At 39.3% G+C, this 288,358-nt stretch overlaps 1 protein-coding gene and 1 pseudogene across 4 annotated transcripts; one reads left to right on the top strand and one right to left on the bottom strand.

Moving 5' to 3' along the window:
- Positions 1–81,061: 81,061 nt before the first annotated feature.
- LOC124778022 (E3 ubiquitin-protein ligase CBL-B-B) lies at positions 81,062–265,185 on the top strand. 4 transcript variants are annotated; one of them, XM_047253601.1, is made up of 13 exons: positions 81,062–81,874; positions 84,455–84,601; positions 99,702–99,833; positions 113,830–113,967; positions 114,091–114,310; positions 114,502–114,642; positions 171,836–171,916; positions 187,304–187,452; positions 190,358–190,455; positions 216,058–216,138; positions 220,454–220,765; positions 255,621–255,705; positions 262,065–265,185. In XM_047253601.1, exons 1-13 carry the CDS (start codon positions 81,336–81,338, stop codon positions 262,405–262,407), a joined length of 2,466 nt encoding a protein of 821 aa, XP_047109557.1. In that variant the 5' UTR covers positions 81,062–81,335; the 3' UTR covers positions 262,408–265,185. The 4 variants fall into 4 exon arrangements, with proteins under 4 accessions (XP_047109557.1, XP_047109558.1, XP_047109556.1 ...); XM_047253602.1 differs by having other exon boundaries at positions 114,091–114,313; positions 262,068–265,185; XM_047253600.1 differs by having other exon boundaries at positions 114,091–114,313.
- LOC124778275 lies at positions 201,409–201,525 on the bottom strand (annotated as a pseudogene).
- Positions 265,186–288,358: the final 23,173 nt, after the last annotated feature.

Below are 288,358 nucleotides of genomic sequence, written 5' to 3'. Positions count from 1 at the left end.
GAGCCAAGGAAGCAGAGAGCGAAGTTGTGCTGAACTTGCGTGAGCATGGAACAGTAGAGCCAGACACGTGGCTGAGCCTGGCAGCAAGTAGGTCTGGTGAAAGTTCATAGTGGTGTAGGTTCATCCACGTCACCAACATGGAAGGTCCAAGAGTAGGTGTGAACCGGAGATGGGTGAAGCAACATTCTGGTGGAGCCATGGACCGCAATAGGAGAATGATTGATGGTTATCAAGGGGAGGGTAAAAGGTGACAGTGTGTCGGCAGTGTTGTTGGCCGGGATTACACTAACATCGGCGCCAGTGTCGGCGAGAAAACGGATGCCTTTTGACATGTCTGTGGCACAGGGGCATCGCATCACTGGAGCGAGTAGTGTGGCGTCAGACGATAGGCGCCATGAAGGAACGTGGCGGGACATGGCGCCTAAAGATGCCCACTGATCTCGGATGGGGAAGGCACAAGGTGTATGGCATTGTGGGCGGCGTCCCCATAAGGATTGTGGAACCAGAACAGTGGGTAGGGTGGTTGGCATTGCAGTGCAGTGCGGGAGGGGGCCACAGCTCACTGTGTCAGGGCCAGTAGCTGATCGGGTTGCTGCTTGGATGGGGTCGGCGGCTATTGTGAGCCCACTGGCAGTACATCCTGTAGGCCGCTAGGTGGCAGCTCCTGACTGGCAGCTGAGGTGCCAAGGCAAGCACACTGGCCTCTACCGGCTGGGTGCGAAACTGGAGGTGCAGGCATGCCACCTGAGGGTGATGGGGATGTCGTTCGTGACAGGCAGTGTCGGTGATGAATGATAGCATAAGCCTGATCTGCTATGTGTAAACGGACCCCTAGTGGGTCGGCGATGTGAGACAGTAGATGAAGCTGCAGATCCGAAGACAATTTGACCATCCACAACGTCCAAAGGGCAGTATCAGGTAATGTTTGATAGTCGCTCAAAGCACATAGATGCCGCCAAAGATCATCAAGATGCTCCTCGTGAATAATTTGATGGAAAGCCTCTGCTGGAGAGCGGGAAAGGTGCTCGATAAGCAGTGATTTGGCTGTCAAATAATTGTGTCAGGCGAGTGGTGAGAGGAGCAAGTTGCTGATGAGGTGTGGCGGTGGCTCATGATGCAGACAAAACGAGCGCCGTCGTCGGAAATGCCGTGGATGTCCAGGAGGTGGTCCACTAAGGGGAACCAAGTTTTTGGATTGTCTTTTTGCGAAGCAGGTAGCTTAGGGAACTGCCAGGTAACACATGTTGAGGAAGCACTGGCAGACGGAGATCAGTGTGAGCAGAGCAGGATGCCTCAGACACCAGAAGTGCAGTAGCAGTGAATGGTGCATCGCCCGAGGTCTGAGTGGGGCAGTGGCACGGTGTGTCCAATCTGCAAGCCCAACAAAGAACACGGAACAGGTGTAATAGCTGGCACCATTACGAAAGTGGGTGGAAGACGCTCATGGTGCAACCATGGTGTGGCAGTCATGGAAACTGGAGCAGTTGAGGCGACCGGCGTCGTCGAAACGGTGTTCGGAGGGGAAGGTGCTGTGACACTGTGGTGGAGCCATGGGGCAGTGGACCCGGTAACTGGCGCAGGTGGAACGGCCGGCGCCGTTATTAAAAATTGCCATAAATTCAAGAACATTGACATTAATAAATTCTGAAACTTCCTGGCAGATTAAAACTGTGTGCCGGACCGAGACTCGAACTCGGGACCTTTGCCTTTCGCGGTCTGGCACACAGTTTTAATCTGCCAGGAAGTTTCATAACAGCGCACACTCCGCTGCAGAGTGAAAATCTCTTTCTGGAAACATCCCCTAGACTGTGGCTAAGAAATGTCTCCGCAATATTCTTTCTTTCAGGAGTGCTAGTTCTGCAAGGTTCACAGGAGAACTTCTGTAAAGTTTGGAAGGTAGGAGATGAGGTACTGGCAGAAGTAAAGCTGTGAGGACAGGGCATGAGTCGTGCTTGGGTAGCTCAGTTGGTAGAGCGCTTGGCCGCAAAAGGCAAAGGTCCCGAGTTCGAGTCTCGGTCCGGCACACAGTTTTAATCAGCCAGGAAGTTTCATAACAGTGCACACTCCACTGCAGAGTGAAAATTCCATTAATAAATTCTGTTTAGAGCAGCGTCTAGAAGCATGTGCAACAGAAGTAGAGTTCCATAACAGATCCTATATAATAGTAACTATTTACCAAGCACCTGCAGGAAATTGTAATCTATTCATAAATCATCTACAAGATCCTTTGGGTTATTTAACAGGAAGAAACAAAGAAATTTTGATTGCTGGTGACTTTCATACAGATTTTCTAATGCAGTCTTCCAGTAAACATTTACTGCAGTTAGTAATGTTGTCTTTCAATCTAACTCACACTGTAAACTTTCCAACTAGGATCACTAAATCCTCAAGGACATTCATTGATAACATTTTTATAGACAAATCACAGGAACAAAATCATATCATAAAACCTGCAATAAATGGACTATCAGATCATGACATGCAGCTCCTTGTTAAAGATGTAAATTCTAAGCAGATTATCAAGACTGCTAAATCTGAGCACAGGAGAATAGTCAATCAACCAAAAATTGAGTGTTTTAGAAAGGTGCTCAAAGATATGAACTGGAAAGATATTTATAGTGCTCATGACATAACACATTCATGAACAATGTCAGTACCATGTTTGAAAACTGTTTTCCTCTAAAAGTTCCTCAAATTAAACAGAAGTCTATAATAAAACCATGGGTTACAGAAGGAATAAATATTTACTGTAAGACAAAAAGGAAAATGTATCTGTCGACCAAGAATAGCTTCAATGCTGATGATTTAGTTAAATACAAGGAATACTGTAAAGTATTAAAAAAGTAATTCAGACAGCTAAACAAATGCACTATGAGAAGAAGATAACAATGTCAGGGAACAAAATAAAAACAGTATGGGATATAGTGAAAGAGGAGACTGGTAGAACCAGAAAGGAACAAGAGCAAATAGCATTAAGGGTAGATGACACATTAGTAACCGATGGGCATAGTGTGGCAAATCTATTTAACAAGTACTTTATGTCCGTTACTGATAGAATGGGATTGTTAGGATCAGTAAATAATACCCTTGAATATCTGAAACTAGACTTCACAAACAGCTTGAGGTACATGAATATGTCACTCACTTCACCAAAAGAAATAACTTCCATAATAAAATCCTTAAAAACAAAGCATTCTAGTAGTGATGATGAAATATCAACGAAATTAATTAAGGCATGGTCTTGTGAGTTTAGTACAATTCTAAGTTACTTGTGTAACCAGTCAATTATAACTGAGACATTTCCTGACTGGCTAAAATATGCAGACGTTAAGCCACTATTCAAAGGGGATAAAGAAATACCATCAAACTACAGACCGATTTCACTTTTGCCAGCATTCTCAAAAATTTTAGAAAAAGTAATGCACAGGCAGCTTCTCAACCATTTGACCACGAATAACATATTATCAAGAACAAAGTTTGGACTTCTGAAGGGTTCTGATATCGAGAAGGCTATTTACACCTACAGTGAAAATGTACTTAATTCACTAAATAACAAATTATAAGCAGCAGGTATTTTCTGTGATTTGTCAAAGGCATTTGATTGTGTGAACCACAGCCAGCCACTGGTGGCTGAGCGGTTCTAGGCACTTCAGTCTGGAACGGCGCATCCACTACGGTCCCAGGTTTGAATCCTGCCTCGGGCATGGTCGTGTGTGATGTCTTTAGGTTAGTTAGGTTTAAGTAGTTCTACGTTCTAGGGGACTGATGGCCTGAGATGTAAAGTCCCATAGTGCTCAGAGCCATTTGAACCATTTTTTTGTGTGAACCACGACATCCTTTTAAATAAATTAGAATTCTATGGTGTCACGGGCAGTGCTGCAAAATGGTTCAAGTCACACCTCGCTAACAGGAAACAAAGGGTGTCAGTGCAAGGGACTAGTGAATTAAGTCATCAGTCATCATCAGAATGGGAAGAAATTACATGTGGTGTCCCACAAGGATCCATCTTAGGGCCATTGCTTTTTCTTGTGTACATTAATGATCTCTCGTCAGTTACACTGCCAGAAGCAGAGTTTGTTTTGTTTGCAGATGACACAAGTATTGCAATAAATAGTATGTCGAGTGTAGTTCTAGAAAGATCTGCTAATGATATTTTCATGGGTATTAATAAATGATTTAAAGCCAACTCACTGACATTAAACTTCGAAAAGACTCACTATATGCAATTCAGAACCTGTAAGAGGTTTCCACCCAGCATATGCATAAAGTTTGAAGAAGAGCAGATAGAAGAGGTTGACAGTCTTAAATTCCTGGGATTACAACTTTATAATAAATTCAGTTGGTAGGAGCACACCACAGAACTGCAGAAACGCCTTAACATATCTGTATTTGCAATTCGAGTGTTAGCAGACATAGGCGACATAAAAATGAAAAAGCTTGCATACTTTGCCTACTTTAATTCCATAATGTCATGTGGTATAATGTTTTGGGGTAACTCTTCAAGTCAAACAAAAGTTTTCAGAGTCCAGAAACGTGTAATATGTATTATTTGTGGAGTAAATTCATGGACATCCTGTAGAAACCTCTTCAAAGAACTGGGTATACTAACTACTGCCTCTCAGTATATTTACTCCTTAATGAAATTTGTCCTAAATAATATCTCTTTTTCCAACAAACAGCTCAGTTCATACATACAATAAAAATGATCTGCACAAGGACTTAAAAGTACTTACTTTAGTTCAAAAAGGGTACCACTACTCAGGAACACTCATCTTCAATAATTTGCCAGCAAACATAAAAAATTTAGTTACAAATAAAGATCAGTTTAAAAGGAGCCTGAAAGACTTTCTAGTGGCCAACTCCTCCTATTCCATTGGCGAATTTTTTAATAGAAACAAATAATGTATTGTATATACTCGTACTATTAGTATTGTTATTTCAACTTAAAAAAAAAATTGGCATGTTCCACATCCACGAGGAGCTCCTCAGCACGGATCTATGGAATGAAAAACTAATCTAATCTAACCTACATGGATGGCTGTAGTGTCAATTTTTAGGGAAATACATAAAATTTTGTGCCGCACAGTTCGCTAGTGTCGAATCGCACCATAAGGAGCGCTAACGGCAGTTGCATTAACGATGGCTGCCTTCACTGGACCCGAGCGTGCTAGCTGTGTGTTTTGGTTTGAAGAAACGAAGTCGGCGACAACAGTTCAGCGTAATTTCCGTAGAAACAGGTTTCCGTAAGACGTGGGAAATGATCAGGTCGTCCAAGCACATCTGACGACGACGTTGAGCGAATGGGACAACGTTTTGCCAAAGTCCTACGATATCGACACTGCGTGCCTCTCGCTAACTGCAAATCCCATATACGACTGTTTAGCATGTGTTGAGAAACCGTATGTATTTGAAACCGTACAGATTGGCTAGCGTACAAGCAATAAAAGACACTGATAAAATTGCTCACAAGAACTTCTGTGTGAATATGTTAAATCGCTTACATGGCGATGAACATTTCTTGGACAAAATCATCTTTTCTGATGAGTCGACTTTTCACTTAAGTGGCAAGGTCGACACACATAACTGTAGGATTTGGGACAGTGAAAATCCACGTCAAGCATTGCAACATGTTTGTGATAGCCCTAAACTGAACGTTTTTTGTGCATTGCGCAAGAACAAAGTGTACGGCCCCTTTTTTTCTGGGACAGAACCATCGACAGGATAGTGTGCCTAGATGTTACAACAATTTTTGATACCACAGACACAAATCGATGAGGATGACCAAGAACGAAACATTTACTTCAGGCAAGATGGTGCACCACCCCACAACCTGGCTGGCGTCCAGGATTTTCTCAGTGGCCGCTTATCAGGTCAATGGATTGGCCGAGATGCGCCAATTTCATGGCCCCCACATTCACCAGACCTGTCACCACTCGACATTTTTTTTTTTTTGAAGGGGGTGGGGGATTCATCAAGGATATCGTGTTCATACCTCCTGTGCGACTGCTCTACCTGAGCTTAGAGCAAGGATTTACGCTGCCACTGAGCAAGTTAGATCTGCAGTGCTACAGCGAGTTTGGGAAAAAAATTGAATTCCGATGGGATGTGTGCAGGATATCCTATGGAAGCCACACACAACCTTTAGTTCAAGGTAAAAAATTTTGTTTCCCTACAAAATAACACTAGACCCAACTTTGTATCTTCTTTCAATAAATTTATACGAATTTTTAAAGTTGTAAAATCGTTTATGAAACACCCTGTAATGGTGTACAGTGGCCAAGCTGCTCACCATAAGGCACTCGTACCTGCAGTTAATGCTAAGCAACACTTGAGGCGGATACTGGGAATGAGTTATTTTGGGTCATGAACCAGGATACACCCGGTCGCAGTGGCGAAATCCTGGAGAATGTTACCTGCCATCATGTGTAATGCTAACAGTGAAGTATGGTTGAGGTGGCGTTATACAGGGTGGCGGAGTTAAAAGTAGCCTGCGAATGCAATATTTCGACTTCTGGAATAAACAGCCACAACAGTGAACGGTTTATGCAATAATCGACTGTTATCATTCTTCTGTACCATCACAGTTTATTTCGTGAGTGAAATAAGACGTTTCTCTTTGCGGTCTGCAAAATAAATTTCTCGATAGAAGAAAAGCTGAAATTTTGAAAGCATATGCGAAAACTGGTTTGCTTAAGAAAACTCGCGAAATTTTCGGGATCAAGTATCCAGCAAAGAGAGCAGTCTAGAATCTGTATAAAAACTGGTGCACCTACAGATTCGTGCAAAATATAAAACGACAAAGAATTCCTGCAGTTCCCACACCAAAAGTTATTGCAGAAATTTGCCGAAGAATTATCCAGTGCACAAAGAAATTTACAAGTAAATTGGCCCAACAGGTGCATGTTAAGCAGGAGGAGCTGCCAGCGGATATTTGAAAGTCTTAATCTAAAGCCATATCGTGTGACGGTTGTGCAGCAATTACAGGGGGGTGACAATAACTGTTGATTACTGTGCGTGGCATTCAATAACGTCAACGATGGCATGTTACACCCTTTCCATTACACCATGAGTGATAAAGCATGGTTTCAGCTTTCTGATCATGTATATGCACAGAACACGATGTACTGGCCAATGGAGAGCTCTAACATTGTGTATCAGGAACCATACCATGACGAAAAAATCGGCGTTTGGCGTGGTGTAACAGGAACACGCATCATTGGACCGATATTTTTTGACACTACCGTCAACGTGGTTGCACATATGGAAATTCTTGATGTATTTTGTGCTCATCTCATGAATATGGAAAACAATAACGCTTCTTCCAGCAAAATGGGGAAACATGCCCAACATGTAAGGTATTTGTGGAATGAGTCCACGATAACTTCACTGAGGAACAAACTGTTATCCAACATTTATGACCACCACGTTTGCCGGATCTAACAACATGTGACTTTTTCCTGTGGGGATACTTGAAGAGCAAGTCTATGAAACAAATCCACTTGCAATACAAGAATTGAAAGACATCGGCTGTGAAGTTGCCGCTGAATATATCTGAATCTGCTTAGGCGTGCACTGCTGTGTATTGATGTTACTTACCCTATTTGATGTTTGCCCTATAAAAGGAAATCTGCACCATTTCTTTTCCAGTTTGTCTGTGTTTTTCCTTGGGGAAATATCCGTATGAATGATGTTGAGGTTAAATTCATTATTTGTGGCTACTGATTTTATTGTATTAAGTTCCTGGTCAAAGTTTTCTTGGGACGTAGGGATATAAAGGAGGCGGTGGGTCATGTGGTGGAATGTTGCATGTTTATAGGCTGTAGGATGTTGAGAGGAAGCAGGGATGAATGCGTCAGTGAAGGAGTTTTTTCGTTAAATTTTAAATTTAAGTTACTGTCTTCCGTTTTTAAGCAAATGTCAAGGAAATTTATGCTGGCCCACAAACTCCATGCTGACCTTTATGTTAGTGGGTCACTGGTTTATGTTCTCTACAAATTTGTGGAGTTGTCTATTGGAACCTTTCCACCTACAAATAATATCGTCTACATATCTCTAACAATGCACAAAATGTTTTGCCAATTGAGAAATATATACCACATAAATTAATAATTGATGGTACTGATCCCCCATGGTACACAAAACGGGTCAGGTCGCTGTTGCAGAAGCAACGAAAAAAGCATGCCAAATTTAAAAGAACGCAAAATCCCAGAGATTGGCAAAGTTTGACAGAAGTTCGAAATATAGCGCGTACTCCAATGGGAGATTCTTTTAATAATTTCCATGACGAAACTGTCACGGAACCTGGCAGAAAACCCAAAGAGATTCTGCTCATACATAAAGCACACCAGTGGCAAGACGCAATCAATACCTTCACTGCGCGATAACAAAGGGCGAAGTCACTGATGTCAGTGCCAGTAATGCAGAGCTATTAAACACGGTTTTCCGAAACTCCTCCACCAAAGAAGACGAAGTGAATATACCTGAATTGCAATCAAGAACAACGGCCACGATGTGAAACATAGAAGTAGATAATCTCGGTACATCAAAACATCTTAAATCACTTAATAAAGTCAAGGCCTCCGGTCCAGATTGTATACCAGTCAGGTTCCTTTCAGAGTATGCTGATACGATAGCTCCCTATTTGGCAATTACGTACAACCGCTCGCTCACAGAAAGACCCGTACCTAAAGACTGGAAAAATGTGCAAGTCACACTAGTAGCCCATAAGAGAAGTTGGAGTAATCCTCTGAATTACAGGCCTATATCACTAACGTCGATTTGCAGTGGGGTTTTGGAACATAAACTGTGTTCGAACATTATGTAGTGCCTCGAAGAAAACAATTTATTGACACATAGTCAGCACGGATGCAGAAAATATCGTTCTTGTGAAACACAACTAGCTTTTTACACTCATGAACGAAGATTTGCATTAGGGTTTTGGAACATATTCTGTGTTCGAACATTATGAAGTATATCGAATAAAACGATTTATTGACACATAGTCAGCACGGATTCAGAAAATACCGTTCTTGTGAAACAGAACTAGCTCTTTACCCTTATGAAGCAATTAGTGCTATTGATAGGGGATGTCAAATTTATCCCATATTTTTAAATTTCCAGAAGAATTTCGACAACGTTCTTCACAAGCGTCTTCTTACCAAACTGCGTGGCTATGTAATATCGCCTGAGTTGTGCGACTGGATTCGTGACTTCCTGTCAGAAAGGTCACAGTCAGTAGCAATAACCGGAAAGTCATCAAGTAAAACAGAAGTAATATCCTACGTTCCCCAAGGAAGTGTTTTGGGCCCTCTACTGTTTGTTCCTGATCTATATTAACGAAATAGGAGACAATCTGAGTAGCGATCATAGATCGTTTGCAGATGATGCTGTCATTCACCGCCTTGTAAAGTCATCAGAAGACCAAAACGAATTGCAAAATGATTTAGATAAGATATCTGTATGGTGCGAAAAGTGGCAATTGGCCCTGAATAATGAAAAGTGTGAAATTATTCACATGAGTACTAAATTTCGATTACTCGATAAGTCACACAAATCTGAAGATTGTAAATTCGACTAAATATTTAGGGATTACATTACAAATAACTTAAATTGGAACGATCACATAGATAGTGTTGTGGGTAGAGCAAATCAAAGACTGCGATTCATTGGCAGAACACTTAAAAGGTGCAACAGGTCTGCTAAAGAGACTGCTTACACCACGCTTGTCCGTCCTGTCCTGGAGTATTGCTGTGAGGTGAGGGATCCGCATCAGGTGGGATTGACGGATGACATCGAAAAAGTTCAAAGAAGGGCAGCTCGTTTTGTATTATCGCGAAATAGGGGAGATAGTGCGACAGACATGATACGTGAATTGGAGTGGCAATCATTAAAATAAAGACGTTTTCCGTTGCGACGGGATCTTCTCATTCTGTCGGCACCCACCTACATAGGGAGAAATGATCATCACGATTAAATAAGAGAAATCAGGGCTCGCACAGAAAAATTTATGTGCTCGTTTTTCCCGCGCGCTGTTCGAGAGTGGAACGGTAGAGAGACAGCTTGAATGTGGTTCATTGAACCCTCTGGCAGGTTCTTGATTGTGAATAGCGGAGTAATCACGTAGGTGTAGACGTAGATGTGGTTTCCTCTTAAGAAAATCAATCTCCCACTTGTCCATGAACTTTTCTGCTAGTAGCCGGCCGAGTTGGCCGAGTGGTTCTAGGCGCTACAGTCTGGGACCGCGCGACCGCTACGGTCGCAGGTTCGAACCCTGCCTCGGTCATAGATGTGTGTGATGTCCTTAGGTTAGTTAGGTTTAAGTAGTTCTAACTTCTAGGGGCCTGATGACCTCAGAAGTTAAGTCCCATGGTGCTCAGAGCCATTTGAACCATTTTTCTGCTAGTAAGGATAAGGACATATTTTACAGCACAGTATACAATATATAGCAGAGGAAAAAAGTAGGGAGACGATAATTGTTTGTATAGCAGAGTTTGTGAAGCTGTGATTTATAGACACTAAAATTCCTGAAATGGGTTGGCCTGACAGGAGTCCCAGCCTAAACACAACGGAACAGCTTTGGGAAGAGTCAGGACGTCGACTTCTGTCCAGACCCCGGCAGCCAACATCCTTCTCTGGTTTCGGCTCTTGAAGAATGGGCTGTCATTTCGTCACAGACATTCAGACTTCTTACTGATAATGTTCAGCCCGAGCGAAGAGAGGACGTACTCCATATTAATGTCCATAAATAGGTGTCCGGATACATTAGATCTGATACTGTCGTTCATCATTGTTTACTCCCGGCACGAAGGTGATCAGTCGGCTGCTGTTAGGCAGTGCTGCCCCTGTTCGTGGGCGCGCGTTGCACCGCGGTGTCCGCCAGACAGGAAGTGGCTCGTCCACTCCCTGTCCCGGTGTGGCTGCCGCCGGAAGGAAGCCCGGCGCGTCATCGGTTCCGGGTCGCCGGCGCCCTGTTTCCTGCCGCAGCGCTTTGGGCGCCGCCGGTCGGGGCTCGGGACTTCCCCGACATCTTTCCCAAGCTGTACGTTGCTATTAGCATCCAGAAGCAATGTTCGTGGAGACTGAAATCAGTACACGTGCGATCCTTTCGCCTTTAGTTTCTTTAAACATAGCAGTGTAGTTTTCTGCAGTTAGACTAGAGAAAGGAAAAGGAGGGCCGATAAGTGTGTTGCGTGACCATCGACCGCGTGGTAATTACTGACTGCACAAAAGCTGAGACTGGATGAGGATGGCGAAGAAAATCGGCAGTGTCTAAATTTACATCCACAATCCGCAAGTCGTCTCATTTGAGTGTGGCGCAGCGATGGGAAAAACCGACCGGCATGAGCGTACTCAGTGAGGGGCAGGGGGGCGGGGGGGGGGGGCAGTTGCCCTCCCCCCCCCCCCCCCCTTGAAGATATTTGAACTCGTTCCCGCAGATCCGGGAGTAATTTTTTCGTCTTCGGTACGTTACTGTCGGCAAGGAAGTTTATAGAAATAATAAATTTAGCGATAAGCAATCCGCTCTGCTATTCGCAGGCATGTTACGTCGCCAAGGAACAGCGTATTCACTTGTAGGCAGTAAGGGATCATGACTATGTGAAGTTTCTAACGAACAACAAATGTTTTAGTTACAGCTAACGCTAACTGTAGATTAATAGCAGTTGACGTGCAGGTTATGACAAGCAGTAGATGGCGAGACATTTAGTGCAAGTGATTTATAAAATAATTTTTAGAACGTTCCACAAAACCGGCCGTCACCGAAAAAACTATTGGGTACTTCAGTAAAAGCCACATTAGGGCTGCCTGAAGCCCTTGCTCACTTGCATAATTTAATGAGTCCATTTTCTGGATTGTTACTAAGTGACGAAGAAAGATCATTTACCAAGAAATTATCGGCGGCTAGAGTGCTAGTGGAACGCACGTTCGGATTTTTGACGAGCAGGTTACATATTCTCCCAAAGAAAAAAAAACTCCTTTAGAACACGAAGACATTGTTATTCAGTGCATCTCCTTCTTTCACAACATATTAATCGATAAAGGTAGCTTCCCACGCCCGGGTTCCCTGGTTCGATTCCCGGCGGGGTCAGGGATTTTCTCTGGCTCGTGATGACTGGGTGTTGTGTGATGTCCTTAGGTTAGTTAGGTTTAAGTAGTTATAAGTTCTAGGGGACTGATGACCATAGATGTTAAGTCCCATAGTGCTCAGAGCCATTTGAACCATTTTGATAAAGGTAGACCCTAAATCTCCCTTCAGTTGAGTTTTTACCAGGACATAATCGAAAACAGCGCTTTGAAGCATGCTTTCAGAAGCAAACAGTGGAGTTTCAAGAAGGATGAGGAGCGGAGGAGAGGTGTTCAAAACCTGTCAAATTTGCCTCATGAATCGTTTATTGAATACTGTAGCTACTGGGGCTATCATTTCTTTATTAAAATGATAAAATTTGTACGTAACTCAAATATGATAATATACCAAAGTTTATGCGTTTCTTGTCTGTAGTATTTTTGGTAGTAATTTATTTTAATTTTTTGTACTTACACAGTCCGTTCCAAGCTTGGCATACCAGACCTCTGTAGTGTTTGTTTTTCTGATCACACAACACGGGATGTTGACGCACATCACAAGAAATCGCATCCAACGATCGCACGAAACAAAACTCGGAGCTACCGTGCAGCACTGTTCTGCATCGCTCTGCTCAGCCCGCAGTCTAAATGGGCACCTCGCTATGCTACTGTTCTTATATTTAAAATGTTGACTGAAAGCAGTTTTCACTAGTTTACTGTTTTATTTAATAAGAAGTGCTGCATGTTTTCTCGGATTGTACAAGTGCATTCTTGTATTTAAAAGGTTTATTAAAAGCAGTTTTTCACTGGTTTACTGTTTTATTTAATAAGAAGCGCTGTATGTTGTCTCGAGTCCTTGTTTCCTGAGACTAGTATGACCTGCCCCCCCCCCCCTCCCCCCTAGTTCAGATCCTGGGTACGCCCTTGCATACCGGTATTTTAGTTCCGAATAATCGGTAGTTTCCGGTATTTGTTCGCTCTCGGTTATTACAGATATATCTCATTTTTCTACTAATAACCGAGTAAAAAACCGAATATCAGTTAGGCAAAGCAGCAGTGCTAAAATCTTCCGTTCTTAAATAAACCTTTTTTTAAAGGAGTAATTTTTATTTGCAAAATTTGCATTGGTTTGAAATATTGAGTTATTATAGAAAATTGGAAAGCGGTCATTGCTATTTTAATAACAATGACAACAGAAACAAGCAACAGACACGCGGAATAAGAATTGGTACGGCATGGCTGGGACAATGGTATGCCTGCTGTCGTGTGTCGTGGCTTAAGGTATGCGCGCACGTGCAGTGAGCAAGACTCGCTACCACCTGTTCTGTACGGTATAGCCTCGCTGTCGTCGCTGGACCTCCGTTGTACAGCAGAATAGCAGCGGCCCTAGTCTTAGAATATTTTTACGAAGTGACGTAGCAATGAAGTATTATGCTTCATTTGCTTTAAAAGATCAGGTATTTATCTGCCATTTCTATGAAATAATAAAAGAGGAAGTCTGAATCAGCTGCACAACGATTGAGACTCACGATATCCAGTTTTATGGCGCTATACGATAAACTCGTTGGTTCGAAAGAAGCGTATGGGGCCTGAAGATGGCAAAATGAATTGCCGACACTGGTTGCTCTCGAAATAAAATATCTTAAAGTGTACGGCGGTTGGTAAAGTTCACTGAATCGAAAAATAGAAATCTTGTCTAAATGATTTTGCAGTTGGTTTTGATCATCTGATGACTTTAAAATACGGTAAATGACAGCATCATCTGCAAAAAATTTGAGAGTGCTGCTCAGATTATCTCCCACGTCGTTTACGTAGCTCAGGAACAGCAGAGGGCCTATAACAAACGCCAGATATTACTTCTACGAGGGTAACTCCAAAAGAAATGCACACTATTTTTTTTAAAATCCATCTTTTATTCTAAATGTCTGAAAGTTTTACAGTGTGTAGATACCTCCTTCAGGAACAATATTTTCATTTCCCCACATAATTTTCAACCCTCTCAACTGGCTTACGCCATCTTGGAACCAGCACCTGTATACCCGCATGGTAAAATTCTGGACCAACCCGTTGAAGTCACTGTTTGGCAGCGTGCACAGGGCAGTCATCATCTTCAAACCTTGTTCCACGAAGAGAGTCTTTCAGTTCCCCAAAGAGATGTTCAAAAAGATTTCGGGCTTGCAGCTGGTCTTCGTAAACTTCATTGCACGATATTTCGGCTAGACAACTGCCAGTCATCTTCAGGTGATCCGAACGAGGACTGACGAAGATGTTCTCCGCTCCAGCTTATATAGTGCGCTGATAGTACTGCCGCGCATGCGTTGCAATCGCAGAGACAGCAGGGCCACACCGCCCAGCGACAGCCATCTCACTGGTGGAACTGTAGTACTTTTTTTTTAAAATCTCAATTTTGTTCTATACTGTTCGTTGAATTTGTTCGTGGCGGACGTCCGATGACACTCGTTCAGGTTATTCGTTCTTCCATTCACTCAGTTTTTTTGTTACAGAGGGTAGCTACACCCTCTGACCGAACACGCTGAGCTACCGTGCCGGCAAAATCTCATTTTGTGCGCTTCATCTGCTCGGGGCGGACGTCGTAAGACATCCGTTTAAGTTCGTTGTTAATCGGTTAACTCAGTTTTTTATTACAGAGGGCAGTTAAACCCTCTGACCGAACACGCTGAGTTACTGTGCCGGCGAAATTTAACTCGAGGGAAGACTTGAACCTCGGACCTCTCGTTCCGCAGCTGCTTACGCTAACCACGGGACCACGGCGCTCCTACTGGCCGCAGCTATCGAAGTCGTGGCCGGCGACAATACAGACGGCAGCTGAGTACTACAGTTCCACCAGCGAGGGCGCTGTCGCTGGGCGGTGTGGCCCTGCTGTCTCTGCGATTGCAACGCATGTGCGGCAGTACTATCAGCGCACTATATAAGCTGGAGCGGAGAACATCTTCGTCAGTCCTCGTTCGGCTCACCTGAAGATGACTGGCAGTTGTCCAGCCGAAAATCGTGCAATGAAGTTTACGAAGACCAGCTGCAAGCCCGAAATCTTTTTGAACATCTCTTTGGGAAACTGAAAGACTCTCTTCGTGGAACAAGGTTTGAAGGTGATGACTCCCTTGTGCACACTGCCAAACAGTGTCTCCAACAGGTTGGTCCAGAATTTTACCATGCGGGTATACAGGTGCTGGTTCCAGCATGGCGTAAGCCAGTTGAGAGGGTTGCAGATCATGTTTCGAAAGACCAATTTCAATATTTCACCCTTCTCTCTGTCATCTTTCCTTTCGGTTCCATTATTATCACTGAGCGACTGAACTGCTGACTGTGGTCCGCTTGCTGCCTTTTTGCGTCACTACGCTTCTGCTCCGAATAATTGTGCTTAGACTGGTATGATTGTAAGTTAATTAATTTGACCACACTCGGGTTTCATGTAATCAGATCGTAGACCACATGAAAGTTAAAGATTTATTTAATGAACCTGCAGGTCAATAAGGAGTTTTGATTAATTAAAAATTCATCACTTATTGTCTTGAAAATTTTCTAGTGCAACACTAACCAGCCTAAAATGTTGTATGGGATATTGGTGAAATTCGTACCAAATTTCATTTATCGCAGACCGAGGTTCTAAACTATTTGCATCACTGAAAAATTTCTTCTTCTAGATGCACAATCATTATGTAAACTGTCCTCTGATTTTCTTCTGAAAATAAATTAGTTTCTGTGCCTCAGAAGTAAATACGACTTGACATTAACTTTCAACTCTACACACTTTTATTTCCTTCTTTACATAAGACAATAGGTATGACCAAAGTGGATAACAGCAGACTGACTGACTCCTTACATTATTAGAACTGTGACCCCCATTTCCAAAACCCATTAAGTCCATTTTTCCAATATTAATTTTTTTACATTTTGAAAGAGCGCGCTTCGAACTGCCCAATTTAAAACATAATACAAGTTCCAGTAGCTGCTATCTGTGTTATAAAAGGAACTCTGAAATTTGTTTGAAGTTCTAGACTCTGTTATATCCAAGATGGCTAGGGTTTCGATGTCTACCTGGGACCTCGTTGGGACACTCTGACATGGGTGTGTGGAAATTAAGTAAAAAATTTGTTTAATATAATTAATTTTTATCCAGAACACGATTACATGGAACTTGTTGCGTCAGAAGCAGCTAATGTCAAGTCGTATTTACTTCTGAGGCACAGAAACTAATTTATTTTCAGAAGATTATTAAGTTTTTCAGCAATCTTTTCCCATTTATGCACTTGTAAAACTCCTTGCAAGTCAGCTTATAGTTAAACTGCCACTGAAAGATTGATTCCACAGTCCCTGGCAGCAGTCGATTATTTTCCAGCAGTCCACAGTGCCTCTTCAGCGGTGTTAGTAGTGGGGCTAGGCCAGTGTCGTCCCACTCTCCACTCTTGCCAGATGTATCCAAGATGTCGGCTATGCCGTCATCCTAGATGGCAGCATTTAGACTTGGCAACAGTGCATGACATCATCCAAGATGGCAGCATCGTCATCATTCAAGATGGCGGCTTTTGGCTGGAAGTTTCAATTTTGGTAGGAAGATAGGTCAATTGGGCTACCTCCACTAACCTAACCCTCCCTCCCCTCCCCTCTGCTCCCCCAGAAAAATGGTGGGAAGTTCAAATTTCAACAGGATAATGTATCACACCACGGTTACCTCTACTAACCTAAGAAAATTGCAGGAAAATATGTCACTTGGGCTAACTCCACTAACCTAAGTCACCTGACTGCCACCTCTTCCTAAGAAATGGTGGGAAGTTCAAATTCCAACTGGATAATGCATCACACCATGGTTATCTCTACCAACCTAAGATAATTGAGGGAAACAAAGCTCACCTCCACAAACCTAAGTCACCTAACCGCCACCCCTTCCTTGGGATTGGTGGGAAAAAGACACAGCCTGCACTGGGGTGGTGGAGAGAGGAAGGGGTGTACTTTATTTATTTTGGAACAATTTATTTAGGTGTGGAGCATATTTATCACACTGTTACAAACACATGCTCTGACATGCTTGGTGTCATGCCACACAGCCTACAGACATGCAGGCCACTAAAGGACTCTGCAAACATGCTTGCTAATCATCAACTGTTCAAATCATGCACCTGTCTTTATTTAAACAATTTGAGCCACTACCGCAATCTAGTGTGTTCGCCACAAAGGCCCAGAGCCCAACTGACCTAGCACACAGTACCACCACTAGAGGGTGCTGTTATCTGTTCCATGACATAATCCAAGATGCCAAAATAATGCATGTAAAAGGCTCTGCAAACACTTTTGCTAATCGCCAACTCTCGAAATCATGCATTGCAGAGCCTGCACACCTGTTCACAAAATAATGCAACAGACACGAAAACAACTCGTAAATTGTCGAAATATAATGCAAGTGTAATGCTATGCAAACATGCTTACAATCCTCAAACAGCCGAAAATAATGGAGCGCACAAACACTCATTGCACATAAAAAAAACACTTTCCATCTGTCATCATCTGCGACGTATCAGTGAACTGGCCCCCTACACAACTGCAAGGCATGCACACCTGGTGATGCGCTCAAGCCAGTCCCATATGTGAGACGTCTTTGGGCCGCATGCGTGTGTTTACCCTTGCTGGTGCAATACCTCTCTACCTGTGGATACTGATGTCGCAGGTCCCGTTATAGAAATCTATTCCAATGCTACCCAGAATAGCACAGGGTGCATTGTTCCTAGCGATCCTAACAGGACATGTGAGCTGTGTCTAGCCGTGCATGTGTTTATCCGGCCAGCATGGGTGAAGCATCGCTGCAAAATGTTCGCATAGTGACTTACCATCGCAGACGCATCTAAAAGGCTCTCATTGTTATACTGACGTCACATGGCTAAGAGCCAAGTCAACCTCTGTAAAGTGTCATAGAAATAGTTAATGGTCGCTTTTGTAGGAGCTTTTGTGATGTCTCAGCTTGTCTGCAAGGAAATTCTTATCCTAACAGAACCTGTTTACGAAAATAGCCGAGAATACACCGAATGCATTCCTCCTGATGGTCCTAACAAGACACCCTGTCCATCATGTGTTACCCTTCCCCAAGTCCTGCTTTCAACAAACATCTCCGAAACACAAACGTTCTCACCACTATGTAGAGGCTCTTATGCCCCAGCACAAAGGATGTCTTGTGAATCAATGGAGCATTCCGATTGGCTCTTACTGAATTTACCCGCCAAATTACTGATGCTGCTGGTTTGGTAGCACTGTCCGCCTTTTTTTCTGCAGACGAGACTTTCAGTGACAAAACTATTTTGTACAGATATCCGTATTGCACTGAAATTTGAACCCTGCAAAAGTGATCTACATATCGTCAAATACATCCCTCGTATTCATGGATGAAACTACTGCCGTAAACATGGCCCATGACCGCAGCTATGGAAGAGCATGTCAACCAGAGAGTGGTCAGCCGGACGTGGTTCAAATGGTTCAAATGGCTCTGAGCACTATGGGACTTAACATCTATGGTCATCAGTCCCCTAGAACTTAGAACTACTTAAACCTACCTAAGGATATCACACAACACCCAGTCATCACGAGGCAGAGAAAGCCGGACGTGGACGACCCCACATCCCTGGAGTATGCTATCAATACTCCCAGGGCAAACACTCGTCATACTGTATCTCATCAAATTTCTGCAGAGTATAAACACGACATACGCGGTCACAAAAGCTACTCAATGCAAACTTGGTATTAGTTCACTATTCACCTGTCCAGGAGAGGTGCAAGCCAATCATCATAAGCCAGAAGCTCTCTCAGACTCTCCGAACTGGTGTACAAAGGATGGGCAAGCCCCAGCTCGGAACAAAGACATCCACTGAGATGCTGTTTCCGGCCCTGACCTGCCTGCTTGCTGCTATGCTTTCTACGGCCATCTCCAGATTCACAAGAATATTGGGAACCAGACACGTATTTATCAGTGTAACTACAATTAAATATTAGGATTGCTCCCGCAGTCTGAGACTCAGCAATGTACTGGATATGTCTCCTGTTTACGACCATGGTTCTGCAAAGAATCTCAGTATCTATAGCGCACCTAGTTTTCCACATAAAAAACTATCTTTCATTCCTCTTACAACTATCGATGCGCTGAATCTTTACCTCCCTCACGATAGTACACGCAGTAGCAATCACAGACACACGTACTTATACCGCAAAGACTGTTGTACAAAGGCTAGGTCGTTTCCGCTTGGCGCAAAGGCGTCACTGTTTCTGGCCCCGACCTATTTGCTTGCTTGCCTGCTTTCTACACCAATCTCCAGACTCTGGGATTACAAGAACATATCTAATTTCACATTGCTTGCCAGAATATCACACCATTTTCGCGATACTTCTCAACATCAAGCACAGAGCAGTAAGCTACCGATCGTCCGAGCTACGTAATTCTGAAGATAAAGACTGGAAATTATTTCTCCAGAAACCCGAAACTTTAGCGAGGTCGAGCGTGCTGTACACCATTGAGTAACTAGAAACTGATCTCGTGTGCGAAGACCTCAAAAAAAAAAAAAGAAAAATAGAGCAAACTGATATATCCACTCACGAAAACGATGTCAGTGGATAACAGATCCCAAATCATCCTTATAATTTACAAAGTCAACTAAGGTGTTTCTCATGTCTAGAGATCCAGTAAACGTGTCTTCCACCCGTCTTTAACCTACTAGATGTGCACACCACAATCGATGTTCTCTCAACCAAATAAAGACAGGAAATGTGCAGAAGCAGTCAATCAGACAGTTAACTTGGGGATAAAAATGGTCCAGCGCAAACACTTGTCCATATTAAATCTTCTCAAATCTCTATGCGTTCACAAAAACTCTGCAACACATACTTAGTATTATCCGCCGTCTAGAGGACGACACAGTTAAGTCCACTACATTCCTGCATCCCAACAAGCGCTTCCATTTGTACAGCTCCTGTCGTTAGTGGGAAACGTGAAACATTACCACCACAGGCCACTGGCGCTGTGTGCCAAGCACACAAAGGCAGAATCAGAATCGTCCTAGGAAACCGGCCACATATATATTTTATCGCTATACTTACGATTGTGGTCTCAATCGAATGACATTCGACAATGAGCGAAGAATCGGAAATACACCCAGCTGATGGCCGGCTCTGGAAATAGAAATATCTGTGCCATTCTTATGACCTGACATACTCTCCCCTTTGCTGTCACAGTATCCACATCATATCCATACCTTCCTTACGACTGGATATAGCCATTTTCTTTGCACATGTCGGAACACAAACACATACTTTACAAGCCTGATGCTCAAAGCGAACCTATCATGCGTCCCCTACTACTAAGTATAATACTTCGCCAATAACTGATTGTTGGCGATATGAAATAATACTAACCAAAAATCAGCGATGGGTGGACATGTCTCATTACTTTTTATTGCGAGTGTTACCACTGTGTCTTAGAAAGAGAGGCATAATCGTCTTACTAATCGCTATATGTAAAAAAAAAAAAAACACAGTCGCAACGACCATATTACTGTCACAAGCAGTTTTGAATCTACAGGTGCAGACAAGTATCCGTGTTAAAAGCTATACCGGCTTTATAAATCGAGGTATGGCATTACCTCCAAATGAAGAAGTTTTTCCAGACAAATACCGCGACACCGAATATAGACGGTGATCGTCGGGCTGTATATTATTCTTTTCAATTTAAGTCAGAACTGAGTAGGAGTTGGAGAAAGCTATATCTACCACCTTCTGCAACCCATGTAGAAACAGGCTAACTGCAGTTACTGTGACAGGACTGTGTTCTGACCATTCAATGGAAACAGGAACATGTTGTCGTAGCTCCGCCAACTGTGCACAATGTGTAAGGTCAGCAGCAAACGAAACCCGCTCCTGCAACACGAGCTAGTATAAAAGACAGTATGGGAACTGGGAGAAGGACGAGGATTTAGCTACTGCATTGTGATGCTTCTCCAAACTTCATACATATACTGCAGTCCAAAGCAGATTCGCGTCCCTCAGGGCCCATTCAACTCTATCACTCCAACATGCTGCCATCATTATTCTGCACCATCCAACAGAGAAAAATTACGAACTGTGAAGCTCCACTGACTTCATCTAATGGAGAACTCGATAAGATTTTTACTGCATCTCTCTTCTCCCATATGTCGAAAACTATTACTGCATGGATGTGACGATCCTATTAAATATACAGGTATTGATACTCTGCACAGACCAGTTTAAGGTTTCATCACCTATACTGTAGGAGGATGACCATATGCCACAGACTATACTGTACGTTGCAAGAGACGCTTCAGTGACCCTGTGTCATTGTTTGAAACATTTCTTTTTTTCTACTGTAATTTGCTTTATACACTGCCTTACATTTTGTTCTTCCGCCACGATTTCGAGGTCTGTGTCAGATTCTAATCGGACATTAACACATTCTGATCCATTGCCTCTCGCAGGAAACTAGATGCCGAAGGGTGTAAATCATGTTGTTACTGCTGCTACCATATAACACACCACACACAATGGTGGATTTTAAATAAAAGACAGATGGCTCTGTGTTCCGTTTCGACTGATTCCTCGTATTGCAGTCATGTACGCGATCACGGTTTTGGTGCTAGCCATCCCCAGAAGGTGTTGCCCCTCCACCAAAACACTTTGTTCATCTCAAACAAGCATTGTCAGTCAATCATTGTGTGGTGACCAACAGTGTACCAGTGGACAGATGGGATGGAAAAGTCACCGTCGATGTACTGTAATAATAAGCATCACGGTTGATAGTGTAAACAATTCCAGCAATTTTAGAGTAATTTCAACAGTGACCAATGATGTGACAGCATGTTTCCCAATTTCAGTAGCATCGATAAACCATTCATTCTCTAACTTGCGAGTATCATTGCGAATGTAGATAGATGACTGTGCAGTACGTCCATTCACTGTTATTTCTCGAACATATACATTATCAAAGTATACCAGACAGTGCTCAACACATTTCTAACACCTTGAGCAAAGTTCATAATTTACGATCCATCTCTATGCGGATGGGAGTCACAGAACATTCTTGCAGTTTACGATAAAATTAGAGACTGAAAGACCCCCCCCCCCCCCCCCCACACTGTCTTTGACCAACCCACTCTGCAGCACCGTTACCGATTTAACCTGATGCTGACCAGGAGTAGACCACTACATTCCGCATCTCGTGAATGAAGGGACCTTGCCGAGTCCTCGCCCATCCAAGTGCACAAGATTTCACCAGATGCTCTCATGTGGAGGCGGTCAGCACCCCTTATCGGTGTATAGCAGGAGTTCTGAAGGTATTGTAATGGCAAACCATTAAGAAGAACAAGAAACGGGTGGTTTTTTATGCATGATGGAGCTCCAGATGGATGGAGTTGGAAGCATTTTTATGTAAATCAACGGTTTTATCAATTTTAAAGTATTGTTCTAGTGTCTGGGATCAATACCAGGAGAGTATTGGTAAGAGAGAACATACTGACATACACTCCTAAGACAGCACGGTTCTGCACTTAAAATAGGCTGTAATGTCAGATCGCTTCAGTTTCTGATCTATCAGACGTGTAAAATACAGTGCTGTTAATATCCCACTGTAAGAAATATATTTCCAGCGCATGACATACATCCTTCAAGCAAGTTTCTCTACAATAAACTATGGTAACAAACTATAAAATGAAAAAACTACTTCCTTAAAACAGTGGCTCTGGGTGATACATGAGCAATATAGGGTTCAAAGATGTATAGCGCCCAATGCTCACATCCAGTCACAGTTCAGAAATGATACTATACTCGAATAAGTCCTATATAAAATGATCATCAGTAATGGAGAATACCTCTTACAAGGAAACAGATAAACACATAGCCGCGGCGTCCAACATGTGCAACTACACGTCATGCCACAACTAACTCTGTAAACAGCAATCTGTCAAGCAGCTATGTACACAGGGATTGCAGTGTCTCACAAACACCTACCGCTAACTTAGAATCAATTTAGTTATGAAATTGAAGTCTCGTTTTTATACCCAAGATGCGATAGGAGAATAGAGTACATCACGTACATCTTCGTTCGTTTAGGGGAATGTGTCAAAATAGGAGGGTCACGTTTCATCACACATGAGGTGGAAGTCCTCTGATGACCGTGGCCGAGCAGTTCTAGGTGCTACAGTCTGGAACCGGGCGACCGCAACAGTCGCAGGTTCGAATCCTGCCTCAGGCATGGTTGTGTGTGATGTCTTTAGGTTTGTTAGGTTTAAGTAGTTCTAAGTTCTAGGGGACTGATGACCTCAGAAGTTAAGTCCCATAGTGCTCAGAACCATTTGAACCTCTGATGACCGAGAGGTTTGCTGTGATCGATCGCAAGTAGACAACGCTGTAAGTCACAATCAGGAGACGTGGTTGTTGTAGTAGTAGTAGTAGTAGTAGTAGTAGTAGTAGTAGTAGCTTTATTCATCCGTAGATCTCTTATTACAAGGATGTAGGACATGTCAAAGTATTTACAAATTTAGATCAATTTAAAATAAGCTTATTCGTATACACATATATTTACATATTTGTAATTAGAGACAATGATTGAATTTACTCCTGGTATACAATTCTTCTTTACAAATAACTTATTAAATAATATAATGCCACATTGTTCACTCACATCTCACTATCAGTAACTGCACACACCATACACACATTGTTTCATAACACTTCACTCACTACACACACACACACACACACACACACACACACACACACACAGTGGTGATCTCTGGATCATTTTCTGTACCGCAACTTCCCATTTGCTGTCCTGAAAAACTGAATCAGCATCCCTCCATAATGAGTGAGATGTTGAGTTCAGAAAGAGGAAGATGTGTAAGTATTTTGCTATGCACGGCTTGGGGTAATTATTTCTAGAAAGGAAAAGAAGAAGGAAAAAAACATAAAGTGAAGGTGTTTTGTGGAATGTTGGATATTTTATAATCATTATTATTATTATTTTTTTGTATAACATTTTTTATAAAACCCCTACTCTGTTTTAGCTAAGTAACCCTTCAACATATAAAATGTATTGCATAATAGGTACATTTATCTGCCTTTTTAAATAAGTGTATTTTGGTAATTTCTTTAATCTCTTTAGTAATTTATTGTACAGTTTTATTCCTTGGTAGAAAATGCTGTTTTGAGTTTTATGTTTATTTTTTCTTGGTAAATGTAAGTTGAGTCTACCTCTTGTTGCATGGTCATGGACAGAGCTGTTTGTGCAGTAATTACCAATGTTATTTTTTATGTGTACAACTGACTGGTAAATGTATTCACATGGAGCAGTTAAAATCCTCAGTGTTCTGAACAGATCTTTACAATGAGCTCTACTAGTATTTTTGGTTATTATTCTTGAGGCCATTGTCTGGAGTTCGAAAACTGTTTTCATATTTTGTGCATTCGTTCCCCAAAAAAGAATTCCACAACTAAGAATTGAGTGTACATATGAACAGGTTCGAGAAATGTGACTCGTTTCGAGATATGAGAGTGCCCAGAAATACGATCCGCTAGTGGCTGTAATCGTTAAAGGAATTCTCTGTAGGATCCAATGCAGGTATGTGGTTGAATGGAAAGACTTGATTCAAATCCCAGACTGCGTATCTAGCCGATAGCGTAACATTAGAGATCTGAATAATTAGCGAATAACTAGTGTACATTTCTTACGACCTCAATCAGCACACCGTCTACTGTTTGTGATCCTTCTCAATCAACCATTGCCTATAGCCCAGTCGATATATCACCAAACCTCTGACATGGCATGGAGATAGAATACGTTACAGATATTGGAGAAATGTCTAGTGGCGGCATGAAGGAGTTGCAAATACTGGTTTCCTACCACGCTCCTTAGCCGAATTACTTTCTAATTTCTGTAATTTTATTACGAGGTTTCTGGAAAACTACTGCAGATACTCGTCTGGAACGTGTTTTATTAGATTCACGAGATCAGTAACAACAAAATAAATGGAAATCGTGCTTTACTTTATCCTCGTACAGTATTGCAATGGCTTCATATTAGCGAAGTTGCTAAACTTCAGGCAGACTATTTTATTAGCCGCAACTCCGCCTTGGGAGAGTCCTGACAAAACTCTACCATCTGGTGAGCAATATGTATGAGACAGGCGAAATTCCCTCAGACTTCAAGAAGAATATAATAATTCCAATCCCAAAGAAAGCAGATTTTGACAGGTGTGAAAATTATCGAACTATCAATTTAATAAGTCAAGGCTGTAAAATACTAACGCGAATTCTTTCCAGACGAATGGAAAGACTGGTGGAAGCCGACCTTGGGGAAGATCAATTTGGATTCCGTACGAATGTTGGAACACGTGAGGCAATACTGACCCTACGACTTATCTTAGAAGAAAGATTAAGGAAAGGCAAACCTACGTTTCTAGCATTTGTAGACTTAGAGAAAGCTTTTGACAATGTTAACTGGAATACTCTCTTTCAAAATCTGAAGGTGGCAGGAATAAAATACAGGGAGCGAAAGGCTATTTACAATTTGTACAGAAAGCAGATGGCAGTTATAAGAGTCGAGGGACATGAAAGGGAACAGTGGTTAGGAAAGGAGTGAGACAGGGTTCTAGCCTCTCCTCGATGCTATTCAATCTGTATATTGAGCAAGTAGTAAAGGAAACAAAAGAAAAGTTCGGAGTAGGCGTTAAAATCCATGGAGAAGAAATAAAAACTTTGAGGTTCGCCGATGACATTGTAATTCTGTCAGAGACAGCAAAGGACTTGGGAGAGGAGTTGAACGGAATTGACAGTGTCTTGAAAGTAGGGTATAAGATGAACATCAACAAAAGCAAAACGAGGATAATGGAATGTAGTCAAATTAAGACGGTTGATGCTGAGGGAATTAGATTAGGAAATGAGACACTTAAAGTAGTAAAGGAGTTTTGCTATTTGGGGAGCAAAATAACTGATGATGGTCGAAGTAGAGAGGATATAAAATGTAGACTGGCAATAGCAAGGAAAGCGTTTCTGAAGAAGAGAATTTGTTAACATCGAGAATAGATTTAAGTTTCAGGAAGTCGTTTCTGAAAATATTTGTATGGAGTGTAGCCATGTATGCAAGTGAAATATGGACGATAAATAGTTTAGACAAGAAGAGAATAGAAGGTTTGGAAATCTGATGCTACAGAAGAATTCTGAAGATTAGATGGGTAGATCACATAACTAATGAGGAGTTATTGAAGTTATTGAATAGAATTGGGGAGAAGAGGAGTTTGTGGCACAACTTGACTAGAAGAAGGGATCGGTTGGTAGGATATGTTCTGAGGCATCAAGGGATCACCAATTTGGTATTGGAGGGCAGCGTGGAAGGTAAAAATCGTAGAGGGAGACCAAGAGATGAATACACTAAGCAGATTCAGAATGATGTAGGTTGCAGTAAGTACTGGGAGATGAGGAAGCTTGCACAGGATAGAGTAGCATGGAGAGCTGCATCAAACCAGTCTCAGGACTGAAGACCACAACAACAAACAACAACTCCGTAACTAAACATTTGCGGACCTATGTTTATATGAACATTTTTCTTTAATTTTACTTGTAGAATAACATATTAAAATATTTGCAAATCTTCGTGAATCACCCTGTGTACTCACAGTAAACACTTCAAACGTTACTAACTTGCACTCGTTGTTCACATTTCGTTTAGAAAGAATTGTCTTATCAGATCATTATTCAAATGGGAACTGAGTGGTTCTTCCACGTAGCACTGCTTATAGTAAATAGTTCCAGCTCCATGCTTTGGGGAAGTCTGGTATTTTCTAGAGTGATGGTGCTAGATCTACAAGGTGCTTGCATCGTCCAACATGCAACGCCGTCTGTGAGACGATCATTTCAACATAAACTTGTTGACATAACTAAAACGAATTGAGGATGCATTTATATGTTGCGCTAACAGATGGAGTTACTTCAGTACTTGAACCAAGCTCGTAACAGTATTTTGCAAAAATGGGAAAAAATTGGGTCTTGTCAGGACGTTGGATCAGTTCCAATACATGAGAACAGATGGCAACGCTAATGATGACCGCAGTTCCAGTAGACGTTAAATCCCGCCAATAACATGGAACCTAAACCTGTTATATTCAGTGTATATTTAATGCCGTGAAAAAGATGCGTTCCCAAAACCTTTATTTCAGTATACCTGTCAAATCGCGTTTAGAACACATTTTAAACATTATTATAAATTCTCTTGTTAGGTAAATGTTTATTTTGTTTAACTTCCTGTATTTCATATTTTGTTCAAGGTGGATTCTTGCGCAAATGCACATTATTAAGCAACAGCTTGTTGGCCGGATTAAAATAAAGTAGATTGTAAAAGTATTCTCGTGAATCCCAGTTATATGTTATAGCCCTGGAGCTCAGGGGTTGTACTGTGTGCTAACGACCGAGAGCTACGGCTCGGTAGAGAGGAGTGACTCACGCCGAAGCGTGCAGAGAACGGTAAGTGTGTCATTGACTTTATTGCATCGAAGATACACAGGACTCTTCCGCAGTCCTGGTTATGGTGCTGTACGGCGTAAGTGCGTGGGTCAACGTCAATGTCAATGCTGGAATCTGCTGTGTCAGCGTCCAGGCACCCAGTCTTGCAGTCATAGTGCTCCTACGCATGCCACAGGTTTGTGACCGCTGCATGTGTTGACTGTGCCAGTAGCCGGGTCATGGGTTGGCTGCTCCCTCGAGCTCAAATCGAGGATCGCATGTAGGGCACCGAAGGGAAACAGCTGACTGTGTCGTCGTAATGTGTCTTTGGAGTTCTGGCAGTCCACACAGGGCAACTCGGTCTGTGACTGCAGACAGTAGACTGCAGACAGTAGCCGCGAGTTCGTACCCCTCCCTCCTCCCGAACCCTGCGGACAGCAGCTCCTAGGCTGCCGGACGATGTCACCCAGAGAGCCGCTCCTCACACCACCGCAGCTCCAATGTGCTGTCTGCCCCGCCACAGCTATGGCGCTTCTACGGAATGGAGATTGGTGATAGTTTCAGCGGCCCGGTTGGTCGCCGATATCCGTCACCAGAATGTTGCCGGGGCTGGTCTGAAACTTAAAAAATCGTCGTTTTCTCCTGTTGTAGACATGACAGAAGGGCACGCAACAGCCTCACATTGGAGCCTGCAGCCATGCTTATTTATACGTCATTTCCCTACGCCTCTGGCATGGTTTCTCTGGAGGGGACAAGTGGAGTGCTCTTTAATAATTACAACGTCAGGTTTCCTCAGCCTACTTTGGCCCCTATGCACAGAACACTAGGCGCTGTTGTAACTGCAACATACGGGTTCTTTGCAGCATGTCAGTGCCCTGTACTGCGTTGATTACTTCAAACATGTATACAGTGCCTGTCTTGCCGAGTCTTCTCACCTGCGAGCGCCGTTGCAAACTTGCCTCGCAGAATCGTTTGCTGAATATCAACATTACCCACGTCTGCCATCTGATGTGACAATCACTCCCTTAACTACTACCTTCCAGCCATAGCTGCTTGAAATCTACAAGAATTCCCCAAATCCACGGCTGTACTTATTCAGGGCGCAGATTACTTTCTCCCTTCCGAGAAGATTCGTCCTCAGTCTTAAACATCGCGCTCCCACTCAACTACCTTAACTCTAATAATTTACATATTGAGGACGATCTACTGAATTCACCATACAGGACTTCTGCGCACACTTTGCAACCACCATGTACCCATTATCTTACCCTGATACATTAATTAAGACCTTAAAACTAATTGCTTCCCCGACGAATCCCGATCATTCATTCTGCTGGTAACTGGTGCTGGCATATCGACAGTATTTGCCCTCTTGCATCTTACCCAGGTATACAGCACCCAAAAGCCTGCTAGAAACACGCCAAAACTGGTGGTTGATACGCTCGCCCCTAATACTTTGTGCTCCCATTCTTCCCAAAGATGGTGTACCTCATGCCACATTCGTTCCATCGAAATTCCCCCTTGCTGGGACTCTATTAATCTGTCCAAGGACTACAAAAGCTCTGGAGTGAATGTGTCATTTAAATACGTTAAATTTTGAACTTGTAGCACCCTCAGAGATTCATGTGGCTAATACGATGTATTCCACGACAATGTCATAACAGTTGAGTTTGTAAGCGTGGCTGGAAGACGAAAAAACCTCCCAACTACCTCAAAAGTAGTGCCATTAATGATCATTCCGCTTTCCCGAAGCTCGAGTTTTTTTCAATCCTACAGGTCTGTTTGCTTCGTAGTGATTCAATCATACATTAGCCGGTGTATAACCAGTGTGTACCCATACTCTGAAAACATGTTCACGCTGGCAGAAAATCCTTCCCACGACTCACCCCATTTACTTCTCCCAGAAACAAACAACCAACTCGCTTCATATATCTGCATATAAGTCTGTACCTATCCGCCTGGACAGATCACAACCTACCCTTGTAGGCACCTTTCCAACTCTACCTGTAACATTACCCACCTGTACTTTGAGACTAGCAATACTTCCCATGTCCTCACCTGCACCCACTTACCCGACATGCCCAATATCATTGGATAGACATGAATGCTGTAGCAGTGAAACTCTAAGTTTTTCCCTGCAACAAGTACATGGATCGCTATATACACCTTGGCTCCATTTACTTCTACCTCTATGGGAGAACAGTGCCAGATTCTCATGAGACACTTTCGGTATATGCTGTAACTCCACGGGAAACTGCCTTTCTGCCCATCGCGATCATGAATTCCCTCAGTGTAACCAATCTGGGACTAAGCTGCCCGTCACAGCATGAAATATCGCCTCTTGCAGTACCGCCACTTCACTCCTAGCATCCCCAAGTTGGTCCGCTAGCCCATGCAGCAACATAGCTACATTTAATTCGTTGTCCAATGCGTTCAATTGCTTCTGTACTTTCTCCAAATCGCTATTCAGCATCTTTCTCATTTCGCCAGCACCTCAGGTTAGCTCTGCTGCTAATTCCCGTACTAATCTTGTGATATTCAACAAGCTTGGTTCTAAGTACGATAACTCCACGCCATCCTTCATAGAACTTTCCATCTGCTGAACCTGAACAATGTGCTATTTAACTCCTGCACTTCCTCTTCGTCTGCTGTTCCGAATATTGTCTTCAACAATTTTCCTCTAGCATTTAGCCAGCCCCTCTTCCGACGACTCCTAGTTTGATGAACTACATCCACCAACTGTGACAACTGCGCTCTTAATTTTGTAAGTGAACTTTAACTCCTGAACTTTCCCTTTATCTCTGTAACTGAATTATTTCCCTGTGCCTCATTATATAATTTCAAAAAGGCACCCTCCAACCTACATACCTCATTCCTAATCTCCTAGATCTCCACTTTAGTTTTTAACTTCCATTTATAATTAATGAGCCACACATCACAGCCGTTACCTGCGCTCCTCGTCCTTGCAGACATACAGCAACAGCAGGACCACCCTCGTTCCCCAGGATGTCCTTACGTATTCGCCACTTGTAGAACAAAATTATCTAACACCCCCTCCCTTCACCCCAGACAATGCAAACCACAAAAAAACAACATCAGCAATAATGACATGAAGACAAACAACTTTGCAAAAAAACAACAAATATTCCCATGCAAGAAAAATACCTACTCCCTGATACACTAACAAAAAAAACCCAACAAACTACAATTTCAGAACTTACTTACATGATCTTAACCTAACATGGCACACCATGCACCTTACGTTGCTCACCAATTTTGTAACTTGCATCTCGTGGTTGGTTGCCGATAATTGTGGTATCCCCTCTACCATTCCTTTAAGTGGTTTTATACAACTGACATGTATAACAGGTGTTTTTGTGGGGGAACAGTATCTTCACGCTAACCGGTGAGGTCTTTTTCATGAACTGGTATCGTCCCTGATATTTTATTAAAATTTTCTTCATTTTCCCCTTTGACTTATAGGGATTAGTGACCATTACCCACTGCCTCATGCGGTATTGCACCATGCATCTGCTTGGTTGTTCATGGCGTTCTAGCGCCTTCATGTTTGCCTTTTGTACTTTTCTTCAAATTTCCCCATTTCTTCTGGCGAACTTCCTCACTGACTCACTATGTGGTTCTAATTTAGGAATCAAAACCTCAAAGGGAAATGGCGTTTTCCTGCTGTACTCCACTTCAAATGGCGACAAGCCCATTTTTTTGCAGTACGAACCACCGAATTACAGGCACACAGTACCTAAAGTAAATAGGCGTCCCAATAGTTGTGCCTGGAACCTATGAAATAGCTCAAAACTTTTCACTTATCTTGTGAATGCATTTGGTTCTCCCAACGGTATGCAGATGAAATGAACTAGTCTGTAACTACAGCGTAAGCAACAAACAGCAAAGTTGTTTCATTAAATCCGACGAAATTCGTACCCTGGACTAAAATTATGGTCTCAGGCACCCTAAACTTTAATACCCAGTTAGTCTATGTGATCAAAAGTATCCGGACGCCCCCAAAACATACATTTTTCGTATTAGGTGCATTGTCCTGCCTCCTACTGCCAGGTACTCCATATCAGCGACCTCAGTAGCCATTAGACATCGTGAGAGAGCAGGAAGGGGTGCTCCGCGAAACTCATGGACGTCGAACCTGTTCAGTATAGTGAAGAGGAAATGTGAAGGGACACGTACAGCACAAAAGCGTACAGGCCGACCAAGTCTGTTGACTGACAGAGACCGTCGACAGTTGAAGAGGGTCGTAATGTGTAATAGGCAGACATCTATCCAGACCATCACACAGGAATTCCAAACTGCATCAGGTCCACTGCAAGTACTATGACAGATAGGCGGGAGGTGAGAAAACTTGGATTTCATGGTCAAGCGGCTGCTCATAAGCCACACATCGCGCTGGTAAATGCCAAACGCCGCCTCGCTTGGTGTAAGGAGTGTAAACATTGTGCGATTGAACAGTGTAAAAACGTTGTGTGGAGAGACGAACCACGGTACACAGTGTGGCGATGGCAGGGTGTGGGTATGGCGAATTCCCAGTGAAGGTCACCTGCCAGCGTGTGTAGTGCCAACAGTAAAATTCGGAGGCGGAAGTGTTATGGTGTGGTTGTGTTTTTTACGGAGGGAACTTTTACCCCTTGTTGTTTTTCGTGGCACTACCACATCGCAGACCTACAATGATGTTTTAAGAACCTTCTTGCTTCCAACTGTAGAAGAGCAATTTGGGGTGGCGATTGCATCTTTGAACACGATCGAGCAATTGTTTGTTCATAATGCACGGCTTGTGGCGGAGTGGTTACACGACAATAACATCCCTGTAATGGACTGGCCTGCACAGAGTCCTGACCTGAATCCTATAGAACACCTTTGGGATGTTTTGGAACTCCGACTTCGTGCCAGGCCTCACCGACCAACATCGATACCTCTCCTTAGTGCAGCACTCCATAAAGGATGGGTTGCCATTCCCAAAGAAATCTTCCAGCACCTGACTGAATGTACAGCTCCGAGAGTGGAAGCTGTCATCAAGGCTAAGAGTGAGACAACACCATATTGAAATACAGCGTTATCAATGGAGAGCGCCACGAACTTGTAAATAATTTTCAGCTAGGTGTCCTGATACTTTGGATCACATAGTAATACTGTATCAGCCCGATGGTCTGGCATTGGTACGATTGCCAGAAATGGAGAAAAATGATCAGTGATCGTGAGAACATACCTACTTCCTATAGGTGTTTTATTAAATGGGCCAGGGACATGCAATCCTAACACAGAAAACGGACTGGACGCCTCTGGTGACCTTTGCAATGGCACTTTCTGATGTGTAATGTCAGTGCCACACAGTCCTTAACATACTGCTCCACGTCGTGCTTACTGCTCCTCCACCAAAACTGCTCTGCCATACATCTGTCCAACACACTTCGCCCTCCATGACCTGACAAACTGACAATATATGATCGTGAGCTTACTGGAAAACTTCCTCCGAAAAACCCTCTGGGACCACCACAAATGCTCCACACTTCATCGTTCTACACAACAAACCCACGTGCATACCGAAATGTGGCTGAGACTTAAATGCCTAGCACTCCTTATCCGTTGCCTGTGCCCACTGCCACTCTTCAGTGCTCTTCTGTTGCGTATTTAAGATCACTGCCCTGCGGCTTAGCGAATGTGCATTTGCATGTGATCTGCCTGGCTTATGGATTATCTCATACTCGAATTCACTAAGCTTAAATGCCACCGAGTTAATCCGCTAGATGGACCTTTCAGACCAAGCAACCATTTCAGTGAGACATGGTCATGACCTTACACTACCCACCCTACAGATAACATCGAAAATACGTAATACCATGTAAGTGCGCCAACATCTCTCTCCCTGTTGTTGAGTGGTTATACTCCGACTTCTTTAACTGCCTTGAAGCGTAAACTACTGGATGTTCCTGACTATCTACCATCTGTCCCAAAACACAACCGACTGCCTCATTTAAGAGGGGACCACACCGTAGGTCAGGTTGAAGAAAACCGTTTTTCGATAGATTAAGGTTTTATTTAAGTACTCTGAAAAGGATTTTGCTGAAAAAAAGTTTTTTTCGAGCATTTAAAGAGCATTTTTCTACCACGTGTGTTTATCTGCCACGCCCACTTTTCTGTCACCCACTTTTATGCATATATTTTAGATCTTTATATCCCCTACATTGCAACTCCCAAGTGTGTTGTGATCTGTCCAGGCGGATAGGTACAGAGTTATATGCAGATATGTGAAGAGAATTTGTTTCTGTGGGAAGTAAATGGAGTGAGTCCTGGGAAGGATTTTCTGCCAGCGTGAACATATTTTCAGAGTATGGGTACACATTGGTTATACACCGGATAATGTATGATTGAATCGCTACGAAGCAAACAGACCGGTAGGATTGAAAAAAACTCTAACTTCGGGAAATCGAAATGATCACTAATGGCACTACTTTTGAGGTAGTTGGGAGGAATTTTCGTCTTCCAGCCACGCTTACAAACTCAACTATTATGACATTGTCGTGGAATACATCGTATTAGCCACATGAATCTCTGAGGGTGCTACAAGTTCAAAATTTAACGTATTTAAATGACACATTCACTCCAGAGCTTTTGTAGTCCTTGGACAGATTAATAGAGTCCCAGCAAGGGGGAATTTCGATGGAACAAACGTGGCATGAGGTACACCATCTCTGGGAAGAATGGGAGCACAAAGTATTAGTGGCGAGCGTATCAGCCACCAGTTTTGGCGTGTTTCTAGCAGGCTTTTGGGTGCTGTATTTCTGGGTAAGATGCAAAAGGGCAAATACTGTCGATATGCCAGCAACCAGTTACCAGCAGTATGGCTGATCGGTATTGGTCGGGGAAGCAATTAGTTTTAAGGTCTTAATTAATGTATCAGGGTAAGATAAGGGGTACATGGTGGTAGCAAAGTGTGCGCAGAAGTCCTGTATGGTGAATTCAGTAGATTGTCCTTAATATGTAAATTATTAGAGTTAAGGTAGTTGAGTGGGAGCGCGATGTTTAAGATTCAGGACGAATCTTCTCGGAAGGGAGAAAGTATGCTGCGCCATGAATAAGTACAGCCATGGATTTGGGGAATTCTTGTAAATTTCAAGCAGCTATTGCTGGAAGGTAGTAGTTAAGGTCCATAACATATATCAAGGGTTCACGACAATACTTTTAGAATGTACACTCCTGGAAATGGAAAAAAGAACACATTGACACCGGTGTGTCAGACCCACCATACTTGCTCCGGACACTGCGAGAGGGCTGTACAAGCAATGATCACACGCACGGCACAGCGGACACACCAGGCCGTCGAATGGCGCTAGCTGCGCAGCATTTGTGCACCGCCGCCGTCACTGTCAGCCAGTTTGCCGTGGCATACGGAGCCCCATCGCAGTCTTTAACACTGGTAGCATGCCGCGACAGCGTGGACGTGAACCGTATGTGTAGTTGACGGACTTTGAGCGAGGGCGTATAGTGGGCATGCGGGAGGCCGGGTGGACGTACCGCCGAATTGCTCAACACGTGGGGCGTGAGGTCTCCACAGTACATCGATGTTGTCGCCAGTGGTCGGCGGAAGGTGCACGTGCCCGTCGACCTGGGACCGGACCGCAGCGACGCACGGATGCACGCCAAGACCGTAGGATCCTACGCAGTGCCGTAGGGGACCGCACCGCCACTTCCCAGCAAATTAGGGACACTGTTGCTCCTGGGGTATCGGCGAGGACCATTCGCAACCGTCTCCATGAAGCTGGGCTACGGTCCCGCACACCGTTAGGCCGTCTTCCGCTCACGCCCCAACATCGTGCAGCCCGCCTCCAGTGGTGTCGCGACAGGCGTGAATGGAGGGACGAATGGAGACGTGTCGTCTTCAGCGATGAGAGTCGCTTCTGCCTTGGTGCCAATGATGGCCGTATGCGTGTTTGGCGCCGTGCAGGTGAGCGCCACAATCAGGACTGCATACGACCGAGGCACACAGGGCCAACACCCGGCATCATGGTGTGGGGAGCGATCTCCTACACTGGCCGTACACCACTGGTGATCGTCGAGGGGACACTGAATAGTGCACGGTACATCCAAACCGTCATCGAACCCATCGTTCTACCATTCCTAGACCGGCAAGGGAACTTGCTGTTCCAACAGGACAATGCACGTCCGCATGTATCCCATGCCACCCAACGTGCTCTAGAAGGTGTAAGTCAACTACCATGGCCAGCAAGATCTCCGGATCTGTCCCCCATTGAGCATGTTTGGGACTGGATGAAGCGTCGTCTCACGCGGTCTGCACGTCCAGCACGAACGCTGGTCCAACTGAGGCGCCAGGTGGAAATGGCATGGCAAGCCGTTCCACAGGACTACATCCAGCATCTCTACGATCGTCTCCATGGGAGAATAGCAGCCTGCATTGCTGCGAAAGGTGGATATACACTGTACTGGTGCCGACATTGTGCATGCTCTGTTGCCTGTGTCTATGCGCCTGTGGTTCTGTCAGTGTGATCATGTGATGTATCTGACCCCAGGAATGTGTCAATAAAGTTTCCCCTTCCTGGGACAATGAATTCACGGTGTTCTTATTTCAATCGGGCCAACCAGCTGTTGCTTAATAATGTGCGTTTGCGCCAGAATCCAAATTGAACAAAATATTAAATACAGGAAGTTAAACAAAATAAGCATTTACCTCACAAGAGAAAATACAATAATGTATAAAATGTATTCTAAACGTGATTTGACAAGTATACTGAAATAAAGGTTTTGGGAACGCATCTTTTTCACGGCATTAAATATACACTGAATATAACAGACTTAGATTCCATATTATTGACGGGATTTAACGTCTACTGAAACTGCGGTCATCATTAGCGTTGCCATCTGTTCTGATGTATTGGAACTGATATCATTAAGGACCTTCTTGTCCCAACGTACTGACAAGACCCAATTTTTTCCCATTTTTGCAAAATACTGTTACGAGCTTGGTTCAAGTACTGAAGTAACTCCATCTGTTAGCGCAACATATAAATGCACCCTCAATTCTTTTTAGTTATGTCAACAAGTTTATGTTGAAAAGATGGCCTCACATAGGGCGTTGCATGTTGCGCATCCTGCATGGGTGATGCAGATTCTCCACAAATATGGCTCAGTATTGTTACGACTTGTTTAACCCATGGCATCTTGAAGGAATACAGCATATGCTGATGTGCAGTGATGAGGCATACCCCATGCTGTCTGAGGATCTTGGCGATGAAAATGACATTGACTCACAAGATGAGGTGGAACAATAAACTTTTATCTGGAAAGAGATAAGAGGACCATGTGGACCAAAAAGCCACCTGGGAAAAGACATTATATGGGATCGCACAATTCTATCACTCACTTGCCTGGAGTCATAGGAAATGCTAAGGATGCTCAAAGTGCAGTTGAATGATGGAATAATTGACTCACTGACAACAACATTGACACCATCGTCTAATACACAAATCAATACATTGACACTATCAAGAATCGTTTTTCCAGAGATGGAGACATGAGCTCCACAGATGTAATTGAACTAGGAGCATTTATTGGTTCATTGTACCTGGCAGGTGCATACAGAGGGAATCGTCAAAGCCTGGAGGAACTTTGGGGGTTGAAGGTGACGACGTTGGAACATTCAGTCTCGTGATGAATCTCAAACAGGTTAAAAGTTGATACACTGTCTTTGTTTTGAGGACAGAACTACCAGAGCCCGATAGAAGGAATTTTAGCTCCTTTTCGTGAAGTTTTCGCATAGTTCATGGAAAATTGTCAGAAGAGCTATTATCCTGTACATAACATCACAATAGACGAAATGCTTCCTGATTTTCGTGGTAGATGTGTTTTTCGGCAGTATGTACGCTCATAACCAAACAAATATGGAATATAACATTCTGCTCTTGTCGATGCTAAAGTAATATGCACAGTAAAATGGAAATCTATGCTGGACTTCAACCTGAGTCCTTTCTGTGTCAGCAACAAACCAACCGAAATTTTCAGGAGAATGGCTAAGCCTGTAGCTGGATCTGGTAAAAATATCTCTACTGATAACTGATTTTCTGATTTTCACCTCCTCGATTTTTTAAGACAAAAATGCTGTCGTATGTTCCAGAAAAAATAAAAGATAATCACCATAAGATTTTTTTGATGTAAAAGGGAAGACACAACACAGCAGTATGTTTGGCTTTAATGAAGGGAAGATTTTGGTTTCCTATATACCACACCATAACAAAAATGTGATTCTTGTCTCTTTGCTTCACAATATCAATGCTACTGATTCTGAATCTGGAGAGAGAAACAAACCAGAAACAGCCACTTTCTAGAAGTCAACAGAAGGTGGCGCTCCTACTGCAAATCATGTGTGCTACATAGTGTGAGGAGAAACACAAGGCTCTGGCCAAATATAACTTTTTTCACCATGTTCAATACAGGTGATATAAACTCCCAGGCCATTTACCTTGGAAATCAACTTTAGGAACTTCATAGAGGTGTGTACCTAAAATAGTTGGTACATCAGCCTGTTCTTGGAGAGTTACGCGGAAGAAGTATGAAAGATATTGGAATCCCCTCCAGCTTGTAAAGTCAACTCAAAAGATTTTTCCTCGCAGTAGACAGGGAAAATTCACCTCTCCCACATTCCAAAAGATGTAGATGCATTGCCTGCATTGCAGAAATGGGACGCAAAAGGATGTCGAACTATGAATCTAAAAGCTGCCACAACGCTATCTGCTTATCCCATGCAAATATGGTCTGTCAACTTTGCTTCTCTGCCTACCAACATATTTTTTCTGGTATTTCTGAGTATGAATAGTGCCAGCACCAAAATAGTGGCTTAAAATGGGAGTTTTTCTGCATAAATATACTGTTTCATAAAATTTACTTAAAAGAAACTACAACTGTTCATGGTGGATTCAAAATTTCGGTCATTAATATTTAGTTTCTTTTGTGATTAATATGAATTTTTTTAGCATCCATTTTCATATATTCTGTTTCTACAAATTCCCATGAAAGCCCCCGATTATGTTTAGGTTACTGAAGTTGAAAATATGAGATAATAGTTGATTTCAAAATCGGTACTGTCAGGCTAATTGTGCCCAGACACTGGAATCCCTGAATTGCTCCTGACGGATGGTTAAAAAGGAAAGCACTACATCCGAGAAGGAATTCCTAAGTGATGGAATTTATGAAACCATTACACTTACTACCATCTCGACAACTGAATGCACAAAATATTTGTTAAACAGTGAATTTCACTTTGTTCTCATTCGGAGTTTTAACAGTGACTGTAGAAATGGTCTTTAGTGGACTGAAATTAACAGCTGGCGATAATGACATGCTAGACTGCGAGACAGTGACCTTTAGCATGAACAGAATTTTTAAGACTGGCTTGTTATCGGTACCTTTTATGTACTAACACAGACATGGACAAAACAGCAGTTTCAGTATGAAAAAATTCGTATACAAAACTATCATCACCTCGTAGTGAAGGCGAAAACAATGGGAAAGTACAACCCCTGTTCATATTGTCAACATACTAGCTCATACTCATGAAATACAACTTAAGTCTTTGTGTATTACCTTATGCATCTACCTGTATTAAAATAATCTAATATCACCTTCTTAGGAAAGCAGAATTTAAATTTTCCCTTAACCACTTTTAATAATAATTAAAAACCAAATTTGTCTAAGTTTGAAAATTTTAAATTACGTGTGCTAATAAAGAGTTTTTTTTTCAGATGCACAGCTTAATACCACTAATCTTTCATCATTGGCCTATGTTGATGGATGTGTTGCAATGAAAGTACTATATGAAATATCCTGTTCAACAAGCAAACATCTGATTTCAGCCAGTTCACATAAATCTCCATTAAGGGATTTGATATATTGCCGTGACAAATGCTCTCCTGTACTTGCAAACTCATGACGAAAAGTAAACAGCTGGAAACGTATATAGTGCCAGAACTAGGAAAAGCAGCCATAATGGGGAAAACCGTACAATACTTCTTAGTGCTCTTGTATGCAAATATTTCTCACCAGTTGTGCTGAAGCAGATAGCTCCCTTTGCTAAACAAGCTTACGAAAAACCGGCGTTTTTGAACTCCAAATCGCTGAATCGAAAGGTGCTGCGTGTTTAACACCGTAACTCAACAGTCAGTAGCATGTGGCAACAATTGGCAGTCAGCGCTCTGCGGCGACTGGCTGAAATACACATCATAACTTTGACTAGAAGAAGGGATCGGTTGGCAGGACATGTTCTGAGACATCAAGGGATCACCAATTTAGTATTGGAGGGCAGCGTGGAGGGTAAAAATCGTAGAGGGAGACCAAGAGATGAATACACTAAGCAGATTCAGAAGGATGTAGGTTGCAGTAGTTACTGGGAGATGAAGAAGCTTGCACAGGATAGAGTAGCATGGAGAGCTGCATCAAACCAGTCTCAGGACTGAAGACCACAACAACAACAAGTTCAGGATTAGGACTAACGAGGCAGGTAGAGCGTTGCTATTGGGCTGTGAGTTCACTATCCCACACCGCGCTTACACTCCATGGATGCTGACTTCCACCTGGCGAAACCAATAGGGATTGTCAATTGACCACTAGTGCATCTTTCGAGCATGATTGGTAAATGTGGCATCATCACTAAACAAGGTACATGATACGCCTGGAATATTCTGCCTTAATGCCCACGTACAGAGGTTAGTACAATTCCCATAATCGTTTCCAAGTAGCTCTTGACCGAGAGAGATGTGATAAGCATGGAAACTATGTCGATGAAAAATGCATAGATCACTTGTCTGTCTCATGCCACTTCCTCTTGCGGCTACACAGGAGCTAAAGTGTGGATCAGCTGCAACAGCATTAAGAACGTTAATTTCCCCTTATTTCGTCGTCACTTGCTTCCTTCTGTTATGTCGCCTTGTTGTTATACTATTACTTTCATGTGACTGATTGGAGAGACTGACTCGGGACCCGAGTTCGAGTCTCGGCCCGGCACACAGTTTTAATCTGCCAGGAAGTTTCATATCAGCGCACACTCCGCTGCAGAGTGAAAATCTCATTCTGGATCGCTGAGACGGTTGGAGTTTATTGTGATATCTTGCTGCATACACCGCACAAGAACGAACTGCATTCTTCCTGCACTCTCCATATACCATGAACATGTCCACTTTTTCTGCATTGCTAAATCCCATCGTCCACTCACGACCTACTGCTTGAACTGTCACACACTGACAGACTAGCGAGTCATAATGCACTCAGTGAACACATAAGCAATGTGTAAGGAAACATAAGAACATCATACATAGCAACTGCAAAGGCTGAATAGCACAAACGTCAGTGTGGAAACGTTTCAGAATACAATATCCCCAAAACAGCTCGCACCAGAATCATGAAAAAAACACCACTGACATTCTGATTTATTCTACGTTTAGTTTGTTAATGACAGTAGGTATTGTTCCATTTCGAAAATGTATGTTTGCACGTAAAATACGCTTTCTAACAAGGGAACCTTCCCATCGCACCCCCCTCAGATTTAGTTATAAGTTGGTACAGTGGATAGGCCTTAAAGAACTGAACACAGATCAATCGAGAAAACAGGAAGAAGTTGTGTGGAACTATGAAAAAAATAAGCAAAATATTCAAACTGAGTAGTCCATGCGCAACATAGGCAACAACAAGGAAAGTGATAGTTCAGGAGCGCCGTGGTCCCGTGGTCAGCGTGAGCAGCTGCGGAGCGAGAGGTCCGTGGTTCAAGTCTGCCCTCGAGTGAAAAGTTTACGTTCTTTTCGCAAAGTTATGATCTGTCTGTTCGTTCAATGACGCCTCTGTTCACTGTAATAAGTTTAGTGTCTGTGTTTTGCGACCGCACCGCAAAACCGTGCGATTAGTAGACGAAAGGACGTGCCTCTCCAATGGGAACCGAAAACACTTGACGCAAGGTCATAGGTCAACCAATTCCTCTACAGGAAAACACGTCTGATATATTCTATACGACACTGATGACGGCAAGTGCGTCACATAACAGGAATTTGTTGTCGACCCACCTAACCTGTACACTTGGCGAATGGGTAAAAAGATTCTTCTTCCTTACCCGATTTAGGTTTTCTTGTGGATGTGATAATCACTCCCAAAAAGTGATGAAAACATAAGAGTTTGTCACATAAACTGCAACAAATGAATGCAACAGTTTCACAGTCGCACAGTTTTCCTTGTGCTGTGTCAAAACATATGTTTTTAACGTTTTCAAATTTTTCCGAGTGTAGACCGCCAAATCCTGCATATGTCCAAGCAAATCTGAACATGTCCTGGAATTTTGGAGAGCGAAGTTGATTATGTGTGAGTGCCTGAACTTTGATAATTGTCTGAAAATTAATCTCTTCACTCGAGGGAAGACTTGAACCAAGGACCTCTCGTTCCGCAGCTGCTCACGCTAACCAATAGACCACGGCGCTCCTGAGCTCATATTGTCCTTGATGTTGCCTGTGTTGGGCATGGACTACTCAGTTTGTATATTTTGCTTCTTTTTTTCATAGTTCCACACAACTTCTTCCTGTTTTCTCGATTGATCTGTGTTCAGTTTTTCAAGGCCTATCTACTGTGCCAGCTTATAACTAAATCTGAGGGCGTGCAATGGGGAGTTTCCCTTGTAAGTGAAAACTGTACATCAATAGCACTTTCCATTTCCGCAATATTTGCAGTGCAATTTTTACATGATTCATCTTGTTTGTAACTAGCAAAACCAGCAATGCTTTGCAGTTGTTAAATATGTACGGGAATTGGCTATACATCCTGCTCTCCTTCTTCCTCCTCACTCTGTCCATCACCTCTTCCCACATCTGTCTGTCTATCTCCTCCACTCCCTACAGCTCTGTACATCCTCCTCCCTCCTCTTTCTGTCCAACTCCTCGTGCCCTCACTTTATGTCCATATCCTTCCTTCCCCTCTCTGTCTATCTCCTCTTCCCCTTTTGCTCAGCTTGGGCCTTGTTTATTGTTATAGCCGAAGAACATTTGATTATTAATTGAAGTTGCTTAAAGTGAATGGGTATATCGGTTGGTGTCATTGGCGTATCGAGTGTGAGAGACTTCTCCTTCTGCTGGATCTGTGAGGGTAATAAAGTAATAAATTCAATGACAGTATTTCAATAGTTTTAATCTACAAATGGGTAGGATTACAAAATTTCAGATGACTAATTTCGTAGTAATATTCTAATTATAAGCTGATAAGCCATAAACATAAGTTTTCTATTTTCTATTAAAACTGACTGTGAGGAAGGAAACAAAACAGCACATAGCTGTCTGTACAACTTCTGTTCAAACATACATATAACGACATGGGAGAAATAATTTTTTCTAGTGGTTCTGCTATAGTATTTAAAACTGACTGCAGGTAAAAAAACCGAAACCTCACATTTTCAAAGCACACTGTAGCACAGCATTTTCTTTCTCGCCATTAGTTTTAAGAGACAAACTGAACATTTTTGTTTAAAAATATATAGCCTAAGCCCATCAAAATTTTTATTAGAGTATCACGTAAAATCTGAAGTAAGTTGGTCAAGAACATTTCCGTATTATATATTGTACTGTCCAGTCACATTAATGTTACCACCTGTCACATAAATGCACTTAAATGCCTGTCAGAGGGTTAACCAAACCATTTTCATACTATTTCTCCACCATTCCACTCTCGAATGGCTCGTGGGAAAAAAGAACACCTAAATTTTTCCGCTCGAACTCTGATTTCCATTATTTTATTATGATGATCATTTCTCCCTATGTAGGTAGGTGTCTACAAAATATTTTCGCATTCGGAAGAGAAAGTTGGTGATTTAATTTCGTAAATAGATCTCGCCGCAAAGAAAACCGCATTTGTTTCAGTGACTGCCACCCCAAACTCGCGTATCATATCAGTGACACTCTCACCCCTATTGGGCGATAACACGAAACGAGCTGCCCTTCTTTGCACTTTTTCGATGTCCTCCGTCAATTCTACCTGGTAAGGATCCTATACTGCGCAGCAATATTCCAGCAGAGGACGGACAAGTGTAATGGCTGTCTCTTTAGTGGGTTTGTCGCATCTTCTGTTCTGCCACCGAAGCGCAGTCTTTGTTTCGCCTCTCCCGCAATATTATCTATGTGGTCTTTCCAATCTAAGTTGCTCGTAATTTCAATTCCTGGGTATTTAGTCGAATTGACAGCTCTTAGATTTGTGCGATTTATCGTATACCCAAAATTATCGGATTTCTTTTAGTACGCATGTGGATGACCTCGCACTTTCCTTTGTTTAGTGCCAATTGCCACTTTTCGCACCATATAGAAATTCTCTCTAGATCATTTTGTAATTGGAATTGATCGTCTGATGATTTTACTAGGCGGTAAATTACAGCGTCATCTGCAAACAACCTAAGGCGGCTTCTCAGATTATCACCTAGATAATTTATGTAAATCAGAAACAGCAGAGGGCCTATGACACTACCTTGCGGGACGCCAGATATCTTCTGTTCTACTCGATGATTTACCGTCTATCACTACGAACTGTGACCTCTCTGAGAGGAAATCACGAATCCATTCACACAACTGAGACGATACTCCATATGCATGCAATTTGATTAATAGTCGCTTGTGAGGAACGGTATCAAAAGCCTCCTGGAAATACAGGAACATGGAATCGATCTGAGATCACTTGTCGACAGCTCTCAATACTTCGTGGGAATAAAGCTGTGTTGCAAGAGAACGATGTTTTCGGAATCCGTGTTGGTTATGTATCAATAAGTCATATTCTTCAAGGTGATTCATAATGTTCGAGTACAGTATACGCTCCAAAATCCTACTGCAAATTGAGGTCAGTAATATGGGTCTTTAATTCAGTGCGTTACTCCTATTTCCTTTATTGAATATTGGTGTGACCTGTGCTACTTTCCAGTCTTTAGGAACAGACCTTTCGTCAAGTGAGCGGTTGTACATGATTGCTAAGAAAGGCGCTATTGTGTCTGCATACTCTGAAAGGAACCTGATTGGTGTACCATCTGGGCCGGAAGACTTGCCTTTCTTAAGTGATTTAAGTTGTTTCGCAGCACCTAAGATATCTACTTTTATGTCCTCATGCTAACAGCTGTTCTGGTTTCGAATTCTGGAATATTTACTTCGTCTTCTTTCGTGAAGGAATTACGGAAAATTGTATTTAGTAACTCTGCTTTAGTGGCACCATCGTCTGTAACATTTCCATCGCTATCGTGCAGTGACGGTATTGACTGTTTTTTGCCACTGGTGTACCTTACTACGACCATAACCTCTTTGGGTTTTCTGCCGTATTTTGAGACAATGTTTCATTGTGGAAACTATTAAAACATCTCGCATTGACGTCTGCACTAAATTTCGAGCTTCCGTGAAACTTAGCCAGCCTTAGGGATTTTGCGTTCTTCTGAGTTTGGCATGCTTTTTTTCGTTGCTTCTGCAACAGATTTCTGACATGTTTTGTGTGGCATGGTGGATCAGTCCTGTCTCTTATTAACTTATGCGGTATGAATCTATCTATCGCTGTCGATACTGTATCTTTGAATTTGAGCCATATCTGGTCTACACTTACGTAATTAGCTTGGAAGGAATGGAGACTCTCTCTTGGGAAGGCACCAAGCGAATTTTTATCTGCTGTTTTAAATAGATATATTTTGCGTTTATTTTTAGTGGTTTTGGTTGATGTTGTTTTGAGCCTCGCTACAATGACCCTGTGTTCACTAATACCTGTATCCGTCATGACGCTCTCTATTAGATAAGGATTATTTGTGACTAAGAGGTCAAGTGTGTTTTCGCAACCATTTACAATTTGTGTGGGCTCATGAAGTAATTGTTCAAAGTAATTCTCAGAGAAAGCGTTTAGTACAGTTTCGGAAGATGTTTTCTGTCTTCCACCGACTTTGAACATGTATTTTCGGCAACAAATCGAAGGTAGATTGTTGTCTCGACCAATTATAACTGTATGAGTGGGGTACTTATTTGTAATGAGATTCAAGTTTTCTTTGAACCGTTCAGCTATTATATCATCTGAGTCCGGGGGGGGTCGGTGGAAGAAGCCAATTGTTATTTTGGTATGGCTGTTGAGCATAACTTCTACGCATAGTAATTCGTAGGAGCTATGTATTTCAACCCCCCATGAACCATGGACCTTGCCGATGGTGGGGAGGCTTGCGTGCCTCAGTGATACAGATGGCCGTACCGTAGGTGCAACCACAACGGAGGGGTATCTGTTGAGAGGCCAGACAAACATGTGGTTCCTGAAGAGGGGCAGCAGCCTTTTCAGTAGTGCAGGGGCAACAGTCTGGATGATTGACTGATCTGGCCTTGTAACATTAACCAAAACGGCCTTGCTGTGCTGGTACTGCGAACGGCTGAAAGCATGGGGAAACTACAGCCGTAATTTTTCCCGAGGACATGCAGCTTTACTGTATGATTAAATGATGATGGCGTCCTCTTGGGTAAAATATTCCGGAGGTAAAATAGTCCCCCATTCGGATCTCCGGGCGGGGACTACTCAAGAGGACGTCGTTATCAGGAGAAAGAAAACTGTCGTTCTACGGATCGGAGGGTGGAATGTCAGATCCCTTAATCAGGCAGGTAGATTAGAAAATTTAAAAAAGGAAATGGATAGGTTAAAGTTAGATATAGTGGGAATTAGTGAAGTTCGGTGGCAGGAGGAACAAGAATTTTGGTCAGGTGAGTACAGGGTTATAAATACAAAATCAAATAGAGGTAATGCAGGAGTAGGTTTAATAATGAATAAAAAAATAGGAGTGCGAGTTAGCTACTACAAACAGCATAGTGAACGCATTATTGTGGCCAATATAGACACAAAGCCCATGTCTACTACAGTAGTACAAGTTTATATGCCAACTAGCTCTGCAGATGATGAAGAAATTGATGAAATGTATGACGAGATAAAAGAAATTATTCAGGTAGTGAAGGGAGACGAAAATTTAATAGTCATGGGTGACTGGAATTCGTCAGTAGGAAAAGGGAGAGAAGGAAACATAGTAGGTGAATATGGATTGGGGGGAAGGAATGAAAGAGGAAGCCGCCTTGTAGAATTTTGCACAGAGCATAACTTAATTATAGCTAACACTTGGTTCAAGAATCATAAAAGAAGGTTGTATACCTGGAAGAATCCTGGAGATACTAAAAGGTATCAGATAGATTATACAATGGTAAGACAGAGATTTAGGAACCAGGTTTTAAATTGTAAGACATTTCCTGGGGCAGATGTGCATTCTGACCACAATCTATTGGTTATGAACTGCAGATTGAAACTGAAGAAACTGCAAAAAGGTGGGGATTTAAGGAGATGGGACCTGGATAAACTGAAAGAACCAGAGGTTGTAGAGAGTTTCAGGGAGAGCATAAGGGAACAATTGACAGGAATGGGGGAAAGAAATACAGTAGAAGAAGAATGGGTAGCTCTGATGGATGAAGTAGTGAAGGCAGCAGACGATCAAGTAGGTAAAAAGACGAGGGCTAATAGAAATCCTTGGGTAACAGAAGAAATATTGAATTTAATTGATGAAAGGAGAAAATATAAAAATGCAGTAAATGAAGTATGCAAAAAGGAATACAAACGTCTCAAAAATGATATCGACAGGAAGTGCAAAAGGGCTAAGCAGGGATGGCTAGAGGACAAATGTAAGGATGTAGAGGCTTGTCTGACTAGGGGTAAGATAGATACTGCCTATAGGAAAATTAAAGAGACCTTTGGAGAGAAGAGAACCACTTTTATGAATATCAAGAGCTCAGATGGCAACCCAGTTCTAAGCAAAGAAGGGAAAGCAGAAAGGTGGAAGGAGTATATAGAGGGTTTATACAAGGGCGATGTACTTGAGGACAATATTATGGAAATGGAAGAGGATGTAGATGAAGACGAAATGGGAGATAAGATACTGCGTGAAGAGTTTGACAGAGCACTGAAAGACCTGAGTCGAAACAAGGCCCCGGGAAAAGACAACATTCTATTAGAACTACTGATGGCCTCGGGAGAGCCAGTCATGACAAAACTCTACCATCTGGTGCGCACGATGTATGAGACAGGCAAAATACCCTCAGACTTCAAGAAGAATATAATAATTCCAATCCCAAAGAAAGCAGGTGTTGACAGATGTGAAAATTACCGAACTATCAGTTTAATAAGTCACAGCTGCAAAATACTAACGCGAATTCTTTACAGACGAATGGAAAAACTGGTAGAAGCGGACCTCGGGGAAGATCAGTTTGGATTCCGTAGAAATGTTGGAACACGTGAGGCAATACTAACCTTACGACTTATCTTAGAAGAAAGATTAAGAAAAGGCAAACCTACGTTTCTAGCATTTGTAGACTTAGAGAAAGCTTTTGACAATGTTAACTGGAATACTCTCTTTCAAATTCTTTAGCTGGCAGGGGTAAAATGCAGGGAGCGAAAGGCTATTTACAATTTGTACAGAAACCAGATGGCAGTTATAAGAGTCGAGGGGCATGAAAGGGAAGCAGTGGCTGGGAAAGGAGTGAGACAGGGTTGTAGCCTCTCCCTGATGTTATTCAATCTGTATATTGAGCAAGCAGTAAAGGAAACAAAAGAAAAATTCGGAGTAGGTATTAAAATTCATGGAGAAGAAGTAAAAACTTTGAGGTTCGCCGATGACATTGTAATTCTGTCAGAGACAGCAAAGGACTTGGAAGAGCAGTTGACCGGAATGGACAGTGTCTTGAAAGGAGGATATAAGATGAACATCAACAAAAGCAAAACGAGGATAATGGAATGTAGTCAAATTAAGTCGGTTGATGCTGAGGGAATTAGATTAGGAAATGAGACACTTGAAGTAGTAAAGGAGTTTTGCTATTTAGGGAGTAAAATAACTGATGATGGTTGAAGTAGAGAGGATATAAAATGTAGACTGGCAATGGCAAGGAAATCGTTTCTGAAGAAGAGAAATTTGTTAACATCGAGTATAGATTTAAGTGTCAGGAAGTCGTTTCTGAAAGTATTTGTAAGGTGTGTAGCCATGTATGGAAGTGAAACATGGACGATAACTAGTTTGGACAAGAAGAGAATAGAAGCTTTCGAAATGTGGTGCTACAGAGGAATGCTGAAGATAAGATGGGTGGATCACGTAACTAATGAGGAGGTATTGAATAGGATTGGGGAGAAGAGAAGTTTGTGGCACAACTTGACTAGAAGAAGGGATCGGTTGGTAGGACATGTTTTGAGGCATCAAGGGATCACAAATTTAGCATTGGAGGGCACCGTGGAGGGTAAAAATCGTAGAGAGAGACCAAGAGGTGAATACACTAAGCAGATTCAGAAGGACGTAGGTTGCAGTAGGTACTGGGAGATGAAGCAGCTTGCACAGGATAGAGTAGCATGGAGAGCTGCATCAAACCAGTCTCAGGACTGAAGACCACAACAACAACATGTATTTCAACTTCACTACAAGATAAACTACTGCCAACAGACACAAACACACTTCTACCTACTTTATTTAATCCATACTTTCTGAACAGGGTGTGCGCCTCTGTAAAAATTTGGGCAGAATTTCTCTCCGGTTTTAGCCAGCTTTCTGTTCCTATAACTATTTCAGCTTCAGTACTTTCTATCAGCGCTTGAAGCTTTGGACTTTTCCATCACAGCTGCGCCAATTTACAACTACAATACCGACTGTTGTTTGGTCGATTCTCGTCGTTTCTTTGTCCTGTTCCCTTTGACACTGGAGCCGTTTCTGATCTTACCCGACACTGTCTATCCTTAAAAAAATGCCCAGTCCACGACACACAGCGCCTGCTACCCGTGTACAGTGTGTTAACTGTAAGAAGGCTGAGTCGTGAGGGGAGTGCGGGGAAAGGAGGAAGCAAGCATTGGCTGGCGAGGTGAGCGGTAACTTTGTGGGGGTGGGGGGGGGGGGGGGGAGGACAAGGCACGCCTACCAGTTACAGTGCTGGCACTACAAATTGCGCGTCATGCTTACACGAAAGCAGACGAAAGGCTTGGAAGTAAAACTCGCTTTAAATGTTGTTCGTAAACGAAACCGAAATCATCATGTACATTAAAATCCATATATACAAAAATGAATGTATGTATGTTTGTCTACTATGCGCTCACAAACCATTCATCCGATTGCAATACGGTAGCAAGGAAAAATGAAATATAAGGTAATTCGGACGAAATAGGTGGCTCCTTCAAAGTGATCGTGAACAAAATATCTGAAATGGAAACTCACCTTTTCTTGCCAGGCGTTTCTGGTGATGCACCAGGATGATTCTTGGAAAACGGTTTGAATCTTCCAATGCTACGCATGCTTTGTCCTGTGTGTGTAGCAGCTCTCACTGAAGATTTGCAAATGGGGTGAAGCAATTTTTTCTGCTCCCTTTACCTTTCGCAGCATTCAATCACATGCAATATAATTTTGCAAGCATCGCTACGTAATACTGGTTTCCTTCTAGACGTAGGCCTACCGGTACGGGTTGTTGGCGACTCCCGAGATGGGCCAGCAACTGCCTCTTCACTCATTTTGATAATGTTTAGCACAACTGCACAATAAAAACACGCAGAACAGTACAGCGCAAAACAATAACGAAGAAGACGACAATGGCTACCTTGTACAACACAGTCAGCTACGTAATGTTGGCAGCAGTCGAAACTGCATGCCTACCGCAGCCTCCCGACGTTTACCGACTTCTACCGATGCAGGACTAGGGAGAGGTCTGCCATCTAAAAGTTTACACATTGTAGCCGCCTCCTGTGTGTAATGAACACCTCACCTATTTAGCAGAGCCCGAAACCTCATCACCTTATGGCACGAGTCGAGGAATCTGCAGCCTACACGGCCGCAGAACCGTCTGAACCTCTGATTCGGACCCTCCACTCTGCTCTGTACCAAAGGTCCGCTGTTGGTCCTGTCGACGATGCTGCAGATGATGAGCTCTGCGTTCATCTCGGGTGTCCTACTGTCACCACAACCCAGGGCAACAGCCTGGAGCCTGTCGACGATGGCCAACACAGCATCCAGCTGTTTATGGACGGTGGCCAATTCTCCCTGAATCCATATACAACAGGCGCAGTCCCTATCCATCCCTAACAATTTTTATCCTCTCTTTTATCTCAAAAGCCGTTCAAAACAAACAGATGACAACTCAGATACCCGTCAGAAACCAGAGAGATCTCTTCCAATCCATAGCGACACACGTCATTAGAACCAACATGAGCCACCACCTGGAGTTTGCTGCACCCTTTACCCTTCATGGCATCCAGAAGGACCCTTTTTACATCTTGGATGACTCCCCCCAGTACGGACCCCTTAGCTGCCATATCCCTAAGGGGTTCCATCACCTGCCTAACATTGAAGGTCCCAATGATAAGCAAACCCACCCTCTGCGCTTGTCCGGACCTCTCAGGAAGACCGGCCACTGCCGCAACAGACGAGGTCGCCCTTGCTGGCTCAAAAGTACTTTCAGCAGTTGGCAGTACCTCAGACCTGTTACGGAGGCATAAGGGTACAGCCTTGCGGCCAGAACCAACTTTCGCCTTCCGCCCAGGGATTCGAGACCCCGTCACGGCTCGCCAATCAACGTCAGGCAAGTGTCGACTGGCAGGGGCGTCCGAATCCGAGGGCGCAGTGGCATCAGAGATCCCAGGCGGTGCTACAGGTTCCAGAGGCGCCAAAGTGCTCGCCTCGGGTGTCCAACTGTCACCACAGCCCAGGGCAACAGCCTGGAGCCTGTCGACCATGGCCAACACAGCATCCAGCTGTTTATGGATGGTGGCCAATTCTCCCTGAATCCATATACAACAGGCGCAGTCCTTATCCATCCCTAACAATTTTTATCCTCTCTTTTATCTCAAAAGCCGTTCAAAACAAACAGATGACTGACGACTACGCGAATTTACACTATATGGGTACTAAAACGCGATGTTAGAACTCTCAAACACTGTAATACGACTGAAATTTGTGAATTAAACTATGATAGTACCCAAAAACACGCAAAGAAATTGAGTATTAAACTATAAAACAAATAAGTGAGCTAAGAGTGCGACTTGCTGCTGGCTGCTGCTTATCCAACGGCGGCAGGGAGCTCAATGGCTGTGACCAGCCGTCACTGCCCGTTCAAAACAAAAACAGATGACTGACGACTACGCGAATTTACAATATTCAGATACTAAAACGGGATGCTGCAACTCTCAAATACTATAATACGCCCGAAATTTGTGAATTAAACTATGCAAGTACCCAAAAACACGCAAAGAAATTGAGTATTAAACTATAAACCAAATAAGTGAGCTAAGAGTGCGACTTGCTGCTGGCTGCTACTTATTCTCTTGTAAACTTTCCTAAAGACATTTGACACGAAGTCATTAATTATTCTAACTGATTTGCAGTTATAAGTATCCATACTGTTAAGCAATATGTTATTTTTCGTACCTAACTTTGAATAATGATAACACAGAACATTTGTCACTGAGTAAAAAGTTATTTTCTTGCTTTGAGATTCACAAAAGAAAACATTATCAGTTAGGGTCTTACTGTCTTGATCCAACTGTGTCAGAAAGTTAGCATCTGATATTAACAGACAAAAGAGTTCTCCCACCAACATCAACTTCCTACAGAAGAAACTTTGACATGACAAGGCGTGGTGTGACATTGCCAGCCTGTGCAAATCCCGCAATTTGAAATGCAGAAACTCATCCTTCTGCTCTTTGAACCACACACATATTCTGCCATACGTGTGACAAAGTGCATTGTCCTGTCGTTAGATGCCAGCATACAGATAAAAAACAAATAGCATGTACGGATGGACATGGTCCACAAGGATAGATGCGTACTTGTCCTGACGCATTGTGCCTTCCAGAAAAGGCCATCTGTTTCCACTCAGTGGACGTTCAGTTGCTGTATTGGCATGCAAATTCCAGCCTTTATCACTGATGAACTGCGGTCAGCGTGGGTACATGAAGCAGCCACCTCCTGCAAGGCACATATAAAGCAGCATTCACTGAATGGTCATTGAGGAGACACCGTTTATAGCCCCTTGGTTCATCTGGCTGGTCAGTTGCTCAACAGTTCATTATTTGCCTGTTCACGTCCCCACCTTCATTGTTCACCTTTGTTGTCTGTGGACTGTGGTGACCCACGGTGCCAGCTTTGGATAGTTCCATTTTGCCATACATAGTTTTCTTTAACCATGGCAGCATGCCAACAGCTTAGAAACTTAGCCGTTTCGGAAATGATTCCACCCTTAGCATGAAACCCAATGATCATGCATTTATAGATGTTAGGTAAATCGCTCCTTTCCTCAACATGACTATGACTGCACTGTTTTCCACATTCTCCAAACAAGCTTTATATATGCTCCACTGCTAGTGCTGGCACCTGCCATCTGGAGTGGTAATTGCTAGTTGACACTGAACAAGGGCAGTGGTCATATTAATGTGACTGAACTGTGTGTGTGTTCAAATGGCTCTGAGCACTATGGGACTTAACTTCTGAGGTCATCAGAACCTGTGTGTGTGTGTGTGTGTGTGTGTGTGTGTGTGTGTGTGTGTGTGTGTGTATCCCCATGTCTGTCCAAATGTTTATTAGAATATTCTGTAAAAATCTGATATAAAGTCGTCAAGAACATCACGTCATTTTTTCTAGCAGGCTTTTCTCTTCCATAGTTTATATTTATAAACCATACATATTTCTAAAAAATGTAGGCATGTCTGTCAGAATGTTAGAGTATCTTTTAAAAACTGAAAGTAAATCGACTAAGAAATTTTCAATGTTTTTGCTAAAACTTTTCCTTATTACGTAGAGTTGCATAGGTCACACAAATACTCAAGATAAGACCTGTATCACTAACATCAATGTGCATTAGCATTTTGGAACATATACTGTGTTCTGACATCATGAACTACCTCGAATAAAACGATTTATGGACAAATAGCTAATACATATTCAGAATGTATCACTCTTGTGCAACACAACTACCTCTTTATTCTCACAAAGTAATGACTGCTATCAATAGAAGGGCTCAATCGGACGCAATGTTTTTAGATTTTCAGAATGCTTTTGATGCTGTTCCTCACAAGATACTCCCAATCAAAATGCATGTCTATGGAGCACCATCTCAGTCATGCAACACAAATGCTTCATGAAACTTGAAGGTCACAATTTGTAGTAATTTATGTAAAACAGAAGCAACACTAAGCATTTCCAAAGAATAGGATAATAATGGCGTTGCCATCCACTTTTACCAAAATCAGCAAAATCATGAAATATAATACTTATATATATATATATATATATATATATATATATATATATATATATTGAATTCGAACTAGAAGTAAAAGAAATAGTAAGATCCGCTTCCACATTACTTGTTTATAATCTTCAAATATTTTCTAAATATTTCTATAGGTTAAAAATGTAGTTTATTTTTGTTTTGCCAATATTAAGTATATGTCCTTCCATACAAATTTTATTAGAAAGAGATGAAGTTAAATTTAACAAAACAGAAGAAGAACTAAAAGGATATACTATTTTAGATAAAATAATATTTCCTTTTTTATAGCTACAAAACCAAATTATTATGCAATGTAATCATCAATTTTGTTTGGATTTCCCATCATATGGCAGATAATCAGTTCTATCAGCTCTAGTAATTCTAAAACTTACATAAAATTTGGCATGATTTTGATGAATCCATCAATCACCACTATTTATGTTAATTTCACTGATTTATTGGAAAAATTTCAATTGTTGTTTGTTTTCTCATTTAAAGGAGAATAATAAAACAAATAGCTCTACATCTTGTTCATTTACAAAGATGAAATTTATCAATTCATTTCCAAAATAACTGTTATAGTAGCAACATTAAATGAATCATCAGTTTCAGTTATTTCTAAATCATGAATTTTTCTATCATGAATTGGAATAAGTTTTGGATTATTTGGTTCATAAATGACATGAGAGCCAGATTCTATATTAGATATAAAAGAAGCGATAATATTACTTTCTCGAAGAATATATTCATAATTTTTACAGATATTCTGGGAGCCAAATTAAAATTAACGTTAATTATATCAAATGATTGATTTTTGGAATATTATTAGCAATACTTGTTTCTTAGCTTTAACAATTTGATTATTGAATTCTACAAATTCTCCCATACTGCCTTTTACTTCGATATATAATACATCACTCCCATTAATAACTCTATTTAAAATTTCACCTTCCTTTATATATATATATATATATATATATATATATATATATATATATATAAAGTTTTTTTCGAATGAATAAATTTCTTTAAGTTTTTCAAACTATATTGACCAATAGGAATTATTATAATTTCTCTATACCAATATAAATTATTATTTTTGGAGTAAACTTTGAGTTACAATTGTTGTATGAAAACCAACGATGGCAAGATTTTTATAACTATTTCTTACAGGCACAGTTACTCTGTTTTAAGAGGCTATTTTCCTATTTTAAAATGCAGTTAAGATCGTTGTTACTCTGAGTCCAACTAGCATTTACAGGCTATATTCTCATAAAGTATCTGTTATTATTTTGTAATTATAACTTAAAAATCATTAAATAGTAGTAGACTAGCCTCCACGTGGTGCACCCCGGGCAACGTGATTATATCGCGGCTAAATAGTCTACAAACTTGGCTACCAGACTATCCTTTGGGATCTCCTGGTAATTCAAACATGCAATGAAGTGACCAAACGAACGATTCCCTTGGGAACCATCCGACTAGAAGATTGGGAACATCAGTTCGGATCTGTCAGCTAAATATTGAGGGAATTAGTCGATCCAAATCTGAATATCTTTCAAAGTTTCTATTGGACAATAGCATCGATGTGGTACTCCTTCAGGAAACACATACCAACTCGCAGGAAGGCTTACAAAGAAGAGGACATATTCAAGGCTTCCAACAAATAGGCGCAACATATCATCACGCCTATGACACCGCCACATATGGCTGATCCGATATTGAACATGCACACCTGCTGTCCACAAGCACAGAAAACAACATCCATGTTGTTGATATAAAAGTAGACAACATAAGACTTATAAATGTCTACAAACTACCAAACCAAATCTGGTCAAGTATTGTACTACCCGTACATGAACACCCAACGATATATGCCGGTGATTTTAATAGCCATCATGAAATGTGGCGATACACCCAAAATAATGAACATGGAGAAGCGCTGGTGGAATGGGCCGACGAGAGCAATCTACATCTTATATTCGATGCCAAGGAGAGGGGCACATTCCACTTGGCCGCCTGGCGCAGGAACTACAATCCAGACCTCTGCTTTGTAGCTACCGATAATGAGGGAAAACCAGTGCCTATACATAGAAGGGTTGCCACAGATTTCCCACACAGCCCGCATAGGCCTGTTATTTTAGACATCGGTGTCACTATACCCCTGATACGGTCCTTCCCTCGACCTAGTTGGAATTTCCAAAAAGCTGACTGGGAGAAGTATTCAGCGGACCTTGATAAATGCATCCGGTTTATACCGTCACTACCTAAATGCTACAATCGTTTCAGGAAAGCTATAATTACCACAGCTAAAAAACACATCCCTAGGGGGTTTCAAAAAGAATACATCCCAGGATGGGATGCAAAATGCCATCAGCTATATGAGGATTTTACTAGTAGCGGTGACCAAGAAACAGCTGATGACCTCCTCCACAATCAAGATTCCGCAAGAAGACAACGATGGACTGAAGCAACTTAAAGAATGAATTTCACTCAATCAAGTAGGAAGGCATGGAGTTTGTCACGTAAACTTGGAGGTACGACAAGACCAGCCCAGAAAAATCCAACCATAACACCAGAGAAAATTGCAAATAACATTGTCGAAATGTCAAGAGCTCCGAGAGAGAAACCACATACCAGGATGATTAAGCGCGAACTCAGAACACTAAAAAAGAATATTCCAAATATATCAGAGCTTTCCAGACCATTCACTGAGGATGATGTCAGTACTGCCCTCAAGGATATGAAACCGGGCAAAGCCCCAGGTTTTGACAACATACATCCAGAATTTCTAACCTACGCTGGAAAGAACGTAGTCAAATGGCTGGCAAATTTCTTTTCGAACATTTTGACTACAAACCATCTCCCTAGAAAATCCAAAAAGGCAAGAATAATAGCTTTGCTGAAACCAGGGAAACCAGCAGACCAACCGCTAAGCTACAGACCAATAGCACTTCTTAGCTGTACATACAAACTTCTCAAACGACTTGTTCATAATCGAATTAGCGGCATTACCTATAGAACAGGCAGGCTTCAGACCCGGCCGTAGTTGCTGTGACCAAGTTCTGGCATTAACATCCTACATAGAGGCTGGCTTTCAACAGAAATTGAAAACAAGTGCTGTATTTCTAGACTTAACATCTGCATATGATACTGTTTGGAGAGATGGAATAATTTACAAACTCTTAAGAGTGATTCCTTGCCAGATTCTAACATCCTTAATACATAATATGCTGAGTAACAGAACCTTCCAGGTCACCCTAAACGGAAAGACAAGCAAAACAAAACTTATTAACAACGGGCTTCAGCAAGGCTCCGTATTGGCCCCTCTTCTGTTTAACCTCTATATAGCAGATCTCCCAAACACAAAGTCAAGAAAATTTTGCTATGCGGATGACATAGCACTGGCTACCAGAGACAAGTATCTCTTCAATACAGAGGAAGTCCTTAATAATGACGTTGAAATACTATACAATTATTTCAAGAAATGGAGACTCAAGCCAAACCCTAACAAAACTGAAGTATCTACATTCCATCTTAATAACAAAATGGCAAATGAAATTATTAACATAAAACTCGGAAACACCAACCTCAAACATAATAAGTTTCCAAAGTACTTAGGTATAACATTGGATCGCACTCTTTCTTACCGAAAAAATCTGGAGAACACCACTGCAAAAATTGGAACACAGGATAACATCATCCAAAAACTTAGTGGTACTACTTGGGGAGCTAACGCAAAAACATTACGCACCTCATCTATCGCCTTAGTGTTCTCTGTGGCTGAGTACTGCGCTCCAGTCTGGATTAATAGCTGTCACACCAAACGTATTGACAGGCAATTAAATAACACAATGAGGTTGATTTCTGGAACTGTTAAATCAACGCCCATGTACTGGTTACCGGTACTATGTAATATCCTACCCCCGGACCTGTGTAGAAAAGCGGCCCTACTGCACGAATTCAGAAAGATTGAGACAAAACCAGAACTACCAATTAAAGAAGAATTCTCACAACTGTGACACACTCGATTGAAATCAAGAAAGCCACCCATACGCGCAGCTGAGCAGCTTCAAAATAATAACTATGACCACATGAAACAATGGAGACTAGATTGGAACCAAAAGACAAATGACCAACTACAGACCTGGTTTGAGAGCTATAACTGCAACATCTCTGGAATGGAACTAACACGGAAAACATGGTCCGCATTAAATCGAATACGTACTGGACATGGCAGGTGTGCGGATTCACTAGACAAATGGGGAAGAGCGATGTCACCAGAATGTGACTGTGGTGCCCCTAGACAGACGATCCAACACATCCATGGTGAATGCTTCTTGCGAGCATATGCTAGGAACTGGTCTGGCTTCCTGGAGGCATCCCCATCGGCGCTAGAATGGATCTCAAACCTCGATATAACCTTTTAACTGACCAATATAAACATAAATTATATTTATGATTGTTATAAGATTTTAATGTCTAACACTTGATGTATTAATGTTGCATGTATAGCCATACGCTAAATAAATAAATAAATTAAATACAAAGATTTGGTCACATGATCGAAAACACTCTGCTAGTACAGTAGTTGACACTGGCTAAGGACTATATACTGTTGTATAGGTACATAAGGAAAAGCCCCAACATGCTATGATAAAAGTTAAAAAACAAATGACAGTAAGTACTAGCACGGCCACTGTAAGCATAGGCAAAGACGTATTTTGCTATGCCAGAAAGCGAATGACAAATGATGGAAATTATGTTCAATTTTTTAGAAGACTGTGTCTTTAGTTCTCTTAGAGAGAAGACGTATTCTTGTGAAAAGTGTGTAGTAGACATTTTGTTATCTGAATAATAATTTTTATGAAAGTATAAAGTGTGAGAGTTCTTTTTAGTGCAAACCACGAAAGTTATTTTTGTTCCATGCATTATGCTAACGTCATGTCATTGTAGCTGCCAGCATCCGAAGAGGAAGTCCGATAAAAATCAGCATTCTATTCATGATCAAAAATGAGAAGAACTTACGGTGGGATAAGAAATATATATAGATAACTAATTTACGGAAATCTCAACGGTATAGAGAACGCAAAAATCGACGTAAGTTCACACTGCTAGTGACTAGTCTATAAGAGTTGTAAATTAAGACCAAAAGATAATCCATTTGATTCAATTCATTCACTTCAAAGTTTATAAAAATCAAATTTGATACTATTGTAACATCTGCCAGAAAGTTTCATATCAGCATGCAGTCCACTGCAGAGTGAAAATCTCATTCAAGAAATTTAAGTTTGAACCAAAATCTTGCTCAGTTATGAACGAAAGGGGTTTTATTATAAATTTTAAAAAAGAAAAAAGAGAAATTAGAGCAAAACTATCTCATTTTCAAACCCATGCTTCTAGTTAGACATTAACTAGTATTATCATATTGCAATTAGAAATTTATAGATATAATACGTTAATGGGATCATCTTATATTGAATTCCCAGAAAAAATTAAAGTAAAGCTTGTGTTAATGAAAATAATGATCATAAATCTTGTGTATTGTCTATAGTTTCAGCATTAAATCCAGTAAATCGTAAGAAATTCAAATATCCTGACAGAGCAAGCAGTTACTAGAATTTTGTAGTAGAGTTGGAAGAAAAAGTGTCAAATACCTGTTTCATGCTGGAATTTATGATTTTTCAAAATTTTGACTGAAATTAATATGTCTATTAATATTTATTCGTTTGATGAAAAATATGACGTTTATCCATTAAAAATAATAAAAACTAAGAAAGAAAAACATGTTAACCTAGCTTATTTTACAGAAAGTAAGTATTCCCTCTATTGTCGGTTAAAAGGTTTATCTTGATGTGTCTCAACTCAGACCTCAAAAATTTCTGTCCATTACCTTTTCGTAATAAATGAATGTAGAAAATCTCTTACCAAATTCCTTAATTAATAAATAATGAAAAATTGAATTACCAGAGGATGGTCAAAAAATTTCTTCAAGAGAATTAAAATACTTAAAAACTTATTTTTGCAAATTTTTGAAGTGTGTTGTTAAATTAATTAACAAATATCCTGAATTAATGGCAGATGATATTCTTAATGGTTTGAAAGTTACATAATAAACGATATATATATATATATATATATATATATATATATATATATATATATATATATAGCAATAAATATGTAATCTGATTGAATTAAAATTAAAGAGAAATGAACAGTCCCAAACAATCAAATATTAAAAACCTAAACCAAATGCTTTTTGTTACATATAAAGTTTACAAATGGATATTATAAAGATCATGTTGTTTGTACAGGACCAATTTGTGATAAAAAGTTTATAGAATGTGTTTAATAAGAAGTAGAAAAATTTCGAAGGATTTATTGCAAAATTAAAGAAATGTCACCATTAAAATCTGAAGAACAATCAAGACAAAATAAATTTAAATTTGTTGTTTATGTAGAAATCACTCTACAAAAAACAATTAAAATCTTCGTCAAAACGATCTTTTAGTAGAAAAAAATATGTAATAATTCTGAGTAGCAACCACAAAAACCGAGTTTTCTACCAGTATGTTTATGTCATTTATCAGGATATGATTTTCATTTATTTATAAAAGAACTTCATTAGGGTGAAAATGAAATATATTTAATACCAAGTATTAAAGATAGGTATTTTAGTTTTGGTAGAAAAAAACAGAAAATTTAAAAATGAGATACTTTGATACATTTAGTTTTGTGGCTTAAGTCTTCACAATCTTTTTTCAAATTTAAGAAATAAATAAATGACAAATATTAGACATATTTTCCAGGAGAAAAGTAATTTAACCTTAGATTATATCGATTTTTGGGAGAAATGTGAAGAAACACAACTTCCATCAAAGGAAGAAGATGGCGATTAATCAAGTGAATGTGATATTAGTGAAGAAGTTCAGAAACACACAAAATTAATTTGGGAAAATTTAATATAAAAAATCTTAGAGAGCATCATGATTCATATCTCAAAACTGATTTTCTATTATGAGCTGTTGTTTCCAAAAATTTTAGAAAAACTTGTATAAAAGCTTATGATATGCTTCAACCTTGCTATTAGATGACTCCTGGATTACTTTTTGATGGAATGCTAAATATGACAGAACAAAAACTAGCGTTATTAAGGATTTTTTCTTAGGAGGGAAAAAGGAACAAGAAAAGGAATATCCCAATGTTGTAAAAGATATGCCAAAGCAAATATTAAATATTTGACAAATTTTGATATAGAGTTTTTTAGCACATTTGCAAGCAAGTTATTTATATGGTTGAGCTGTGAGTCAACATTTGCATATGGGTGATTTGAATCAATTATCCAAACATTATGCAATTCTAAAAAAAATTAAGTAAAATACATAATTTTTTAAATTAACACTGAAAGGTTGAAAACGTATTTAGACAAATACAACAATGAGGAAAAGGCAAAATATAAAATTTTGAAAAGATTTTTATTCACTAATGAATAATTCTTTGTTTGGTAGACTATTAGAAAATATAAGGAACAGTGGATGACAAAGTATTTTCAGACACAAAAAAGTGTGCACGACATGTGACAAAACAATGATTAATGAATATCTCGGTGCAATTCCTGTGAATAAGACTAATTTTTTTAAAGACACTAGTTCACATTCGAATGAGTATATTTGATTTGGTGAGAGAACCGATATATAATTTTCAGTATAATGTTGTGTAACCAAAATACGGAGAAAATATGAAATGTTACCAAGATACTAATAGTTATATCTGTAGCAAAAAAACTAAAATTTTTATGAAGATAAAGACTGAACCATTTGATGCAAGTGATTATCCAATAGATAATTTATAATACTCTTCAAGCAGACAATAAAGTTACAGGAAAAATGAAAGGTGAATGTAAAGGGGAAATAATCGAAAAATTTTGTATTTGATTTCAGAAATGTATTCCAATAATGTTGGTGACATGGAAGAGAAAAAATCTGGAAGGAGTTAAGAAAAATATTTAAAAAATAAGATATATTTGCAAGATTATAAATATTGTTTGTACAACAATAAAAACATTTTAAAACTATGACTGTAAGCTTTAAACATGACGTTTATTCTGTTGAGACTGATAAAAAACTTTAAGTCTGCTGGATAATAGGAGATAGGTTTTCAAAAATGAAATATTACATTATCATATGGGCACTATAAAATTTGAAGCAATTGAATGCCAGCATTTTCACTTAATTTTTAATAAAAACATGAGAAATAAGATTTATTGAAAAACAGGAATTTAGAATTATTAAAAAAAGAGTATTAAGGGTTCCTATATATTCAGAGTTGTGATTGCATATTTCTGATATCTTCTAGATTATTTGTCCTTAGAAGCAGGATTTGCAGAAAATGAATGTAAATCTTTAATTCCTTGAAAATTTATACTTTTTTAATTTTCTGTTTTTCCTGTTTCATCATTTTCACCAGCAATATTATTTTGGGTGTTCTTCAGTCGGAATTCGTACAGGTGCTGTTCGTAGTAACCTAAAGATACATTTTCCATGAACACAAAAGATTTGATTTTTATTATTTGTTTCTTCATGTCGTTCATTCAGGCAAGGTCTACAAATTCTTCTATAACAAGGTTTTGTATATTTCTGTGAAGGAAATTATCATTTGACTTCTCAACTTCACAATATTTTTAATTCTTAGATTTGACATAGTCTGAAATTGTGATGATCTATTTTAAAAAATTAACAAGGAGAATAAAAATAAAAATAAGAATCAACATGTTAAAAAAGAAGGACCTAAAAAATTGAAAAACGAGAATTTTAAAATGAATAAGAAGGATTTTTAAATGAATAATACCAATGAAAAAATTTCTAATAAAAATGTTTCCAATCAATTAACTCATTTGTCAATAACAACCCTCAGTATAATGATAAACAAGGTTTAATGATTATTAATGAAAAAATAATCCTTTGTTTAAGGCAAAAGATGTACAAATTTTAGAACTTATTTGTACAAAAAAAGCAATATTAGATCATGCTAGAGAAAAGTATCAGAGAGGTTATCTGTTAGAAATTCCTGTAACAGACAACTTCATCAACAGGAACACTGGTTAAAAACTCAATACTTTCTGGGAACAAAGACTAAGCCCTCTCAGGTAGCAAAAGTGCAAGTGGACACGAGTCTATTCCACCACGTCCACCAAAGAGGAACTGCCCCCTCCCCCCTTTCCCAGCGGCTACTGCAGTCCTTGGGCTCCCCCACAATTGGACATGCCACGCGCTATCGGCGCACGGAATTGTACCACGACCTGCGAAGGATAACCACTAAGGGCAGACTGCATCAGCACTAATTGAAGTTGACGGAATGGTTACTTGCTGAAATGTCATAGGCGTATCTCACTGGACACGCAAGAATCCTTCAAACAACATACTTGTTTCCTCTTGAACTTAAATATTCTTTTATAAAAGCGCAAATGAATTTCAGATAATTTGAAAGCCCACTAAAACGCTCCATTCGAGTCATGTGACTTCCCTAACCTCACTGGTTAGCTAACTGATGTTACTGTCATAATGCTAATTCATACTGATGTCTTCTTCTGGAATTTACGTGTCGAAAAAGGGTTGCAAATGTTATGTAGTACCACACTGTACAAACACATATGTAAAAACTCCTGAAGAATTATTTAAGAATGCTCCAAAGAATGAGAAGATGCTTAAAAAGCGGTCGCACTGTACCACAAAATACCACCACAACCTCACACAGGATGTCTTCCACTCTGAAGTTAATACAAATTTACCTGCAAGATGTGTTTTCCCGCTGTTACAAGAAGCAATAGCGTCATTCAACGAAATTAAATCTACTTGGAAATTGTCGTTTTACCTAGTTACATGTACATTTTTCGGTAGCTCAGTTGTTAGAGCAGTAGACTTTAGAACGTTAGAAGAAAATATCTCTAGACCGCTGGTTCAAATGCAGCCCAAAAGAAAATTTTAAATTTTGTGCAAAATTACTCGACACTCGTCTAAAATGAAAACCAAATCACAATTACAAAACTTCACCACACCGATCGGAGACAGTTTATTATTGTGTTTTCCTTTTTGCTTACATGCACTTGCATTTGCAATCGCTATTCACACACATCACGTTCAAACCTATATTTTCTAGTTAATGTGATCACAGAATTTTTACTTTAATAATTTTTTTATCTTTGCTCTGTCCAGCTAGTATCGTTACTGTTTAAACTTCATCACCTTACTTAAAGGTAAGATAAGTCTAGTTCAGACACTGACATTAGTTTACACTCACAACCGTCATAGCTCATACGTTTGTGTTATCTGCATGCTGTACATGTTTTATATTTCTCTGTACACAAAACCTCGTCGTCCTACTCCTCGTTATTCTGCTGTCACATGGTGATATCTTCACTACTAGCCAACTAGCGATGCTTTCCAAAAAGGCGAATTGTTTGTATGCACAGTAAATGCATTTATCCTCAGTTGTCAATTTCTCAGAATTAGATTAGTATGAAGCTATACATAACACGTGCCACCATCGGAACGACTGCTACAATGAGTTCTTGCTGCCGCTATTTCGTTACTTTGTGTAACACTTTCACAAACTCATAACATTCCCAGGATTCAAACCTGTGTCCTCTTTACACAGAGTCAGATACGCTATCTGTTGCACCGCAGATCACTTGCTCAAAAAGCTGTCTCTGCTGAGTATCTTCTATGGAGGAAATCAGCTCTAAGATTTGCAAAAAAAAAAAAAAGTTATTGTGCTTTGGGTCATAGTTACTGCCTGATAGTCGTCTATCTCATTATAAGATTTGGACCCATTTATAAAAGTTCTACTATTGCTTAAATTTTGAGCGAGTGTAATAATGTTGCAGGTTGCTGGGAAAGAATGCCCATCATTGCAAGTATTGCATCAACTTTCGGAAGGTTTCCACTATCAGCATTCACAAAAGTCGTTTCTATTGTTACCTAAAAGTTGTAACTGCGTTTTTCATCATTAAATAGCTAAACTACTCGAAGAAAAAGTCCATAAAAACCTCATAATTTTCGCTGACAATCCTATAACATATGTATAGCTGTACCTATACAACAGTAATATCCAGTTCAACATGGTGGTGGAAAAAGATAATGCATTGAATTTCCTCGACGTCTTTGTCCACCGTAAACGACATGGGTGCATTGGCACAGCGTCTACAGAAAACCCACCCACACGGACCTGTACCTGCACACCACCAGTCATCATCATCCAGCACAGAAGCGCACAGTATTGCAAACATTGGTGCATCGTGCAAGAGTAATATCAGACGACGACAACCTGCCCCATGAACTGAGCCACTTATGCAAGGTTTTCAGGAATAACGGCTACAGCACCCATCAAGTGAAAGAAGTGATTTCTGAGAAATATCAGAATAAGACCACAGACGAAGAGCAGGAAAAGAAACTTGCTATGCTGCCATTCTGTTGCTCTGTGTCTGGCAAGATAAGCCGCTTGTTGAAAAGACACAATATCAAATAAATCTTCAGGCCTCCAACGAAAATCCGTCAATTACTGAGACCAGTTAAAGACGCCGTAGGTCTCAGAACACCTGGAGTCTATGAAATACCTTGTGAGTGTGACCAGAAGTACATCGGACAAACAGTGCGCACTGTGGAACAATGCAGGAAAGAACATGAGAGGTATTATAGCCTACGCTATCTAGAGAAAACTGCGTTAGCTGGGCATGCGTTAGAAAACGGTCACCACATAAAATTTGGCGATACCTCTGTCGTGGCTCGTACTAACGGCTTCTGGGACAGTTTAATAAAGGAAGCTATTGAAATAAAAATTACCACAAACACCCTGAATAGAGACGGTGGCTTACAGCTTAGTGCTGCGTGGGATCCAGCGATCGCGCGGTTGAAGACGGCACATCGAACGCCGACTCAAAACATGCCCATATTTGGCAATGTCACGGGCACCAGTGACGTCACAGCCAGCAGCTAGCGTATATAAGGGCACACCAACAGCCCACTGGCAGTCATAACACTTGACAGTGGCCAAGGAGTGCTTGGCCGAAAGCTCGTGTAGTTTTAATCAATTGACGCGGTTGGATACCCGAGAACATTTTATTTATTAGAAAATTCCTTCTTCAATTACAGTTATTGGTCAATACAGTTTGTTTGTAAACTTCACAATTCTTTCATACATAATTGCATATAACTTATTTATATCTCATTACATTGTGTTACTACATAAGCATTTAATGCATCTGCATTTTGTTTTGCAGTCGTACATACATCAGTTATGAGAGTTTAATGTTTTCCTAGGGAAAAATAGAGAAAAACATTTACATATGGATTCTACATTACGCATTGCTGGCTTAACTCCGTTTTGGCGCCACCTTCTGCATTAGGGAGTGAATAAGGAATTACTATTCTACTGGTTTATGGACTACCAAGGAAGTGTTGTTTGTACTTTCTTAAATCACTTATCAAGGAAATCCTTTTTCATGGAAACGAAACATATTAACGATTTACTCAGATACCATCATATTTTTTTTACCTTAGTGTTGCTTATATTTGTTTATGTGTAGCTTTGTGTTCGTAATGCAGAAGTTTCTGTAATACTTCATGCTTACCTCTTTACAATTACGTGGAAATGCGTCGTTTGTATTCACGTGTGACACGATAGGAATTGATTTTATTTGAGGTTACATGCCTCTGTCTTTATGTGCACTTTGCAGTCATTAGGTTTGGGTAAATGGTTTATAGTTGCACTGTGATGATGTTTATTCTTTTTCTTCATTTGCTTGATGACCAAAATATACACATAGACATATTTATAACTAAATAATTTCTTTGAGGTGTAGCCCATTTTTTTCATTTGGTACCAATAGCGCCCATCGTAAATCTCTTCTTCTGCGCCATGTCGATGCACTGGTCGCTGCAATATATAAAACTTATAACTAACTTTAAAACTAATTGTGTTTCGTAGCTCATAGGTCACTCATATACTCGGTCATCACATTCATTTGAAGACTTTTTCATATTTCATTCTTATTTGTTTATATATTTATTCACTTGCATTTTAATTCTTTCTAATCATTTACGCTACAAAAAAAGTTACTTTGACACTTCCTATGGTATCTTATCGTTTGTTAGATAACACATCTTGTATGTTTCGTTGTAATGTTTTCTTTTACTTCTACTTATAATGTCTATATATCTTAGTATTGATGTAACTTCATATGTTGATATAATATTATATTCTTTCGTTCCCTGATAGTAAATATAGTAATACACATTATGATTTATTTTGAAATTGAGTTTGATACTTGTGCAGCTTTGCATTTCTATTTGGTTGCGCCGTGAGTTAGCCTGTTGCGCTTGCACAAGGTCAACCTCTCTTCCCTAGTACTGACGCAAGCATGCATTGTTGAGCGCACACAGCTGAGTCATACGCTGCTAGAGTTTGCGTTTCGCTTTGTGTGAAGCTGTGTTTTTACACTTGCTTGTCATCAAATGTTTGTCTTTGCATACAATACAAGAAAATTACTTAGGGTTATCCATATTTCATTCAGAAATACACATGATACAATTTTTTTACTTATTAAAATATGACATTACTTATAAATATATTTTAGGACAAGAAAACTGCTGTAGTATTGTGTCACTGTCCTTGAAAACCCTTTAAGTCTTTGTGAGGTGGAGACCTTTGTCTCTCCTTGTTCTTTCATATACCAACCTATAAATTCGAGGATAAGGTATTTTTGCAATAGTATATGGTCCTGAGTATAGTAACTGCCATTTTTTATTTAGCTTACCGATCTTTGTCGATTTGGGATGTGTTCTCAAGAGGACTCATTGCCCTTCAAAAAAATGTGTAACTCATTTTAACTTTTTGTTGTGTATTCTCTTTCTGTATTCTGCTCTATTCTCTAGTGTCATTACTGCTTGTTTGATTGTATCCCGTAAAGTTAACTCTTTAGTAGGTAATTTTGGCATGGGTGATTCCCATTCATCAGAGTGCTTTGTGTTAAATATCAGTTCATTAGGAGTGAAACCTGTGGAAAACTTGGGGAGATTGTTTACTATTTGCATAAATGGAGTCACATATTCGATCCATCATGAATGCTTATTAGGAGTGTATGTCCTTATAAATATATTGAATTCTTTAAACACCCTCTCCACAGGACTTACTTTGGAATGGAAAAAACTTGCAAAGATGTGTTTAATGCCCTGTGTATTGATGAATTGTTTCGATTCATTTCCTATGAAATAGACTGTGTTGTCTGTTAATATTACTTGGGTTTCCCTACTCTTTGTAAATAATCCTCTTCAATTCTCTTTATGATGTTACTGGCTGTAGGAGTTTTGATAGCATTAAGTTTGATGTATTTTGTGAAAATATCATAAAGAGCTATTATGTATTTGACACCTAATTATCCTCTGGGATATGGGCCTGCGATATCCAGAGAAACCATTTCCAGTGGAGCTTTGGTTAATATGGGGTGTAGTTCTGTAAACTGTGACATATTGGATTGTTTTGTTCTTTGGCAAATAGCACACTTTCTTAATATTTGTAAAACTCATCTTCGTAAATCAGGAAAGTAACAAAGTTTGGAAATCTTGTCCATACATTTTGTTACTCCGTAGTGTCCCCATACTACATGTGTATGTTTGATAAATTCGTCAATACGTCATGTTTTATATTCTGGTTAAGATTTTGTATTACCTTGTTCCACCTATTGTTTTGATGTTGTATCATTCTCATCTGTTTACATTTTTTTTTTGTAATCTCATTTTTGTGTATTACTTTGCATCAATAATGTTAGGATTTCTAAATGGTTTTCAGACAGTTCACTGAACTCGTCTAGTCGCTGCGGTAATCTGGATAGTGGATCTGCGATAACATTCTGACTGCCTTTTGTGTAAATTATTTCAAAATTGAATTCTTGTAGATTCAAACACCACCTCGCTAGTCTTCAGTGTAATAGCTTACATGTTAAAAGAAAAGATAATGATTGGTGATCACAATAGACTTTAGTGTTCTTACCCCAAAGAAAATTGTCAAATTTTTTAAACACCCAAATTACTGCTAAGCTTTCCAGTTCTGATATGGAATATGATCTTTCTGCCTCTGATAAAGTTCTGCTGGCAAAGCTAATGACTTTGGGTACTGTTTTTCCTTCTTCTTCTTGTATCTGGAACAAACATGCCCCCAGCCCCTGAAATGAGGGGTCTGTGGTTAAACAAAAGACCTTAGAGATGTCAGGATTACTCAAAATGTTTGCTGATATTAATGCATTTTTAATTTTGGCAAAGTCCTCCTGGCATCTCTCATCCTATAACCAAGGCTTACTTTTTCTCAACAGGCTAAGTAGGGCATCGCTATTCATAAGTTGCTGTGGTATAAATTTTCGGAAAAAAGAGGTTATTCCTAGATATGCTTTCAATTGTTTTTTGTTCCTTGGGGTCGGACAATTACGTATGGCATCTAGTTCCTTTGTGTCTGGTAATATACCCTGTTGTGATGCGATATGTCCTAAAAATTTTACTTGTTCTTTGACAAAGTTAGATTTCTTAAGATTTGCTGTTACTTTGTATTCTGTAAATCTCTGAAATACTTTTTCCATTAGACTGATATGTTATGACTAAGTTGATGTGGCTATTAACATGTTGTCAACATAAATGGTAACCTTACTGAGCAATTCTGGTCCTAAGACCTTGTCCAAAGCTCATATAAATACACCTGCGCTAATGTTTAAGCCAAAATGTAGAACTTGAAATTCATAACTCCTGCCATTGCAGACAAATGCTGTGTATTTTCTACTCTCCTCATGTAATATTATTTGCCAGTAGGACTTTCAGATCGATGGTGTGGCAATATCTGTTGTTATAAAATTCCTCTAAATTATCTAGTTTTGTTCTTACTGGTACTAGGATTTTGTTTATGCCTCTAGCATCTGAAACTAGTCATACTGATCCATCAGGTTTCTAACTGGTAGTGTTGGACTGCAATCTGGCGAAAATGATGGCTGTATCATTCCCCATTTGCTCATCTGATTGATTTCCTGCTTAACTGCTTCACACTTAGCCCACAGTATGGGTAAGACATAACACAAAATGTTTTGTGAGGATACAAATTAAATTTATATTCATAATCTTTGATTACTCCTAGATTCTTATTAAAAGCATTTGCATATCTAAATACTAAGTCAGAAAGTTCTTGTCGTTGTGTAGTATCTAGAATATTTGATTCGTTCATTTTGAGTTCTACTAATTTATGGTTAACTTCAGTGTCGGTATCATGTTCGTTATCACATTTGTTCAAAAAATATAAGGTGGGATATGAATACTGTACAGTGACATCGGGTTCTGGCTTTACTTTGTTGCACCTCTCCGCTGTTGTAATTAGGCTAATAGAAAATTTTAGTTCTTTCTCAAAGAAATGGCACTTACCATTACCTATGTCTATTTCAGTTTTGTATGCTCTAAATGTGTCCATGCCTATCAAGCGGTTGACTATAAGTTTGGCTACTATTCAAAAATTACATTGCACAGAAAATTGTTAAATTTGCACTGTGATAAGAGCTTGGTATTTTACTAGTTTGGTCTTGCTGCCAGTAGCGGTTCATACTTTGCAATTTTGTACTGGAAAAACAGGAAATTTGTTCTGTCTGTTTAATTCAGTGAAAAATGCATCAGACATTAAATTAGTCATGGTATCAGTGTCAAGTATTAACTGTGCGTCTATACCAAGAATTTTCACCCTGATTACTGCTTGCACTTGTTCTTCTAGTGTATTTTTTGTCTAATCTAGTTCATGTTGGTATAGATCGTCTTTTGTGTCTCCTTGCTCATCGTATCGTACGAAACATGTTTGAAAATCTGATTTGCCCCCACCTCTTGTAAGATCTATAGTACAGGGCTCAACTATGACCGATTCAGGTTTTCCTGTGGTGTAGTCTCATCTACTTCTGCACACAGAACAATTTCTGTCAGTTGTACTGTGTGATTGTTTCTCCAGTTTGTATCGTTACCAGCTCGCGACATACTTTCTCGAGTGTTCATATTGCTGTTGTGAAATTTGCGATTTTGTTGGGCAAAGGTTGGCTGCAGTACGGTGTGTGGAATGTTATTGTTGTTGCCGCACACCAGCCATTATTGTGAGATGAGGGATTTACATTAGCTTGTGGATGGTAATCGTTTCTGTTACACGGAATGTTTCGTTTAAATCTTTTGTTCTTGTCATTTCAATTCCCGTATCCACTACTGCGGTTAATGTATTCTTGCAGTTGCACATACCAACCTTACTGTATGTTCGTGTCCAGTTTTTTTGTATTGATTATTCGAATTATGTTGTTGTGGTGCTTGGCTGTCTGGTGCTCTATTTGTTATTACTCTCTTCCCATATATTAGGTCGATTGAATCTAAAATGGATAGAAAATATTCTGTGTTGTGCTCAGGTGTGGTAACTAATTTTTCACGAATGTGTGATGGCAAACGACTTTTTAAAATTTTTAAAACGTCCACATGAGAAATAGGATTGTTGAGATACTTCTCAAAACATTCTCGCAAGATACTATATTTGCTGTTAAAAGGGGTGGGGTTAAAAACCTCTCGCCTAAGTTTCTCCTGTACGGCTTCTGACCAGTATTTGTCAAGAAATGCCCGTTGAAATTGAAAATATGTGGTAGAACGCTCTGCGACCTATGTTGCCCACAAAAGTACATCGCCTTGTGTGTACCCAACAACAAATCTGATCTTTTGTGCTTCCGTCCAATTTCTAGGAAACACATGTCGAAAAGCACTAATAAATACAACAGGATTCGTCCTCTTACCTTCACTCGTAAACGTTGGAAACTGACGGTGTCTTAGTAGACCTGCCTCAGCAAATATAGGGGATATGCTGTTTGCATTTTGTGCTGTGTGTACATAGCTGTCATAATTATTTATATTTCTCATAGGTACTGGTTCTGGTGTTACGCCATGTAAACTTACACTCTGTGGTCTGTAATTACTACTGGCATTGTTTGTGGGATTTGCAATGACCTGTGTGCATGCATTACTTTGGTTTGCTGTGGCTCGCACTTTGTTTATGTGTACAACTTGTGTCTCTGTAACAGTTTCACCTAAGTAGTTGCGTATCCTGTGCTCTGTAGCTTATAAATTGGTGTTTACTTTGTCGATAATGTAATTTTCCTTTTGCTGAATAACTTTTTCAACTACGTCAGTGATTAAACTACGTCATTTTACTACTTTTTCCGCTACAGTACTGGTTTTGTCCAAAGTACCTGCTTCAGCTTGTGAAATTACATCAGATAAATTTTCACTAATTTTGTGTCTTTCCTTTTTGGCAAAGAGTTCTTCAATTGCTTTTGGTAGATCTTCGTAATCCTGATACAGTTTGTTCACTATGGTAGTGATGTTCTTTATTGTGGAAGTTAATTGTGTTTGTGTAGCTTCCAGGTTTGTGTGTGTGTCTTTAATCGCTTAAATTCGCTGCTCTACTGTATCATTCTGCTCGTTAAGAGTGTCTAATTTCGGTTATATTCCCGTAATGTCATTGTTTACTTTGGAATGTACATCTTGCTTTAACTGTTTTTCCTTGTCTTTAAATTTTACTTTCATTTCCTCGTGAAAATTCTTTGTCAAATCACTGACCTATTGTGTGACTGTATCCTAAAAATCTTTTAAAACTTGTTTCTGCTCTTGTTTCATGTTGTTTATGTCTTTTGTGACTATGGTGAGGTTTTGTGACAAACTGTCAAATTTTGTATTTATGTCTGTATGCAAACTGGTGTTTGTATTTTTTATTTCGGTGTCCAAGCTATCGAGTTTTTGAAGTATCGCAGTAAGTGCGCTAATTTGGTTGGTATCTAATATACTTTGGTTGTTAACAACTGTACTTTGTAAGTTAACATTTGGATTTCGTATGATGGGTGACGGTAAAGTGTCGTCAAAAATCGTGTTATCTTCGCTTTCTATGTTTTCCTGTGCAAGCAGAATGTTACTTGTGGAGATACGTGATGTAGTTTCGTCTATTGCCATCAATGTACCATCAAAGTTAGAACTCTATGAAAGCTCACTAGCACTTGTTACTTTGGTTATGTTCATCTCTGAACTACCTAATACTTCTGAGTGTGGAAGACATGGTGCTGGTACTTCAGATGTTTTGTCTTGCAATTGTATGCCATCTTGGCTCATTGCGTTTTCGCCATTGTCAACAATAATGGAAACTGATTTTTGCCATTTTGACTAAAGATTAAAATTAAAATTTTGGATAATAGGAAATTGAAATATATTTTTTTTGGAAACTGAGAAATACGATGTACGTGTCGTCAAACGTTAATTCCCTACTTTTCTGATGCACTAAATGTTATGACAACAAAACTTAAGTTTTCTCTAGCTAACCATTATGTAAACATTCCTGAAATGTTCTCTACAATACATTTAGGAAAGGAAAATTAAGGAAAGATGTCTACAATGCAGGAGACGCTACCAAGCATAGCTAAGCAAGTGGTTGTGTAGCGGTCCTACCTTTGCTGCGATGAAACAAACACCGTATTTTCAAAACTTTCCGTAAATTCCGGTTTCACTTATGATTTCTTTTTGGATTGGTTACTTTATCCACAAGAATTTTTGGTTCTGGTTATTTTGCTCCCAGTCGTGATGTTGCACATGAAAATTTAAAAATAGTTAGTACGTGAATAAATTTCATACAGTGTCATAAATAATTTTGAACAATGTACCTTATACACAACTTGTTTCATGATTTTCTCAATGTCATGTCACCAGGTCGGCAATTGTGCGTAACAAATTAATTACAATAGTATCAAGTTTGATTTTTATAAACTTTGAAGTGAATGGGTTGGATCGAATGGATTATCTTTTGATCTTAATTTACAATTCTTATACACAGTAAGTCAGTATTAGTGTGAACTTACGTCGAATTCTGCGTTCTCTACGCCGTTGAGATTTCCATAAATTAGTTATATATATATATATATATATATATATATATATATATATATATATATATATATATATTTCTTCTTCTGCCATAAGTACTTCTTATTTTTGACGCTGAATACAATGCTGATTTTTATCGGTCTTCTTCTTCAGATGCAGGCAGCTACAGTGACATGATGTTAGCATAATGCACGGAAGAAAAGAAAAATTCGTGGTTTTGCACTAAAAAGAAGTCACACTTCATACTTTCATAAAAATTATTATTCAAATAACACAATGTCTATTACATACTTCTCACAAGAATATGTCTTCTCCCTATGAGAACTTAAGACAGAGTCTTCTAAAGAATTGAACAAAATTTCCATCATTTGTCATTTGCCTTCCGGTGTAGCAAAATACATCTTTGCCAATGCTTACAGTGGTCGTGATAGTGTTTATTGTCATTATTTTTTAACGTTTATCGTAGTGTGTCGAGGCTTTTCCTTATGTACTTATACACAGGTTGAAACTGTGTGCCGGACTGAGACTCGAACTCTCACACTCTCATTCTGAAAACATCCCTTAGGCTGTGGCTAAGCCATGTCTCCTCAATATCCTTTCTTCCAGGAGTGCTAGTTCTGCAAGGTTCACAGAAGAGCTTATTTGAAGTTTGGAACCTAGGAGACGAGGTACTGTCAGAATTGAAGCTGTGAGGATGGTTCATGAGTCATGCTTGGGTAGCGCAGATGGTAAAGCACTTGCCTCAGGAACTGGTTCAGCATACACAACGATTTTCAGATGCCCCCAGAGATAAAAATTTAGGGGATTTACGTCTGCTGATTTAGTAGGCCATGCTACAGAGCTTCTGCATCCTATACAATGACTAGGAAAGATGTTGTTGACATGTCAGTGAACTGTAAAGCGAAAATTGGATGGTGCTCTACTGTACAGAAACCACATAACCTGTCGTATTGCGATAAGCACTTTCTGAAGCAGCCTAGGCAGAGTATTTTACAGGAAGTCCAGGTGTTTTCCTCCCTCAATGCATTGTGGAATGATAATTGGCAGAAGTTTGTAGTCGTCAAAAAACGCTGCCCACATGTTGATGCTGAACTGATGCTCATGAGACACCTCAACTATTCCTCAAAGACTGTCTGCAGCCCACAGATGACGATTATGCAGGTTGGCAATGTCAGCTCTGGTAAAGGTTGCTCCATCGGTAAAGAACATTGACGACAAAAATCCCATAATTGTGATGGTCCGATATAAAAACAGTCGATGAAGTCCTTCCCATAGAGGGAAATCCACTACTGATAATCCTTGCACTCATTGCAGGTGATAGGGATAGTAGCGACTGCCACATAGAATATACATAATCGTACTTCGGCTTACATCATGTTGGTGGGTGCTAGGGTTCAGCTCAATACTCTATAGAACCTGGTCCTCCAAAGCTGCACATTCGTCTGTCTGAAAGGACCCAGGATCACACAGATGTCCAAAAAGAATTGACATATTGTGTGATATTGTAGGTGTCTGTGAAGGTACTTGTTTTGGTATCGCCTTACTGCCTGTCGACTGTTTACATCTGCCTGGCCATGCATAAACACCATCTGGGCTATTCCTGACATGAATACCAGACCATTCTGCTAGTTACAGGACACTGCATCAATCACACAGACTGCAACAAACAAGGAACACATGGCACATTGTCAGAGAAGTTTTCATTCATCAGTACCATCTAATGTGGTAACAAAGCATATCCAGACAGATGTTCATTGGACCATTTTTCCTCCATCTCCAGTCAGCAATCTGCTCCTGAAGTTTGTCGGTTTTATTAATATGTATATTTACAAAGTGTACACAAAGTCTGGGAACACTTTCAATTATTTATTGCACAAGAACTAGACATTGTACTGATGTCATACATACTGCATTTTGAAGATAAACTCTGAAATGTTTTTTGCAAACATTCGACATGTGAACCATGAGTGACCCAGCAGACGTTAATACGGTAATCGAATTCTTGCTGTACCCGTACCACCATGACATCGTCGACTGTGGCAGTTGCTTCCCGTATTCTCTCCCAGAGGTCTGCTTTATGTTCAGGTACCCATGAATTTCACGATGAAAATGGAGTGGAGGCCCATCCTGCTACAAGATGAACGGAGAGTCCGATTGCATTTGAGGCATCAGCCATTGCTGAAACATGTCCAAGTAGGAATATCCAGTGACAGTGTTCTTGGCGAAGAAGAATACCCGTACAGTTTTCGACGTGACAAGGCACGAAAAACATTTAACTTTGGGGAATCATGCTCAGATTCAGTGCATTCATGTGGATGCTTTGTACCCCACATTCGACACTTGTGCCTGTTCACTTTCCCATAAGTTTAAAAAATGGCTTTGTCGCTAAAAACTAAGCAATCCACAATGCCACCCCCATTCTCATTCAATTGTTGCAACTGTGACCAAACTCAAAACGCTTGTCTTTGTCGTTGTCATTCAGCTTCTGCACTAGCTCCAATTTGAATGCTGTCAGGGATAGCTTCTGTCACAGGACTATCCGCACTGTCAATGGAGCCATTTCGAGTTCACAGGATGCATGAGGCACCGATTTCATTGAACCCCTTATGAATGCCTTTTTCGGGCACGAATTTGTTGTGCCAGTGGTAAATAGCCTTCCTGGTTGATGGCTTCTTACTGTACTTGGTTCTAAACATCCGTTGAACAGCTGAAGCACACTTGTTTTTGTCGAACTCCAACACACAGAAACCTCACTCCACACCTGAACTCGCCATGTTTGCGACTAGTGCTGACTGTTGGCAAATTACCAAACTATGCTGTGGTGATATACACGAAAAAAAAACTTTAGGATTTCTCTTCAAAATGACATATGTATGATATCTGTACAATGTTTGGTTCTTGTGCAATAAATAATTGAAAGTGTTCCTGGACGTTATGTTCACCCTGTATACAAGGTTGTCAAAACAAAGTCGGAATAGCAAGAGTAAGTTGTGCTGAGAAATGACTGTTAAGAAAAAATTCGATATGTAGCACTGCTTCTGAGTTAATTAGTGCTGAAGTTAGCAAATCAGGCCATTGCATGTGAAAACTCAAGCGGCCCACAACGAAAATTAATGTCAGTGGCTCTCATAGCATAGCTATGGTTCAATCCTTACTACCATCAGCTGTCCAATTTTTGTATTGCTCCCTTTTTCTCTGTTAGGAAACCAAACGGAAGAACGTGTTTGGTGACACCACCTCTGGGGGCCACTTGACTGTTCATCCAAAACAGCCTGACTGGCTAACTACAATGATTATTAACTGGGAAATGGCGCAACATATTGAATTTTTTTCTTAACAGACAGCTGTTTTTGAGAACAGCCTACACTACAATACCCAATACCCTCACTAGCTTTTCAGATACATATGTAGTTTGGTAAGAAACAGCATATATATATATATATATATCGAGGGTGTCTCTCCTAACAGTTATCTGGCGCATTTTCTCTGGAATTTTGGTAGGTACCTGCAGTTCTGTGTTTTGATGTGTAGCTGTGTAGCTGGAATAAATCCAAATTCTGCTTATGACATGTTTCATGTATTGCCTTGTTTCAAATGAAAGCTCAGTTTGTTTCCTGTTACACACAAACTATTGTTTACAGGGAATTTTACGTGTCCATTCGATAGAGCACTCCCAAATTTGTCTTGTGCGATATTGGTTTTTATCTGTTTGTTTTTACAGGGACAGTAAGGCAGGATGAACGCACAACATTTTAGCAGTGAGAGAGGTGCACTGCTGCATAGCAATAACTGTCGGCATAGGGCAGTGCGACACGTGAATGGCTGCTGGAGTAATAGTTACTGATCATGTTTTACTTTTCCTGTTAACATGTATCAGTGAAACAAACATTGCATTACACAAATCTGGAACTGTTCTCTCGAATTGGCACCTAAAATTTCCCTTTAAAAATCGTTTTCAGTGAAACTGGGAGCATACCGACAGTTTCTGTTGACAGTGGGCGGTGTATGAATAGCTGTATTTGCTTGGGCAAACTCCAGCTACATGTTGCAAAACCAAATTATAAATATCTGCCGAAACAACTGAAAATACGTTCTTGACAACTCGTAGCAGAAACATCCGATAGTGTCTTTCCTAAGACTCCTCAGGCGCATGTTCTCAAGTGGTTCAGCAAATATATGTATACCAGGTGTCTCTCCTGAGAATCATCAGGCGCGTTTTCTCTGGTGTTGCAGCAGAAAATCATTTTGTTTGCAACAACAAACAAATTAACGCTTTCAGTCGACACTAGAAGTAGCATGAAAAACGTGATAAGCGGAATTTGTTTGAACTGACTCCAGCTACACATTGCAAATACAAAATTACAAATATCTGCCGAAACCGCTGGTAAAATGCGTCTGATGATTGTTAGGAGGGAAACCCTGTACATATATAGAAGGAAGATTAGTTTGGATTAGGTGAGGAGAGGCGACAAGAATGGCCTTTATGGATGTATACATCGCAGTTTCCTCCTTTATCAATGCAAGGGAAGTATGGAAAACCGAAATAATCATACTGAACGTGAGTGGATTACCTTAAGCACTATGGCACCTTTCACATATTAATTTTTCATGTACTTTACTGTCCTGTTTGTTATATGCATATCTTAAGATTATGAATATCTTTCATCAAGAACAAATTACATAGGAAATTACTATACAGTTACTTGAAGTTTTCTTCTGTTTCACTTTGTGAACGACCTCCCCATATAATTGCAATTCTGTTACAATAATATTCCATCAGTCATTACACTGTGAATACAGTTCACTATTTGGTGCTTGTACTACAAAGCTATTGACACTTTCTGCAAGAAGCGAATGGTGCATTGAATATTTAGGTGAACATCAGTGTTACTCTCCACATAATTCCTTATTGTAAATGTGAAACATCTCCAAAGTAGCAAAGAAATTTTGTAATTTTTCTTTGTATCAAAATGCTACAATTAAGGCTATTTATTTAAGCTGAACCTGACCCTTCAAATTTCAGAACACTTATATTTCATTTTATATCGGAGAGTTAACTCACTCACTGAAAGCCTGAATTCACTGCAGAGTACATGTTAAATCTTTGGCCATTATACTCATACATCATAATGGAGGAAATCAGTTTACAATACTTATTCACAATGATCGCACCACAATGAAACTGTCCAATTCACGTTATTTGATACCATTAATAATATTTCCATGTCAGTTGGTTGTGCTAAGAAATTCGTCGATAGAGTTGAAGGAGTTGGTCACCAATAAATCTTATGGCGCCTCTTAAACTTTTCTTTGCCAGTAGCTGACTTTTTTATGGGTGCTGCTGAGTTTTTGTCAAAGAGTATTTCTGAATGAGGGATACCTTTCTGGAACAAAGTAAATGACTTTAAATATTTGTGAAGATTATTCTTATTTCTAGCACTATTTCCATGAACTGAGCTACTGGTTTCTACTTGTGATAAATTTCATTGAAGAAAAAATATATTGGAACCAGTAGTTAGTATCCCCAGTTTCTTCAACAATCATCTGAACATATTCTTGAGTTCACACCACAAATAATGCATACTACAATAATTTGTAGTTAGAAAATGTTCGCTTGGCTGGATGTGTTATGCCCAAAAATTATTCCATATGGCATTAAGAAGTGAAAGTAAGGAAGTATAGTAGCTTTTCATTTTTGTATTATCTATGTCTGACAACATTTCCATTGCAAATAATGGTTTGTTTAGGCGCATCAGCTGTTCTATTGTATGCTCCTCCGAACTGAATGTATTATCTCATTGTAATCCCAAGGATGAAATGCTGTGAATCTCTTCTAACTGCTTGTCATCATATTTTAGACATATACTGGGAGGAAACATCTTACGAGTTCCAAATTGCATATACTGTGTCATTTCGAAGTTTAGGGATAAATAATTCACTAGTACCTGTTTATTAATGTTTATGAAAATTTTTCATTTTTAAAAATCATATTTGATTTGTAATTTATTGCAATATTTGCGTCATCTAAGAAAGTTAGTCAACTGGTAAAAGGAAAAGTGAGGGCCCATAGGTAAAACCTTAGGCACACCATAAGGAATTAGTTCTCATTTGGGTGATGATTGATAGCTTAAGACAATATTCTTTCCTGTTGGACTTTTCGTTGTCTGTCAGAGACATGTGATCTGAATGATCTGAATCATTTTACAGTATCTCCTGTTACATGCTAATATTCTAATTTACTGAAAAGACAATTGCGATTTGCACAAGCAAATATCTTTAACAGATCACACAATATACCACTCTTCTGTAAATACTGCCGTTGTTGGTATCCAAGTATGGAAGCATACTATACTGCACATTATGTGAAGCAATTAGGATCACACGTGCAACGCAAGGAACAAATCTCCATTAAGGCCACCCATTTACGTATATTTGATTGTATAGGTGTATGCACAAAGTTCTTTGTCTTCGTAAATAGTATGTACATTTCCATGTGTATTTCTGTTTGTGTATCTATATCTTTCCAACAAGAGACTGTGGCGTGGCCATAGTGTAACCACCGTCTGAGATATCGAAGACTTATCCTAAATGACATGTATTTTTTCACAGACACGTTGTAGCTTGTCACTGCGTTCATGACTATTAGCACTATCTGCGCTTGTTTTAGAATAATCTTTCTCTTCTATATTACACAAAATTTTGGAGGCAAAAAAAGTAAAGTAGATATTTCGTAAATCGTGTAGAAAAGTGATAAAACAAAAACATTATCCTTACGGCACAAGTGACAGCTTTCTCACCACTTGGAGCGCTAGTGTCACTCCAGCTGTCAAACGAAAACAAACTTAGTAGTAGTGTGTGTCGCGACTGTGTGTAGTGGACTGTAGTGTAACTCGGGTCGGGCATGTAATGCAATACCTTGATGTCTTGCTTGTGTTAAACTGACGTGGTCTACTGAAATGCAAAATAAACTAAGAACAAATCAACTAAATATTTTACTTATCCTTTGTTGCCTTTCTCTTTTCATTTAGCCAGAACTAAAAAAATGATTAAAAAGTTAGTAGCATATACACTTTCTAGTTTGTGCTATGAAGTATTACCTTCCTTATAGTCGTATTCCATTTCTTTGAGTCAGGAATAAGAGTACGCGTATGATCAATTCATATCACCCGCCACAACCAGTTTCGGTGTTGCCCTATAGATGGCAACAAATGTAGTTCATTCACAAATTGATATCGGTAGTAGAAAATGGCGTGTTTCCTCTGTCCTTGTCAGTTTAATTCAGTATTTAGCAACATATATGATTCGTCTATGAAGCTTTACGAGCAGTGCGTGGGATGAAGTGTCACATCGTTTACTGTGTGAAGAAGCGGTTTCGCTGGGTGACGGGTGGAGTGTTGTTCAGTGGAAAACCGTGGAGAGTTTGGAAGTAATATCGAAGAAGAGCTTCGTAAAGGAAGTTCGTATTAGTGCGAAAATTGTGTGGTGCGTGTGAAGAAACGTCATCATGGCGGCAAATAATAGGAATAGAACAGTACACATAACATCGATCTTCTCAAAACTTCACGGTGCGTTCTCAGATGCAGTGACACCCCCGAAGCTCGCCACCGATAAAAGGACGCTGGACAAAACATGGAAGTTAATGGATAAAGTCGTGAAGCTGTGTCAACATCAAAAAATGAACTTGAAAAACTCTCCACCATTTATTTTAGATATTCTTCCTGACACTTATCAACGCTTAAGGCTAATTTATTCGAAGTATGAAGATAAGATGATGGTTCTTCACAGCAATGAACATTTTAACGTATTTATAGTGAACTTGATGAGGAAATGCAAGCAAGCAATTAAACTTTTTAAGGAAGGCAAAGAGAAGATGTTTGACGAGAATTCTCATTATAGACGTAACCTTACGAAACTTAGTTTGGTTTTTAGTCATATGTTAAGTGAACTCAAAGCAATATTCCCTAATGGAACATTTGCTGGTGACCAATTTAGAATCACAAAAAGCGATGCAGCAGAATTCTGGAAAAATAATTTTGGTAACAGGTACAGTAGTCGTTCTTTATTACATGTTTTCATTCTCTGTCACCCAGCCAGTTACTTTACTTTCCTTTGAATATCATTTATAATATTGTTAGCCTGTAGTGAGTTTTCCAATTACTTTATAGGTTTTGTGTGTGTGTTATCTTTCTGGGGTTTATATCATGCATGCTTAATAGTTGTTCCACATATTGGACTGATTAGTGACATATTTTAAGAACTCGTTGTATAGCTGTTTGTATTGCACAACAGTTTCAATGTAGTGAAGAATTCATGCCACATATGTAAACACAAGGCATTGGAAGTATGATGGATTGCAAGGTCTTACAATTTTATGGTTTCCTCTCTGAAAAAATGAGTGCAGCTGCACACACAAAATTTGCTGCATTTCATCTACGTCCATCTGGTAATCGTACACCCCTACTGGTGAAAAATGCATAGGCCTACTTCTAAATATGCAAAAGTATAACATTTATTCAACAGATGATTCATATGATATTTGTGTCAGATTAAAGCTATTTACTTGGCTGGGACTTATGCTTTTCGTATGTAAGTGCTCTACCAACATAGCTACCCAAGCATAACTCTCAACCCATCTTCACAGCTTTACTTCAGTCAGTATCTCATGTCCTACTTTCCAAACAGGACGCTCTGTGTAACCCACTGACTGGCACTCCGAGTTGAGGTCCCTATGTGGGACACAGTTTAAATCTGCCAGGAAGTTTATCAACATACACACCACTGCAGAATAAAAAGTTCATTATGGAAACAGTCTCACATGCTGTGGCTGAGCCACCTCTCTGCAATATTCGTTCTTCCAGGAGCACTAACCCCATATGTTAGACAGTAGAACTTCTGTGAAATTTGGGAGGTAGGAGATGGAGTAGTGGCGGAAGTAAATATGTGAGGATGGGCTGTATGTTGTGCTTGGTTAGGTCATCGGGTAGAGCACTTGCTTGTGAAAGGCAAGGGTCGCGGGTTCGAGTCCTGGTCTGACACACAGTTTTGTTCTGCCAGGAAATTTTCATATTGGCACACTCTCTGCTGCAGAGTGAAAAATTAATTCTATAGTTGAAACTTAGTTGCTCATGAAATATCCTAGTTGAATTTTCCATTTAGGCCTAGGTGACAGCCAACTACTAAAGTGTGACTCATCATAGTTTAGTTCATGAATATTTAAAGAAAATTCATTCCATTCTATGTAGAAGTAATATGCATCCAGTTTCTTGGGCACTGTTCGTTAAGCCACTGCCTTGTCCAGGTTGACATAACTGATGTAAACAGGCAATATGTTTGTAGTATTTTTGAGTGAAAGACAAATTTAGGTTTAGCATATTACAGTGGGTGGGCAGGCTGGTGAAATTAATCACATGTAATTCTTGTCATAGAATTTTATATGAGTTGCTGGAATGATGGATGATTTATTTTGACATGTTTTGAGAGAGCTGACGCCATCACACTTGTAATAAATAAGCCACAATTGATTGCATACAATGAAGAGAAAGTAATTAAAATGAGAATAATGGATTTGTGCTGAAAACAGGCCATGTACAAGATCTCAGGTGGCTTATTTGCAGTCAGATGATGTGAACCGTATACAAGAGATATGTCACTTTTGAAGCTGTATAGTCACTAAGCATCAAAACCTAATGTTGGGAAAAAAATTGTCATCCAATTCTACATACTGTGTGTTGGAACAAATGTAATCCCATACCTTGGCTAGCAAGTGCTCCGAAAATGCTGCTGAGCTACAGTACATAGTTTTGTGTATTTCGGAGTTGGAGTATGGGAGCATGGTGATGGACCAAATGTGCTCCAATGCTTCTAGCATCTCATGGACTGTATTCTACTCTAAATTTGAAATGTGAATGTAAGATTTACATAGTGGCCCACCCATGCATTTTTCATAATTCGTGTATGCACCAAAATACTCATAGATGGTTTGTTAATTAATAGAGATTTTCTGAACTGATGTTTCCGTTTCAGTTTTTATAATGAAAAGTGCACTAAATATGGCATGAATGTTGACATTTGGTTATTCTACAAAGCAGTTTGTTACTGACACCTTCATTTCTTATGCACATTAATTGGTTTCGCCAGCTCAAAAATTGCCAACTTCCAAAATAATCTAGATCTTGGGGGTTGCACTACAGAGTAATATCTGCGATACAACTAAATTTGGGGGGAGGCGGTTGGCAAATACTATTCCTCTCTTGCTGAAAGGCAGGAGAAACCACTTGTGATGGAGTAGAATACATTGTCTGGTGGCTTATTGATGTACCATTAAGAATATAACTGGAGACTTTTTTGAGGCAGCCGTAGATTTACCAACTTTTAACATATTATTTCTAATATGTAATACATTGCCACAGTCATTCATTGATTGTGGAGGTGTTGTTGGCAGACAATAACCTGTAATGTAAAAAAATTAAAATCAAATCTAATCAAATGTTGTTCGGTTTTCTCCTGACTAAAAATAGCAGTCCAGGATTTGAAACTTTATGTAAACACTGTTTTCTATTTTTATTGCACTTAAACATTCTAATGAAATGGTCTCACAATTTTGTAATTTACATTTTTTTTCAGCACTCTTGTGCCATGGAAAGTATTCAGACAAGTTTTAAATGAAGTTCACCCCATCAGCTCTGGACTCGAAGCCATGGCTTTAAAGTCAACCATAGACCTAACGTGTAATGACTATATATCAAATTTTGAATTTGATGTTTTTACCAGGTAAATAAAAGATACAACTGACTATTATAAATGTAGAGTTGATGGTAATAATAATGTACTCAGGTGTCCTTTGTTTGTATTTCTTCTATGTATAGTGATCCTAACTTGTTTCTCATGTTGATTGTGCAAACTACACACTGTATACAGCAAGTTTTGATGTGCAGATCTTCATCACTTATACAGTTTCTCAAAATATTAGAACAGTCAAGAGGAACGTGAAAGAAAAAGTGGGGAGGGGGCTGTACTGAACTAAGCCATAAGTTAAAATTCATGTAAATTAAAAACAGATCCAACACATTTGAAAGATGTAGTATTCATAAGAAATAAGCAACAATTTCCAACACAAGTCTTTGAAGGTCCGCAACTTGTGGTCTAGTGGCTAGGCTTTTTTGTCTCTGGATCACGAAGTCCCATGTTTGATTCCCAGCCAGGTATGGATTTTCTCTTCCTGGGGACTGGGTATTTGTGTTGGCCTCGTCATTTCATCATCATCATTTGTGACAGTGGCTAGATTGGGCTACGTAAAAATTGGACTGTGAGAACATTAGGACTTTGTACGGGCACTAATGGCCGCGCATTTGAGTGCCCCACAAACTGAACGTCATCACCACAAGTCTTTGAAGTTGACAGCAACTAATATTTGCCTATTATCTGCAATTAATATTTGAAGAAATTTGGAAATGAAATCATTCTGATGCATGATCTATTTAGGTTTAAATATTTGTTTTACCTTATGAGTGAGCATTGGGTTTTGTTATGTATTAGAGATTTACCACAAACTAGTTAGGAAAGTGAGTGAATAATTCAACATTCTACAATACTGGAAAGTGCAGAAACGGGACAAATGCTGTGTCTTCATATCTTTTTCATAGCATGTCAACAGCTCCTGACATATGTGGTGGGAATACAAGTGGGGAGATGAATAGCTTGTGAGAGAATGGCAAGCAGGCAACATATTGTAGCCAATTTCTAATCTCGGGAGGCAAATCAGTCTATGATGTGTGAAGTTCCCAAAGCAGGTGATCTGAAACTTAGTGTCAGCAACAGAACAGTAAACCTTTATGGCCATGTAAGTCAATGTCTCCTGTCCGAAATTGAACGACAGCCTCAGAAAGTGCAGTGCTTTTAGTGGGAGGGAGGGGATAAGCTTTCAGCAACCTATAGCATCTACTGCAGAAGCTAAAATATGATTGCTGTGGTGGCTTTGTAAAACTGACAAGTTGCCAATACACTTCCGGTGGAGGTGAACATTCTGATACTGTCTAACATGGTCACTATTCTTAATTGTGGCATAAATAGATACCATTAGTATGACAGACAAGGTACAGTACATGTTCACTATAGTGTCATTTATAGTCCATTCAATGGAAGAAGAGCTCGGTAGTTGAAATGGGCTCGGTACGACTGTTTTGCACATCTAGCACAACCAATCATGCAATGTAATTTTGCTGTTATATATGTCAGTGACGCAGTGTTGTACCAACTATGTAGATGACTATTCTATTCGGTCACAGAGACCCAGATCTACCATCGGACTTTGTGCTTCACAGTTAAAGGCTGGCAGCAGCCAGCTGTCAAAAACTTTTACAGTGTAAGAAGTATAGTTTTTCCTCAGTATTAACACTTAAGTATCATACTGATTTCCACTTTATTTCTTTTGGGTGAAATAGTGATAAAATCCCTGCCTGGTAAGCCAGTTTTAGGTTTTTTTATATTATCCCTAAATTATGTAGGCCCTAACTCTGACACTATTATGGTTTATCTTCTTTCCTTTTGTTGTTACAACTGTCACAAAAACGTTACAAAATACAGTTAATGGTTTTGCCCAGCCAGTGACCATTGTCAGATTGTTCTGTAAATAAAAAAGTGGAGACAACAAGATCGTCTATAAAATCTGCTGTGTAACTATCTCTGTAAAAAAATATTTAAACACACATGCTGCCTGCAGTGATGTAAGGTATCTTTTGCATTGTTAGTGTAAGTGTCTAAGCAACAGTAGGTCCAAATTGAGGTAATACAGGTGGAGTGTAATCTTTGTCTATTCACATGTGTATACATGTGTGAAAGAAACAGGAACTTGGACAGATTTTATAGTCACATTCAGTAGACTAACGTAAAATGTTATACAGGCAATTTTGAAATTGAAATATTTGTAGAGAAGTGGTGGGGGGAGTGGTTTATTGGCAGGGTGGGGGGGGGGGGGTCTGTGGATGATGATACACCATATTATAAAGGTAAATTATTAGAGAGGAGTAACAGTTAAGTATAAAAAAATAATGTAATAATGGAAGAAAATTAATTAGGTGCATTTATGTTCATTAGTAGAAATGAGCAAGAGTTGCATGCTGGCATTTAGATTGGGTTAGGTTAAGAGCACAATTTCTTCATAACATGCTGGGCTGGAAAGGACAGCACACAGTGATCAAATACTGCAGGTAAATGCCAAATACTAGATAGATATTTGGGAGCTAGCACAACGAGCATCTGGTGAAAAGTGGATTGCAGCAGTTGAAATAGGTGTCAGTGGAGAATTTTTTCTATCTGTTTAGCAGTTTATCAGATTCGTTCAGTGTACAAATTTAAATGTCCATTTTCTCTAAATTCTCTTCTTATCTTTACCCTTTCAGTGCAAACACGTTAATTGTTCTTGAGTAGAGCAAATGTCATGTTTCTATTTCGCAAAACATGCATCAAAAACAATTTTATTACTTCAGTAGGAATATTCTCTATGTTGTGTAGTGACTTTCCTACTCATCTGTGGTATAGGTTTTGTATCGCAATAAAGGCATTCTTTAAAAATGTATTTTTAACTTTTATCAGATGTTCTACGTATGTGCTTTATGGTGGCAAACTTCTCGTTTCTATGGTTCTGGAGTCCATGAACTTTCATGATTTTGTTATTTGTGGAGTAGACTATTTTCCAGTTGTGCTCAGTATTATGGGTAATGTGACAGAATGAGTACTTTCGTTATCTGTGATTGCTCTTGTGGGAGATAAACCAACCTATGGATGCCCAAGGAGAAATATGTATATACTCCAGATGTAAAAGTATGAAACTGGAATTTTCCTTTAGATAGGGCTAGCTGTCAGTGTAGGGCCCATGAGACTGCGACTGCAGTGCCATCTGCTTCATGTAACGGCTGATGACGAACGTCAACACGCAGTAAGCCAAGTTCCATGCATTGGTATCTGTTTCAAACACACAAACATGTCGAGTTTTGTAGGTATGAACGATGATTTGCAGACAGCATTGGTTTTCTGTTATCATATGAAGAAAACTGCTGGAGAGTCACATTGAATGCTTGTTGAAGCTTTTGGCGGACATGCTCTTGTGAAAGCACAGTGTTTCAGGCGGTTCAAAAAATTCAAAAGTGGTGATCTTGACATGAGAAATGATGAGTGCAGGAAACCACAGAAAAAGTTTGAAGAAAACGAATTGCAGGCCTTATTGGATGAATATGATACTCAAACTGAACAGGAACTCGCAGAACAATTGAATGTGATGCAGAAAACTGTTTCTCTTCAGTTGAAAGATATGGGAAAGGCGCAGGAAGTGGGAAAATGGGTTCCACATGAACTGAATGAAAGCCAACAAGTAGTTCAAAAGACCACTTGTGAGATGCTACTCGCCAGATACTAAAGAAAGTCATGTCTCCATCGATTAGTGAGTGGTGATGAAAAATGGATAAATTTTGAGAATCCTAAGCGTCATAAATTGTGGTTGAATCTAGGCAACCCATTGCCATTGACATCCACTGCAAGACCAAATTGCTTTGGAAAGAAGACAATGCTCTGTGTTTGGTGGGATCTGAAGAGTGTTATCTATTATCAGGTGCTATAGCTTGGTGAAACCATTAACACTAATCGCTACGAGCAGCAAATGATCGATTTAAATTGAACATTACCTGGAAAACAGCTGGAATATGGAAGAAGGCAACACAGTCATATTGCTCCATGATAACGTTCCATCATATGCAGCAAAATGGTTCAGGGAAACAATTGAGGCGTTCAGTTGAAAATACTAGGGCATGCGGCTTATTCTCCAGACTTGGCTCCATTCGATTATCATCTATTTACATCACTGGGACACACACTCACTGAACAACAATTCGTATGAAAATGGCTTGTTGACTGGCGTGCTTCAAAAGAAGAACTGCTTTTTTGGCGTGGCATTCATTGCTAGCAGTTTTTATTGCACATAGTGAAATTAAGAAAATTTATTTGTTCGTGTCTCAGTTTCTGTTCTTAGATAAACTTTAGGATGCAAGTTACTCATTTTGTTAACTTATTCTCCAAACTGTGATTTGGTGCCTGTAAAAAACACTTATGGTATCTCTCAGATTTTCTCAGGTGCTCTACTGAGTTATTGTTTCGATTTTAAGCATAGTGTTTCAGTGAGTGATCCGGGTGTCTTCTGCAGATGTTGCGAGTTTTGCTGTTCTGTGTTGGCATTGCCAGGATTTCACACTGCAAGAACACACAACAGCAAAACTTGCAGCATGTGAAGAAGACATCTGGGTCAGTCATTGATATATTGTGCATAAAATGGAAACAATAACCCAGCAGAACACCCAGATGCACACTACTGATAATGGACTCATTGACATATATATGAACATGTTCTGAAAGTACTTGACTCCGTAACACAATAATAAAACAGCACAACTCTCTTCACATTGTGGACAAGCAGAAAAAAGTAAAGTTTTCCGCCATGAAATAAACAGGGCAGGCCAAAATTCACTACCTATTGTAGCCTAATTGAATACAAAGCAAAAAATTCCAATTCTGAAGTAATTGGACTCTTTATTGACCTGCAGGTTTACTTAAAACATTCTTTCTTGAGTTGCTTTCCATCTTTGTTGATACATTTTGTCAGATGACTGGAGATGCTTAAGCATACTTGTTTATGCTGTTGCTTATTAGAATCAATGGCTTCAGAGGCATTGTAAATAGCTTTTTCGAAGTGGTTTTGTAGCATACACTTCAACATAACCCTAATCATCGTAGGTTATTTGTAGTCCCAGAATGGCATACATTGTCAACATTTCCAGATAGTTCTCTCCAGTTACTGTTTCAGCAAGAATACCCTCACAATTTCAATGGGTTGTAACAGGCACTGACTTTTGGTCCACCCTGTGTAGGTAGTGCACCTGATAAAATTGAACAAGTTTTGGAAGAGTAATATAAAAGTTGTCTTTAGAATGGCAAATAACATTGAAACACAAATGCAGCATAAATTATTGGAGAGGGGGGCAATTACAAACACTTAAGATTATAAGAAAATTACGCCACAATTGAGATAGGAAATATTTTGGCCAAACACGCAGAAAGTTATGCATATTAGAGAAGACCCATACTCAACCAATAAAACTGCTTCAGATACGCATTTTGTTAAATGAGAGGCTCATTGAGGAGCTACCTGCTGAAGAAGTAGTGGCTCCGGTCACTGAACTTGACAACAGCTGGTAGAGTAGTGTGCACATATGCCCCTCCATATCCACATCCAGTGAGGGGAAATGGAAGTTTCTGTTTTGAGAAGAAAGGAATGTGATAAACTGGTAACATACCAGAATAATTCTTCACTGAAGCATACTTCAACAGCTAGAAACAATTTCTCATTTTGATATTCACTGCACCAGCTTCATGACATCCCAATAGTGCCTGGTGTTTAGGTACAATATTAAGCCACTTTGTGCTGTACTTTCCAGTCCTGCCTGCTGTGAGAAAATTGTGTTCTTAACAGCTACACCTTATGACAGAAATGCAGCACCACATAGGTGCCAGCATGCACCACACATTAATTTTGGCTGAAAATATATGAAACTATTTCCTAAAAAGTTTAAACTAAATGCCGAAGTGGTTCCTTCATCAAGGCCATGGCCAACCACTCACCCTGTTCTCATAAAAGTGTGCATATATATTGTTTGTTTGTGTGTGTGTGTGTGTGTGTGTGTGTGTGTGTGTGTGTGACTTGTACATATTTCAGTTCCTATATTTTCACAATTTGAGCTTAGAAAAGGCTTGCTTGTGAGATTCTCAAAGTTTTTCTGAAAGATATAGCTAGAGTGTACCCCAGTTACGGCAGAATAGAATTGCTGCAGTGTGTGTAAACAAAACATGGAATTGTCAATGTGCTAGATCTGTATGGTGAGTAAGGTAATTTAAATTACTGTCAGGGTCTTTATACATGAACAGCTGGATAGTCCATCTACATCTACATGCATACTCTGCAAATCACATTTAAGTGCCTGGCATAGGGTTCATCGAACCACCTTCACAATTCTCTATTATTCCAATCTCGTACAGCGCGCGGAAAGAATGAACACCTATACCTTTCCGTACGAGCTCTAATTTCCCTTATTTTATCGTGGTGATCGTTCCTCCCTATGTAGGTCGGTGCCAACAAAATATTTTTGTATTTGGAGGAGAAAGTTGGTGATTGGAATTTTCTGAGAAGATTCTGTCGCAATGAAAAACGCCTTTCTTTCAACGATTTCCAGCCCAAATCCTGTATCATTTGTGTGACACTCTCTCCCATATTTTGCAATAATACAAAACATGCTGCCTTTCTTTGAACTTTTTCGATGTACTCTATCAGTCCTATCTGGTAAGGATCCCACACCGCTCAGCAGTATTCTAAAAGAGGATGGACAAGCGTAGTGTAGGCAGTCTCCTTAATAGGTCTGTTACATTTTCTAAGTGCCCTGCCATTAAACACAGTCTTTGGTTAGCCTTCCCCCACAACATTTTCTATTTGTTCCTTCCAATTTAAGTTGTTCGTAATTGTAATACCTAGGTATTTAGTTGAATTTACGGCTTTTAGATTAGACTGATTTATTGTGTTTAATGAGTTCCTTTTAGCACTCATGTGGATGACCTCACACTTTTCGTTATTCAGGCTCAACTGCCATGTTTCGCACCATTCAGATATTTTTTCTAAATCATTTTGCAGTATGTTTTGATCTTCTGATGACTATTAGTCGATGAACGACAGCGTCATCTGCAAGCAACTGAAGACGGCTGCTCAGATTGTCTCCCAAATTGTTTATATAGATAAGGAACAGGAAAGGGCCTATAACACTACCTTGGGAAACACCAGAAATCGCTTCCGTTTTACTCAATGACTTTCTGTCAGTTACTACGAACTGTGACCTCTCTGACAGGAAATCACAAATCCAGTCACATAACTGAGACGATATTCCATAACCACGCAATTTCAATACGATCCGCTTGTGTGGTACAGTGTCAAAAGCCTTCCAGAAATACGGAATTGATCTGAAATCCCTTGTCAGTAGCACTCAACGCTTCATGTGAATAAAGAGCTAATTGTGTTTCACAGGAACGATGTTTTCTAAACCCATGTTGACTGTTTGTCAATAGACAGTTTTCTTCGAGGTAATTCATGATGTTCGAACACAATGTTGTTGTTGTGGTCTTCAGTCCTGAGACTGGTTTGATGCAGTTCTCCATGCTACCCTATCCTGTGCAAGCTTCTTCGTCTCCCAGTACTTACTGCAACCTACAGCCTTCTGAATCTGCTTCGGGTATTCATCTCTTGGTCTCCCTCTACAATTTTTACCCTCCACGCTGCCCTCCAATGCTAAATTTGTGATCCCTTGATGCCTCAGAACATGTTCTACTAATGGGTCCCTTCTTTTTGTCAAGGTGTGCCACAAACTCCTCTTCTCCCCAGTTCTATTCAATACTTCATCATTAGTTATGTGATCTACCTATCTTATCTTCAGCATTCTTCTGTAGCACCACATTTCGAAAGCTTCTATGCTCTTCTTGTCCAAACTATTTATTGTCCATGTTTCACTTCCTTACATGGCTACACTCCATACAAATACTTTCAGAAACGACTTCCTGACACTTAAATCTATACTCGATGTTAACAAATTTCTCTTCTTCAGAAACCCTTTCCTTGCCATTGCCAGTCTACATTTTATATCTTCTCTACTTCGACCATCATCAGTTATTTTGCTCCCCAAATAGCAAAACTCCTTTACTACTTTAAGTGTCTCATTTCCTAATCTAATTCCCTCAGCATCACTCGATTTAATTCGACTACATTCCATTATCCTTGTTTTGCTTTTGTTGATGTTCATCTTATATCCTCCTTTCAAGACACTGTCCATTCCGTTCAACTGCTCTTCCAAGTCCTTTGCTGTCTCTGACAGAATTACAATGTCGGCGAACCTCAAAGTTTTTATTTTTCCTCCATGGATTTTAATACCTACTCCAAATTTTTCATTTGTTTCCTTTACTGCTAGCTCAATATACAGATTGAATAACATCGGGGATTGGCTACAACCCTGTCTCACTCCCTTCCCAACCACTGCTTCCTTTTCTATATCCATACCGTATTTACTCGAATCTAAGCCGCACTCGAATCTAAGCCGCACCTTCAAAATGAGACTCGAAATCAAGGTAAAAAAATTTTCCCGAATCTAAGCCGCACCTGAAATTCGAGACTCGAAATTCCAAGGGAGAGAAGAGTTTTAGGCCGCACATCCAAATCGAAACAAAGTTGGTCCATTGTAATACAATTTAGGTCGAATGAATGACGATACAGCTACAGTAGTTTGGTTCGAGTTTTAAGCTTAGCAGTTAAGCTTTACCATGTAGCCATTGCTATGCGTCAGGTGCTCCGTCCGTATTTATACGGGTACCATTCCTTTATCACGTGCTTCGTCTGGTTTGAATTGATTGCTTGTTTTTCTTTGATCCGGCAAGTGCCGTTCTCTTTGTTATAGGTGTTTACGTCATTCTAAGCTGAAAATGCATTACTGTACTGTGTCATGCATTGTTTGTCGCATTCTGGTAATGAGTGTTTACGACCTGCCGCCGCTCGCGGCATGGCTTGCTTTTGTGCGCGCAAACGCCAAGAAGAAGAAGAAGAAGAGGAGGAATTGTCTCATTAGCGGAACAATGGCAAGAGGCTGCTTGCTATTTGCTGTTACTTACACTGGTGCTTTCTTTGATAATGATCAACAAGAACCAAATAATAGACTGCGTATGATAGAAGATGTTCTGAACGAGAGTTTAGCGAAAATTTTTCTCCGGTTGAAAATCTTTGCAGACGCCTCTGTAGTACATTACATTCTGTACAGAAATTAGTCATCTTAGATTTAAAAATCTTGTCAATTGCCGTGCTTCATTTCTGACTGTATCATTATTAGGCATAAGAACAATACGAATATAAACATGACATGATATGTATATTCTTCCGCGTTTGCTGTTGTCTCACTCTAGTTTCTTAGTTTATTAGGCAGACAGGATTTAAATGAGATAGCAGCAAACACGAAAGAATACATGGCAAAATGTTTATATTCGTATTATTCTTATGGTGAAGAGAATACTGCATATGATTCACAATTCATAAACGTTCTTATTAGCAACGATCTCTTGTCCCAGGTAGGAAAAAATTCAGACAAACAATCTTGCCAGTCGGATTTTCGTAGTACGCTGAAATGCTGCTACATTCGAAGATGAACAATACGGAATTTGTATTTACTTCGTTGGATAATGTGTGAAAATGCAGTGGTCGAAACTCGGGGCGGTGAAAAAAAGCTCGTCTTCCATTTTTTTTTTTTTTACTGACGCAGAGGTTTTGTCGCCAGTATTTATCTTTGTGCCTGCAAAGCATACCTGTGTAGCGCTACATAATTCGACTGAAGAAGTTAGTTGTGGCGGCACCTACCAACATTTTTCAGAACTGCCGCTTACTTTGCACTCGATTCTAAGCCGCAGGCGGGTTTCTGGATTACAAAAACTGGAAAAAAGAGCGGCTTAGATTCGAGTAAATACGGTAATCCTGATGTTGCATTGACTACCATTACTTTGAAGTAACGTAGTTCATCACATAATTTCTAGATCGAGATTTGTTTCGTAATTTCATTCGAATGGAAGAGGAGATTTCTTTGAAGCTGCTCACCACCATTAAATAAGATATTTACCAACAATATACAAACGTGAGGCAGTTCATAAAACCTTGAGATAGGTGTATAATATTTTACATGAAGTTTCATAATAACAAAAATTTCTAGTGTGTAACTTGTTTCCATTCTGACATAGACTGACAGTCGTGTTAAGATTTCTGGTCACCGGAATAATGTTACAGCCTTTGCACCGAGAATTACAGTGAATATATCATTTGTAATGACTAACACTTTTTATTGCATGTAATACGTCTATTAAATTAAGAAGAAAGTCCCAGAATCTTTTAGAAAACATAATATGGGGGAAAAAGTTGAAAATAGGCGGACGTGAACATATTAGCTATTTCACCCCTTTATAGGTGCAATTTTGAAGAATCCTTTCTTAAACAAAACCTACCGTATTCGATCAAAACCTCCTCTAGATGTCAAGTCTCTATCCTTAGTGTTTTAGTGTGGATGATGATGATGATGATGATGGGACAGTGTGAGTGTGCACGCGCTCACACACACACACACACACACACACACACACACACACACCGCTTTACGAAAACCATGAAAAAGTAACCTTTAAATGCTTAAAGCCTCCAGCCCCAATGCTCCCCATAGACAGGATTTTTAGTATATTCCTCATGGCCCTCCCTTCTACCATTGTACAAAAATTTGTGACTAAATGAATTAATTTTCCTTCTTTGACTGGACTAAGTACTCTTATCATAGAAAACAAATGGACCAAAATCTCTTACTTGTGGTACAGAATTTGACCATGTCTGTAATTATATTTTGCTGAAAGTCACAGAGTGGTACAAACTCTGCGGTAACCACAACTGCAAAACAGAGGAAAGATATGTTTTTGTAATTTTAGTGAACACGGCCATGCACAGAACGAACATACATTTCTGGTGTGCTCACATTATTAATACAAAAAAACTGAAAACAGGCACTCAGTATAACAAGCTCACTGTTGTTAACACTCCCGATCTTATTTTATTGTGATTGTGTTTGAAATAATTGACAGAGCTTTTCTATCCTGTATGAATTTGTGTCTAGTTAAGGGTTTTGTAAACAGATCTGCCAACTGTCCATCATAAAAAAACATAGCAGACTTGACTCAATGTCCTCAACATGTCCTGGTACATAGCAATATTTAATGTCTATGTGTTCAGTATCTTTGTGCAAGCGAATAGCACTTTAAGGACACAAAGTCTAGGTTTGAAGCAATCAGTTATCGCTCAGAATTTTGCTTCACGTGGATGTCAAGTTTTTAAAAACCAGCAGATGCTTGCAGAATTTATCAGCCTCTCAGCTTCATCTTTTCATTTTCTTTCACTTGTTCACTAGTATCATCCTTTCCAGATTCCTCTTGAATATCTTTGCAGCGAAGTCCCCTAGGTGAAATTGAGCATATCTCTTGTTCCACAGTTAAGCCATGGGTTTCTTCTTCATTGAGAGAGATATTTGCAGGAGATTATAGTTTCCTTTGAATCAGAATTGCAGAGACGATAATAATTGGTACTATACCCATGATTGCCAACCATAATCAAAGAAATTTATTTACTATCCGATTTTGGCGTAAATTGACCAGGAATGTGTACATATGTGCTGATCTAAACTCCCTCGTGTTAAAGGTGGAGGTTTTACAAACCATTTTTCATATGTAATAACATTTTTTGCTTTACATGGTCAATGATTTAAGATGTATGCAGCACAATTTACTGCCTTGCCCATAATTCTTGCGATAAGCCTTTATTCAATAACATAGTATGTATACTCAGCAATGGACATGGTTCCTCGCTCAATGTGGCCACTCTGCTGTGGTGTGTACAAACTTGTCTTCTTATGAGTTTTTCCTTTTTGCTTGAAATAATCTTCAAATTGCCTATTTATGAATTCAGTCCCATTTTCATTTCTTAGGACTCTGATTTTGTTTCCTGTTTGTCGTTCAGTCCATCTCTGAAACGGGAACAACACTGGAAAAGTATCATGTTCACATTTAAGAAAATACACAATCTGTATTAAGTGCAATCATCCTTGAAAACTGTGAACAAATGTGCACCTCCAAGAGATGGTTTTCTCATCCACATACTTAAATTTGAAGTTAAAACTCTAAATTTGAATGACACAATTTTCTATTCATCCTGTCTTACTGACATGTTTCACAATAAAGATCTTCATTTTTAAACCAGGAATTAAATTCAAATCAGCCGCATTCTTCAGACCTTTGAAATGGATGTGTCCAAGTCTCCTATGCCAGATCATTGGGGAATCCAAGGAAGCAGTATTTGCTTTTAGTTCATCTGTACGTTTAACCATCATTTGAGAACACTGATTGTCCATCTTAATTCCTGCTGCAACTAGACTTGAATTTGCGAACTTCCATTCACTAGTTGTCGAAAATAACTTTCATTCCTCTTTCTTTCTTTCTTTCCTTTCTTTCTCCCCCCCCCCCTCCCCCCCCACACACACACTTAAAATACATTTCTCTTTAGCTTAGGAATGTAAAATGAGTTTTCCAAGAGTGCAAGGTTTCCATTTTCTGCCAGCTAAACACAGTAATTCAGTGGATTCAATGCCTTCTACCATAACTGTGGAGTTGTCTCCAATTTGAACAAGAGTCATCATATTGAATGGGATCAAAAGTGTTGAACCAGTCTCTCTGTGTGACATCCTATCTTTCGATGCAGCACTATCAGTTAACCAAATATTTTCATGACCTAAAGTACAAATATTTGCTTGTTCTTCTTATAGTCTGCTGCTTAGTAGTATCAGTTTTCAAGCTGTTTTTTTTGCTAAAAGTTTGCTGCACTTCGATTTAAACTGATCCCATTTGTGACATAACAACATTCAATATCTTTTCTACTGACCATGTTAGACTAATTGATATCCTTGAATTGAACTTACTTATTTTTCCCACATTAGTTGCTGTGAATCCTGTTGACATTTCATCACACTTTTAAAGTTTCTGTTACTCTTTCAGTAATCTCGAAGTAAAATTTTCTAATATTTGTTGATCTTCAGTATGAGCCCCATGCAGATGAAAAATTTCCGAATTTCCCTGGCAGACTTCCCAAAATTTTAGCCATTTTGTTAACTTCTGGAACTGGTTCACCTGTATCAGCTAGCACTTGTCCCAAAGATTAAACGTGACTGATGGGCTGTGCAGTTGTCTGTTGGCAACATTCTGTAATCAAAAAACGCCTGCTTTGAGGCCATTTCATCAACTTCAGTTTACTGTCTTTGGATAGTCTTTGATCTGGGGCACATTTCAGCTGCATGTCTGCTTGTGTCTGTATATGTGTGGATGGATATGTGTGTGTGTGCGAGTGTATACCCATCCTTTTTTCCCCCTAAGATAAGTCTTTCCGCTCCCGGGATTGGAATGACTCCTTACCCTCTCCCTTAAAACCCACTTCCTTTCGTCTTTCCCTCTCCTTCCCTCTTTCCTGATGACGCAACAGTTTGTTGCGAAAGCTTGAATTTTGTGTGTATGTTTGTGTTTGTTTGTGTATCTATCGACCTGCCAGCGCTTTTGTTCGGTAAGTCAATATATATATATATATATATATATATATATATATATATATATATATATAATATATATATATATATATATATATATATATAAAATAGAGGGAAACATTCCACGTAGGAAAAATATATCTAAAAACAAAGATGTAGTGACTTACCAAATGAAAGTGCTGGCAGGTCGACAGACACACAAACAAACACAAACATACACACAAAAAACATACACCCTCTGGCTCCTACCCTTGTAACCGCCCCCGGTGTAAAACCTGTCCCATGGACCCTCCCACCACCACCACCTACTCCAGTCCTGTAACCCGGAAGGTGTACACGATCAAAGGCAGAGCCACGTGTGAAAGCACCCACGTGGTCTACCAACTGACCTGCCTACACTGTGACGCATTCTATGTGGGAATGACCAGCAACAAACTGTCCATTCGCATGAATGGACACAGGCAGACAGTGTTTGTTGGTAATGAGGATCACCCTGTGACTAAACATGCCTTGGTGCACGGCCAGCCCATCTTGGCACAGTGTTACACCGTCCGGGTTATCTGGATACTTCCCACTAACACCAACCTATCCGAACTCCGGAGATGGGAACTTGCTCTTCAATACATCCTCTCTTCCCGTTATCCACCAGGCCTCAATCTCGGCTAATTTCAAGTTGCCGCCACTCATACCTCACCTGTCATTCAACAACATCTTTGCCTCTGCCTCGACTGACATCTCTGCCCAAACTCTTTGTCTTTAAATATGTCTGCTTGTGTCTGTATATGTGTGGATGGATATGTGTGTGTGTGCGAGTGTATACCCGTCCTTTTTTCCCCCTAAGGTAAGTCTTTCCGCTCCCGGGATTGGAATGACTCCTTACCCTCTCCCTTAAAACCCACTTCCTTTCGTCTTCCCCTCTCCTTCCCTCTTTCCTGATGAGGCAACAGTTTGTTGCGAAAGCTTGGATTTTGTGTGTGTGTGTGTGTGTGTGTGTGTGTGTGTGTGTGTGTGTGTGTCTATATATATATATATATATATATATATATATATATATAAAATTCTAGCACTGTGTGGTAATAAGTAAATACATTAACCATTTTTTCTTTAGAATCAGTACCACTCAAGTGATGTAGTGATGCCCATGCGCTACTGAAAATATCTTTTAACTGTGGCAAAAAATTTAATGCAAGAGCATGTGACATTTAAGAATTTACAATAATCTGGAGGTGGGCGAACAACAATTATCTTTGATAGATATCTTTATAATTGAACTTTGGTTCACTTTCTGTTGTTTTATTCATTTCTTATTTAATTTGTGAACATAGTAGTGTAGACGACAACATTTATGAACTTCCACCAAAACGGATGAAACATAGTTAATGGAAGAAAGCAATAGTTGAAAGAATTTTAATCTTAAATTCACTGCTATTTGCCATAGTAATTGCACATCAAGAAATATTTGGAGTATCAAGTGGAATGATATGAGAATGATAACCTGTTTGTGTAGGGAGGAAGTAGAGAAGTGTCAGTTCAGAGCTAATTTTACATATTCTTCTATGCAGGCTTAAATACTGTCCCAAGGATGTAGTTTCATAGCTGTTGTAATAAATGTACTCAAGTGTATTTTCTTTTTTAAACAGGTTATTTCAGCCTTGGAACACACTGCTTAGGAACTGGCAAATCCTGGCAGTAACACATCCTGGCTATGTGGCATTTCTGACATATGATGAAGTGAAGGCTCGGTTACAAAAATATATCAATAAGCCTGGAAGGTAATTATATGAAGTATTTTTGTATTATGAATTCATGAGGAATTTGAGAACCCTACTGGAAAAGTAATGCTTTGGATACAGTAGTCTTCAATGTCTGTCTTTGCAAACTCTACAGAAGTGATGCAGTATCTCCCTCCCTTTTTTTTTTTTGTTTGAGAAATTTACCCAGAAGTGTCTCAGCTTCCTAATCCTTGACACCTGTTATTATAATGCTCATACTGTTACTGGTTGATATTACTTTAAATGGGTTATTGGTAGGTGAATGCCATATTTTAAATCTGAATTTCTTGTACACATTGCCAATGAATAGCAATTACTAAATTAGGTCCGGATGAAAGTCTACAAACTTCCTTTGATCACAAATACAACATTGTACATTACAGTAAGAGAAAAATGAATTGTTCAATTTCGACAATCCTAGTATTTGTAATTTATTTGGCATATAAATTTAAAAGAATGCGAAATATCTATCTTACAAATATCTGTTACATCTTATACAGTGTGTCTATGAAGTCTCTCCGCAGCAGTGAGCTCTGCCGGTCTTGTCTTGCAGGGCACATAAGGTTGGCAGCCCATTCATATCGCTGTGGAAGGTAGGGGCTCGAATTCACTGGTGGTGGCTCCAATTACGTTGGAAGATGGAATTCAACATTATTACAATTAAAAGAATGAAAGTAATTAATCATAGTATTTAAAATAAAATACACTGTACTTTCCAATATCACAGTATGTGTGGGAAATGCATAGTTGGCATAGTTGAAGGCATAGTTCAACATGTTTACAGTTATTTACAGACACATTTACCAATGTTTCACTTGTAATCGAATCCAGGTATCAATTATTGCTGTCTTCAGTTCATCTGTTGTCTTTGGGTTATTTTGATACACAAATGTCTTAGCCACACCCCCAAAGGAAATAGTTAGGCGGAGACAGATCCAGTGAGTGTGGGTGCCAGAGATCTTTCGTAATTACTCTGCCTCCAAAGGTTTAATTTAAAAGTTGTAAGGACTGATGTGTTGTATGAGCAGTAGCGTTGTTTTGTTGGAGAAGTGAATGAGTGCTTTCACTTTCATTCATCAGGGCAATAAATGCATGAACTATATAGGAACAATAGACATCGAAAGTGACGGTAGTTTCAAAGATTGACCCTATAATTCACACTTGCGTTATTGCAACCCACATTTCGACTTTCCCTGCTTGGAATGGCGTTGCACTTGAGCATGTTGATTTTCTGATGACCAAATTCATGAATTTTCAGAATGAATGTAGCCAGATAGGTGAAACCAAGCCACATCAGTGAAAAAGGTTCAATGTAAAACACCAACTCCATATCACTGAAACCATTCACAATACGTTGTTCATTCCACATGGTCCATACAATGTAACTGTTGCACAGCAGTAAGTTTATACGGATCACATTCCCATTTTTTGGTTGCAGCCGTATGTGGTGTCGTATGAGAGACTTTACCCTCTTGTGATAATCTGCTCACTGGTTCTGATGGACTTCACAACATGATGTAAAAAATATTGTCAAGCTTCTATTCTCTTAAAATTGTGGACATACCAGTTTGTGAAAACTGTGGGCATACCAGTTCATGGTGCATTGTGAACTGAACCTGTTGTCTGGAATTTATGAATTCTGTCATGTACCTGTGAGCTGGGACTTTAATTCATCATACTTCAGCCAATTTCCATTAAATATTTATAAATTGAATACTCAAACCTTTCTCATGAATCAGTCTGTCTATTACTGACAGCAGTATTAAAATTCCTACAGTTGTTCCAGAGATTAACCTGAACAGACAAAACTGCAGCTGAAAATGAGACAGATGGAAGAAAGTAACTAAACTGTTTATTATTTCAAAAGTAATTACTTTAACTGGTAATTCATTTATCCCTCTGTGAGACAAGGCAGTAAATGCCGTCATGGAAAAATATTTGTGATTGTCTTCGGGACTAAGATTGTACTCGTGAGTGCAGCTCTTCATCCAAAACAAATTGATAGCCACAAATGTTGTTATTCAGGGCTCAAAAATGATGAAAATTGCACGAGGATTATTCAGGGCTCAAAAACGATGAAAATTGCACGAGGAGAGATTCGAACTGTATGGGGGATGTGTATGTCCTGCCCAGTGAAACTTTTGCAGTGTAATCAAAACAAACTACAGAAGTTTTGCTGGGAAGTTCTTACACATCCCCCATACACTCCTGATCTCTACCCAGTAGATTACCTTATTTTTGGAGCCCTGAAAATGACATTCATGACCGTCGATTTGCTGTGGATGAAGAGGTGCACACATGAGGTACAATCGTGCCTCTGTAGGCAACTGCAAACATATTTTCATGAGTGCAGTGATTGTCTTGTTTCACATTGGGATAAATGTATTAATGGTTATAATGATTACTTTTGAAATAATAAACAGTTTACTTACTGTTTTAGGGTTCTGTACCTCAACTGGTAAAAATGGAACCATTATGTGGGCACTTTATTGTCTGTCTGTCTGTCTGACTATAAAAAGCCAGTTTTCTCAGGATTGATTGGATCTATCAAGTTGAAATTTGTCACACACCAAGGTCATCGTGGGAAGTTGCCTTACCATTAGGCTGTCTGATCATGACTCTCGGCCAAACCCAAATTCCCATGTCATCAGCCATGTGTCTACAACCTGCTCTCATACATTCATTTTGTATATTCCCATACATGGGAGACATTTTAAGTTCTGTTCCTTCGGCAAACAAAAAGTAATATCAATTTAGATTTTAAACTTCTCAGCATTGTGGCACTGAGATATCGACAAAACAACATGGGACACCAGTAATGTTCATGCGTCCTCAAGACTTGACTCATTCATTTTATTTGCCCGAAAGACAGGATGCTTGTTGGGTACCAGAAACTCATTTTATTTCCAGGTGATCTGTTCCATCAGTATTATTGGCTGATGGTATCATTTCCAGAAAATGAACTGCAGAGTGGTTCAAAAATTTTGGAAAATATAAATCATAATGTTGAGAAGATAAATGCAAAATTGATATTACTTTTTGCTTTCCACATGTGAAAGATGCTCTTACAGATTTGAGAATCAGAGATAAGGTACTTAACAATTGCCTTCATAAGCAGACAAGGCTTTGGAATCCAAACCAAGAAACCAAATGTGAGGCTTGGGAACCTAGATGAAGAATACGTACAAACCCAATATAGTGAGATACTATACTTAAGCGCCAAAGAAACTGGTATAGGCTTATGTATTGAAATACAGAACAGCAGAATACGGCACTGCGGTCGACAATGCTTGCATAAGACATGTGTCTACCGCAGTTGTTAGGTTGGTTACTGCTGCTACGCTGGCATGTTATCAACATTGAAGTGAATTTGAATGTGTTGTTATAGTTGGTATAGTTGGCGCATGAGCGATGGGCCACAGCATCTCTGAGGTAGTGAAGAATTGGGGATTTTCCCGTATGACAATTTCAAGAGTGTACCGTGAATATCAGGAATCCGGTAAAACATCAAATCTTCGATGACGCTGCGACCGGAAAAAGATCTCGCAAGAATGGGACCAACGATGACTGAAGAGAATCGTTCAATGTGACAGAAGTGCAACCCTTCCACAAATTGCTGCAGATTTCAGTGTTGGGCCATCAAGTGTCAGCATGTGATCCATTCAATGAAACATCATCGAAATGGGCTATCGGAGCCGAAGGCCCACTTGTGTACCCTTGATGACTGCACGACACTAAACTTTGCACCTCATCTGGGCCCATCATCACAGACATTGGACTGTTGATGACCAGAAACATGTTGCCTAGTCCGACAAGTCTCATTTGAAATTGTATTGAGTGGATGGACATGTGTGGGTATGGAGACAACATGAATCCATGGACCCTGCATGTCAGCAGGGGACTGTTCAAGCTGGTGGGGGCTCTGTAATGTTGTGGGGCTTGTGCAGTTGGTGTGATATGGGACCCCCGATACGTCTATATATGACTCTTGACAGGTGACATCCTGCCTGATCACCTGCATCCATTCGTGTCCATTGTGCATTCCGACAGAACTGGTCAATTCCAGCATGACAATGCAAATCACATATGTCCAGAATTGCTACAGAGTTACTCCAGGAACACTCTTTGGAGTTTAAACACTTCCGTGGACCACCGAACTCTCCAGACATGAATGTTATTGAGCATATTTGGGACGCCTTGCAATGTGCTGTTCAGAAGAGATCTCCAGCCCCTCGTACTCTTGCGGGTGTATGGACAGCCACGCACGATTCATGGTGTCAATTCCCTCCAGCAATACTTTAGACATTGGTCGAGTCCATGTCACGTCATTCTGCGGCACTTCTGCGTGCTCACTGGGTCTTGTACGATATTGGGCAGGCATACCATGTTCTTTGGATCTTCAGTGTACTTGTGAATTTAAAAATAAAAATCAAATGCAGTGAAACATAGACAACAGGTTACTGCAGTGTAGCCTGTTGCTGTGGTACGTTCCCTTAAATTTGCTTGTTGGCCCATGTTGAAAATTAAACCTATGTTCTGGGTAGTCTTAAAACATTTTTTTTTTTTTTAGTGAGACTGGTTTTGAAGCTTAAATAGGAAATGGTATGTGTAAAAGGAGTGTCAAATATACCTTTTTTACACCTTTCCACAAAAATTGTCATCTTTTCAACAAATTTGTAGATTATTGGAAAATAGTGGGTGAATGAAAATTTGTATTCCACATCCTTGTGCTACTGACCTATTGTGTATTAAGTTTCATGTTCGACATGCGTTACTCTGTGAGATATAAGGATCAGAAGATAATGTTTTTTCTTCCAGTGATTCTCGTGTCCAACTTCAAATCAAATGAGATAACATTGTAGCACATGTTTGGTAATGAAATACACTTTTATGTGATTAAAATCAAGGTCTTTCTAATGCACACAATTTGGGAAGTAGTACAGAATATAGTTCTTTGCAGAAAACACATTTTTTAAAATCTTTTTACAAAATCTTTACTTTGCACTTAATTTTTCTGTATTGTAAAGTACATAAATGAAACTTTCTATTTGAGAACCTATGTTGGATTACTACATGCAAAGTTTCATGTTTGTTATTCATTATGCCTTCATTTCCTAAGATAATGAGTGTCCAGAAAGCAAGGACGAATTTGAATAGTGCACCATTTTGTCCTATGATGGTTGGCAGCTGTGGTTTTTTCATGTTTGCAATCTGTGATCCTTCCCACTAGTAGTCTGATAGCTTTTGTGTGGTGAGCATTGTTGTTTGACATTTATTTTCGTCATGATGCAGATGACAACTGAGCAACATATCCAAGCGATAAAATGTTATTTCAAAAACAGTGAAAGTCCCATGGCAACCGTTCATGAATTGCGTGTGACTTTTGGACACAATGCTGCTAAAACCGATCATAGGTTTGGAAGTTGATCTGGGAGTTTGAGACCACGGGTTCTGTTTCAAACGTTAAGGAAACAGGATGACTGCATTCTGTTCAAAAATGAGAAAACATTGCTATCAAGCATGGCAATGTGACAATAAGTCCCAGAAAATTGGTTCGCCGACGAGCTCAACAATTGAATTTATCACCAATTTCACTCAGTGAAATTGTTTCAAAAGATCTGGAAATGCATGTGTACAAGATTAGACGTACACAAGAGTTGAAGCCAGCATATCATGGAAACAGACATCAATTTGCCCAATGGGTCTTGGCTCAACAAGTGAAGAATGAGATCTTCACAAAAGGAATAATTTTCTCAGATGAGGTGTACTTCCACCTCAGTGGGTACGTCAGTTAGCAGAACTGCAGAATTTGGTGTAACAAAAATCCACGGGTGACTGTGGAAGGTGAAATCATCCACAACACAAGACTTTGTAGTGTTAGTTGTGGGCCTGTACTTTTTGAAAGTAATGTGGGAGTTGCCATTACTGTGAATGGCGACCATTACCAAAACATGCTTTCTGATTGGTTTTTCCCTCTTATTGATGAAACATGATTTTTGGTTTCAGCAATATTATGTTACTTATTGCACATCCTGATTGCTCTGCTGAATGAATAGTTTCCTCAAAAAATTCTCTCTTTGTGAGGCAGCCAGGAGTGGCCTACCAAATCATGCAATCTTATGCTGTGTGATCTTTTTTGTGGGGATTTGTGAAATCAAAAATGTACATGAACAAACCACAAACAATACAACAATTGAAGAGTGAAAATAAAAGGGTTATTAACGGTATTCCACCACATGTTTGTGAATTTGTCATCGAGAACTTCAGCGAATGCATTGCTGGTTGCTGCAGAGCCTTGAGTGGTGATATGGAAGATATAGTTTTTTACACATAAATGGGAGAAGTTAGTTACTTATGTGTTCATAAAAAAATTATATTATCAGAAATTTTTAAGTTCAATAGCACTTTAATACCCATCCCTACTTCCCAGACACCCCCTGTAAGAAGCCAAATTTTGAAACATTTTCGTGCACCAATTTTATGGATGATATTGTCTAAAATCTTCTAGCTGAATACAACTCATAAAATTATTTTTTGCGTGCTATTCCCACACTCTCTTTAGATTCCCCACTATTTCAGCCATCATCAATTATTTTATTACCCAAGTAGCAAAATTCTAAAACGTATGGTGTCTTATTTACTGATGTAATTACCTCAGCATCAGCTGATTTAATTCGACTGCTCTCTATGCCCTTGTTTTAATTTTGTTGATATTCTGTTATCCCTTTTCAAGGCATCCATTCCATTCAGCTGGACTCTTATGTGCTTGGCAAAATTACAATGTCATTGGGAAACCTAAAAAGTTTTTGTTTCTTCTCGCTGAAATTAAATTCCTTTTCATGTTCGTCTTTACTACATTTACTCGAATAGAAGACAGTCCTGAATTTAAAATGACCTCCCAACCCCCTTTTTCTAAGAGGCTTCTTGAGAAAAATTTATTTTTAGTATCTTCTGACTCATTAAAACTACAAACGGTTTTATTTACATGAAATGTCTGCCAAAAAGTTGTTATACCTATTCTAAACTCATGCCATTTATTGATTGTCTGCATTTTAATAATACCTGGAGAATTAAAATGAAATAAAAGAAGTGGTTTACATTAGTTTTCGGACCATTTTCTTTTCTACCATTTTTGCTTACTAGCCCTGTAGTCAGTAGTGTCACTATTTTAAATCATCGTCATCCTAATAACACAGCTGTGAAATTTATACCGTATTTACTCGAATCTAAGCCGCACCTGAAAAATGAGACTCAAAATCAAGGAAAAAAATTTTTCCCGAATCTAAGCCGCACCTGAAATTTGAGACTCTAAATTCAAGGGGAGAGAAAAGTTTTAGGTCGCACCTCCAAATCGAAACAAAGTTCGCCTAGTTGTAAAGTGAGACACAATTTAAGTCGAATGAATGACGATACAGCTGCAGTAGTTTGGTTCGAGTCGTAAGCTTAGCAGTTACGGTTTACCAGGTAGCCATTGCTACGCGTCACGCGCTCCGTCCGTATTTATACGGATATCCTTCCTTTTTCACGTGCTTCGTCTGGCTTGAATTGATTGCTTATTTTTCTTCGATCTCATAAGTGCCGTTCTCTTTCTTATAGGTGTTTACGTCACTCTAAGCTGAAAATGCATTACTGTACTGTGTCATGCATTGTTTGTCGCATTCTGATAGTGCGTGTTTACGGCCTGTCGCCGCTCGCGGCGTGGCTTGCTTTTGTGTGCGCTACCGCCGCTTACAAATAAAAAATAGAGAGGAGTCGTCTCATTAGCGAAACATTTGTTGTTACTTACACTACTTCTTTCTTTGATAATGATCAACAAGAACCAAATAATAGACTGCGTATGATAGATGATGTTCTGAACGAAATTTTAGCGAAAATTTTTCTCCATTTGAAAATCTTTGCAGGCGCCTCTTTAGTTCATTACATTCTGCACAGAAATTAGAGTCATCTTAGATTTAAAAATCTAGTCAGTTGCCGTGCTTCATTTCTGACTGTATCACTATCAGGCATAAGAATAATACGAATATAAACATGACATGATATGTATATTCTTCCGCGTTTGCTGTTGTCTCACTCTAGTTTCGTAGTTTATTAGGCAGACAGGATTTAAATGAGATAGTAGCAAACGTGAAACAATACATGGCAAAATGTTTATATTCGTATTAATCTTATGGCGAAGAGAATACTACATGTGATTCACAATTCATAAAAGCTCCTATTAGCAACCATCTCTTCTCACAGGTAGGAAAAAATTCAGAATGTAGAGTTGGCCATATTGACAAACATCCCAAACAGTCTTGCCAGTCGGATTTTCGTAGTACATTGAAATGCTGCTACATTCGAAGATCAACAATACAGAATTTGTATTTACTTCGTTGGATAATGTACCAAAACGCAGTGGTCGAAACTCTGGGCGGAGGAAAAAGCCTCGTCTTCCACTTTTTTTTTTAAATTTATTTACTGACGCAGAGATTTTGGTGCCAGTATTTATCTTCGTGCCTACAAAGCATGCCTGTGTGGCGCTACATATATGCAACGGCAGAAGTTAGTTGTGGCGGCACCCACCAACATTTTTCAGAACTCCCGCTTGCTTTGCACTCGATTCTAAGCCGCAGGCGGTTTTTTGGATTACAAAAACCGGAAAAAAACTGCGGCTTAGATTCGAGTAAATACGGTATATTTGTTGTCACAAATATTTGGCTGTTTCTTCCAAATATGTTGCTATTGTCGTTACAGTGCTACTTGAGAACACTGCTGTTTTCTCTGAGTACATATCAGATTTTGCTTCTATAATGTTGTGAGAATGTTACAATGTCTGTCTGCTTCCAAACATATCCCTTGCGTACTACTCTCTCATGGGCTGTGTAGAACCAGTTGACAGCCCCCTTTCAATCCCATCACGTCATGGCGACCATTGACAACATTGCAGCAAGAAACATATAAGTTTGCCTTGGCCATTATCTAGACTTTTGCCATCTCCTGCAGAAATGAATACTATTGTTGAGTATTTGTCCAACTTTAAAGCCAGTTCGATCCCAGCTATAAATGGACTCGGGCAAACTGCAGTTTAAATGTGGTAGATGTTCATAAAAAGCCAGTTTATGTAGTGTAGATTTCCATGGTTGGCAGTATGATGAAACTTGCTACTCTCTCATCACTCCCGTCCCCACAATCATCCCAGCCAAGCTGGTGTCATTGTTCCCCTAAAGAAGAGCGCTATTGCAATTAAGTTCCATTCTCGAACGTTTGCTCACTCATGACAACAATTACAGCCAGTTTAAAATGATTTCTTTCCTTTGTTAGAAATTTCATTGTGGATTAATTTTTCTTCTTGTTTCATAGTGTCACCATCATATTGTATAGCTGCTTAAAAGCTGGTAACGTTCTTACCTAGTATTCTGATATATGAACAGTGACTGAATTTCTCACTTGCAATCCACTTAGTAAATCATTATAGTCTCTCTAACTAAATAAAATATTGGTCTGGGTTCTGATTCAGCTAATGTTTTTGAAGGACAACATTTCCATTTTTGAGTGTTATCTTTACTTAAAAAGCAGCATTGATGTTTGTGTACAGTATCCATACATATGAGAAAGAGTTTATTGCAGATGTGTTTGTGTACAGTATCCATATATACGTCAGAGTGTTTGCTGCAGACCTATTCAAACATAACAAAAGTTTGTAAGACGATAGAATTTAATACTATTTCTTCAAGTGTTTCACAAAATTGTCAAATTTTAATCAGAGCAATAGACTATTGCAGTAAAGGATAGTTTAAAACCCTGTCTCACTCCCTCTTCATTTACTGCTTGCTTTTAAAGTTCTTCTATTCTTATGGCTGCAGTCTGGTTTCCACACAAGTTACAACCTTTTGCTCCCCACATTTAATACCTGATAACTTAAGAATTCCAAAGAGTATATTCTGGTCAGTGTTGTCATTGCCTTTTCTTAATCTACAAATGCTGTAAATGTGGATTTGCCTTTCTTCAATCTGTCTGGAGTCAACATTGCGTCATGTGTTTTCCAACGTATGTCCTGAACATAAATGGAGCCTCCCCAGGTCAGCTTCTAACAGTTGTTCCATTCACTTGCAACTAATTTGTGTTAGTATTTGGCAGCCGTGACTTATTGAACTGATGATATTATGTTTCCATGATCATTGTCAAATATGTAGTGTCTAAGAAACCTGCTTTTTCGGGTCGCTAGACAGCATTAAAAAAAATCAAATTACTGAGTTTTATTATGAAATGTTAAAATACAATACTTAACTTTACAATTACACAGATGTGTCTGAAGCAAAGGGTAACATAAGAAAAATTAAATCATCTTCAGTATAAACAATTCCAAGTCTGTGCTACGTAGTGTGTACAAGTGAAGTAAAGAGTGTTGACGCGTCTATCCAAGTCACTAGTCTTGAAGCTGCCTGTTCTATTGGAGTGTCGCCAGTTGGTCACTGGGCTTATGTCATCTTCACATAGGGGCAGCTGCTGTCGCATTGTCGAGAGGGGTCGGTCGGCTTGTGATTGGCTGATGTCTTCTCACAGCCATCTCTTCTCTATCATCCCCAACTGGTGTGCTAGCACTTGAGTTACTTTCTGTGTTCCTGTTGAACAGTTTTTTCATGGTTGGTTCTCCTAAGAATCTTTATACTTCTAAGGTGATGCCATTTTCTTAAAGTGAATTGTTCCAACTTAGATCTTTCTGCGTCCTGTCAGGTTCTTCCTACAATAGTGCATCCACAAATTCATCTTTGTCCACTTCCTCTAGTCCTTCAGTAATATTTCATTAAAGTTTCTTGGTGTTACATCAGAGCATAACTTACAAGAGCACTGATACGCCGTTCCATACATGTACTTTTTATTTTGCAAACACGTTCATACTCACTTTCTCTTTCCAGGCTTGGCTTTGCCAGATTTTATAAAAAAATTGAATAGTTTATCAATATACATTTGCAGAAAATAGTGTATTTGAAACTTTCACTGTTCATCTGAATACAAATTACCATTGATTAGGTAATTCTGTATTTTTCCATTTTGAGCCAGAACTTGTGTTTATTGTAAGTGCAAATTTTAGTAATTTCTTACTATGCCGATTTGAAACTTAGGATTGCAGATTGCAGTCCTGAGAAATACTTGGGAGTCTTTCTTTTATTGCTGGTAATGCCTAATTTAGTTTGAGAAACTATATTAAGATTAGTTCTTGTTGTCTTAGTATTCTTGTAGTTTTTTTTAATACTATATTGAGATTTTAATGAGATGGTGTGCTTCATTAGTGCTTTTTACCACTTAACTGCACTCTTGCTCACATAAAATTATGCACTATATTTTATCCTACTGTGAAGATTTCCGAATTAATGTATTGGTAATAAGGGAAAGTTGCTTGATTCAGTTCATACATTTGAGAATACTGTCCTTTTTTTTTTTTTTTTTTTTTTTTTAGAAATTGTTGGTTGCTACCCCTGTGAACGTAACTGAATTGCAGAATAAAATTGATCACTGTAACAGATAATGGATTTTGTGCAATGCTAAAGTAGTCCTTTGGCTTCATACTTTAGATCAGGAGTGTCTCAACTGTTGTCATCATGGAATGGTGAAGGTGATCTTTACCACCTGAATAATCTTCATCTTTTCATTACATCAACATGATAGTGACATGTTGATGTAGCATAATTGTAATTATATTGTAAAAATTTTTCTATTACGCAACACTTTACTTGTATATTTACTCTTTGCCTGTCAGTTACCTAGCCCTGAGTCAGCAGTTGTCTTCTGACATGTAATGTGTTTGCAAACTACTGTAATCAAACGAAGCTAGAACACAATAAGAGTTACAGTCTCATTGTTGAGTGCTGATTTTGTTTGTTGTCCTGCTTTTCAAACAATTGTGCATCCTAAGCAGTATACATGATTCCTCTTAGGTGCAGTAGTAGTTTTTGATTCAATCAGTAGGTCCCCCCCCCCCCCCCCCTCCTTTTTTTTTAATACTGCTGCCTGTAAAAGATGGGAGTGTGTCCTTTTTCTTCCCAGCATCCCTAACCTGCAGTATGGAGTTTCCTTCCAGAAGATGAAGTGCATTGATAGTACATAACTTTGTCAGTATAATGTGGCACTAGTACGAGGTGCATTCAAGTTCTAAGACCTCCGATTTTTTTTCTCCGGACTGGAAAGAGATAGAGACATGCGCATTGTTTTAAAATGAGGCCGCGTTCATTGTCAATACGTTCCAGAGATGGCAGCACCGTACGGCAGATGGAATTTTACCGCCAGTGGCGAGAATGAGAACTGTTTTAAATACTTAAAATGGAAACGTTTTCCTTACTTGAACAGCGTGCAGTCATTCGTTTTCTGAATTTGCGTGGTGTGAAACCAATTGAAATTCATCGACAGTTGAAGGAGACATGTGGTGATGGAGTTATGGATGTGTCGAAAGTGCGTTTGTGGGTGTGACAGTTTAATGAAGGCAGAACATCGTGTGACAACAAACCGAAACAACCTCGGGCTCGCACAAGCTGGTCTGACGACATGATCGAGAAAGTGGAGAGAATTGTTTTGGGGGATCGCCGAATGACTGTTGAACAGATCGCCTCCAGAGTTGGCATTTCTGTGGGTTCTGTGCACACAATCCTGCATGACGACCTGAAAATGCAAAAAGTGTCATCCAGGTGGGTGCCACGAATGCTGACAGACGACCACATGGCTGCCCGTGTGGCATGTTGCCAAGCAATGTTGACGCGCAATTGCAGCATGAATGGGACTTTCTTTTCGTCGGTTGTGACAATGGATGAGACGTGGATGCCATTTTTCAATCCAGAAACAAAGCGCCAGTCAGCTCAATGGAAGCACACAGATTCACCGCCACCAAAAAATTTCGGGTAACCGCCAGTGCTGAAAAAATGATGGTGTCCATGTTCTGGGACAGCGAGGGCGTAATCCTTACCCATTGCGTTCCAAAGGGCACTACAGTAACAGGTGCGTCCTACGAAAATGTTTTGAAGAACAAATTCCTTCCTGCACTGCAACAAAAACATCCGGGAAGGGCTGCGCGTGTGCTGTTTCACCAAGACAACGCACCCGCACATCGAGCTAACGTTACGCAAAAGTTTCTTCGTGATAACAACTTTGAAGTGATTCCTCATGCTCCCTACTCACCTGACCTGGCTCCTAGTGACTTTTGGCTTTTTCCAACGATGAAAGACACTCTCCGTGGCCGCACATTCACCAGCTGTGCTGCTATTGCCTCAGCGATTTTCCAGTTGTCAAAACAGACTCCTAAAGACGCCTTTGCCGCTGCTATGGAATCATTGCATCAGCGTTGTGAAAAATGTGTACGTCTGCAGGGCGATTACGTCGAGAAGTAACGCAAGTTTCATCGATTTTGGGTGAGTAGTTAATTAGAAAAAAAATCGGAGGCCTTAGAACTTGAATGCACCTCATATAATTGTTTTATTTTTTAATGCGTACAGGTATTTTGTGGTACCTACAGGTTCTGCACAACACAATTTGGAAATTGCAGTTCTAAAAGCAGGGCTTTAGGTTTTATGTTGGCTGATTTTTGAACAGGTGGAATCTGAGCATGTGCTAATAATGTCAGAGTAGTTTTAAAAAAAAGCAGAATATTTCTTTGAAGAGGTGAGTCTGCATACCTGGTGCATGCATGGCAACTACAGCAAGGTCTCCAGGGTGAGGGCAACAAGTTTAAAGAGAGAAAAAAAGAGGAATCTAAAGAAATTTTATATCCTATTTCATTGTTTTAGAAATATTACTACCTTTTTTATGCATTGGTATTCATAAAAGTATTTAAATTCATTTCTTTGAAGAAACGTGATATTTGTGTTTTTATATTACAACCTGATAATTTATTTAGTGTAAAAAATCTTGATGTACAAATTTGGGTATGAGATGGAATTATTCTTACATCTTCAAGTAGATATAAGTTCGTCTAAGCTGCGAAATAAAATTACCAAATACTGTGTGTAATGAAAACACATTATTTTTGCAGTTATGTATTTCGGCTGAGTTGCACGAGACTCGGACAGTGGGCCATTGGTTATGTAACGTGTGACGGTGATATTCTGCAGACTATACCCCAGAACAAATCCTTGTGCCAAGCCTTACTGGATGGCTACAGAGAAGGCTTGTAAGTTTGCGTGTATCACCTGTTTCATTGTGAAGTTAATCATGTGTTTACATAGATAAGTTAAATGCATACTTTTTCAAACTCTGGTATTTTATGACAACTGTTTTCCTCCACTTCTCTTAGCTACCTCTATCCTGATGGTCGTAATGTGAATCCTGATCTTTCATGGGCAGTTCAGCCAACACCAGAAGATCATATAAAAGTAACTCAGGAGCAGTATGAATTATACTGTGAAATGGGTTCTACCTTTCAACTTTGTAAAATTTGTGCTGAAAATGATAAGGATATTCGAATAGAACCTTGTGGACATCTTTTGTGTACACCGTGCTTAACATCCTGGCAGGTAGGAGTACCAAATTTCCATTTAGACGTCTTCAGATTTTTACATATGATAAGTCATATACCACCAAATATGTATAAATTTCTCTTTGAAATGCTAGCAACTATTAACAGTGGATTGTTTTAATCATTTTTAATAGACTCCCATCATGACAAATGGAATATTATTTTAATGTGTGCTTCTAACTTTTGCAGGACTCTGAAGGTCAGGGTTGCCCATTCTGTCGGGCAGAAATTAAGGGAACTGAGCAAATAGTGGTTGATCCATTTGACCCAAAGAGACAGCATAAAGCTGGCTCTACAGGAAACCTTGTGGATCTAGATGAAGATGAAGAGGTAGCACTTCCATCTGAATAATAGCCCCCACTCCTCCACTTACATTTTATTCTGCCTGCTTTCTGTCTGTGTTATTTTGAGCCTGTATGTTGCTTGCTTTGTCAGTTGCTTCATGTTGCTGTTTGGTGTATTCTTCTAACAATATTCTGGCTGTTCCATGTGTATGCAAAGTTCAAAAGTTCCCATACTGTGGGTTTTATTGTAGTAATATACTCACATGAATGATGGACTTAAATTTGTTCAGATATTGTTATTTTAATATTGCAATATGCATGGGTTTAAGACAGTTCAGGCAAAACAGTCCTCCCCCCCCCCCCTTCCCCCCCCCCCTTCCCCCCCACCCCAGTTGTGTGTGTATGTGTGTGTGTGTGTGTGTGTGTGTGTGTGTGTGTAACACTTGACTATTCATTTAATCTTGAGTGTTGATGACAACAAAATCATTACAACATAATTATTCAAGCTAGCCCTGGACACATTTGACCAACAAAATTGACTGAAATATTTGAAGCAATTAAGTACAGTTGGTACAGTGATGTGTTATCATTTGTTATTTGAACTGTGTTCAAAGGTCAGCTCCTAATATTGAGAAGAGGATCTTCATTTTGTGATGGTTCATTTCTTGAACAATAGAATTTCTATTTAATCTCAATATTAATATGAGTTTTGAATCAGTATTAATCATAAATATTACATAAGTTTCATATTGTAAACTTATTATGCTGTTCAGGAGCTTTGTCTGTGATAAGACTTGTCTGTTTATTATCTTTCAAGTACATGTTATTCAGGAGTTAAATGGCTACAAGATTGATTTTATATTGTACAGTGATTTTTGATAATTGTATTTTGAATAGTACAGTAGACTGTTACTGAAATTCTCAAGTGTATATAATAGAACTTATGTACTTGTTGCTTAAGTACTGGGAGATTCATACATTCTTGAACTTCCAGGTATTTTTATTTATTACATTGAATATCATAGGATATTAAAAGCACAGTCTTATCTTTTGTTTTGCTGCAAATTATAGATGTATATCACGTGTAACAATAATACTGTGATAATTTAATCAGCAATTATAATGATAAGTATTTTGTGAGGGCAATCTGATTCAATAGTTACTTTGAGAGAACATCATTCGAGGTTGCATACGCACGTGGTACACATGTGTGAGCATTCCTCTTTTCCATCACACATCTCCACATCCTCTTATCTCCTGTTTTGTTATTACTCACAGTGTGCATGTGTGCATGTATGCATGTACATTTGCATGAGAAACCATGTGGAGCCCCAATGAAAGTTCCATTTTCCTGTATTATGCATTTATTTTATTGTCTGTATGAAAATAAATCTGAACATTGTGTTTGCTTTCTAAGTAAACTTTCAAAAAGGTGAAGTTTGTCATGTTAACTTCATAAGCCCTCTGCTTTTCTTTCTATTCCAAATAGAAATTTCACAACCATTGGTATGTCCTTAAGACAGGATATATGCGTACAAGAGGTGGGTGTGTGTGTGTGTGTGTGTGTGTGTGTGTGTGTGTGTGTGTGTGTGTACACGTGCGTGCATGCGTGCCAGTATCAGTTACATTACTGGCTGACACAGCTAAGTGTTACATGTACGTATAATAAATTTAAAGAGTTCCATTAGTTAAAAAGTTGGATTGCAGAATTTAGATGATGCACAGACAGAAATATAGAAACTATACATCAAAATAAGAGCCTGATATATTCTGAAGAGAAAAGATGCCCACATTTTCCATTACAGCTTGTTTTATATTAAATCTTATCATAAAAATTTCCCTTCTTGTAGACCAAGTGAAGTGACATATGATGAATAGACTCTTATTTGTTAATAGTGGAAACCAACTTTCTCTGGTTTTGCTAAACAGTGTGGTAGAAATGACTTGAGGCTCTGGCTGATTTATTGATAAGTACATTTTGCTGATGTACAGTGGAATTGGAACAGTTTTGGATAGTTGTTCTTGTATAAAATGAGCAGTAAGCTTTAAGTAGTCTTACCATATTTTTCCAGCCATTTTTTAAATTAGCCATTCATAGGAAGTGTGCATTTCTTAAATTTGCTATATAACAGCTTGCCTTTTTAAAATTTTTGCATTCCTTAACTTTAGTAATATATATCAAAGTTAAAAGTGCAGTCACTTGAATAACTATAGGCAATACCTCTTACAATGACCTATGAAGCAAATGCCGAGTAAAATTAAATGGACTGCTAAATGTATAAATTTTGTCTTGTGCAATATTGTGTACTATATTTTAGTATGTTCTGTATTGTTGATTGTACTAGATAATGTAAATATAAAAGTAGGTAGTACATGTTATTATTTTTGTAAGGATCAAATTACTAATAAAATTGTTTTTCATATGCTGAAATATGCAGAGTATTGCATAGAGAGGCAGGCAAAAGTACTTGACATAGTAAATATATGAATACTACCTTTTAAATTTAAAGTGGTACAGGTTTATTTGAAACGAGCAACATCCTTTCATTTATAGAATTATTGTTTGCTTCTAAATCTGTAATAGTTAGATACTTATGAATGGTGTAATAAGTTCTTAAGACTGTTGCTTTATGCACAATTTCAGTATGAATGTTGTACATAAGAAATTATATTGACGTGACAACACACCTAAACCTGACAGTTTTTCCTTTGCAAATAAAATAGGGTGTTCCTGTAAGAAATGAGTTGGAATCATATCAAGGTATTTTAATCACATAACACAGTGTAAGTTAAGGGAGGTTTTTTCTTTTTTTTTACAAGGGCCGACTTCCAGGTGCACACTATTACTGTAGCTATATTTTTGAACGTATTCTGTAATTTATATGTAGACTACAATTTTCCTCATTCATTTCCTTCTTCCAGATTTTGTTGTTTAATATATTTGGCTACAGAATCTATTTAGGAAGATGACTTTGTTGTATCCTGTGTAAAATTTGAAGTTAAGGAGTTCTGTTTGTCATTGCTTCCAAAATGTATTATAACATTGTTCAGCAACAGTCCTTGCTAGTGACCTTAAATGTGTCGACTTGTTTAGTATAACACTATCTTGAAGAACCTTTGAAGGATTGTAACAGTGTTTACACTGCTAACATTCCACAAAAGCAACCTATGGAAATTTGTAGATTGACTTAGTTCTCTCTGGTGACAGTTTTGGATATTCATGCAATCACAAAAGAAATTACTTAGTTCACACAAGATTGACAACTTAGCACATTTATGTTGCCTTTCCTTCTTAGCAGCACAATTGCTGTTTCCTCAATTACAGTTAGTGTAGGTAGAAACTGATATGGTTCTGTATTCTGAAATAAGGAAATGGTCCCTTAAAGTTGCATGATGCAGTGCTTCGGTAGTCATTCTGTTTTGGTGAGACTCGCAGCTTCACATGAAATGTGATACGTACGTGTGTGTGTGTGTGTGTGTGTGTGTGTGTGTGTGTGTGTGATCGTAATCTTGTGTAACAGCAACAGTTAAAGAGCTATCACTGCTGATTACAAGAATTCTGCAAAATACAGCTTAACTCCCATAATGTTCTCGATGATGTGAAAATTTTCATCGTTCAGGTTACAAAGCAAGTTGGCACTGTGGAAAGGCATTGAACTCATATTTGGGACAATGGCAGTTCAAATTCACATCGAGCCACCCACATTTAAGTTATTGAGGTTAGCCTAAATCGCCCAAGGGGGGGAATGCTTTGATTGTTCCTTTGAAATGGCAAAGCCGATTTCATTTCCCAATTCTAGCTAGTAATCTCAATGGGATATTAAACTCTAATCTTCCTTCCTTTCTTCAAGTAGGTGGTATTGTCAGAGTAGGTGCCACATTATGAAAGTTTGTCATAGTGAAATTGATTTCAAACGATCAAGACAGTGCACATAGTAATGTCTGCAATGTAGGAAAAGATAAATTGCTACTCTCTCTCTCTATCTCTCTCTCTCTCTCTCTCTCTCTCTCTCTCTCTCTCTCTCTCTCTCTCTCTCTCACACACACACACACACACACACACACACACACACACACACACACCATTTGATATCCACTGTTAGATGGAGATTTCTTGGAGATTCTTTTACATATTACCATCTTCATGGTACACACTGATGTTTCTTTTTCATATTTTATAATTTCATCCACTTACCATATATTAGATGGGCAACTCAAATCTTTTCTTATCTCTCGGTCTCCAGTAAATTTTCTTTGTCCATTTACTTTCCATTTGCCTAGAGGCAAGTCCTGCCAAACTCCACTTCATTCTCATTATAGCCACATTTACATATTCCACTCCAGCGTATTCCCTGTTCCAGTTGTTTCCTGTCATAGTAATTAGAAAAATTCATTATATAGTAAACGGACTGAAATGTTTTGAAATAACCGACATACATGTTTTTATATTGAATAATATCTGTTATCATTGTTACCAATATATTACTTTAATGATTAGATTAGTTGCTGCATCCTTTGTGGCCTTAGTGGTCACTGTCTCGTCAGTCGCTAAAACAGAAACAGCGGTATCTGACAGAAAGGCAAATAGTAAATAATGTTCTCAATTAATCTTCAGTTTGAATGTCTTTCTTTCATGCCTTTGAGGCTTCCTAACTTCTATCTGCTTCTCTTCCTGTACTCTTTAACTTTTTGTTTTTAATTATTCTATGTCTTTTTCTAATTGTCCCTTCCCATCTCCCCACTACATCATCTCCCTCTTTTGCTCCCTTCCTTTGTAGGGTTAACCATATTCCAAGAGGGATGATGTCCAATGATAAATGACATTTTGTTCTAGCAGGAAGATCCAGTTGTACTTTTTATGGGGTACTGAACATTTTATCAGCCTGTCTCTTGCTCAATAAGAAGAATTTTTATACATTCGGGGTATCAGATTTTTAATGTATCTTAGTGGTTGATTCATGCTTCCTTCTTTTCTCAGAAATGGATATGGTTTTCTATTTTGTTGGTTTTATCATGTCATTAACATCTCTCTTAATTTGTACATTATACAAAATAAGGTAAATCTTATGGATACACCACAGTGTGTGCCATATGTATGCTTGTTTATGCAAGTTGGTCCTAGCTGCTTATTGTTGTGAATATCCAATTTCAACGTAATTCTCTTGCCACCTTCGCTGGACTCAACATAATTGCATGCTGTATAGATGCTTAACACCCAACTGTTGTGCATCTTAAAACAAAAACATTCACCACAACCACAATTTTCCTCCCTCCCCCTGTTTTATCTCCCTCCGTCCCTCCCTTACTCCGTATCTTTACTGCCACACCCATCACTATCGATCAGTTGTCTTGGTCTTCCTTCCTTCTTTGCTGCCATTAGCACGTACAAAATAAAATCTCTCACTTCAGTAGACAGTTAGAATCAAAACATCCCCTTCCCGTATCTGAACACCACACCTGCGGATACTAAAAACATGGAAACATGTTGTTCATTGACTACATTTCACAATTAAGTTTTTATGTTAATCTTTTGTGGTAGGAATCAAAACATATACTGAAACTTGTAACTTAATTGAGAACTGTAAAAGTTTCGTACACTATTTTGTAAATTTATGCAGATATGTTCCTGTAAAGGTCTTGAAATAACTTCAGTCAAATACTGATGTGTTCCTTGAACTTGGTCTCAGTGGAAAATATATATAAAAACAAAGATGATGTGACTTACCAAACGAAAGCGCTGGCAGGTCGATAGACCCACAAACAAACACTAACATACACACAAAATTCAAGCTTTCGCAACAAACTGTTGCCTCATCAGGAAAGAGGGAAGGAGAGGGAAAGACAAAAGGATGTGGGTTTTAAGGGAGAGGGTAAGGAGTCATTCCAATCCCGGGAGCGGAAAGACTTACCTTAGGGGGAAAAAAGGACGGGTATACATTCGCACACACACACATATCCATCCACACATATACAGACACAAGCAGACATATTTAAAGACCAAGCTAGGTGCGCCGTTACTAACCCGTCTACAGGTGAAACCATCTGAAGGTGTTGGGGGGTATTCAGCGGGAAGTTTGTACGGCATGTTCGGGCTTCGGAAGTTGGGGCACTTACTTTGTACTCTGCGCGAGACCAAGGCAAAACTTGATAGATTTTCGCTGGTACCTTTTGTCTCGGTCATTTCCAGACAAGGGGCCCTTGCCTGAAACTAATACGTTTATCTTCCTCTGTTATCTCTGAAAGTTTGTAACGTCATTAAGAAATCATCCTGTATACGTGGTTTTATGCAGTCCACAACACCTTCAAATACCACATGCAAGATTTTCATATTCTCTCGCTCGCTCTCTTTAAATATGTCTGCTTGTGTGTGTGTGTGTGTGTGTGTGTGTGTGTGTGTGTGTGTGTGTGTGCGCGCGCGCGCGCGCAGGCGCGAGTGTATACTCGTCCTTTTTTCCACCTAAGGTAAGTCTTTCCGCTCCCGGGATTGGAATGACTCCTTACCCTCTCCCTTAAAACCCACATCCTTTAGTCTTTCCCTCTCCTTCCCTCTTTCCTGATGAGGCAACAGTTTGTTGCGAAAGCTTGAATTTTGTGTGTATGTATGTGTCTGTTTGTGTTTCTATCGACCTGCCAGCGCTTTCGTATGGTAAGTCACATCATCTTTGTTTTTAAATATATTTTTCCCGCGTGGAATGTTTCCCTCTATTATATATATATATTTAATTGGGGGGATGTATATATCCCCCCAATAATTTTCTGTTCTTTAACAAATGTAAAACAGATATCACTTCCTGAATATAATCAGAGCAGAGGTCTGTGAAATAATGACTAGATAAGTAATTAAGGAGAAACTGGACAGCCCAGTGTATTTGTAGTGCAATAAATATTTGAAGAGCAGTATACGTTAAAATTTAATAATATATCATTTCAGAAGGATGTATCATCATCTTTGTACTTGTAGTCTGAGGTGTGCACTTATTTCTATGGTTTATGTCAGTACAAATAGGAAAGTTGTCACCTGGACTGGGTCTCTACCCTAGTACATGTATGGGTGTATGCATATACACTCTTTTCCGATTCAGTTTACTATACATCTTTATGATTTGATTTGTCATCTAGACTGAAACTCCACTTTTAGTCCATAGGTATTATATTTATTATTATTGTATAATAATGGCAAATTGAACTGCAGCAACAATTCGTGAACTATTCTTAGCCCCATATAATTGCTAATGTGTTGACAACATTTTGGTATCTTCCATTTGTGTCCTGGACAAAGGCTATTAACAGAAATAATTTGCTGTTAGCTTCTGTTGACTTGTTATGCAGGTCAAATGTATAACCAAATTATTTGAATTACTGACGAGGGCTAATATAATACAGTTGTTATAGAAATGTGCTTAACGAAAGGCAGGCAGGAGGTAGAATCTGGTTTTGGCAGTCCGCCCTTTTCATAAAGTCAAGAACCATGCTGAGATTTACATAACCATCTGATTGACACCATCTATGGTGTCCTACGCCATCCCTACAAGAGACTGTGGAACTGTTTGGCCATCTCAAGACTTTAGCACACAGTCCGATAGTCAGTAACTTTTCACGTCTTCCCATGCTGTTTCTTACCACATCAGGACTGAAAGTGGCTACCCCAGGTTGAGCACTGCTGCAGCAATTTGATTTTCTACGCAGACATTTAATTACCACCAGGTTCTAAGATAAGGCATGTTTTATGTAATAATCTGTTAGATACCATTACAGACTTTGACAACAAAGTGGAAATGTGTATTACCATTCTGAATGAGATCCATTTCTAAAATGCTTTGGTACAATGAGCACAGTGAAATTAATTATATATCATGCTGCTGTGTTGTTTGGTTTCAGATAATTTTAATTTTATTTATGTAGATTATGACACCAAATTTTAGAAAGCACAAGCTTCAGAGGAGTGTAATGTAATATTAATTTGAAATAAGACATATTATAACTTGTGCTCATAGCATATGTTCGGATTCTGTAATAGTAATCTTCATATGTTCCATTTGACATTTCGTTAAGGTTGCATGACGATGAACAGAGTTGAACAGTAGTAATGGAAAGAAAGACATGTAGTGTAACCCAATGTGCTACCTGCTAGAAATTTGGCCACTGATAATATGTTTAATATTATATTTCTATAAGCTTGCATATAATTTTTTGAGTGTTAAGTGCTTTATCGTGCCAGAAGAGAGATTGTATATTTCAGTTCAGATTTAAGTTGGTATTACTGCCATCACAGGTCTGTATGCAAATTATACCCTAAGGTCAGCTAATCTTTGACTGATTGAGATGCATTCTCATTCTTCAGCATGATTATGCTGCACGTTAGACTGTGATGATGGGTCCGTGGGAGTATTGTAAAAAGAGAGAGAGAGAATATGAATGAATGAAAAGCACTCATGAGATATAGACATTATTGATGTTAGTTTGCAGGAAATTTTGGTAGTAACATCAGAGTTTCTGGTTAATGCTTATGACTGTAGGGTGGAAATTTATGTATATCAAAACAATCCCCTAGGAATCAGTGTATTTTGCTTTTAATTTACAGTAAGATGAAATGTTGGCTTGTAGATTTTATTACACTGGCAATTCTTATAACTTTTACTTTGATATTGATAATTATTGCAACTGAATTAGTCCTTTTATACAAATTTTTTTCTACTTTGTATGTGTCTTTGTTATGTTGGATATAATTTTGCAACAGTGACAGCAGTCCTTCAGTGTACAAACATATGTTTGTTTGTGTTACTTCTTCTTCGACAGTCTGAATTATTTTTGTTTATACAGTATTGGTTTTATGCATATGACTAATATGGAAAAAAGTTAATTGTAATACCTGTTAAATACAAGAATAACATTTCATTACAGTACATGCTGTGAAGCTGAAACATGTTATGATTCCATTTTTAAGTACCCAAATAAGAAAATACACACACAATCATGACTGTTCATGTTTGTGTGTTATGTAGTCCTACAATTTCAGACTTAAAGTAATTCCTGTAAAGTTCCATTGCTCATACCTCACCATCTTTAGAGATTTATCGTTCAGCATGTGGTTGTTTTAGATTGATTTGTTTTGTTGGCTTACTTTTCTATGTATCTTACACGCTGTTGTAGAATATTACAACATGGGGCTGTAAAAAGAGTGTGAATTAATTCAGATTTTTCTATTTAAAATTTTTTGAGTGTAGATTGCATAATTGGTGTGCATATTGCTTTTTGAAATCAAAATTTGTATTATTGTGCAGTTGACAGCATGAACTACTGGAGTCTGTATTTTGTTTTGTGGTATTTATTTATAAATCATTATAACAGAGGACTGTTTTTTGTTTTGTAACGCATGTCACACATTCTAATGATAGCATATTATTGTATAAGTTGAAAGATCGTTGAGTTTATTTCGCTGCAATTTCAGTTTCATGGTAATGACTGTAGGAATGTCTTATTTTGTTGTCTACTACTATGGACTGTGTTTTATGATGATGGCCAAACCCGGAGAAACCAAGTGGTCACTAGCTAACTGCCACAGAAATATTGCTCCCACTCATCCTCCATAACTATTATGAAATCATGCTACTGCCATGTTTTTTGATATTTGTATTCAATCTCAAAAGAAATTCAGTAACATCAGCACATTCTAACCCAATTTTGTAAAGGACCTGTGTCTAACTGCTGAAGTTTACTCTGGGTGTACTATCTTTTTTCAAAATTTTTATAGTGTTAAGCCCTTAGGTGTACAGAATTTGTTGGCATTCTTCTGTGCTGGACCTTTTAAGGCACAATGACATTGAAAAATGTTATGAAACGTTAAATATTTTACATTTAAGAGCAGATAAATGCTGATCTGTTTCTGTTCTCAGTTTTTCCTGCTCCTTCATCATGATCACCATTATATTTTAAAACAAGTGATTAGTCTGGAAATGGTAGCATAACAGTTTATCATAGCTAAGTAGTACTAGGTATACAACAAACCAGACAAAAAATACATATTAATTGGATCGTACTGCTTCATAGTTGGTTGACAATGTACAAAATGCTGTGAAGTTGATCGAATGTGCTATTATAAAGCATTATGCCAGACAAATAAAGAGCTGTGATGGTGTGAGATGTTGTTATAGTTAATATGTCTAGTTAATCTCAGAAATGTCTTGTATTTTGATAGTGACCATTGTGTTATTAATCAAATACAGTGTGTCCAGCAAAGGAGTCCCTGATTTCATATGAAATATCCTGAAAACCAAGACTGATAGATGGGTGCAACAAATAGATGTTTTTTGTGAAACCTGTAAGAATTTTATGCAGAAGTTTTTAAATACACTCCTGGAAATTGAAATAAGAACACCGTGAATTCATTGTCCCAGGAAGGGGAAACTTTATTGACACATTCCTGGGGTAAGATACATCACATGATCACACTGACAGAACCACAGGCACATAGACACAGGCAACAGAGCATGCACAATGTCAGCACTAGTACAGTGTATATCCACCTTTCGCAGCAATGCAGGCTGCTATTCTCCCATGGAGACGATCGTAGAGATGCTGGATGTCCTGTCCTGTGGAACGGCTTGCCATGCCATTTCCACCTGGCGCCTCAGTTGGACCAGCGTTCATGCTGGACGTGCAGACCGCGTGAGACGACGTTTCATCCAGTCCCAAACATGCTCAATGGGGGACAGATCCGGAGATCTTGCTGGCCAGGGTAGTTGACTTACACCTTCTAGAGCACGTTGGGTGGCACGGGATACATGCGGACGTGCATTGTCCTGTTGGAACAGCAAGTTCCCTTGCCGGTCTAGGAATGGTAGAACGATGGGTTCGATGACGGTTTGGATGTACCGTGCACTATTCAGTGTCCCCTCGACGATCACCAGTGGTGTACGGCCAGTGTAGGAGATCGCTCCCCACACCATAATGCCGGGTGTTGGCCCTGTGTGCCTCGGTCGTATGCAGTCCTGATTGTGGCGCTCACCTGCACGGCGCCAAACACGCATACGACCATCATTGGCACCAAGGCAGAAGCGACTCTCATCGCTGAAGACGACACGTCTCCATTCGTCCCTCCATTCACGCCTGTCGCGACACCACTGGAGGCGGGCTGCACGATGTTGGGGCGTGAGCGGAAGACGGCCTAACGGTGTGCGGGACCGTAGCCCAGCTTCATGGAGACGGTTGCGAATGGTCCTCGCCGATACCCCAGGAGCAACAGTGTCCCTAATTTGCTGGGAAGTGGCGGTGCGGTCCCCTACGGCACTGCGTAGGATCCTACGGTCTTGGCGTGCATCCTGCGGTCCGGTCCCAGGCCGACGGGCACGTGCACCTTCCGCCTACCACTGGCGACAACATCGATGTACTGTGGAGACCTCACGCCCCACGTGTTGAGCAATTCGGCGGTACGTCCACCCGGCCTCCCGCATGCCCACTATACGCCCTCGCTCAAAGTCCGTCAGCTGCACATACGGTTCACGTCCACGCTGTCGCGGCATGCTACCAGTGTTAAAGACTGCAATGGAGCTCCGTATGCCACGGCAAACTGGCTGACACTGACGGCGGCGGTGCACAAATGCTGCGCAGCTAGCGCCATTCGACGGCCAACACCACGGTTCCTGGTGTGTCCGCTGTGCCGTGCGTGTGATCATTGTTTGTACAGCCCTCTTGCAGTGTCCGGAGCAAGTATGGTGGGTCTGCCACACCGGTGTCAATGTGTTCTTTTTTCCATTTCCAGGAGTGTAGTGTGAAACATAGCTAACAGGTGGTGTTGTAATTTTAGTGTGGAGTGCCAATAGTGCATTGCAATACAGAGAAATCAGTTTCATTGTTGAAACAAATAGTGTACCAAAGAAAGAGGTTAAAAACATAGATTCCATTGAAAAATGCTTTTTTTATGGTGCTGAAATACCACAGTTTAGAACACAGTCCATGCCAACAAGATACAGTTTCGAAACAAGATTTAATGTTCTAAAAGGACCTGATGTGAAAGCCATGTGCAATCTCTTTGCCAAATTCCAACTGAAATGCAGCATGGCTGATTAGCTGGCAAACCATAGTTACTCCGGAAAAATGTTACCACAATTTCGAGAATTCTACAGCAAAATCCATCTGAAGAATTGCAGCAGAGACTCATTTGAAGCATTTCAGCCTATAGAAAATACCGAGACAGAGCCTACCCTCTGCTTCCATGCAAAAATCCAAAGCCATCACACCGTACCTATATGAGGTGTGTGATTCTCACAGTGATTGATAATGGAGGATTCGATGTCATGTGCTTCTGGTTCACAGGTGAGGCACCCTTCCATCAGGATGGAGTTGTGAGTAAACAAAACTGACAATTGTGGTGTTCTGAAAAATTCCCATTGTGTGAACCGAAACCATTGATTGTATTCACTCAGTTACTATTTGGCTACAGTATGCAGCAGAGGCATTATTGGCACTATTTTTCATGCGGAAAATGATCACTAGTGAATGTTACATTGCAATTTTGGAACAGTTTGTTGCCACACTGTTGGAGGACTGACCAGACACTAGGTGGCCCATACAAGATTTGGCCGTACAACATTGCACTGAGCTTTTGCTTTCTTGATTATACTTCAAGAATAGTCATTGCATTGGATTATTGCAAATTTACTGACACAGGGATGGAATGACCTCCATATTCACCCAATCTGACTCCTTGTGACTACTTTCTTTGGGGTGTATTGAAAGACCTATCTACCAGATCTGTCTCGTCATGCTGTACGAGCTCGAGTAGGCGGTCTGTGTGGCATCTGAATCCATTTCTGTTGGGACAGTGCAGGATGTGATGGCAAATTTTGTTAGTCATTTATGTGAGTTCTGTACTGCAAGTGGTGAAAATATTATGATGTAACTCCAAATACTGCTTTGCAGTGGAAGAATTTTATTGTGCGGGCTGCACAGCATGCAGCACCATCTATTAGCAGCTTTTTGAACTACTTTGAAACTTATGTATAAAATTTTTAAAGCTTTCACAATTAACATACCTTTTGTTGCACTCATCTAAATATTAGTTTTCAAGATATTTAATTTTCAAATAGGGGACTCCTTCGCTGGACACCTCGTGAGTTCACTGGGCTCAGCAACTGCTATGTGGTGCTTCACTCACCTAAGACTGTGGAGGTCCTTTATTTTACTGTATTTTTGTATTAAGGATGTGATGTTATCAATAATAATAATAATAATAATAATAATATCATCATTTAGGCAACATATGATAATTTTGTATGTGTCACTTGAGTTATTGGGAAAATAATAGTCAGGCTCATTGCATCTGTAGTGAATCATTGTGCCACAATTTAGGCTTTCTCTGTTTCCCTAAATGTTTGAAGAAGAACACCCCAATGATTCCGTTGAAAAGTATATGATAGATTTCCATTCTCATCCTTGCCCGCTTTTAGCTTGGGCTGTTTTTCTAGTGACGTTGTCAGTGATATGTTCTTTTAATTTTCTGCAAACAAATATTGCAATTTTAGTTCTGCTATGAGGTGTTTGAACCATGTGCAACTTATGACACAGCATTATGAGCATTATTTGAAAAGTAAGACTGGGCTTCTTATAAAACATAAACTATCAGGAATTTTTTCAAAGGACTATTTTAGCTCCTTACATGCTTCTCTATTTTTCTACATAGTTTTCACATTAGTTTAAACATGTGTCATAACAATCTACAAGATTTTGTATTCCTAAGTCGTAGATGTCTGCCACCTATGAGGAAAACTAGTCTGCTTCTTTCACCTTGTCATCTGTTGCAAAGCACTTGCTGCTGAGAAACTGCTTTAGGTAGTGAAAGAAGTGAAAGTTGCTTGGTGCCGAGTCCCTGCTGTATGGTAAGTGGGCAGTCTGTTCCCATTGAAAAGATTTGATCAGATTTTGGGTGTGAAGGGCAGAATATGTTCTGACGTTGCCATGCAGCAACAAAACTCCAGGGATTATGGACGGTCATGGTTCATCATGGACATTTTTCGGTTTGTCCTTGAAAACTCTCACCCACGTGCGCACTTTGCTACTATTTGTCGCATTGTGGCCTTACATCTCACTTATCTGCTGATGAATTTCTGCCGCTGCAATGTTCCCTGCTGTCAAAAACAGAATCACTGACTGTGTTTCAACGTCGGCAAGCTGAACTGATGCTATAAAAAGATACTGTAACAACACCAATGCAAATGATGACATTTGATGAGCAAGGCATGCTGGGAATCAGTGAGCATGTGTGTTTCAATGTTCATCCAACATTTGATTAGCTACGGTGATTCGGACTTACGCTGTGAATAACCATTGTGTGTGTACTATGCTTGATCAAATTATGAGCCCTTAGTAGTGTATCGCTAAAAAAAAAATTAAGTGGCGAAAAAAATGAATTGCTAATACTTGCACTTAATTCTTCAAAAAGCTAATTTTTCAGAAACTGCATAAATCGCAAAGGGTACTGAAAAATTTGCATCTGTCTGCACAGGCATGTTTCTTGTCTTTGTCTTTTGTAATCTGTGAATTTTATGATGAAGTGCAGTGAACTTACTTATTTATTCTGCACATTAAGAATTTCTCCGAACATGTACAGTAGCTCATATGTGTTAGGTACATACTTTGTTGTTTAAAATCTGGACTACTTATGAAATGCGATTTCAAATATTCGTCCAGGACGTGGCCTCATTTCCTTCAGTCAAGGTGTGAAAGTTCATAGATGGCAGCCTATCTACTCTAGAGCCTTCTTGTGTGTAGGGTGTCTTTCTTAAGCTAAATGGATGGATATTTTTCTTGGTGGAGCCCTCCCACCACCACCACCACCACCACCACCACAACCACAACCACCACTGCTTCCAGAGACATTAGCATTTCTGTTTGGCGATCATCTGTGATGTGTCGTGCACTGGTGGAGGCACCTAGGCCAGAGTCTGGCGAAGTGTGTGACTGGCAAGGCTGGCAGTAGTTGAGGAGCAAGCCATCTGAAACAAAACTTCAAGGACACCAAACACAGTAAGAGATACACTGCATGCAGAAGGCTGGTGCAGATGCGAGAGAATGGTGGAAAGGATACGGAAAAATCGTGCCCAAAGAGTGGAAGGAACTGGGCAAGCACTCAGAAAATAGAATAGCAGCCTGTAGGGCAGACAGGAGTGTGGCAGCACAAGAGAAGTACACTTGTTTTGCGTGGAGGCTATAAGTGAGTGCAGAAACATGTCAGACAAAAAAAAGTTGTGCCAAGAGGGCATAGGAGGGTGTGAGAACATTAGGGATATGAAATGATTGTTCCCAGTGATAGATAAGTGTGGCAGCACATGGATAGGAAACACACTTGTGATCTGAAGACATAGGTAGGTGCAGGAGCACAACTCATCGCCAGTCTGTTATGGTGGGTGCCAGTGGAGGTGCAGTGAAAACACTGCATAAGTAAACAGTGTGGAATAGTTTTATTTGAATATTTAAAGAACACAAGTCTGCTTCGTGGAGTGTTAAGTTACATATGGATGACTATGGGGCCAAAGGCCCAAGTGAGTAATAAGATTCGCTTTGAGCGGTCTGGAGTTAACAACACAGTTGCACTCAGTATATGGTTAAAGTCTGGCAAAGTAAAGCCATTGTTCTATGATCTGTTGAAATTAGGGGATAAACAATGCAACACAAGTACCCACCAATGATTCAGTACCAAGATTCTGATCGATGGGCTGCAGCACCTGGTGCAGAGAGCTCAAAATAATAACTGGTTCGATAGCAGAGACCAATCTGCCAATCCATGGTTGAGTGCTGGCTTAAACAATTCTGGTGAAAGTTGAAGTGTGCTCTGCGGGCAGCGGACTTATTGCTCTTGTGACTGGACAACAAACCAGCATGTTGTCCAGAAAATTTACCAACATGCAAATGAGTATGGATCATTGTTTGGCTTGCAGGTGCGTGTGCCTGTTGTTGCAGATGGTGCCTGAAGTGTTGCCCCCCACAGGATGAGAGTGTGTTGTAGATTGTTATCTTGTAGGAGGGACACAGCAGCCTGTGTTAAGGTATTTGTGAAATTATGTCTATGAATGTAATTTTGGTAAGGGGAAGTCCTGGTTGAATGAACATAATTTAAGAATTAAAGGCCAAACGACGAACTGTTTCAGTAAAAAAATAGCGGCATTATCATGATTAATCTACTGGAAATAACAGTTGAAGGGATTGGTAACATGCTTACCAGGTGACCTATGAACATAGATTGCTCCTCAAGTTGGAATGCGCGCACGTGTGTGTGTGTGTGTGTGTGTGTGTGTGTGTGTGATTTTCGTTCTCCTGTGGTTCACGACTTATTTTGGTATATAGCCATACCAGTGTCACTATCAGTAATGTACTCTCCAAGAAAATTTCTGTCACAGTCTAGTTTGTACTCTGTACCTTATGCTAAATGTGTGTCTTCATTTGTGTATTCAGATGATACAAGCAGCAATTTACTACTGTGCTACTGTATTCTCTCCCCTCTGAATGTCTCAATCTGAAGTTAAATCAAGAAAGATTATCTCTAAATTACCAAGAAACACGATTGGAATAGTAAGACTGAAATTATCTGTTTCATGGAGTGGGGGAAATGACACTTCACAAAAATCTGTAATGTTCTGTGAGCTTTAAGATATTTTCAAAATTATGTCTTTACTATGTATCACTAGTCACATTCCTGGTAATTGCATTGTCTAACAATGTAATCTGGATATAACTCGCGAAAGAATTATATTCATATTATTGATGGAGGCAAGTACATTGTTGTTTGAGGTTTTCGCAACTTGACTGCTAAAATGGTTCTTGTGAATAATATGAGATGTGGCACAGCAAATGCACCATATTTCCATGAGATAGTTCTTTGTCATCTTTAAGTGCACCTGTCATAACGTAGTGACACTTTTCACAGTCTGATAACGGTTGCAATATTAGAACTAGCAACCACATGCAAGTATTGCACAGTTAGTGTTATGGCATATGACATTGCTCCAGTTTGTATGAAGGCATCTGACATTGCTCTCAAAAACCATTTAAGCAAGTATATTATTCATTGTTACTCTACAAAATGTTAGTTGCCAATTTCATGTTCTACAAAGATGTATTCTTAATAATCTCTAGAAGTTTTGAATTATACTTTCGTTCCCTTGGGTCCTTGCACAATAATCTTTTCTTTCTCTACATTCATTGGAGACTAGCCATTTAAAGTGTTGCAATGGAACAGAATATTGTGAGAATTGTCAAAAGTAGATTTATACTAGTTGCAGTTCCTTTCCACTATTCATCCGATATACACCATATGATCAAAAGCATCTGGTCACCTACTAGTGGACCTAAATGAGTTATATGTCCACTCCTCTCCTTTATGATGGCTTGAAGTGTACTGGGGACATTTTCAGTGAGGTGTCTCTGTGTCCGTGCAGGAATGACAGCCCATTCCTCCTCAAGAGCTGAAACAAGAGAAGGTATGTATGTTGGAGACTGGTTTCTGTAGTTAAGTCTACTTTCTAACTAGCTCCATATGTGTTCCATTGGGTTCAGGTTGGGACTCTGGACAGGCCAGTTCAGTTCAGGAGTGTTATCATCCACAAAACACAGATGCTGCTTTATGACAGGATGCATTGTCATGCACCTCATTGTCAAGCAGCAGCAAGCAGTTGTCTTTGAACTGTCCCTATACTGTATGCAGTATACAGTGCTGTGAAATGTGATATATGATTCTGCGTTTAGCGTTTTCGTAAGCACAGTAAGGGTACCTTACCCTCTTCATGAAAAATACTCCCATACCATAACACCACCTCCTGCATACTTCACTGTTGGCACTATACATGATGGCAAGTAATGTTCTTCAGGCTTTGCCAAACCAAACCCCTTCCACTGGATTGCCCCAGGACATAGTGTTATTCATCACTTAAAATGTCTCATTTCCAGTCATCCATTGTCCAGTGTCGTCACTCTCACACAACCTCAAGAAGTATTGCTTAAGATTGACTACAGAAATGTGTGGCTTATGAGGAGCTGCTCGACCATTGCACCCTATTCTGTTTAAATCGCTGTGCACAGTCATTGTCCTAGCTGGAGTGCTGGTAACATTTTGGAACTTGTGAGTAATTCCTTCTGTTGATTTCAAGCAATTTCTATACAAATGACCTCTGTAAAGTTTGACAGTCCCTGTCTGTAAGTACATTAGGTTTACATCTACATCTACATATACATTTATACTCTGCGAGCCACCCAACGGTGTGTGGCGGAGGGCACTTTACGTGCCACTGTCATTACCTCCCTTTCCTGTTCCAGTCGCGTATGGTTCGCGGGAAGAACGACTGTCTGAAAGCCTCCGTGCGCGCTCTAATCTCTCTAATTTTACATTCGTGATCTCCTCGGGAGGTATAAGTAGGGGGAAGCAATGTATTCGATACCTCATCCAGAAACGCACCCTCTCGAAACCTGGCGAGCAAGCTACACCGCGATGCAGAGCACCTCTCTTGCAGAGTCTGCCACTTGAGTTTGTTAAACATCTCCGTAACGCTATCACGGTTACCAAATAACCCTGTGACGAAACGCGCTGCTCTTCTTTGGATCTTCTCTATCTCCTCCGTCAGACCGATCTGGTACGGATCCCACACTGATGGGGGCGCGAATTGTCGTCCATGAAGATGAATGCCTCACCAATATGCTGCCGATATGGTTGCACTATCGGTCGGAGGATGGCATTCACGCACTTTACAGCCGTTACAGCACCTTCAATGACCGCCAGCAGCGTACATCGGCCTCACATAATGCCACCCCAAAACAGCAGGGAACCTCCACCTTGCTGCACTCACTGGACAATGTATCAGGCGATCAGCCTGACCGGGTTGCCTCCAAACAAGTCTCCGACAACTGTCTGGTTGAAGGCATATGCGACATTCATCGGTGAAGAGAATGTCATGACAATCCTGAGTGGTCCATTCGGCATGTCGTTGGGACCATCTGTACCGCACTGCATGGTGTCACAGTTGCAAAGATGGACCTCGCCATGGACAATGGGAGTGAAGTTGCACATAACGCAGCCTATTGTGCTCAGTTTGAGTCATAACATGACATCCTGTGGCTGCACGAAAAGTATTATTCAACATGGTAGCGTTGCTGTCAGGGTTCCTCTACGCCATAATCCGTAGGTTGCGATCATCCACTGCAGTAGTAACCCTTGGATGGCCAGAGCAAGGTATGTCATCAACAGTTCCCGTCTCTCTCCATGTCCAAACAACATCGCTTTGGTTCGCTTCGAGATGCATGGATACTTTCCTTGTTTGAGAGCCTTTCCTGGCACAAAGTAACAATGTGGATGCGTTCGACCCATGGCATTCACCGTCTATGCATGGTTGAACTACAGACAAAATAGGCACTGCTCATGTGTGGTTGTTTACATCTTTGGGTGGGGTTAGTGTCATCTCTGAACAGTCAAAGGGACTGTGTCTGTGATACAATATCCACAGTCAACATCTATCTTCAGGAGTTCTGGAAACCACAGTGACGCAAAACTTTTCTTGATGTGTGTACATAATAGAATCTCAGACATCATCACTACTTAATCCGGTCATTCTAAATTGTTTCGCTTAAAGTAACTGGAAAGTGGGCAATTTAATTCATTTCAAAAGCTGAAGATGCACTGAACATAATCCTAGTACTTTTTGTTTCAATTGATCTTATGAAGTATAGTTAATGACTTAATTAAGCTGACACTACAAGTCTAATAACAACATAAAATTTATCATATAATATTAATTTTTGTCCATTGTTATGAAATTACAAATGTAGATCAATTAAGTCAACACCACTAGTCTACTGTGACAGAAGCCAAATCTTCATAAGATTTGGGCAGTCACACTTTGAGAGCTGCAATAATGTCTGTTGAGGGAACCATGACTACAAAAGAAAATATTTGTACCCTTAGTGTGTCTGGAAAGTTATTTAATCTGAGATTTGGAGGCACCTTTGATTGTGACAACTGTGGTTGCAGTCAGTTACAAATCATGTACCATGTATGCATGAATGTCTTGTGGCCTAGATAGTGAGTTGTTATGGGCAGCTGGTGGGGCAATGAATGCTAGGCTTGCTCATGAGATTAAAGTCAGTCCACCACATTCAGCAGTATGCACAGAATTGATGAGGCTGTTCAGGTTAGGAGCCATATGTTGTGCCTCAATGAGAGGATATCATAGGAGGGTGAAATTCATAAACCACTGATTTTTCTGTGCTATCCACCATGTCTCATTCTTGACATTAACAATTTATTTAAAAATATCTCAGGCCGTTCTCCTTCACAGGAATTTTAATGTAGCTAATGAAAATTGTGCAGCGCAGCCAGGAATAAATACACTATGGAAAGAAACCAGAATAGCCTCAGATCTAGGATTGAATTAAATACTGACAGGCTGGAAAAGAAAAAGAACAAGCAATGGATTGCTGAAAATTAGTTTTTGGGACTTGGAATGTTAGCACAATAACTAATAAAGAAAATGAATTGGTGAGACTATTGAAAACTGCTAAAGCAAATGTAATCTGTATCTCTTAAACAAAAAACAAGCTTAAGAGTAGCAAGTACATGGAGGATTATATAACATTTTGCAGTGGGATAGCCCAGCAGCAAAGAGCAAGCAAAGGTGTAGCAATTAAAATAAGTAGAAGTTTAGAAGAATGAATTAAGAGCTACAACTATATCTCAAACAATTATGCTGGTGCATCTGCAATGTAAGATTGAATGGCATGAGATGATGAAAAAATCCCGATTGGCAAAAGTGGTTTATAAAAAGTGTGTGTTACAAGAATTGTGTGTTAAATTACTTTTTCAATAGTGACTAAATCAAAAACTACTAATGATAGATAAGGAATGGAAGATCATTTAAAATGCTGTAAACAAAGTAGCCACAGAAGTCCATAAAAGAAATGGAAAATTTAAGTGAAATAAAGGTGTGAAGATCTGAAGTGCAGAAATTAAAGAAGCTTTTGAGGAAAAGTATACAGCATACAGAGCACTTTTCAGCAGTTCCACAGTACAGAATTGGGAAGTTTATTGGGTAAAGAGGAATATGACAAACAGCCTAGTAAAGAGAGCCATCAAGTTTCATGGACTAGATTCATTTCAAACATAGAAAACACTGTACATGATCAACAGTCTTTCTAGTACAAAAGATTGAAAATGTTATGTGAAATTAATAGAAGCTTCAGTTTGGTGGACAGTACCTGTGAAATACAATCCAGGGTAATCAACAGCAGGCTTAAGGACAATATTATCAACCATCACCACGAAGGAACAGTCACAGCAACACGCAACAAGCGGCTACGCGGGTAGCAGGGGTTGTGTGGCGTGGGCAGGGCGGTTTTTTAGGTTAGGCCTTGGGCAAGTACAGAAAGGGCAACAGCCTCAACGGGTGCAGGGCAAAGTCAGGACATGCGGGGACCAAGCAGCAATCGGTATTGTAATTGTAAACTGTCGAAGCTGCGTTGGTAAAGTACCGGAACTTAAAGCGCTGATAGAAAGCACCGAAGCCGAAATTGTTATAGGTACAGAAAGTTGGTTGAAGCCAGAGATAAATTCTGCCGAAATTTTTACAAAGGTACAGACGGTGTTTAGAAAGGATAGATTGCATGCAACCGGTGGTGGAGTGTTCGTCGCTGTTAGTAGTAGTTTATCCTGTAGTGAAATAGAAGTGGATAGTCCCTGTGAATTATTATGGGTGGAGGTTACACTCAACAACCGAGCTAGGTTAATAATTGGCTCCTTTTACCGACCTCCCGACTCAGCAGCATTAGTGGCAGCACAACTGAGAGAAAATTTGGAATACATTTCACATAAATTTTCTCAGCATGTTATAGTCTTAGGTGGAGATTTCAATTTACCAGATATAGACTGGGACACTCAGATGTTTAGGACGGGTGGTAGGGACAGAGCATCGAGTGACATTATACTGAGTGCACTATCCGAAAATTACCTCGAGCAATTAAACAGAGAACCGACTCGTGGAGATAACATCTTGGACCTACTGATAACAAACAGACCCGAACTTTTCGACTCTGTATGTACAGAACAGGGAATCAGTGATCATAAGGCCGTTGCAGCATCCCTGAATATGGAAGTTAATAGGAATATAAAAAAAGGGAGGAAGGTTTATCTGTTTAGCAAGAGTAATAGAAGGCAGATTTCAGACTACCTAACAGATCAAAACGAAAATTTCTGTTCCGACACTGACAATGTTGAGTGTTTATGGAAAAAGTTCAAGGCAATCGTAAAATGCGTTTTAGACAGGTACGTGCCGAGTAAAACTGTGAGGGACGGGAAAAACCCACCGTGGTACAACAACAAAGTTAGGAAACTACTGCAAAAGCAAAGAGAGCTCCACTCCAAGTTTAAACGCAGCCAAAACCTCTCAGACAAACAGAAGCTAAACGATGTCAAAGTTAGCGTAAGGAGGGCTATGCGTGAAGCGTTCATTGAATTCGAAAGTAAAATTCTATGTACCGACTTGACAGAAAATCCTAGGAAGTTCTGGTCTTACGTTAAATCAGTAAGTGGCTCGAAACAGCATATCCAGACACTACGGGATGATGGTGGCATTGAAACAGAGGATGACACGCATAAAGCTGAAATACTAAACACCTTTTTCCAAAGCTGTTTCACAGAGGAAGACCGCACTGCAGTTCCTGCTCTAAATCCTCGCACAAACGAAAAAATGGCTGACATCGAAATAAGTGTCCAAGGAATAGAAAAGCAACTGGAATCACTCAACAGAGGAAAGTCCACTGGACCTGATGGGATACCAATTCGATTCTACACAGAGTACGCGAAAGAACTTGCCCCCCTTCTAACAGCCGTGTACTGCAAGTCTCTAGAGGAATGGAAGGTTCCAAATGAGTGGAAAAGAGCACAGGTAGTCCCAGTCTTCAAGAAGGGTCGTCGAGCAGATGCGGAAAACTATAGACCTATATCTCTGACGTCGATCTGTTGTAGAATTTTAGAACATGTTTTTTGCTCGAGTATCATGTCGTTTTTGGAAACCCAGAATCTACTGTGTAGGAATCAACATGGATTCCGGAAACAGCGATCGTGTGAGACCCAACTCACTTTATTTGTTCATGAGACCCAGAAAATATTAGATACAGGCTCCCAGGTAGATGCTATTTTTCTTGACTTCCGGAAGGCGTTCGATACAGTTCTGCACTGTCGCCTGATAAACAAAGTAAGAGCCTACGGAATATCAGACCAGCTGTGGGGCTGGATTGAAGAGTTTTAAAAACAGAACCCAGCATGTTGTTATCAATGGAGAGAAGTCTACAGACGTTAAAGTAACCTCTGGCGTGCCACAGGGGAGTGTTATGGGACCATTGCTTTTCACAATATATATAAATGACCTAGTAGATAGTGTCGGAAGTTCCATGCGGCTTTTCGCGGATGATGCTGTAGTATACAGAGAAGTTGCAGCATTAGAAAATTGTAGCGAAATGCAGGAAGATCTGCAGCGGATAGGCACTTGGTGCAGGGAGTGGCAACTGACCCTTAACATAGACAAATGTAATGTATTGCGAATACATAGAAAGAAGGATCCTTTATTGTATGATTATATGATAGCAGAACAAACACTGGTAGCAGTTACTTCTGTAAAATATCTGGGAGTATGCGTGCGGAACGATTTGAAGTGGAATGATCATATAAAATTAATTGTTGGTAAGGCGGGTACCAGGTTGAGATTCATTGGGAGAGTCCTTAGAAAATGTAGTCCATCAGCAAAGGAGGTGGCTTACAAAACACTCGTTCGACCTATACTGGAGGCTACAGGATTTTGCAAACATCAGGTCATCTTAGGAATGACCTGCAGGAGCAACACTGTTAAAGCACAAAATGAAAAGCTTGTGTTTATTCCATTTAACGAGTTATCAGTAGGTAAGATTAGTGAATGTAGTACAGAATGTGGATAATAACTGTAATTTTTTGTACCATCGTAAAAATTCTGGATTTTGAAAGCATGTGTAGAAAGTACCTGTGTGTGTGTGTGTGTGTGTGTGAGAGAGAGAGAGAGAGAGAGAGAGAGAGAGAGAGAGAGAGAGAATAAAGGTCTAGGATTTTGTTGATAAGCCTTAATTAATTATATTCAGTTCAGTTATTATGAAGGAAATCTAGAACTAAGAGAGAACAAAGTGGTATATTTGTTAGGCCAATGTGGCAATGGATGAGTATTACAAACAACTTCATTATGTTTGAAAACAGAGCAACAATCACAGTATTTGTGGCACTGTACAATGGCTGTGTATGCCAGAAGTTTACTACATCATCAAGGAATAGTATGTGGAGGAAAGGACACATATTGTGTATGTGGACATGTCACAGTCATGCCACACATTCTGTAGAAGTCCCATACCACATAAAATTATAAACCTCAGGCTTTTGAAGGATGTGTCTAGAATTAAAAAAAAAAGAAAAAAGAAACATGCACACAGTTTGAGCAATGTGGTGCAATAGTAAATACTGGACTTGCATTCAGCAGTATGCTGAATTATGGGAGTTCAGATTACCATTTTACCCATACAACTATTATTTGTAAATGTCCAAATATGTTTCAGCACCTTTGTGCCAGCATCAGTGGGTATTTTTATTCATCATCATCAGTGTTCTGCCAAAAGGCAGGTTTTCACATGGTAGTTCTCCAGGTCGTCCGGTCTTCTGCCATCCTCTTCAGTTCTGCATAATTTCCTCTTCTCTTTATGTCATCTGTCATCTTGTATCTCCTTCTTCCTCTCAGTCTTCTCTCACAAACCAATCCTTCCAAAGCATATGCTACCAAGTACTCCTTTCTCAATGAATATCCCAACCAGTTCTTTTTCCTTTCTCTTACGACCTTCAGCAGACATCTCTCACCAACCCTTTCCAATACTCTTTCATTACTCACTCCTTCCATCCACCTTCTTCTCTCCATTCTCATCCACATCTCAAATGCTTCTCCAGACAAAACATTTGCCAAGCCTTTTCCTTAGACCTTTATCTAATTTGCCACATAAGAGTCTCCTCTTTCTGTTGAATGCCTCCTTTACTATGGCGCCTCCTGGTGACATCTCAAATCTTCAGTTATTGTGCTTCCAAGATATTTAAATGCACTTACTTGGCTAATGCTAGATTGTCCTATTTTAATATTGGACAGTCTGTGTCTTGTACTGATGACCATACTCTTTGTTTTTGCTGTGTTTATTTGCATCCCATATTCCACACAAGCTTCATTCAGATCTTTCAGCATGTTACTCACTGTCCGCTCACTTTCTGCCACAAATACCATGTCATCAACAAATCTTTATACAGTCTACTCTCTTTCCTCCAATACATATTCCTCTTTCCCATCTAAGCCTTTCACAATAATCTCTTCAAGGTATGCATTAAACAACAGTGGGGAAAGGCAACAACCTTGTGTAACACCTCGTCCAATGCTGCTTCCTTCTGACACTTAATTTCCAGTCCTTATCCTTGCATTCTGGTGTAAATATAGATTCTATATCAGTCATCTCTTTCCAATACACTCCTTTCCTCTTCAAAATATCCATCAGCTTGTTCCACTGAACTCTGTCAAAAGCCTTTTCTAAAGCTATAAAAATAGCAAAGATTTCTCCACCTTTTTCCATATATCTTTCCCCTATAGTTCTTAACAGGCCAATAGCATCTCTTTTTCCTTTTCCTCTTCTAAATCCAAACTGTTTCTCTGCAATCCCTCTATTCAGCTTGCCATATAGCCTTCTATTCAACACTCTCAGCAACACTTTAGCTGCATGAGAAATTAGACTGATGGTCCTATGCTCTTCACATTTTTTAGTGTTTCCCTTGTTCTCTATTGGTATCATAACTGTTGCAAGGAAGTCCTCAGGCCATTCCCCTTTGTCATATATCTTGTTACAGAGGTAGACCATTTATTTTCTTGCATTGTTCCCCAGACTCTTCAACAGTTCTGCTGGCAAATCATCAATTCCACATGCCTTCCTACTCTTCATCTCCTTCAGCACCTTTTCTACTTCTGCTTCTAAGATGGTGAATTCCTTTCCATCTTCCAGCATATATTGCTCCTCTTCAGTCCTAATGTCACTTTGTATTTCATCCCCCTTATACAGGCATTCAATATATTCTTGCCATCTGCTCAAAACCTCTTGTGGTTCTTCTGCTGGAGTACCATCCGCTCTTTCTATTTCCATGTTATTCCTCTTTCTTTTACATTCAAAAACTATCTCACTAGCCAGTCTATACATCGTTTCATACTCTCCCTCTTTTTCTATTTTCTCTATTTTGTCGCATTTCTGTTTCATCCATTTTTCCCTTGCCTCTTCAACCTCTTTTTGCCTTTTTCAGTTTATACATTTTTTCCATTTTCTCTGCTCTTCCATCTTTTTCAACATGTTTTCTGTTATCCATTCTTTCCTGGTGCTTTGGGTTACTCCAATTCCTATTACTTCTTTGATAGAGTCCGTGAGTCCTTCCCTCATTTTTATCCATTTGTCATTAACACTTTCATCGACACTACCTCTTTCCCATTTTTCCACAAATCTGTTTTCCAAATCTGATGCCTTTCCTACCTCCTTGAGTCTTTCTGTGTTTAGTCTTTGTTTTGCTTTGCTTCTCCAGACTTTTTTCAACTTCACTTATATTTCTCCCACTACTAGGTTGTGGTCTGAATTTATATCCATTCCTGGATGAGCTTTGGCATTCTTCAAACAGTTCCTAAACCTTTTTTGTATCAGGATGTAGTCCAACTGATATCTTTCCCTATCCAAATTTGATATCCATGTGTAATGTCTCCTTTTGTGGTGTACAAATAATGTTACTCACTCCTAATGAATTTTCTTTACAGAAGCTAATTAGTTATTCACCTCTCTCATTTCTTATTCCTAATCTAATTTTCCTACTGTATCTTCATCTCTTCTTTCCCCTACCACTGCATTCCAGTGCCCCTTGATGATAATGCAGGCATTTCTATTTTCTTTCCACTCCCTCATCTATATGCCGGCTGGTTGGCATGTGCACCTGTATTAACACCAAATCTTTTGAACTACCCTTCAGTCATATCATCATCAGTCTTCCATCAATATATTGTACCTTTATTACCTTATTTTTAAGCTTTTGCCCTATCAGTATTCCTGTTCCATTTTCACCACTCTTGATTTCCCCTACATCTACATCGATACTCCGCAAGCCACCCAACGGTGTGTGGCGGAGGGCACTTCACGTGCCACTGTCATTACCTCCCTTTCCTGTTCCAGTCGCGTATGGTTCGTGGGAAGAACGACTGTCTGAAAGCCTCCGTGCGCGCTCTAATCTCTCTAATTTTACATTCGTGATCTCCTCGGGAGGTATAAGTAGGGGGAAGCAATGTATTCGATACCTCATCCAGAAACGCACCCTCTCGAAACCTGGCGAGCAAGCTACACCGCGATGCAGAGCGCCTCTCTTGCAGAGTCTGCCACTTGAGTTTATTAAACATCTCCGTAACGCTATCACAGTTACCAAATAACCCTGTGACGAAACGCGCCGCTCTTCTTTGGATCTTCTCTATCTCCTCCGTCAGACCGATCTGGTACGGATCCCACACTGATGAGCAATACTCAAGTATAGGTCGAACGAGTGTTTTGTAAGCCACCTCCTTTGTTGATGGACTACATGTTCTAAGCACTCTCCCAATGAATCTCAACCTGGTACCCGCCTTACCAACAATTAATTTTATATGATCATTCCACTTCAAATCGTTCCGCACGCATACTCCCAGATATTTTACAGAAGTAACTGCTACCAGTGTTTGTTCCGCTATCATATAATCATACAATAAAGGATCCTTCTTTCTATGTATTCGCAATACATTACATTTGTCTATGTTAAGGGTCAGTTGCCACTCCCTGCACCAAGTGCCTATCCGCTGCAGATCTTCCTGCATTTCGCTACAATTTTCTAATGCTGCAACTTCTCTGTATACTACAGCATCATCCGCGAAAAGCCGCATGGAACTTCCGACACTATCTACTAGGTCATTTATATATATTGTGAAAAGCAATGGTCCCATAACACTCCCCTGTGGCACGCCAGAGGTTACTTTAACGTCTGTAGACTTCTCTCCATTGATAACAACATGCTGTGTTCTGTTTGCTAAAAACTCTTCAATCCAGCCTCACAGCTGGTCTGATATTCCGTAGGCTCTTACTTTGTTTATCAGGCGACAGTGCGGAACTGTATCGAACGCCTTCCGGAAGTCAAGAAAAATAGCATCTACCTGGGAGCCTGTATCTAATATTTTCTGGGTCTCATGAACAAATAAAGCGAGTTGGGTCTCACACGATCACTGTTTCCAGAATCCATGTTGATTCTTACATAGTAGATTCTGGGTTTCCAGAAATGACATGATACGCGAGCAAAAAACATGTTCTAAAATTCTTCAAGAGATCGACGTCAGAGATATAGGTCTATAGTTTTGCGCATCTGCTCGACGACCCTTCTTGAAGACTGGGACTACCTGTGCTCTTTTCCAATCATTTGGAACCCTCCGTTCCTCTAGAGACTTGCGGTACACGGCTGTTAGAAGGGGGGCAAGTTCTTTCGCGTACTCTGTGTAGAATCGAATTGGTATCCCATCAGGTCCAGTGGACTTTCCTCTATTGAGTGATTCCAGTTGCTTTTCTATTCCTTGGACACTTATTTCGATGTCAGCCATTTTTTCGTTTGTGCGAGGATTTAGAGAAGGAACTGCAGTGCGGTCTTCCTCTGTGAAACAGCTTTGGAAAAAGGTGTTTAGTATTTCAGCTTTATGCGTGTCATCCTCTGTTTCAATGCCACCATCATCCCATAGTGTCTGGATATGCTGTTTCGAGCCACTTACTGATTTAACGTAAGACCAGAACTTCCTAGGATTTTCTGTCAAGTCGGTACATAGAATTTTACTTTCGAATTCAATGAACGCTTCACGCATAGCCCTCCTTACGCTAACTTTGACATCGTTTAGCTTCTGTTTGTCTGAGAGGTTTTGGCTGCGTTTAAACTTGGAGTGGAGCTCTCTTTGCTTTTGCAGTAGTTTCCTAACTTTGTTGTTGTACCACGGTGGGTTTTTCCCGTCCCTCACAGTTTTACTCGGCACGTACCTGTCTAAAACGCATTTTACGATTGCCTTGAACTTTTTCCATAAACACTCAACATTGTCAGTGTCGGAACAGAAATTTTCGTTTTGATCTGTTAGGTAGTCTGAAATCTGCCTTCTATTACTCTTGCTAAACAGATAAACCTTCCTCCCTTTTTTTATATTCCTATTAACTTCCATATTCAGGGATGCTGCAACGGCCTTATGATCACTGATTCCCTGTTCTGTACATACAGAGTCGAAAAGTTCGGGTCTGTTTGTTATCAGTAGGTCCAAGATGTTATCTCCACGAGTCGGTTCTCTGTTTAATTGCTCGAGGTAATTTTCGGATAGTGCACTCAGTATAATGTCACTCGATGCTCTGTCCCTACCACCCGTCCTAAACATCTGAGTGTCCCAGTCTATATCTGGTAAATTGAAATCTCCACCTAAGACTATAACATGCTGAGAAAATTTATGTGAAATGTATTCCAAATTTTCTCTCAGTTGTTCTGCCACTAATGCTGCTGAGTCGGGAGGTCGGTAAAAGGAGCCAATTATTAACCTAGTTCGGTTGTTTAGTGTAACCTCCACCCATAATAATTCACAGGAACTATCCACTTCTACTTAACTACAGGATAAACTACTACTAACAGCGACGAACACTCCACCACCGGTTGCATGCACTCTATCCTTTCTAAACACCGTCTGTACCTTTGTAAAAATTTCGGCAGAATTTATCTCTGGCTTAAGCCAGCTTTCTGTACCTATAACGATTTCAGCTTCGGTGCTTTCTATCAGCGCTTGAAGTTCCGGTACTTTACCAACGCAGCTTCGACAGTTGACAATTACAATACCGATTGCTGCTTGGTCCCCGCATGTCCTGACTTTGCCCCGCACCCGTTGAGGCTGTTGCCCTTTCTGTACTTGCCCAAGGCCATCTAACCTAAAAAACCGCCCAGCCCACGCCACACAACCCCTGCTACCCGTGTAGCCGCTTGTTGCGTGTAGTGGACTCCTGACCTATCCAGCGGAACCCGAAACCCCACCACCCTATGGCGCAAGTCGAGGAATCTGCAGCCCACACGGTCGCAGAACCGTCTCAGCCTCTGATTCAGACCCTCCACTCGGCTCTGTACCAAAGGTCCGCAGTCAGTCCTGTCGACGATGCTGCAGATGGTGAGCTCTGCTTTCATCCCGCTAGCGAGACTGGCAGTCTTCACCAAATCAGATAGCCGCCGGAAGCCAGAGAGGATTTCCTCCGATCCTTAGCGACACACGTCATTGGTGCCGACATGAGCGACCACCTGCAGATGGGTGCACCCTGTACCCTTCATGGCATCCGGAAGGACCCTTTCCACATCTGGAATGACTCCCCCCGGTATGCACACGGAGTGCACATTGGTTTTCTTCCCCTCTCTTGCTGCCATTTCCCTAAGGGGCCCCATTACGCGCCTGACGTTGGAGCTCCCAACTACCAGTAAGCCCACCCTCTGCAACTGCCCGGATCTTGCAGACTGAGGGGCAACCTCTGGAACAGGACAAGCAGCCATGTCAGGCCGAAGATCAGTATCAGCCTGAGACAGAGCCTGAAACCTGTTCGTCAGACAAACTGGAGAGGCCCCCTGCCACACCTTGAAACGACCTCCCACTCTACCACAGGTGAGGGATCAGCCTCAATGCGGGCAGTATCCCGGGCAACCACAGTCGTAGTCCGATCAGGGGATGCGTGGGACGAGCTGGCCGTCCCCGACAAACCCCCATCCGGACCCCCACAGTGATGCCCATTGGCAACAGCCTCAAGCTGTGTGACCGAAGCCAACACTGCCTGAAGCTGGGAGCGAAGGGATGCCAACTCAGCCTGCATCCGAACACAGCAGTTGCAGCCCCTGAGTAAAATAGCTTATAATCTCCACTTTCTATCTCCCCATTCTCTCCCCATCTCATTTCACACAAACCAAGGGCATCTAATCTGTTCCTTTTCATCTCTTGTTTTGCATTCTCCGGCTTTCCTGCTTGCAGCAGTGTCCTCACATTCCATGTTCCAATCCTTATCTTTCCTTCTTTAACTGTCCCTTTCTTCTTTTCAAATATGTCTACTCTCAATGTGTTCCCCTCTCGGAGATCCGAATGAGAGGATGTTTTAACTCTGGAATCTTTCACATGGAGAGACATACCATGTACTGCTTGGGAATGTAATGTGGTTGTTTCCCGTTACTTTCTACGTAGGCAGCAGGATACCCAGCCTAAAATCAGCTGCTCACTATGAATCAGATGCTGTCTGTAGCCGCCCTTCTGGGGTAGAGTCGCTACTTGTACTCATATTGTACCCAAAGAGAAAAGGTACCTCTTCCTCCAGCTTCACCATTCTGAAAGACTCTTTCTCCGTTGTCGCTGCCGTTGAGGTCTTATACATATAATAGGAAATGGTAGGAATAGGACATGGTGAGGACAGGTTTGGGATAGGAAAGGGGGAGCGATAGCCCATTGTGGGACACACTTTGTCTGGCTTCTCCCCTTTGACCTGTCCAACTTGGGTGACCCTTGGTAGCTAAGCTGGATCCAGAGCACACAAACCACCTCGCCCACACGGACAATGCTATGTTAAGGCGATGTCCCCTGAGGAGATATTTTTATTCAGTTCTGTAAAATGCAAACATGTTTAAAGTAGTAATTATTCTAAGAAAATTAAGTCTAAAAATGGTTTATCTGTTGTGGTTATTACCTTACTTTCTATAATGATGGGTTCTGTAGGGTACTCTTTACATTATTGTATTCCAGTAGCTTGACGTTTTTGTGGGTTTGGTTTGAGTGTTAGCAAATCACTTTATTTGTAAATGTAATTTTGTTGCACTGCTTCAAATTATCACCAAGCCTTCCAGGATTTAGGTTTCTCTTGGATTCCCTGAATCATTTAAGGCAAACACTGCAATGCTCTCTTTTTAAAAACTATTATAAAATATAAAACCCTTCCAGTTTCCTTCCCTGTTTTTCCCAAATTTGAGCATGTGCTTCATCTCTAATGACTTCACCATTGATGGGACAATAAACCTTGACCTCACTTTTCTTTTACACACACGCACACGCGCGCGAGAGAAAGGGGAGAGGGGGATGATGATGATGAGAGTAGAAAATATGACAGCGAGATTCTCTTTTTAGGAACTAGCTGGTTGCCTGGTTACTTAATTACCCCTAACCTTCTATTAGTCAGAAAAATGAATAGACTCTTATTACTAGAAGAGTCATCTTTGCACATTTTAAGTACAGTATAAAAGTTAAAAGTTTCCCTGTAGGTGCAAGAGTACAGAAATTCTTAAGTGAGCCCACTCTTGAGCAAGCAACATTAAGATGCATAAATATTAAAAGTCTTAAATACATTCCTTAGTATTTAATACACTACTGCTACACTTGTTGATTACAATCTAGAGCACAAATTTCACTGGTGACTGCAGTCTCTCAAAATTAAAGGAGTAAGCCATCAGACTGAGGAGTGGCAATAGGATGGAAAGTGCCTCATTCTCTTCTTTTCTGCCAAGATTATCACTCCTAATACATTGTTTACATGAAGCCTTTTGCCATTACAATGTTTTAGCTAGTCAACGTTTTGTATCTGATTAAATGTGGAACTAAATATCCTCAGGATTGTTACTGATATGCATTTTGACATTGAAATTTGGGGGTTTGACACTAGTATTGGTCATTTTAAATTTCACACTTCCTGCGATTCCCACACATATCTTTATGGATGTTATATCCCTTAGTATTGCCTTTTCCTCACTAAGGAACTTGTGAATATCACAGTTTAGATGAAATTGCTGCAAGAATTCCAGAGCTATACTTATTTTTCCACTGTACACTCCCATGACCCACAGGCACTAGAGATCTCTAATTCCTGCACTTAATTTTTTCATTTAATACATACTTTGGTTGAAATTGTTCTAGGCATTATAGAGTTCCAAATCCAACCAGTACCGTCACTTGTAGGAGTATCTTATTACACAGTTGGTTAAAAAAATCCAGATGGTAAATTTTGTGACCAAGTTGGGTTGAAAATCCTCCAAGGATTCCAGGGTTATGCGGGAACACACACATTTTTATTTACACGAATGAAATGGCACAATTTCAGAGATGTTACTGGTCTCATGCAGATATGATTTTGTGTGTTATATACTGAAGCTGTGAGTGAAAATTTGTACCAAGGCCAGGAATCAAACCCGGGTCTCCTGCTTACTAGACAAGTGCCCTAGCCATTAAGCCACCTGAGCCCAGTGGTTCACACAACTGCATGGGTTACGCTGGCATGGCTCCCTCCTCGATTCAAATTCTCACTGCCATCCCAGTCCACTTTAAATTCCCCTTACACATGAACAAAATTGCCGAGGCTTTCCATGTTGTGGAATAGCACCTCAGCCATTGAACCGCTGTGCCAAAGTGGCTTAGTGGCTAACACACCTGGCTTGTAGGCAGGAAATCCAGGTTCGTTTTCCAGCCTTGGTACAAATTTTCACTTGCTGTTTCAGTCTGTGTACATAAAATCAGTTTTATTAATGTTTTTTGAACTTCATATGCATTTCCACAGTGCACATAGCCTGAAATTCACAGGAGTTGAAAACCTCATACGTGTTCTTGAAGTGACAATACCAATGAGTGTGTGCTGATAGAAAGAAGAATGAATGCTCCTTACCAATTGATGTAAAGTCACAACTGACAGTTAAAGTCAGAAGTGCTCTTGCTTTAGTTAGTTTTTACATGTTCTATGTAGGAACATGCTGGTTTACAAATAAGCACATATGCATCAGTACTGATGACAGCGTGCATGAACATATCTTGAACGCTGAGGGTGCCTGACAAATAGGCTAACCATATTCGCCAAGCTGACCTAGTGTTTGTAAGTCACTTGTATCAAGCACAGACAGTTTGAATGGATAATGTTATAAATTACACTGGTGTTATTTTTTGGTCACATGAAGTAGGCAATGGTTTGAAAATGAACAAACTCAATTGAATCTAGTCATCATCAAGGAGTATGTATGTGAAGGTGACAGGAATTTGAATAAATAAGTAAATAAAGGACAGTTTCTGTATTGTGCAAACATGGCTATATGCTGAACATTTATTTATCTAGACTCTTTGTTTTAACCTTAATCTACAACAAAGTCTGATAAATGTAACCCAACTGCATACACACTATCTACTCAGACGTTCATCCATGGAATAGACTGTGTTGTCAAGCACAAACTGTTTCAGATTATTTTTAAAACTGTGTAAGCACTTCCAATGCGGTCAAATATTGTTATAGGTGCATACTTTCTTCCTGCATGTGCAAGACTAATGTTAAGTTGTGAGTAATGGAGACCACTATTGCTTCTAGTGTTACATTTATTAATGCTGTTATTACTTTCAAGTTGTGCCTGATTCTTCACTACAAACATCATAATAGAGTAAATGTATATGAGGGTGTTGTTAGTATGCCAAATTTTTTAAACAGTGTGGGCATGATGTTTGTGGGCGGAACCAGAAAGTAATCTATTATTATAATGCCTTAGTCACCAAAATCAGTAATTTACAAAGTGGAGTTTTTATTACAAAGAGATAGATGGGTGGTGTTTAGGTATGCAATAGAGATGGATAGGTGGATGGTGTAAAAGGTTTGTAGTATAGATTGTAAACTGACTGATGTTCCATGTAAGATTTGAAGTTGCAGCAAGATACTATTACTTGATCATGAATGAATGAACTTATTATAAAGAAATATGTTAGTGTCATATGATTTGAGGTTACCACATACCCTGTATCTTCATCAGTTTTAGAGGAAGTTATCTGTTTACAAAGCTGGTATCTTCAGTGACATCTTCAAGAAACAAAGCAGTCTGTTAGCAGGGTAGTGACAATTTCAGAACAGAATATTAACATTATCACTTTTTCCGTTTACTGTGTGCAAGAATTTATATATGTTAAGCACTTTTCTATTATCTAGTTTGTTGTTTTGCTTTTCTGCATTAGTATTGTACCATGATATTAGCTACCAAACTTTTGTACAGATGCTTCTTGTTTGTACGTTTTGTAAGTTGCATTCTATGCTGAAATTTCCTTTGTAAAACTCATCCTTTGACATTATGGATCACTTTTTTGGGCCAGTTTTGATGTAATGAAGAAATCATCTTCGGATCTGCAAATGGGGGAAAACAAAGAAATTTCTGTGATAATGCAAAATTACTGAAGGATTATCACTGGAAACATATGGGGTGTCCCAGGAGGAATGGTCAGTATTCAGGGACATGACAGGAATGACCTTTTGCAGCAAAACAGTGTAGTAAAAACATAGATGAAGTGCATATCTATGTATATTTTTCATGTTCCCTACTGTAAAAAATATCTCTTCTGCTGAAAAGGTCCTCATAGCTCTTAAGGTGTGCATTTTAGAGCATGTTTACTAGACCTTTCTGCTTTGAATAATTGTCCTGTCACATCCGTGAAGATTGACCATTCTTCCTGGACATCCTCTGTTGCCAATAGCGCCAAGAGGAAAAAATTAAATATCATGAATTTTGTCTGTTTTTGATCTGAAAATGATCTGTTCATCCAGCTGAAATCATTTGTTGGAAGGATGATATATTATTTCAATGTATAAATGTAGACTGGGTTTCTCAATACATCATGTCTTCTGTTGCTAGATTTTATTTTGTTTGCGTTCATGTAATGTGCATAGCTATCTACTAAATTTGATAGAGAGGAGGCTATTGTTATGTAATTAGGCTTAAATGTGGGGTATTGATGAAAGCTATCAATCTGGTTGCAAACTGGTTTTCGCATGCATTGACTGATTTTACTGCCTGTGCACAGTCTGAAAGTTTTACTCTTGGAAGTAAAATATTGAACCCACTACAAACAAATCAATCACGTTGTGTCTGTTCATCAGTGTATTCAGTTCAGTCACTCAAACTGCTAAAGACTGATGCCAATATTCCACTAATGTGGTCATCAGTTTGTCATAAACCTAAGTGATCTTCCACTACAGTGAAGTATAGGGTTTATGTTAAAAAAGACATTTGCATCTGGTTATCGTATTTTAGCTTGTTGGAAGCTAAAGTAGTTCTTTTGAGGCTCCTGCTAGGTCCTTTTCGTCATTTTCCTTTTAATAGCCTTAAACTGCCTCTCAATATTTCTGGCATTATTTTTGAACAAGTAAGAAAGATAAGGTGTAGCTCATATATAGTTTAGCATCATAAAGAAAATTTCAACATATATCTCGTTAATACAGATTTCATCCTGCCCTTCTAGCCATTTCATTCAGCTGTGTAGTCTTCCTTTTCTTTCACCACTCATACATTCTCTGTGTATCTTAAATTAATTCCCATCATTCTATTTGTACTTTGCTGCGCACATTCCTTCTGTGATATTAAGTCATTCACTGAGTTACTAATTGGGGAGCAGTATATTTTTTCTCCTAAAACTTTATTCCAGTTACATGCCTACCGGGTTTCTCATACATCAGCTTGTGTGTTCCAGCATACACTGTACATTTTTTCGTTGTATGTTGTGTTCTGTGCTACTTTTCCAATGCACTTGAGATTATTTGTGCAATTGATTTAGCCCTTATTAACTGAAATATATTTCTTTTGTTATAATTATATCTTCATTTGTCCTTTTTTCCTGCGGTACTTTCAACCTTTGAATTTCTTTCTCTGCTTCTGTGTGACATGAAAATATCTGCAAATAATATTACTTTAGCTCTTTCTTTAAATAATTCTGTTTCCTGTTTTTGTGTTGTAAAAGTAAGCATTCCTGGTCCCTTGGTCATAATTCACTCACACCCAGTCTTTAGTGCTTTTCAGTTTTTAATTTTTTAAATCATTGTCGAAATACATGTCCAAATTTCTTATATCAATCCCTGATATGATATGTCCTAGCAATTTGTTTTGTTTTAATCAAAAGTAATTATTTTTGTATGAAAACACCAGTTGTGGTGTTGGCAATATTACATAGAGATTGGAATAGAAGTTCATTGCAGTATTGGGATAAAAATTTTTAGATTGTTACAAAAAATTAAAATAAAATAGAAAAGAAGAACTTACATGTAAAAAATTATCCTTCTATAGCTAAATTTATAAAGATACAGTTTGTGTCACTGTAAGCAATTTTTTTGTGAAGTTTCTTCACATATGTGTTCAAAGAGCACTCCACTAGAAATGTTTTTTTTTTTTTTTGAAGATTTTGCAGAAATTTAGAGGGAGAACAAATCTCATTTCTTACGTCTAATAGGACTGTGCCTACAAAAAGTCTGTGGTATTTTAACAAGCATTTGGGTTGGTCATCTCATAGTTATTTCTACTTTTGCCCAAGTAATATTGTGTACCACCTTGTTGCTTCTGCTGGGTCAGTGTAGGGCATCTTTTTTATCTGCGTTGTAAGCTAGTATTCTGTCATAACATTTCCTTTCATATTATTACTTATTTTTCATATCTTGTTTCACAACCTACTTTAGACTACTTTTCAGAAGTAACATTTTAGTAGTCCACCATATTTGATGCGGTATCAAATAGTCTCCTTGATTTTCTTCTTCTTATCCATGTCTTCTTCATTTTTAATTCTAGTGCTATTGTTTTTAATTTGATGCTTTTTGTTAACTACAGTGCCACAAGATCTGCTATGCTTCCTTTATTTCACTACAGAAGTTTTATTGTGGGAGTTCAATAGTCTCTTATTGCAAACACGTGTTTCAGTAAAATTAATTTTTGGCAAGAAATTGTGATTCGTTTCTTCCCTCCATCCCTTTCCATGAGACTAATATGAGTTGACTCCTCCCTCCCCAACAGCTCATATTCTGGCTAAACTCTTGGTTTGAACTTATGGCAACTGTGCATAAGCAGTAAATGTTTTGTCTGGTGGCAATTGACATGGCTGTATTACTGATTTTCTTGTGATAGCTCTTGAGATATCATATTATAAATGAATAAGTGGAATATCCATGATGTGTTACTAATAGATCCATATCCTCTGTAAGTTTTTTAAATAGAAAAAGATGAATTTACCTTCCTCATTCACCATCTAGTCCTAACTAATAGCTGATGTTTGGCTGGATGAGTATATTCATCATGACTATGAGGATATTGTTTAAAACTTCCTTCAGGTTTGTTTCTGTCAGGAACAATGTGCTCCACGACCATATTAATGAGATCCTAAAAAGGAGGAAGGGTAGCATCAGTCATTAATTTTTAATCTGGTCATTACAGATTGATTTCAGCTACTGTGTAACTGTCTTTGATGCTACGCGAATAAAATAACATAATGAGAACCAAGCATTAAAATATACATTAAAACCAGATCACAAATACATTTTCTGGTAAACCATAAATCTGCATACCAATTATATCCAAATCATGACGACTCATCATAAATAAAATTGCACGTGGAACTACATTGACATTACAGATAACAAACAGTTAAACTGAGCTTGCTGCTTACATTTCCAAGCACCTAACCTCAGTGTTTGATGTTAATGGTAACTAGAGCTCTCTTCATTACTGTCATTTGTGTACTACTACATTTAAAAAAAATAGGGTAGCTGTAATAAAATTACAATGACACCCTTAAATACCAAAACACAGACGGTAATTATGTTAAAACCAAGAGGAATAATCAACATGTAGGTGTCGCAAATTGAAATACTAGTAACATTTGTTTCTTTACAAAAAACAAAAATCAAACCTAATATTAAAAAGAAGTTATACATTATGGGTACATATTGCACACTGAATGCATAATTCTCTCTTCCAACTTGGCTTGTGAAAAGTAATTTATATGACTGTCAAGTACGAACCAATGTTTAAGATCTCAGGGTAGGACAGTGTACAAACTGACTTATAAGAACTTATCACTGTTTATTATAGAACATATGTAACTTGATTTGGTGCTAATAATAATAATAATAATAATAATAATAATAAAAATTCAGATGTGTTCACTGTCAATGGCTACTGGGAAAATGGCTTGGTTTGTGATCAATGAAATTTGTTTTCACTTAACGAGCCATTGCATGGCAGTACATAAAGCATTATGTACGAGGTGTTGCATGGCCTTCTTTGGTTCTCTGAAAGCCCCTTACTTTGGTTAAATAGATGGCTTTCGAAAAGCTCCCAAAATTGGCTGCTTCTAGGAACTGACCAAGGTAGCATGGGGAGATCCTGATAACAAAATATCTCCATTTCCTCAATGAGATCAAAAAATTCATCCTTTCCCTCTATGAAAAGCTTCCGTGTCAACAAGATGGGCAGAAAAATTTTATTTTTCTGCTATATCTCCCCTGAAAGAATGGAGATGTTTTGTTATCAGAGATCTCTTCATGCTACCTTGCCCAATGAGTAGGTGGCAATGAGAATCATTCGATTTTGGGAACTTTTCAAAAGCCACATATTTACCAAAAGTAAGGGGCTTTCAGAGGACCAAAGAAGGACACGCAACACATTGTAAATATGGCTCTATGTAGTGCTGTGCGATGGCTCATTAAGTGAGAATAAAATTCATTGCTCACAAACCAAGCCATTTTTCCAATAGATACTGACAGTGTATGCATCTGTGTTATTATTGTTGTTATTAGCACCAAACCAAGTTACATATGTTTCTATAATAAACAGTGATAAGTTCTTATAAGTCACTTTATACACCGTACTACCTTGAGATCTTAACACTGGTTCATACTTGACAACGATATAAGTTATTTTTCATAATGTGAGCCAGGTTGGAAAAGATAAATATGCACTCAGTGTGTGATGTGTATCCATAATGTATAAATGTATAACTTTTTTCTTTAATATTAGTACTGACTTTAGTATTTTTGTACAAAAATGAATGTTACTATCCTTCAGTTTGTGCTACCAATTTTTTTTTAAATGTCTAAGTCCATTGGGGACCATGTGCTCCACAACTTCATTATTGTCAATATATTTTGGATAATTGACAGCATTGCTTGCTGTTATAGTCAACCAAAATTGATCTGTAAAATAAAGAATTTCAGTATTTACAACCTATGTTGCCAATTATCCAAAATATTTTGACCTACATCTGGATTACTCCTTCTGATTTTAACAAAATTATTGAATGTATTTTAGTACTTAAGGGTGCCATTGTAATTTTTTATAACTACTATATTTTATTTTTTTTTAAAAAAAATGTGTTGCACATATGCCAATAATAAAGAGGGCACTAATTATTTGCAATGACTTGTCATGACTTAGATGTAATTGGTATGTTAAATTTATGGTTTACCAGGTGATGTATCTGTGATCTGGTTTTAATGTATATTTTAATGCTTGGTTCTCATTATGTTTATTTGTGTAGCACCAAAGAAAGTTTCACAGTAGCCAAAATCAATCTGCAATGAACAGATAAAAAATTCATGACTGATGCTGCCCTTACTCCTATCTGGTAATGGGAACTGTAATGACTCTTTGCTGAAATCTTCTGGATGTTGTAACTTTTAAATGAAGAATTTGGAAAGTAAAAATAAAACTGAAGAATGATTCCTTATTGAAGAGAATAAGTCATCTGGTGACAATTTGGATTCAGATAGAAAATAATTGGGATAAAGATGAAAAAAAGAAAATGAAAGGGAAATACTTACGAATTTATGACTGAGTATTAAGTACCTTACAGTTTTAATTATAATTTGGGTGCCAGTACATAGTTCTGGTGCTAAGCCAATGACTTACCATAATTATCCTCCATTCCCTTAGCTTTATTAGCTTATATTTATTGATGTTGATGGTACAGCTCATGCTTTCATTTACATTTATCAAGGAAGTATGGGCATAACCAACTTTAGCATGGTACATACTTGTGTTATCTGATGTGCATGAAGGAGGCATGTGAAATGTTGCAGCAGTAAATATGCATCTTGCAGAATATTGCCTGTGTGACATATAACGATAACAGGATGATACCATATTTATAAAAAAAGAAAACATTGGCATACAAGAAGCTGTGGACCCATATTACAAAAAATTAGTATAAGATAAATGCTGAATGTTGTATTGGATAATGATGATGTGAACAGCCAACATAGATTTATTTCCGTGGTTTGTGATGTTACATGTTAATTTGTGTAGTTAATGATTGCTTTTACTGTAGAATACCAAGGAGAGTCAGCCACTTGTTCTCAAAAACTCACTGTCCAAAATGTTAACAGATGTGTTTCTCATTGCATTGGATTAAATTTTATAGTGTGTTAGATTTAACATTTACAATACCTGCCAGTGGTCTGACAATTCCAAAAGTGGAAGATGAAGCCTATTTCAATAGTATATAATTATTTTGCTGTGATTACTAGGAACAAAACACATGCTCCCTTATATAAAACAAATGGTGTAAGTGAGAAAAAGATGATAAGTGTTGGACTACAATTTCACAGAAAAACTAAAATCTGCAGTACAGAAGATGACTTGTTTGTCCAATGAAGCATATAAATTATACAATGTGCAACAGAAATAAAAAGTAGATGTTTTAGTAATAACTGAGACTAAAAACAGTGTATAAAAGAAATCAAAGATAGGTACATATGTTAATGATCTGTAATTGAACAGTCAAAAATTTCGGAGCCAGAGCTGGATCTGCATTGGCAGGCAAAACTTAAGGACATGCACAAAACTTAAGGACGAAAGTAACTTTTGCATGATGTGACACTGCCAAGTAACCAGGGTCAATGAAAACTGAATTATTCATACAAAGAACTGCCACAGTATAGTACAGAATGTAACTGAAAGAAATGCACAGTGAAACAAATAGAAATGACATTTTTACCCAAAGAGAAATATTGTGTTGAAGTCTGTACCATTTGTTATGGTTCTCTGGAGATTAAGAAAGGAGGGACATTGTTGTTAATAAGGTATGTGATCACCATGGATGGGAATGGATTCTCTGCAATATGCTTCCATGCTGGCCACAAAATTGGTATTGGTAAAGAATTCTTGTGGTAGAGAATAACAAATTATTTAGGAATAAAGAGATGACTCACCGGAAGGCGCGCACACACACACACACACACACACCCCTACCTGTCTTCCTACATTGTGCTCCTGACTGCGAGCTCTTTCCTGGCCCAAAGTGAGTGGAAGGTGGGGGCGCAGGGTAGGGAGGGAGAGGGGGGGGGGCGGCAGGGAGGAGTTTGGGGGAAGTGTCTAGCAGCTTGTGGGAGAGTGGGGAGCTGCCCATGGGAAGGTAGGGGTGCAGATGGTTGAGCATGTGATTTCACAGACTAGGGTGTGAGATGGCAGCACACAGCTAGCTGACACGTGTTGGGCAGGTGTAATGGGAAAGGGATGGTGTATGGGAGTGCGCCCACTTGCACACACACACAGAGACATATTATTGGGTGGGGGGTGGGAGGACAGCAAGTTACTCGTACCCTATGGGCTAAACCTAAGGTAACTCGCAGTCCCCCCACCCCCACCCAACTGTGTGTGTGTGTGTGTGTGTGTGTGTGTGTGTGAGAGAGAGAGAGAGAGAGAGAGAGAGAGAGAGAGAGAGAGAGAGAGAGAGAGAGAGTGTGCGCGCTCAGCATCACTTTCCCTTTACCCCCTCTCCACACATGTCAGCTAGGTGTGTGCTTCCATCTCACACCCCAGTCTGTGAAATCGCATGCTCAGCCATATGCCACCTGCCCTCTCTACCTGCACCTCTAGCTAGCCCACAGACAGCTCCCCACTCTCCCGCAAGCTGCTGGACACTTCCCCCACCCAGTCCCTGCCTCCTGCCCCTCTCCCTCCCTCACCCCACCACACCCTGCAACCACACATCACCTCAGTACACTCACCATGGACCAGGGAAGAACTGGCAGTCAAATGAGCACAATGTAGTGGACAGGTGTGTGAGAATCTGTGCCAGCCGGTGTGGCCGTGCGGTTCCAAGCGCTTCAGTTTGGAACCGCGTGACCGCTATGGTCGCAGGTTCGAATCCTGCCTCGGGCATGGATGTGTGTGATGTCCTTAGGTTAGTTAGGTTTAAGTAGTTCTAAGTTCTAGGGGACTGATGACCTCAGTAGTTAAGTCCCATAGTGCTCAGAGCCAATTTGAGTATCTGTGTGTGTGTGCGCGTCTGTGTGCATGCTTGCGTGCATGCATGAGTGTGTGTGTGGGGGGGGGGGGGGTTGCACATGTTTTTCTTCTTCTGGTGAATCATCTCTTTATTCCTAAATAATTCATTATTCTCAACAAGAACTTTCTGTGCACTATAATTCTTGTGGTAGGGCATTCCAGTCCTCAACCAGCATGGCTGACAATTGCTTATGGTCATTTCGCATATGGATATGCTGGAGTTCATCTCCCCAATACATGCTTGATGCTGGACATACCCTGATGTGGTGATAAGTGATAACGCATAATGTACCTGGGAATATTGTTGAACATGATCGTTTTAGTAGTCCAAGTGATATGATGTGGGGAGGCATAATGTTGCTTGGGCTAACTGACCTCCAGACCTTTGAACACAGTAGACTCACCAGTCAGCATAGTTGTGACACTGTACACCCTTCAGGGATGCATTTGGCTCTGACTTCATTTTTTTGGTAACAATTTGCGACCACATGGAACACGCAGTTGGAGGATCTCTTGGAATGGTAGGATATTCAGTAAATGACTGTTCTACCCATGACCTCGACTTAAATCCCACTGAGCATGTGTTGGATGCATTGGACATGTCCACATGCGCCAATGGCCATCCAGTGGTTGTTAAGTATGCTGTTGGAGGAATGGAATGCCTGTGATGACCATGCACCTTATTAAGAACCATGCCCCACCTTTTGTAATATCCAGAGAACCATCATAAAGTATGGTGACTTAAGTGTAATTTTTGGCTTTGAAGAAAAGTGTCATTTCTGTTTGCCTCATTGCGTGTTTCTTTCATTCTTTCAGGTTCCTTCTGTACTATACTGTAGAAGTTCTTTCCATGTATGGTTCAAGTTTCATTTAGCTCTATTAAATGGCAATGACGTTTGCAAAGGTTATTTTTGTCCTTAAGTTTTGCACACCAGTGTAGGTAATTAAGTAAGCAAAAAAAATTATTTATGAATTGTCTCTGAAATCAGTCAGTGACTAAAGAAGTATTTCCTGAAAATGAATTATCAAATCTAACATATAAAAATAGAGAAACTGAATCTACATCTTCATGATTACTCTGCAATTCACACTCAAGTGACTGGCAGAGGATGCATGGAACAATTTGAAGGCAATTTCTTTACCGTTCCTTTCTCGGATAACATAGGGGAAAAAAGAACGCCTACATCTTTTCATGTGACTTCTGATTTCTCTTATTTTATCGCTCTGATGATTTCTCTCCTTGTAGCTGGAAATCAACAAAATATTTTAGTAGTCAGAGGAGGAAGTTGGTGATTGAAATTTCATGAAAATACCTTCTTGCAACAAAAAATGCATTTGTTTTAATGATTTTTCTGAGAGACACTCCTATTTTGTGATAATACCTAATGAGCTGCAAACTTTTGAATCTTAATGTTCATCAACCCATCTGGTAACTATCATATACCACATAGTAACACTCCAGGAAATGATGTAAAATCACAGTGCAAGCAATCTCTTTTGTAGATTTGTTGCACCTTCTCCATTGGTAAAGCACAGTCTTTGTTCACCTTTTCCTCAATTTTTTCTGTTTGATGGTTCCAATTTAAGTTGTTCAGAATTGTAATTGCAAGGTAACTAGTTGAATTGGCAACCTTTAAATTTATATGTAAGGGAGGTTCTAGCAGAATGTAAATAATCTAGTAATGAAGGAAATTACTCACTGAGTAACAGAAGTATTGAGTACTCGAAAACCCAAAAAAGAGAATGAAAATTTTGCTAACACTTGGGAGAAATCCTATGATGAACTAGATGCCTGTGCTCCCAGCACCCCCCCCCCCCTCCCCCTCTCCAAACACACACACACACACACACACACACACACACACACACACACACACACACACACACACAGAGAGAGAGAGAGAGAGAGAGAGCTGGGATTGCAATTCGATGGATGGGCTGGAATGGAGTTTGTGTCAGGTGGGATGGATTGAGGAAGAAAGAAGCTAGAGGAGTAGTTAGGCCAGGGTAGCTAGCAGCTCAGAGGAATTCAGCGTGTGTGCTGGCTAGGAATGCGCAAGGCATGGATGGCATGTGCACAAGCTAGGCATGTGACACACTGGTACTGGAGCCAGTGAGTTGTATGGTGCACAGTGAATATGACATGGAGGTGTGGATTTGGAGGGGGATACAGGACAGATGAAGAGAAAACTGTTGGGTAGAGGGTGCGGAGACAGTGTAATAGTGGAGACTGAGATCAGGTGATTTAAAGGGTGAACGGTGTGTTTCTAGGAAAACTCCCATCTACATTGTCCAGAAAACCTAGTACTGGAGGGAAGGATCCAGATGGATGGAAGCAGCCATTGAACTCGATCATTATGCACAATCCTATTTTGTGCCACTGGGTGGTGAGCTTTATCCTTGACCAGACTTTGGTAGGGCCATTCTAATGGATAGCTGGTTAGTGGTTACATCACATAAAATGCTGTGCATTAATTGCAGCAGATATGGTGAATAGCATGGCTGCTTTCACAAGTGGCTCTGCCTTTGACGGGAAATGATAAGCTGGTGACAGGACTGGAGTAGAATTTGCTGGCTCAGTGCATTGGTCAGGGGTTACCTCGCCACATGTGGACAACATATCTACTGTGAAGAGAGATATGTTTGCCTGTGTCTGTATATGTGCGGGTGGATATGTGTGTGTGTGCGAGTGTATACCTGTCCCTTTTTCCCCTATGGTAAGTCTTTCCGCTCCCGGGATTGGAATGACTCCTTACCCTCTCCCTTTCGTCTTTCCCTCTCCTTCCCTCTTTCCTGATGAAGCAACCGTGGGTTGTGTGTGCGTTTGTGTGTTTTTTATTGTGTGTATCTACCAGCACTTTCTTGTTTGGTAAGTCACAGCAAGATTCTGTAACTTACCAAATGAAAGCGTTGGTACGTTGATAGAAACAATATTAACTGTATCATGTTGCGTCATAATACAAATATAATACATTTAACAGAAAAGCAAACCTGTAGGCCAGCTGACCATCAGACCAGTGGCAAATTGTGCTGTGTCTGGTGCAAGATTCTCAAATATGCAGTTTTGACCCTAATAATTATATTTTAATGGCAAAATTATAACTTTGTGCAGGATACAAAAAGTGCAGAAGAGGGTAAAGTGTGGAAGTTACCATCTGCACAGTGTTTTACAAGACATTAAAATGTTGTTGTTGTTGTTGTTGTTGTGGTCTTCAGTCCTGAGACTGGTTTGATGCAGCTCTCCATGCTACTCTATCCTATGTAAGCTTCTTCATCTCCCAGTACCTGCTGCAGCCTACATCCTTCTGAATCTGCTTAGTGCGTTCATCTCTTGGTCTCCCTCTACGATTTTTACCCTCCACACTGCCCTCCAGCACTAAATTGGTGATCCCTTGATGCCTCAGAACATGTTCTACCAACCGATCCCTTGTTCTGGTCAAGTTGTGCCACAAACTCCTCTTCTCCCCATTTCTATTCAATACCTCCGTATTAGTTATGTGCTCTACCCATCTAATCTTCAGCATTCTTCTGTAGCACCACATTTCGAAAACTTCTATTCTCTTCTTGTCTAAACTATTTATTGTCCATGTTTCACTTTCATACATGGCTACACTCCATACAAATACTTTCAGAAATTCCTGACACTTAAATCTATACTCGATGTTAACAAATTTCTCTTCTTCAGAAACACTTTCCTTGCCATTGCCAGTCTACATTTTATATCCTCTCTACTTCGACCATCACCAGTTATTTTGCTCTCCAAATAGCAAAACTCCTTTACTAGTTTAAGTGTCTCATTTCCTAATCTAATTCCTTCAGCATCACCTGACTTAATTTGACTACATTCCATTATCCTCGTTTTGCTTTTGTTGATGTTCATCTTATACCCTCCTTTCAAGACACTGTCCATTCCGTTCACTGCTCTTGCAAGTCCTTTGCTGTCTCTGACAGAATTACAATGTCATTGGCGAACCTCAAAGTTTTTATTTCTTCTCCATGGATTTTAATACTTACTCCGAACTTTTCTTGCGTTTCCTTTACTGCTTGCTCAATATACAGATTGAATAGCATCGGGGAGAGGCTACAACCCTGTCTCACTCCCTTCCAAACCACTGCTTCCCTTTAATGCCCCTTGACTCCTATAACTGCCATCTGCTTTCTGTACAAATTGTAAATAGCCTTTCGCTCCCTGTATTTTACCCCTGCCACCTTCAGAATTTGAAAGAGAGTACTCCAGTCAACATTGTCAGAAGCTTTCTCTAAGTCTACAAATGCTAGAAATGTAGGTTTGCCTTTCCTTGATCTTTCTTCTAAGATAACTCATAGGGTGAGTATTGCCTCACATGTTCCAACATTTCTGCGGAATCCAAACTGATCTTCCCGAGGTCCGCTTCTACCAGTTTTTCCATTTGTCTGTAAAGAATTCGCGTTAGTATTTTGCAGCTGTGACTTATCAAACTGATAGTTCGGTAACTTTCACATCTGTCAACACCTGCTTTCTTTGGGATTGGAATTATTATATTCTTCTTGAAGTCTGAGGGAATTTTGTTTGTCTCATACATCTTGCTCACCAGATGGAAGAGTTTTGTCATGATTGGCTCTCCCAAGGCTATCAGTAGTTCTAATGGAATGTTGTCTACTCACGGGGCCTTGTTTCGACTCTGGTCTTTCAGTGCTCTGTCAAACTCTTCACGCAGTGTCATATCTCCCATTTCATCTTCATCTAACTCCTCTTTCATTTCCATAATATTGTCCTCGAGAACATCGCCCCTTATAGACCCTCTATATACTCCTTCCACCTTTCTGCTTTCCCTTCTTTGCTTAGAACTGGGTTTCCACCTGAGCTCTTGATATTCATGCAAGTGGTTCTCTTTTCTCCAAAGGTCTCTTTAATTTTTCTGTAGGCAGTATCTATCTTACCCATTGTGAGATAAGCCTCTACATCCTTACATTTGTCCTCTAGCCATCCCTGCTTAGCCATTTTGCACTTCCTGTCGATCTCATTTTTGAGACGTTTGTATTCCTTTTTGTCTGCTTCACTTACTGCATTTTTGTATTTTCTCCTTTCATCAATTAAATTCAGTATTTCTTCTGTTACCCAAAGATTTCTACTAGCCCTCATCTTTTTACTTACTTGATTCTCTGCTGCCTTCACTATTTCATTCCTCAAAGCTACCCATTTTTCTTCTACTGTATTTCTTTCCCCCATTCCTGTCAATTGTTCCCTTATGCTCTCCCTGAAACTCTGTACAACCTTTGGTTCTTTCACTTTATGCAGGTCCCATCTCCTTAAATTCCCACCTTTTTTCAGTTTCTTCAGTTTTAATCTACAGTTCATAACCAATAGATTGTGGTCAGAGTCCACATCTGCCCCTGGAAATGTCTTACAATATAAAATCTGGTTCCTAAATCTCTTGTCTTACCATTATATAATCTATCTGAAACCTTCTAGTATCTCCAGGGTTCTTCCATTTATACAACCTTCTTTCATGATTCTTGAACCAAGTGTTAGCTACGATTAAGTTATGCTCTGTGCAAAATTCTACCAGGCGGCTTCCTCTTGCATTTCTTAGCCCCAATCCATATTCACCTACTACGTTTCCTTCTCTTCCTTTTCTTACTGTCGAATTCCAGTCACTCATGACTATTAAATTTTCATCTCCCTTCACTACCTAAATAATTTCTTTTATCTCTTCATACATTTCATCAATTTCTACATCATCTGCAGATCTAGTTGGCATATAAACTTGTAGTAGGCCGGGGCTTCGTGTCTTTCTTGGCCACAATAATGTGTTCACTATGCTGTTTGGAGTAGCTTACCCACACTCCTATTTTTTTTATTCATTATTAAACCTACTCTTGCATTACCCCTATTTGATTTTGTATTTATAACCCTGTATTCACCTGACCAAAAGTCTTGTTCCTCCTGCCACTGAACTTCACTAATTCCCACTATATCTAACTTTAACCTATCCATTTCCCTTTTTAAATTTTCTAACCTACCTGCCTGATTAAGGGATCTGACATTCCATGCTCCGATCCATAGAACGCCAGTTTTCTTTCTCCTGATAACAACGTCCTCTTGAGTAGTCTCTGCCCGGATATCCGAATGGTGGATTATTTTATCTCCGGAATATTTTACCCAAGAGGACGCCATCATCATTTAAGCATACAGTAAAGCTGCATGCCCTTGGGAAAAATTACAGCTGTAGTTTCCCCTTGCTTTCAGCTGTTCGCAGTACCAGCACAGCAAGGCCGTTTTGGTTAGTGTTACAAGGCTAGGTCAATCAATCATCCAGACTGTTGTCCCTGCAACTACTGAAAAGGGTGCTGCCCCTCTTCAGGAACCACACGTTTGTCTGGCCTCTCAACAGACACCCCTCTTTTGTGGTTGCACCTACGGTACGGCTATCTGTATCGTTGAGGCACGCAAGCCTCCCCACCAATGGCAAGGTCCATGGTTCATGGGGGGGGGGACATTAAAATAAGTTTAAAAAAAAACTTTGCACCATGATAGGCACTGTTTTTGCTGGTTCAAAGAACAGCTACTCAACAATTTGATGGAAAACAAAAAGGAATGAATAATTAGTTAATTGCAGAACTTAATAATCAGAATAAATCCTGCCTAGTTGCCAATATAGTACTTGGGATTACACAAGAAACACCAACAAGTTCACTGCAGCAAGGTAATTGATTCTATAAGGATTATGAGCATAAAATGTTAAACAGAATGTCATGTTAAATCAGGTATGCAAAAACACCAGTTGAGCAAAAAATAAAAAATAAAAACAGAATTATTGTGCCATGTGTTATACATTTAATTATTTAGGATGTCAAAAATCAATTTTGGAATTTAAACAAAACAGGAACCACATGAATTTCAGACAGTAAGTGGAACAATACAAAATACACTGATTAAGTAAATCATGAACACAAGTAGGAGTTAAACAGTGTAATTAACTGTTACCACTTACTGAAAACTGTAAGGCTTAACTCTGAAACACCAGCCAGTGACAATGGTAAAATCCAGGAAAATGAAGTTGCTGAGGAGATCAAAAGATACTGACAAGAAATTATGTCAGTGTAATGAATTTAAAGTCGAAGCGGGCTGTAGATGTCCATCAAATAGGTGGAAGACGCAGAAGTCTTGAATGAGGCCTTCCACTAACTATGTACTAAAAGGAAAAAGAGAGAATGATTAGAGCTTATGATTCTACTGATGATAAGAGTAAGAGTCAAAGCACAGGCCCAGATTGTTGAAGGAATTCAGTCATGCCATTTTTAAAGGAACTATCTTGATATTTACCTTAAGCGGTTTTGGGAAACCACAGAAACCTAATCTATTTGGCAGGGTGGGGATTTTAACCGCCATCCTCCTAAGTACAAGATCACTGTCTTAACCACTGTGCCACATCAATCCATGGAATGAAGTTATGTAAAACCAAAGTGTTCATTTATTCATTCATTTTAATAATTTAGACCAATAATTGAAGAAGAAGCAATTAACATGAGCCAGGAAAAAATTTCACAAAATACTGGAGAAATTTAAAGTGTGATAAAAGCGTCTTCATATAATTTACATTGCAAAGGGTTTACTCTTATTGTGAACCAGTAAATGGGTTGATAGCTAATACTGCAAATTATTAATTCATTGTGTGTGATCAAATGTGTATTGCCTACACCTAATGTACAAAATAGTCACAATACTGAATTCTTTTTTTTTTTTTTTTTTTTTTCCATGAAGTATGAATTTTATCACGTAAAACACATACAATATGTCCCATGATTAAAGACATCTGGGATAAATAAGTAACATCTTATGAACATCTAGTGGAAAAAGGATTGTTAAAATAGTTATGTAAGACAGATTAATTGATTTTATATTTATTGACCCCAAAAATCCTGTTGTGTGTTACAATGGATGTGGAACAAGACACAGTTATAATTTGTATAAATTTTGTAATTCACTCATGATAAACAAACAACAGTTACATATTCTGGCAGGATACTGAGCTTCAGAAGTACGAGTCGAAGTTTAGTGGTGGCGTAGAGAGGCACTTGTCTCATTATTTAGACCATTTTCTTCTGCATAATAAATATCTCTTTCTGTGAGACACCCAAAAATGGAATGTAGTTGTCAGTACTAAACTATGCACATTTTAGTGTTTCAGTGTCGGAGACTTTACTCAGGACACTAAATGTGTAGCACAAATTGCTCAGTCTATTTACTAACTTTTTGTTGTGTACATATCTCTATAGAGTGTCGTCTGCCCACACTCCAAGGATTTTAATTGTACTTGTTGGTTTGTAAATACATGTTCGAATCTGACATAATTTATCCATGATAAAAACATATGAAAAGGGCAAAAATTTACATACACAATTTTGTCTTTATTCAGTAACAGTCTGTTTGTGTTTAACCAATTCATCGGCTTGGAATCTATCAGAAATCAGCAGAAATCAAGTTATTAAGTTCATCATTATGGTGATTTGAATACAGTAGATTGGTGTCATCAGCAAACATTACTGGTAGATCTTTTTTGAATGTGTTTGGGCAGATCATTGGTAAATATAATTAAAACAAATGGATCAGTCATAGAACACTGAAGAGTGCCTTGGCTTATGACTTGCTCCTCTGACTGTAAATGTCCACCATTTCTTTTCTTCTTTTTTTTCCCTTTGTACCCCCATCTGATACATGTGATCTAAACCAGTCACTGTATTTTCCCCTAATTCCATGCTTTAACATTATCTCAATAAGTAATACATGGATGAGGAAACTGAAGGCCTTTGTGAGATCAAGGAATACTCCTGCTGAATGATTTCAATCACTGAATGCACTATAAACTTCATTTATAAATGAAGGGTCTCATTTATTTATCTCCCTTCTCAAAAGCCAAACTGATGACTTAATAAATGTGTCTAGTAATTTAATAACATGGTGTTATAGGCTACTACTTTCTGTAGAACCTTTGATATTCCTCAGAGGATGGAGAGGATCTGTAATTACTAACATCACTCCATCTTTTTTAAAGAGGGGAACCACTTTTGCTGCGCTGCAAATTTTATCAATTTGGTTCGATTGCAAGCAGCAGTTTCCTATATCTGACAAGTGATAAGACACATGATTGCAGATTTGTTCGAGAAGGTAATTGGATGTGCCATCTAGACCACATGAGTGTGAGTTTGGTTTCTGCATTATAATACTGCAGATTTCACTTGGTGTGACTAGATCGAGAGACAATGTTTGGTGTGACGCCTCTAGGTCTGAGCAGAGAGAGGGGTAAGGGAGCGCAAATTAGAGAAGAAAGCCTATTACTCTTGTTTATGAAGTGCTTACTGAATATCTCCCATAGTTCCTTAGGATCAGGGAGAAGACTGTCTTTATTCCTAAAGTACACTTCCAACATTTTTTTAGGATGATTTCAGTTTTTTTGTGATCTCTTTCTGAGAGATATGACCTAAACCAATTGTTGTATTTTCCCCTAATTTCATGCTGTAGCAGTGTATCCATGAGTATTTCATGACTGTGATTTTGAAGCCTTTGAGAGATCAAGAAATACTTCTTGTGTAAGCTTTCTATCATATTGTGCACTATAAACTTCATTTGGAAATGAATATAGGAGCCTGTTTATTACAAGAAGCCCTCAGAACCACGAGGTAATAAATATTCAGCAATATTGAGATACTGTGGTACTGCCCAAAATATAAATCAGTAGTTTATTTCATCCAGTAGTAGTAGTAGTAGTAGTAGTAGTAGTAGTAGTAGTATTACCAATAATCATCCTTTAAGACTAGCAACCTGCCATCTACACTCTCTCACCTGATTTCCCATCTTAAAAAATGATCCTTTACACTTTTCTACCAAATTGGTTACTGTAGATACTTCGCCTTCAGCTGAATGCTTGTGGAATTTGCATTTGATATTTGAATATCATTGCAACATCATATAGCACAAAGTAGGTTTAATGGGTCAGTCCTAGTGTATTTTGTGGCACACTCGGCTCTTTAAATCTGCTAAATTTTGTATAGAAATTTTATCTACACTCAGTTGCTTCTCTATATGAATGCTGGCAGTAAACAATACAGTTTTCAGACAAATTGCACAGTTGTTTGTCTGAAACACAATTATTTTAAAAAAATGCATAAAAATTCTTTCTCCCTTCATTTTTTCTACAAATTTACGTTATCCTTTAAAAATTAAAAATCTGACTATCTTGGCTATGATATTGAGACATATGCACTACAGCTGGGAGTTTATATTTGCTGCACATGTATTGTGTTATTTTCAATCTCAAATTTTATATGTTAACATTTATGCTAATTTAAAATCTCATGATTTGTTAATTCTTCTTCTTTTAGTAAATCTGTCCTCAGAGAAGTATCAGCTGGATGTTGTCCATATCTCTCTGGCTTGAGCATCTTCCTTTATTTGCTTGTAACTTCTTCTTCTCTACACATCTGTTAACTTTCCAAGCCTTCTTCCTCGTCTCTATCTTTTTCCTTCTACTTTTGTTTCTGTGATTCCCTTTAGTAGACAATTTCTTTTAATATGTGTCTCATCCAATATGTTTTCCTCTTCTGTATCATCAGCATCATGAAGTCCCTCTCCTGTCCTACCCTGCTCGGCACCCCCTAATTTCTCATTCTGTCAATCCAATTCCATTCCTCAATTATTCTTTTCATAGCCACATTTCAAAACATTCTAAATATTTTTATTCTTTCTGTGTAAGTGCCACATTTCAGAACCATAATACACCACACTCCACACAAAATATTTGGTAAACCTCTTCCTAAGTGTAATGGGGATGCTTCTGGCTGTCAGCAAACCTTTCACTCTCTCAAAAGCTCTGCTTCCCGTAGAGATTCTGCATCTCGCTTCCTCTCTACAACTTCTGATGGAAGTTATCAAGCTTCCTGAATACTCGAATGACTAAACCTGTTCCAATACTATTCCATCTAGTGATATATTAATCATGTAATTTTCTTTTACAATTCTCACCATTTTTGTGTTGCCAACGTTTAGTTTCCTTCCAAGCCCTTTACCCACATTTACAGAATTCTCTGTCATTGCCTGGAGCCTGTTCCTCAGTTTCTGCTAGCATAGTCATATTGTCAGTGTACTTGATTTGTTAGTTACACTTTCCTTTTCCCCAGAATTCCTCCTCTTCTTCAACATATGTTCGTAGAAGGTGTCTATGAAGGCTTTCTGTTTTAGTCAGGCCACTTTGTGGTATCCAGGTTGTAAGGAACTGTAGACAGTTGTTTAATTTCACCCCATCTTTATAATAAAGGGGATTCAACTGCCAGGAAATAGTAAATACATGGCAATACTGTTCAAATTCCATTTGTTTCTAATTAGACCACTTGGCCAAAATGCTAAGCCAAAGTCAGATTTGAATTTGTGTGGCAGACTGAATCTTTGAACAGTGAGCTGTAGTATGACAAAGCAACAAATGGAGATATCTGTGGACAGGTAGACAACAGTTGCATATGTTTCCTCATCTGGGATCGGAAAACTGAGTGCATATCAAACATTGTGCACAAATCAGAGGCATTTGTGACTTTGCACTGGTGCATGCACCTCCTTGCCTCTTTGGGCAATGGCTGCGTGCGCTTAGTCTTGCAGGAAAAGTTGTGAACACACAATTAAGTGTTTCAGGAGGTTTCAGCACAATATGGAACTATCATAAATATGCATACATCACACACAATGATGTATGGTTTAACATGCTCTATAGGAAGTGACTATTAGTCCATTTAATAAGAGCTCTTAGCTCTAGCCTTACTTAATAAGAGCTCTTAGTTTGAGAAGTGTTTTTAGAAGAGGATAGTGGGCAGAACCACACATCATGAGAGGCCAAGTCATTAACTGTGTATTCTGTGCACTGACTTGTTTGCCACAGAAGATATTCATCTGTGAAACAAACTCTCTGCAGCCAAATAATTTCACCTTGAACATTTAAATGACCCATTATTCTAACATAAATAAACTGTGAAGATATTATTTCTAAATATCTGCACAGTCACAGTTCCACATGCAAAGATATGAAACTTAGTGAGGTGGTGCAGGGTTAGCACACTGGACTCGCACTTGGGAGGATGATGGTTCAAACATGTGTCCAACCATCCTGATTTAGGTTTTGCATAATTTCCCTATATCACTTCAGGCAAATACCAGGATGGTTCCTTTGAAAGGATGTAGCTGTCTTCCTTCCCCATCCTTCCCTAATCTGGTGGGACTGAAGGTCTCACTGTCTAGTCCCCTCCCCCAAACCAACCGACCAACCAACCAAAGATATGATGTCCAAGACCACACAGAGACATTGTATGACCTGAAGGCCCCTTTTCATAGATATTTGCTGGATGAAAATAGCTTGCAACATTGTTTCAAATCATAACATGTATGTTTTCAAATAACTGCAATGCAGTCCAGTGTACATGTTTGATTCCATTGCAGTGAAAATCTCTCGTGTGATGAGCAGTGAGTGGTAAAATGTGACTGGTTCACTCATGCACAAGGAAGTAAACTAAAAGCAACAGAACAAATAAAAATTCAAAATAATACAAACTGAAAAGACTTTTTGTAAACAATATGTTTGCCGACAAAAATATAACTGGTTATACAGTTAAGAGTGAAATTCTGCAGTCTGATAGAAGCAGGGTACAGAGGACATAATAACATCGTGCACTCTCAATGAGCCCCATTATCTAATTTGTAAACAGTAGTTTTGGGTTTCAATATATTATCAGTTGTAAGTTGCATTACTATTTAAAATACTATACCACTTGCTGAATTACTAGATGTGTTAAAATTTAAGAAGGACTGCAAAGCTGCAGGTTATATTGTCTGAATATTTTTTGGATTCAAAAATGATGAAAATGTCTGCCAGAACTAATTCTGTCTCACAGCATGAGCCCGGCACCACAATTCTGATATATTTCATACACAAATATGTGGGTGTTTCAAATTTTGTCTTCTCTTTGAATGTACGTACATTGGTTGTCAGGTTGAGCACTAAGTTCCATGCTGATTACAGTTCTTATAGTATCCATGCATTCTGTCATGTATCCGACAGTCTTTGAGGAAGATGTAGTGATTATCTGTGGACAGTTTTGCAATGCTCATAATCAAATACATGCCATTCATTGAAGTGAGCCTGTGGTCATGAAATTTCAGCTGCTAGTGAGTGTTTTCCCTACCAGTAACGCATCACACAGCAAATTGTGATTACTCATGTTGGTAAGAAGCCCGAGTTTTACTTGTATTGAGATGAATACTTGCACTGAGCTCCAATGTCTTTTGGAGCTCCAATATTTAACCAATGTTACAAGTTTTAATTGAGTGTCTTCTTGCCACTTCTAAGTTAGTGGAAACACCCACTTCACACTTTAGTAACAATACTGAGCAGTTACACTCCAGGCTGCTCCAAACATAACATTTTTCTGTCATCACCAGTGGAGAATATTAAACTTGCTTCCTGTGTATAATGTACAATACTGAATCTATCATATCTTTAGTCTCTGCTACAAACAAGTTACTGATCCGCAACAAACATAAAATGAAATGTGGGTAGGTTGACTATAATATAAACTGATGAGTGCTTGAATTAAATTGAACATGGAAAAAAAGATTTTCTGATAGCCCTAACCAGAATCCATGTAGCACAGCAAGGGAAAACATGACAGAGTTCTATAATTCATGCAGAAGTTTGATTTGGTCTAAAGATAGCCAAGATGTGATCTCTTTATTTAATATACAATGAGCGCTGCTGCATCATATTTCCTTTCTTTTTATATACAGCCTGTATCTCTAACAATGATTTTCTATCTCTAAATAATTCCATGAACTATATCTGCTTGTTGAATTAACATGTTATTTGAATTTATATAACCCTGACTTCAGTAAATTTCTACAGTCTTACAGAGGACTTTTTTTAAAAATAAATCTTTTTATCATATTGAATTGGCCCATGTCATATTTCAATCTTATCTATATGTTAGTTGATATTCTGTGTACAAATCTGATTTTTTTTTACAGGATCTAAACAACTGGAACTGTAATAACAGCTGTCTGCAAGCCCTTGCTCTCTCACCTAGGACAGAAAATGCAGAATGTCGGGTATGTTTTCCTTTTCCTTATTTTCATGTAAGGATACTTATGAAGTTACACTGCTGTTGCAAAAATGGTGTACATTGAACAGAATGAGTAACCACTAGCAGAACTGGGCATTTGGTAGAGATTTGTAACTCTGTAACACTTGTTTTTCCAGTGTACAATAAAGTATGATATGACAGGGTTTACTTGCAGTCTTAAAGTGATATTCCACAGATGCTGCTGGAGTATTAAACTTTCCTGAAATTCAGTAAGGTGGCATATAAATCTGGGTCAGCAGAATTCTCAGTATATGTTGCCGGTTGATTCTACCAGTAGATCGGGTTTCACTAGGCGTGGCCTGCACCTCAATAGGTATGGGAGAGGGAGGCTGGCAAAGATTATAAGTGACAGTGTAGTGGGTGGTGGTGGTGGTGGGATCATCATTCATGGAAAAATTCTTGTAGTAGTTGGTATTAGAGATGCACCTTTTTTAGATTGAAGTCATCTGATAAGGTATACCTGCTGAAAGGAAGTCACTCTAAGTAAGGGCCACATTCAGAGGACATCATATTTCCAAGTAGAGAAAGAATTAGTGTATTTCATCAAAAAATAAGAAGTATTAGAGATAAAGTTAGTGAACTGCTTATAGATGTTGACTCTGAAATTATTGGTGTATCAGAGCAGCACTTAAATAATTTGACAATTCACAGGCTTCTAGTACCAGGATGCAGATTAGCTGGCTGTTTTTCAAGGAGAGGCCATGTACATAAAAAACAGTATTCTGTTTGAGTCCATAGACGTATCACTGCACTGCACTGAACAGATATTTGAATGTTGTGCAGGGGCAGTTGAATTTAGTGAAACTAAATTGTTGTTGTTTATAGGTCCCCTGACTCTGACTTCAGAGCATTTCTGCTCAAGCTAGAGAGGGTTGTTGGTTCACTTTATAGGAAGTACCAGAAATTAGTTACATGTGGTGACTTCAATACACATTTTGTATATGATGGTGCAAGAAAAATGATGTTGGTAGATCTCCTAAATTCATATGTTCTGATGCTGACTGTGTTTTTTCCAACTAGGGTGCAGGGGAACAGTAGCACAGCCATATACAATATTTTTATTCGTTCTTCGTTGCTAGATGAGAATTCTGTTGGTAAAAGGATTAATGGCCTTTCAGACCATGATGCACAAATTTTAACACTAAAAGGCTTTTGTACTTAAACAAATGTCACATATAATTACAAACTATGTAGAAAAGTTAATCCAACAGCAATAGAGGTTTTTTTTTTAAATCTCACGAAGAAGCAAGAGTGGCAGGATGTTTATAGTGCCAATAACATAGGTGATAAATATAATGTTTTCCTTAACAGCATTGGCGGCCGAAGACTTCCCGCTTAAGAAGTCAGCCTCATCCTGCCAACGGCCTTGCCAAAGAGGGTGGAGGAGCGGATAGAGGTTCAGGGCACTCTTTTGTCCTAGGGGTGGGAAATTGCCCCTAAAGGCGGAAGAATCGGCAATGATCAACGACAGGAGGATGCAGAAGGCAGTGGAAACCACTGCATTAAAGACACGTAACGTGTATCCACAGGACATGTGGCCTGTATTTGATGAAGTGTCATGATGATCTCTCCATTGGCAAAAGATTCCGGAATAGTCCCCCATTCGAATGTCCGGGAGGGGACTGCCAAGGGGGAGGTTACCATGAGAAAAAGATTGAATAATCAACGAAAGGATAACGTTCTACGAGTCGGGGCGTGGAATGTCAGAAGCTTGAACGTGGTAGGGAAACTAGAAAATCTGAAAAGGGAAATGCAAAGGCTCAATCTAGATATAGTAGGGGTCAGTGAAGTGAAGTGGAAGGAAGACAAGGATTTCTGGTCAGATGAGTATTGGGTAATATCAACAGCAGCAGAAAATGGTATAACAGGTGTAGGATTCGTTATGAATAGGAAGGTGGGGCAGAGGGTGTGTTACTGTGAACAGTTCAGTGACCGGGTTGTTCTAATCAGAATCTACAGCAGACCAACACCGGCAACGATAGTTCAGGTATACATGCCGACGTCGCAAGCTGAAGATGAGCAGATAGAGAAAGTGTATGAGGATATTGAAAGGGTAATGCAGTATGTAAAGGGGGATGAAAATCTAATAGTCATGGGTGACTGGAATGCAGTTGTAGGGGAAGGAGTAGAAGAAAAGGTTACGGTATACTTGGAAAAGGCCGGGAGATACGGGAAGATTCCAATTAGATTACATCATGGTCAGACAGAGATTCCGAAATCAGATACTGGATTGTAAGGCGTACCCAGGAGCAGATATAGACTCAGATCACAGTATAGTAGTGATGACGAGTAGGCTGAAGTTCAAGACATTAGTCAGGAAGAATCAATACGCAAAGAAGTGGGATACGGAAGTACTAAGAAATGACGAGATACGTTTGAAGTTCTCTAACGCTATAGATGCAGCAATAAGGAATAGCGCAGTAGGCAGTACAGTTGAAGAGGAATGGACATCTCCAAAAAGGGCCATCACAGAAGTTGGGAAGGAAAACATAGGTACAAGAAAGGTAGCTGCGAAGAAACCATGGGTAACAGAAGAAATACTTCAGTTGATTGATGAAAGGAGGAAGTACAAACATGTTCCGGGAAAATCAGGAATACAGAAATACAAGTTGCTGAGGAATGAAATAAATAGGAAGTGCAGGGAAGCTAAGACGAAATGGCTGCAGGAAAAATGTGAAGACATTGAAAAAGATATGATTGTTGGAAGGACAGACTCAGCATACAGGAAAGTCAAAACAACCTTTGGTGACATTAAAAGCAATGGTGGTAACATTAAGAGTGCAACGGGAATTCCACTGTTAAATGCAGAGGAGAGAGCAGATAGGTGGAAAGAATACATTGAAAGCCTCTATGAGGGTGAAGATTTGTCTGATGTGATAGAAGAAGAAACAGGAGTCGATTTAGAAGAGATAGGGGATCATATCGTATGGAGTGTAGCCATGTATGGAAGTGAAACATGGACGATAAATAGTTTGGACAAGAAGAGAATAGAAGCTTTCGAAATGTGGTGCTACAGAAGAATGCTGAAGATTAGATGGGTAGATCACATAACTAATGAGGAAGTATTGAATAGGATTGGGGAGAAGAGAAGTTTGTGGCACAACTTGACCAGAAGAAGGGATCGGTTGGTAGGACATGTTCTGAGGCATCAAGGGATCACCAATTTAGTATTGGAGGGCAGCGTGGAGGGTAAAAATCGTAGAGGGAGACCAAGAGATGAATACACTAAGCAGATTCAGAAGGATGTAGGTTGCAGTAGGTACTGGGAGATGAAAAAGCTTGCACAGGACAGAGTAGCATGGAGAGCTGCATCAAACCAGTCTCAGGACTGAAGACCACAACAACAACAAAGGGGATCCAGTATTAAAATTGGAATTTAAAAGAGCTTTGGAGGACTTACGGTCAAACAAGGCAGAAGGGATAGATAACATTCCATCAGAATTTCTAAAATCATTGGGGGAAGTGGCAACAAAACGACTATTCACGTTGGTGTGTAGAATATATGAGTCTGACGATATACCATCTGACTTTCGGAAAAGCATCATCCACACAATTCCGAAGACAGTAAGAGCTGACAAGTGCAAGAATTATCACACAATCAGCTTAACAGCTAATGCATCGAAGCTGCTTACAAGAATAATATACAGAAGAATGGAAAAGAAAATTGAGAATGCACTAGGTGATGATCAGTTTGGCTTTAGGAAAAGTAAAGGGACGAGAGAGGCAATTCTGACATTACAGCTAATAATGGAAGCAAGCCTAAGGAAAAATCAAGACACTTTCATAGGATTTGTTGACCTGGAAAAAGCGTTTGACAATATAAAATGGTGCAAGCTGTTCGAGATTCTGAAAAAAGTAGGGGTAAGCTATAGGGAGAGACAGGTCATATATAATATGTACAAAAAGCAAGAGGGAATAATAAGAGTGGACGATCAAGAACGAAGTGCTCGTATTAAGAAGGGTGTAAGACAAGGCTGTAGCCTTTCGCCCCTACTCTTCAATCTGTACATCGAGGAAGCAATGGTGGAAATAAAAGAAAGGTTCAGGAGTGGAATTAAAATACAAAGTGAAAGGATATCAATGATACGATTCGCTGATGACATTGCTGTCCTGAGTGAAAGTGAAGAAGAATTAAATGATCTGCTGAACGGAATGAACAGTCTAATGAGTACACGGTATGGTTTGAGAGTAAATCGGAGAAAGACGAAGGTAATGAAAAGTAGTAGAAATGAGAACAGCGAGAAACTTAACATCAGGATTGATGGTCACGAAGTCAATGAAGTTAAGGAATTCTGCTACCTAGGCAGTAAAATAACCAATGACGGACGGAGCAAGGAGGACATCAAAAGCAGACTTGCTATGGCAAAAAAGGCATTTCTGGCCAAGAGAAGTCTACTAATATCAAATACCGGCCTTAATTTGAGGAAGAAATTTCTGAGGATGTACGTCTGGAGTACAGCATTGTATGGTAGTGAAACATGGACTGTGGGAAAACCGGAACAGAAGAGAATCAATGCATTTAAGATGTGGTGCTATAGACGAATGTTGAAAATTAGGTGGACTGATAAGGTAAGGAATGAGGAGGTTCTACGCAGAATTGGAGAGGAAAGGAATATGTGGAAAACACTGATAAGGAGAAGGGACAGGATGATAGGACATCTGCTAAGACATGAGGGAATGACTTCCATGGTACTAGAGGGAGCTATAGAGGGCAAAAACTGTAGAGGAAGACAGAGATTGGAATACGTCAAGCAAATAATTGAGGACGTAGGTTGCAGGTGCTACTCTGAGATGAAGAGGTTAGCACAGGAAAGGAATTCAGGCGCGCCGCATCAAACCAGTCAGTTGACTGATGACAAAAAAAAAAGTTCACGAACCTCTTGTCGATCCCTGTTCAAGAGTCTGGGTATTTTGACATTGGCCTCTCAATATATATATTCCTCACTGTCATTTCTTGTTAACAATATTAGCTTATTCCCAAGAATAAGCAGCTTTCGCTCAGTTAATACTTGGCAGAAATCAAACCTGCATTTGGATTGGACTTCCTTAATCCTTCTGCAGAAAGGTGTGCAGTATACTGCTGCATCCATTTTCAGTAAGCTACCACTCAAATTCAAAAATCTTAACAGTAATCCACATGCTTTCAAACCGAAACTGAAGAGTTATCTCATGGGTCACTTCTTTCAGACTTCCTTAACTCTTCTGCAGAAAGGTGTGCAGTGTACTGCTGCATTCATTTTCAATAAGCTACCACTAGAATTAAAAAATCTTAGCAGTAATCCACATACTTTCAAACCGAAACTGAAGAGTTTCCTCATGGGTCACTTCTTTTATACTGTCAAGGAGTTCTTTGAAAAATTAAACTAATTCTGTTGTATTGTTGATTGCGTTTACTTAAACTTATGGCTTGGCTTTTTTTTGGGTTCGTAAACATTTTATTTTTATCTGTTATTACTTGTATGTTGTAATTTCATGTGGTGAAACATTCCATGACTTTGGAGATTTGCTCCACAATTTGGTCCTATGAAACTTGATGTGTAAATAAATAAATAAATAAGAGATCATGGTATGGTACATGAAATAGCAGTATTTTTAAGCTTCAGTAAAAACACTGATCAGAAGTTTATAAAGAAACTGTCCCAATCACATTATTCTGCACCACGTACAAAGTTAAAAATAAAATTATATATTTCCTCTTTGTTAAAATGAATGCTCAAGTTTTTTAAACAAGTTAATATAATCAGCTTAATTACAACCATGAATATAACAGTTCTAATAATGGAAAGCCCAGGTGGAATAACAACAGTATATATTGCCACCCAGCACAAAGAGTAGGCTTTGATGTCAGACTCAGTGAAAAGATTGCTAAACATTTAAGGTTTGGAACAAAAAAAGCTCTTCCTCAGAAATAAAAAACACACAGACACATTCACACAAGCACAACTCACACAAGCATGGCCACTGTCTCTGTCTAATGTGGCCCAACTGTGACTGGGTCTAATGTGAGCAGTAATCTGGGGCAGCTGGTAGGGGTAAGGAGGAGGCATGGGGTAGTGATTAGGAAGGATAACATGGTAGGTGTGGGGAAAGATGTTACACTGCCTGCGAGAGCATGCAGGGATATGGCGGGAACAGTTTAGGGGTGCTAGGCACAGAGTCAGGGGGCTGTGCTTGGGAGAGGGGGGCGGAGACTGAAAAGAGGGAGAGAAAAGAATGGAGGTAAAGGAGGGGGGAAACTGTAGGTGCGTTGGCAGAATAGAAGGTGTCTATAGTGCTGGAGTGGGAGCAGGGAAGGGAATAGGTAGGTAGAGGACAGGGACTGACAATGGTTGAGGCCAGGGGTTTATGGTAATAAAGGATACATTGTAGGAAGATTTCCCGCCTGTGCTATTCAGTAAAGGTGGTGTTGGTAGGAAGGAACCAGATGATCCCAGCTGTGAAGCAATCAGTGAAGTGAAGTACATTGTGCTGGGCAGCATTTTTGGCAGTTAATTGGTTTAGCTTTCTGTTGGCCATAATTTAGCCATGGCCATTCATGTGGACAGACAGTTTGTTAGTTGCCATGCCAATGTAGAAAGCAGCACAATTTTTGCAGCTTAGTATGTAGATCATGTGGCTGCTGTCAGAGGCAGCTCTGCCTTTGATGGGGTAAGAGATGTCTGTGACAGGTCTGGAGTAGGTGTTAGTGGGATGATGATGCGTGGGACGGGTCTTACATCTAGGTCTATTGCATGGATATGTGCCATGCGGCAATGGGTTGGGGTATAGGGAGTTGCTGTAGGGATGAACAAGGATATTGTATAGGTTGGGTGGGTGGCAGAATACCATTGTGGAAGGGTTATGGAGGATAGTGGGCAGAACACACCTCATTTCAGGGCATAGCAAGAGGTAGTCGAAACCTTGTCGGAGAATGTTATTCAGTTATTCCAGTCATGGGTGTTATTGAGTCATGAGAGTAGTGCTCCTTTGTGGCTGGATGGTGGTGTGTAGGAACTAGAGAGACAAGGCTTGGGAGATCTGTTTCTGAACAAGGTGGGGCCTACAGTCTCTGAAGGCCTTAGTGAGATCCATGGCATATTTGCATGAGCATAAAACATCTTGCATAATTATACATTGAATAGGTGTTAGTGATATTAGACTATAATTATATGCATCTGTCTGATGATCCTTCTTGAAAATGAGAATCTTCTGCACTTTTTCCAATTGCTTGCTATCCTTCATTGCTCCACAACATATATTAAACTACTGCTAGAAAGGGAGCAAGTTCCATCAGATGATCTCTGTGAAATCTTGCAGGTGTCTACTCTGGTCCACATGCCTCTTGCACTTTTGAGCAGGTTTTCTTGATTTTTTTTTGTTCTTGCCTTTTGAGCAGGTTTTCTTGATTTTCTGTTCCAGCATTGCTTGTCTCAATATCTGCCATTTAGGTATTCATGCACTGATTGAATGGAGGAGTCATCATATGATCTTCTGCTTGGACAAAATTACAGAGGCAGGTGTGAGAGAAGTATTCTGCATTGATGTTCATGAACGAACTCTGCAGGACCCTTGCACAAGGAAAGTTGTATGATTCAGTAAGAATTTTAAATGAGGGAAAGTCTCTTTTGTTGTTTCTGTTTCAACACTTCAGTCTTAAAAGTTCTCATCAGTCAATTAGCTTCACAGTTACTCTGAGGGTGGAAAGTGCCGAAGTCCAGTGTGTAAAGCTATTTTGTTGGCAGAAGGCTTTGAACCTGGTTAGTTAGAACTTATGTCTGTCTGTTTCTATTGAAGCACTGCATTTTTAAAGATAAAACATTCTGAAGAGTGTTTTCCATGGCTCAGTAAGCAAGAACTCACTCCCAGGTTGACGAGTTCACAGTTCTGTAGTAAGCTGCTGTTTGAGTTAAAAACAACAAAGTCACAACAAATTCTGTCTGTGATTATACCTGTGTCCTCGGAGTCTTTCGCAACAGCATACATGAATAAAACATTCTTGGTTTTCCAGCCACGTCAATTCAAATAAAATGCTCGAGCTTTCGATGGCCATCTCCGCCAGGAGTTCACTGACTGCCGGGGCTGCTATGGTCTCTCGCTTATATAGGCATGATGACATCATCAGCAGCCAATCAGATCGATCCAATGTGGCCATAGCGGAGCATTGCCTAGAAAACGGACATAAGATACATTCGAAAATACAAAAGTGCTGGCTCATGCTTCCGTTATAAAGGAAGCGGCCGAGATTCGCTTAAGCAGAAACAATTTCAACAGAGACCAGGGATACACACTCAGCAGGGCATGGGGATGGGCGTTGGACATCGAAAGAAAGCAGAGACAGATGCGCGACGTGGGAGCAGCAGTTTCAAACGTGGCGCCTCCCCCTGGCGCCACCTGGCGTCACCGGTGCTGCCACAAGCTGCCCAGGTTGACTTACATGCGCGCGCCACATTGGATCGATCTGATTGGCTGCTGATGATGTCATCATGCCTATATAAGCGAGAGACCGTAACAGCCCTGGCAGTCAGTGAACTCCTGACGATGATGGCGGAGATGGCCATCGAAAGCTCGAGCATTTTATTTGAATTGACACGGCTGGAAAACAGAGAATGTTTTATTCGTGTGATTATACCTGTCTCTGAGCACTTTAGAAGTCTGATAAAGGATTGTAACAGTTTGTTGTAGCAGACAAGTTTGCTCAGTCTAAATAGGCAAATATCTATGTTGGGAAGAAGTGCAGTTAAGGACAGTTGTCTGAGAACACAATACAGTAAGAATTCATTGAATACCAGAGTCCTGGTGCCAGAGCTTCTTGGGGCCAACTCACAGTCTAACATAGACATGGACAGATGGTAATTTGAGGTAGGCCCTGTATACTACATTCTCCACGCTGCTGAGTAGTTGTAGACTGCTGGACACTGGCTACATCGAATCTTAAGTACAGTATCAGTGGAAGAATCTGTCACACACTATTTGCAGTCACTTTATATGGCAGAAGCAAATAGATCTAGGGGCAATGTGGCTGCCACCTTTCAGTGAGACAAGTGCCATAGAATGCAGTGGTGGTATCCTGAGTTGCCCTCGAGAACACACCATGGTGGTTGTTGTCATTCAGAACTTGCATTGTTTCGGCTTTCATTTATGTGGCCCCTAAGAGCTCCTGAATTGTCTACTGTTGGTGTTGTCTTGCTATTTTGGTGGGCTATATGCCCAGACACAGCAATTTCCCCCCCTTCTCCCCCCTCCATATCGCCCAGGAGGAGTGATAGTGAACCATCTGAATGTCACAGATGTTGGTATTACCGTCGCCGGTGTCTGGAGGGAGTGATGATTCTGGGCTTTCGCAGTTGATTTCTGTGGAAACAGGGGCATTGGATGTGGAAGATGTGTCATCAGGGAAACTGGTGTCAAGGAGTCCAGTGGTTGCTTAGTCCTGATGTTATTGCAGCAGCTTTCTGTCACTGTCAGGCTCCAGGTGGACTAGATATGGAACAGAAACGGTGAAGAAGTCTCCTGCCGAGGCACCCTGAGTTCTGTGAGGACTCACTTGTTTTTAGAGTTTTCAGCACTGAGACTGGTCTGGCAACTGGACGTCAACCATGACTCTGCCAAGGAGGCAGGTGATGCATGCTGGAACTGAATGATGCCTACTCGGACAGAATACCATCACCAACACATCATCTGGATCTTATAGCAATAGCAGTGAGACCTCAGAGAAGAATGATCATAAGTAAAAGGTTTTACAGTGGTTTGCTGAGAGAGCTGTAATTGGCCATGCAACTTCTCTGTTGGGCTCACCCCATCACCCCATCCTGTGGTGTAGAACAGTACGATGCGAGAAGGAAAGTGAGAAAATCTCAATATAGTACCTGTGTTGCAATTTTGCCATTTGGGTTTTGAAAGTTCTGATGGAACATTCCTCCTGGCCATTTGATGCTGGATGATATGGTGCTGTTTGGACCAATTGGATACCATTCTGTTCACAGAATTGACAAAATTCTGCTGATGTAAATTGAGGTCCATTGTCAAACATAGTGGTTTCAGGCAAGCCTTCAACATAAATTATGTGCGACAGTTCTTTTGTAATCCTAGCAGTCGTGGTTGATTGCATTCATGAAACATAAGGAACTTTGCTCTCAGCATACACCAGTATTAGCCAAGATTAATCTAGAAAAGCACCAGAAAAATCAAGATGAATTCTGGACCAAGGTGACATTGCCAGAGGCCATGGGAAGTATTTGCGTGCCTGTGCTGCTACCTTGAGCTGATGGTGCTGGCAAGTCACAAGCCATTTGTTCAATACCTTTGTCAAAGCCTTTTCAAAAATCATGTTCGCAAGCCAGTCTTTTTGAGATGATTGTTCCAAACTTACCATGACAGCGCAGTGTTGTAAAGCTTTTGCAGTGATAACCATGATTTTACTGTTTTCGCTGTATAGGAGGAGGGCTCCACTGACCACTGATAGTTTATGAAGACGGTTCCAATACTCCTGTACTTCTGAGTGTTGTATGTGTTTTTTCTCCATTGGCCACCTGCATTTCACAAGTTGCATGATCTTGTGGATGACAGGATCCTTGGGCAACAGTCTGGCAGTTGATGTAGTGTTTATGGGAAAATGTGTGACACATTTTCCAACTTCATATATGTGTGAAAACAAACCTATGGTGTGGCATCAAATTCTGGATCTTGTTCTACTAGAAGATGGGAAAGTGCAGCAGTGTTCACATGCTGCATCTTCAAGCAGTATTAGATGTCATAGGGGTATCTAGAGAGGAACAAAGCCCTACGTTGAAGGTGCCTTGCCATCTTAGAAAGTATGTTCATGTGAGTGTTTAACAGAGGTAGAAGTGGTTTGTGATCTTTAAAGGAACAGAAACATTGACCATACACGCAATCATGAACATTTTCCAGTTCAAGTGTAATGACCAAAGCCTCCTTTTCAATTTGGCAGCTGGGCACTCAACACCGTTCACTTTATGAGAGAGAACTGCTCCGAGACCATAATATGATGCATCCATGTAAACTGTTAAGCGCAATGATTGGGAGAGCACTCACTTCATATTCAGAAAGGGCTTGCCGCAACTGGGATAACAGTTGCTTTGATTTTTTGTGAAGTAGTAGAGATGTCCTAACCCTGACTTTAGCTGTTTGGAGTCCTTTGGTGTCAGGAATTTCTGTATGTTTTTGTGAGTAGTAGAGTTGTTATAATACTTTCTTTCGCTGTTTGAAGTCCCATGGTGCTGGGAATTTTTGTATAGCTTCAATGTGGTGAGCAGTGGGGTGGATCACAGAAGCATTGAAAATATTTCACAGATATTCCACTTGTGGCACAAAAAAGATGCCTTTGTATTTGTTGCATTTCAGGTTATCCTTTTGTAAGACACTGAAAAGGGCTACAAAATTTGTGGCAAGGTCCTTGGCATTTGTGGCCATTACAAGAATATCATCAAGATAATTAGCCACTTCTGGAACTCCTTGAGTATGTTGCTCCAGATACCATTGAAAAATGGCTGGTGCACTAGCAATGCTGAAAGGAAGATGATTGTGTTGAAATAGACCAAAAGGGGTGTTAATCATCAGGATGATAGCGAAATCTTCACATAATGCCAGCTGTAGGTTTTGGTCTCTGACAATGACTTGTGGACAGCATACCCTGACAAGTTTTACTGTAATATTCTTGACATTTAAAATGGGATAAGTGTCTTTATAGATGATGCATTCATTGTTGACTTAAAATTACCTCAAATCATCAAAGATTAAAAAATTTGGGTAGCCAATAGACTGCTCGAGACCTGTGTCAGGATTCGTTTGTCTTGCAACTGCTATAATTCCATGCAAAGTTTTCCCTCAAAGTGAACGGCACATTACATACTTTGAAGAATGTGGGAGTGGCAAAAGCTTCAAAGTAATATATGCCTCATAATCCATTAATCCAGTAGCCTGGTGGGAAAATACTGAAGCTTAGGACATCAAAAGTTCGTGAAGATGGGTAATAGGTGCAAAAGATTGGATTTGATTCATAGAATCATACACTTCCAAACTGAGCATGTTAAAAAGATACAGTCCTAAGATATTTGTAGATCCCCATGTGGTGATGACCAATATGTGAGCCTTCAAAAGATATTTTTGATATTTGATCATGGAAAAAAAAATTAACTCACCACCTCAATGTTATCACTGCTATAAATTTTCAGTTGTTTTGAAAAAGATCACAGGGGTAGTGAGACAAGCCATTTGTATGTGTCCTGAATAATAGTGGTTGTTGAAGAGCCTGTATCTATTTAGAATGTGACAGGAACATCATTAAGCGACACTTCCAGTGCTAACAATTCATCTGAGGGAGATTCTTGAGTTTCTCCCGGCGTCTACAGTGTCTAATGGGCACAATATTTAGGCGATCATACATGTCACCTGATGATGGCGACATGTATGATCGCCGAAATATTGTGCCCGTTGGACACTGTAGACCGGCAGTACACCCATGGATATTTTGATCATCTGAGAGAGGTTGCTTGCACCTGGAAGACACATGAGCATCCAAATCTGAGTCCTAGTTTCCAAAGAGCTTGCTGTTGACATTCATTTTGAGTGTGGATTGGCAGGTTTCTGTGTTATGTGCTGATTTACCACAGGTTTTACACTTTACATGTCATAACTAGCATTGCTGTCTATGGTGCATGATGAAACAATTGCTGTAGGGTTGTAATTTCTGGGTATGCTGGCCTCTCAAAAGTTTTTGCAGAGGGTAAGATTTATTCAGTGGAGCTGTGAAGCCAGTACAGTGGGTCTGGGTCTGCGCCTTTAGTGGTGGGCAGGTGGGTAGAGAACATCTGTCAGGAGTTCTGTACTGGCTGTTCAGATGCTCAAATGAGCTGGAAGCATGTTGGTAATGAGTGATCATTCAATTTTTGAAGATCGTTTCTGTGTCCCCTGTCAGGCAAATGAATTGAAATCGTGTCTCTGAGCATATGGTTGTTTACAATTGGAGTTTTTGCACTGTAACTGTAACTCCAGAAAAGTCCTTGCAACTGTGTGAGCCATATATGTTGGGATTGTCCATCTTGTTAAGACAATTACAAATATTTATGATGGACAGCCACTCATGGATTTGAATCACAATACTATCCATACTGTTTTAAGCTGTTCGTAGGAAAGTCATTTTCTTTTAATTCTGGATTTAACTATTGAAGGATGTAATAGACATCAGCCCCAGTGTAAGCTACTAAAAAGGCATGCTGCTGGATATCACCTGAGACTCCATGCGCAATATGGTGCTGTTACAGGTGACATTGTAACCCATGGTTTCGCTTTCTTGTCAAATGGTGGGAACGGTGGTGGTGACGTCCTGAGACCCTTCACCATGGACTCGATGCAAGACGGTCGTTTGGATATTTCAGGTTTTGTGCCTGCTGCTTGGTTTGCTGCATCTGCTGCATAAGAACACTTGGGTGCTCATGCCTTTGAAAAGAAAACATGGAAGCTCTCTCTACCTGGGGCACAGGACAGGAGTCCATTTCTTGTTGCCAATAACTGAAGTGCCCCATCCAAGGCTTGGTAAGCAAGAACTCACTCCCAGTTAGACAAGGAACAAAACATTTATTGATAACAACATCAAATCACACTTCAAAGTTCTATAGTAAACTACTGTTTGACTTAAACAGAAAGTCACAACGAATTCTGTTTGTGAATATCAGTAGTCTGATAAAGGAGTGTAACTGTTTTCTGTAGCAGCCAAGTTCACTGACTCTAAAAAGGCAAAAGTCTATGTCCAGAAGGACCATAGTTAAGGACAGTTATCTAAGAACACAACACAGTAACAGGTCATTGAATGCCTAAGTCCTGGTGTCAGAGCATCTTGAGACCAAGTCACAGTGTAGCATAGATGTGTAAAGATGGCAGCTTGAGGTAGGTTGTGCTATGTTGATGGGCTATTTACCCAGACATGACACTTTCCAACAGTGTGGAAAAGGAAATTAATCACAATTGAAGCTAATTTACAGAGCTAAGGGACTGGATAAAATCATACAAGGTGTACAACTTTGCTTTCGCCATTTGCCGATAGGTGGCGACAACAGTAAGCAGCGGTCGAAAGAAACAGATTGCAGACATCAGGCAGTTAGCTTGTACCTCGGTCAACATAACCTCATTCAAACATTAGTCGATTTGTGTCTGCATCATAAAGTTGTTCTTGATTGAATATGTCAGTTTACGAGTCTAATTCTCAGCATTTGTGGGAGGTGTTACTGTTTTGTTTCAATATGAAGAAAACAGCAGCTGAGTCTCATTGAATGCTCTCAAGTACATATGGTAAGGATGCTATTAGTGAAAGAATGTGTTGTGAATGGTTTCAACGCTTCAAGAATGATGATTTTAACGTCGTAGACCGGCATAGTGGTGGAAGAGAGAATGTTTTCGAAGATGCAGAATTGAAGACATTTCTGAGTGAAGATTCACGTCAAGAAGAATTGGCACAATTAGTGGGAGTGACACAGCAAGCCATTTCAAAACATCTCAAGGCTATGAGAATGATTCAGAAGGAAGGAACTTGGGTACCATGTGAGCTGAAACCGAGAGACGTTGAACGGTGTTTGTGAACAGTTGCTTCAGAGGCAAAAACGGAAGGTATTTCTGCATTGCATTGTGACCAGGGACAAAAAATGGGTTCATTATGATAACCCTAAATGCAAAAAATCATGGGGATATCCCGGCCATGCTTCCACCTTAACAGCCAAACCAAATATTCACGGCTCCAAAATCATGCTCTGCATTTGGTGGGACCAACTCAGTGTCATGTACTATGAAGTGTTAAAACCAAGTGAAATAATCACAGGTGCTTGTTATCAAATGCAATTAATGCATTTGAGCAGAGCATTAAAAGACAAACAACTGCAATACAGCGAGAGGCACGATAAAGTGATTTCGCAGCACAACAACACTCGACCCCATGTTGCAAAAGGGGTCAAAACGTACCTGAAAACATTAAAATAGGAAGTCCTACCCCACCCACCGTATTCTCCAGACATTGCTCCCTCTGACTATCACCTGTTTAGATCAATGGTGCATGGTCTGGCTGACCAACACTTCCGATCTCATGAAGAAGTCACAAGTTGGATCGATTCGTGGATCACTTCAAAAGATGAATAATTTTTTCAATGTGGGATTCGTACACTGCCCAAAAGATGGGAGAAAGTAGTGGCCAGCGATGGAAAATATTTTGAATGATACATGTGTAACCAGTTTGTTTCATTAAAGCCTCAAATGTTGGGAAAAAATGGCGAAAGCAAAGTTGTACACCTTGTAATACCTAATCAACACTGGTCTGTGCCACACAAACATATTCTTAATAAACAAAACAAATTGTATTTTTTGTCTTCAGGGTGGACGAAGCCCTATGATATCCCCACATCCTTCTCCACAATTGCAACGCAGAGCAACAGCAGCTACAGTTGTGACTGCAGCTCCACCTCCTCCGTTGCCTCCAAGGAGGGCGTCACCCACTCTAGGCAGTCCTAGCTCTTCTCCAAGGTATACTGGCATAATTTCATTTGTTATTAATTTGGTTTTTATAAATGTGGAAGAATTTTTATTTTGTTAATGATAAGTTAGACTGATTAAAGATAACAAATTGTTTGGATTATCACATGTGTGGAAAGAAGCTACATTTAGAGTACAGTTACCAGTAATTCCTGATCTCCAAAACAAGTGGATAAATTTTCATGATGTTCTTACAGGTAACTTGATTGTAACTTGGGGCAATGTATCAGCAATGTATCGGATGACAGAAAAAAAAAAAAAGTGTTTGAAAGTTTTATCTGAAATAGTTATGTGTGTTTGTTTGAACATACTAATCTTGAAAACTACTAGATGAATTTTCATGTTGTTTTGACATATAACCTGAGTGCAGTTTCAAGCAGTGTGTAGTTTCGATTTTGTCAAAATTGGGAACTGGTATAGAAGATATCATAATTTAAAGTTTTGTCTAAGTTTGTATGCTCAGCTTCGTAGTTGGAATGTCTAATCATTATAGTGTAGTTCAACAAAGAAACTTTTTTTTAAAAAAAAAAAAAAAAAAAAAAAGAAGAAGAAAAAAAACTCGGTGACAGATGTATTTTCCCAAGTCTATGTCAGTTACAGAATTAAGTGCAGCAGTCTTACCTTTACAAATACAAACTAACACTGAATTTACTTCACTAGGATACATGGATTTACTGATTCCACTTTGTATATTACGAAGTTAACAAAATCGCTTGTCTTCTTTTGATAGGTTTTATTTATATTTGACTTCTTGGCTAGGAAATAAATTTATTATGTTTGCTGTGTGATTTGGGTGCCAGCTTATTATATTTTGATTTATTTTGTTTATGAATAAAAATGCCTAGAAAACAGTTGAGTCTTTCTGAATACACTAGAATGCTTAAAAGATTGAGGACTATGTCATCTCCAGAATGCAATGAAGATCATGAGACAAGACTTGATGCACCTCAAGAACATCAGACATTAATTTGCTCTATGGAAATTCCTTCCAAAAATGAGGCACGGCATAGCTCTGATTGGGAGCATCTTGCATTATCTTGCCGCTCAGAACCATCCACTCACAGAGACCAAATGTTTCTCTCTAATGTAACATCATAGAAGCAAAAATTTTGAGGAGTAGTGGTACAGGAGTTTGAGTTTTTATACTCCAAATCCTGCTTATTCCTAACAGTTTATCATTTCACATTAAACATGCACAATTTCTATGGAGCTTATGTTATGCCATCATCATATATAACACACACAGCCAGATGCTGCGTATTGCGAATGTGGACCTTAGTGTCAGTTGCTTTTGGCACAGCCAGATCTATGTGGCTTAGTGAAGCAGATAATCTCTTCAATCATGTCCCCAATCATACTACTTCAAACAGTGTATTTTTTAAAGCTTTATAAGTCAAAAATAAATTCCATATGTATGAAGTCTTGAGGACAGCTACAAATAAATTCTTGAGCTACACCAGATTTCTCACCTGGTCAAAAATATTATGAGCATTCAGATGAAAAAATGTATTGTTTTCCTTATACTTGGATTGAGATGCATCAAATATCAGTTAAAAGACACCAATTCCACTAAGTCTGTCTTATTACAATAAAATGTTGGATTTGTCATTACTGGCCAGTTCTGATCTCATGGTTATTATCAAGTGTCATGTATATATGCTAAAAGCATATTGTGCATAGGCATCAATAAAACAGAAATGCAGAGGCATGGCGAAGTACATCATTGACCAGTATAAGATACTGTATTAGCATTGATTAGCATGATTTCTTTTATTGGAGAATGAGTATGTTGCCAAAATATTTTATTGGTGCATTACAGAAGTTATTAAATGTCTTACAGAACCATAGTTGTACCCCATAATGTGTGTCCTCACATTGTGTCAAACTGTGTATTCTCATGGCTTCTTGTAGATTGGAAATAGTATGTAAGATTGATGGAAAAAGATGTTGCTTTAGGGTGTACTGAAATATTTCCCTGGCAAGACCATGAAGACTCTTTCTTAGTAGTCCCAAAACATAGAGAGAAAAACAATGCCCTTTGATTTCATTTTGTGCTTCGCTTTGTTTATACCATTATTTGAGTATTATGTTCCTTCATAAATTAATGTAAAATCTATCAGCCACATTATTCTTAATAATTCAGATATCCCTTGATAATAATGTGTCTGGAACCATGGCTTACACCCCTTAATATATAAATTTATTTCCCTGTGAATTATTAGTTTTTCCAACCTAAGACTACACATTAAACCAATAACATCAAAGGTAATTAGATGATGAGTCAAACTCTCAATACAAGGGGCACATTCAGAATAATTTATATCCTGCCAGCATAATATGAAATATGGTTTTATTTTTAGTCCAGTTAAAACATAGTGCAAGTATACTGGTGAGTTATGATTTGACTGTCCTTCTTCCATCAACATATTTGTATCAGTGAATATAAGTTACTTTCCCATCCCCCATGAAATGTTTTAGTTCTTGTTCTTCATCTTCATCGGCTGCCATTTTGTCATCCTCTAAACTTTTCCATACACATTCACAATACTCTCTTGAATTTTCCAATGTTGCCTAATTTCTTATTTATAGAAATAAAGTATTAAAACAAATTTCATTGCTTAATAGATACATAATTCATATTTGTTAATAGTGAGTTCATAGCAAATCTTGAGTGAATGATGACTTTAAGTGAGGAAGTTGCGCATATTTGTCTTTATTTTGGGACTGCTTTGGGATTTCTTTAGTTTTGATACTACTGGTCACAACTTAAGATTTTCCTGCTTTCATTTCTCCTTCAAATTTTTTTCTAAATTTTATGTATCTATTTTAAGAATTACCAGTGCTGTGAGATTATCTTGATAAATGAATATTTCTAATCTGATCACTCTCTTCCTAGTCATTTGTCCTTGCCGGCTGAAGAAGCCCCAGAGCCTCCAAATCATTATATAGTTTCACTTCCACCAAGAGATGATGAGATGCTCGATTCCTTCTCAGGTAAGGAAACCAAAGCAATTCAGAATAAATATCAGTGAAAGTAATCTATTAGAGTATATAGAAATAGACCGTCATGAATTTTTTGATGAAAGTTCCAGTCTTACTCTTGGTAAGTAACTTACAAAACTAAATATAGAAGCTGCTATTCAGAGTACTACTACAGTCAGTTGCTGTCAGCAGAGTTCTTGTGGTATACCAACGTGTCTAAGCTGCATAAGAGTAGCATTTGAAAGGGTTACCAGAAGCATCATTCTTAGCAGAGATATTGGGTACTTTGTGGTACATGTCAGTTGCGCTCCCATCTGTGAACATTCAAAAACCCGACTGCTTTAATTAAATGTGCAACAAATATATTTTCAGTTATTATGGTCTAGAAATTAGTTAATCATGTTCCTTGCTGCTTTGTAGAGAAGAAGTGAATAGTTTGTCAGCTACAATGGCTTTTAGATAGGAAGTGCATAACATTTGCTGCTGGTGGTGTGTAGCTGAACCTCAGCAGCAGTTTTCATAGGAAATTCAGTTTTGCATAAGACATTTTATTTATCATGATACATGCTGACACTTCAGTCGTCTTAACTTTGAGCCTCTTGGTCCATTATGCAACATTATGTGCAAGGAATAAATGATGACTAACTGACAACCTCAGCTGCCGACAGGTGTTGCTGATATACCTCTATGTGGACAGCTGAAAATGTGTGCCCCAACTGGGACTCGAACCCGGGATCTCCTGCTCAACAACACCTGTTGGCAGCTGAGGTTGTCAGTTAGTCATCATTTATTTCAGGGAAAAAGCTGCTTGGTCATCAACAGTAACTGTTCTTTTGAGAACGAGTTACTGTCTTCGTATATTATGTGCAAGATTTTCTTAAATTATTTTTTATGCTTTCTCTCTTTGCTAGTAGAGGACTCTCTTAGTCTCTCAGCAAAGATTGAGGAGCTTCATATTTTCTATGGTGATGACAAAACTCATCTGTTTACTGTAAAAAAAAGAAAAAAAGAAAACAGTTTGCATTATAATATAATAACCAATAGTCATGCTAAGAATTTTGGGCTAAATATAAATGAGTAAATTATTTGCAGCTCAGAGATAATAGAAAAACTGGAAATTATATGGTTGCTGTAGCGAGAGCTTACTGAAGCTCTGTAAATGTCTTATTCACTTGAAAATGTAAGAATTATAACATTTAAAGAAATTTTCTCATTTTATGTGTGAAGTACACAAGTGCCTTGTGGTGGCATATCTTTGAAAATGAATTTTTTGGATACTGTCGTCCTTAATCAATACAGGAGCTCATGCATAAGGTCCACCCTGCACGGGAGGGGCTGTGTAGACATGTTATCAGCTGTCAGGTCAAGTCCAATTTCTCTCTGGCCCATTTAATTGTAATAGTATTTGTCTAAAAGGTGAAGAGCTGCTGCTGCCGCCGCCATTGCTGCATTCATCATGATAGTGTAAATATGGGAACAACAAAATGAATACCACCCACAGACAAAATATGGAAGAATAATTTTATTTTATGCCATAAATGTATGATATCCTACATCTTTATTTTTCATTCTCTTGAATACTTACCTATTCTTAATATGTGTCAGATGCTAGTAGACAACGTGTCTGACTCTTCAAATCACTGTATGGGTGTCACATTGTTGAATAATAAAATTTAATCACCCAGATGAAAATTTTCAAGAGTAGTATAGTGTACATTCTATCAGCCATCTACCAGAAAATTATAAGAATAAAGTTTTCATATAAAATGTATAAAAAGATATATACAAACAAAATTTGCATTCTGAGATTTGTTAAATTTATGAAAGACAGAAGGGCTTACCAGCATTTATTTCAGGGGATGAATCTTCCTTTACAGCTAAAAGACCCATCTTGGAAAATAAACACAGTACTCCTAGCTTTGGTTCCCTCATGTTGGGGACTACAACATTTAATACACAGCTTTATTTATATTTTTTCTTTTGACTTTCAGTTTTGGTGAAATGTGGGCCATCTTTGTGTCATAAAAGATGTATTCATCTGTGCATTCCACAAATGGAATTATGGATCATTCTTGAAATGTTCTGCTTAGGTATAACATGTGATGACGTGTTGTAACAAACATACAGGCCTACTCTAAGTTGCAATGTAAACATTTATTAATAATTAATGAGCCCAAGGGGGTAGTGGAAGGAAAGGATATGTTGGAGTGCAATTTCTTCTTATCTGCAATTTGTACAACCACTGTGTTCATGGAAGTATCCAAGGGTGACTCTTGGGAATCCATTTATGTCAGCTTACTACCTTCCTTCCTTTCTCATGTGCTGGTTTTTCTTTTTCCATTCCTTTTTCCCATGGCACATCCTCTCTCCCCCAGTTTATGTTATTCCCTTATTATAGTCATTCTGTGTTACAATTTCTTTCCTTATTTACCTTACTCTGCGCCTAATTTCTATTACATCAGCTACTTGCATTATCTCTGCATCACTTTATTTACTCTACCTCATGGATCACTCTTAAATTTGATTTTACATCTACTTCTATATCTGCACTCTGCTAATAACTACAAAGTGTATGGTAAAATGTACTTTTTATTGTATCATCTGGGAAGGTTTTGTGCCAGTCCATTTCTGGATGGAGGGGAAAAATTGTTCTGAATTTACTTTATTGAAAGCATTCATGGGTTCTACTTAGAGGAAGTTTAAACAAGAGATGTGGTTTTTGTCATAGATTTGTTTAATCAGTGCAGAAGCTTCACAGCAATGATCAACTGTCTATGATCTAATAAGTGCACTCTTTAAAATATGAGAGCAAAATTCTAAGATGAGTCATGAAATACAATAAGATTATATTAGGTTGGTGATATTATTCTGGAAAGTCCATGGTAGAACACAAATAATAGAAGGAGTAAACGTAACACTCACCATCTAGTGGAGTGGGTGAGAGGAGCAAAGAGGTTGAATGAGAAAGGGAGGGTTGGAGGATAAGGAGGTTGATGGTTGGGAGAGAGAAGTAGCAAGGGAATGGGATAGTAATGTGGCACCCGTGAGCCCATTCTGGCATAAGCATACCAAATTTCAAGTCATAGTACATGATAAAGAGGAGAATATATCTCCACATTGACAGCTGCCACCTCTCTCATGCTAAATTCTCTCCCACATGCTAAAATGTCTCTCCCATGTAGTCTGGCATGTCTTTAGTGACAAGAACTCCCTTATCCATTTGTTGAAAGTATGACTAAGTAAGGCCTTCATGGACAGACACTACCCTCCAAATGTAGTCCACAATTGGATTCTCTTGTCGCAGCCATGTATGCCACTAATTCTTTAACAACCCCTGTGAACCAGCTGCATAAAAGCACCTACCCTTCTCATTACTGATCCACCTAAGTTCCCTGCCTTTGTTGTGGACAACAAAATGCAAATCAGTATATATCAAAAACTTACTAGAGAGAAATAGCTGGTGATCTGTTCTAAATTACAGACAGATTGCACCTTTCATTACACATTTGTTTTGAAATTTACAGATTACATGAACCTGAAGACATGTTTTATTAATAATTTCTTTTTGCTCTGTTAACCATTATTAAAATCAACTGCCAAACAATTCTCAGACACAAGCTCATTTAAACATAATATCAATTAAAATTTAACAGTTTGGACCTTTAGCATAGGAAACTGCAAATATCTAGTTAATTACAATCCTTAAAACGTATAAGAAACTGTAGGCCATGAAAACATTCCAAAATTTGCAGACTTGCTCTGACATCTCCATTGTGGCCTTCACATAAATAAGTATAAACAAATTTTGGCCGCTGCCAGTACAGTTCACTAACATTCAGTTTTCTGATTCATCTTTAATGGAGACCAAGGAATTTAATATTTAGACGACAGTCTGAAGATGAATTAGTATTAACACCATGCATTAACACTTAGACCATTAAGAACTTATCAGTTAAACCCCTTTAACATGGTAGCTTTCAACTATGATAACCAGTGCACACTTATGCCATTTAAAACAACTGACAAAATGGTTAAAGGCAAATGCATTCATTCAGTAAATAGGGTGAGAATGATACAAGCGATGGATAAAAAGTAATGAAAACTATTATTTTTCTATGAAATGACTTTATTGACAGATGTACTTATAGTTACACACCTTCATTATAATTGCCCCTGTTGTTTATGACCTTTTGCCAAATGTCCGGAAGTTGTTGTATACCATTTGCACATTTATTTCTGTTTGTGTCCTGTACTGGCTGCCTTACAACATGGATAACATCGCAGTGGTTCTTTCACTTTGACAAAGAGATCATGATTGCAGGGACTCATGTCAGGTGAGTACATTGGATGTTTCAGACTCTCCCTTTGCCAGCGGCACAAGAGGTCCTGACCAGCAGCTGCGGTGTGGCATCATGCATTGCCATACAGAATGATGGGGTGCTGTTCCATCGTCTTTGCCTAAGCTCTGGATTAAGGTGGTGCTGCAGTAACGTGCAGTTGTAGGCAGCATCTACCATAACCCTTGGTGGTAGGCATGATGGAGTATTACCCCATCAGTGTCATACACCACAGTGGATGTCACCTACACAGCACTTGGTGTAGTGTGCACTCTCTGTGGACAAGGAGAACTGGGATGCTTCCATTCATTGGATTGGCATTTCAAGTTCGATTCGTATGAGCATGTCGATAGTGGAAATGCATCGAAAAAAGTCATTACCTTCCCTTTTGTATCAGCCCAACATATCCTGTGCAGTGGCACAGTGGTGCCATTGTTGCATCTTGGACATTTCATGGGGTATCCAGTATGCTGAAATTTTCTGGAACCCCAGAATGTCGTGCAGGATGTGGAGCACAGTTTTAAGGCATTCTGTGACTTCTGCTGCTAACTCACATGCAGCCCAGCAGGGATCAACATCCAACAAGGAACCAAGGAATTGAATTGTATTGCCCTCTGCATGGTGTCATTCTGTACATGGTGACCTTTCCAGCTTCTCTACCTAATCTGAATGCCTTACCCCATCATGCAACTGTGCTATATGATAACACTGCATCACCACATCCTTCAAGCAATTCCTAGAAACATTTTTACATACTCTGACCTTGTGCCATTTCAATTTTTCCTCAAGAACATTGCTCTATCTTTGTAAACATGATGTTCAACAGTTTACACACTGGAGTAGATTGACAGAGTACTATACCCGTTCACTGTACAAATGCGTCTCACAGACCTTCATTGTGTCAACACAGATGGCAGCTCACTGACTCATCAGTTTGAATCCAGCCCTTGTAACAATCCAAGTAAAACATGCTATACACATATTAGCTATGCTGAAAGCACTCTTGTGTCTTAATATGTGTTCAGGAAGGAAACCAAAAGCTGTGCATAACCAGTAGCAGCACACACTATGTCTAATGCTTCACAGCTGGCAGTATGGATATATCAGATTTCTAACAACAGTCGTCGACATCCATTACTCAGACTAGATTCAAGACACCAATCTCAGTTAAATAGAGCAGAGAGCAATCACAGTTCAGTACCTTGTCATTTGTAGCCACAGAACACACTGTGCTCCGTATTCTTCAAGGTGCCAGCCCCATAACACTGGCCTCCATAGTGTCTGGCTCCAGCATTGAATTCCACAAATCATTCACTATCTAACCAAAAGCTTCTTTCTTTCATAAACTGGCCACTCTGATCAACTCCAGTACAGACATTGGTTCCTGCCACGTGAAGCATTCTTGCTAATCTTAAAACCAAGTTGCATAATCATCTGCAACAAAACTTTCTATTTTGCAAACCCATGTTCACTGTACACTTTTGAGCCCAGCTAGATTAACACAGATGCCACGACCATCTGAACACGCCAGTTCTATATGCGTGCAGTATGTATTGTCAATTCACAGTAGATGGCATGTTATCCACTTCCCTTCTGACTTAAGAACCAGTGGCAGATTTAAAATGTGCAGGCAACTGGCACATTACCCAGTATTATATCAGACTAGAAAAATTTAAACCACATCCTTCACCAGACCACCAATTGCTTTTCATTATGCACTGCAGTGATAAGGAACAACCTTCCCACAATCTGTACTATCTCTCCCAAATCAGTATTCTGCCACCCAACAAATCAATGAAGTATCATGCTCAATCCTTATGATACACCTAAACCCAGTTTTGGTTATAGCCTTGTGGAAGACACAAGTACAAGGCCTGTCCTATGGTCCCAACCCAGAAGATTTTATTCCAGTCCAATCACAGGCATATCTTACTTTATCGAAAGCAGCCATGTCATATACCAACTCTGTTGTAACTTCTTCACAGATTTTTTATGTGGAAATGACTCCCAACCACTTTTCCAGCTTTCCGTCTGAATCAATAGCCATTGCAAAACTATGGCCAAGAGTAAATTCGACTACCCAGTGGCCTAATATGCTGTTGAACACAACATGTATGACTTCATTCGCTACTTTATAATCTATGCCATCTGGATCCTCCTCAAATCACACATACACTGAATTACATGGATGCGAATTATATGTACAACATATCGTTTGATCCTGAAACCATTGTTGTCTCAATCTCTGCTACCCACTATCACAAACTTTCACTCATGTTTCTATGCCTGATAATTCACTGTGTTAGTCCATACTCACACAGGTTCATTGGTCCACATTCTTATCCCATTTCCTTGTTGCCTCTCACTCTCAGTCATCAATCATCAGCCTTCCTTCCATTCCACTCCTCCCATTCCCTTCCTACCTCCTTGCTGCTCCTTCCCACCTCTTGACTCAGGCAGGCTACAGTGTCAGGGTAGTTAGTTAGGACAATCTTTGTGTGTGTGTGTGTGTGTGTGTGTGTGTGTGTGTGTGTGTGTGTCCGTGTCCGTGTCCCAAAGCTTGGCCATGTTTTCAATCCTTTTTTTGTAATGTGCTTGTTGACTCCTCAATGCTTCAACTAAGTGATGACTGGTTATCTTTACTCCTTCCACTAATTAGATTACATTATGTTTCATACATACTAATTATAATGGTAAAATTAGAGAATTTTGGGCTTATGTGCAGACATACTGTCTTTCTTTCTATGCTCCATGCACAAGTGGAGTAGGAATATGGTAAATTATCGCATGTACTTTCCACTATATGGAGTACAGGTAAATATTTTACTAGCTCAAACGCAATTCAAAACCATCATACCAAACTGCTACCATGACTAACATCATTGAAAAAGTCAGGTGTCTGAAATACTTAACATTTTAACAATGTTCCAGCTCCTCAAGTTTGGGTGAAATAAATCTTGTGTTGCATCTGCACTGTTTGACAACAGGCAGCAGTGTCTGTCTGAAATATTTATTGTCTTAAGATTTAATTAAAATTACTTTGATGATATAATTGTACTGATATGTCAGTTGTAGTTTTTTGGCTGGAGGCCTCAGTGCACCCTTAACCGTTACCCGCTATTGTAGTATGGTAGGAAACGATCTGAGTATAAGAAAATGAGTATAGTCTCCAAGAACATATTGAGCCTTAATTCACTGTTATTTATAAAAGTTACCTGTTTATTAAGCCTTTACTTTTTGCTCCTTTGCATAACTGTCCATTATATAACAGTTTCTGTTGTATGCTTTCAATACCAGTTGAAGGATCTCCTGAATCTTCAAATCACTATATGGTGTCACTCCCACCAGTGGATGATGAGATGCTTGATCCCTTGTTAGGTAAGAAATATGAGCAACTTGAAATGAAAATTCATGCAAATAATGTAACAATATGTGACAACCACCCGTTACAGTGTTACAGAGATAATATTTTATACATATGTTTCGAAGTTAGAGTTGTGATACATATTTTATTAAGCAACATTCATAACTAAGATACTGCACTATAGTATCACTATGGAATTGTTAACTGACAGCCTGCAACTTAATATTTTCAAACATTGAGGACTGTCTCACACTTCTACAAACTCCAGTACACATGAAATGTCATCATTTCAAAAAATGTGTTAGGACGATAGGATTCTTGGTGGTCATCTTTACAGAATTTTATTTCAGAATAATCAGATGATAGTTCTTGGTAGCTGTATTTTATTTTAGGTACTAATTATTTACTATTTATGTAGGTCTCCCTCAAACTGATAAATGCCAGCCCTCTTTGTTTTTCTAGTGCTTTCACTTCCTGTCAGTAAATCTTTTGATCCTTCTGACCACTGCATGACTTTACTTTCATCAAATAATACAATGATGCCAAATGTTCTGAAGATGAGACAAATCTGCACCCTCTGAATGAAACATACAGTGAAGCACCAAAGAAACTTGTATAGGCATGTGTATTCAGATACAGAGATATGTAAATAGACAGAATACAGCACTGCGGTCAGTAAGGCCTATATAAGACAACAAGTGTCTGGCACAGTGTTAGATCAGTTACTGGTGCTTCAATGGTGGGTTATCAAGATTTGAGTGAGTTTGAATGTGGTGTGATAGTTGGCGTACAAGTGATGGGTCATAGCATTTCCCAGGTAATGATGAAGTGGGGATTTTCCCATATGACCATTTCATGAGTGTACGGTGAATATCAGGAATCTGGTAAAACATCAGATCTCTGACAACACAGCAGCCGAAAAAAGATCCTCCAATAATGGGACCAATGACGACTGAAGAGAAATGTTAAGTGTGACAGAAGTGCAACCCTTCTGTAAATTGTTGCAGATTTCAACATCAACAAGTGTCAGCGTGCAAACCATTCATCAACACATCATCAATATGGGCTTTAGGAGCCGAAGGCCTACTTGTGTACCCTTGATGACTGCACAACAAAAATCTTTACACCTTGCCTGGGCCCGTCAACACCGACATTGGACTGTTTATGACTGGAAACATGTTGCCTGTTCGGATGAGTCTTTTTTCAAACTGTATCGAGCAGATGGACGTGTATGGGTATGGAGACAACCTCATGAATCCATGGACCCTGTATGTCAGCAGGGGACTGTTCAAGCTGGTGGATGCTCTGTAATGGTGTAGGTCATGTGCAGTTGGAGTGATATGGGACCCTGAAAAATCTAGATATGACTCTTAAAGGTGACAAATATGGAAGCATCCTGTCCGATCACCTGCATCCATTCACGTTCATTGTGCATTCCAATGGACTTGGGCAATTCTGGCAGACAATTTGACACCCCACGCATCCAGAATTGCTACAGAGTGGCTCCAGGAACACTTTTCTGAGTTTAAACACATCTGTTGGCCACCAAACTCCCCCTGCATTAACATTATTGAGCATACCTCAGATGCCTTGTAACATGCTGTTCAGAAGAGACCTCCACCCCCTTGTATTCCTACGAATTTATGGGCTACTTCAGACATGAGTCAAGTCCATGCCCCATTGTGTTGTGGCACTTCTGCATGCTTGCGGGGGCCCCACACAATATTAGGCAAGTGTACCAGTTTCTTTGGCTCTTTAGTGCTTTAGTGTATATAACATATGGCTAATGGTGTAACATATTCACTAATTGTTAAGGTTTCCTACAGTGTTAAAATCTTGATTATATTGTAATAAACAACTTTTAAACTGATACATATAAAAAAAAAGTATTAACTTTCCATTATACTTTAGTAATTTTCATACAATGTTGTAAATATTCTCTGAAGCTTAATATGTCCAGTTTTTGTAGTATTTTTAAAAGTGTCCCTTTTACATCTCATTGTGGAAGAATGTTTTCTGAAGATTATGCACTCTCTTCCATTTTTCATAATCTGATAAACTGTAGTAATCACATTCATACATTTTTGCAAAATGTCAATGTCCATTGGATATACATCTGCAGTGCCTCTGGAAGCTGAGAATACAGAATGCAGTAGGTAGTTAAAAACTATGTAGGTTTTATAATAGTGTTCAGAGTGAAAAATATCTTATTTATTTGCTTTTTCATTCCCTGGACCACACCTATCAGGCATAAGAAACAAAAAAGATCCTATTATATGCTTATCATGCCGTATAAAGCTCTTGAGTCTTCATTCCCACTTCATTCAATTGGTTGGAATTTTTAAAAGAACTAGTAACACTAAAAATCTTGAAGCTTATTACTGTTGCAACGAAATACTGGTGATTAAGCTGAAGTTCAAGATGAGTCTCATCATTTTATGAAAGTGATATATATCTGATGATTCTTTGGCAGTGTAAGAAAATACGCTGAGAACACTGATTATTTTCTCACTTTCAGTGTCATGATATGTAGCCTCTCTACAGCACCTATTCATGTTTGCCATTAATCACTCATCAGGTCAATATTCAACTGATTTTTTTCAGTTTAATGATTAGTACGCAAATGAGCAATTGAATTACAGATGGTTGCTCTGTTGTAGAGACAGCACTCTTGTCATTGTGACTAATAGCATTGTTTATAACAATGAGAACAATCAATTTTTCACAAAATAAGGTAATTGGATAGATAAAAAAATCTACTCACCAAGTGGTGACAGAAAACACACATGAAAGATTATAATTAGACAAGCTTTTGGATCCAGTGGCTCCTTCTTCAGGCAGAAGGGTTGAAGAGAAAGGAAGATAGGTGAAGAAAAAGGACTGGAGAGGTCTAGGAAAAGAGGTAGATTTTGGAAAAGTCACCCAGAGCCACAGGTCAGGGGAAGGAAAGAGAAGGAAAGTCTAACCTGATCAGATCCCATTCCTCATCCCATTCCTTTTTAGCATTTTTCTTCTCAGCCTGCCCCCTTTCTCATTATACTACTACTACTACTACTCCTCCACCTGAACAGGCCATGAAGGCCCAATGGAACCAACCAACCACCATGTCAACCTCAGCCTATAGGCGTCACTGGATGTAGATATGGAGGGCAGGTGGTCAGCACAACTCTCCCCCAGCTGTATGTCAGTTTAGGAGAAAGGAGCCACTACTTCCCAATCAAGTAGCTCCTCAGTTTGCCTCATAAGGGCAGAGTTTACCCTGCTTGCCAACAGCACTTGGCAGCCCAGCTGGTCACCCATCCAAGTGCTAGCCCAGCCCAACAGTGCTTAACTTCGGTGATCTGACAGGAACCGTGCTACTGCTGTAGCAAGGCCATTGGCTGTCATTATACCATCTACTGTATTATTTTATTTCTTCTGTCTGTTTCATTCCAACATTTTATTTTACCTTCTGCCACCTTTGATCTGTCGTTGGTGTAATTGTCTTCTTACCTGCAGTATTTGACCCCCTACAAATGTCACTCTTTTTACCATTTCCTACCTTACTCTCTACACTTCGTAGGTTTCTCTTATCCTACATGAGTGATACATCATCATCCCCCCTTTCCAGACTCCTACAGTTGCTACCTTAGCTACAGCCAAGGAAAGGGAACTTGTAATGAAAACTGAGCCTTTCCTAAATATTATCTTGTGTATTTACTGTATATTCTTTTTTCACCAACTGTTATCAACTGTTGGAGGCTTCAAACAGTGCATCACTGCCTGTTTACCAGTAGATCTTCTGATCAGGTTCATGAAACATTCTTTATTTCTTTTCTTTGGAGGCACCAATACTTTAAGTGTGATGTCTCCATACACTAACTGCTGGCATGTTAACATGCAACTGACAAATAATCTGGCATTTGATAATGCATTGTCTCCTGATGAAGTATATCTCCTGTTACTGGTGACCATGTAAATCACCCAACTATGTAGAAAGGCAGTTTCAGATAAGAGACACAGTCTTGAATTCCCTCATTAGTTAAATGAACAAAATAATTCTCATACCGTTCATAGCCTTTTGATCTGACACTGCTTCAGCTACTTGCATGCCAATGTTGCTGCTAATTTACTCAGGTAGCTTCTCATTTGGCCTCACAAGGCTGTGTGAAGAACATTCCAGACCCCTTCAACAACAGTAGATCTGAAGCAGCAACTGAGAATCAAATAAAGAACTTGTGTGCAACTAATCATCTTTGCTAAGCACCATGCCACAGAAATTGTGCTAGGCAAATAGTAGGATGCTAAACTGAATTATTTGGCCTTGTCTTGGAAGTCAAAAAGCACACAATCCAGACACATTAATGTGATCACCACCTATGTTCAGTGTTGATGTCCAATAACCACTCACAGATGGCAGTTGGCAGCACTAGTAGTAGTGGAGGGTATATTAAGCATGTCAGAGAGATGCAGAAAACTGTGAAATCAATGTTGTAATGAGGAAATGGAACAATTTATCTGACATTCAAAAGGGCATGGACAGTGGTTTTCAGGTCAAGGGTGGAAGCATTTCCAAAATGGCTAAATTTGTAAACTGTATGTGTGCTGCTATGGTTGAAGTGTGTCATGCATGGCAAAATGGTGCTATCTTACACTGGCCCTGAGACAGCTGTAGTGCACCATAGGCCATAGATGACAGGGTTTGAACAATTACTGTGGAGATGTGTACGTGTGAATAGATATGAAGCAGTTGAGCAAATGACCACCCAGATTAACCAAAGGTCTACCAACAGAGTCTGCTCAATGACCCTCCAGTCAATAATGCTGTGTATGGGTCTCTGCAGCAGACACCTATTCATGTGCCCATGCTGACTGCTGCTGATCAGCTATGAATACTAGAATTTGCATGTCAAGACTTCAATTGGACATCTACTGAGTGGTGACAGGTGGCATTTTCAGATAAACCACATTTTATGCTCCATCAGAAAGAGGCCATTGGTGTGTACGATGTGTAAATTACAGATAACATTACTTACAGTCATGTCATATAAAATTCAGACTAGGGCTAGATGGATTGAGTCAACATTCTTAGTAAAATCAAAATGAAACATACATTGAAGGTGCGGTAGTCAGCTAATAAAACTGGTAGAATGATGGAGTTGACCACCCCAGATAATGAGGAATCCTACAATAAAAAACATCAAAAAGATTGATTGGGTCTAAAATTCAAAGTTTGAAAATTTGAAATTAAAATGAAGGTGATTAATAAAATGGGAATATTGTTAGATAAACTCACCATTGAGAGAGCAGCATAATGTGGAATAGGCACATGTGGCAGTAGCATACAGTGGTTGCTGGTGGAAAAACGGATCAGATAAAAACCATGATAAAACAGATAGTCTGTTTCTCTATATCTATTTCCCCCCATCCTGTCTTTGTTGGTCATGAATGCTCTATTTTTATTGTAGGTTTCCTGTTTTATTGTGGTTTTTGTATGATCTGTTTTTCTGCCTGCCTACCACCATATCAAGTGAGTCTACGTATTCTACGTTGAATTGCTCTCCCAAAGGTGAGTTTATCTAATTATATTCCTGTCTTATTAATCACTTTCATTTCAATTCCACATTTTCAAATTCTGAATTTTAGACTTTATCAATTCCCTTGTCATTTTTGTTGTAGGATCCCTTGCTATCTGTGTTGGTCGACTCCATAGTTCTTCTTTTTTTATTAGCTGACTACCATTCCTTCAACAGGCAATTTATTTTTATCTGACTTAGAATGTTGGGTCATCCATTTAACTCTGGTCTGGATTTCATAAGAACTAATAATGAGTATAATGAGTACTACATTCTTTAACTTGGGTGTAGATATGCAGCTTTACGCTGCAAAACTGGTCATTTCAATAAAGGATCGTTTAACAGCTGTTGTGGTTCTTCAATTATTAGATGTCTTATGTTTGAGTTAATATCACTGTAATTTTCCAAATTTATTCATGAGTTTAAGTCATCAGAATTTTCCATTAAATTTTCTGTTATTAACAAACAACAAGCAAGAACACTTTCTCAAATTATTTTAGTGATAAACTATGTGAAAGGTAATGTGAATGCTGTAAGAGTGTAATTCATTAGGTCGCGTATGAGCCTTTCGCCATATTTATCTGCACTAGTGCTCTGTCAGTAACAGACTCACAAATTAATGGGAAATTTAACCCCCCCTTTCCTACCACACCTCTATACCTCATACCACCATTGCTACCCACAAGTTCCCATGACATATGCACACTACAGTTTCCTGTGCTCTGTTAATAGTGAAAAAAATATAACAATTAACTTCTACCCCATCCACATTTATGTTGATGTGTAACTGTAAGTTAAAGTCCTATTCTAACCTGCCCCCCCCCCCCCCCCCCCACCGACACACACACAAAGAAAAAAATGGAAATACAAGTATTTCCAAAAAGAGTTGCCATTTTCCAGTATTTAAATAAAAGAGGTGATCAAAAAGTTTCAGTTTCAAAGCCATGTAGTCCAGGATCAGTGTACCAATCAGACAGACTCATGATGAGCATTGAGTCAATCATCCCATCGATGCACCATGTTGAAAATATTCATTTGGATGAAGAAATATGTACTTGGTAACTGCCTGCTGCACTTCTGCATCCAGCAGGAATTATTTAAGGCCTTGTTTAAGGGACCAAAGGCATGATAATCACATGGCAAGAGATCTGGACTATAGTGCGGGTGCTCAAGTATCACCCACTTGAATTGGCGTAACTTCTGTGTTATGGCATTTGCAATATGGAGACGTGCATTATCATGAAGTGGCAGCAATCCTTGTTGCAATTTTTCCACAACAGTGGTTTATGAAAGACGTGTTGCCCCATACACATTCTTCTTTTTCTGATGGATTTCTGCTAGTGTTTGTACTTCAGCAGCCAAGAAAATGTTAACAGTGTTGGTCCTATGTGGACACATTTGGTAATAATGTTGCCATTGTTCATATTTCTGCGTTTACTGCATGCTCGTTAGAAAGGCACGAATGCCACACTAATCTCTTGCCTACATATATGTGCTTATGTAAGCATGTCAGAGTTGCATATAAGCAGCAGTCATCTCTTTTTGATCATACCTTATATAAGGTAGGCATGTATGACAGAATAGAATATGTACTCGAATTAGTAGCTTTCTATATGCATTATAGTAAAAAACACATTTTGACAGCCTCCTTTTTCTGAATACAGAATAACTGAAGTAATAGGTAATGTGGTATACCTGCAACTTGTTTTAGCACATTAACTGCTGCATGTATAGTGATGGATGTTTCCCCACCAGGCCAGTGGGCATTGTGTCACAGCTGAAGCTCTGCTGTGGCTGCCAACACCCTCATGGCAGTCAACATATTAAATGAGCATGAAATGTAGTACATTCTACTAATTGCTTTTTATTCAGGTAGTCTTGAACTAAATAACTTCCTCTTGGCTCTATATTTCTGAAGATTGTTTCCTTGTCTGTGTGTGACAATTTTCCTTCCATTCTCACTAGGTGATCTTCACTGGTATGGAAAGAATTAAAAACATACAGCAGTGGATAAAAGTAGTTGTAAATTGCTTCCGCATATTGCATTTGTCAGTGACTGTTATTAACAGCAATTTTACATGTCCCTGATCAGTCAAGAACATATGTTTTCCTGTATATATGTTTATGTATAACGATGAAAGAATGTTTCTTTAGAAACACACTGGAAGTCTTTACTTTCAAAGGAGCAGTTGCATTTCTTGTTAAATTATTCAGCTTATACTTATCTTTGCAATATATATGGTTTCCCATTATATGGAAGGATGTGACATACTTATGGAAGCTCGTTTTATTACTTGCATGCAGCACTGTTAAAATATATATGTTTGCAGCTCTAGGATCCAGAAACTGAGATCCTTTAAGTAAGAAATAACTGTGCATTTAAATAATTTTAGACTAATACTGTCTTAGTTTGCTGCCTAATATCAGTAAATATCTTTTAGAAAATGTAACTATATTATGAAAAGGATAGTTGCTACTCACCATATAGTGGAGATGCTAAGTCGCAGATAGGCACAACAAAAAGACTGTCACACCTGTGTGTGTGTGTGTGTGTGTGTGTGTGTGTGTGTGTGTGTGTGTGTGGTCTATTTTTGACAAAGGCCTTGTTGGCCGAAAGATTATTTTGTGACAGTCTTTTTGTTGTGCCTATCTGTGACTCAGCATCTCCACTATCCATCCTGGATTTTCTTTTAGAAAATGCTTGGAACAGGATAAGGGGCAGTACTTTAATTATAATCATGTGATGGATCATTGCTCTTCTGGATCCTTACAATAGTTATTAAGCAAATTTTGTGTAATATATGACCCTTTTATTTTATGTACATATGGTTGTTGTAAATGGAGTGAGGAATAAAAGCCAATTACTCATCTTAACAGAATATTTTCTAAATATTGTGCTCTTAAATACTGTCAGGTGAGACACACATTTATATATACTTGGTATTTCTGTGTATGCAGTACAAGTTAAGGACAGGCTTCGATTGACTGAGTGTCTGATGGCTGATTCCATCATCAGCAGTTGGGCCTTTTTAGTCCATAAGCATCAAATACTAAGAATCCAGAGATTCTTTGATGTTCCCATGTAGTAACATGTGAACTGAAATATTTATGCTATATATACGAAAGTGAATTCTATAGAGAAGTCGTATACCTTCTTCATAGTGGGTCCACAGGCATAGATTTATTAAATAAATGTGACATTTTCCACTTAGGCTGTGTTTATTTAGACTTCTTCTTTGTTCCTCAACTAGTTTTGGCTTTTTAAGCCATTATTCAGTGTTTTGTCAGAAAAAGGTGCCATACGTATGAAATTAGTAGCATACTCACATGGTGTGCTCCCATTCATTTTGGTTTGAAAATTTTGCTGTTTTTTGTGGTTTGACGGATAGATGGTGCATGTTTTCTGCCTTATCTGCACCAAATATCTGTTAAACCATCAAAAACATTACAATTTGTAAACCAAAAAAATGGGAGCACATCTTGTGAGTACTCTGCTATTTTCATACATATGGCACCTTTATCGAACTAAATATTCAGTAATGGATTAAAAATTTGAAACTACTTATACAGTGAAAAGAAAGCTGAAACTACTACTTGTGGAGTAAAGAAGAAGAAAGAACTCTAAATAATTACACCCTAAGTGTAATAATGCCAATTTTACTCTTTGGAAAAGTTTGGCATTCTTTGAAGAACTCTCGGCTACCACGGTACCACTTTGGTTGGAAACTGTTTGTTGTTATTTCCTTGCACATGCATCAAGTCTTCTGCAGCATTTTAAAACAAACCACAAATACTATAAGTTAAATTTATGACTACCTTGAAATAATTTCATTACCATATCCAAAGAGGAATTCCATGTAAAATTTTAAAATAAAACTGTATTGTACCATGACCTCTATCACCCCTGTGACTTCTGTAACACAAAATGAGGATTAATTATGCTAACAGTCATAAAATTGAGAGGCTGAAGAATGAAATGAAACACGAGATGAAACAACAATGTATAAGTCTATAGGTACTGTAATTAATCAAGGCAAAATTGCCAGTTATTCAACTGAATTCTTGAATTCATTTCATTTTCCAATCACACTGCTGCACATTTCAACATTGAAATGTAGTATGCCTATCATACTTCTCCCAGTCATATATACATCACAGTTTTGGAACAATACTGGAGCTTTAGGGAAAAAGATTGTTATAACATAAAAGCAACAATTTTAAGTGGAAGAGTTATGGGAGATAGTGGAGATGTAGAGCTGCATCCAGGCACAACAAAAAGACTGTTAAACAAGTTAACTATTGGGCAAAAAGTTTTCTTCTGAATTAGACCACATACATGCACTCTCTCTCTCTCTCTCTCTCTCTCTCTCTCTCTCTCTCTCTCTCTCTCTCTCTCTCTCTCTCTCTCTCTGTGTGTGTGTGTGTGTGTGTGTGTTCTCTCTCTCTCTCTCTCTCTCTCTCTCTCTCTCTCTCTCTGTGTGTGTGTGTGTGTGTGTGTGTGTGTGTGTGTGTGTGAAATTATTCATAAGAAAGCTTCTTGGCAAAAAGTTTATTGTTTAACAGCCTTTTTATTTTTTCATAATAGTAATTTCATTGTTTAAAGTTACACGAGAAGATTTACTGTTGCCAGGCATCCCAATGGTTCCAACAGATATGCCATTTGAATTCAAATGTTTGCAATTTCCATTGTGACTCACATTTGTGATATCCAAGAACAATGTAGAGGGGCGATCACTACAAGTGTGTGGACAGAATTTGGCAAATTCATGCTTCTGACATATACAGTTGTCTGCGGCCTGCTCATGTGTTGAAAAACCTTCTGATTTATTTGTGTATGCAGCAGGTAGAGAATCAAAAAACAGACAGAATTTAAAAACAAACACTTTCTGCCAGACATACCTGGTGATCACTAATTCAGTTTACTTAGCAGCATGGCAGGAAAAAAGAAAAGAAAAGTCTTAACAGTATCAACAACAGCAATATTTGCACAAACTCTAAACAGTGCAGGGATACAGGATCAAGAACTCTCCTTTATGCTTGTTTTTAGTTCTTACATACTGTTTTGCACTACTTTTTATAGATAAATATAATTTTATGTAAAAAATGCTAATCTCCGGGAAAGAAATATTATTACATAAACAAAGTATGTATTATGTGATTATATCCCAAAAATAGTCACTATTCATTTAGACAGGCATCCATTCACTGTCTTTTAGGCATAAATTTCAGTAACCATTTTCAGTGAAATTTGGCATATCACAGGGTTTATATGTGTCCATATTCAGCAAGAAAATATTCCATGTAGAGATATAACAAATCAAATTATGTTGTCATTGGTGCATCCTGAATGGTATATGCAGTAAGGAACTCTACTATCTCTTAAGTTAACAGGTTATAATTAGTTTAACAGCAAGCAATATTTCTTTTTTCAAAATAATAGTAGAGGAAATGAAAAGCAAATATAACATTCTCAACAAATCTACAGCCTGAGGAGCAAGTATAAAAATGAAAATACAAAAATATACATACAAAAAACATGTTTAATCTGAAGGACAAATATAAATAATTCAAAAAATAGTTGATTTGCATCAACAGGTGGCACAGAAATTGCAGAAGGAGAAATGTAATTTCTGGGAGTGCACAATGACAAGAAAATAAACTGGTCTTCACATATTATAGATCTCTGTAAGAGGCTTAGCTCTGCTACATATGCTTTACGGGCTCTGCTACATATGCTTTACTGGTTGTCACTACATGTGTTGAACTTAACACTGCAAAAGTGGCATACTGTGGCTATTTTCACTCGTTGAATACGGCATAATTTTTTGGGAAAACCAGCCATTTGCAAGGAAAGTGTTCATTGCTCAGAATCAAGTGTTAAGAGTTATATGTGGATTGCACCCAAGAGACTCATGTAGAAATAGCTTTCGAAAACTTAAGATATACACAACTACATGCCAATATATTTTTTCTCTCGTGTGTTTTGTTTGGAAAAATATAGAGATATTTCAACCAAACAGTAATTATCATGAGCATAACACACAGAGGAAGAATGACATACACAGTGAGCATAGAAATTTGAGCTTGGCGCAAGAGGGTGTCCACTACACTGGAACAAAACTCTTCAATGCTCTTCCTCCTGAAATAAAGACAGGGATTCATAACAAGAGTAAGTTTAGGAAAGCACTAAAATATTTCTGCTGGAAAAAGCTTTTTACAGTTTAGATGAATTTTTAAATAAATAAATTGCAACATTTTAATATTATATAATGCAAGTTGACATAACGCCACTAAGAATGCTATTTAACTTGAGCTCTGTATTTGTGTGTGCTCCATATCTGTTTTCTGTAGTGCTTTAATGATTCTAAGAAAATATGTATTGTCTTTTTTCTGTATTGCTACTCAAAGAATTTGCTGTATACATTTTTATATAATTATGTACTCAAATGTCTATACATGCTGTAGGATTATCATATTATATTTGTAAAAAACCGACTCATTCCATGTCCTCGTGAACCCAACACAGTTGGACCTATGGATCATGAAATAAAATAAAATCAATCAAATCAAATCACACAAATGTAAGAAGCGAGCACCAAAATTTACATTTGTTTGCATACTAGAATGGCATAATGAGAAACAATGTCAAATAAACGTAAAATGTAAAGATACGTCATTTAATATGGAGCTATTAAAAAAAAAACTAACTGAAAAAACAAAAATACCATGATTTTACTGTATTTATTTAAAGTATTAACCACTGAAATGCATAAACAAATATAACTCAAAACAGTACCTTGAAAATTATACAGGCTGTCCAAGGAGGAAGGGATGTGTTTCACAGTAGCAAAGATGAACACATGCTAACAGCTATTAAGGTATGCACTTTGTGGCCCATGTTTACTGGTTTTTTTTTCTTTTTTGGTCCATGCTACCACTTCTCAAAGATGAAGAAGTGCACAAAGTTCTTAAGGTATGCATTTTGAAGCTCATGTTGACTAGACTTTTTTTGCTTCAAATGATCATTCCCGTCATATCCCTGAACACTGACCATTCCTCCAGGGACACCTTGTATTTCTCACTTTGACACATGATCATAAACTACTAATAACAATGTGAAAGAAGAAAATTAAAATAAAGAAATATCAATGAACATGGCACGTACATTGGTTCAATTTCTGTACAGACAACAGAACTTAGAAGGAGTGACAGAAGATGACAGACATTGGAAGCATAGGTGTCATTAGCACTATGTACACTTATATTGATGTATTTATTTTCAATTAAACTTCACTGATATGTATTTGAGCTTGCAGCATTGTGTCTAATAGATCATCAACTTGTCTTTATGAGTTTCTCCTATTTTATTGAAAAGTCGGTAAATGGATTTTAATACTCTTCCTCTTTTTTGACTTTTCCATTTTTATTTCATACAAATCTATGTACCTTGGAGTTACTGTCTTAAGTGTTTGTGCTTTTTTGTTGACATCTCTGTAAGTTTCTATTATGTTTTCAAGAGATACTCTTGCACTTTCTGATTACTTTATTCATTGTTTTGATTTGCTTCACAATTATTTCCTTCAAATTTATGGTTTCTGACTTATATTCTGTAAAATTTGAAGAAGTAAGTTTTCTGGTAGCTATTTCTTACTGGGTCACATGTGTTATCTGTTGTGGAACCATTCAATTTTGAGTGTAATTTAGGGCTGCCACTTCCTCTAACTTCACTGTGTACTGAAATATCATAGTCCACTACTGTTCCTGTGTGATTGCAGACTCATTAAGATGTTTCTAGTGAATTAGTTATACTTGAATTTTCCTCTGTGTCAGCTATTTGGAAGAGGCATAATTTTCTACATTGTTCAAACATTGTCAAACTACAAAATTATTATTTTTCCTGAAATTTACCAAGTCTGTCATAAATGATGATGCAGTCAGAAATCTACTCATACGTTAAAGTGCCATTTGCACCAAACTTATGCTACCCTCCATAGATTAATAGTCAAGAGCAGGAGCTAACAAAATAATTCCTTTGCAATAAAGATGACACATTGAGTTACAGACAGACATAAGGCAAAGAAACTTACACATTAGCCTTTGGCCAAAACCTTCTTCAGAAAAGGAAACACACATGCGCGCGCACACACACACACACACACACACACACACACACACACACACACACACACACAAGCAAGCTCAAGCACACAAGATCACAATCTCCAGCAGCTCAGACATTTGTGCAACTGTCATGTAGAACGGAGGCAGCAGTCTGGAGGGGGTGGGGAAGGGGAAGGGATAGCAGCATATGGGTAAGGGGAAAGATGAGTGCTGTCTGGTGGAGCTTGCAGGGGCTAGGCTGCCAACAGGCGCAGTATCAGGAAGCTGTAGGACAGGGAGGGAGGGAGGGCAGGGGGAATGAGGAACAAAAAACGAGAAGAGTGGGGAAGGGGAAAGATGGGTAGGTGCATTGGTAGCGAATGGCACACAGAGAGGGTGAGGATGAGAATAGGAAGGAGGTGATGGGACAGACAGGCTGAAAACTTTTGGCTGGAGGGTGTTGGGACAGTAGGTTACCATAGGTTGAGGCTGGGATAATTTTGGGAGTGGAGAATGTGTTGCAAGGATAACTTCCATCTGTGTAGTCCAGAAAGCTGGTGATGGAGGGAAAGATCCAGGTAGTTTGGATAGTGAAGCAGCCATTGGAATCAGGCATGTTATGTTCAGCTACATGTTGTGCCACAGATGGTCTCTTTTGCTCTTGGCCACAATTTTGATGCGGCCGTTCATCCTGATGGACAGCTGCTTGATAGTCATATCAGTATAACAAGCTCCACAATGGTTGCAGCTGAGCTGGTAGATGCCATGGCTGCTTTCACAGCTGGTCCAGCCTTTGATGGAGTAGGATAAGCTTGTGACAGAATTGGAATAGTTGATATTACAACCTAAAGTTTCCATTGTTCGGAAATAATTCACTTGGCAGGACAAATAATAAAAAGTAAGGTTATGTGCAGGACAGAATTTTGAAGAACTCCATATAACATTCCCATGTTCTCCAACTGGGGTGGAAACTTTGCTGCCAAACCTGATGTGAGACTCTTTAAAAGCTTCTGGAAGGTCACTCTAGACATTGGTCATGATTGTAAATGATGACAGTTGAGCAAGGTCACTGCTGGCAGATTCCTGGTGCAGTCCTGCATGGCAGCTACCATGCACGTAACAGCCATTGTCTGCTGACTCACATGCACAGTGCGGAAACCATGAGTCATCCGATGCCCACAGAGTTGTCATCCGCTACCTCATCGTGATGTGCACAAAGCACCCAGTAAATGTGATGTTTGCCTCAAAAGTATTAATAATAACAGCAAGGAAAGTAGCCCTAGTATTATCATTAATAGAATGTGAGTGTTAATTTTGCATCTTCGCTTGTGGTGGAAACATGTTGGTTGTTTTGACTAAAATAGTTCAGAGTAAAGTATTAAGTAATTTTGTAACAGATATGGTTACCCATCAATTTCAATGTAATCCAAAGTGACTTATTCATGTACAGATAAAAGCATTTTTAAATATCTTTAATTATATTCCTACAATTAATGCTTTTATTTGTTATTATTTACAAGTGCCTCACTTATTTGCAGTACTTTAATTACTCCATCTAATTGTAATTTGCCACACTAAGAGCATTATTTATAATAATGCTAACAAACATTCAAGGAAACCTTATAAATTTATCTGTAGTTGAATGGTTTGCCCAGAATGCACATAAAGTAGGGCACCATATATAATTAGATTCAGCATCTCCACTATACAGTGAATAGCAACTTTCTTCCTCTGGTATTGTTAGGTTCCCAATGTGCTAAATATGGGAGTCGGGTCATATACACCACACTCACGAAGCTATTTTGGCTAGAGTAATCATGAATATATATCAATCATGACAAAGTATGATAAACAAATAAGTGTAGGTGCTCACATGGGCAGTAGTGACTGTCAGTTTTAAAAGCCTCAGTCTGGTGCCAACTGCAACATGGTTCAGACTAGTTTTTCCTCCTGAACCATTACCATGAAATGAATGTAGTAGAAGTTGGTGTTGCAGTAGTAAAACAGTTAAATCAATCAGAGTTAAATTCATTTTTGGGGTAGAACAGCACACAGACATGCAGTGAAATGTTTGGACTTTATCAAGTGTTATTTCACATTTCTCCAAGTAAACTGATGTGTTTTTTATTACAAATCTTTGTTTGTCAATTATATAACATCTGCTCCTATCAAAATTGATCAATTCTTCTCTGTTGTTGGTAGCATCTCAATGTGGCCATGGAAGAAAATGGAACCTTTTACACTTACAGGGCAAAACTCATGAAACAGTTGTAGATAACTCACATTTGATGAAATATGTACCATTCAGTAATTTGGAAATATATCAGGTATCCAGCAAGGAAAGTCTACAGTGGCTATTCAAGATTGATTCATGTGTATCATCAGAAATAACTGCAGAGCAGCTGCATACACTTTGTTTCTGAGTCTAAAACTTTAATCTACAACTATGTCCATCACAGTGTCATCAACCATCTGAGCCACCCAAGAATGCCTCACAGACTGATACAAAACTTCTATCTTCCTGAAACTGCCCCCTACTTCCTCAAATACTGCAGAAGCTCTTTCCAACATGCAACAATCTGTGTTACTCATGCAGTAAATTGTAATCCATCAGGAGCCTTCACTTTGGCCTCTGCAGAGTAATATTTTCATTCTGCTGACAGGTTGTTTTAAGCTTATTGTTCAATTTGCACACTTTCAAGAACTTGGGGTACTTTAGTTGTGTAGGACACATGTCATGAGGCAAGGAATGTATTTCACCCCTTAAGAAACACACTGGAAAATTATAATATTACATTCTGCAAATGGGAACTTCATTGAGAATTATTTGACTATAGTGGGGACTTTTGCCCGTGCCTCCATCTTCAAATAGTAAACAGTCATATTCAGCTACTGAAATTGCATTATTGATTGTTTCCCCAGGGATTTTCTGTCCTAATGTCTAGCAAATGTCACAATGAGTTGCTACACTTTGCCAAATAAGGAAGTTCACCACATAGTAGTACTAATCTATCATATGGCCTTTGCAATTTCACTAAGTCAGTTAAGATGAATGCAAGAGGATTCCTCAACATTGATGCCAGTTCCTTTCCCCTATTCTTCTCCAGCTGATGTAGCACTGTATCTACAATGTGCTGATATCAGTAAGACATGAAACACGAATCTCATTTTGTTCACATGGCTTTTGTTTCATAATTGTATATGGCTGCTGGTTTGGAACAAAGCAGATACCAGAGTCCACGATCAAGGCAAGAGGTTACCTTAGATTTGTAGAGATATTTTGCACAGCACAAATGTTGTAACAGCTACTAGAGCCTTACCAGTTTAACAGTTGTTAAAGAAAATCACATCATAGGGCACATCACATTCTTCAGCACTTGCGTTATTAAACATTGCTATCCTTAGTGGTTATACAACAAGCTTCATAAACATTAACAAAAATGTTATCCCAATGTGGGAACTGTTGAAAACATTATCAATTTCATTGTGAATCTGCATAGTTTATTACAGGTTCTATTTATTTCACATGGAAATATCATTCGATACTGTCTCTTTTATGTGTACTTCTCATTATTACAGAAGACTTTCTTGGAACTGTTCCACTTTCAGTGCCATTCTTCTTATTCAAAGATAGTGAAACATACACATACGTTTACAGAGTGAATGTTTCTCAAAATAAAATAAATAGATTTGTATTTATTATTAATTGAGATGACTAAAGGCATTATGTATTTAATTTCTGAGAGATCAAGCCAGACAAAAATTAAGTACAAATATTCAAAAGCTCAAGGTTTAACATTTTAACTCATTTATGAGAGTTTTCCATCCACATTAAGACAAAACTTAAATTTCTTTCCAATGAATAATCCCCTGAAGAATTTCCAGCACTAAAATTGTTTCCCTTGTTCAACACTAAACTAGACAATTGTTAAAGAAAATTGTTAAAGAAAAACACTCATAGGGACATCATATGATTGACAAGCAGAAATATTTGACATGGCAATAGTTTAATAAAGGAAATCTCTTGCAGGATTTGAAACACAAATTCATCTTATCAGAGAATAAAGCTACTACTGGTTTTGTATTATTTTATGGTAGTCATGAATTTGTGAGTAATGAATCCTTAAAAGTACATTAAAATGTGTTATCATTTAGGATAGATATGTGTGTGTGTGTGTGTGTTTTAATTGTTTACTTCTTGGTCCTTTTCATAACTGTCAGCCTGTTAACAATTTCTCTTGTATGCTTTCAATGCCAGTTGAAGAAACACCTGAGCCCGCAAATCACTATATGGTTTCATTCCCACCAAGGGATGATGAGGTGGTTGATTCCTTATTAGGTAAGAGGCTTTGAGCAATGAATATTTATAAGAATAATATGTATTAGCACATACCAACAAATTAGTTGTTTGCAAAGACAACTGGCAGCTTTCATGCTTCTCCAGAATAGGGAAAGTAACTTCCAAAATAAAATGTAACCACAAAAGTTGCCTGCAATATTTGAAGATGATTCTCAATCTCCAGGTAAAAAATCGTTGTCTTGAGACTGCCTTCATTTAGCCACTAGGTTGAACTACAGGTATTGGAAATTGAAAAGTGAAATCTCAAATCAGCTGTGTATGGATATGTTTCATATATCACATGAACCTATTGGTTTATCCATGACTACCTATGCATACTATGAAAGTTAATGTAACCTGTAGTATTTGGTTGATGGTACAGACCAATAAATGACATCAACACAATGTTGCTAAGCAACACTTATAAAAGTATTTATATGTAAAAATAATAGTCTTTTGTTTATTATTGTATGCTCGGTTATTATTCCTTCTCTAATGATAAATTCTCTGAATTTTATTTTTATTATGGATAAAAAGTTACCTTGGAATAAAAAGTTACTGTGGATGGCATAAAAGTTGGCCTAAAAGGCTTGGCTTTTATCCCAAGATAGCATAAAAGTTACCTTGGAATAAGAAGTTGCTTTGGATGACATTAAATCGGGCCTGGAATATCACATATCCACAACCTAACCCATCCCCTATATTGCTGTGATCAAACACAAAAAAGTTAGGCAACTATTCTACAAAATACTTAGGCCTCCTCACTGAGTTTGAAGCAATGAATTTTTGTGAAATGATTTTCAGCTGATGTGTCAGGAGTCTGGGAACACATTTGGAATTTTTAAGTAGGGATAATTTTGAAGCTAACATCATATTGGTAAAGACAAACCATTTAAAAATGCTGATTTTATTGATTGGTTGAAAGATGTAGAATTAAAATAACTCCATTCAGAACATTTGTTAAATTCACAAACACATTGACTGCTCAATACTGACCTTCAGGAGCTGTAGCTCCCTATACAGAAAATAGAAACACACAATAACAAGCTTGTTGGTATGGCCATTTTCCACAGAAAAAATACAAATTCTCATTTTAGTTTATAAATCGAATGAATAAAACACAGTACTAGCTTCAGGGGGAAGGATAAAATAGTTGGGACAGGCTCCTTCTCATAGTTCCCCCACTATCTTCTCTTTTTTCCCTGAAACAGGGAACACTAGTCTTCAAAACTAAGAACACTGTTCCCAGAATGAGATTTTCACTCTGCAGCGGAGTGTGCGCTGATATGAAATTTCCTGGCAGATTAAAACTGTGTGCCCGACCGAGACTCGAACTCGGGACATTTGCCTTTCGCGGGCAAGTGCTCTACCAGCTGAGCTACCGAAGCACGACTCACGCCCGGTACTCACAGCTTTACTTCTGCCAGTACCTCGTCACCTACCTTCCAAACTTTACAGAAGCTCTCCTGCGAACCTTGCAGAACTAGCACTCCTGAAAGAAAGGATATTGCGGAGACATGGCTTAGCCACAGCCTGGGGGATGTTTCCAGAATGAGATTTTCACTCTGCAGCGGAGTGTGCGCTGATATGAAACTTCCTGGCAGAGCACTTGCCCGTGAAAGGCAAAGGTCCCGAGTTCGAGTCTCGGTCGGGCACACAGTTTTAATCTGCCAGGAAGTTTCATATCAGCGCACACTCCGCTGCAGAGTGAAAATCTCATTCTGGAAACATCCCCCAGGCTGTGGCTAAGCCATGTCTCCACAATATCCTTTCTTTCAGGAGTGCTAGTTCTGCAAGGTTCGCAGGAGAGCTTCTGTAAAGTTTGGAAGGTAGGAGACGAGGTACTGGCAGAAGTAAAGCTGTGAGTACCGGGCGTGAGTCGTGCTTTGGTAGCTCAGCTGGTAGAGCACTTGCCCGCGAAAGGCAAAGGTCCCGAGTTCGAGTCTCGGTCGGGCACACAGTTTTAATCTGCCAGGAAGTTTCATATCAGCGCACACTCCGCTGCAGAGTGAAAATCTCATTCTGGAAACATCCCCCAGGCTGTGGCTAAGCCATGTCTCCGCAATATCCTTTCTTTCAGGAGTGCTAGTTCTGCAAGGTTCGCAGGAGAGCTTCTGTAAAGTTTGGAAGGTAGGAGACGAGGTACTGGCAGAAGTAAAGCTGTGAGTACCGGGCGTGAGTCGTGCTTCGGTAGCTCAGTTGGTAGAGCACTTGCCCGCGAAAGGCAAAGGTCCCGAGTTCGAGTCTCGGTTAAGAACACTGTTTTTATGTACATGTGTTTATATAGCTGTACTGCAATTTCGACTTGTTTATTTTAAATATTTCTTTTGTTTAGGACTGTTCTTGTTCACCATTCACTGTGGAATGGCTCAGAAAAACTTTTTGAAATATAGTGGTGTAATTAAAATATTTGATTGTTACTACAAATTGGGAGACCAAAAGGATTCAGAGTCACTAAACTGACTACAATGCAGATTTGTAACTGAAGAGCAGGATTTAGTCAATATTATGTTTGACATTTAGTTTAAATCTTTGTGATCTTCTTCATTTTACATGTTTCCATAATTCACCATGCATATGCTGACAGTGTTCCATCGAAAATAAAGCAATTAAACATAACAGCTAATGCTGTATTTTAGATCACACAAATCAGCTAAGTGTAGCTACTGTGTTTTAGATCATAAAAAATGTATTAATTTTGTAATAAATGGAATCGTTCCACAAGTAATAGGATTGAGTTAGGCAGAATTCAGAAAGCTCTGTTTCATCCTGATCGACAAGGATGTCTCAGCAAAACTATAAATGAAAGTGTGCAATGCTTGTGTCTTACCAGGAATAACTTGATTCAGAAACATTGGCTCTGACAAAGCAAATCCTCATAAATCACAGTGTGTAAACAGAGCAATGGAGAGGAGGAAGCTGGGCATCAAATTCAGGCATAAGGTGAAGAACGAGGTCATCAAAGGAAACCAGAACAGGCTCCCTCTAAACAGTTATCAATCAGACTGAATTATCAACAGAGTGGCCACATAGCAAGGAAATCCCACAATAGATGACACTGTTATAAGTTGGCGCAGTGAAGACCCCGGAGACACAAAAGAAGTGTTGTATGACCCCTAAAGAAATATAGTGATGATTTCAAGAAGTTTGTTGGTGTATGATGGCACTTAGTGCACAGAACAGTTGGAGTGGAAGGAAACAGATGAAGCTTGCTTTGAGGAGCCATTTTATAAGGAGTGTTCAAATGAAAAGTTGCTTAACATTGTAACATCCAAACTGGTTGAAATTTGCATTTGCCAGTTTGGGATAGCATAGTGAGACACCCAGGGACACAAATATAGTGTTGTCACTTCCCCTTAAGAAATTCAAATCTGTGTCCTCAGCAGGCAAGGTGATGCTCTCCATCTGTTTCAATGTCCAAGGTCCAATACTCACTGAATTCTTCAGGCATGGAAAATCCATTACCACTGACATTAACTTTGAGACACACTGTAGCCTATGTAAGTCCATAAACAGCACACAACCAGGGCTGCTTGCAGAGGAGGTGATACCACTTCAAGCAAAGTCTGAGGGGCAAGTTCAAGTGGGAACAGCCTGAGCATCTGTCCTAAAGTCTGGACATATCTGCCTCTGATTTTCATGTGTCTGCTGGTGGTCCGCAAAAAAGACATACCAAAGGGAGGAGCTTCAACTCGGACAACGAATTGGACACAGTTGAGGAATGGCTCCTGTCACAGCCACGGGAATTGTGGGAACAGGATATCCTTCTGCACATGAAACAGTGGGATAGTTGTGCTCAGGCCTCTGGTGATTCAAAATATAAAGACTTCAATTTTACCCACAGTGTTCTTTTGTACCTTTTCTTTTGAACACCCCTCATATAATGTTTCAAGAAGAATGGATAAGTGTAGCATGATGCTTGTATTTACTCTGGTTGTGTGTTGTCACCAAAATATTTCTGCTGTGTAGTTCATCTGCCCTGGATCTGTTGACTGGTGGCAGGCAAATTAAAAAGTTACCATACTTTATTGTGTGTTCTCATATGATGTGTCATCTTGTTAATATATAATGAAAACGATGCTGTTATTTTCTTCTTACATATTCAATTTTCATTAATGAAAATTCTGTAGATGATATTATGGGGTCTTTCATAGTAAATACAATATCCTCACTTGATAGTGTGAAGCCATTGAATGACTGATTACTATAATGAAATGTACAGAATGTAAACTTCTTGATAATGGTAAGAAATCTGTTTATACACCACTGCTTTAAAGATGAATTTGTTATCAGAAATAGTATTTTGTCATTTCAGGTGCTACAGACAGACGATATGATATTCTGCAGCCAGTTCCTACTCCAGGATGCAGTGGTGTGGTCAAGGGAGCAAAAGCAGTTCTTGCATCTACTTCCAGCACTGACTCCACCACATCTACTTCTCCTGTGTCATGTTCTGTAGTTACCCCCACTGCCAGTGTGGCACAAAGTCAGTCATCTGCTACAACACCACATGAAACAACTGTGCTACATCGACAACAGAGTGCTGGCAGCACACATTCTGCGCACTATGCAGAGCTTACTGAAGCTACAGAAGAACCTAGTTATGAGAACACTGTTATTACTCCAGGTCAGTATCAGAAACTTACGAAATTAGAATATTTTAGTGTAAGAACGGACACTACCTTAGCATGGCCAACAGAATCTGCTGAGATAACAACAAAACAAAAGCACCAGGTGACCTTCTGGATTTAATCACTATATTTGTGGACTGTGAGTTTACAGCATGACTTGCTTCGATAGTGAAAACTCTAGACAAATAAAATAGAATGAATTTAACTTCATGGAGGTTTTGCACATTTATTCAGGTGTGCATGGGCTAGTCCCCAAGTGCTGTCATCAGTTTTTCTTAGAAACATACATGATGTTACTTAATGTGTGGGAAATCTTTGGGGAATGGATAGAGGACTTAAAAAGAAGCTAAAAAGGTCATATATGCATATGGTCACTTCTTCCCTTAGTTACAGACACTATTTTTTTGGTAAATATTTGCTTAATTTCTGTCTTTATGTCCTCAAATTTCGAGCTTGGTTCTACAGGTCTTTTTTTCAAATATTTGTTTTGGGAAGTATTAGTAAAGCTTTCTTATGTTTTCTCAGTTGCCATGGTACTAGTAAATAAACAAAATATTTTAGTATTAAGAACACAATCAGTAGTGGAAGCTTACTCTGCAGTTCTTTTTGATCTAGTGTTTAGTTTGCACTGAAACTTCTTCCCCACCAGGAATCAAGTAGGCTATTTCCACCATGGAACAAATATGCATTAGCAACATGTTATGTTTGATTTATGGTCACGGGCATGACACCTGTTTGACCATATTCATATTGGACTAGTGTGTACTGCACATTTATGGCTAAAATGTATTCTAAACAGCACACAGTGTACATGCGCTTAATGTGTGGATATTCAAATTGCAATGTGTCTCAAGTCAAATGTTTGTATACTGACAGATTTCCCAGCAGACATTTGCTGAACATTAGGGGCTTTCAATAAATACATGAACATATTGTAGAGACAGGCTTTTCTGAGAAAATGTCAGTTTATTGTGGAAGACCAAACAGTCTTAGAATGTCTGATTTAGAAGATCAAATACTTCATCATATTAACGACAATAATGGCAGCAGTACCAGAGAAATGGCAGAAACCTGAGGTTGTGATTCATGTGACGGTGTGGAAAGTGTTGCCAGAGCAACTCCTTTATTCACACCATCTTCAGACAGTACATGATTGTATTGCAATAGATTTTCAACCCAGAAAAGCTTTTTACACTTGGTTACTGAGGATGTATGCTCAGGATCAAGACTTCCTGTCTGCTATACTTTTCACTGATGAAGCAAAGTTTACCAGGAATACAATGCAGAATTTTCACACTGTGCATGTATAGACAGGTGAGAGTTGTTTTACTGTTTTGGATACAATACATCAACAACAGTGTAGCATTAATGTAAGGGCTGGTATAATTGGTCACAGATTAATTGGACCTTTCATTTTACATGCAACACTGACTGGAGCATCATACAGTGAATTTTCAATTATTTAATTGCATAGATAAAAAAAACCAAGCGTTGGCATAACACACATGTAAAAGACGGTTGTAAGTGGCAACCTTTCGGAACAAGTGGCTCCTTCTTCAGGCAGAAGGGCTGAAGGAGAAGGCAGAAGGGTGAAGGAAATGGATTGGAGACATCTAGGAAAGGGGGTAGATTGTGGGAAAGTCACCCAGAGCCACGGGTGAGGCAATACCTACCGTATGGGATGAGAAGGAAAGACTGGTTTATGGTAAGTCTCACATTACCCGCAATTCTACCCCCTCTCCAGTCCTTTTCCTTCACTCCTCTTCCTTCCCCTTCAACCGTTCTACCTTAAGAAGGTGCCACTCACTCTGAAAGCTTGCCAGTTACAACCATCTTTTATGTGTATGTTCTGCCGCTACTTGGTGAATAGATTTTTTATCTATCCTACTAAATAATTTTGTCAATAATTGATTGTTTATGTAGTGAATTTTTAATGGAATAGTTAAATTATTTGCTGGAAGATGTTCCACAACACTTACATCAGAACATGTGTCGGATTCATGATGAGATACTACCTCATTTTGCTCTTGAAGCAAGAATTTTAAATCAGTGTTTACAAAATAAATGATAAGTCATGTGGCAGTAGCATCTTGGCATACCAGATCTCCCAATCTCATTCCACTGGAATTTTATTTTTGAGGTCATTTAAAGGACATAGTGTATTCAAGGCTAATTGCAAATGTCGAAATTCTTTGCCAGCATTTTCAAGAATGATTTTAGAAGGTACAGCAGTCGCTTGGAATGTGGGAGCAAGTAAGACAATCCATGATGTAGCATTTAGAAGCTTGTGTTAAGGCTGATGGTAGACATTTTGAGCATTTCATTTAGCCATCAGGAGATAATATTGACAATGAAAAAAAAAAAAAAGAAACATCTGTAGAAACAAACTGGACATTTGAAAACCAAAAGTCAGAAATGCAAAAAGTGTAGTGATTTTAAAGTTAAGTTATTGCAGATTAGCATCTGGAGCATTATATTGGGATTTGGGAGTTCCTGGTCTTTCATCTTTTTAGTGGTTTCAGAGACCAGAAAATAAATATTTGTTGGTTCAGATGCATCAGGAAAGTTACTACTACAGGAATGCATGTTGCATACAGAGAAATTTGTGACTGGATTGAGGATTTATTGGTAGGGAGGATGCAGTATGTTAACATGGATGAAGGTCATTGACAGATTTAGAAGTAGCTTCAGGCATGTGGCAGAGATATAGATTCAGACCCTTACTGTTAATGTTGCATATTAATGACTTGTCAGACAATATTAATTGTAACCTCGGACATTTAGCAAATGATACAGTTACCTATAATGAAGTTTTACCTGAAAAAAGCTGCATCATTATCCTGTAAGATCTTGACAAGATTTCAGAATGCTTCAAAATTTGGCAACTTGATTTCACAAATGTGTGTTTTTCACAAAACAAAAAACCATAGTGCCCTGACTACAATATCAATGAGTCATAGCTGGAATCAGTGCATTCATCCAAAGACATGTGTGTAACAATTTTTTATTTTTTTATTTTTATTTATTTCAGTCCTCCCAATCCTACATATATAGAAAATATACAAGGATATTGGACATGGTTAAGTCTTTGCAAGATAAAATACAGTTTGTATTGCATACTTAAAGACTAGATATTTAAGTAATTTAGCAAAGAATCATACATACAAGAAACATTAGAGACAACATACAAAGTAGAATATTCATAATGCATCTTTATTTTTGTTGTTTGGTTTTTAGGTACTGTAATGATCAGTTAAATATGCCTTTAGTTCAGCCTTAAAACTACTGAGTTTGCTTACTGATTTAATATGGCTAGGCAGATTATTGTTAATTTTTATCCCAATATGGGAGGGTGCCTTTTGGCACAATGATGTTCTCACCTTTTTCACATGAAGATCAGATTTTTGTCTTGTATTGTATGCATGTATATCTTCATTTTTTAAATAAGATATCTGGGTGTCTATCAATATATTGTTTTATGAAAACTGATGTTTTGTAGACAAAAATACAAGGAAGAGGAAGAACTGACAATTTTTTGAGTATGGGTGTGCATCATTTCCTATTGTTTAGCCCTACAATAATTCTTAATATTCTCTTTTGCATCCTGAAAACTTAGATATTTGTTGTTACATTGTCCCAGAAGATTATGCCATATTTAATTACAGAATGCACATAGGAGCAGTATACATGTAACAGGCTGGTTTTGCTGCAACAAGTTTTTAAGATCTTTATTGTGTATCAGGTTTTGCTTAGTTTTCTTTGCACATATTCAATGTGTACCTCCTATTTTGTGCTGTTCTGAAGCCAGAGTCCCAGAAACTTTGTGCTGTCAACACTTTCAAGAACTCTGTCCCTTAGTTCTATTTGTATGTTTGGGTGGTGCCTTCCTTTTAGATTATAGAAGCTAAAGTGCTACTGTCTTTTCTTTGTTTAAAATTAGCTTGTTGTAGTTGAACCACTGTTCTACACTGTTCATTGTTTGGATAGTGGAGTCTTTTAGTTTATCTTCTGTTTTCCCACTAATAAGGAAGCTTGTATCGTCTGCAAATTGGAGGGTAGTTCGGTAATACCTGTTGTACATAAGATCATTGACATAGAGGAGAAACAGAATGGGTCCTAATACTGATCCTTGAGGGACACCATATTTCACATTTTCACATCCTGAATAGTATTAGCTGATTTTGTTATGGTCAGTATATTGCACTACAACCACCTGTTTGCGACCACATAGGTATGTCCTGAGCCACTCATTGGATACACCTCGAATTCCTAATTGGTCAAGCTTCTGGAGTAGGGCATTATGCTCAATGACTCCGAAAGCTGTGGATAAATCAAGACATATGCCCTCTACAAACTCACTCGCATCCAGTTTAGCATAGATTTCATTAAGAAATTCAAATAGCGCACTCTCAGTTGAATAACCTTTCCTGAAAGAGAGATTTTTATGTTTATTTAGGAAATCAGACAATCTCTTATCATCATCATCATCATCATCATCATCATCATTTAAGACTGATTATGCCTTTCAGCGTTCAGTCTGGAGCATAGCCCCCCTTATAAAATTCCTCCATGATCCCCTATTCAGTGCTAACATTTGTGCCTCTTCTGATGTTAAACCTATTACTTCAAAATCATTCTTAACCGAATCCAGGTACCTTCTCCTTGGTCTGCCCCGACTCCTCCTACCCTCTACTGCTGAACCCATGAGTCTCTTGGGTAACCTTGCTTCTCCCATGCGTGTAACATGACCCCACCATCTAAGCCTGTTCGCCCTGACTGCTACATCTATAGAGTTCATTCCCAGTTTTTCTTTGATTTCCTCATTGTGGACACCCCCCTGCCATTGTTCCCATCTACTAGTACCTGCAATCATCCTAGCTACTTTCATATCCGTAACCTCAACCTTATTGATAAGGTAACCTGAATCCACCCAGCTTTCGCTCCCATACAACAAAGTTGGTCGAAAGATTGAACGGTGCACAGATAGCTTAGTCTTGGTACTGACTTCCTTCTTGCAGAAGAGAGTAGATCGTAGCTGAGCGCTCACTGCATTAGCCTTGCTACACCTCGCTTCCAGTTCTTTCACTATGTTGCCATCCTGTGAGAATATGCATCCTAAGTACTTGAAACCTTCCACCTGTTCTAACTTTGTTCCTCCTATTTGGCACTCAATCCGTTTATATTTCTTTCCCACTGACATTACTTTCGTTTTGGAGATGCTAATCTTCATACCATAGTCCTTACATTTCTGATCTAGCTCTGAAATATTACTCTGCAAACTTTCAATCGAATCTGCCATCACAACTAAGTCATCCGCATATGCAAGACTGCTTATTTTGTGTTCACATATCTTAATCTCACCCAGCCAGTCTATTGTTTTCAACATATGATCCATAAATAATATGAACAACAGTGGAGACAGGTTGCAGCCTTGTCTTACCCCTGAAACTACTCTGAACCATGAACTCAGTTTACCGTCAACTCTAACTGCTGCCTGACTATCCATGTAAAGACCTTTAATTGCTTGCAAAAGTTTGCCTCCTATTCCATAATCTCGTAGAACAGACAATAACTTCCTCCTAGGAACCCGGTCATATGCCTTTTCTAGATCTATAAAGCATAGATACAATTCCCTGTTCCACTCATAACACTTCTCCATTATTTGTCGTAAGCTAAAGATCTGGTCCTGACAACCTCTAAGAGGCCTAAACCCACACTGATTTTCATCCAATTGCTCCCCAACTAATACTCGCACTTTCCTTTCAACAATACCTGAGAAGATTTTACCCACAACGCTGATTAAAGAGATACCTCTGTAGTTGTTACAATCTTTTCTGTTTCCATGTTTAAAGATTGGTGTGATTACTGCTTTTGTCCAGTCTGATGGAACCTGTCCCGACTCCCAGGCCATTTCAATTATCCTGTGTAGCCATTTAAGACCTGACATTCCACTGTACTTGATGAGTTCCGACTTAATTTCATCCACCCCAGCTGCTTTATTGCACTGCAATCTATTGACCATTTTCTCCACTTCCTCAAACGTGATCCAATTTCCATCATCATTCCTATCCCATTCTATCTCGAAATCTGAAACATTACTGATCGTATTTTCACCTACATTGAGCAACTCTTCAATATATTCCCTCCATCTGCCCAAGGCATCCACAGGATTCACCAGCAGTTTTCCTGACCTGTCCAAAATACTTTTCATTTCCTTCTTACCTCCCTTTCGAAGACTGCTAATTACACTCCAGAATGGTTTTCCAGCAGCTTGACCCAACGTCTCCAACCTGTTTCCAAAGTCTTCCCAAGATTTCTTCTTGGATGCTGCAATTATCTGTTTGGCTTTGTTTCTTTCTTCAACATAACTTTCTCTGTCTACCTGAGTTCTAGTATGTAGCCATTTTTTATACGCCTTCTTTTTCCTTTTACAGGCTGCCTTGACTGTGTCATTCCACCAAGCTGTTTGCTTCCTCCTACTTTTACACACTACTGTTCCAAGACATTCTTTAGCCACCTCTAGTACTGTGTCCCTGTACCTTGTCCATTCCTTTTCCAATGACTGTAATTGACTACATTCAACTAACTGGTACCTTTCTGAGATCGCTGTTATGTACTTGTGCCTGATTTCCTTATCCTGAAGTTTCTCCACTCTTATCCTCCTACATATGGACCTGACCTCCTGCACTTTTGGCCTCACAATCCCAATTTCACTGCAGATTAAATAATGATCAGTGTCATCAAAGAATCCCCTGAATACACGTGTGTCCCTCACAGCCTTCCTGAATTCCTGATCTGTTATTATATAGTCAATGACAGATCTGGTTCTCCTGCTTTCCCAAGTATACCGGTGAATGTTCTTATGTTTAAAAAAGGAGTTTGTGATTACTAAGCCCATACTGGCACAGAAATCCAAGAGTTGCTGCCCGTTCCTGTTGGCCTCCATATCCTCTCCAAATTTACCCATAACCTTTTCGTACCCTTCTGTTCGATTTCCAATCCTGGCGTTAAAATCACCCATGAGCAGAACACTGTCCTTGTCCTTTACTCTAACAACTACATCACTGAGTGCCTCATAAAAACTATCCATCTTATCTTGATCAGTCCCTTCACAATGCGAATATACTGACACAATCCTAATTTTCTTGCTAGACACTGTCAAATCTATCCACATCAGTCGTTCGTTTACATACCTTATTGCAACTACGCTGGGTTCCATTTCTTTCCTGATGTAAAGCCCTACACCCCATTGTGCTATTCCTGCTTTGACTCCTGACAAGTAGACCTTGTATTCTCCCACTTCTTCTTCTTTCTCACCCCTTACCCGAATGTCACTAACAGCTAAAACGTCCAGCTCCATCTTACTTGCAGCCCCTGCCAGCTCTACCTTCTTCCAAGAGTAGCCCTCATTGATATTAATAGCTCCCCATCTCATTACCATTTGTTTGCCAAGTCGTATCTTAGGAGTCCCTGGTTTGTCAGTTAGAGGTGGGACTCCGTCACCTCCAAAGGTCCGAGGCCTTTTGCTCTGATTGTTGCCAGCATCATATTTAAAGTACCAGGGAAGCAGGTTGCTAGCCTTACTTGCCCCGAGTCCCATTGGGTTTTACCCCTAACGGCTGAGGGACTAACCGGTGGATTTAGTAGTCTTTGCCGTATGAGCACAAAGGTGACCACGACTCAGAATATGTCCGAGATGCCCAGCCTTATTCCAAAGTAACTGGTATCCCGACTGTCGGGACCACTTACTTGGCCACTCATACATTGCCCGTGGTTCATGAACTAGGACATGACTACAGGAACCCACACCATGAACCACAGAGACAATCTCTTAAAAAAAAAAAAAAAAAAAAATTCTAAAATTTTTGAAAATACAGGGCTATTGGTCTATAATTTGAAACACCTTCTGGATTTCCTTTTTTGAGCAGTGTTTCAGTTTTGCTATTTTTAAGCGTTAAGGAAGGTTCCTTATGCCAGTGAGATGTTGCACAAGTGTGTCAAGGGTTCAGCTAAGGCAAGACAGCATTTTTTAATAATCGCATCTGATATTCCATCAATTCCACATGGGTATCATCTTTTCGAGGTTTTTATAACTGAACAAATTTTTCAAAAACAAAGATGATGTGACTTACCATACGAAAGCGCTGGCAGGTCGATAGAAACACAAACAGACACATACATACACACAAAATTCAAGCTTTCGCAACAAACAGTTGCTTCATCAGGAAAGAGGGAAGGAGAGGGAAAGACAAAAGGATGTGGGTTTTAAGGGAGAGGGTAAGGAGTCATTCCAATCCCGGGAGCAGAAAGACTTACCTTAAGGTGGAATAAAATACTGGTATACACTCGCACTCACACACATATCCATCCCCACATACACATGTGTATGTGTGGATGGATATGTGTGTGAGTGCGAGTGTATACCATTCGAAACCGCTGGCAGGTTGATAGAAACACAAACAGACACATACATACACACAAAATTCAAGCTTTCGCAACTAACAGTTGCTTCATCAGGAAAGAGGGAAGGAGAGGGAAAGACGAAAGGATAAGGTGGAATAAAATACTGGTATACACTCGCACTCACACACATATCCATCCACACATACACATGTGTATGTGTGGATGGATATGTGTGTGATTGCGAGTGTATACCAGTATTTTTTTTCACCTTAAGGTAAGTCTTTCTGCTCCCGGGATTGGAATGACTCCTTACCCTCTCTCTTAAAACCCACATCCTTTCGTCTTTCCCTCTCCTTCCCTCTTTCCTGATGAAGCAACTGTTTGTTGCGAAAGCTTGAATTTTGTGTGTATGTATGTGTCTGTTTGTGTTTCTATCGACCTGCCAGCGCTTTTGTTCGGTAAGTCACCTCATCTTTGTTTTTATATATAATTTTTCCCCGTGGAATGTTTCTCTCTATTATATTGACATCATTAATTTGAATCCAACATTTACGTTTGTTATTGTCACTGTTGCATTTCGAAATCTTTTCTGTCATCTTATTTTCCTCTTTCTGTTTTTGCCAGTAGTTTCACTTTGTATTCACCTTCTCCTTTTTACCGTAATCTGCTATACTATTTTATCCCGCCTTTATATACTCAATAATACGTAACCCACTTCCAAACCATAACCAAATAAATTTTTTTGCCGCTTTCAGCACTACCGCCGCTATAATATCCACCGTTTCTAGTTCACAAACAGTTCCTTTCACCTTTTAAACAACCATTTCGGCCAGTTCCAATAACTTTCGCTTTATTTCCATTTCCGTTTTTCCCACATCACTTATAATTTTTAGCTGCTTCCCACAGGTTTTAACGTCATTATTTCTTCGTCTGACTATTGTTAGCCTCATTTTCATAATCTGCCACCACAAAACCACTCCTTTTAATATACTACACGCAGTGTTTTCAAAATTTTCGCGAATTTCTCCGTCCTTTAACGTGTTTTGGCGGCAACACAACCACCTAACCTTTATGCACATCGTTGTCTACCAACCCAAGTCCAACATAGCCCAGCTGTAACCAACACCCTTTCGCCTTTTTTCATCTCCAGTTACTTTCCAGTTCACCTTTATCTCTCCCCATATATTTTTATTTTCATTTTCATTTCACCTTATGTTACACTTTCCACCTTCTAATACCATGTCACCCTCACAACACCCCCACAACGACCCCATTAAGTTTTATTTACATTCCCTCCGCAAACATGCCTTCGCCCTAGCAAGATTACGCTCCCATATTCTATTTTCTCAGGCTTGTCTGACATTTGGCATTACCCCCAAAGGCCTCACACTTAAAGTTCCCATCTCTGGCTGCAACCCTTCCTTCCATCAGTCCCTATACCAGTTCCAAACTAAACAATCCATTGCCCTCACCCACCTAATCCTTCACCTACACATCAACTCAGCCAATGAACACACCCGTCAACTCCTATCCTTAATAAAAGTCCTTAATCTTTCCTCTCCCACATCCACACCGGCTGTTCAGAGCATCCTCCTACAGGCCAACCGTAAATTAGAACAGCATGCCACCCTCCACCTCAAAAAACTATCCAATCTCCTGGTTTCCCACCTCCGGAAAGGCAACTCACTCGCCCTTCACAACCTTTCCAGCAAACCTCAACCTCCTCTCATTGCACACAAACCCAGTCTCTCCCATCTACTCAATCTCCCACTTCCAGCTCCACTCCCTCCAAAACCTCAAAATTCCGATCAACACCATTTGGAACCACAACACCCTAATTCAGTAGTTGACCTTTCCTCCAAACCTCTCTCCCAATCCGAAACCTCTGTCCTATCCAAAGGCCTCACCTTCAGCCACACTCCCAGATTCAACCAAACAGCCCTCGTCAAAGATTTACTGTCCTACACTCGTACTCTCTGCTGGAAATATCACTTTGCCACGAAGAAAAATGATCCTAACCCTACTCCTAATGATCCAACTCCCCAAGACACCATCCAAATTGAACCCTGCCTGGAACAGTTCCGTCCTCCGTCACAGCGGGACCCACCTCCTCTTCCTCAAAATCACCCTCTCCAAACCTTCCAGGAATTTCTGACTTCCAGCCTAGCGTCTCAATCCTTCTTAAAAAACCTTAATCCTACACCCAACATCACCACTGCTGAAGCCCAGGCTATCCGTGATCTGAAGGCTGACCGATCCATCGTCATTCTTCCAGCGGACAAGGGTTCCACGACCGTGGTACTTGATCGTCGGGAGTATGTAGCTGAGGGACTGCGTCAGTTTTCAGACAACACCACATACAAAGTTTGCCAAGGTAACCCCATTCCCGATGTCCAGGCAGAGCTTCAAGGAATCCTCAGAACCTTAGGCCCCCTGCAAAACCTTTCACCTGACTCCATCAACCTCCTGACCCCACCGACACCCCACACCCCTACCTTCTACCTTCTTCCTAAAATCCACAAACCCAATCATCCCGGCCGCCCCATTGTAGCTGGTTACCAAGCCCCCACAGAACGTATCTCTGCCTACGTAGATCAACACCTTCAACCCATTACATGCAGTCTCCCATCCTTCATCAAAGACACCAACCACTTCCTTGAACGCCTGGAATCCTTACCCAATCTGTTACCCCCGGAAACCATCCTTGTAACCATTGATGCCACTTCCTTATACACAAATATTCCGCACGTCCAGGGCCTCGCTGCGATGGAGCATTTCCTTTCACGCCGATCACCTGCCACCCTACCTAAAACCTCTTTCCTCATTACCTTAGCCAGCTACATCCTGACCCACAACTTCTTCACTTTTGAAGGCCAGACATACCAACAATTAAAGGGTACCAGGATGGCCCCCTCGTACGCCAACCTATTCATGGGTCGCTTAGAGGAAGCCTTCTTGGTTACCCAGGTCTGCCAACTGAAAGTTTGGTACAGATTTGTTGATGACATCTTCATGATCTGGACTCACAGTGAAGAAGAAGTCCAGAATTTCCTCTCCAACCTCAACTCCTTTGGTTCCATCAGATTCACCTGGTCCCACTCCAAATCCCATGCCACTTTCCTTGACGTTGACCTCCACCTGTCCAATGGCCAACTTCACACGTCCGTCCACATCAAACCCACCAACAAGCAACAGTACCTGCATTATGACAGCTGCCACCAATTCCACATCAAACGGTCCCTTCCCTACAGCCTAGGTCTTCGTGGCAAACGAATCTGCTCCAGTCCGGAATCCCTGAATCATTACACCAACAACCTGACAACAGCTTTCGCATCCCGCAACTACCCTCCCGACCTGGTACAGAAGCAAATAACCAGAGCCACTTCCTCATCCCCTCAAACCCAGAATCCCCCACAGAAGAACCACAAAAATGCCCCACTTGTGACAGGATACTTTCCGGGACTGGACCAGACTCTGAATGTGGCTCTCCAGCAGGGATATGACTTCCTCAAATCCTGCCCTGAAATGAGATCCATCCTTCATGAAATCCTCCCCACTCCGCCAAGAGTGTCTTTCCGCCGTCCACCTAACCTTCGTAACCTGTTAGTTCATCCCTATGAAATCCCCAAACCACCTTCCCTACCCTCTGGCTCCTATCCTTGTAACCGACCCCGGTGCAAAACCTGTCCCATGCACTCTCCCACCATCACCTACTCCAGTCCTGTAACCCGGAAGGTGTACACGATCAAAGGCAGAGCCACGTGTGAAAGCACCCACGTGATTTACCAACTGACCTGCCTACACTGTGATGCATTCTATGTGGGAATGACCAGCAACAAACTGTCCATTCGCATGAATGGACACAGGCAGACAGTGTTTGTTGGTAATGAGGATCACCCTGTGGCTAAACATGCCATGGTGCACAGCCAGCACATCTTGGCACAGTGTTACACCGTCCGGGTTATCTGGATACTTCCCACCAACACCAACCTATCCGAACTCCGGAGATGGGAACTTGCCCTTCAGTATATCCTCTCTTCTCGTTATCCGCCAGGCCTCAATCTCCGCTAATTTCAAGTTGCCGCCACTCATACCTGACCTGTCTTTCAACAACTTCTTTGCCTCTACAGTTCCGCCTCGACTGACATCTCTGCCCAAACTCTTTGTCTTTAAATATGTCTGCTTGTGTCTGTATATGTGTGGATGGATATGTGTGTGTGTGCGAGTGTATACCCGTCCTTTTTTCCCCCTAAGGTAAGTCTTTCCGCTCCCGGGATTGGAATGACTCCTTACCCTCTCCCTTAAAACCCACATCCTTTCGTCTTTCCCTCTCCTTCCCTCTTTCCTGATGAGGCAACAGTTTGTTGCGAAAGCTTGAATTTTGTGTGTATGTTTGTGTTTGTTTGTGTGTCTGTCGACCTGCCAGCACTTTCATTTGGTAAGTCACATCATCTTTGTTTTTAGATATATATATATATATATATATATATATATCTAAAAAGAAAGATGATGAAACTTACCAAACAAAAGCGCTGGCAGGTCGATAGACACACAAACAAACACAAACATACACACAAAATTCTAGCTTTCGCAACCAATGGTTGCCTCGTCAGGAAAGAGGGAAGGAGAAGGAAAGACAAAAGGATATGGGTTTTAAGGGAGAGGGTAAGGAGTCATTCCAATCCCGGGAGCGGAAAGACTTACCTTAGGGGGAAAAAAGGACAGGTATACACTCGCACACACACACACATCCATCCACACATACACAGACACAAGCAGACACTTGTAAAGGCAAAGAGTTTGGGCAGAGATGTCAGTCGGGGCGGATGTACAGAGGCAAAGATGAAGTTGAAAGACAGGTGGGGTATGAGCGGCGGCAAATTGAAATTAGAAATTAGCGGAGATTGAGGCCTGGCGGATAGCGAGAAGAAAGGATATGCTGAAGGGCAAGTTCCCATCTCCGGAGTTCTGACAGGTTGGTGTTGTGGGAAGTATCCAGATAACCCGGACGGTGTAACACTGTGCCAAGATGTGCTGGCCGTGCACCAAGGCATGTTTAGCCACAGGGTGATCCTCATTACCAACAAACACTGTCTGCCTGTGTCCATTCATGCGAATGGACAGTTTGTTGCTGGTCATTCCCACATAGAACGCTTCACAGTGTAGGCAGGTCAGTTGGTAAATCACGTGGGTGCTTTCACACGTGGCTCTGCCTTTGATCGTGTACACCTTCCGGGTTACAGGACTGGAATAGGTGGTGGTGGGAGGGTGCATGGGACAGGTTTTACACCGGGGGCGGTTACAGGGGTAGGAGCCAGAGGGTAGGGAAGGTGGTTTGGGGATTTCATAGGGATGAACTAAGAGGTTGCGAAGGTTAGGTGGACGGCGGAAAGACACTGTTGGTGGAGTGGGGAGGATTTCATGAAGGATGGATCTCATTTCAGGGCAGGATTTGAGGAAGTCGTATCCCTGCTGGAGAGCCACATTCAGAATCTGATCCAGTCCCGGAAAGTATCCTGTCACAAGTGGGGCACTTTTGGGGTTCTTCTGTGGAAGGTTCCGGGTTTGAGGAGATGAGGATGTGGCTCTGGTTATTTGCTTCTGTACCAGGTCGGGAGGGTAGTTACGGGATGCAAAAGCTGTTTTTAGGTTGTTGGTGTAATGGTTCAAGGATTCCGGACTGGAGCAGATTCGTTTGCCACGAAGACCTAGGCTGTAGGGAAGGGACCGTTTGATGTGGAATGGGTGGCAGCTGTCATAATGGAGGTACTGTTGCTTGTTGGTGGGTTTAATGTGGACGGACGTGTGAAGCTGGCCATTGGACAGGTGGAGGTCAACGTCAAGGAAAGTGGCATGGGATTTGGAGTAGGACCAGGTGAATCTGATGGAACCAAAGGAGTTGAGGTTGGAGAGGAAATTCTGGAGTTCTTCTTCACTGTGAGTCCAGATCACGAAAATGTCATCAATAAATCTGTACCAAACTTCGGGTTGGCAGGCCTGGGTAACCAGGAAGGCTTCCTCTAAGCGACCCATGAATAGGTTGGCATACGAGGGGGCCATCCTGGTACCCATGGCTGTTCCCTTTAATTGTTGGTATGTCTGGCCTTCAAAAGTGAAGAAGTTGTGGGTCAGGATGAAGCTGGCTAAGGTAATGAGGAAAGAGGTTTTAGGTAGGGCGGCAGGTGATCGGCGTGAAAGGAAGTGCTCCATCGCAGCGAGGCCCTGGACATGCGGAATATTTGTGTATAAGGAAGTGGCATCAATGGTTACAAGGATGGTTTCCGGGGGTAACAGACTGGGTAGGGATTCCAGGCGTTTGAGAAAGTGGTTGGTGTCTTTGATGAAGGATGGGAGACTGCATGTAATGGGTTGAAGGTGTTGATCTACGTAGGCAGAGATGCGTTCGGTGGGGGCTTGGTAACCAGCTACAATGGGACGGCCGGGATGATTGGGTTTGTGAATTTTGGGAAGAAGGTAGAAGGTAGGGGTGCGGGGTGTTGGTGGGGTCAGGAGGTTGATGGAGTCGGGTGAAAGGTTTTGTAGGGGGCCTAAGGTTCTGAGGATTCCTTGAAGCTCCGCCTGGACATCAGGAATGGGATTGCCTTGGCAAACTTTGTAAGTAGTGTTGTCTGAAAGCTGACGCAGTCCCTCAGCCACATACTCCCGACGATCAAGTACCACACCAACCTGTCAGAACTCCGGAGATGGGAACTTGCCCTTCAGCATATCCTTTCTTCTCGCTATCCGCCAGGCCTCAATCTCCGCTAATTTCTAATTTCAATTTGCCGCCGCTCATACCCCACCTGTCTTTCAACTTCATCTTTGCCTCTGTACATCCGCCCCGACTGACATCTCTGCCCAAACTCTTTGCCTTTACAAGTGTCTGCTTGTGTCTGTGTATGTGTGGATGGATATGTGTGTGTGTGCGAGTGTATACCTGTCCTTTTTTCCCCCTAAGGTAAGTCTTTCCGCTCCCGGGATTGGAATGACTCCTTACCCTCTCCCTTAAAACCCATATCCTTTTGTCTTTCCTTCTCCTTCCCTCTTTCCTGACGAGGCAACCATTGGTTGCGAAAGCTAGAATTTTGTGTGTATGTTTGTGTTTGTTTGTGTGTCTATCGACCTGCCAGCGCTTTTGTTTGGTAAGTTTCATCATCTTTCTTTTTAGATATATATATATATATATATATATATATCTAAAAACAAAGATGATGTGACTTACCAAATGAAAGTGCTGGCAGGTCGACAGACACACAAACAAACACAAACATACACACAAAATTCAAGCTTTCGCAACAAACTGTTGCCTCATCAGGAAAGAGGGAAGGAGAGGGAAAGACGAAAGGATGTGGGTTTTAAGGGAGAGGGTAAGGAGTCATTCCAATCCCGGGAGCGGAAAGACTTACCTTAGGGGGAAAAAAGGACGGGTATACACTCGCACACACACACATATCCATCCACACATATACAGACACAAGCAGACATATTTAAAGACAAAGAGTTTGGGCAGAGATGTCAGTCGAGGCGGAACTGTAGAGGCAAAGAAGTTGTTGAAAGACAGGTCAGGTATGAGTGGCGGCAACTTGAAATTAGCGGAGATTGAGGCCTGGCGGATAACGAGAAGAGAGGATATACTGAAGGGCAAGTTCCCATCTCCGGAGTTCGGATAGGTTGGTGTTGGTGGGAAGTATCCAGATAACCCGGACGGTGTAACACTGTGCCAAGATGTGCTGGCTGTGCACCATGGCATGTTTAGCCACAGGGTGATCCTCATTACCAACAAACACTGTCTGCCTGTGTCCATTCATGCGAATGGACAGTTTGTTGCTGGTCATTCCCACATAGAATGCATCACAGTGTAGGCAGGTCAGTTGGTAAATCACGTGGGTGCTTTCACACGTGGCTCTGCCTTTGATCGTGTACACCTTCCGGGTTACAGGACTGGAGTAGGTGCCTCGTCAACGAGGCAACCATTGGTTGCGAAAGCTAGAATTTTGTGTGTATGTTTGTGTTTGTTTGTGTGTCTATCGACCTGCCAGCGCTTTTGTTTGGTAAGTTTCATCATCTTTCTTTTTATATATATATATATAAAAAACAAAGATGATGTGACTCACCAAACGAAACCGCTGGCAGGTCGATAGACACACAAACAAACACAAACATACACACAAAATTCAAGCTTACACAACCAATCTTTCCTGATGAAGCAACCATTGGTTGCGAAAGCTTCAATTTTGTGTGTATGTTTGTGTTTGTTTGTGTGTCTATCGACCTGCCTGCAGTTTTGTTTGGTAAGTCACATCATGTTTGTTTGTCAAATTCTTTTCTGTCACTGGTACACATGTTCCTGATATATGTTTGCATTTTCAACTGTTTTGAATATTTAGTTTATTGTTGATGGTCGAAAAGATGGATCAAAGAATTTTCATTAAATTTTGCTTGAAAAATGGAATACAGTGCAGGACTACAGTTGAAATTTTGACTGTGGCTTTTCGTGAATGTGATATGAGTATGGCAGGAGTTTACAAGTGTGATAAACATTTCAAAGGGGGTCAAGAAGAAGTTGAAGATGACAACTACCCTTGATGTTCTAGTATGTCAATTACTGATGCCATTTTATTTGTATATGTGTTTTTCATTTATCCTCAGGCTCACATATTGTACAAAAAGCACACGTGATGTAGGGTATGTCATTTTTCATTAAGAAATACGCATTTTCAGAACATTGTTATCTCTAAAAAATTACTCAGTGAGATTGGAAACAGAAAAATTACCCTTTGATAAATATAGTAACACACAGACTATACAGACAAATGAATATGAGCAGCTAAGAAATATATAGGTAATGGATTGTTACTAAAAAATTTATACAAATATGCTCATTGATGAATATAGTTACACACATACTCTACAAACAATGAATATAAGCAAGGCAAATGGATTGCCACTTTGAGAGCATATGCAAATAACCACTGCAGTTCAGAAATAACGAAAATGACCATTGAAAATATGAAAGAAAGAGAATAACATTTAAAAATGTATGAAACATGAAATTAAACATTGAGAGTACACAGACAATGAAATTTACTAATGATAAAAGGTGTACATACATAAGAAGTATTAAAAAATTTGGAGACATGTAACTGAAACATACTTGTATACTGTAGAATTATAGGTTACTATTTTGCCTATGAATGTTCTACAGTCAATACAGTACTTTTCAAAGGAAACAGAAGTTTCATGTTTGGAAACACAGTTAACACTTCATTATTAATATTCAGTTAACACTTATTTAATTTTTCATTTCTAGGAATTCTTGCACTAAATGGAAGCAATGCTTTGTTAGAAATGCCTTTTGTTTGTTTTTAAGTACTGGATCATGCAAGTTTCATTTTATCTGGAATCTTAGTATGTAATATGACCCAAGGTGAATTGTAGTTTTTTGGTATGATGGTGTCCTTTAAAAGATTTGGTGGATATTTGACTGTCTTCTGGTATAATGTGTATGTATATCCTTGTTTTGCATTAATTTTCCTGTTCTTATGGGGTATTCCCTGGTGGAAAGGATTGTTTCTTGGATGCACAGGCATGGGATGTTTAGAACATAAAGATTTATAAAGTCACATTTACAGGACTCCACCTTTTTTTGAGACTACAAATTATCCTCGATGCTCTTTTTTGTAGTTTAAGTATGTTTGTGCCATGAGTAGAATTTCCCCAGAAGATGTTTCCACATTGGAGCAAGGAGTGGAACTGTGTATAGTATGCTGCATTACTGTCGATTTACTTGTAGTAGACTTCAATATTCTTACTCCTTAGCACAATGCTGAGAGTTTCTTTGATAAGTTGTTTATATGTGTATCCTATTTTAAATTCTATTGAACTCATAGATCAAAAAATTTTATTGGATTTACATTTTCAATTGTATCATTATTTAAATTTATTTGTATAGTTTTTTGGTAGGGTGAGGGAATTAAATGGAAGTTGATACATTAAGTTTATCCACTATTAACAAGAAGACAATTTTTGTTAAACCACTCAGAAAGTCTTTTCATAGAGTTATCAGACACTGACTGAAGGTCTCCAGGCCTGTTTGTTGTCAACAAGGTCATCTACATAAATGAGGAAAAGGAACGGTCATAGAACAGAGCCATGTGAAACAACATATTTTATTGATCTTTCAACTGAGAGGAAAATCCTATTACTGATTTTGTTCTGTACATTAATATCATATAGAAGTGACACCTTCTGTCTGCATTTCTGTAACTAAGAGCATAATCAGCTATGTGCCACACCTCTTATTTCTCTTTTTTTCCAATTTATCAAGCAGTATTTTATGATATAGAGTGTCAAAAGCTTTAGAGAGATCTAAGAAGATACCTGCAGCTATATTATGTTGGCCAATTGAGTTTCGAGTGTGGTCCAACATTTCAAAACCTGCTGTTTGGATGGGCATAGATTTTCTAAAGCCATGTTGTTGAATGCTGATAGGTGTTTATGACATGTATAAGTCTGTCACGAAAACGTTTTTCCAGGATTTTTGAAAAAATGCTTAAAATGGACAAAGGTTGATAAGTGGATACTAAATGAGGGGAACCTTACTTTAATAATAGTGAGAGTTTAGCTATTTTGTGAGCATCTGGAAAGATGCCAGTTTTAATGAATGGTTGATAATGGGTTTACTGTGAGGGGATCACACACTTTTAATATGAGGCCAGGTACTTCATCATAGCTACTAGAGGTTTTATTGCTCAATTACTTTATTATGTTCATAAGTTCATTGTGGTTTGTTTCACAAACAAATATTTAAACATTATTGGTGTTTGACATATTGGTGGAACTTGAGAATGGTACCTTGCAAGTAGCCTGAATGAGATCTTTGGCTAGTGAGGTGAAATATCTATTGAATTTGTTTGGGACTGTATGTGGATCTGTGACCTTAGATTCTTTAAGTGATAGAGGAATATTCGCTTTTTTAGGTATTAAACTGCAAGTTTCTGTTTTAATAACTCTCCACATGGGTTTCATTTTGTTTGAGGAGTTACTTATGAAACTGTCATTCCATAAAAGTTTTGCCTGTCTATGTTGTTGTGGTCTTCAGTCCTGAGACTGGTTCGATGCAGCTCTCCATGCTACTCTATCCTGTGCAAGCTTCTTCATCTCCCAGTACCTACTGCAACCTACGTCCTTCTGAATCTGCTTAGTGTATTCATCTCTTGGTCTCCCTCTACGATTTTTACCCTCCATGCTGCCCTCCAATGCTAAATTTGTGAGCCCTTGATGCCTCAAAACATGTCCTACCAACCGATCCCTTCTTCTAGTCAAACTGTGCCACAAATTTCTCTTTTCCCCAATCCTATTCAATACCTCCTCATTAGTTACGTGATCTACCCACATTATCTTCAGCATTCTTCTGTAGCACCACATTTCGAAAGCTTCTATTCTCTTCTTGTCCAAACTAGTTATCGTCCATGTTTCACTTCCATACATGGCTACACTCCATACAAATACTTTCAGAAACGGCTTCCTGACACTTAAATCTATATTCGATGTTAACAAATTTCTCTTCTTCAGAAACGATTTCCTTGCCATTGCCAGTCTACATTTTATATCCTCTCTACTTCGACCATCATCAGTTATTTTACTCCCTAAATAGCAAAACTCCTTTACTACTTTAAGTGTCCCATTTCCTAATCTAATTCCCTCAGCATCACCCGATTTAATTTGACTACATTCCATTATCCTCGTTTTGCTTTTGTTGATGTTCATCTTATATCCTCCTTTCAAGACACTGTCCATTCCGTTCAACTGCTCTTCCAAGTCCTTTGCTGTCTCTGACAGAATTACAATGTCATCAGCGAACCTCAAAGTTTTTATTTCTTCTCCATGGATTTTAATACCTACTCCAAATTTTTCTATTGTTTCCTTTACTGCTTGCTCAATATACAGATTGAATAACATCGGGGAGAGGCTACAACCCTGTCTCACTCCTTTCCCAACCACTGCTTCCCTTTCATGCCCCTCGACTCTTATAACTGCCATCTGATTTCTGTACAAATTGTAAATAGCCTTTCGCTCCCTGTATTTTATACCTGGCACCTTCAGAATTTGAAAGAGAGTATTCCAGTTAACATTGTCAAAAGCTTTCTCTAAGTCTACAAATGCTAGAAACGTAGGTTTGCCTTTTCTTAATCTTTCTTCTAAGATAAGTCGTAAGGTTAGTATTGCCTCACGTGTTCCAACATTTCTACGGAATCCAAACTGATCTTCCCCGAGGTCCGTTTCTACCAGTTTTTCCATTCGTCTGTAAAGAATTCGCGTTAGTATTTTGCAGCTGTGACTTATCAAACTGATAGTTCAGTAATTTTCACATCTGTCAACACCTGCTTTCTTTGGGATTGGAATTATTATATTCTTCTTGAAGTCTGAGGGTATTTCACCTGTCTCATACATCTTGCTCACCAGATGGTAGAGTTTTGTCATGACTGGCTCTCCCGAGGCCGTCAGTAGTTCTAATGGAATGTTGTCTACACCCGGGGCCTTGTTTCGACTAAGGTCTTTCAGTGCTCTGTCAAACTCTTCACGCAGTATCTTATCTCCCATTTCGTCTTCATCTACATCCTCTTCCATTTCCATAATATTGTCCTCAAGTACATCGCCCTTGTATAAACCCTCTATATACTCCTTCCACCTTTCTGCCTTCCCTTCTTTGCTTAGAACTGTGTTTCCATCTGAGCTCTTGATATTCATACAAGTGGTTCTCTTCTCTCCAAAGGTCTCTTTAATTTTCCTGTAGGCAGTATCTATCTTACCCCTAGTGAGACAAGCCTCTACATCCTTACATTTGTCCTCTAGCCATCCCTGCTTAGCCATTTTGCACTTCCTGTCGATCTCATTTTTGAGACGTTTGTATTCCTTTTTGCCTGCTTCATTTACTGCATTTTTATATTTTCTCCTTTCATCAATTAAATTCAATATTTCTTCTGTTACCCAAGGATTTCTATTAGCCTTCGTCTTTTTACCTACTTGATCCTCTGCTGCCTTCACTACTTCATCCCTCAGAGCTACCCAATCTTCTTCTTCTGTATTTCTTTCCCCCATTCCTGTCAATTGCTCCCTTATGCTCTCCCTGAAACTCTGTACAACCTCTGGTTCTTTCAGTTTATCCAGGTCCCATCTCCTTAGATTCCCACCTTTTTGCAGTTTCTTCAGTTTCAATCTGCAGTTCATAACCAATAGATTGTGGTCAGAATCCACATCTGCCCCTGGAAATGTCTTACAATTTAAAACCTGGTTCCTAAATCTCTGTCTTACCATTATATAATCTATCTGATACCTACTAGTATCTCCAGGATTCTTCCAGGTATACAACCTTCTTTTATGATTCTTGAACCAAGTGTTAGCTATGATTAAGATAATGCTAAAATAGGTTTTTTGTAGGCTTTACATCAGTCAGAAAAATCTTGAGTGACTTTGTGTTTTTGTGGAAGTGTTGTAGAAATATGTTCCTTTCACTAGAGATCTTGATTCCTTTTGTTACCCATGACTTTCTATTTTTATTGATTGACATTTTTGTTCAAGCAGAAATGTTCTATTAAAATAATAAAGGAAGGTATTATGAAAGCTTAAGAGTATACTGTCAACAGTTGTTTGCATATCAATACTTTCCCCAATTTTCCTTGGCTAATAGGAAATTAAAAATACTAATATTGCCCTCAGAAAAGGTTCTTCTTTGAATTACTGTTTTGGGGCTGATTTTACTTTTTTGTTTATCTGTGCTCTATAGCTAAGCATCATGGTCACTGTATTTCATGCTCAGTACTTCGCCAATGAATATGGAGGTAGTATCAGTTACGAAGATTTAGTCAGTTATTGAATGTATGTGCTCAGTTGATCTTTTTGGAGAGTGTATTGTGGAGATCATATTGAATGATTTGCTCTAGTTTAGCAAAGCATGTATAGAATTACTGTTTTTCAAAAAATTAATGTTAAAATCATCATAAAGAATTATTTTCATATTTAATGTGGTGACATTATTTGACAGAACTTCTAATTTGGTCACAAAGATGGGAATATTACTACTTTTTGCTCTGTATACATTTATAATTATATAGTTTAGTTCAGGTAGTTTAATCATAGAATGCTCACTATCAATGCTGATGGTGCAAGAAGTTTATTTAAACCTAGCTCACAGAATTTTATTTGGTGCTTCACAGAGATGGCAGTACCACCATGTGTGGAGAAGTTCCTACAATATTAGCTTGTTAGTGGGTACCTTGGAACAGAGGTTAACTGAATTCCTTTTTTATTCAACAAGAGTTCAGTGATACATATTACATTTGGCTTTATTTGTGACTGAAGTAACACTTAAGCATTGGAATTTTATTTATGATTGATTGGACATTATGATGTAATACAACAAATGGTGGGCTTTTAGCTTCTTAGTCGAAGGTTTAATTAGTTATTTTTCTAAAGGTATTTCCAACAAAGCACTTACTCTAAAAATTTTCATATGTGGCTTCTTACAGGCAATTTTCAGTAGGTGAGATGATTTTGAGTGGTTGGCACTGTGCTGCTTCTGCCAATGCATCTATTGTTTTTGGTCTAAACCATTTTGTAATTTGTGTTTGTCTGACTGTTTTGAAACTTAGGGTTGGTTTCTTCAAAAGATGATTTCATAATTTTTCTGCTAGTTGGTATTTTCCCAACATATTTAAAGGTGGCCCATGTGCTGTATGAAATCTTCTTCTTAAATTGTCTGTATCACTCATCTCTATGTTATGAAATATAGAACATATTTCTGAGACTAGTTTGTTAATAATGTAAATTTCGTGGTTGCCAAATCATAATGACGAGGGATGTTAATGATGAGAACATTTATATTTAATAAGTTGTTTAAAAATTCTTCATTTCTTTTGTGAACTTATTCATTTCATTCCATAGACATCGTTTGAACCACCCTGCACAACAAGATTACCTTTACTTAAGTTGGATATTTCAGTAGAATTTCTTAGTCCATTTATCTCACAAAACTGTGTTCCTGGCTTTACAAAACCTGTTACCATTAAATTACATTTATCTCTCAGTAATGCAGCAATTCTACATCAATCACTATCACCAGGCACACAAATCTTTTTGTTTATAGCTGTTTTTGGGCTAGCTGTTTTTGAAACGTGATGGGCTCTGTTTTTGCATATTTGCTAACTTTTTTGGATGAATATGAATCTGTATTAAATTTGTGGTCTTGGGAGCAAAGTTTGAAAGAAGTAAAGAAAATGGTTTTGGAAAATCACTGAATCACCATCAGAGAGGTTGCTGATGATGTCTGCCTATCCTTGGCTCATACCAAGCAATTTTTTTTTGATAGTTTGGGAATGAAACATCAAACAGCAAAATTGATTACAGTGGGATAGTGCATCATGAGTTTCTATCTTCTGGGTTTATCATCAATAAGGAGTACTAATTGGAAATTATGCATCTGTGACATGTTGCAAGCCAAAGAAAAGGGCCAGAATTGCCACAAATCCACCCATGGAAATTGCATCACAATAATATTCTCATTCACACCTCAATGCATGTTCATGAAATATTTGGCAAAAAACAAAACCATTACGTTTCCTCAGCCACTGTGTTCATCGGACATGGCCTTCTGTGACTTCTTTCCATCCCTGAAGCTGAAGAGAACCATAAAAGGATGTTGATTTCCTACCCTTGATGACTAAAACAGTATTGCTTAAGGAGCTGAACATCATGACAAAAAGTGAGTTCCAGAAGTGCTTCCAAGATTGGAAAAAGTGCTGGCACAGATATATTATATCTGAGGGGGATTACTGTGAAGGAGACAAAGTTGATGTTGATGAATAAATAAAGCTTGTGTAAGAAAAAGAAAAATTCCCATTTTTTATCACACCTCATATAAGCGTAATTGATCATTTCAGTTCACAAAATTTGCTGTCAACCATATAATTAGAGTGTGGAAGTAGTTTAACAACTGACAATGCTTCATGCTGTATTCTCTTTTCTCTGTGAGATGCTGGATGGATTGAACAAAAAGTTGTGAACACTAGGCGTCTTCTTTGATTTAACTAAGGTGTTTGAATGTGTTGAACACAAAATATTACTACAGGAGAGGCCAACTATGGACTAAGAGGAGTAGCTCACAATTGGCTCCTCTCATACTTTATGAACAGACAGCAAAAGGTCGTTACCCACAGTAATGAGAATGGCTGCCAGATGGTGTCTAATTTGGGCATGGTTGAGTAAGGGGGGAGGGGGAGGAGGGTGCCTCAGGGGTCAGCACTGGGGCCACTGTTCTTTCTTATGTATATAAATGCCTTTCTAGTACGACAGGTGATTCTAAATTATTTCCGTTTGTTGATGACACTAGCTTGATAATGAAGTATGCTGAGTGCAACATAGGCAGCGTATCAAATTGTGCAGTTCAGCACATAAGTTTGTGGCTTGTTAAAGATGCATTGATGATAAATCACAGTAAGACTCAGTTTTGACAGTTGGTAAAATACAATTAAATTAAAACCAGCATTTTTATTCACAGAATGAGCATATGATTAGTGGGTTAATGTCATTTGTTGTTTGGTTAATATGAGACAGAAATCCAACCTGCATTTGGATCGCACCTCCTTGATGCCTGTGCAGAAAGACACACAGTATTTTGCTACACCCATTTTCAGTAAACTACCACATGATTTAAAAAATATAGCAATAATCCTTGATCTTTCAAGTCCAAACTGAAGAGTTTCCTCATGGCTCGTGCCTTCTATTTCATCAGGCAGTTCCCGAAAAACATTAAGCTAATTATTGTTTTATATTGTTGATCATACTAAAATATACTCAACAGCTTGTCATCTGTATAGGCTTCTTGTAAATTTTATCTGTTATTAATTTTTCTGATTTTACTTTAATGTACTGAGGTGATCTAGGACCATGGAGTTTTTCTTCTTAATTTGGTCATACAGGACTAAACATGTAAAATAAAAGAATTCCAGGAAAGCCTACTTGCAAAGTCTCAAAGACAAGTATTATATCAGGAATCTTGCAACACACACTACTGGCCATTAAAATTGCTACACATAGAAGAAATGCAGATCATAAACGGGTATTCATTGGACAAATATATTATACTAGAACTGACATGTGATTACAATTTCACACAATTTGGCTGCATAGATCCTGAGAAATCAGTACCCAAAACAACCACCTCTGGCCGTAATAACGACCTTGATATGCCTCGGCATTGAGTCAAACAGAGCTTGAATGGAGTGTACAGGTACAGCTGCCCATGCAGCTTCGACACGATACCACAGTTCATCAAGAGTAGTGACTGGCTTATTGTGACGAGCCAGTTGCACAGCCACCATTGACCAGACGTTTTCAGTTGGTGGGATACCTGGAGAATGTGCTGGCCAGGGCAGCAGTCGAACATTTTCTGTATCCAGAAAGGCCCGTACAAGACCTGCAACATGCGGTCGTGCATTATCCTGCTGAAATGTAGTGTTTCACAGGGATCGAATGAAGGGTAGAGCCATGGGTCTTAACAGATCTGATATGTAACGTCCACTGTTCAAAGTGCCATCAACGTGAACAAGAGATGACAGAGACAGGTAACCAATGGCACCCCATACCACCACGCCGGGTGATACGTCAGTATGGCGATGACAAATACGCGCTTCCAATGTGCGTTCACCGCGATGTCACCCAACACGGATGCGACCATCATGATGCTGTAAACAGAACCTGGATTCATCCGAAAAAATGACATTTTGCCATCTGTGCATCCAGGTTCGTACACTTTGTTGTTGAGTTCGTTGAGTACACCATCGCAGGCACTCCTTACTGTGATACAACATCAAGGGCAACTGCAGACATGGTCTCTGGGCCAATAGTCCATGCTGCTGCAAATGTCGTGAAACTGTTCGCGCAGATGTTTGTTGTCTTGCAAACGTCCCCATATGTTGACTCAGGGATCAAGACGTGGCTGCACGATCCATTACAGCCGTGTGGATAAGATGCTTGTCATCTCGACTGCTAGTGATACGAGGCCATTGGGATCCAGCACGGCATTCCGTATTACCCTCTTGAACCCACTGATTCCATATTCTGCTAACAGTCATTGGATCTCGACCAACGCGAGCAGCAATGTCGCGATATGATAAACCGCAATCATGATAGGCTACAATCCGACCTTTATCAAAGTCGGAAATGTGATCGTACACATTTCTCCTCCTTACATGAGGCATCACAACGACGTTTCACCAGACAACGGCGGTCAACTGCTGTTTGTGTATGAGAAATCAGTTGGAAACTTCCCTCATGTCAGCACATTGTAGGTGTTGCCACCGGCGCCAACCTTGTGTGAATGCTCTGAAAAGCTAATCATTTGCATATCGCAGCATCTTCTTCTTGTCGGTTAAATTTGACATTTGTAGCACGTCATCATCGTGGTGTAGCAGTTTTGATGGCCAGTAGTGTAGTACAGCCCCTTATGCATTAATCATAGGGACTTACAAGACAATATTTGGTTGATTAAAGTGTGCACAGGGACATTTAAACAGTCATTCTTCCTGTGCTACACTCACAACTGGAATGGCAAGATACCATAGTATGTGGTGCTGTGGCAAATACCTTCTGTTGCGCATTTCACAGAGGTTCGATAAGTATGGATGTGGATATGAACTAAGAAGGAACCATCAGAACATACCAACACACTCTGATTTCAAAGTTTGATTGTAGATTACTATCCTGAGCAACTACACTGGTGTGCAAAACTTATGGATTAAAGTAACTTTCACATGATGTGCAGCTGCCAAGTAACATAGCTCGATGAAAATTGGACCATACATAGAAAGAACACCTACATTCTAGTACAGAAGGTAACTGAAAGATATACGCAATGATATGAACAGAAATGAAACTTTTATAGAAAGATAATAATTACAGTGAAGTCACCATGATTTATGATGGACCCCCGGATATCATGAAAGGTGGGACATAGCTCTTAATAGAGTGTGTGATCATTGTGGACAGCAATGCATACTCTGCAACATGCATCCATGCTGGCTGCAAGGTTTGTAAGAAGTTCCGATGGGAGGGTGTATTATTCCTCCACTAGTGCGGTTGACAACTGCTGAATGTCATCTGTGCATGTGAATGTACTGCATGTATATCTCCTCAAAGCATGCAACATGTGCTCAATGGGATTTAGATGGGGGTAACGCAAGGGATAGTCCATTTGCTGAATATCTTCTTGTTCCAAGTCCTATTTCACCTGTGCTGTTCGATGCAGTCCTGCATTATCATCTGTAATAATGCAGACAGGGTTGAATGCATCCCTGGAAAAACATTTATGAGGAAGTAGTACAGAGTCAGAGTAACAATGAGTGGTGATTGTACCACCTTCAAAGATCTGAAGGTCAGTATGCCCATGCAACATTATACCTGCCCACACTACAACGCTTGGACAGCCAAAACTACCGTGCTTGATAATGTTCTTGGGTGCATTAGTTGTTACCACCTCTGGCCATATAAGTGTATCTTCAGAATCACTACCCAGGCTATATCTGCACTCATCTCAGAAGAGCATGTGACCGTCGTCCTTGTTGGTCAATCCCTATGCAAATCCCTATGCACCATCGCAAATGCTGACGACAATGTGAGGGTGTCAATGGAACACAAAATTCTGGTCATTGGGTAAAGAGACCACCATCATGCAGTTACTGTGCCACTGTGGAGCATGAGATTTGCATACGTTTCAGTCATCTTAAATGTGGTAGCAGTTACACCCACTGTTTGCTGGGGTCCCTTCTTACATGATGCATAATATAGCAGTCAACTGCTGCTGTAGTTGATCATGTTTGACCACCTCCTCATCTTTGGACAGCATTGTCTGTGGTTTTTGCTATAACTGTGAGTAGCTGGATATCAGTATGTGTGTCAGAACCCAGGAGAGAAAAACCTGAAGGCACAAGGCAGAAGAGCAACCTGAAGTAGAGGTACATGACACCAAGCGGTAGCCGAGCTAAACACAGCTCACTGACAGTGTACAGGACACAGACAAGAACAAGATCAAAGCAAACTCTGTAAAAAACAAAGTGCAAAGCAGAAACCTGTGCCACAATGATATCAACAGAGCAAGAGCAGAGAGAGAGACAACCTGCATCACGACAAGAGAGAAAGACAAAGGCTCAAGTGAGGTGGTTATACAATACTCCATAGGACAGATATGATAGTAACTGACAATATCAGACACAAGTACAGGACCATTTGAACATTCACTGGGTAGTTGTATTGATATCGACCTTGAGGATCACTATTGGCCAGCGCATTCACATGGTGATAAGAGTGGTGCACTTATGCTGTGATCACAGTGCTGCTACAAGACTGTGCCCTCTAACAGCCATCTAGGTCCATTACCTTTTTTGGGCATTCAACTTCCATGGAGCTGGCTACCAGAGATTGGAACACTCTCCATGCCCGTGAACAAAACTGTGAGCAGTACCAAACCCCTAGACTTTGTTCTGATTTGACTGTTAAAGTGTACACCCGTCTTACTTTGTTTACTTGATCTGTGACTTACATGTATTGTGTCATCCTTGAAATGTATTTGTTCAACTTGACGTTATAACAATTGGCGACGAGGTAGTGAATTTTTCTTTTTCATCGTTGACCTACAGGCTTCCATGGCTACTGTAGAGCAACTATTGCAAGGTCTCATAGAACAGCAAATGCTTCTCAAAAATGCGATTCGTGATTTCGTCGCGGCATCCAATGCGGGGCGTCTCTTGTCGTTGTCGCTCCCTCCTTTTCCTCCTTACGACGAGACGGTGGAAGACTGGTCTGATTACGAAAAATGTCTTCAACAGCACTTCTTGGCATTTCATGTCGCAGATGACCAAACATGTAAGTCTCTGTTCCTTTCATGGATTTCACCTCAAATGTATCGGTTGTTGTTGGCTCGTTTGAAAGATCCTGCGTCTTTGTCCTTTGCTGAAATGTGCTCCCTTCTGTCCGTATATTTTCAAAAGCATATGCATGTGGTAGCCTCTTGTGTTGCCCTTTATCATGGTCAAAAACAACCGAATTGATCCTATCGCACTTGGGCTGCTGAGCTTGACGGCCTCAGTCGAAAGTGTCAATTTGTTACTGACGTTCACAAAGAGTCCTACGCCAATTCCTTGGTACGGGATGCTATTATCCAGTCGGCGGCCGACAAAGAAGTTAGGCAACATGTCCTTCTGTTGGCAAATCCGACTCTCGATGACATCCTATCCATCGCTCAGTCTTTTGAAATTTCTCATGCCGCTGGAGCGCAAATAGAGGCAGGGGGTGATGTCGGGGACATACAACCTCTGTGCACTGTTGATGAAGCATGTGGCGTGTCCCCGCCGGCCGACGTGGCTGCAGTACGCTCCCAAGTGCAGCCTCGGCCTAACCGTAAACAAATCTCTAAGAAACTGCAGCAAACCCCACAGCAACTTCCTTCATGTCCGCAGTGTTTTACGAAACATTCACGAGATGATTGTCCCCAACGTTGGGCCGTGTGTCACAAATGCAAAAAGAAAGATTGGCGAGCCACAGCAGTTAATATGTTATGTTACTTTAGCTATCTTGTCCTTAAGTTTTGCAGAGCTGTATATTTGAATTTGGTGATTCACAGTTTGAACAAGTTCAGTAAACATAAAAAAGTCTGTTGAAGATACTTCATAGACTTTCATTGTTTTAATGAGTTCAACAGCCAGTCCCATGGAGATGCTTCACAGTCTATAATTGTTTTAATGAGTTCAATAACAGGAAAGAAAAACTGTCAAAGATGCAAGATGGTTCAGATGTACAGATGTTCACATGTACAGCGAAGCTATTGGTGCAGACATGCATTTTGCATATGGAAAATAAACACCATCAGTACCTCCCAATATATAGAGTATATTCTTGAGAGTAGTTTGGTAACCATCCTTTACACTTATTTGAAAGTCTTCAAATGTGGTAGGTTTTCAGTCAGTACCACCAAAGGAAGTGATGGCTCAGCATTTACAGCTCTATAAAGAGATGTTTGATAACTGTTATTCTAATGCGTGGAGGTCTGTAACAGTTATTTGTTAATTTTATTCATTTCAGTGAGAGGCAACTCTAGAAATCAAAATCAAAGTAGCATCATGCATCTACTACATCTCTGTTAATCATAGTCTTCCAACAATAAGGAAGTGCACAAGGAGTTTGGGTCAAAGACAACTGTGCACATTCCTCCTTGAAAGCAAGCATATTGGAGCTATTGAATATGTAATTCAGATTTGTACATTTTAATATGATTTCCTTAATTTTTAGAAGAACCTAGAAGTGGGCAAGTGCATGTTTGTATGGCATCTTGTGCAATCATTACATTCATCTGCTCTGAGCATATTGACCAAATACAAGCATTTGTATGGAGTCCCATAGCCAGGTATTTCCATATCCATCTCACAATATAGGAATGGTCTCATATGATTTTCATCTTACTTCAAAAGTTGAAAAAACCATCTTTCTATGACCTGAAGCAACTCTATGCCTATGATGTGCTCAAGAACAAGTTTTCCAGTGAGGCGTGTTGTGTGAGATAATGCTCTAGTAACATAACAGAAAGTTGTTTGTGATGATGTGAAGGTATGTTTTCTTTCAAATTGTCATTGTAGTTCATACATCATGAGAAAAGTCACAAAAACAAGGAAGAAAAGATAGCTTTTCCTTCCTATTTTTTCATCCACTCTCTCCTTTGAAAGTTCTAAGAACTAGAGGTTCAATTATATTTTTATATTTATTTAAATGATTAATGGAAAATCTCAGATAAAGATGTGAAACAAATACTAACAAAGAGATAGAGGGGCTGGCCAGTACTTACCTCGGCTCAGTACAGCCGATAGATACACAAAACAGAACAGAAAATTTTTATCCTAGCTTTCAGAACTTTGTTCCTTCATCAGGGAGGAGAGAGGGGAAAAAAGGGGAAAAAGGGAAAGTGGATTCAGTTACTCACAACCCAGGTTATGAAGCAACAGGGAAAAGGTAAACAGGGAGGGTAGCAAAGATGGAGGCCTGGGTGTCAGAGGGAAGCCAAAGATATTCTACTGTAAGTACTGTGCCAGCTTCAGACCAAAGAGGATGCATACAGAAGTGAAGAGGTATATAGTATAAAGATAAACACAACTATGTAGGATGAAAATATGCGTGAATGGCTAAAGAGTAAAGGGAAAGAGGAGAAGACAGAAGAGTAAATGGGAGTGAGGTTGGTTAATGTAGGTTCAGTCCAGGGGGATGGTGGGATGAAAGGATGTGTTGGAGTGCAAGTTCCCATCTCCGCAGTTCCGAGGGACTGGTGTTGGGTGGGAGAAGCCAAATGGCACATACGGTGTAGCAGGCTCCTAGGTCCCTAGAATTATGCTGGAGGGCATGCTCTGCTACTGGGTATTGGACATCTCCTAGGCGGAGAGTTCGTCTGTGCCCGTTCATGTGCTCAGCCAGTTTAGTTGTCATCATACCAATGTAAAAGGGTGTGCAGTGCAAGCATAGCATGTCAGCTGATAAATGACATGTGTTGTTTCACATGTGGCCCTGCCTTGAATTGTGTATGTTTTACCAGTAGCAGGACTGGAGTAGGTGGTTGTGGGGGGATGAATGGGGCAGGTTTTGCAGCGGGGTCGGTTACAGGGGTAGGAACCGCTGGGTAGAGAAGGTGGTCTGGGAATATTGTAGAGTTTGGCAAGGATGTTATGGAGGTTAGGCGGGCGACGAAAGGCAACTCTGGGTGGTGTGGGGAGAATATTGTCAAGGGATGATCTCATTTCAGGGCTTGACTTGAGAAAGTCATATCCCTGGCGTAGTAGTTTGTTGATGTATTCGAGGCCAGGATAATATTGGGTGACAAGGAGAATGCTTCTGTATGGTCTGGGGATAGGAACATTATTGTCGGATGAGGAGGAATGTATTGCTCGGAAGATCTGTTTGTGGACAAGGTCTGCAGGATAGTTGAGGGAGAGGAAAGCACTGGTCAGGTTATTGGTGTAATTGACCACACAGAAGCATCCCCCTTGTCACCCAATATTATCCTGGCCTTGAATACATCAATGAATCCCTCAACAATTACACCATGTTGAACTAGACCCCTGTGATGTGGGAACGAGGCTATCAGCAGCACCTCAAACTTCACCAAAGAACTGGCCAGACATTCTGCCACCTTGCAATTCTACAGTTTTCTCATTGGAATATTCGATATACACACATCAAAAAAAGTTTTGCATCACCTCGGTTCTGGAACCTAGAAAATTGGAATAGAGATCAATATAAACATAATTTCCGCTCATTTTATTGCTCATGAAAACCACACATTGCATGTTGTACCACCATACAGCGAGACCTTCAGAGGTGGTGGTCCAGATTGCTGTACACACCAATACCCCTAATACCAAGTAGCATTGATGCATGCCTGTATTCATCATGGCATACCATCCACAAGTTCATCAAGGCTCTGTTGGTCCAGATTGTCCCACTCCTCAGTAGCGATTCAGTGTAGATTCCTCTGATAGGTTGGTTGGTCATGTCATTCATAAACAGCCCTTTTCAATCTATCCCAGGCATGTTCCGTAGGGTTCATGTCTCGAGAACATGCTGGCTACTGTAGTCAAGCATCATTCACAAGATGTGCAAAATGGGGGTGTGAATTGTTGGCCATGAAGAGGAATGCATCGTCAATATGCTGCCGATATGGTTACACTATTGCTCGGAGGATGGCATTCACGTATCGTTCAGCCATTACGGCACCTTCCATGACCACCAGCAGCATAAATTGGCTCCTTATAATGCCAACCCAAAACAGCAGGGAACCTCCATCTTGGTGCACTCACTGGACAGTGTGTCTAAGGTGTTCAGCTTGACTGTGTTGCCTCCAAACACATCTCCGACGAGTGTCTGATTGAAGGCATAGGTGACACTCATCGGTGAAGAGAACGTGAGGCCAATCCTGAGCAGTCCATTTGGCATGTTGTTGGGCCCATCTGTACCACACTGCATGGTGTCATGGTTGCAAAGATGGACCACGCCATGGACATTGGGAGTTAAGGTGCGCATCATGCAGCCTATTGTGCTCAGTTTGAGTAGTAACATGACGTCCTGTGGCTGCACGAAAAGCATTATTCAACATGGTGGTGTTGCCGTCAAGGCTCCTCTGAGCCATAATTTGTAGGTAGTGGTCATCCGCCTTTGGGCGGCCTGAGCGAGGCATGTCATTGACAGTTCCTGTCTCTATGTATCTCCTCCATGTCCAAACAACATCGCTTTGGTTCACTCCGAGATGCCTGGACACTTCCCTTGTTGAGAGCCCTTCCTGGCACAAAGTAACTATGCAGACATGTTTGAACTGTGATATTTACCATCTAGGCATGGTTGAACTACAGACAACATGAGCCGTGTACCTCCTCCCCTGTGGAATGACTGGAACTGATCGGCTGTCGGACCACCTCCGTCTAATAGGCACTGCTCATGCATGGTTTTTTACATCTTTGGGTGGGTTTAGTGATATCTCTGAACAATGAAAGGGACTGGTCTGTGATGCAATATCCACAGTCAATGTCTATCTTCAGGAGTTCTGGGAACTGGGCTGATGCAAAACTTTTCTTGATGTGTGTACAATTTTCAGTTTAAGCATTCATAAAGTGAACAAGTTAAACATTAAAGCCTAAGCCAACATTAAATGTTAGTTGTCTGTTTTTATTCAAGTAATATACTTATATGACATTATTATTAAAAGGATAAATTACTACTCATTATATAGCAAAGATGTTGAGTTGCAGATAGTTGCAACAAAAAGACTGTCAAATATTTAAGCTTTTGGACAAAAAGGCCTTCAATTGGAATCAAACAACATACACACTCATGGCAAATGCAACTCACATGCACACACGACTACAGTCTGTGGCTGCCGAGGTCCGACTGTCTGGCCTCGGCAGCCGGAGACTGTGGTGATGTGTGTATGAGTTGCGTTTACATGTGTTTGTTTGTTTGGTGTCTGATTCTGATGAAGGCCTTTTTGCCTGGAAGCTTTCTTGTTTGATAGTCTTTTTGTTGTGCCTATCTGTGACTCAGCATCTCTGCTGTATGGTGAGTAGTAATCTATCCTTGTCGTAATATTGACATTATTCCATCAAGGAGCTTCCATTGTTTAACATACTCATACATTATTCTCATAAAAGATTTCTTCATTTTCAGGCCCTTCAGTTTTCATAATTCTTGATGCTGATTTTTACAGTTTACAACATTTTTTCCTTCTATTACTAGTCATTGCGACAGATTAATTAATCCATTGTATGGCTAAGAATGTATATCAGATGTGTTTATGTTTTGTTGATTTATAGTTTAATAATTAATCAATAAATGTGAAGAGCATTTAGTAACAACTTTCATTTACAGGTGGTGTGACTCATGTGAAACCTGTTGCCAATGCCATTACTGAAATGGACTCTCCATCTGCAACATCATTGTCGAGGAAATCAAGGTATTTAAACTTAGGGACTTCTTTAAGGGGCTAGTATGTCCTGCAATATATTTAAAATACTCAATGCATTGAAGAAATCAGTTATTTTGTTAGCTTATGGAAATTATCAAAGCAATAATTTATAAGTATCAGTCATGTTGCCGAAGTTTGAAACAATTCATAGTTGTAGAGGCTTTCATTGCACTCATTGATGTATTGCTTGTGGTTTCTGCCTTGCATTCCTTGGTGATGAACAGGGGTACTGCTATCAAATTTAAAATAAAACTAGAGAACACATAAATCTAAATAGATTGTTGGCAAAGAAGAGTGAGGAAAGTTCTGTATTAAGAACTAAAGAGGTTAATGTTTTTAGTTCACTGTTTTATTTTCTCAATTTTTAGTTCTAATTTACATTCAGCTAGTAGAAAGTGGCTTAATCTATGCTCTGTTGGTTTTAGTGGAAGGACTGAGTGTTGAAGAAAGAAAACAATCCAGCTGTTGATAATCCCACAAAACCTACAAGAGTTACAAACATAACACTGGCAGGTTTAATCTCTGTGTATCAGGAGCTTTCTGAGTTTCATTGGTAACAGATACCAGAAGCAGATATATATATACAGTATTATTTTCAGGAAATAATTGTCTACTGTTAAAGAAGCTTGATGGGGATGTGATGGGGTATTTTTCAGATAAACAGTAAAATTGATCAGAGATTTTACAGCAGTGCTTTGTAGAAAAAAAGAAGAGGTTCTGGTAATGTGACCTTCTGGGGGTGTTTCTGAAATTTAGACTTCTTCAAAAATGATTTTAACACTTTTCTGAGCATTTTAAAAGTGAGAATACAATATTTGTACTGGTGAAAACTAAAACTTTCAATACATGTTTTATTAATTAAGTTAAACATTATTTCTCTATTTATGATTTATTACAGAAAATTAACTTACAGTTTATATAACTATTCAAAGTTTTGAAAGGATTTCGTTGTACATCCCTCCTCTCAATCTTTACTTGCTGTTGGTGCCCATAATGGTGTGCCGTTCATGAAGCAGCCAAGATTCCATGTACTTTGAAGGGTCAAAGCAAGTTAGTGGCGGGCCATTCCACTTCAGAAAAAGTTGTGAAGAAACACTTTTTGTTAACAGAGAGGCTATGGCATCATTAATGATCAGATTGACATTCATTTGATGGCACTGGAACTGTCTTGATGTAATCACCAGTGGAAGCTAATTTGTGAGATACTTTGCTTTGTTTTCGCAGTTTCTACCAAAGTTCTCACAGTTGTCAAAAACATATGAAACGCTTTAATTTTATCTCATTTGTTCAACTGAAAGTGAACTGCAAATGCCTTAACATCATTTTCCCCAAAATTTCTATCATACCACATCTCAAAACCTGCAGTGTGTAAGATGTGATTTGTTTTGCTCTGCTCTTTTCACCAATTTTAGTGGGATAAACTGATGCTACACTGTTCATTCTTGGTATGATAGTGTAGAAGTAGTCATAAAACCAGAGAAGTGCAAAATCTATGCATATCACACATTATTTACATAACGTGATTTGGCAGATGCCAGAAGATAGACACCAACTACAAAGTTTCAAGCATTGAAAAATTTAGGAATATACTGCTGTGCCTATATTATCATTCCCACAGGCAATGGAATAGAATATTGTACTAATTACAATAGAGGTAGAAAAGAATCCACACAACTAGATAGATTGTTAATAGTGGATGCAGATTTGTCATTGTGACTGGATCATCCACACTCTGTACACTATCATTTGGTGCTGTGACAGAACGACAGAACTGATACTGATAGCTTAAATTGTTGCCATAGTTGTGGATAGGACGCATATAAGCAAATAACTCCTGTGTCTTGATGGGAGATACCTGCTGATGAGATGAACAGCAGTGTGGAACACTCATTACCTGTAATTTATGAGTACTTACAGAAAGTGTGTGAAACAAAATGTATAAAATTCCATGATATTCATCTGGTTAACAAGACACCACTGAGTGGGGGGGGGGGGAAAAAAAAAAAAAAAAAAAAAAAAGTAGATAAACGAATCAACACTGTTTGCCATTGTGTTGACTTGAGAAGCATATTCGGCATAGTTTCACTTCCTATTGTCTTATTTCCTGGGAAAATTCAGCTAAAGTAAATAAAGTATCCATTCAGTACTGTCCTACATAATTATCATTCAAATTGATGCACTTATCACACAATATCATTTCAGTAGATATTTTCTACCTGCAGTTGCAATCACTGGTTTGTACTACCATGACATTAGGCTTTAGTATCAAAGCGTTGGGTAACAAGCCATGGTTTTATTGAAGGAAGAGGTGGTAGTTGTTCGACATTGAATCCGGGCTGTATAGTAGATTATAGAAACCACCCATCCAAAACTCCATAGTAACTCTCATCTGTGACTGGCCAAGTTTGGACATGCATTGTCATGAAAAAACAAAACGTGCATGCTAAGTTTTTCCCAACACTTGACTTATATCACCGCCTTAATTTGGTCAGTGATAGACAATACCCCTCTGAGTTAATTGTTGTGCCATATTCAAGGAAATCAATAAGAATCACTCTGTTGGCCAAAACACATTAGCCATGATCTTTCTTGCTGACAGCATTTGCAAACACTTCCTTGTTTTCTTGGAGTTCCCATTCCATTGACTGCCATTTTAGTTCTTTCACAATTGATATTCTTCACTCAAGTCTTGTCCCCAGTTACAACATGATTGATATTTTTGTTACCATTTTTCTCGTAATTGTAGACGACAGTCATTGCTGCAGCCAGCCTCTTTTTTCTTTTGTGGTCTTCCACCAGGATTTTGAGAACCCACCGAGTACAAAATTTACGACAACCAAGCTTCTCCAGCACAATTTTAATGTTTTAATGCACCAAACTCTGTGAAATTTGGATGGAGAAAATGTTGCATAAATTCCATAATCATGAAATGATGATTTTCATGAAGTTTTTCATTGATTTTCACCACCAGTTCATCAGTCACAAGGCTAAGCCTACCGTTGCAGTCCTCATTGTGAACATTGGTATGGCCATTTCTAAAATCAGTGCACCATTATCGCATTCAGCTTTCACTCATTATTCCTTTTCCATACACATCACACAAAAGTCATAATAAATTCCAGTTGGTTTGCAGTTTTTTGCCAATAGAAACCTAATTACAGAACACGCTTCACAAGTAATGAGATTTTCTATTGCAGTACACATTTTAATATGTCACAGAAAGCAAAGTAGCAGAGACACGGGCCACACACTACCACCATTGGATACATACTGAGTGTAGGAGCGTTATGGCACCAAGTGGCAGCTGTAGCCCTGCCCACCACTGCAATAGATCAAAACGTTTGTTAATTTATGGTTAGCCCTTGGATTATATATTGTATAAAAAAATCAATGGGAATGTTTTTAAATAAACTTACGTAAAGTCATATTTTATTTTTTAAGATCCTATTAATGTAAGTTTTAGGTCATAAATGCTTGCATATTTCACTGTTTTTTAGGTCATTAAATATGTGGTTACCATATTGATACAGAGAAAGAAGACAAAAGTTGACCATCACCATTGAACTAATAGGCACTGTCGTTTTGTTGAATTTATGAGTTGTAACACTCATAGGGATGTAGCAGGATAATCTTCTTGACAGAACTGGTCACAGAAAAAAATCATAAACAATAATTATTGTGTAAAATGCATTTCTTCTCATCATGAAAGACAATAGAATTCACATAGGAATTTCCTTTTTTCAGAGTTCACAGTATTACTCATTTTTAAGAAAGAGTTTCAAAATAGCTTACTTGTGGAGTAACTATATGCTGAGCAATCAAATTGTTAATTCATGAGAGCTAGGTTATAATCAAGGTACTACACTAGCATTTTTGTTCACATTTGAAACTGTATTGTGCAGAATTTCTTCAGAGGATTGGGGGGGGGGGGGGGGGGGGGCTTAAGTGACACAGTGATGGGTGTCTCCAGCATCAAATGTATCATGGAACCAGTAGGCAGGAGTTTAAGAAAAATGAGAGAGATCTACACTCACTTTCTTTTATCAAAAATTATGAGAGCATTTTGTTTCATTTGTCTAAATGTCAGAACTTACTTATCATACCAAGTGCACATCCACATTGGTAATGTAATGTCCTAAAATTTGATGTGTTGCTAATTTTGAATAAAGTACAATAATGTGTATCTAAATGAAGTTCTTATAAAATTCAGTATTACTATTATTGTGTACAGTCTTCCCTTATTCATAATTAGCTCTCACAAAAGAAGTGGCTTCAATAATCTCTATACATTATAAAACATTAAGAAGTGCATTTAGGCCAACAAAGGGTAAAGGAACTCAGATCTTTAAGAGAGACAATATGAAATTAGTTTTCACACTTCAATCAGATGTTCAGCAACTCCTATGCTCTTTTAAAGACAAAAGTGAGCTTTGCTGAACACTCAGTGTATGTAAGTACAGTTATCATTGTATTAAGCCAACAGCATGCCTTATACAACAGTTTTTGAAGGAGCATGATAGGTGTTTGAATGTGCTCTGTTTAAGTCCGTCATGGCAAACAAACCTTGTAAATTTGCCATTAAATTTTATTCAGTGGTACCTCTATCATCATCCAGGCAAGCAAGCTTATCGCAGCTGAGTGTAGTTTGGAACCCAGCTGGCTTGTAACTAAAGTAGGGGCAGTTAGCAGGGTAGGAAAGCAATGATGGGTACAGTAGTGGACTGGACTGGCAGGTAATCTTGAACCTGACAAAAAGTTTGTGGAATAACGTGCCTGAGCTCTTTTTTGTGTAATGGCATTTTTCAATAGGTGTATAGTACACAATAAAGGCACTGTTTCAGAAGACAAACTGGCTGTTTATATCATTTCTAACTGTCTTTCCTTCTCTCTGTTAATAATTTTGTGCTGTTGATTAATGCTTTTATTTACTATTGTTGCTTACTTTACCATCTTCTTCCTATATTCATGTATGCTATTTGTCATTGTGTCCACATCTTTAAAACACAACTAAATAATTGCGGAGATTATTCCCAATGAGTATGACACAGAATTTAGAATATAGTTGTGATATATACATATTAAAACTGTGTATAATTGGTATCATTTTCCATGTATCCTTTGTTGTGTTTTTTGAAACAAAATACAGGAGGAAAATAAATTGTATTATGATCAGTGCTTTCTTTGTGAGGGAAAAAAATGTGCCAGTACTCACAAAGAAGATATTACTATAGCAAATTCCACAATTTTAACATTCCTCTGATGTACACTTATCGTTTCTAGATAGCTTCTTGCTTTTGCTGCCGCTGCAGAACAGTAACCTTGGAGCAGCCATCAACTTACATATTTCTTAGGTCTGAACTGAGTGAGATTAGGCCGTACTATCCTGATGATCAGCAATGCAAAAGTTGTCTGTACAAGCATAAATCATCTATCTGACATAACAATAATTATATATAAAAACAAAGATGAGGTGACTTACCGAACAAAAGCGCTGGCAGGTCGATAGACACACAAACAAACACAAACATACACACAAAATTCAAGCTTTCGCAACAAACTGTTGCCTCATCAGGAAAGAGGGAAGGAGAGGGGAAGACGAAAGGAAGTGGGTTTTAAGGGAGAGGGTAAGGAGTCATTCCAATCCCGGGAGAAACCCCTTTCACATTCACTGGATGATATTACAATTGTGCCCAAACTGTGCTTCAGAAGAAGTAATATATCTGGGAATTTATTTTCTTGCAGATATTCTTTCATTTAAGTGAAATTTATGAGCTAACTTTCTAATTCCAGCTTGCAAAATGTCAGATGCTTCCCAGAATTTTATGGCCAACACTTGAAATCTTAGCACATGCATGTAGATAATCATCATCTTTTGAAAGCAGACTCTTTCCAACAGCTTCTTTTTGCCTTTTATAAAACCTGATCTAATTGCACCACTATGTCTTTCATTTTTGTGGAATTTGCTTCTTTTGAACTTCATGGTCTCCTTAATTTGAAGAGAGATACTGTCATATGGACCAGGAAAAAAGTGTAGTGCCAACTTTTAAGAAACAAAACTGGGAATTTTATTCCCAAAGACAACGCTATCAACTGGAATATTAAAATACATTTTGCTCGAAATAAATTGAACAATTTTTAAAATGGAAGAAAAAAGGTGCCAATATTGTGTACAACAAAAAAAAAAAAAAAAAAAAAAAGCACTGGTTATAAATATGTTTATAAGACAATACAAAATGCATATGGTTTTGATTTCTAATAGATTTACAGTTATTTAATTTAGTTTTGTAAATTGTAGACAACTTTTAATACTTCCTTTTTTCTCTTTCTAACCATTTTTTCTTCCCCAGCAGTAAAGTGAGCTACGACATGCATATGGATACAATGACTCCAGCAAAGGCTGCAACACACATTCAAATGCAGTCCCACATGCAACTGCAGCATGGTCCAACCCAGAGGCCGAGGCAGGCCAGTGAAGCACAAAAAGCTTGCTATCACCAGTCAATAGCATCAGCATCAGCGGGTGAAGCAGCAGTCGCATATGAGAATTTGAATATGGACTATATTGCACAGCTTACATCAGAAGGCTATGCACAGGATGCTGTCATACGTGCTCTTGGAATCACTCGCAATGATATAGAAATGGCATGGGACATATTGCATGAATTTGCTACAAAACAAACAAGTGCGTGATCAGGTCCTGGCGGCAGCTTGCACACCCGTTACTGCTGATTTTGTAACGTGCTGCCGCCACTTTCTCTCCTCCTAAGTATCATATGCTTCTGAAGCTAGTCTACAGTCATTAGCTGTATTGCATTTTTCTTTTGTATCTAAGTGTAATGTCAGTGCAGTTTTATACTGATCATTTAATTTCCTTCTGAGCAGAAATTCAAAAGTAAAAAGACTTGGAGTCATGAGATAGTGGTTTAGAAGCAAACCTCTTCCATCCAGAATGTTTACATTTTGAAACATTTTGACTTCTGTATGAAGAGGTCGACATTACATGCACGTATGTGGAACAGATTTTATTGACATTGTGGAGAATTTCTTCTAAAATCAAAGCATACAAATTTTTAAATCTTGTTGTTGATAACAGACCATTTTATACTTTCACATTTTTGTGTATTGTGTATTATATTTGTTAATGAGAATCATTACTCATCAATATTAATCTTGTTACTATTCACATTGACATCACTGTTATATAACATTCCTTGTACACAGAGTGTTATTTTGTGTATCGTACCCAAGTGTCTCGATACATCTGTTGATGGCCTTAATTTCTCCAGTTGTTGTTTACTTTTACTGTACATGAAATTAGTTTTAAGAGAGATTCTGCATATCAATCAAAGAATTGTTGCAGATGAAACTTAAATATTTTTATATAGCAACAAATGCATGAAAAGACTGAGACTAAAAGATATAAATGTGTATATACAAATGAGTATGTGCAGTACAAGAAATAAAATTGTTTTGCCATTAATTATCAGCCGAAGAAATTGATCATTCTGAGAGATTATACTGACTGAGTAAAGGCCATGTGAGACTATTACTAGAAAAATACCTCTTTGTTGCCTTGTGCAGCATTCCCATCTAAAGAACATTTTTCGTTGAACCAACAAAGTTTAATTAAGATTTTAATCAATGAATGTGAAATATTGTTGTATTGCATTTTATATTGTGTTATTTTATCTGTGAAAAAGTGAACTAAAAGAATTAACCTCCGTGTTGTGTATAGTGAAGCTGACATCCAATCTCCAAGTGCCTCATAATTCCACGTATTCCTTACACTTTTACCTGTATTTATTTCCAGTTTCATACTACAGAATGTGGCATGTACTTTTACATGAATTCTTTGTTGGCACTGTTAAATGAAATATGCTGTAGCAATAATGCTGAAGTGCTGTTCTCAAGACATTTTAATATCATCTAACATATTAAACTGCACAGTACCATTATCATCATATTATAAACTATAAAAAGATTTTTTCTTTTTTATTACAATGCAAGAGGTTATTGTATATATGGCTTGTCCTTGATGATCCAAATCAGTGTGTGTAAGGTTAATATTGTTCTGAATCGTGTTTTTGATCAGGATCAGGAATTACTTCCTACAGTTCAGATAAGTGTGTTTCGGAGTGCCTTTTAAGCATTATTGGTTTACAGGATCATTATGGAATGAATGACTTTTTTCATATTCATTTTTCATTGATGTGCTACATCTATTGAATTCTTTTGAATGAAGTTTTTTGTAGTTGTTTAGAATTCACCACACTGGTGGTGTGGATAATGTGATGTTTTCAATGTACAAATTAAACAGTACTGACTGATTGTTCCTTCATCCCAGGACACTGGAACTTTCTTGAACAGCAATTGACAAATGCATACAGCTAGTACAGTTGCCCTTTCATTTTGTCAGATATTAATAATTGTATTTAGATACAGATGATCACGGATATGTACCAAAATGTCCCTTTTTCACTAATTTATCTGGTTGTTATGCCTATGTACTTGTTCTTAGAGTCTCAAATGAAAGTTATTTATAATAATTATGTAATATAATTGTTTCATTGCTTAATAAGAAAAATATGTTATTTAAATTAATCTATGTGGCTGATGATATGTCTGTGTCCATTTGAAGGCTCTGTAAGGAGTTGCAAAGTTTCGTGATATATCAAATATGAAGAAGGAAATAATGTATTTACACTTTCATATGTATGAGAAACTGTTGAAGTGATTTATGATGAGGATGATGGAGTGAGTTCCAGAGTTCAGTTCATGTAAGTGAAAGCATCACTTTAGTTTTGTTAAAATAAATTAAGGAAGCCATAATTCCATAAAAAATAAAACTTTGTCAGCTGAGAAATATTTCAGCAGTCAGAAACAAATTTAATTGGAAAATGCCTCTCCCATGTATGTACTCTTCTTTGAATTCTGGTTAACTACAAACATAATATTCAGTAGTGACCAGATATTTTATTTTTCTTACATACTCGAACATTTTTGGTAAAGGTGCAAACTTTGTTTCAGAATTATTGAAATGATTGCTGATAGAAAATATACATGGCAACATTTCATTAGACTCACCAATTTCTTCACCTCTTACTGCAGCCTTCTTTTTTTAAGCCAATGCAATAAAACTTCTGTGCCCTACAACAGCTAAATGTTCTTTTTGTACTTCACAGTCAATTCAATATGTCACTGTTGCAATATTTTAAAAGAACTACTGAAGCAATCATATTCACTTCATAAGTAACAAAATATTCATGCCTATCAGTGTGTTTCATTGAGAAAGTAGCTGCTGCAGAGTTTGAAGGCGGTTTGTGGTTACTGCATTATTTCTCCAGTGTCCATTGGAATCATGTGGTGACTCATATCTAAGCAATTTCATTTTAATAAGAACACTATCCTCATAGAAACTGTGTATCAACATTTATTGAAAATAAATAAAAAGATAATATCACATCTTGACTCCAATTTGTTTATGTGTAAAGGAAATGGTGCATGACTGGTATTTACCTTTCCACATTGTTGTCATGTTTTCCAGGCTTCTGTAGTTTACATATGATTCTTCATCACTTTACAGAACAATATATTTGCATAATTGGAAGAATGTCTGCAGGTAAATGTCCAGTGTCATGTGAGCTTCAGAGGATCACATGAAATATTCACATTTCCTTTATGTGTGAAAAAGAATTTAATCATATATGTTTGTTTACCTCACCCATTTCCACAACAGCGGTTATATATCAATAATTATTGAGCTTTCTGTCTTACACTTAGTGCAGTTTTGAGAGTATTTTTCGTCAGATGCAGTACACTTTCATTTATAAAATAGCTTCTGTGGGCATTGGTGTTTTTTCTTCGTGTTTACACCTTCTGAAGTTCACTGCATTTTCTTTGTTGTTAGCAGGGGCCAAAGCTGAATAAAACCTGGCTGCACATTTACTTTTTGCAACCAGGATTTTTTTCCCAGTTCAGTCTCTGCTCACAACAAAGGAAAATGATGGGTGCACTTCAGAATGCATAAACCACAATGCCCAATGAAGCTATTTTATAAACAAAGGCGAACTGCCTCTAGTTAAAAATACTCTAAAAACTGCAGCATGCTTAAGAGAGAAAAATCAATAACCTTTGATATTAAATCACTACTATAGGATTTATCAAGCAATATTTCTAAAGGTACACAATTTATCTTTGTCTTTGTTAATTTCTCTTTGTCTATGTTAATTAAGCGCATGCAAAGTGTTCTTTACTTCTCATCTCACTCCTTTTTTTCATCTCTGTGCAGCGTGCATACTTCTGAATGGGTCCAGTTATCGTAACTGATAGAAATTTACTCGCAATTGTATAATCTTTCTGATGTTAACTGCTTTATATATGAAGATATTGAAGATATCATGAAAATTTGTGATAGACCAGCACTACAACTCACATTTTGTGCTTGTCTTGAGCAGTCACCTTAACCACTTCAGCTATCTGTGCACATTTACAGGACTAACCAAAACTTCCATATGTGATACTGTCAATCACCCCACTGCTTTATTTGGGTCCCCACCACAGGATTTCAGGGAAACAGGCGAATTCAATGTTAGTATTACGATTGTCATTTTGCCCATGAAGGCTTGTAATACTTATTTTTAACAATGTATGAAGAAACATACATTGGTGATGATCTTGCAGCTGCTCTTTGAAATCCTGTGGTTCAAGCTATTTTCATGTCACCAATAGCTAACATCTTCATGCCTAATGCAGCTAATGTCAGAAAGGGCCCAGCAACTGCAAATAAATTTCATAAATTTAGTCCATCTGCAAGATTGTTACCAATGTATGTTTCTTCAGACATTGTTAAAAATAAGTATTTAAAAATAAGTATTACAATCATTGAGGGGCAAAATGATGATCATAATACTAACAATGAATATGTTTGTCTCCTTGAAACCATGTGGCAAGAATCTAAGTAAAGTTGCAGACAATGGGATGATAAGCAGTATGATAATTGGCAGTTTGGGTCAGTCCTGGAAGTGCTCATGGATAGCTGAAATGGTTAAGGTGACTGCTTGTGACAAGGGAGAAATCTGGGTTCGAGTCCTGGTCAGGCACAAATTTACATGCGTCATCAATAGGTAATATGTTCATACCTAATGCAGCTAATATCAAGAAGATTCTGCAATTGTGAATAAATTTCAAAATTTTAGTACAGCTGCAAAATCGTCACCAATGTCTGTTACTTCGGGCATTATTAAAAATAAATAATTGTTAGAGTTTTTTCTGAATAACTGGGCCTCTTTTCATCATTGTTAGTCTCTGTGGGTAGAATTCAGTAATACCTATGTAATATTTTGAAATACTGGTAAAGTATCAAAAACACCTGTTCCTACATTCTGTTTTCCTCTGTACATTATTTGTTGTTTATTCAGTATCTGGAAATATTTCACTGTGTGTCACACTATAAAAATCATGTGTAGTTCCCCAAAAATTAAGATGCTAGTTGCATTTTCAGGAATGATACTGGAGAAAATTGAGTTTGCAAAGTGTCTGTGCAGATGATTGCAGACGTATTTTATAAACTGTTTCATAATATACACGTTTGTCAGAAAATTATGTTTCTTTCCCGAAATTTTTTCTTGAAATTATAGTTATTCTTTCTTTGCCTCCTCTATTAAGAAAGAAATAGATTGCTGCTAACTGTAAAGGTGATACAGTGAGTTGCAGATAAGCACAAAAAAGAAACTGTTACGCAATATAGCATCCAGCCAAAGTCTTCCTCAGCCAAGAAAACACACACATATTTGCACAAGCAACCACACATCATGCACACATAACCACTACCAGTCGCAGCTCTGACTGGAATGCCAGGCATTGGAGTTCAGTGCAGCAAATTGTAACAGAAGATTTGGAAATGAGAATGGTTGCTGCCAAGTTCTTGCCACGACTGCTGAACAAAAAGTTGCATGAAAGCACATGCTTTGGAAAGAGTGCTATAATGTGTAACAGTCTTTTCATTGTGCTTGTCTTCAACTCAGTGGGTCATCTGTACAGTGGGAAGCAATCTGTCCTTTGCCTAATACTGTTGTTATTCTTACTCTTACTTATGCTGACCCATTTCCTAGTAACAAACACCATCAATACCATATTTTTTTTTAAAACCAGTTGTCACAATTCCAGAAGTAAGTGTATTAACAGATTATTGTTTGGCTACCAACATGAGATTTGTCCCCATAAATAATTATGACCTCATATTCACAAAATTACTATGTTTATCCAGTCTTGTTAAAAGAGCAACACAGACTTATGTTCTTTTATTAAAGTTGTCATTTTTGTCACTAGCTAATTTTCACATGGACACTGTTGCTCTCACCGATTACTACAACATATTATCTTTCCTTAATTTTGCTATGACAGATTTGACCTATAATATTCTTCAAACTTCTCACATTTATACATCAACACTATAGTCTCATAAAATATAGACCACTATAATAACGTCTGGGGGGGGGGGGATATACAAGGGGGTACCCAAAAGAAACAGAACTTATTTTTTAAAACTTATTTACTCGAAGTACTCTCCACTTGCACTAATACATGTGTCTAATCTTTTATTCCATTTTTCAAAACAGTGTTTAAGTTCATCTTTTGTTATGCTTAACAGTGCATCTGTCATTCTTTTCTTCACCTCAGTAACATCAGCTAAATGTGTTCCTTTTATGTCTCTTTTCATTCTAGCAAACAAAAAAAAGGAGGTTGTGGCCCAGTTTGTGTGAGGAACGGGAAAAGGGGGGTGAGAAACAGGGGTCATACCATTTTTGGTCAAGAACTGTTGTACAGACAAGGCTGTATGAGCAGGGGTATTGTCAGGATGGAAAAATCTGTCACCCGACTGCCACAAATCAGGCCACTTCTGCTGCACACACTGTAGAGTAGAAAGCCTGCAGAACAAACAAAAACCAGTATTGTCTTAATTGTTGATTTCACCAGTTGAGCTTTCTTGGGGCAGGTAAAACTGAAGTCTTCTACTGTCTTGATTGTTGCTTTGATTCAGGATCATAAGCATAGCATAGCACAAAGTTTCATCATCTGTGATTTTTTTTTTTTAATGTGCCATCATTTGTGACTCTTCTTTTGAAGCACGTGGTGCTTCCTCACAACTTTGTTTTTGTTCAACAGTCATGGCAAGAACTTGGCAGCCACCATTTTCATTCCCAAATCTTCTGTCACAATTTGCTGCAGTGATCTTGTAATCTACCCCTTTCTTCCTTGTTGCTGCTATTGTTCACAATGAGCAAAGTCTTTTCTGAAGATTAGAGTGGAGTAAGATTACAATAAACTTTTTAGTTTACTTATCTATTCTTGTAGAGTTGCCTCCATTTCTTCTTGTCTAGAGGTTTGATTCCTGAAGCTGAAATTCTCATATTTTAGGTCATCATGGTTGAATTGATCTAAATAATTTTGAAGATTTGTTTTTACGTTAATTTATTCTGTCACATTTTAATATATGACATGGTCTTTTGGTTTTTCACATTAACAAAGCTAAAATTACAGTGTTCATTCAAAATACGAAAGTACGTCTGATCATATGAGAGGCATGCTTTCTACTACTTCATTCTGTGATAACAACAATATTCCAAAGCATTTACAATTTTTATTGACAAATGAATTTCTATTATAGTCTCGATGATTAATTTATAAATGAATCCAGAAATAAACATAATAAACAGTACTAGATTGCATAATTAATAATAGAAATTTTAAGTGTGCCAAATATTTCATAATTTCAAATGTTTCTAAAAATGAAAGCAATTTTAACTGTGCATTCAGAACTAGTACGTATCAATTGTAACAATGAAAATAAAGTAATTTCCTTTCATAAATTTTAGCTTGAAGTGTAACATATTGTGTATAAAATTACATGAAATTTTTCAGAAAAACAGCTGAGATAATACTGACCTGTCCAAAATTCAAAAAAATTAATGATATCGACTACTACTGTTGAGGAAAAGCAACGCTAGAGGAGGATGTCCCTTTACAGTATCCCCCTCACATAATATGGAAACAATGCGTTTACAATATTTTGTGACCTACTGTAAGGTTTGCTAAACGTGTACAAATTGATGCCAAAAGACAGAATACAGATGAATAGAAGTATGTAACATATTGTGTATAAAATTACATGAAATTTTTCAGAAAAACAGCTGAGATAATACTGACCTGTCCAAAATTCAAAAAAATTAATGATATCGACTACTACTGTTGAGGAAAAGCAACGCTAGAGGAGGATGTCCCTTTACAGTATCCCCCTCACATAATATGGAAACAATGCGTTTACAATATTTTGTGACCTACTGTAAGGTTTGCTAAACGTGTACAAATTGATGCCAAAAGACAGAATACAGATGAATAGAAGTATCTGATATATAACATATTACAGAAAATGTAAGAAAAATATCTACTATTTTTACAGGTCATAATCTGTACATATATGAGGACATGGCATTCACATTTTCAGATCTGTGGAACATTCTGTCACAAGACAAATGATACAAAGTCAAATCTACAACATTACAACATTAAACTATAGAAATAAATGTGGAGACAATGTAAATTACTAGCATTACAAATTGCAAGTTTACATCTGTAAAGTCACATCTTCAAGATCATCATAAAAGAGGAAAAAAAATACAGAGCTTAAGTCTATGACGAGCGAGCTGACTTGAAAAAAACACAACAGCAGGTACAGACCAGAAGAATATATTCAGTCACGAGTAGGAGTATACTACAAAATCAATCACCCACATAAACCAGAGTAAGTAAGGATATGTTGACTCATGAAAGGAGAAAATAATGAAAAAATATTAGGGCCTATGCTTATGATGTGGGGACCAACCTGTGAGTCCAAACCACTCCAGGTACACAACAGAAGAAATGTTTTGACACAACAAAATGAATAAAGTTCATAATCATATATCAATAATTTCAATTGTATGTAAAGAATAATTATAGGAAGTATTTATCCTCTTCAGTCAATAGTTTCACACTCTCCTTGAGTACAGACACACAGTCATGTTGACCAGGTGTACACAAAACAGAGTTAAGTATGAGTTTGCACACAACTAAAGTTCCAATGAGATACAATAAAACACTACTCAGGATAAACACAGGTAATCAGAATCATAAATAGCTTTGAATAATGCTATAATCGAGTTGCTTCAGGACCATAATCAGAGAGTGAAACCAGAAATGTATACATCTTGTTATACAGTCTATACTTGATTTATGATCACTATCATAAATGTCTTCCACACTATTTGCTAACTGTTCATACAAACTAAGGTACGTACATAGAAGCCTAGAAGATATATTTACAGCTAATTAAAAAAATATATACTGAGTGCTGAGATAAGGAAATTGATGAATGCACTCTTGAACTTTTTAACTTTTCACATAATAAATCATCAGTCATAGAACATAAACCTTCCACAACATTATTTAAAGTTACATAATGTATTGGAAAGTTAATCCCCCTATTTGAAAAAACATACATTTATGTGGAATAACACTGTTCATAGAGGTGACTTCTTTTCTAAACAAATAACTCCCTAAATTTCTCATCACAGGCTCCAACATCCTGTCCAGCTAGCTTTCTTTCACATCAAATCGTGAAACATTGTATGCTGTTCAATACCTCTCTCAAATCATACGGCATATGTTTTGCCTATTTCTATTGAAAAAGTAAGTATACGGGTTTACGGGAGAATGAGTTAAAAAGTGTTCACATATACGGTACATTAATAAACAGAGCTAAATGCAATGAAAAAATGAACTAGTAAGGTAATATACACAGTTATACTTGCACATATGAAACTTTAAGATATTATTCCTAATATTTACAGTACACATGAATAAAATGAGTCTTTGCTCAATTTACCACAACAGCCATGACTTTACCCTAAAGAGGTCATTGACAATTCAATTTAATGTTTTTTGCAAGTATACAGGAATAATAATAATATTTAACACTAACAGCATTCTAAGATAAGATATCTATTACTAGATATTTAATGGCATTGTCCCATTTCAAAATTGCAAACGGATCTACTTATTTAGTCACATGGCATATATGTAAAAAAATTCTAAAGCACAAATCCATTACAAACCAGGATTACATAGTTGTGTGTACATGCAAATACAATGTATATTTACTTCCAGGCTAGGGATCATTATGCATCCATGTTCAAAGATCTTGTCTTCTATACTGAAAGTTAACAGTACTTGCGATTTAACCAATTTCCTTTGGTTACCAGTAGCTCCTCTTATTTTTACACCTATAATGAGCAGTTCCACAAAATTCTTACTATACTTGATTTTGTCCCAAAACTGTTCAGATATACCAAAATTGGGCTACATGTATGACACCCAAAATCTGAATCATTCTCTCTGTTGACGGACACTTCATGCAAAAGATCACTTTCAGTTTCATCAAATGCTACATCCACACTGTCTTCACAATGTTTTATCAGCTTTACAGGTACCATAGCATTACTTTTGTAGCCATCACTGCCAAATGTAGATGTTGGCATGCAGTGGAGGAATGTAGGATGTGGATGGAAACTGTCAGGATGCACCGTATTAAAACTCGGCCATGATCTTCAAGTGTTTTATTATTCCCAGCTACAGTGCCGCATTCCTCTCTGTCTATGTCACTGGGTCCTGCAATGCTGAGGACACCACTTCACTGTCTGCAAAACAGCTTGGTGCGGAAGGGCTACCTCAGCGACCCGTGCAACGTACTGCGGCATGCCGGCTGTGTACAGCGGAGTTTTGATGACGTTAGGATACGCTGGCAGCCAACTCAGTGGCCTCTGCCCCTGTTGCCTCAGCGCCACCTGCTGGGAGCCGCAGGGCAGCCTGCTGCATGCTTCTTTGCTGTTTTGGTTAAGATCACAGTGACAACAAGCACCTGCAATCCAACACCCAAATCTGCGGCCCTCGCCTCAGGATGCCTCCGGCGTGTGTTCGGAGCCAACAAGACTGCCCGCAGTAGCGAGCCATCATGTGGTTCGGTGCTGGCTGGCTACAGACCCCACATTGGCCTCAGAAGGCCGAACCAGGGACCCTCCATGGACTGGAAAGCTGGCGCCCCATCTGCTGCTGTGTGTAGCCAATGGTGTGACACGCCCGACCATCCAGGAGAGCTGCCACACTTGAATTCCCTCATTAGAAACCAGCACCTATTTATACATGGTTGTGTGCCTCTGTTTCGCTAATGTACTTCTCTGAGTCACGTACTCATAAAACCTATGTTGGGCAAGTGAGCCCCTTCTGCCTGTAACTGGCGCCATGCAAACTGCTGCATTTACTCTCCATTCTATGTCGTATCTGCTGGTCAGTGTAACTTACTGTCAACAGACCCGCGCTCAGAAATATTGCACCGAATCTTACTTTCCTATCTTAAATGGTGGTGCTGCAACATTATTCCCCCCTTCGGAAAGACCCAGTCCCCAGGTCGACTTATGACATATTTACTACTACTACTAAAAAACTTAGATGTGGTCTAGTCCTCTTAAAACACATGACATGAGACAAAACATAAAAATTCCTTATTGGATGACCAGTCCACTTAATGCTCGGTCAACTCCTTCCTTACCTACCCATCTTATGCCCTCGGTATCCAATCCACTGGGATTTGGACTACCGTCGGTTCCCTCTTGGAATTGGCTCTCCGCCTGATCAAAATGACAACAACACACAACAAAGTTAAGGCTGCAATGGCACTTGGCACAGAGGTGCTTAAAACAATCATTACTTGCTGTTGCCTTTCCCTATATTGAGCAACACGCTGCACAAGCTGCTCAGCTGATATGCGCCCCTCTTGCTCTGAAATGAACTACAAATACTCTACTACTTGCTGGATTGCAAAGCATATGGTATATCACACTGTACTCTATCTTCCTGGTTTTCCCTGCGCTTAACACCTCTCTCCACTCTCTCTTTCTTCCTCTACCCTTCCTGTGATATGCCTGGAATCACATCCAGACAACCCCTAAATGTTCACAACCGCCCAATGTGTACTTTCGTTGTTCTAGTTGGCAGCTGAAGCTTAACATTAATGGGGGATCCTGCCTTTCCAAAACCTTCATATTCACCTTTTCTACCTGTTTCCAAACATCCCGAATTGTCCTCGCGAATTGACGTACAGATTCACTGGCCCTTCCTTTCTGTAGCTTCATTAAATCAAACTGTGACGGCATTTTTTGCCCATACACTACCTCATATGGAAACAAACCAGTATTGGTACGGACTTTTGCACATACAATATGCCTCAAATACTCGTCCCACGGATGGTGATGCAAATCCACAGAAATTGCAAATTCCAGTGAATGATTGCACTTTCTTAACTGTTTTCAGCTCCTGAAAATCCCTTACAGCCTGTATCAACCTCGGATCTGTTCGCACTCCGTCCTTACTGATGACATGACCTAAATATTTCACTTCTCTCAATGCAAAATGACACTTCTCCAGGCTCAACGTCAAACGAGCTGCTCTTAACCTCTTAAAGACTTTCCTTAGCTGCTGTCTATGCTTCTCCATACTACTTGAAAACACTATAGTGTCATCCAAATAGACAAGACACTGCTGTGGTTTCAAATCCCTCAACACAATGTCTAGCAACCTCTGAAACGTTGCTGGAGAGTTTTTCAAACAAAATGGCAGTCTGATGTACTGTTAATGGCCTCCAGGAGTAGAGAAAGCAGTTTTTGGATGATCCTCTGGAGCCACCTCTAACTGATGATAACCACTTGTCAAATCCATTGTAAAAAAGTACTAGCACTGTCCTAAGTGATCCAAAGCCTCCAACATGTTTGGAATGGGGTATGCATCCACTGTTGTCTTATTATTGAGGTATCAGTAGTCACAACAAAACCTGTATTTCTTAGTTCTATCCATAGATTTTTTAGGCACAATGACAATGCTCACTCCCTAGCAACTATTACTATGCTCTATAATACCGTCCGCAAGCTGCTGATTAATGAAATCCTCCACAATCAGCTGCAAATACCTTGCTATTCCTTATGGTTTACGGTAAACAGGTGCTTTGTTACCTGTTGGTATCCTATGTTGAGCTAATGGATTTGCTGGTAACAGCCCTTGCAGAAAAAACAAATCCTTAAATTCCCACAACAGTTCTTCCATATGCTCTTTTTCTCCTCCTTTCAAATGCTTAACTTTGTTACACAATGCAGTTCTATCAGCAGTTAGTGGTTTATTGCTATGCCTACCTCTTGAACACCAGTATTCGTCATCTGGTACATCCAAATTTGCTACTAAAGCTCCTTTTCCCAAATTCGCGTCTACAGCGCTAAAATTATCCATGTTCACAGGGACCACTTGCCCGCCATTTCCCTTTTGTATGCGTACAATACTACGTTTCACAAAACAACCTAATGGATCCAAAACTTCATTATCCTCCAATGATTCAATAACACATACCATACCTACATGTAGATTTGACTCTACACCTACCCAAAGCAACTTCCCAGTGCCACTAGACACACACTCATGTGAATTAAGCCTTAATGCTAATGTACGTGGCTCAATTGGTTTGTTCATTATGTTGAATGCCCCTCGTGACAGCTCTGCATCGACAACTGTTTCCCCTAGCTGAAATAACACTCCATAATGTTCCACATTTGTTGTCCAAGGTCAATTTTGGCATGATTTTGATGCAGGAAATCTACTCCTAGGATCATGTCGTAGCCCTCACTTACCCATGGTACTACCTCCATGCATGCATCAAAACGGACTTTCCCTATGCGAAAGTGAACTGTCACTGACCCCAAAGGTGTGACCTCCTTATCCCCCACTTCACACAACCCATAATGTGGTGGTTCTAACTTCCTTCATCCCATTCAACTCTTAGTAGCCATGACACTTGCACCTATTTGTCCAACAAAATCTTAACCTTTTTAGTTCCTATGGATCCTACCACTGAAAATTCCACCTCTGCATATGTATTTGTAGCATTGAAATAAACAAGAGCTCCCTTAGGTGGGTCTTGGGCCCCCTCTGCTGTTTAATGATCGTCCACCTCTACTAACTCCACTTCTCCATCCTCCATGCTGCTGATTTCCATCGCTTCCTCTATTCCTCGGTGACTGGGTACATTGCCTGTGCACATGTCCCATATGACCACACTCATAACACTGTTTGTCTACCATGTACCCCCATTGCCATATCTAGTTCCTCACATTGGATTGCCAGATGAATGGCCGAATACAAATCCTTTGGAGTCCCTTCACGCACTTTCCGCGCCATATGTGGTGGTAACCCACTCAAAAATACATCAAGTGCCCCTTGCTCAACCTCCTGCAACAGAACACCATTCACTTCATTGCTCTGACCCAACTTGTAAGCATACTCTCTCTTATTCTGTCCGCAAATTTCTCTACTGTCTCCCCCTGTCTCTTCGTCATTGCACTCAACCTCTCCCTAAAGTACCGAGTGCTAGTCTGTTTTTTGTACCTCTGCAAAAGTCCCTCCTTCAACTGCTTAAACTGTCCTGCCTTCCTTAAGGCCTGAGAACACCTTACATATGTCTTTGCTTCACCCGTTAATCTAATCTTGGCTACATGTAACAATTGTTCATCAGACCACCTATTCATCACAGCTGAATTTTCCAAGTCCTCCACAAACGAATGCACATCTTAAGATGTCTTGCCAGAAAATGGAATAATCAAACTTGTGGCAGCTGTATCGGTCTCCTCTGTGGCACCCTAGGCAACAATGACTGATCAGATGTGGTTTCCCACTCCCTCCTAGATGTTACTTCACATATGTATTGTATGCTGTTAATTGTGCTACCTTTTCCAACAAAATCTGTACCTCTTCTGGTTCTGACACACCTTGCATCCTTGACTCTGCCATTATGTTAGTTTTGTTCCCAGTTAGTCCCATATCAACCTATAAACTCCCACAGAAGTAACATTTAACTACAAAAATAAACTTACTTCCTACAGCTCAGTATCTCATCTTATGTTTTAGGAGGAGATAAATAAAACATCACACTCAACCCAATACACAAGTAATTAGATGCCAAGAAAGAAAAAAAAATCTTACTACCCCAAACACAATAACACTTATGCTGACAGCACAAAGAAAGACAACGTCCAACACTCAAAAAGAAAAACTGGTCAACACTACTCACCACATTTTGTGACTGCAATGCAGGCAGTGGGCTTGAATGTTGTACTGTACAGACGACGCCCGCTATTCTGACACCAAATGTAGCCGTCACTGCCAAATGTAGATGTTGGTGTGCAGTGGAGGAATGTAGGACATGGATGGAAACTGTCAGGATGTGCCGTATTAAAACTCGGCCATGATCTTCAAGTGTTTTATTAATCCCAGCTACGGTTCCGCATTCCTCTCTGTCTACGTCACTGGGTCTCGCGTTGCTGAGGACGCCACTTTACTGTCTGCAAAACAGCTTGGCGTAGAAGGACTACCTCAAGGACCCATGAAATGTACTGCAGCATGCCAGCCGTGTACAGCCGTGGAGTTTTGACAATGTCAGAATGTGCTGGCAACCGACTCAGTGGCCTCCATCTCTGTTGCCTTAGCGCCACCCACTGGGAACCACAGGGCAGCCTGCTGTGTGCTTCTTTGACATCGTGGTTAAGACTGTGGCAACAACAAGCGCCTGCGATCTGACAGCCAAATCTGTGGTCCTCACACAGGATGCCTCCGGCGTGTGTTGGGAGTCAACAAGACTGCCCGCGGTAGCAAGCCATTGAGTGACCCACCACTGGCTGGCTACGGGCCCCAAAGTGGCCTCAGAAGGTCGAACAAGTGACCCGCTGTGGACTGGAACACTGGCGTCCCATCTGCTGCTGCGTGTAGCTGGTGGTGTAACACGTGCCGTCATCCAGGAGAGCTGCCACACTTGAATTCCCTTGTTAGAAACCAGCACCTATTTATACGTGGCTGTGCACCTCTATTTTGCTAACATGCCGCTCCAAGTTATGTACTCATAACACCTAGGTTAGGCAAGTGGGCCCCTTCTGCCTGTAACTTGCACCATGCAAACTGCTACGTTTGCTCTCCATTCTACTTTGCAACCGCTGGTCAGCATAACTTACTGTCAACAGGCCCACGCCTGGCTGTAACTTGTGCGCTCAGAAATATTGCATTGAATCTAACTTTCCTATCTTAAATGGTGGTGCCGCTACACTTTGGTTCCTTATGTTGTCAGGTAAAGATTGAACAAAATAAATAGATTCCATTGCACAACTAACATCACTTGTTACAGAAGGGACACAAAACACGTTACTGTCAAAATTACACTTCCTGCATAGATCCTCTTTCACTTCATTCCACCAATTGTGATACAAATTCTGACTAACCACATATGACTAAAACATCAACTTTTTCATTCACACTTTTGAAATCCTCTGACAACCCATTTTTTAGCTCTGAAACTTCATTACTAAGTTGATCTATCTGATCCTGTACTGTGCCCAAATTGCTATTGTTATCTGACTTCATTTCCTCTATTTTTTCCAAAATTAACTACAAAATATCAGTTTTTACTGTTTATTTACTGACTGCAATTTCACTTGGCTCAGACATGTCCTGACTTGATCCTACAGCTTCCATTTCTGCCTCCCTTTTTCCTTCATCCCTATTCATTTTCTTAACAAACACACAAGTCCACAAACAAATTAGCTTCACAAGTAGTTTGTATTATCTTTCCCTTTGATGTCCCTGGTTGTAGTTGTAAAGTATGAAATTTTTCAGAAAAACAGCTGTGATAATATTGATCTGTCCAAAATTCAAAAAATGTTACTGATATTGACTACTACTGTTGAGGAAAAGTGATGCTAGAGGAGAATGTCCCTATACAAACTCAAAGTCACTTTTGACAACTCCACAATTTCTTCAGTGATCGATCAACAATCTTTGTTGATGATTGCAGCAATGTTTTCAACATTTTCATGTGTTCAGGCCATGGAAGGACAATCAGAATGAGGTTTGTCACCAAATGATATTTCACCATTTTTAAAACTGTAAAACTACTCAAATACATAAGTTCTTCCATAGCATCATCCTGGTATACCAATTGTACATTTCAAGAGTTTCCAGGCAAAAAGCAGAATTTCACCACTGCACACTGTTCACAAAAATCAGCCATTGCAAAAACAGCAGTCACACAATATAGATGTCACTATAAACTCTGGCAAGGCTAGTCCTGACTTTTTTCAGCAATGGCACTGTTCACTCTATGCGCTCCTAGTGGGAAAACATGGTATCACAAAAAAATGTTTGATTTCTTTCAGGTACTGCCTCGTATAACATGCTGTAAGCAGTTCCCATGCTGATTATCTTAAACATACCATCACTGGAAAAAAAAGTGGCACCAACAAAACATGGTTGGATGTCAGTGTAGCTTTGTACTCATACACATCACCTATGATATGTTAATAATTAGAGTTGCAAATTCTCTGTGACAGGTAGAATGGCCACTAGAGTGCATTAGTGTTGTTTGTATTTGGTTTTGTTACCAGGTCTGGTAGGATATATAAGGGGCGTGCACTGCATCAAATGTTGAGTGGTCACTGTGAAGGACATGGAGATTCTATGTTCTCATGTGAGACAGTATTATCAGCACCTGACAAAACTTAAAAGTGGCCTCATTTTGTATCTCCATTTGGTCGGCTGTTCAAATTGTGCAATAACCAGATTTGTGAGGCATTTAGATGTGACAGTGGCCCAGTGTTGGACTGCATGGGAATCTGAAGGCAGACAGGCATACTCATCATCAAGGTTCAGATCAACTATGTCTGACCACCCAAAAGGAGGATTGCCATATTTTGCACCAAGCACATCATAACCCCTTCACATCTGCACCTGCCATCCAAGAACAAGTAATAGGGTCTCTGTAGGATTCTGTGTCATCCTGCACCATTGGTCAGGGACTAGCAGCAGCCATACGAGGAAATTAATATCCCATAAGTAGGTTGACATTAACAGCACAACACAAACAGCTGATTCCGGAGTGGTGCCATGACCAGGAAGTGGTGCCATGAACTGCTGATGAATGGCATCACATTGTGTTCAGTGATGAATCACAGTTCTGTATTATCTTTGATGACCCCATTATCAGTAATTATGGTGGAAACCTGGGGAAAGGTCCCATTCTTCCAATATTTCGGAGAGCCACAGTGGTGTGTAGTGTAAAATGAGAGTCACCAGAAAAACCCATTCCACTATTAACTCTTAGGTTAATGAAAGATGCTTGTGAAAGTTGAAAACATATGTTAGTTAGTTAGTAGATAGAGAACATACAACTGTGCTCGCTTTGTGTTGATACACTGTGATCAAAAGTATCCAGACACCCCAAAAACATATGTTTTTCATATTAGGTGCATTGTGCTGCCACCTAATGCCAGGTACTCTATGTAAGTGACCTCAGTAGTCATTAGACATCGTGAGAGAGCAGAATGAGGTCCTCTGTGGAACTCACAGACTTCGAACGTGGTCAGGTGAATGGGTGTCATATGTGTCATACATCTGTACGCGAGATTTCCACACTCCTAAACATCCCTAGGTCAATTGTTTCTGATGTGACAGTGAAACAGAAATGTGAAGGGACATGTACAGCACTAAAGCATACAGGCTAACCTCATCTGTTGATGACAGAGACCGCTGACAGTTGCAGAGGGTCATAATGTGTAATAGGCAGACGTCTATTCAGACCATTGCACAGGAATTCCAAACTGCATCAGGTCCACTGTAAGTACTATGACAGTTAGGTGAGAAGTGAGAAAACTCTGATTTCATGGTCAAGCGGCTACTCATAAGCCGTACATCACACAGTAAATGCCAAATGATGCCTTGTTTGGTGTAAGGAGCATGAAAATTGGACAGCTGAACAGTGGAGAAACATTGTGTGGAGTGACAAATCATGTGGTGATCCGATGGCAGGGTGTGGGTATGGGGAATGCCCAAGTGAACATCATCTGCCAGTGTGTGTAGTGCCAACAGTAAAATTTGGAGGTGATGGTGTTATGGTGTGGTTGTGTTTTTCATGGAGAGGCTTACACCCTTTGTTGTTTTGCATGGCAATATCATGACAATAACATCCCTGTAATGGAAAGGCCTGCACAGAGTCCTGACCTGAATCCTATAGAACACCTTAGGGATGTTTTGGAACACCAACTTCATGACCGATATCAATACGAAGAATGGGCTGCCATTCCCCAAGAAACCTTCCAACACCTGATTGAATGTATGCCTGTGAGAGTGGAAGCGGTCATCAAGGCTAAGGGTGGGCCAACAGCATGTTGAATTCCAGCATTACCAATGGAGGGTACCACAAACTAGTAAGTCATTTTCAGCCAGGTGTCTGGATACTTATCACATAGTGTCTATATGTAAAGGTGATAAAATAAGCATTAACACAGAACATCAGCAAGGCACGATGGTGATCCGAGTATCTCCACCTGCTGTGAAGGGATCACTTATGCTTTGGTGTTGTTGCGTAGCGGTGTTCTGGATGGCAGAGAGAAAGGGTCTTGTCTGCACTGTCAATGTCCAAGAAAACATTGAAACATTTTACGTCTGGAATGTAACTTGATTAGATGTACTCTTTGATGTCATGTCATAAGATTCACTCCAGATGTGTTTCTTTAGTTAATGTGATATCTGTTTACCTAGCTGTGTACTGGTATTATCTGAACAACAAAATACAGAAGAGTTCTTCAAAAAATGGTTACATCATTTCATAGTGAGATGACACAGTTGTGAGCTCTCTTATAGCTCTCAACTCTCTGCAGAAGACAAAGAAGTCCACATGGTATAATTAGTGGAACTGCGTTAGAGCTCCACAGCTTTAAGAAAATACAACAAGGTAACTAAAGATTAAAGTAAGTTAGAAGCTGAGCATGAGAAGCCTCTGGGTGACAGAGTGTCATGAAGTGAAAATTCAGTAACAACCCCCCATCAGAAACCTTTTTTATTTCACTTCAGTTTGGCACCCAAGGTGAATGACATGGATAAGAGGTGCTGAAATATGAGGGCTTTTGTGCTATAGAAAGGAATTTGGAAGTAATACTGAAGAAATATATTATATTGCCTAGAACAACTGAAGTAAACAACCAAGAAGGTATAGGAAAACACTTGTTGCAGTGTTGCCCAGTCAGCTGTGATCTCTGAGAATGATTATGTGGCAGCTGAACAATACAACAGCAGCACACCTTTGCTTTGCAACGTGGCAGCCAGTCAGCTGACTATGTCAGTGGCTACACAATGGTTCAATGAGACATCACTTCGCCCACACACACTGCATCAGCAAAGCAGTGCAGCTTGCTGTGTGCCCCCATTAGGTGAGCTGTAAAAATGCCAAGCTGAATTTCTTTTTTAATCTGACTTGCAGAATTGTAGATTTACATCTCTCTAGTATTGTGCAGTGGTGTTGAAATTGTATAACGGTATTGCAGTGTGATTTAACGGGAATACTGTTGTTCTTACTCTTCTTAAGCGGCTTTATTTGTTAAATGAGATGAATTACAAGAAAGTAATATGGCACAAATGGAGGAATTAAAGAACAGTAACAAAACCCAAATGGAAGAACTAAAAAGTAGTAACACTACACTTAAAATTCAAAGGGAAGCTGTCTTAAATGATATTAAAAGCTTTAATGATGCATTATGTAACGGTAAGACAGATTTCAAAAACAAAATGGAAAGAGATAGATACAAATGCAGATAAACTTTCTAGGGTAGAAGGTACCTTAGTAGACTTACCTAGGAGGTTATATACTGACCTAGACAAATCATCAGTTTTGGAAGGTGAAAGTATAAGTGACCAAATCTCAGATAAGCATGGATATGTATAAATACTTGAACTTAAAAATTTATTGAAGTAAATGGTGAGAAAAATGCTTTTATTAGTTTGGAGGAATACTTACAAGAAGTAGATTAATCAAAGGTACATGAGAAATTTGAGTTAATGAGCACTCTCACCAGCTCTTTGGATGATGCTGTGATACACCAGAAGGAATTTATTAAGTTCAGACCTTATGGTTTGGTGCATCCGGTTACTTTTTTTAAGCAGTTTAAGGAAGTGTTAATCAAAAGTTGGGTAGATATGACCAAAATTGAATTTATTTTTTACAGCAGGAAGCAGTAGATTGGAGTTCTATTTACAAGTATAAGTTTAAGACAATGTGTCCGTTTCAAACAGTGTTTCAAAGAGGATTTCTGTGTCCTAGTGAGCTTACAAAAGTGTTTGATTACAGTAAACCTCAGTATGAAAAATATTTATGCTGTAGCAAGTATATAAGTGAAGAAAAGATTTCTGATTTCAATTCATGTCAAGGAGGTAGACTTACTAGTAAAGATATTCATAGGTATACTAAAATTATGCTTTGTCGTTATAAGTATGAAAATGCAAATGAATATTTGAAGGAAGTTTAAGCTATAATGAGTTTTCTAAGGAAGATGCAGCTGTGATTGTAGTGTAGCTCTGGAAATTAAAACTACGATTGGAAGTCAAGTATATACTAATTTCAAGCTCTATTGCTGCAAGCATAGGATTATGAACAAACACCAAGTTGAACTATTAAGCATTGGACATATGTTATGTAAGTTTTCATGTTATTTATTGTTTATTGAGAAAATAAGGTTTAATGCAAAATTATCCATACCAGGGAAAAGGAAAAAATACTAGGTGTAGAAGTATGAAACTGGAATTTGGTTGCAATAATTACATGTCTGTTGTTTGAAACTGATAAACAATATTTTATTCAAAATAATCTCCATTGCTATTTAAACAGTTCTTCGACCTCTACATGCCAAAAATACAGTTCTTCTTTTGAAGCAAAACAGTCAGCAAGCCATTTTCATGCATTTTCATATGAATTGAAGTGTTGTTCAGTGAGAGCATGTCTCAGTGATGCAAACAGATTATAACTGGATGGAGCCAAGTCTGGAGAATAAGCCACATGCCCTAGCATTTCCCAACTGAATGCATCAATCATTTCCCCGACTTGTTTTGGTGCATGTAATGGGGTGCTATCATGGAGAAATCTGGCTTTGTTTTGCTTATATTCTGGTCATTTTTCATGTAATTTATATCAATCATTTACTGTTGGTACCAATCAGTGTTAATGGTCCCACCAGGTTTTAGCAGCTTATAATAGATGAAACCCTTCTGATCCCACCAAAGACAAACATTGTCTTCTTTCCAAAGTGATTTGGTCTTGCAGTTGCTGTTGATGGTTTGCCTGGATTCACCCATGATTTATGATGCTTAGTATTCTCAAAATATATCCATTTTTCATCACCTGTCACTATTCGAAGAGAAACTGAAGAGAAATTGCTTTCTACATCACATTCAATTGTTCTGCAAATTCCTGTTGAGTTTGAGCACCATCTTAGCAGAAAAGTTTGATCAAATGTAATTTCTGGTTAAGCAGCAAGATATGTGCTTAAAACTGAATAAAATATTTCACAGGTGCTGAGGCATTACTGTGGATTGTATAGGATAGTCAGTACATTAGACTAGCATATTAAATAAATTTAATAACTGTTGATGATGGATATTAATGATGAATAGGGCACTTTTTATGTGAGATGGCAAGATTGGTGTGCACTATGGAGGGTATTATTTGTATATAAAATGAATAATAATTGCTAGAAAATATTACAGCAAGCATTAATGTACACTAAGCTACATAAGCTGTGTAATACAGATACAATAAAGAAATATAAAACCCTCAGGAAAATCTGCACACTTTGCACGAGGCAGACTGACATCTGCTAGGTTCAGAGTTAATTGCTTCATTACTTCATATTTAGCTTTCCATGGAGCAATTCCTTCATCTTCAGCCATCCTATTCTCTTTTAGCTACATTCATCTTTCGTTATCCTATTCTGGATTTGTAAGAGAAAACATGAATTACATCTTTTCCTAGAGAGGTTTAAACTACCATATCACAGACAGAAACTACAAGAACATTAATAAAAGGAGAAAGAAACTCATCCTTTTAAAATAAAGAAATATATTTATTTTTTTGTTTGAGCACATATTAGAATGACATGAAACTTTGTTATGATGTAAGGATTAAAATGGAATGCTCAAGCACATGATTGCAGTAAACATGAAATAGCTTTATAAACTTTGGTTATAATGTGGATGGAGGACCTTTGTATGTTTTGTATGTGACAGTTTTCTGCCTTTTCTTTCCTCTCATATACAAATAATGGTGGGGTTCCATATGCCTTTCATAGGAGAGGTTGGGTAAGTTTTCTGCCTTTTCTTTCCTCTCATATACGAAAAATGGTGGGGTTCCGTATGTCTTTCATATGAGAGGTTGGGTAATGTGAGATGTAAAGTAAATACTACAAACTGTGAAGTACAGGGGTTCTGTATGTGTTTCATAGGAGAGGTTGGGTAATGTGAGATGTAAAGTAAATACTACAAACTGTGAAATACAGAGATACTTATCATCAAATACATACGTTTCACAGTAAAGAAATAATGAGAGCAACCATTGAATTACAGACTACTGATTCAAAAACACTACTGACAACTGAAATTTGGTTACCGAATCTCTACCGGCTACGTATAGGGTCTAGTTAGGATCAATTTTCAGGGCCTATACAGGTGAAACCAGGACAAGGCCATTCTGTAGGGCATGCTGAATACACTTGTCCTCCTGCGTTTTAGTGAAGAACCCATCGTGAAGGGTACCTTGGGGTGTGTAGGTAGGGATGGGGGTGGTAAGTGAATCTATCTTTGGAGTTCTGTCTTCTTTATTTCTTTGGTCTTAACACATTTATTTCTCTATTTCCTTTCATTCCTCTCTGACAGGAGCAGTGATTCTATCTTCCCTCTTTCTGTTTCTGTAGCTGTAATCCTTCTTTCATCTGCACCACATACTGGCAATACAGGTTTTAGCTGGGAGATACAAGATAACTTCCATGCAACCTATTAACAAAGATAAAGATAGGAAAATGTTTATAAAATGGTTAAATGTATCTGTTAGTAATGTCAATTGAAAGGGAGGTATCAAATAAGAAAAGCACGAACTGCATTGCTGAGGCCACAGTATATGGCATTAGCCTCCAATAACAGTTATAACTTGTTTTAACAGATGAAGAAAGAAGTACTCTAAGAAATTCACATCAGCTATGGAAGAGTGTGCTGTGTACAAAAGATTAAGGCAAACGTAAGAAAAAGGCAACAATTAATGCTCAATCATATATTTTACTGTAGAGTAAAAAAAATTAAGAGTAATTAAGTAAAGGTTTTGTACATGATGATTTATACAAAAAAAAAAGGATTAAATAGAGATAAAATCAATGAAGAAATGTTCTTAACGGATTTAGGAACCTAGGTTTTAATATATGTCACTAGTATTTGTCCATACAATTGGAAGTAAAAAGTAACAAATTGAAGGAAATTATTTCTGTATTTCTCAGTACTTCTCCATTGTTTCTTTAAAGTAAATGCAATGTGAATAATAAATGCTGTATCCTGCTACTAGTGCATGTGAGTGTGAGTGCATTCAGTGTGGTGCCATCATGTGTGTGTGCTTGAAATGAGATGCCAACTGTATCAGTGTGGGCCAGCTGCTGGAGGCCATCTGTGGGAGGTTTGCCTGCGGCGCAGTCTCTGCCACATGTCTACTGATGACTCATGCAATTGTATGTGTGGAGCAGCACTGACTGACTCTCTCTATTTTCATCCAGTTGTAATGCTCAGAGCAATTGTTCTGTGTCTTGTTATGTGTAGATTCACGAGAGACTTCTTTCCGTTGTTGTTTAGAGGCTTATGAATAAAACCATATTTGTATTATTTGGATTAGTTTCATGTATTACTTGGTTACTACATGACTGGTGACAAGTTTGGAATGGTTCCCATGTGTGCTGTCTTTAAGTGCAGTTTCATCAAGTTAGTGTTTATGGGTGCGTGCTTCTGCCCTGATTGAACGGCTTACTTCGGCAGTGACCACTTTGTCGGCTTCCATGAACAGATGGGATACTGTTCCACCAGTCCATCCATCCACTTTTCCTTTGTATGATGACTCAGCCAAGGGTTGAAAACCTTAACAAAAAATGGCTCTGAGCACAATGGGACTCAACTGCTGAGGTCATCAGTCACCTAGAACTTAGAACTACTTAAACCTAACTAACCTAAGAACATCACACACATCCATGCCCAAGGCAGGATTTGAACCTACGACCGTAGCGGCTGTGCGGTTCCAGACTGTAGCGCCTAGAACCGCTCGGCCACTCTGGCCGGCGAAAACCTTAACAAAAAAGACTCAGACAGAGTTTTTTGGCTTTCGGCTCAACAGACTAGAGTTTGTGTAAATCCTTCTTCCACTTGTAGATTCCACATAAAATGTATTAATTACTGTGTCAGCTTGACACTTTACGAGAACCAGCAGCTCTTATGTTTGATCACATGTGCAGTTTATTGTCCAACTACCATCGCAACCGAATGCATGTCACAGTGGTGCAAGATGAATTCTACTGATGCTACAGGAAACCAAACCAGTTATACAGAGCCTGGGCAGCCAAACTTCATGGCCTTAACTATAAGTGTCAATTCAGTACTGATACCCATAATGAATCTTACACAGACTCTATGGTGTGCAATGCAATTATCCATTTAGTTCCGGCCAAGGAACTGTGCCTGAAGGCTTTACTCTGTGAAAATCCCCTGTTGGTGGAAGCTTTGGAAACAGAGAATGTTTTGAAGTTTCTCAGGCAGTACGTGACCAAATTGAAGCATGGGGTGATGTGGCAGTAGTGTCACAAGATGTGTCCACTAGGATGACAGATACCTTGCTCCAGGAAGTGACAGTGATGGCAGTAAACATGCAGGCCCAGTACCAATCAGAGCAAGCCCAGCCACAGCAGCTGTGACGACCACAGTGGCAGCATCAGCGTTCTCTGTGTCTGTCTTGTCCTTTCCGTTTTGTCCAGCATGAATGTTCAGCATGCCCTAAGTGCTGGGCTGAGTGTAATGCTTGCCAGAAGAAAGGCCACATCACTTCCATGTGTCTTTCACTGAAGATTGCTCAAGATATGGACATGGACATAAACTGTGTCATTACAATGCTTGTGATTTCCCACCAAGTTATTTTTTGAACTACGAGTTTTTCACCAAATGCTACAGGTTGACACAGATGCTTGAGTGACATAATTGAATTCTCAAACTTACATGAGTTTAGGCTCGCTGCCATTGACACCACACATGAAAACTGGTCAGTTATAACAAACAGAACAGTACACTGTTGGGACAGTTTGCCTCTTACAAGTAATTGGTTCATTCCATTACAATTTTGGTCGTTACTGATTCCAGTTCTGAAAACTTGTTTGGAATGGGCGCATTTCAGGCATTTGGATTTTCTGTCGCCAACACAGTTCATCTTGTGTCTGATTGGATACCATATTCTTCACCTCACATCTAATTGGGTACTGTATTTTCAATTGGAAACACTGTGTGGGGAGTTTTTGGAAGATATAGTGTGTGCTACAATTTTTCTGCCCATATTTCTTTGAAATCCACAGCTCATCCTATTCCTGTCATCCACAAAGATCAAGTGAAAGCAGAATTGGACAGATTTCAATCT

This window comes from Schistocerca piceifrons, chromosome 2, assembly GCF_021461385.2.
Source record: "Schistocerca piceifrons isolate TAMUIC-IGC-003096 chromosome 2, iqSchPice1.1, whole genome shotgun sequence".
Classification (NCBI taxonomy): Eukaryota; Metazoa; Arthropoda; class Insecta; order Orthoptera; family Acrididae; genus Schistocerca; species Schistocerca piceifrons.
This window is presented reverse-complemented; position numbering and strand designations above follow the sequence as displayed.

Coding starts and splice junctions, on each gene's coding strand:
- LOC124778022 (XM_047253600.1), top strand. CDS start 81,336: ATGGCGGCAAATAATAGGAATAGAACAGTACACATAACATCGATCTTC. Junction 113,968..114,090: donor GATGGCTACAGAGAAGGCTT/GTAAGTTTGCGT, acceptor CACTTCTCTTAG/CTACCTCTATCCTGATGGTC. Junction 216,139..220,453: donor GGTGGTTGATTCCTTATTAG/GTAAGAGGCTTT, acceptor TTGTCATTTCAG/GTGCTACAGACAGACGATAT.